Source organism: Mchenga conophoros, linkage group LG16 (assembly GCF_057382185.1).
Source record: "Mchenga conophoros isolate Kocher_MC1m ecotype Shallow Benthic linkage group LG16, M_conophoros_male_GT1.1, whole genome shotgun sequence".
Lineage (NCBI taxonomy): Eukaryota > Metazoa > Chordata > Actinopteri > Cichliformes > Cichlidae > Mchenga > Mchenga conophoros.
The window spans coordinates 19,916,572-20,202,756 of record NC_140541.1 but is presented as its reverse complement, the minus strand read 5'-3'; the positions used below and the strand labels follow the sequence as shown (position 1 = coordinate 20,202,756).

At 39.7% G+C, this 286,185-nt stretch overlaps 18 protein-coding genes across 30 annotated transcripts in view; 9 read left to right on the top strand and 9 right to left on the bottom strand.

The window, feature by feature from the left end:
- Positions 1-3,056, bottom strand: part of LOC146556656 (vascular cell adhesion protein 1-like) — a 5,830-nt gene extending 2,774 nt beyond the window's left edge. The window contains exons 1-5 of the mRNA XM_085250529.1: positions 3,053-3,056; positions 2,317-2,413; positions 1,907-2,052; positions 1,451-1,768; positions 1,278-1,368 (exon numbers count right to left, since the gene is read on the bottom strand). Coding sequence (XP_085106655.1) covers positions 1,278-1,368; positions 1,451-1,768; positions 1,907-2,052; positions 2,317-2,413; positions 3,053-3,056 — 656 coding nt within the window. The remainder of the gene's footprint in view (positions 1-1,277; positions 1,369-1,450; positions 1,769-1,906; positions 2,053-2,316; positions 2,414-3,052) is intronic.
- A 10,148-nt stretch (positions 3,057-13,204) lies between these two features.
- LOC146556655 (uncharacterized) lies at positions 13,205-17,326 on the bottom strand. The gene is made up of 5 exons (XM_085250528.1): positions 17,258-17,326; positions 16,841-17,158; positions 16,666-16,756; positions 13,450-13,534; positions 13,205-13,315 (listed from the first exon to the last, which is right to left on the bottom strand). Exons 1-5 carry the CDS (start codon positions 17,322-17,324, stop codon positions 13,205-13,207), a joined length of 672 nt encoding a protein of 223 aa, XP_085106654.1. The 5' UTR covers positions 17,325-17,326.
- A 1,940-nt stretch (positions 17,327-19,266) lies between these two features.
- Positions 19,267-32,108, bottom strand: LOC146556654 (uncharacterized). Of its 3 annotated transcripts, XM_085249896.1 has the most exons (7): positions 32,088-32,103; positions 31,924-31,998; positions 26,860-26,985; positions 26,450-26,767; positions 26,275-26,365; positions 21,309-21,378; positions 19,268-21,213 (listed from the first exon to the last, which is right to left on the bottom strand). In XM_085249896.1, the coding sequence occupies exons 3-7, from the start codon at positions 26,933-26,935 to the stop codon at positions 21,127-21,129; spliced, it is 642 nt and encodes a 213-aa protein (XP_085106022.1). In that variant the 5' UTR covers positions 26,936-26,985; positions 31,924-31,998; positions 32,088-32,103; the 3' UTR covers positions 19,268-21,126. The 3 variants fall into 3 exon arrangements, with proteins under 3 accessions (XP_085106020.1, XP_085106021.1, XP_085106022.1); XM_085249894.1 differs by having other exon boundaries at positions 19,267-21,378; positions 32,088-32,108; XM_085249895.1 differs by lacking the exons at positions 31,924-31,998; positions 32,088-32,103 and adding an exon at positions 30,343-30,352 and having other exon boundaries at positions 19,267-21,378.
- On the bottom strand, positions 30,372-37,657 carry LOC146556653 (uncharacterized). 4 transcript variants are annotated; one of them, XM_085249899.1, is made up of 8 exons: positions 37,551-37,651; positions 35,620-35,667; positions 33,939-34,061; positions 33,536-33,853; positions 33,360-33,450; positions 32,088-32,165; positions 31,924-31,998; positions 30,372-30,445 (listed from the first exon to the last, which is right to left on the bottom strand). In XM_085249899.1, exons 3-6 carry the CDS (start codon positions 34,009-34,011, stop codon positions 32,147-32,149), a joined length of 501 nt encoding a protein of 166 aa, XP_085106025.1. In that variant the 5' UTR covers positions 34,012-34,061; positions 35,620-35,667; positions 37,551-37,651; the 3' UTR covers positions 30,372-30,445; positions 31,924-31,998; positions 32,088-32,146. The 4 variants fall into 4 exon arrangements, with proteins under 4 accessions (XP_085106025.1, XP_085106023.1, XP_085106026.1 ...); XM_085249897.1 differs by having other exon boundaries at positions 30,372-31,998; XM_085249900.1 differs by having other exon boundaries at positions 30,372-31,998; positions 32,088-32,162.
- Positions 37,658-41,944: 4,287 nt separating this feature from the next.
- Positions 41,945-65,800, top strand: fstl1b (follistatin-like 1b). The gene is made up of 11 exons (XM_085249422.1): positions 41,945-42,098; positions 42,245-42,301; positions 57,646-57,747; positions 57,870-57,999; positions 60,837-60,869; positions 61,223-61,353; positions 61,902-62,020; positions 62,376-62,488; positions 63,117-63,227; positions 63,308-63,402; positions 64,384-65,800. The coding sequence occupies exons 1-11, from the start codon at positions 42,096-42,098 to the stop codon at positions 64,423-64,425; spliced, it is 936 nt and encodes a 311-aa protein (XP_085105548.1). The 5' UTR covers positions 41,945-42,095; the 3' UTR covers positions 64,426-65,800.
- A 13,045-nt stretch (positions 65,801-78,845) lies between these two features.
- On the top strand, positions 78,846-89,839 carry lrrc58b (leucine rich repeat containing 58b). Its single transcript, XM_085249561.1, has 4 exons — positions 78,846-79,550; positions 85,413-85,541; positions 85,741-86,018; positions 87,399-89,839. Exons 1-4 carry the CDS (start codon positions 79,093-79,095, stop codon positions 87,590-87,592), a joined length of 1,059 nt encoding a protein of 352 aa, XP_085105687.1. The 5' UTR covers positions 78,846-79,092; the 3' UTR covers positions 87,593-89,839.
- A 6,336-nt stretch (positions 89,840-96,175) lies between these two features.
- gpr156 (G protein-coupled receptor 156) lies at positions 96,176-113,634 on the top strand. Of its 2 annotated transcripts, XM_085249604.1 has the most exons (10): positions 96,176-96,398; positions 100,271-100,423; positions 104,304-104,431; positions 104,513-104,633; positions 104,716-104,826; positions 107,233-107,358; positions 107,617-107,712; positions 108,124-108,360; positions 109,060-109,218; positions 110,666-113,634. In XM_085249604.1, exons 2-10 carry the CDS (start codon positions 100,283-100,285, stop codon positions 111,989-111,991), a joined length of 2,445 nt encoding a protein of 814 aa, XP_085105730.1. In that variant the 5' UTR covers positions 96,176-96,398; positions 100,271-100,282; the 3' UTR covers positions 111,992-113,634. The 2 variants fall into 2 exon arrangements, with proteins under 2 accessions (XP_085105730.1, XP_085105731.1); XM_085249605.1 differs by lacking the exons at positions 96,176-96,398; positions 100,271-100,423 and adding an exon at positions 100,957-101,225.
- LOC146556650 (E3 ubiquitin-protein ligase TRIM21-like) lies at positions 101,750-104,256 on the top strand. The gene is made up of 2 exons (XM_085249606.1): positions 101,750-101,979; positions 102,402-104,256. Exon 2 carries the CDS (start codon positions 102,404-102,406, stop codon positions 104,081-104,083), a length of 1,680 nt encoding a protein of 559 aa, XP_085105732.1. The 5' UTR covers positions 101,750-101,979; positions 102,402-102,403; the 3' UTR covers positions 104,084-104,256.
- Positions 113,635-116,432: 2,798 nt separating the features above from the next.
- Positions 116,433-153,188, top strand: gsk3ba (glycogen synthase kinase 3 beta, genome duplicate a). Of its 3 annotated transcripts, none has more exons than XM_085248824.1 (11): positions 116,433-117,342; positions 124,355-124,548; positions 132,703-132,786; positions 141,352-141,462; positions 143,038-143,168; positions 144,582-144,688; positions 144,900-144,997; positions 145,102-145,209; positions 148,411-148,597; positions 149,004-149,102; positions 149,899-153,188. In XM_085248824.1, exons 1-11 carry the CDS (start codon positions 117,255-117,257, stop codon positions 149,967-149,969), a joined length of 1,278 nt encoding a protein of 425 aa, XP_085104950.1. In that variant the 5' UTR covers positions 116,433-117,254; the 3' UTR covers positions 149,970-153,188. The 3 variants fall into 3 exon arrangements, with proteins under 3 accessions (XP_085104950.1, XP_085104952.1, XP_085104951.1); XM_085248826.1 differs by having other exon boundaries at positions 149,864-153,188; XM_085248825.1 differs by having other exon boundaries at positions 116,434-117,342; positions 145,102-145,197.
- A 983-nt stretch (positions 153,189-154,171) lies between these two features.
- On the bottom strand, positions 154,172-166,193 carry nr1i2 (nuclear receptor subfamily 1, group I, member 2). The gene is made up of 9 exons (XM_085249938.1): positions 166,064-166,193; positions 165,006-165,235; positions 161,977-162,107; positions 161,563-161,732; positions 160,009-160,325; positions 159,786-159,931; positions 157,092-157,208; positions 156,791-156,896; positions 154,172-156,701 (listed from the first exon to the last, which is right to left on the bottom strand). Exons 2-9 carry the CDS (start codon positions 165,185-165,187, stop codon positions 156,545-156,547), a joined length of 1,326 nt encoding a protein of 441 aa, XP_085106064.1. The 5' UTR covers positions 165,188-165,235; positions 166,064-166,193; the 3' UTR covers positions 154,172-156,544.
- Positions 166,194-166,589: 396 nt separating this feature from the next.
- Positions 166,590-177,446, bottom strand: cfap91 (cilia and flagella associated protein 91). Its single transcript, XM_085249284.1, has 17 exons — positions 177,260-177,446; positions 177,074-177,150; positions 176,653-176,801; positions 176,404-176,484; positions 176,209-176,265; positions 175,952-176,121; positions 170,267-170,444; positions 169,894-170,051; positions 169,633-169,794; positions 169,386-169,519; positions 168,806-168,919; positions 168,653-168,724; positions 168,415-168,561; positions 168,111-168,332; positions 167,731-167,879; positions 167,556-167,647; positions 166,590-167,386 (listed from the first exon to the last, which is right to left on the bottom strand). Exons 1-17 carry the CDS (start codon positions 177,345-177,347, stop codon positions 167,181-167,183), a joined length of 2,256 nt encoding a protein of 751 aa, XP_085105410.1. The 5' UTR covers positions 177,348-177,446; the 3' UTR covers positions 166,590-167,180.
- A 45-nt stretch (positions 177,447-177,491) lies between these two features.
- Positions 177,492-186,302, top strand: LOC146556645 (cell surface glycoprotein CD200 receptor 1). Of its 3 annotated transcripts, XM_085249287.1 has the most exons (9): positions 177,492-177,544; positions 177,640-177,668; positions 179,832-179,885; positions 182,067-182,114; positions 182,674-182,982; positions 183,832-184,098; positions 184,185-184,272; positions 184,368-184,410; positions 184,533-186,302. In XM_085249287.1, the coding sequence occupies exons 5-9, from the start codon at positions 182,733-182,735 to the stop codon at positions 184,599-184,601; spliced, it is 717 nt and encodes a 238-aa protein (XP_085105413.1). In that variant the 5' UTR covers positions 177,492-177,544; positions 177,640-177,668; positions 179,832-179,885; positions 182,067-182,114; positions 182,674-182,732; the 3' UTR covers positions 184,602-186,302. The 3 variants fall into 3 exon arrangements, with proteins under 3 accessions (XP_085105413.1, XP_085105411.1, XP_085105412.1); XM_085249285.1 differs by lacking the exons at positions 177,492-177,544; positions 177,640-177,668; positions 179,832-179,885 and adding an exon at positions 180,652-181,035; XM_085249286.1 differs by lacking the exons at positions 177,492-177,544; positions 177,640-177,668; positions 179,832-179,885; positions 182,067-182,114 and adding an exon at positions 180,652-181,035.
- On the bottom strand, positions 186,199-189,338 carry LOC146556644 (uncharacterized). The gene is made up of 4 exons (XM_085249288.1): positions 189,003-189,338; positions 188,295-188,311; positions 188,126-188,163; positions 186,199-187,839 (listed from the first exon to the last, which is right to left on the bottom strand). Exons 1-4 carry the CDS (start codon positions 189,020-189,022, stop codon positions 187,636-187,638), a joined length of 279 nt encoding a protein of 92 aa, XP_085105414.1. The 5' UTR covers positions 189,023-189,338; the 3' UTR covers positions 186,199-187,635.
- Positions 189,339-195,654: 6,316 nt separating this feature from the next.
- LOC146556643 (uncharacterized) lies at positions 195,655-200,758 on the top strand. 2 transcript variants are annotated; one of them, XM_085249303.1, is made up of 6 exons: positions 195,655-195,751; positions 197,212-197,541; positions 197,640-197,687; positions 197,776-197,898; positions 197,993-198,024; positions 198,529-200,758. In XM_085249303.1, exons 1-6 carry the CDS (start codon positions 195,670-195,672, stop codon positions 199,003-199,005), a joined length of 1,092 nt encoding a protein of 363 aa, XP_085105429.1. In that variant the 5' UTR covers positions 195,655-195,669; the 3' UTR covers positions 199,006-200,758. The 2 variants fall into 2 exon arrangements, with proteins under 2 accessions (XP_085105429.1, XP_085105428.1); XM_085249302.1 differs by having other exon boundaries at positions 197,212-197,553.
- A 13,584-nt stretch (positions 200,759-214,342) lies between these two features.
- On the bottom strand, positions 214,343-227,083 carry LOC146556642 (OX-2 membrane glycoprotein). 2 transcript variants are annotated; one of them, XM_085250020.1, is made up of 8 exons: positions 227,031-227,083; positions 226,469-226,561; positions 225,837-225,908; positions 225,418-225,741; positions 223,909-224,238; positions 220,406-220,690; positions 218,456-218,557; positions 214,343-215,961 (listed from the first exon to the last, which is right to left on the bottom strand). In XM_085250020.1, the coding sequence occupies exons 3-8, from the start codon at positions 225,898-225,900 to the stop codon at positions 215,954-215,956; spliced, it is 1,113 nt and encodes a 370-aa protein (XP_085106146.1). In that variant the 5' UTR covers positions 225,901-225,908; positions 226,469-226,561; positions 227,031-227,083; the 3' UTR covers positions 214,343-215,953. The 2 variants fall into 2 exon arrangements, with proteins under 2 accessions (XP_085106146.1, XP_085106145.1); XM_085250019.1 differs by lacking the exon at positions 227,031-227,083 and having other exon boundaries at positions 226,469-226,655.
- A 482-nt stretch (positions 227,084-227,565) lies between these two features.
- On the top strand, positions 227,566-234,776 carry gphra (golgi pH regulator A). Its single transcript, XM_085248956.1, has 14 exons — positions 227,566-227,821; positions 229,111-229,170; positions 229,288-229,391; positions 229,475-229,581; positions 229,666-229,767; positions 229,965-230,085; positions 231,270-231,350; positions 231,444-231,553; positions 231,741-231,829; positions 232,857-232,949; positions 233,097-233,192; positions 233,634-233,723; positions 233,815-233,880; positions 234,274-234,776. The coding sequence occupies exons 1-14, from the start codon at positions 227,780-227,782 to the stop codon at positions 234,478-234,480; spliced, it is 1,368 nt and encodes a 455-aa protein (XP_085105082.1). The 5' UTR covers positions 227,566-227,779; the 3' UTR covers positions 234,481-234,776.
- A 1,496-nt stretch (positions 234,777-236,272) lies between these two features.
- On the bottom strand, positions 236,273-241,125 carry pdzk1 (PDZ domain containing 1). Its single transcript, XM_085248955.1, has 8 exons — positions 241,042-241,125; positions 239,939-240,148; positions 239,629-239,842; positions 238,524-238,856; positions 238,243-238,439; positions 237,938-238,162; positions 237,529-237,855; positions 236,273-236,821 (listed from the first exon to the last, which is right to left on the bottom strand). The coding sequence occupies exons 2-8, from the start codon at positions 240,143-240,145 to the stop codon at positions 236,768-236,770; spliced, it is 1,557 nt and encodes a 518-aa protein (XP_085105081.1). The 5' UTR covers positions 240,146-240,148; positions 241,042-241,125; the 3' UTR covers positions 236,273-236,767.
- A 7,881-nt stretch (positions 241,126-249,006) lies between these two features.
- On the top strand, positions 249,007-279,647 carry cckbrb (cholecystokinin B receptor b). Its single transcript, XM_085249296.1, has 5 exons — positions 249,007-249,531; positions 259,900-260,151; positions 263,662-263,923; positions 268,585-268,712; positions 271,881-279,647. The coding sequence occupies exons 1-5, from the start codon at positions 249,369-249,371 to the stop codon at positions 272,417-272,419; spliced, it is 1,344 nt and encodes a 447-aa protein (XP_085105422.1). The 5' UTR covers positions 249,007-249,368; the 3' UTR covers positions 272,420-279,647.
- Positions 279,648-286,185: the final 6,538 nt, after the last annotated feature.

The window sequence follows — 286,185 nt, the reverse complement described above, 5'->3', positions numbered from 1 at the left end:
ATATGTTTTTTTGTTTGTTTAGGGGCTTTTTTAGAGATTTGTTTTCTCATGTATTCAGCATTCCGGGTGTCTTTTTGAACTTTGAATTTCCTGTGTACCAAGCCTTGATTTACAGCTGTGAATATCATCAATTTGGGGAGTGCATCTCAGTAGTTTTGTATGTTCCAGTAAAATCTTTTCCCCAAACCGAGACACCATATAAGCTCTGGTACCAAGACTCAGTGCTTCTTCTGTGTTTTTAACCTTTCATGCATGAATTATGACAACCTCGAGGCATGAAAAAAAGAAAAAAAGTTCATTTTTTTCAACATGTCCTATTCAAAGAGTTTTTTACATGTCCACTTTGGTGGACAACATACATTTTGAGTTGTGAATTTGACAAATGAATAAATAATATACATAAAAATAAAAATATTTTAAAATACATTTTAAATATATTTTATAACAATATATATAAAAAATATAACCCTGCCACCCACTGGAAGAACTAAAGGTACTGTTCTAGTTTCAGAGTGGAAACATGAACGTTGAATGTGTACCACAAAGAAAATGTCCCCAGAGTCAGTGAATAACTCTGAGCACTTTAACCACTTTTACCACTTCTTCACGACTTTCATTTCCTTTTCTCTCTCTCAATGTATACAAAAAGGGCCAACAAAAAGCACAGAGGGTGATTCAAATCTTTAAATTTAGAAGTTTACAGTTCTTACAGAAATAAAAAAAAATGTAAACTTAAGTTCAGCTCAAACTTGATAATTCTGGTGTTCTTCAAGCCTTGAATAAATTTGAAGGAAAAAATAATAAAGTATCTCAATATGAAATGATAAGTTGGTGAGTAATAAAAGAAACTACATACATCCAGACACATTTATTCTGTGTTTTATTTTTTATTGAACACACTCGCTGTCGATGGATGCAGTTTTGGTATTTTGCTCCATCACAGTTTGCCATGTTTACTGGCAGAGCTGGAAGCGATGAGAGATTTTTCAGCTGCGTTCTTCTTCTGGTATGAACATCCAGCCTGTGGCTCCTAATATAGTGATATTATTATTTAGTCTTTTTCTTATTTGGTGCAGCCTCCAAACGTTTCAAAACCTGGTCATAAAAATAAACTAAACTGCATGGTCAATGTGATTTTTTTTTAAAAATTCGGGCAGACACAATAAAAAATGGTCTTTGAGCTTCATGGTTGAATCAGTCTTACAAATACTGACAACGATTCTACAGCCAAACAGAAAAGAGCTACGTTCATGCATTCATCATGAAGATTTTCTTACCTGCAGAGGAAGACAGCTAGTGTGATGCCACATAAAAATAATCCAACTGCCGGTGGGAGAATGTGTAGAAGATACTTTGATGAAGTGGATTCTGTATAAAACAAAAAAACCCAGCAGTGAATTCAATTAAATTGGTTATTGAAGTGATTGACAGAGTTTTTTGTCCTACCTACCTTTTAGGTTCTCAGACACAGTTAAGTTCCATGTAATGCTGTATATGCCACTTCTGTCTGTTATCTTACACGTATAAAGTCCTTCATCTTCAGGTTGAGCACTAAAAATAATGAGCTTTGTGGGGAACTCGTGATTTATTTTTTGTATGTGAAATGAGAAATTTGAATGTGTGCGATTCAGCACAATGGAATAGTGAAAAACAGATCTTTTGCTGGTCCAGGTGATTAGTGTTGCATTTTTCTCAGATATGTTGCAAGTCAGCATCACTGAGTCTCCTCTGAACGCCAGCAAAGCTCTGTGGTCATCTTTAAGAATCTCTAAAGTTAAAGGAAAATAATACATTTAAAATTATACTTGGATGAAGTGGAATCTGCATTAAATCAGAAGTTAATTAATTTAAATTTCTTGGTTGACCTTTACTAAAAGTGATTCATCTGCCTTTTTTTGCTACCTACCTTTGGGGTTCTCAGACACAGTTAAATTCCATGTAATGCTGTTTATGCCACGTCTGTCTGTTATGCTACATGTATAAATTCCTTCATCTTCAGGTTGAGCACTAAAGATAATTAGCTCTGTAGGGAACCCATGGTTTATTTTCAGTCTATAAAATGAGAAATTTGAAAAGTTGCGATTCAGCTCAATGGAATATTGAAAAACAGATCTTTTGCTGGTCCAGGTGATTAGTGTTGCATTTTTCTCAGATACGTTGCAAGTCAGCATCACTGAATCTCCTGTGGACACTAGCAAAGCTCTGTGGTCATCTTTAGCAATTTCTAAAGTTTAAAGGAGACAATCAGTCAATGTAAAATTATATCTGCATTTAATCTACTTAACAGAAAAAAACCCACACAAATGTGCTCTTTACCTGCAAAGACATGCCACATCACTAACAGCTGAATGAAGAGTAGTACCACTCGTTTTAGCTGGAATATCATGACTGCAAGACAGAGAGGGAAACAGACCTGAACTTTACTGTCAGCTTTATTTGTATCTGAGGAAGAGCTGTAAAAAAAAAAAGAGGAAGTGGTTTGTTGCAGTTGAAACTCAACACAAATGTATGTGAATGATGTTTTTTGAGAAAATATTTTGAAAGTAATATATACAATATTTCAGGTTCACAACAAATTGTCATTGTTCAAACATGGAAAGTGAAGTGGGAATATAATTATATGACAAATAACTGTCTCCTATACTTTAATCACTCATGTGACTCACTTGTGTAGAGAGGCAACTTTGAACTGCAACACTATATCACCACCTCTGAAAATGACACCTAAACACTGTGGTGTGCTTTATATTGTAAAGTTGGACTGATTGGTTCACTGCAGTAAAGACTGTGTACTTCACACAGTTGTGAAATTTCAGAAAGTTTGATTTTTGAAAGCAAAATGAAAGGACCCAAGGTTTCCCAAAGTTAGATATCATATCAATCACCTCTACCTTACTACAGACATTTCTTCTTTTCAGTGTCTTCTTTGGCTGATTCATTCTTTTAAAAATACAAATAGTTTGGGGTGCTCACTAAATTAATATATTTATTTTATAATTGGAGAATTTCTCGAGTTTGAATATTTTATAAATAAAACGAAAGTTCAATTTACCCATTTTATCTGCAGTTCATCATACATATTATTTATTAGTATTTTTTATTTTATTTTACTTGTATTTTTTAACACTGTACCTCAAACTCTTGTTAGTTTCTTATATTTACAAGCACCCCCAAAATTTGCAGACTTGCACAGAGATGGTAAAACTCTGATGACTGATAATGGAGACGAGGACAGGGAGGAACAGGGGTTTAAATGCACCAAGGAGACAGTCAGAGAGAATTCGGGACAACTGGAGACATTTAAGGATGCAGGGACTGACAGAGACAGGGAAGAAGTCTCATCGTGACGAGTAAAGTTTCTCTTGCCTGGCTGGGCAGTTCTCTGGGTGCTCAGCACCCTCAAAGCTCTGATCCTAGAATCGCCCCCGCCTGCCACGGGGTTATAGTGAGCTGCCTGGAAAGCCATTTCCCGGCGGCTTTGCAGCACCAACAACTGGGGTGTGTCTCCTCCATGCGAGTGTCAGGCAGGGGTGGATCTAGAAGGGTGGTGTTGTAACTTTATGCAGCGTTGTACCAACTGCTGGTTTAACGTGGGTTGCGGTCAAAGTCAACTTTAGATCAAGCACAGAGGACTGAGACGAGGCTATGGTGGAGGTCGGGTCTCTTTTACTCAGCTCGCTTTTCAATCACATACAATACCACAGTACCACCTACTGGTGGGAGGTAGTAATAGCTGCTGCTTATTACAATATACCACAGGTGGCATGTGGTGGCAAGTGCCACCCTAAAATGATCTCTTGCCAACCAAGTGCCACCCCAGTTTTGCATATGACAGTGTTGATTTTTAAAATAAAATAGCATGAACATTTTGAGCGTAGTTACAGTTAACAGTGTATAGAAATGCTAAAACTGAATTTATTGCATAGTGTTACCCCCCTCCACAATTAACAAATGGTTCAGCCCATAGCGACCAGCTCTTTTCTTGTTTTCAGTAGCAACCAATGCTTATGATTGTGCCAGAGCACATTTTGAACAACACCATGGGGATTTCAGATTTCACACAGGTGGTTGGTTGTTACACTCTGGAAATGGAATGAAGGTGAGTGTTATTAACCCTCTGGGGTCCACAGACACGCTGCACCTCCAAATCACTGATTTAAGCATCAAGGTGCAACAAGGTGCAGCCACGCTGAGTCTCTATTTCAACCCGTGTTGAAAATTCGGACTGTAAAGTATACACCGGTTTTTACAATTTAATTACACCACATTTACTCAGGGCCTTCTGAAGGCCCTGAGTAAATGTGGTTATCCCAGCTGGACTTTTGTCAAAGCTGGGAAGGCACCTAAAGAAAGCTCCAGCCGATCCAGGAGAGAAGGACAATCGCTGCCCAAGCGAAAACCTGTAGTGATCTCGTATGTGTCAGGAGTATTGGAGCAGTTGAGACACATTTTTTCTAAACACCGGGTCTCTGTGGCTTTTAAACCCCAAAACACGCTGCGCCAAAAATTGGTCCACCCCAAGGATCGGGTCCCCGACACAAACAGAGTAACATAGTGTAAGCTGTTAAGTGCCAGGAGGATTGCCAGGATTTATACATTGGGGAAACCAAACAACCTCTAGCGAAGTGGATGGCACAACACAGAAGAGCTACCTCATCAGGCCAGGACTCTGCAGTCTATTTACACCTACAGGCCAGTGAACACTATTTCAATGATGAGGATGTACACATCCTGGACAGGGAGGAACGCTGGTTTGAGCGCGGAGTCGAGGAGGCCATTTACGTGAAAAGGGAAAGACCATCTCTGAATCGAGGAGGGGGCCTAAGGGTACATCTTTCGCCATCTTACAATGCTGTGATTGCAGCCATTCCCCAACTCTCTGTGAATGGTACTCATGGCCATTGGTCAGTGGTCTTTGATCAGTGGGTTTTGGTCAGTGGTTGTTGATCAATGGTCATGAGAATTTGCATAATTAAGATTAAGGAACTGACCTCCCAGCCCATTGTTCCTTCAGTGGGCTGGTTTCAGTCATTATGCAGATGCACTGTTTACAAGATTGGGGAAACCTGCAGTTAGCTGAGACTGAAGAAGTCACTTGGATGAGTGACGAAACGTTTCTCCCACAAAACGCTACGACCAGATGAACAGAATTAATTTTTGGAGAATATAATATATCAGTCTTAGAAAGTCACTTTAAAATTGGGAGGTTGATTTAAGGTACAGTGTGTATCTGTAATCTCACCACTAGATGTCAGAAGATTGCAGATTGAAGTCAAATTAATTCTGTGTTCTTACTCCTCTCATTTCAAGTGCAACTGGAGGGGTAGTGTGAATGCTGTAGCACAAATACTCGACCACTGTTCATCTGCAGTGATTCTACCAGAAGGAAATAAAAAATCCAAATCCAAAAGATTATTGTTTTATCTTTTTTTTTATTGGATATGCTGCAAGTCAACATCATCAAGTGTCTTCTTGACAATGACACAAGTCTGTACTCGTCTATAAAAATATCTAAGATCTAAAGAAAAATAAATAAATATAAAAATCCAAAATGTCAAAAAAAAAAAAACTAAACTCCAAAAATGTACATTAACATAAAAAACTTTTGTTCATTTTCTATTTATTACTGAATATTTAAAGAAACCTTACTAAGCAAACATGTACTACATCCACATTAATGAACTATATAAAATACAAATAATTATACTCAAGATTATTACAAGTATATTAAAAAGCAAAAGTCTGCACTTTGCACTTTATTTTTTCTGCAGTGAAACTTCTTTAAAAATGCTTAAAAACAACAAAGCAAACAAAATAAATAAATAAAATTACAACAGTGTTGTACAACACTCAGAGAGTGACCTGCCTTGGTGGAGTTCTGAATTTCCTGAGGGCTTATTGTAGGAAAATGGTTTAGGGAGCTTGAAGTCCTGTATAAATAAATATACTTGACACCCTAAAGACATCCACTATGCCCATTCCCTGCTCACATTTTAATACTTAGACTACTGAAACCGGATTCACAGTTTCGAATACTCCTCATTTATCTGACACTGCGCTTTGGTGCAGACCTGCTGTTTATTTAGTTTAGTTCTCTTCATCTTCCTTTGATGCAAACTTTCTCCTAACTGGGTGCTCCTTGTGAACACGCAGATTGGATGGGAGTGGTTGGAACTGCTCTATTTGTGGCCAGAGATGTGTTTCTGAGTTGAAGAGGATATTGTAGCCCTGTTGTCCTCCTGCTTCCCTGAAAAACATCCAAGTCTTTGTGTAACTTGAAGGCTTTTCAGTTCAGAAGTGACCACAGATTAAATCCAGCCTCTCAATATACTGACTGCTCTGCTTGGTATTTTTACAGTGAGCACCGCTGCCTATGAAGACAAAAGGCTAAAAGAAAATTTAGTGCTGACTCTGAGATAGAAAATAAGGTAGAAACATTTGAGAGTATTAAAGATGATGACGATCTTCTGATCTCTTCTCTTGACTTAGGGAGAAACTGATCCTGATTCAGTGTCCTTATCATTATTTTTCTGCAGAGTAAAGCAATAATGACTCTGACACTCACTAGTCTCCTTCATTCTGCTTAGTGCACAATCCCAGGATATGGTGAAACCCTCCATGCATGGTATGGATGGACTTGTAACCAAGTCATTGTTTTGCAAGTCTCAAGTAAGTCTCAAGTCTTTATCCTCAAGTCTCAAGTCAAGTCTCAAGTAATGTCAGGCAAGTCAGAGTCGAGTCTCAAGTCACTGGTGTAAAAGTCCGAGTAAAGTCACAAGTCTGAAATTTTGAATTTCAAGTCTTTTTGAGTCTTTAAAAAAAAAAAAACGAAAAAAGCATGTTGCAGTTATGCTAAATGTAAATATTAGACCATGTAATTTTTAAATCTGTGTTTTTCTCAACACATGACAAAATAGTGAACTTAGAAAATATACACAAATTGTGAAATTGCACCTCTTTAAAATGCAGCTCAATTAAACTTAGCTCCAAGAATAGTTTTCACCGACAGTTCTGAGATAAGCTGCATGTTATTCTTGGATGCGGTTGTAGGACCGGCTTTAAAATCGCATGACAAAAATATCATACATATTAAAAAAAACTGCATCACCAACGTAGCCTGGACAATATTTGCTAGTTAGATGAAGTCAGCTATCTCATTGTAGCATATTTATATGCATATTTATAATCATACGGTTCTTGGAGTGAGTGCATACACTCGTGAAGTTTAGTAACTTCAGGTCACTGCAACAAGTCCAGGTACAGTTTACCGACGGATGGGTACAGGACCTTGAAATGCACCGTGTAGAACGAAAGACCATCGTACGTATCATAAGTTTACCAGTCTCACAAATTGTCGTCATAAATACACATTCGTTAACCGTTTATTAATAGGACCTTTGAGCTCAACGGTAATTAATTAGTAGTGGAAATAATTTCTGGTAGCATCACAGAAATGTAGCAGTGACAATAATACTGTATGCTGTAATCGTACTGGGCAATTAGTGATACAAAAAACCTGTTTTATCCTGTGAATAAAAGTATATGTTTTTGTCAATGTACCATAATAACAGAAGCGAAACGCAGTATTGTGTCAGGACAATTCACTATTTATGCACAATAAACACAATAAATAAAGGAGCATAGCGCGACAATTTCTGTTCAGCGCCAGACTTGCTTGTAACCTATATCACCAGTTATGTTATGAAAATGACGTATTAACTACTAAAAAACACTGACCTTCGTGTAAATGCTTGGAGCAGACTAACCTGTGAGCTGGAGGGTTCTGGGACGTTATATTTGGTCTTTGAATGGCTGCAATCCAGTCCATCCATCACCTCTTTGTTACTTCGGAAACATGGCTCGAACAATTTCTCTTCAACGACATAATCCGATAACAACCGATCTCTTTACCCGTCGGCTTCCCGTGGCTGTCATGCGACCGGCTATTGCAGTTAATAATACAACGGCTTCTTGCCATTTTTGTGTTTCTTTTTATCGCTGTGTGACTGATTTCAATTGAAAGCCTGCGTGCGCTAGTACCTCTTGCCACGAGTTCCCAGAATCCTTTGCGGTTTTACCCCTGAATGACGTCACATTTTCAATCTCTTATATTTGGGGTGAAATATCAAGTCTTTTCAAGTAAACCGGTTCAAGTCCAATTCAAGTCCCAGGTCATTGGTGTAAAAGTCCAAGTCAAGTCACAAGTCTTAGAACATTTTTTCAAGTCAAGTCTAAAGTCATAAAATTAATGACTCGAGTCTGACTCGAGTCCAAGTCATGTGACTCGAGTCCACACCTCTGCTTGTAACTGTCCTTGATGTCTACATTGTTGCCTTCTGCTAGTGCAGTTCGCTCAGTTCTGCTTTCCCTCTTCTTGTTACCATCTCACTACACTTCTCCAGTCAGTATGACATCACAGTGTCATTGCTGTATATCCTAGTGATATGGATCAGTGAGTCTATGTCTCGTTCACTCTTGGCATACAGTTTAATGTCATCCATGTAGGTGTGGTGGCTGATGATTGCTTGATTGTGTAGTTGATATCCCTAGCCAGTCTTGTTGATGATCTGGCTAAGGGGATTCAGACCTTCCACACTTGACCACGCACTTGGCTTCAAGTTGGCCTCTAGCATTGTTCACCACATCCCCATTGAATTCCCGATGAAGGATCTTAGGGTCCTGTTGGTCTTGTATAGTTCTAGACATTCCAGAATCCGTGTGAGTCATAGGCTTTCTTATAGTGAATCAATAGGTTGACAGTACATAGGTTCGTGAACCTGGTCTTATAGTCTTAGATAAAGCAAAAAACTTCTGTCAAACTAAGTGCTCTCAAAGTTGTTAAAGCAAAGATCATTGAGATATAAAAGCTCCCTGGATGGTGATGGATGGTTGGAACTGCTGCGCTCACAGGCAGAGTCATTTGTCTGAGCTGAAGAGGCTGTTGTAGCCCGGATGTCCTCCCTCTGATGGCGTTCCCTTTTAGTTTCTGCTCTGACACTGTTCATGTCTGTCAGTAACTGGAAGGTTTTTCAGTTCAGAAGTGATCATAGATTGAATTCAGTCTCTCCATATACTGACTCCTCTGCCTGTTGTTTTCACAATTAGTGCTGCCACCCTGTGGCTGAGGGAGAGATGTCTATAAAGACAAAGTAAAAATAAAAATCAGTGTAGACTGTACTAAGGCAGAGACATGTGACAGTGCTAAAGGTGGCAACAATCTTCTGACCTCTTCTCCTGACTGAGGAAGAATCTGATCCTGGACGGCATCCTGATTTAGTTTCATCACATTTTTTCTGCAAATTAAAAGAAGACTGATAATGAAATCTTAGTACTCGCCAGGTGATTCAGAAATAAGACAGGATAGTCTTGATGCATGCTCAATCATCCAGGTAAGTAAATCCCAAAAGTTGATTCTGCTCATCTGGATGTAGCATTTTCAGTGGGAGAAACATTTTTTCACTCATCCAAGTGACTTCTTCAGTCTTAGCTGACTGCAGGTTTTCCCAGCCTTATTAACAGTACATTTGTGCAGTTTATGGCATTCGTGCAGTTTATGGCATTCGGCATTTGTGCATTCTCAACATATTTTGAGAAAAAAATCTATTTATTTTCCTTCAGTTATGTGAGTGATACTTTTCGCTTTAAAAAAAAATCTATTTTCATATTTCATGAAATGAAAATGCACTATACTATTGTGTAAAGTGCTAATTAGAGTAGCACTAAATATCAAAGCTTAACACTTTAACACTAAACAAAATATATATTAGCACAGACGGGAAAGTAAATGTTGTTTTAGATTTTAAAGTACCTGAGGCTTTTTTCTGATTCAACTGAAAAATGTTTGTAACATTCAGTTTTCTGTTACAGTATTTAAATACTTTGCAGTATTTAAATACTGAAGTCTGATAGACATTACTTGGACACAACACTGAAACAGCCTGATCAGTAGTGTTCACCAAAACACCTGTGACCAGAGCACTTGAGCTTGTTCTGGCACCTCAGTCCTCGATCTGATAAAGATCTGGGCAATTTTGAAGCTAGATGAATATCTGAACATATTTTTTTGAGTTTTTTTCTTTAAATTGAGTTATTTGAAGATTTTCTTCAGAGCTACCGGTGACTTATTACCGAGTTTATTGTTTGACCTTTAGCTCCCTGAGTCCACATGTCAAATTGTCCTTGAGCAAAGGACTGAACCTAAATTGCCGTGTATGTATCGATCAGCAGTCAGTATATTACTGTAGATTTTCAATCATTGTTTTGCATTTTATTTTATTTTTTTCTGGTCCTCTTTTATTTTGTAGTCATCACTGGCTCTCAACTTTGATATTTCACTTCCTGTATTGCTGTGGTCCCGCCTATGTGATTTTCTACCACAATGCGCTTTATACCTGCCTCTGTCTCTCCCCTCCTCTGTATATAAAATACTATAGTATTATAGTTATCCTTGTCCTCTCTCAGATGGACTTTAGTGGTGAGTTGTGTACCAAACCTTGATTTAAAAAGAAAGATAAAGATTGCATTGTTGTCGCTATACATGGGTATTATACAGTGAAATCAGACCAGAGCTTACATTTCAGCAAACTAGCACACATAGATTAATTTGTGCTTTCACTCATCCATTAATTCTATAAAAATTCCAAATTCATCCATTCATTGTGAAGTTATGTGTAGCTTTTACTCACCTATAGAGGAAGACAGCTAGTGTGAGTCACAGTGACTCTTTAAATGCTATCAAACATAATAAAAAATGGTGTTTGAGATTTATGGACAAATCAGTCTTACAAGTGCTGACACCGATTCTACAGCCAAACAGAAAGAAGCAACATTCATGCATTCATCATGAAGATAAAAAGGTTTTACTCACCTATAGAGGAAGACAGCTAGTGTGATGCAACACAGAAGGAATCCAATTGCAGGTGGGAGTATGTATAGAAAATATTTTGATGCAATGGATTCTGTATCAAATCAGCAGTGAATTAATATAAATTGCTTGTTTGACCTTTACTAGAAGTGATTATTCCTGTTTGTTGTTCTACCTACCTTTGAGGTTCTCAGACACAGTTAAATTCCATGTAATGCTGTTTACGCCACTTCTGTCTGTTATCTTACACGTATAAAGTCCTTCATCTTCAGGCTGAGCACTAAAAATAATTAGCTTTGTAGGAAACTCATGGTTTATTTTCAGTCTATTAAAGTTTGAATGTGTGCGATTCAGCACAATGGAATAGTGAAAAACAGATCTTTTGTTAGTCCAGGTGATAAGTGTTGCATTTTTCTCAGATATGTTGCAAGTCAGTGTCACTGAGTCTCCTGTGGACGCCAACATAGGTCTGTGGTCGTCTTTAAGCAACATGTAAGATTGAAAGAAATAATAAATATATTTCAGTAGAAAATCTGGATAGTTCTGTGGTTTCCTCCAAAAATGTCTAAAGCTTAATGGAGATATTCATTCAATATAAAATTATATCTGCATTTAATCTAGAAAAAAAGGAATCTTAAACACAAATGTGCTCTTTACCTGCAAAGACATGCCACATCACTAACAGCTGAATGAAGAGCAGTGCTGCTTGGTTTAGCCTGATCATCATGATCAACAGAGAGAGGAAGAAACAGACCTGAACTTCACCGTCAGCTTTATGTGTATCTGAGGAGGAGCCACAAAAAGAAAGTGGTTAGCCGCTCTACTGCTGAGCTACGAAACTAATGTATGTAAATGTGTCACCATTTGTTCAAACAATAAGTTGGATGGATGTCATGAATGCAATGATTGAATTTAACTACAAATGTCGCAGTTCAAACACAGTTATTCAAGAAACTGAACACAATTATATTGCCAATAATTTCTTCTTGTAATTTAGTCACTCATTTCATAAATATAAGATGCACTGGAAGGAAGGAAAATTTATCAGCTGAATCTTTGCCCCCAAGAGTTAAAGTAGCTCTCTCAGAAAAGGGGCTCCAATCCTATTCTCAGCTCTTTGGGGAATTGAACTAAACTAGATGTAATAATGCCAGTATTACAGATAAAGAACCAACTGAGAACCAAGAACAAGACTAAATTCACTAAGTAGTACAAAACGTCTTGGTCAGTGAGCAGCTAACTGTTAAAATAGCAATTTGTATAAAATGTCTTCAGACTGGCCGTCGAATTTCACATTAAGCATCATGAACATGTTGGACACAACTTCCAGAATCATTTCACTTTTATTTTTGGCTAAATTCTCAGCAGCCACATTCAAAACAAAACTAGTTAAGTTCAAATGGAGGGTGTAAAAAGCATGACACATGTCTGGAGCCTGGAGACAAACTGATTGGCAATTTAGAATTACCAATTAACGTAACGCGACTAACAGCATGTCTTTGAACTGTGGGAGGAAGTCAGAGTACTGGGAGAGAACATGCAAACTCCACATAGAGAAGTCCCAGCCAGATGGTGGATTCAAACCCAGGACACAAATGTTAGTCCAAATCTGTTTGAAAATCACCAGCAAGTTACCTGGAGATATTTACACAACAGACATAATCTGAATGAGCTTAATTTTATGCTTGTTTTATGCTTATTAAAAAAATTACATATATCCAGTTTCAGCTTTATGAAAATAATCAGGTGCAAAAAGCCTAATTTAATACATTTATGACAAAACTAATATATCTGAAACAGAAGAAACAAGTCAAAGATAAAAAAAAAAAAAACAGTCAAAATTAAGATTGAAAATCAAATGTTTTTACACAAAATTTTACTCGTACAGATAGAAAATTAGGTCTACACTAATATAGTGATTTTGTTATTTAACAGAATTAAATTCAAGAGGTCCAGCTTGGTTTTATGAATCTATATGCATGCTATTTGTTAGCATTGTTGTGTACTTGGAATTTTCATTTTTTATAAAATGCTTTAAAACCATAATAGAAATGTGACAATTTTCATTTTTAAGTGTAATGTAAATAATGTAAATAAATTTACATTTCCTTTAGTTTTTTCTTAATTGGTACAACCTCCAGACGTTTCAAAACCTGGTAATAAAAATAAAACTAAACTGCATGGTCAACATAAAAGCAATCATTTGTTATTTTTGTAAATTGATTCTATAAATCCAGGCAGACGCAATGAAAAATGGTGTTTGAGCTTTGTGGTTGAATTATTCTTACAAGCACTGACAATGAATTAAACAGTCTATACTTTGTTTCCTTTTCATCTTCTTTATCTGGACTTTCTTCTTGTCAGCACACCATAAGTCACAGGTTGGACTGAGTCTCTCAAAGTGCTGCCTGTCCTGTACACTGCAAAACTTTGAGGTTGTGGAGGGACCACCTATGGATCGAAAGTGTAAATAAACTTAATTCTTACGAGAAAAACATTAAATAGCAAGCATGAGGGTAGGTAAGAGAAGATATGAGTTGAAACACTTTGTGTGGAAAAAAATAAATAAATAAAGTTCCTCTAACCTTTCCTTCCAGCTGAGCATGATACTCGACAAAACTCAAGGTCCTGATCTCATGCAAGCCATTTTTCAGGGTCCTGGTGCAGCATCTAATGAAAAATAACACAGAACGTTATTTTTGTTTCATTTTTATATATGGGTTTAGAAATGATTAAGAATTTGCTGATAGTAAAAATAATCATTATTTTTCAGTAGATATTTTGTTTTTTGACAAAGTAGAGGTAAAAATTTTGGTGAAATGAATGAAAACATATTTTGAGTTCATGAAAAATGAATGTAACATTCAGTTTTGTGTTATATTCTTTAAATAATTCAACTTATTTAACACAGTGAAATTCTGATAGATACTGCTCAGGCTCACCATTAAAACTACCTGCCCAATAGTGTTAAGCTCCTCCCCTTGTGTCACTAAAACATCTTTGACTGGAACAATTGAGTTTGTTCTGAAACCTCAGACTTCAGTCTGATGGAGATCTGGAGGATCTTGTGAGGTTTGCTACTACATTAATATCTTAGGTTCTTTCTTGTATTCTAAATATTTTCTTTATAGGTATCTGTGATATAGGGTTGGTGCTATTTAATCACAGGGTTGGTTATCTGAACCTCCAGTCCAGTCCAGTCCAATCCAATTTTATTTATAAAGCACTTTAAAATACCCAGCACAGGACCAAAGTGCTGTACAGAAAATATGTTAAAAACAATAGAATAACAGAAAACAGCAAAAATAAATCAACAAAAGACGTGATACAGGAAAAAAAACAGCCCTATATTAAAAACAAGATAAAACAGCATAGAATCAACTAAAAATAAAACCAACATCTCACACGGGGTCAAAGGAGAGGGGAAAGAGGTGGGTTTTTTGGAGTGATTTAAAAACATTTAGAGAAGAAGCCTGTCTAATCTCTAAATGCAGATCGTTCCACATTTCCACAGAGCTGCTACAGCAAAAGCTCGATCTCCTCTAAGTTTAGGCTGAGTCCTGGGTACCTTCAAGAGCAGCTGATCAGCTGACCTGAGAGAGCGGGTGGGTGTATAAGGCTGTAGCAGCTCAGACACATAAGATGGGGCTAGGCCATTGAGGGCTTTAAAAGCAAATAAAATAATTTAAAAATGAATCCCAAAAGAAATGGACAGCCAGTCAAGTGAAGCTAAAATATGGGTGCCAGTTAAAAGAGGAGCTGTGGCATTTTGCACCCTCTGTAGATGAGTAATGTATGATGCACTGATCCCTATATAAAGTGCATTACAGTAATCCAGCTGAGTGCAAACAAAAGTGTGGATAACTGTCTCAAAGTGTGCTGTGAAAGAATTGGCTTTATTTTAGCCAGCTGCCTGAGCTGAAAGAAGCTTGATTTTGCCTTAATCCGACTGTCAAGCTTCAGTTCAGTCCACTTTGACCCCCAGGTTTGTGACAGTTGGCTTAACATACTGGGCCAAGGTATCTAAATACACATTTGGGGTCTCAGTGGGGCTACCAAAAACCATCACCTCAGTCTTTCTGTCATTGAATTTTAAAAAGTTAAGAGACATCCAAGCCTTGATTTCATCAAGATACTGAAGTAATGGTGTGTGAAATATGTGCCTTTTTTCTTTAGAGGGACATAGATCTGACAGTCCTCAGCATAAAAGTGCAATGCAATGCCGTGTTTTCTCAGTATAGGACCAAGAGGGATCAGATATTAAAAAAAGAGGAGGGGGACCTAGAACTGAGCCCTGTGGGACACCACAAAAGAGAGGAGTGGAGGACGACACATGGTTACAGAGACTGACACTAAAAGTTCGCCCTGCCAAGAAAGAACTGAAACACTCCTAATGCCCACCCAGTGCTCCAAACGAGAGAGTAAAATGGCATGATCCACTATATCAAACACAGCTGTCAAATCTAAAAGCACAAGAACAACACAGTCCCCAGAGCCATGTCAAATCATCTTTGAGCAAAAAACTGAACCCCGAAATGCCCTGGATGCATCAATCAGCAGTGGTTTTAGTGTTATATGTTATAACTTTATGTAGTACTCATCATGAGTACTACATAAAGTTCAGATTTTTTTACCTCCTGTATTCTTATATGACCACACCATTTTAAGTTCCTGCTATATTCCACAATATACTTGCCTCTGTCTCCTCCTCTCTGCATGTGAGCTAAGTTCTTCTCGTCTTCTTTCAGATTATCTTTCTCAAGTATTCAGCATTCCAGCTTTCTTATCCCTCTTGTTGTCTGGCCCTGTTTTGTCTCCGAGTGTCTTGTTGAACTTATTTCCTGTGTACCAAACCTTAATTTACGGCAGGGAATATCATCTATTTGGGGAGTGCATCTCAGTTGTTTGTAGCAAAATCTACATGAAGCACGATGACCCTACGCACAGTGAACGCAGACTCTTTGAGAGTAACAAAGGTATTTTTCTAGTTGCAGAATGGAAACATGCACGCCGGAGGTTTACCACAAAAAAAGAAAAAAGAAAGAAAAAGTCCCCAGTATCAATGTTAGCTTTGACTCTGACCACCTTTAACTACTTCTTCACGACTCTTATTTCCTCTTTTCACTCTCGTCTGTATAGAAAAATAGGCCAACATAAAGAACAGAGGCTGATTTAAGCCTTTACAGATGTACTGAACAAAAAACTAAACTTGAAAAATAAAAACTATTTCAGCTCAAACTTGATAATTCTGGTGTTCTCCTACCTAAAACAATAAAGCATCTTCATATGAAATAAAAAGGTTGGGTTGAGTAATAAAAGAAACTACTGCCAGATACATTCATTCTGTGTTTTATTTTTTATTGAACACACTCGCTGGATGGATGCAGTTTCAGTATTTTGCTCCATCACAGTTTACCATGTTTACTGACAGAGCTGGATGCAATGAGAGATTTTTCAGCTGCATTCTTCGTCTGGTATTAACATTCACCCTGTGTCAGTGATTTTGTTATTTAACTGAACTGAACTCAAGAGGCCCAGGTTGGTTTTATGAATCGCAATGCATTTTATTTTTCGATTGTATTGTGTACTTGGAATTTTCATTTATCATAATTTGCTTTGAAACCATCATAGAAATATGACAATTTTAATTTTAAACAAATTACTATCCTATAATATTAGCCATATACATTTATTTCCATTTCACTTTGTCTTTTTCTTATTTGTTGCGGCCAAAGAAAGAAGAAGAACACGAAATAATCACATTCATACATTCATTATGAAGATAAAAAGGTTTTACTCACCTGTAGAGAAACACAGCTAGTGTGATGAAACACAGAAGGAATCCAATTGCAGGTGGGAGTATGTATAGAAAATACTTTGATGAAGTGGATTCTGTATCAAATCAGCAGTGAATTAATTTAAAATGCTTGGTTGACCTTTTCTAGAATTGACTGGATCTGCTTTTTGTCTACCTACCTTTGGGGTTCTCAGACACAGTTAAACTCCATGTAATGCTGTTTACGCCACTTCTATCTGTTATGCTACATGTGTAAAGTCCTTCATCTTCAGGTTGAGCACTAAAAATAATGAGCTTTGTAGGAAACTCGTGATTTATTTTCAGTCTATGAAATGAGAAATTTGAATAGGTGCGATTCAATGCAATGGAATATTGAAAAACAGATCTGTTGTTGGTCCAGGTGATCAGTGTTGCATTTGTCTTGGATATGTTGCAAGTCAGCGTCACAGAGTCTCCTTGGGACACCAGCACAGCTCTGTGGTCGTCTTTAGTGATGTCTATAGTTTAAAGGTACGGAGACAGTCATTCAATATAAAATTATATCTGCACTTCATCTGGAAAAACAAGTGAATCTCAAACACAAATGTGCTCTTTACCTGCAAAGACATCCCACATCACTAACAGCTGAACGAGGAGCAGTGCTGCTCGATTTATAGTGAACATCGTGATCATCAGACAGAGAGAGAAACAGACCTGAACTTCACCGTCAGCTTTATTTGTATATGAGGAGGAGCCGCAAAAAAAGAGGAAGTGGTTTGTTGCAGTTAAACTCAACACAAATATGTGATTCACCTTTTTTGAGAAAATACATGGAAAAATACATGTTACATGGGAGTAATTTATACAATATTTCAGGTTCACAACAAACTGTCACAGTTCAAACATGGAACGTGAAGTGGGAATATAATTATATGAAAAACAATTGTCTCCTATAATTTAGTCTCTCGTGTGACTCACTTGTGTAGAGAGGCAACTTTGAACTGCAACACTACATCACCACCTCGGAAAATGACACCCAAATACTGTGGTGTGCTTTTACATTGTAAAGTTGGACTGATTGGTTTAATGAAGTAAAAACTGTGTATTTAGGAAATGAATTTCAGAAAGTTGAAGATCTCAAAGCAAAATGAAAGGACCCAAGATTTCCCAAAGTTAGAAATCATATCAGTCACCTCTACCTTACTACTGACATTTCTTCTTTTCAGTGTCTTCCTTGGCTCATTCATTCATTTTAAAAATACAAATAGTTTGGGGTGCTCACTAAATTAATACATTTTATTTTCTAATTGAAGAATTTCTCAAGTTTGAATCTTTTATCAATAAAATGAAAGTTCATTTTACCCATTTTGTCTGCACTCAATCACACATTTTATTTATTAGAATTTTTATTTCATTGTACAGTTGGATTTCTTTTAAATCTTTCACAAAATATTAACTCAATATACTTCACATAAAATGCTTCTCAGATTGTTTAAACTGAGTCATCACATTTTTGTGATGTTAAAAACCACTAATAATAAACATCTCGTTCTGTAAATCCCAGGTATTCATCTTAGACACACAAAGGTTAAAGGCCACCTTTTAAATCACATTTATCCAGTTATCACTAACCAACTTGTCAACTTAATAATATAAATATAATCAACTGTCACAATCTGCTGGCTATTTAAAAACATTACATGTTCCACTTGTTACATATATTCATATATATTCTACATTTATGCATTCAAATGTCGTTCATAAGAAAGAATCTTACAGATCAAGTTTGAAAATATGCCAGTATGTATGTTAATATACTAATGTGTATGTTTATCAAACTTATTTTAAACTATGGATTGCTTTTCTTAAAAAGCACATTTTACCTGTAGCATAACTTAAGCAGTTAAGTGAGGATCAAGTTCAGTCATATTAATAAAATATAAAGTGCTCAGATTTAGAGAGATTTACTAAAAAAAAGAATAAAATTGGTACTCAGTGAGCAGAAATTTGATCAAATAAAAAGTTGAAAGGCTGGATTAGTATCTATTAAATGTCACAGTGATTAACAGTGTATCTCGGTTGGACACAATTTCAAGAATCATCCTTTTCAATAAGCAATCCAATTGTAGGTGGGAGTCTGTATAGAAAATACTTTGATGAAATGGTTTCTGTATAAAATTAGAAGCGATGAAGAACTGTAGGTCACTTGTAATGTCGCATGTATAAATGTTCATTCCATCCATCCATTCGCTTCTGCTTATCCAGCTGTCATAGGGCGAGAGGCGGGTTACACCCTGGACAGGTCGCCAGTCTGTCGCAGGGCCAACACACAGGGACAGGCAACCATTCGCACTCACATTCACACCTAGTAGTAATTTTGGATTATCCAATTAACCTATCCCCACAAGCTGCATGTCTTTGGACAGTGGGAGGAAGCCGGAGTACCCGGAGGGAACCCACGCAAACACGGGGAGAACATGCAAACTCCACACAGAAAGACCCCGGCCTCATGGTGGAGTTGAACTCAGGACCTTTTTGCTGTGCGGCAACAGTGCTAACAACCGTGCCACCGTGCTGCACCATGTATAAATGTCTTCAGTGAATAAAATAAATTTAAGGCTTCATGAAGTTTAATCACATAATATTTCAACATACAAATAATATAATATGCCAGTCTTAAACAGTCACTTAAAAACTGGGAGGTTGATTTAAGGTACAGTGTGTAGCTGTAATCTCACCACTAGATGTCAGTAGATACCAGATTGCAGTCAAATTAATTCTGTGTTTAATTCTCCTCTCATTTCAAGTACATTTAGGGGGGTAGTGTGAATGCTGCAGGCCAAACAACTATAACCGCTGTTTATGTGCAGTGATTCTAGCAGAAGGAAATATTGAAAATCCAAGAGATTATTGTTTTATCTTTTTTTTATTGGATATGCTGCAAGTCAACATCACCAAGTGTCTTGTTGACAACAACACAGCTCTGTACCACTCTCTGATGTAAAGACAAAATAAAAAAATCAATACAAAAATACAAAATGTAAAAACAGAATAGCTAAACTCCAAAAATGTTCATTAACATAGAAAACGTTTGTTCATTTGCTAATTATTACTAAATATTTAAGGACATTTTACTAAACAAACATCCGCTACATCCACATTAATGAACAATAAAAAATTATTATTATTATTATTATACTCAAAATTATGGCACACATATTAAAAAGTATTTCTGTGGGGCAAACAGCAAATGTCTGCACTTTACACTTAATTATTTCTGCAGTGAAACTTCTTTAAAATGCTTAAAAGCAACAAAGAAAACAAAATAATGAACACAAATTACAACACTATTCCCTAAAATCCTGCACAGAGAGTGACCTGCCTTGGTGGAGGTCTGAATTTCCTGAGTGTCTTTTGTTGGAAAATGGTTCAGAGAACTTCAAATCATGTATAAATAAATATACTTACCTATACAGACAAAAGGCTAAAATAAAATTTGGTAGACAAAATTTGAGAGTATTAAAGATGATGACGATCTTCTGATCTCTTCTCATGACTGAGGGAGAAACTGATCCTGATTCAGTGTCCTTATCATTATTTTTCTGCAAAGTAAAGCAATAATGACACTGACACTCACTAGTCTCCTTCATTCTGCTTAGTGCACAATCCCAGGATATGGTGAAACCCTCCATGCATGGTATGGATGGACTTGTAGCTGTCCTTGATGTCTGCATTGTTGCCTTCTGCCAGTGCAGTTCGCTCAGTTCTGCTTTCCCTCTCTTTGTTACCATCTCACTACACTTCTCCAGTCAGTATGACATCACAGTGTCATTGCTGTATATCCTAGTGGTATGGATCAGTGAGTCTATGTCTCGTTCACTCTTGGCATACAGCTTGATGTCATCCATATAGTTGTGGTGGCTAATGATTGCTTGATTGTGTAGTTGATATCCCTAGCCAGTCTTGTTGATGATCTGGCTAAGGGGGTTCAGGCCTATGCAGAACAGCAGTGGGGACAGTGCATCTCTCTGGTAAATCCCACACTTGACCACGCACTTGGCTTCAAGTTGGCCTCTAGCATTGTTCACCACATCCCCATTGAATTCCTGATGAAGGCTCTTAGGGTCCTGTTGTTCTTGTATTTCTAGGCATTCCAGGATCTGTGTGAGTCATAGGCTTTCTTATAGTCAGTCAATAGGTTGACAGTACATAGGTTCATGAACCTGGTCTTATACTCACAGATGAAGAAAAGCACTTCTGTCAAACTAAGTGCTCTCAAAGTTGTTACAGCAAAGATCCTTGAGATATAAAAGCTCCCTGGATGGTGATGGATGGTTGGAACTGCTGCGCTCACAGGCAGAGTCATTTGTCTGAGCTGAAGCTGAGGGTATTATAGCCCGGGTGTCCTGCCTCTGATCGCGTTCCCTTTTAGTTTCTGCTCTGACACTGTTCATGTCTGTCAGGAACTGGAAGGTTTTTCAGTTGATCATAGATTGAAGTGATCATAGATTGAATTCAGTCTCTCCATATACTGACTCCTCTGTCTGTTGTTTTTGCAATTAGTGCTGCCACCCTGTGGTTGAGGGAGAGATGTCTATGAAGACAAAGTACAGACTGTACAAAGGCAGAGGCATGTGACAGTGTTAAAGATGGCAACAATCTTCTGACCTCTTCTCCTGACTGAGGAGGAATCTGATCCTGGACAGCATCCTGATTTAGTTTCATCATCATGCTTTTTCTGCAAAAAAAGAAGTGACCAATAATAAAATCTTAGAACACCGCCCGGTGTTTCAGTAAGATAGGATGAGTAAACACTGCCTCATAATGACTAGAATAAACACAAAACATATTCTTTTTTTTTTTGTTTCCTTCCTTTGAAAATTTTCTGATAGTGGATTATTTATAGTGAAAATTATAAATATCTGTTGCTGCTTTTTGATATTTACCAAATTAGAGGTATGAATTATGGGTGATATGTATGACACACACTTTTAATCGCACAATACATAATCTGACAGTTCATAGCAAAGAAAAATGTGAAAATTGTCTTTGAAAGTGAATGTAAACAGTTGCGTATACAGTTATTGTGTTTTTCAGTCCCATTACTGACACATCCCAGTTCTTTAAGTATTGTTATTATTGTGGTTATTGCAATAATAGGGTTGAATTTTGGAACATCCTGTTATAACAGGATATAATATTCCCAATACAAATGAAAATAGCTAAAGTAATACCACCAGTTCATAAATTACAAGCCTGTTTCTCTACTTTCACAATTTTCAAAAATACTGGAAAAAGTTTTCATTAACAGACTTGACAAATTCATTGATAAACATCAAGTAATAATGGACAGTCAGTATGGTTTCAGACCAAACAGATCAACATCCACGGCATTAACTGAACTAATTGAAAATATCATTAATAATATAGTTCAAAGAAAATGCACAGTTGGAGTTTTTGTTGACCTAAAAAAAAAAAGCTTATTATTTGATAGACAAACAAACAATTTGTGAAGATTGGTGAATATCAATAAGAGTGCCTGGACAGTGTTTGTGGCGTTCCACAGGGGTCAGTATTGGGACCAAAACTGTTTATCCTGTACATCAATGTTATATGTAAAACATCTGATATATTACAGTTTGCTTTATTTGCAGATGATACAAATATTTTTTGTGCTGGAGAGAATTCACGGATTTTGGAAATTGTCACACAAGAAATAATTAAACTGAAAATGTGGTTTGATAGCAATAAGTTATTGCTAAACTTGAATAAAACTACATTTGTGTTATTTGGAAATTGTAAAAGAGATGCTGGAGCAAATTTTTGATAAATAATGTTGAAGTGGAGCAAGTTTCTCATACAAAATTTCTGGGTGTGATAATAGATAACAAATAGATAACATTATGTAAAACTCCGAAAAAAGCAATCGGGATGATTACTAAAGCAGGATTTAGAGACTACACTAACATTATGTTCTTAAAATTGAAAATCCTGAGGCTTATGGATCTTATAAAATAAAAAACAGCAGAGATTATGTACAAAGCCAGATATAATATGTTACCGGGAAATGTACAAAGGATGTTTTTTGACAGAGAAGAGGACTATGATTTGAGGGGAACATTTAATTTGAAGACTCTTAAAGCACAGACAAGAGTTAAAACCTTTTGTATTACCATTTGTGGAGTAAAACTGTGGAACAGTTTTCCTGTGGGTACAGCAATGTTCAAGCATTAGTCCGTTCATAAAGATGTTTTGAAACGTGCTTTTGGAAGAATATGAAACTGATAAAGCTGATGAAGATAGTATATATAACTATGCTAAATTGTATCTGAATTATATCTATCACTGTAGCTATGGTTATACATGTCCTTCAGCCTGTCTTTATTGTGTGGGGCTAGTGATGAGGGGAAGTTGGGGTAACATCGAATATGTTGATTCAATAGAGTGTTGAGCGTGGGGTAGGGATTAATAAGTAAGTACATACGTCTTCCTACTGCATTTTGGACTTACAGTGGTATGCAAAAGTTTGGGCACCCTTGATAATTTTCCTTCGTAAATCACTGGCTATTTGGATCAGCAATTTCATTTAAATATATCATGTAGCAGATGAACACAATGATATTTTATTGTCACTGTTACAAGAACAATGAAAGGCAGTTTGGCATCTCTCCATGTGTGTGAAGTACACAGTAGCTTAAGTATTAAGTAAGTAGATGTTCCTTTTACAGAAATAACAGCCTCTAAACACTTCCTATAGCTTCCAATGAGAGTCTGGATTCTGGTTGAATGGATTTTGGACCTTTCGTCTTTACGAAACATCTCCAGTTCACTCAGGTTTGATGGTTTCTGAGCATGGACAGCCCGCTTTAGGTCACACCATAGATTTTCAATAATATTCAGGTCTGGGGACTGAGATGGCCATTCCAGAATGTTGTACTTGATCCTCTGCCTGAACGTCTTAGTAGATTTTCAAGAACCTGCTGATACTGACTGGAATGCAACCCAACTTTAGCAAGATTCCCAGTACCTGCACTTCAGCCCCACAGCATGATGGAACCGCCACCACATTTTACTGTGGGTAGCAAGTGTTTCTCTAGGAATGCTGTGTTCTGTTTCCACCATGCATACCGCCTCTTGTTATGTCCAAATAACTCAATTTTAGTTTCATCAGTCCACAGCCCCTTATTCCAAAATGAAGCTGGCTTGTGTCACTGGCTTGCACAGTGACACCATCTGAAGCAAGATGATGTTGTAGGTCTTTGGAGTTGGTCTGTGGGTTGACTCTCACAATCCTTCGCCTCTACTTATCTAAGATTTTTCTTGACCTGTCACTTCCAGCCTTAACTAGAACTGTGCCTGTGGTCTTCCATTTCCTCAATATGTTCCTCATAGTGGAAACTGACAGCTGAAATCTCTGAGATAGCTTTTTGTATACTTCCCCTAAACCATGATGTTGAGCAGTCTCTGTTTTCAGGTCATTTGAGAGTTGTTTTAGGCTCCCATGTACCCACTCTTCAGAGAAGACGCAAAGAGGAGAAAAACTTGCAATTGGCCACCTTAAATACGCTTTCTCATGACTGGATTCACCTGTGTATGCAGGTCAAGGGCCAATGAGCTTACCAAACAAATTTTATGTTCCAATAATTAGTGCTAAATGTATTCAAATCAATAAAACATCAAGGGTGGCCAAATTTATGCACCAGACTAATTTAGTTTAAGTAACTGTTGCACACTTTCTATTTATATATATATATATATATATATATATATATATATATATATATATATATATGTGTGTGTGTGTGTGTGTGTGTGTGTGTGTGTGTGTGTGTTGCAGTATTTGAACGGTGTAATTTATTTAACACAATGAAAGTACGATAGACATTACTCACACACAATATTAAAACCACCTGCTCAGCATTGTTTCGATCCCGTTTGTCCACCAAAACATTCATAAAACAGAATAATTCAGCTTGTTCTGCTACCTCAGTCCTCAATCTGATACAGATCTGAGGAGGTTTTAAGGTTGAATATCTGAGGTTCTTGATTGAGTTCTCAAGATGTTCTTCAGAGCAGCCTGTGAATTAGGAGAGTGGGCAGTCTACTAATTCACAGGTTTATTGTTTGATCTAGAGTTCCCTCAGTCCACATGTGAAGTTGTCTTTGAGCAAAATACTGAACTCCAAATTACTGTGCATGCATCAATAATCACAAATTATATTAGATTTTTAAGCATAGTATACACGAGTGAATGCAGTTTGTTGTATAGGTATGCAGTAAAATTGAGGTCACTGCCACTGAAGTATGAAACCATTGTGCATTTTTAGTGTGTTTATTTTCTGTTCCTGTTTTATTTTGTACTCCTCATTGGCTCTCATTTTTGATCTTTCACTTCCTGTATTCCTGTATTACCCCACCCATGTGAAAATCTACATGAATGGAAGGACTCAAAGATTGTATTCTCCAAACAGAGACAACATACACATGAGATCCCATATAACCTCTGGGATCAAGACCTAACCCACTATGCAAAGTGATATTGGAGTCACGTTTTTCATATGTCATTTTTGGACGTCAAATTTTGATACACACTGAAGGGGTTGTTTTGTAATGTCTGATGTTGATGTCCGTAGGCCCGCCATGTACAGGCTATTTATAGTCCAAATGTGGTCGTTGTGGACAGATCTTATTTTTATACTGCTTCTGTAGTCCCATGTTTCCAGAGGGTGGAGGGCATGTTTCCTACAGGCTAGGAAGTTATTGGAAAATGATCTAGAAAAGTATAACACTTTCTGAAATGGGATTGATCATAACAGTTATGTATGAAGGAATGCAGAGCGATTAGCGGACATCTCCAAGATGACGCAAGCTCTTGAGCTAAAACAAAAGTGCACGTCTATAAAACATCCAGTGTTTAGTGGGACGACGTCTTCTTTGTTATTTTAATGGGTTTTTTTCCAAATGTATGATGAATCTGTACAGAATGAGTTCAGCTTGCATTTTTTTGTAGTTGTAGGATGTAAATGTACATGTTGGCGAAGGGTTGCCTCAGAGAAAAGTGAATGACAGCTTTGACTCTAACCACTTTTAGCCAGTTCTTTACTACTGTCATTGACACTTTTTGCCCTGTTGTATATAACAATAGCCCCCCTGCAAGAAAGCACAGCAGGCTGATTCACAACTTTAAATTCAGAGCAGGTTTGCGGTGCTTACAGAAGTAGTGAAAAAAAGTCTGAGCTCTTTCATCCTTGAAGTTTTCAAAGATAGATAATAATACATCATCTTATTAAATAAAAACTTGCATTTAGCAATGAAAAAGATCTGAGCTTTGTGCAATGAGACACTGAGCCTGTGATCACTAATGTAATGATTTGCTTTAAAAACATCATAGAAATATGACAATATTAATCATCACATCTATGAACGCAATGGTATAAGCCACAATATCACATTTCTATTTCCCTCTTTACTTATTTAAAACAAACTTTAAACACTTTCAATGTAGGAAATAGAAAATAGGAAAATAGTGCTTTATAATCCAATCAGTCATACATGTACTGAGAACACTTCTACAGACAAACAAAAAATTATCTCATTCATGCATTCATTATGAAGATAAAAAGGTTTTACTCACCTGTAGAGAAACACAGCCAGTGTGATGCAACACAGAAGGAATCCAATTGCAGGTGGGAGTATGTATAGAAAATACTTTGATGAAGTGGATTCTGTATCAAAACAGCAGTGAATTAATTTAAAATGCTTGGTTGACCTTTGCTAGAATTGACTGGATCTGCTTTTTGTCTACCTACCTTTGGGGTTCTCAGACACAGTCAAATTCCATGTAAAGCTGTGTAGGCCACGTTTGCCTATTATGTTACATGTATAAAGTCCTTCATCTTCAGGTTGAGCGCTAAAAATAATGAGCTTTGTAGGAAACTCGTGATTTATTTTCAGTCTATGCAATGAGAAATTTGAATAGGTGCGATTCAGCTCAATGGAATAATGAAAAACAGATCTTTTGTTAGTCCAGGTGATCAGTGTTGCATTTGTCTTGGATATGTTGCAAGTCAGCGTCACTGAGTCTCCTCGGGACACCAGCACAGCTCTGTGGTCGTCTTTAGCGATCTCTATAGTTTAAAGGAGACAATCATTCAATATAAAATTCTATCTGCACTTCATCTGTAAAAAAGTGAATCTCAAACACAAATGTGCTCTTTACCTGCAAAGACATCCCACATCACTAACAGCTGAACGAAGAGCAGTGCTGCTCGATTTATAGTGAACATCGTGATCATCAGACAGAGAGAGAAACAGACCTGAACTTCACCGTCAGCTGTATTGATATCTGAGGAGGAGCCGCAAAAAAAGGAAGTGGTTACTTGCTGTAGAGTTGAGCTCTGAACTAATGTATGTGAATGTATCACCATTTGTTGAAGCGATAATTTACATTTAAGTAATGTATGCAATGATTCAGAATTGTCACAACTGAAGTATATTTCTTCCAGAAACTTAACACAATTATATTGCAATTAATTTCCTCTTGTAATTTAGTCACTCATGTCATAAATGGAAAATATAAGCTGCACCTGAGTAAAGGAGCATTTTTCAACTGCTAAAACGGCATCTGCATTGTTAATCAGTCTTTACCCACCAGATAAAAACTGGACCTGCAATGATTTTCTTGCATTGCTCAGTTTGTGACACAACTGTGATTGTTCTGCTTTATGACTGTGAAGTAGAACAATTAACAACAGCAGGTCATTTTTATGGAAGACATTTAGATATGTCATAATCAATAGTTCACTGTTACGTGACTCAATAAAGAATTATTATTAACATTAATGTGTTTTCTATTAACAGTCATGTATAAATATTCATTAGCAGCTGACTGATGACATTTCATCTCAGGACTGTGTGATTTTGAACAAACTGTTCTTGTGTAGTGACTTCCTGACTTTCTGCTTTTGCTGTGTTGCACGTGTTCTGGTGAAAATGTGAATGTTTTGAGAGCTAAATAACTAAACGTTATCAGGACCTTTCAGGCTCTAACTGATAATGTCAGCGATAATGTCTAAAAGGATCTGCTTAAACATCATAGATTGAATTCAGCCTGCCACCTCACTGGTGTGTTTGTTATTTTTACAACAAGCAGTGCCACCCTGTGGTTGAGAGAGTTGCTGCCTATAACATGACAAACATCTTCTGTTCTCTTCTCCTGAGGGAAACTGATCCTGCTTCAGTGTCCTCATCATAATTCTTTCTGCAGAGTAAAAGTAGTGACCAATAATAATATCTTAGCACTTTCCAGGTGTTTCAGATACCTAAATATATGAGATAAGATTAGTAACACTGCCTTATAGTGATTAGTATAAACACAAGAGATTTTTTTTCTGTCCTTCACTGTGAGGATTTGATGATAACGATGATTTTTATGGTGCACGGGTTCTGGTGAGAATGTGAATGTTTTCAGAGCACAATAGCTAAACCTTAGCAACACCTTTCAGGTGTTAAATGTAGAGTGTAAAACCACAGTTGCAAGAGTCAAACACACCTCCTCTTGCTGTGTATAATGCTCCCCTTAAGCTTTGTTTGATAACTGAATTAAAAACTGTTTCATTAGAAACCCTGGTGATGTCAGTGACATAAGTCTCTTTACACAATCACACATATTGTCCCACTATTGACACTCTGGTTACCACCTCAAACTTTTTTGTTTTTATGGTTTTTGTATGTTGTTTGTTTGTTTTTTTTGGTAATGCATTTGAAAAACAAAAACAAATTTCATAAACTTAGTGTGTGAAATTAAGAAAGCTGTGTCCCACAGGTCTGAGGTGAATAGCCACATTGCTATAAGCTGATGGGGCGGAAACAGTAACTCAAATAACCGTTGATTACAGCTGAGTTATGCAGAAGAGCATCTCTGAGCACATGATATGTCAAACTTTGAAGTAGATGGGCTACAGATCACACCAGTTTTCACTCCTGTTAACTAAGAACAGGAAACTGAGGCAACAGTTAGTACTGGCTCACCACAGCTGGGCATCCAAAGATTGGTGAAATGTTTCCTGATGAGTCTCTATTGCTGTTATATCCAAATAATAATGGATACTTTATGGTGGTGGCTATAACATGGTGGATCCGTGCTGCCTTTATCAGCAGTTGGCTGAGGAAGGCTGCTGGTGTTGTAATGGTGGGAGGGTCTTTGTAAAAACTGAGCGAAATGTCCACAGCCAAGATGAGTATTTTTTGTCCACCCCTTTATGACCACAGAGTACCCAATTTCTGGTGCTGGCTTCCAGCAGGGTAACGCACCAAGTCCAAATCTTGTCAAACTTTTTTTTTAAACATGAAAATGTGTTCAAGGTACCAAATGCCCTCCACAGCTTCTTGTGGAGCTTCCTGTGAAGGGCATTTGAGACTTCCTGCCATTCAGGACATTTATCTTCAGCGATGCCTCCATAAAGCACACAGCATCATCAAGGACGACAGCCACCCAGCACATCAGCTCTTCTCCTTGTTACCATCTGGCAGACGTTACAGGAGCCTGTCGGCTCGGACTACAAGACTTAAAAACAGTTTCTACCATCAAGCCATACGACACCACAACACTTAAACACACACAACAACTCCACAGGACGCACTCAGAAGCTACCCTGCAGCTTCACAAGTACTCTGTTTAATCTGCACTGGTCACTCCACTTTATTGATATTTATATTTTTAAAAAAGTGCAATACTGTAACAACTGCCATAAAAAACAAAAACTTTTGTACTGTTTAGTTTGTACTGCTGCTTATTTCTGTGCAATATCCCATCTGCCCCCCCCCATTCCTATTTAAGATTTTCTTTAGTTAATCACTAGTGTGTACATATATTTATATATATATATACACACATATATATATATTTAGTCAGTTAACTGAAAATCCTTTTCCTTTACTACATTTTATTAATATTTTGCTCTTTACTATTTTTCTATTTATTTTTTATTAATTTATTTTATTTTTTTCTACTGTACCATTCTACTGAGTGACTGTCTTCTGCTCGTCAAATACATTTCATTGCGATGTTGACCCTGTGCTAACTTGCATATGACAAATAAAACTGAAACTGAAACTGAACTGAACAGTTAGCATGTCTGTTGACCAGAGCACTTTTAGGATGTGGTGGGATGGTAAAGTCACATCAAGGAGCTTACAAATCCGCACAAATATGCTATCATGTTCAACCAAAAGCCCATCACCCCTGTTGCCATGAAGAATTAGGTTAGCTCTGAAACAAAAATTACCATCTAATCTGATACTAACAAGGTGTACCTAATAAAGTGGCCAGCTAATAGTGGTCAGTTAAGTTGTATATTCGCAATAAAACTGAGGTTTTCTAGATTTTCAAAATAATGTTAAACATTGTATATGTGTTTGAATGCAAGTGTGCGTGTGTGCGTGCGTAACACTCTTCAACGTATGATTTCCATCTTTGTGGCCTTGCTGTGGAAAATGACACCTTATCGTGCATTCTGCTCTACTGCAGGTTTAAAGTGAGGAAAGAAAATGTTTTTAAAAACCTTATATGTTCAATGGAAATGGTGTTAGATAATGCAAAACCTAATAAATAACTGAACCCGTTTGAAAAGTCTAATCAGATCCCAAAATGACTCACTAATTAGGAAACTATGTGTTATGAGTAACAGCCTGCATGACATACAAAAATGACTTTTGTCTATCCACCACACATGCAGAACAAGGGTCTAGCAGTACAGAAGGTGCTTCTCGTTTCCTTTATTTCTGCCCACACACAGGGTCTCACACTGCAAAGAAAGAGTACAAACAGGAAATTCACACTTTTCAAAGGTGTTGGAGAAAAACACTATCAGTATATTTTAGTTATTATAGCCTCATCGTGAATCACAGGTATGCTAAATATAAACATGTCATTTTTCTTCTACTAGGTGTTGTAATCGATTCCAATTAATGTTCATTTTATCAATAGATCACAGTGTTTGTTATTATTCTCAGAAACAAGTCCACTACAGCATCAGGTACACTAAAGACAGAGGAAGTTCTTTAATCGTATTGTGTGGCTGCAGATCGAGCTCTAATCACCTTTCTCCTACCTCACAGGCAAAGCACAGTGTGCACCATGTGCTTTCAATGAAAACAAATTCTGTTACTAAACTCGGAAAATGTGCATCAAAAACTTGTGCTGTACCTGTGAGGACATGGCACACAGCTAAGCATGAATTAAAGAGAATGTCTGATTGATCTGGATCAAACATGATTACAGACAGACAAAGTGAAGCTTCACTTCTACGTGTGCTTTTCAAGGTGATGCCAAGAACAGGAAGTGGTTACTTGCAGGGGACAAAAAAGCAGTTCATTTAACGATGCATGAAGTTTAAGCACATGACAAATTAAATCATAATCAATATAATATTTAAACAATAATTCGATATAAACTAGTTATAAACAAAACATTATGTAATATATAACTATTACAACAAGTGTTCTGGGAGCACAAACCTCCACCAAGGGAGCAGTTTTTACATTTAAGGGGATAGTACTTTTATGAAAGTTTGACCCTATTTCACTCATATCCTTTATATGTTGTCAACACAACCAATGGTAGCAATAAACAAAGTTTTAAACAGCTCCGTATTACACTTGTAAGAATCATCATTAAGTTGACCTTGAAGGCCTCAGTGGACATAATCAAAATGTTAAAGGATCGTTAACATGACCCCACTCGTGAAGGTTTTATCAGAATTTCTTTCAAGTTATTTTGTTTACAGATGGAATAACACTCACACACACACACACACACACACACACACACACACACACACACACACACACGCACGCTATAAAAAAAAATATACACAATCACTCTGGAACAAGCTTATAATGAAGACCTAGATGGAAAAAACATTAACGAGCTTGAGCTGAGAATACATTATTGTCATAACGTGAAAACTTTAAGGAAAATTCTTGAACATTTAAGTTACACTTGGAGTCGACTTGTTCTGATTCACAGTTTCATGTCATCCCTATTTATTTGGTAGACCTGCAGTTCATCCTGTCTCTGAAACAACATGTTTAGTTCCCTTCTCGTGTTCTTTAATAAAAACCTTCTTCTAATTGGCTGCTTCGTGTAAGCAGAGGGATTTGTTCTATTGGCTATAGTAGCACCGTTGTCCTCCCTCTGATGGTGCCCCCTTAAAATCCCCTTCATTAAAACTTTTTGTGTGGATTGTTAATCTGCTTAGACATTATCATAGATTGTATTCACCCTCTCCATATAGTGATGCCTCTGCTTTTTATTTTCACAACAAACAGCGCCACCCTGTGGTTGAGGAAGAACTGCCTACAAAGACAAAAAGAGAAAAATAAAAATCAGTGCAGGTTCTAAGATAGAAAATAAAGGCAGAGACATGTGAGTGACCATCTTCTGACCTCTTCTCCTGACTGGGGAGGAAACTGATCCTGGACCAGATCCTGATTCAGTGTCTTCATCACAATTTGCACATCCTACTGTAAGAAACACAAAGCATGCAATAAACACAAAACATTTGCCAATGTGAGAAATTAAGTAATAATTTTTTAACATCATAAATCTGATAAATACTGTTCAATCACAACATTAAAACTATCTGCCCAGTATAGCTCACCCCTTGTGCCACCAAAATGTCTATAAGCAGGACAAATGCGCGTGCTCTAGCACCTCTGTTATGACAACAGATTAATGTCTTTGTGTTCTCAAGATTTTCTTTAGCTGTGGCTCAGGTAGGTGCAGGTAGGTCTATTAATTTCCATGTTATTTGTTTAGTCCCGAGTTCCCTGAATGTCCTCATCAGGTCATCATGCACAAAATACCAAAAGCTAAACGGGCCTACAAGCCTCCCTTGGATGGAGTATATCAGATTTTTAAAAAGCATAAATGTGTCTGAATGCAGTTTGTTGTATGGAAATGCTTTTCTCAGTAAAACTGAAGTCACTGCCACCAAAGAGTACTTGTGAGAACCCTGCAGAAACTTTAGGCTGCATGTTTTGTTCCGTTTTCTTGCATTATTTCTGTTCCTGTTTTATTTTGTACTCATCATTCTCTCTCATTTCTCATCTTTCACTTCCTGCATTCCCTACCTTTGTGGTTTCCTCTCATAATGTGTTCTGTACCTGCCTCTGTCTCCTGTGGACTTATAAACTGTGAGTTCTTGTCCTCGCTGATAATCCTTGCATGTATTCAGCATTCAACAGTGCAGTCTTTCCTGTTGCATGACTCATATTTTGTTGGATTAGTTACCAAACCTTGATTTACAACAATAGATATCAGATATTTGAATATTTGATTCTGAACCTATGGATTCTGAGCTCTTTCAGTCTCTGCTCCATAGAAAGATACATCATCAAAAGGCTCTGATGGCTGATTTAGTCAATGAACACCAAACTACACTCCAGTTCTGTCTTTTATCTAATACGGTGCAACCTTCAAATATATTTCAAAAGCTGAACATATAACTGAGACTAAACGGTCTGGTCAACATAAAAAAAAATGATCATTTCTAATTTGGTGTAAAGTGGGAAAAAAAGACAAAATGTTACAAAGCGTGTGAGATTATTGATCGAATCAGTCTAACCAGTCTTAAGCAGTACTGATTATTCAGAACTATCCTCGATTACATTCATGTATTCATTCTTACAATTAAGTAGTTAAAAGGTTTTACTCACCCACAGATAAAGACAGCTAGTGTGATGCCACATAGAAGGATTCCAATTGCAGATGGGAGTATGTATAGAAAATACTTCGATGAAGCGGAATCTGTATAAAATCAGCAGTAAATTAATTTCAAGTGCTTGTTTGACCTTTACTAGAAGTGATTAGCTCTGTGTTTTGTTCTACCTACCTTTGGGGTGCTCAGACACAGTTAAACTCCATGTAATGCTGTATATGCCACTTCTGTCTGTTATGCTACATGTATAAAGTCCTGGATCTTCAGGCTGAGCACTAAAAATAATTAGCTTTGTAGGAAACTCACGATTTATTTTCAGTCTATGAAAAGAGAAATTTGAATGGGTGCGATTCAGCACATTGGAATATTGAAAAACACATCTGCTGTTGGTCCAGGAGACTAGGGTCACATTATTATGTCTTATATTGCAAGTCAGCGTCACGGAGTCTCCTCTGGACACCAGCAAAGCTCTGCGGTCGTCTTTAGTGATTCCTATAGTTTAAAGGAGTTAATCAATTAATATAGTCATCGGTAATGACAAATTTCGATAACAGGATGAACATAATTATGTCTGTACCTGCAAAGACATGCCACATCACTAATAGCGGAATGAGAAGTGCTGCTTGGTTCAGTCTAAACATCATGACCATCAGACTGAGAGAGAAAGAGAACTGAACTTCACGATCAGCTATATTTGTATCTGAGAAAGAGCAGCAGGGGAAAAGGAAGCGGTTAGTTATTGTATTGCTAAGAACTGCCTGCGTACTTTTTTCACACGAGACGAGGTACGAGGAGGAACCCAGGACCCCTGCACCAACGTCAGGTCTTACAGTGGGTCCAAGGATTTCATCCTTCATACGTAATGGCAGTCAGGGTGTCACTGTCTAGCCTGTATAGGTCTGTGCTTCCCATCCATGGCCATGCCTCCCTAGACCATCACTGACCCACCACCAAACCGGTGATGCTCCACAGCTTCTCCAGACCCTTTCATGTCTGTAACATATCCTTGGGATCATACTGCTCTAATCTGTGGAAAGCACAGGGCACCACTGGTGGATCTGCCAACTCTGGTCTTCTATGGCAAATGTCAGTCAGGCTCCACAATACCAGGCAGTGAGCACAAGGCCCATTAGAGGATGCCAGCCCCTCAGGCCACACTCATGAAGCTTCTGATTGTTCAGCCAGAGACATTCACACCAATGGTCTGGAGGTCATTTTGTAGGGATCCTGCAGTGCTTGGTGCTCTTTATGTTTAGTTATGTTATTTTATTTTTTTGAGGAGTCTATATAATGATTCCCTTCAGCAACAAATTGTAACAACTAAATTGAGTATAATTATAATTAAGTGTTCTCACTTAGTTTTCCCTTCACTAAATAAATGTATCTGTGTTGAAGATGCTCCAAATGTTATATTATATAAACCTATCAAGCTAATGGAAGTTTAAACTAAGTACAAGTTTAATATTGGTCTTGAGGTTCTAAACGCACCCATCATGTGTGGCATAATTCTGATGGAAGAAATTATGACAACCGTGTCAAGCATGTGTAATTTCCTTCTTTGCGGCTTTGATGTGTGAAATGAGATATTATAGTAAACTTCGCTCTACTGCAGACTGAAAGTAAGCAAGGGGAAGTCCAGGGCAATCGGGTTTAGATAGATCACATACTGATCCATTGATTAATGATTAATTTTGAGTACTTTTAACTTTTCCATTCCAGCAAATGCAATGTAGATAAAGAGTTTAGCATCACTACCCAAGAAGCTTTTCAATTCCTTTATGTCTGCCCGGTCTTACAACCTTAACTACAAAGAAAGCACATGAACAGGACACAGTGTGTGTGTGTGTGTGTGTGTGTGTGTGTGTGTGTGTGTGTGTGTGTGTGTGTGTGTGTGTGTGTGTAATTAAAGAAGTATTATTGCTTTGTAGGCAGTACATGACTGATGACATACTCATTGTTTGGTTGCACGCATGCCCTCCAGTTTGTGTTATACTGCGCATGCGCGTTCTTCCCGCATTACTTTATTTGTGTACTTGCTGGGCCTGTTTCTCCAAAATGCTGTGTTAATGATTGCGGCCTATGGTTAACAGCTGTCAACCAGAGCACCCGGTCATATGTGCCAAAGTGAGAGCAGGTTCAGCTTAAAAACAGGAAAATATATATATGCAAATGATTTATTGTCATCTAATTTTGTCTCATTAGGTTAAGCAAACCATCCCCAAACTATTCATCACTGAACCATGATTAGTAGTGATTACCTGTTTTGCATTGTTTATCCCTCCCCCCTTTCTCTCTCGTATTTGCAACTGTGAAAAAAGAACAATATTGTGCATACTTCAGTGAAACACAAGTCCTTAAGAACAATTATCCATTTCTGTAGACCTCTAGCATGCAATCAATCAATCAATCAATCAATCAAGGCTTTATTCGCCACGTGCAGGTTGCCCTGCAGTGAAAATAGGACCCCCCCCCCGACACATAGATATCTACTACAGGAAGCCTTTAACCCTTAACCACATACTAAAACACACATATAAACATGCACATGCACCAAACACCTTTCTATCACTTCAGAGGACTTCAAAGTGAGGTACATTTATTTTCCGGAAGCATATTTAAATTTTTGTTCCCCACATGTTTCACACACACCCCTGCAAACATAAGAGCTGCCTATGACTCACGCTTACATTTGACTTATACAGGCCTCAGAGAAAGATGTGATAGAAAAACTGTGATTAAACAAAACTCCAGGAGCAAAAAAAAAAAAAAAAAAAAGGAAATAATTAAATGTGTGTATGTGTGTCTGCGAGTGTGTGATTCTCAATGACTGTGACTAGTTTCTGACCCTTTCAGGCATTGATGGATGATCGTGAATATTCGAGATGCCTCTTGGAAAGCCCCTGGCAGAAAACGGGGAGACATCAGAAGAGAAAATACCTCAGTTCTCTGTTCTGAGCGCAGCTTGATCCTCTCACATGTACGTGCACAGTGAATGAATTTAAATCTTCTATGAAGAAGACAGTTTTTATAATAATAGCTTGGAAAGAAAGAGCTGTTGTTGTTGGTTAGCTTCTCTCAGTTGCTTGCAGAACATGCCGTAAAAGTCTTTTGTTTTTCCCACCACACTTATCTGTTTTGGTGTAAATATGTACGTTTGTGCGTGTGTGTAGTACAACTGATAACACCTGTATCAGCTTTTGCAGAATTTATCAATCAAACACTTCTGGGAAACTATATTTTTGCATTTTTTCTACTGATAGCTTTTTATGTTGCCGTTTTCACAGTGTTGCCTTCTAGAAAGAGATTGTGAACCTCCAATGCGGTTAGCGCTCAGGTAGATTATGGTTTCAGGTAAATAACTGTACAAACTGCTGTTGCTGTTCAATACCAGAAAGCCATCTTTTGCTTTGTGTAATAGGCTTTGATAGCCTCAACACAAAAGTGCAGTTTCGCATGGAAAAATGTTCCCAGTGAGTGATCTATCTAGCATTGCACTTTTAGAACCTCATTTTATTTATGATGCACAGTTCAATAAGAGTTATGGGTTTTCTATTGTGCTTTGTTCTGTTTTGTCAAACCCATGAATGCTCATGCACTGAAGTAACCACAATGCATGATGACTGATAGCACTGCTGTAGCCACATAACGTCAGAGATGGTGTTCTCATTCCTTACTAACCTCACACACAAAGATTTTTATCTTCACATTTTCAAACTTGCCTTCAGTCCCATCTGACACTGACTCAGCTGATCACCTGAGGCCCTTTTTGTTATGTTCCCTCTTGCTTTCAGTGCTGGACAGCAAATTCTCTCTTTCCCTCCCTCTATCTGATTTTCTTTCATGCTTTTCTGTTTTCTTCTACCCAGTGTGCATTTTCTTGCAAGGGGATAAGTTCTGCCAGGATTGCCAGCTCTCTTAACAGGCATTCCCACTGGTTCTCCACCTGACATACCTGCTGTTGAGCATCTTGATCAACAGCAGGTGTTGATAATCTCCACTTACCTGAAATTTTTAAGGTCTGGTTTATTCACCCTCTGTTCACCAGATTGCTGCAGCAGTACATGCAGCATCACATTCAGGCACACACCTGTTTCTAGCTCTGTGTTTATCTGGGTATTTACCTTGGTTTTTCCTGTTCCCTAGGGCCCCCTGCTGTATCAGTAAAGTTTGGTTCTGGAAATAAACTTACCTGGAAACCATGCTCATTGTAGGAAAACAAAATGTCCTGCCTTGAAAAATCTATTCCGGGGTCTCCAACTCCAGGCCTCCTGCAGGTTTTACATGTGTCCTTGGTCCAACACAGCTGATTCAAATGGCTAAATGACCTCCTCAACATGTCCTGAAGTTCTCCAGAGGCCTGGTAACGAACCAATCATGTAACTCAGGCGTGTTGACTCACAGTTATATCTAAAATCTGCAGGACACCAGCCCTCGAGGCCAGGAGTTGGAGACCCCTGATCTATTCTTTAGAAATGTTAGCGAATAAACAAGGATATTTACCAACAAAATGGAAAAATGTGATGTCTGCATGTCATCTTTTCTCTGGTCTTTATCCAGCCAAATCTCCTCACCAAGAAAAGTGTTGTTTACAGCAAATTCTGACCCTAGTTACTGTTGCTGTCCTATTAGCTTGAAGCTATCCGTCCATTCTCCTCTAAACTTTGACCTCAATAAAGCATTTTGCCAAAAGAACTCACTGGATATTTTTCTCAGACCATTCTCTGTAAACCTTAGAAATGGCTATGTGGGGAAAATCCCAGTGACTCAGCAGTGTCTGAAATACTTAGCCCATCTGTCACCAACAGCCATGCCACAAGTTTCTTATCTTCTTGTTTTTAACATGTTTCCGTGACCAAATGCACTGTGCTTGTGTAGAACAGCTCCACCTAAAGAACAATCGCTGCATGTTATCCAGCTTGTGCTAAATGTTTTGACACAGTAAGCCTAATTACTCATCAAGTCTGTAATCACCCACACAATTTATTACTGCACATGATATGTGTATATGTTAAGTATATCAGTGTGTTGTTGGATGACAGAAAAACCTCTTCATGAGACAGTATGTGTGTGTCTTTTTGATCAACAAAGATTTTAGAACGAGGCAATTTTAACACATACTTGAGACAAAACAGTTTTGCAAAACAGTGCGGTTTGCCTTTCTGCTTTGTGTTTAGCATTTTGACAAAATGAGTCACAACTGGGCCCCTTTTGTTGTTGTTGTTTTTTCTAAACTCAACAACACACCACTTCATGGAAAAAAAAAATGGGGCAGCGTTTCTTGTTTTGGAATCGAAACAACAAAAGTCTGCGATGATGGCTTAAAGCCATTTCCTGTTTCACTCACTGGTGTCTCAGCAAGACTGTTGAGCCTAATTTGAAAAGATGTAAGAGGAGATTGAAATCACAAGGGAATGTTTTATCAAAGGACATTCAAAATGAAGACTTTATAAACTATGGACTGCTTTAAAATTCTTAGCACCGTGGAACCCGAGCAACAATATTTAATTGTTTATAAGCCTCTTAAAGATTATTTCCTCTTCAGCTCTGCATGGTCCCTTGAAAGGGCGTGTGCAGCTCTCAGTGTGCATGCAGAACTCTGCATAATGCAGCCCATCTCCTCAGTCCTAATTCAATCTAACATGCTTTCAGGGTTCAAATGGACATTTCAATGTCATTATATCTTAAAAGCATATCCAGAAATATATTATGTGAATGCCCCTTTGTTAAAATGTCCCCTTTATTCTCTCCTTTTTCCATGCTTTCAAACATAGTTTAAACTTCAGGCAAGGACACTGCTGACTACTAGCATAGGCAGAGGAAATGACATCAATCTGCCATGAGGAACTTCAGTTCCATCCATGTTAAATTTAAGTACAAATAGCTGCATTTTTCTGGAAAAGAAGAAAAAAAATATTGTGGGGTTTTTTTTTTTTTTGTTTGTTTGTTTGTTTTTCTGTCGTTGTGTTTTGAGCCTACTGTGGGCAAAGATTCAGGAAATCGGTGTATACAACTGTGCTAAACTGTATTGAGAATAAAATATTCTCTTAGTCTTTGATTCTCCTCTTTTAGCCTCTCACAGTTGGTAAAATCACCCACAGACACTGAGAGCTGCAGAGCTTTGATGCAGAAAATGAAGAAAATCTTATCTGCAAAGGGAATGTTGCTAGCCGTGTGCACACATACAGCAGGTCCTTTAACATCAGCTACACGAAACACTTCACAGCATGTTTTTAATTCACTTTTCTGCCCATGAAAAGGAGCTCGGTGCTCTGCATCTGCTCGGTGACACTTTAGCAGGTGAGTCTGGGGACTGACACACCAAATCTGCATTTAGTGGACGCCCCATTCTCCCACTTAATCCATAGCAGCACGTTTTTATTTCCTGAAGTGTGTTTTGTTGTTTTATGTTATGTTTTATTGCGCGTTGTGTTCTTTGGTTTTGTTGCTGTGGCTTTAGTTTCACATTGCACAGCCCATTCTCATTCCCACGTTTTGCATTGCAATATATTCAATGATGTGCTTTGCACTTCTCTCACTGAAAATGCCATATTAAATTTGTCTGTGCTGCATTGTTGCTTTGTTTAACACATTAAGTTTAGTTAGGCAGCTCCCAATGGGAAGCATGAAGAGAAAAAGTCTTTTTCCTCTTCTCTCACAGCGTCCTGCATGGCAACAAAACAGGGAGACAAACAAAGGTCAGTGTATAAGCGAGACAATATGGAAAAATACAGAATATCTCCCTACAGTGTTAGAAACAGGGTCAATTAGGGGCATGAAACTAACTTTGTAAACACAAGGAAAATATTTTTTCATGAATTTTAACACCAGTGCTAGCCCAAACACAAGGCCCAGTGCATGTGCACGCTTTCACACACAGTAATACAAAACGCCTCGGGGTGTCAAATAAACACAGAATCTGTTTAAGTAGACTCAAAGGAGATGAAGTTATATATAATTGATGGGTTGCAGTTGAAAAACATTCTTCATTCGCTTTTTTCTGTTCAAAATTCAGTGCGCCGCTGTGTTCAGAGCTCAGACTGTCCTTCTTAATCACTCTTTAATTACTCCTCAGTGGAGCGTGCACACCATTGATGGTTTGTAATCCTGAAATATTGAAATCTTGAAAGAAATAAGAACATTAATCTTTCAGTACGTGAGATACAACAAAGGTCTTTCTGCAGAGGACTTTTATGAACCTAAGCTCTGATCGAAGGACGCGATGCTTAATGATGTAAAAGCCTATTCAAAACTGAAAAATATATATATATATATTTTTTTTAATTAATAGCACAAAGTCTGATCTCCTTATGCACTTGTTTATACTATTAATATGTGCATAAATGAATAGGTTCTTATCAAATCAAATCTGAATTCTTTTAAAAGAAGGCCATCCTCTCATTAAAAATGACTACACGTTTCATTGTGTCAGCGCCCTCCAGTGACCATTTGAATGCATGTGGAAAACTGAGACTATTCAATCACAAACAGTATAAGGAGCTTGGAAAGAAAAGCGTCTGGACTTCTTTAAGTTTCCTTGAAGACGTTTCACCTCTCATCCGAGGAGCTTCTTCAGTTGGAGAAGTTCAGGTGGAGAGTCCCAGATTTTAAGCCCTATGGGAATGTCCCCATTGGGGATACAAACACTACTTAAGGAGGAGGCTGGAGGGGATGGATTGGGTGACAAAACATTGAACTTCAAAGCAGGAGACCTCAGTTGGCCCTATACTCATAACTGTAGAAACAAAGCACAGCTGCTTCTCTCATTTTTTTTCCTCCTAAGATCTTGTGTCCTCATTTGGGAACATAACATCTGATACTTCATTATGTTCACTAAGGACCTGTTGCATGCCTAAAAAGTGCTCAGTCTCAGCACATTAAAGTATTTTTAACATGTCAGAGTTTGAGGGGTTTTTTTTTTTTTTTTTTTTTGGCTCTGAGCGTTGCTGATGTTACAAACCATCAAGAAATAAATACAGAAGGTTCTGTTGAGTCACTTTTATTTAATAAACATTATTTACATAGACTCTACAATATAATGTATACAAACTGAAGGTGCAGATGTCCGCATATGCATTGTGCACCCATTCAGTGCAGTACACCTCCACATTTGATTGTCTTAGTCTGAAGAGAAACGAGGGAAGTAAATCATCAAAGTGAGACATCAAGAACCAGAAGCATCAAACAGATGGAGAGAGAGGTGAATAATCAAAATATAAGCTTAAAACGACACAAAGAAGCAGCTGTGTGTTTTAAGAGTTCTTCTGCCCCCTGGTGGCAGCAAAGAAAAGCAAGCGAAACCTTGTTAATAATACTGGATGATTTTATGGCTGTTCTTTGAGAGTTTGACTAAAATGGACTGAAACGGCCAAGAGAAATGTTTCCATAAGATCAGTAGGATACAAAAGATTTTATACGAACCGAACACAAAATATGACTGAGCCCCAAACACAGCCATCCACCTTTCTTGAGAGAAAGGCTGCATTTACCGTTTAATTTACACACAATAAATAGCCTACACACTTTCCATCGTTCCTCCCCCGCCTCCTCTTCTCCTCTCCAGACGTTTTCATTGGCCAGGGTGAGACGAGAGGAGGAGGAGAGACTGACGGACTGGCAGGAATTCCTCAGCGCTCCTCAAATTTCTTGAAATCTCGGCAATTCTGCTCGACTGCGTCCCGACAGATATCCGGACCAGCACCCCTTTTCCGAGCAGATTTCCCAAGCCGAATATAAAATGGTAATGTAGAGGACTAAAATTTGGCTTTTCCACAAGTTTGTCTTGACAATATGAATGGTATGAAAACGGATGGACACTGTCGCTGGCTCATTCTTTTCCCATAAAACCATACTTTCTCTCTCTTTTCCCCTCCTTTTTTTGTCCAGATGTTCCGAAGTGTGGCTGTGCTCCTTCTGCTCTCCGTAGCTTTGTACAACGCGGAGGTAAGTTTGCTCTTTTCTTTTTCTTTTCTTCAAACAGTTGTCTTTGCGAGGCTTCATATTGGAATCAGCCGTTTTACGCCTGTACTGAACACTTTATAACCACTAAAAAAAACAAAAAAAACAAGGCAGCCAAACAACAGCTTTGTTGAGCTTCAACACATCTGGAAAACGAGAAGAAGAAAAAAAGTATTTTATTGGAGAAAACTTGGTGCCGTGGTGAAAATGGGCCATTTATAGTTGGGTTTTCAAGGCTGTATTGTGTCTATGTGATGTAGGCTGGGTTGTTTATCTTCCTAAGCGGAACCACACAATTACGGCAATCATGAGCGTCATTACAGACACATTCTGACTAGTTTGCTTTCTTCCACTTGGGGTATTGTTGTTAATGAGGTTGCACCCATGAGGCACTGGAAAAGTGAGCGCACATATTTCTTAAACCTTCACATTTTCCATCTTGTTTGCTGACCGCACAAAGAGAAGTCCTTCACCTATTCTCTGTTTTTGTTTTGCTGAGTTGTGATTTTTGAAGGTAACATCGCAACAAAAGCTGACATGTGCCATGAGAGGACGAGAGGAGTGACAGACAGCTGTGAAGGAGAATGGGTTTAGCTTTCACAAATCTCTGGGGGGGATGACACTCTTCATCAATACTGGAGGGTGTTTTGGTGCCAACTGGCAGCTGCTCTAATGGCATAATGTTTGTTTTGGTGGTTGGTCGGGGAGCATGTGTGTTTGTCTGCAGGGCAGTGAGTGCCTCAAGAGCTGTGAGAATGCTCACCTCATGGGTATCACACTGCAGTGCTAAGTAGTCTCCTCTCTAGGTAAACACCAGGATGTGCTGTTAGTAGGTGGCCCGATTGCACACAAGAATGATTAACTGAAACAGCGTGCAATTATTAAAGTTTAAGCATCTCACAGGGGTGACAGATGGGCTCGTATATGTCAGTGGGTTTGAAGAATGAGTGAAGCTTACTGTCTGGGGTGGATGCTCAGTAAGCCTAAATATGATTAAAAGTAAACCTAGCAGTCAGTTAGCTGAGCTGAGCATGAAGACTGGCAAGTTTCCTGTTCTGAGATGTCTGTTGTGATTGTGCAAGAATAACAAATTTATAGTTATGGAAACAGCTATCAAGATATCCAAGAGTAAAAAAAAAGAAAAAAGAAAGCAAACTACAAGAATGTCTTTGTGATCCAGCACATGGTCTCTTGTAAAAATGATTCTTTTTCCTTTGTTTCTAGCTTTTGTGGCAATCTATGCCAACCAGCTGCTCATTGTACCTCCCTAATTATTATGCAGACCTGAAAGCAGGATGGATGTTCTCATATAACTTGGCAAAAAGTCATTTGTTCTATGTCCCAAATTATTCCTCGAAGAACGAGCAAGCACACACATGCCAGGTGGCACTTGATGATGGCCTGGACCCTCAGTGGACGCAGCTGTTGAACACCTGGCTTTGTGCTGACTCCTCTGTTGACAACAAAAACAGGAGGATGATATAAACACGGTAATAACTGTAGCCTAATTAGAGGGATTTTTCAGCAGGTTAGAGCAATGCCACATGTGAAAGATAAATCAATTATCTGTGGCCGAGCCTGTCTTTATGGCTTAATGCAGATGGCCATTAGTGTCGGAACTGCAACACTGCTCATAGACTGATGTGCCGGCTACCCCGGCTGACCTTCCCCTGCTCTTCCTATCTTTACCCGCTGGCTGTTAAATGTGGGATTGTGTGCCTCCTAATTGAATCTATGGCCGTGATCTGTGAGGTATGTCCTAGATGGGATAGAACAAACGGCAGTTGTTGTTGGGTGGACCCACAAAGTAATGGGCACCCATTAAAAAAAGAGGCATCTGTTCTCCAAAGGTAATTATCTTGATAATATATGGCCTGTTGACAGGCTGTGAGAAGGGCCTGAACTGGCATACCAGCGTGCTGTCTAACGAAGGTCAACAAGTTGCAGCAAAGAGGTGAATCTGAGCCTATAGGGTATCTATTTAGCTTGTGTATCAACGATGGGATGCATGTTAAATTGACTGTATACACATCACTAAAAAAGCTGGAAAGATCACTGAAAAGAGGATCGATTGTGTTTTTATTTGCTGGCACGAGTTTAGGCTATTAAAATGTGGAAACGAACTCCTGATCTATTAAGAAGTCGAATGCGTGTGTGCTTCTTGAGGTGAGAATTTGCTGCGTTTGAAGATAAGCTGCTCAGAAATGCAGTGTGACAGGGTGGCCGGGGTCGAGACTTAAAACTCTGTTTGTGTGTGTGCCCGCGGGCTGGAAAGCAGATATGCATCTTGGGAAAAAAAACCTTGATGTCTTACTCAAACACACCGGGAGCTTGATATGCAAACGAGGTCGGATGCAGGCATAGTGAAAGTCGTAAGACTTTGCGGCCTCGGGGGACATGTGTGCGCACAGCCGCATATAAACAGAGGGGGGAGAGTGTTTATATTTCCGCTGTTATGGCATGCAGTGTTATTGTGTTATTGTGCATCATCCACGGTGAATGACACATTGGTTAATTTAGTTTATGGCGCTCTGGCATCAACAGGCAGCCAGACTAGTTCGCCAGGACAACATTTCACGTAACAAAGAAAACATGAAAAAATGAAGGAGCTGGATCCCTTTTTCTTTCTGGCCCTGGATTTGTTGCACCCTGATTGAGCTAAATGCTCTCGGGCAACCCGCCATGTTGCCATGTTGATGCTTGTTCTTTCCCATACAAGGTGGGCTAAAAATATCTGCCCAGGTGGAGAGAACATAAGCATGAGGGGACGCCGTGTCCTCTGTCCGTATGAGCCTGCTCTAATTACTGTAGCTCGACATTCAGTCATGGATCCCGTGCAGAGATTGTTCAGGGCGGTGAGATAGTGATGTAAAACAGGAAGGAGATGTCATGCAATTACAGCAGGCAGACTGGGAGTGAGGTAAGACTTGGCTGTGTAGTGTAGGGGTAGAGAAAGAAGAGGTGTGTTACGTTTCACGTCCCTGCAGTGTGTTCTCCTCACTCTTGGCTTGGCTTGAAAGGAGTCCTCATTTAGCTTAGCAGCTGTACTGGTGTCTTATCATTACCGGTACTCTGCACTCACACATAAATTAACACAGGCACCCACGCAAATCACAAAGACTGGCACCAAAGGGTTCTCTGAGCATTTTGTAAAGAATGAGGTAATGCATCATTTTCAATCATAAAAATTAAAAAGCAAAAGTAGGTAATTTACTGATGACTGACTGTTTGCTGCTTTTCTGCCCACTTTAAGCTCTTGGAAAATGTAATGAACATCACTGTGAGCTTGACATCTTAAAAAACAAAACTTCTACAAATATTTACTTCCAGCAGAGATTATTCTGTGTCCAGTGACCCGTCAAAGACAGATCACGCCCTGTATATGCAATGCAGTTTTTTTTCTGTTGAACAGGCTTAACTGTAGGAGGAATGATCAACAGGCGAACACTGCTGTTTTCCAACACTGAGCAAAAAACATAGAGGCTAAAGTGGCTGTTTTGAGCTTTTGTAACTCTTCCATTTTCTTGTGATCTATGTGATAAGAGAGCACTCTATAATGTAGCATACCTCTCTTATCACATGCAGAAACCTTGCTCAAGGGCCTGCAAAGGGTGACTGTGCGCACAACCATGATTGATCCACATACAGCCTGTTTGCTACAGAAATCTGTCAATTTTCCTGTTATTCAGTATATTACACCCTAACATAAAAAAATGATGGTTAAAAATATATAGTTTTTTTTTTTCCTTTGGGGCAAAACAACTTTGATGGAGCTTGTTTTTCTCTGGTGGTGGTATTGTACCACCACCGGTGCTGAATAAAAGCATTTCATTGATTTGAGTCACTGTACTATGAGTGTGTTGGTGCTGTTTGCTACACCAGGGTGTGTTGCATGCTTTAGGACAGCGGTCCCCGACCTTTTTTGGACCAGTTTATGTCTGACAATATACTGGCCTTTAAGGTGTCGCGGATAAATACAACAAAATAAAACCAGTACCGCTACCATAAAAAGATGTATTCATAACACATGGGAAAAGACCCAGGGAAATCAAGTTAACAATAAAAACGCTTAAAAAAATAACAATAAAAACCCTGAAAACCATACATTTCATACCCGAGCCTCAACCCTCGGTACCAAACAACTCGGGGGTTGGGGACCACTGCTTTAGGACATAATAGTTTTCCCTTTACAACACATCCTACTTCTCTAAAGAGTCAGCTGAGAAAGTAATCTGCAGGATGAACAATTGTAATAAAATAAGTAGTTTAAGCTGGATTTGATGTAGCTCAGCAGAGGTCAAAAAACGTATCAACCGCAGCTCTTCAAGTGATCAAAAATGTGGTTAATATGTGTGGAAGGAAGCCACTTCTTCATAAAAAAATCCCTTTAATTAGCACCCTTTCAGTCTTCTTCAAGGCATGAACAGGTAGCAAGTGAAAGCTGAAGTACAAAAGGTTAAAAGAACATCGCATGATTAGCCTCACTGCAGTATACTGTGAAGCTCGCTAATTAAAAAGATTTTTGAATAGATTGGAGTGCGCAGATGACTGTTTCATTCAGTTTGATCATTTATAGCTCAAATACCTCAGCCGTGACTGATACATAGTGAGAGGCTCTTTTCTCCGTCTATTTTAGTACGAATGAGACACGATACAAAGCAGGGGGGATGACTTTGATTGTCAAACCCAAAGGAAAAGAAAAAGTACTAAAAATCTGTAATTTAAAATGTCATGAGGAATTTCAAGAACCATGAAAAAGTGTGACTTGCAAGTTCTTAGATTACAACAATGCTAAATTTCATTACTGTTTAATCTGCCAATTAAGTTCTCTGAGCCCAGGTGATTGCTTGGTCTATATAGCACATGATCCAAAATACAACGATGGTCTGCAGAAAAAAGATCTTGTGACTGTGGAGGCCATTAGAGAACAGTGATCTCATTGTTAAGTTCAGGAGATGTGTTTGAGATGATCTGAGGTTTGTGACATAGTGTGTTATCCTGCTGGACATTGTCAGCACCAGTACTCAGGTAGGCTGAAGCCAAGAAACTTTCCCCTCAACACCAGTGCACCACCACCACTAGCCTGAACCGGTATCAAGACATTTTTACCAAGAGAACTGCTGCTCATTGGAGATTTTCTGTTTTCAGACCATTCTCTCTAAACCCTAGAGATGGTTGTGCTGGAAAATCCCAGAAGTTTGGCAGTTTTTGAAATCCCGAGACCAGTCTGGGTCACTTAAATCACCGTTCTCCTCCATTCTAATAATTAGTTGTAGCTTCCGCAGCTTGTCTTGACCACGTCTACCTGCCTAAATATGTCAGTTTGCTTCCATATGATTGGCTGAATGAATATCTGTGCTAACAAGGAACACGTGAACACTAGGGGTGCACTAATATAGATACTCACATATCTATATTATTGCTAATATATATTGTAATATATCTATATCACTAAAGCACTTCTGGATGGATGCAAACTGCATTTCGTTGCCCTGTACCTGTGCATGTGCAATGACAATAAAGTTGAATTCTATTCTATTCTATTCTATATATTTTAACTCAAACGTACAGTTTTTAAATTTAATGTTGCTGAAACAACACAGGGATAAAATAATAATTCTATCTGATTGAGGAATCACTCATCTTTGGAAAAGAGAGTTTATTACAGAGAAATGGCTCTTTCCAAAATAAAAGCTATACTATACGCTTCTTCTGGGCTATATTCTCAGCAGCATATTGGTAAATGGCCTGCATTTGTATAGCGCTTTACTCAGTCCTTAAGGACCCCAAAGCGCTTCACACTACATTCAGTCATTCACCCATTCACACACACATTCACACACTGGTGATGGCAAGCTACATTGTAGGTACAGCTGCCCTGGGGCGCACTGACAGATATTAAACATATCAGGTCCCCATAAGGAGAATCATGTGCTAACGGCTGTCTAAATGACTCGGGTAAAGTTTGTAGCATGCGTGCTTGTTGTTTTTGTCTGCTTCCACTTGTCTTTGCACTAGGATGATGTCGGCGTAAATGTGCAGTCATATTCATTGTGTTCCCACTAGTGCTGTCAGTGTTAATCTGAAATGACGTTAACACCACAACACGGCAAATCTCCGTTAACGAGCTACCGCGGATCGCCCCGTGCGTGGGGCTGGACGACGTCAACACGTTAACGAGCTAACTGCGCTAATGCAGTAGTTCCCACCCACGTAATTGAGCATTGCGTGGCACATCCGACACACTGTCTTACTTTTGTCCATGATGCCCTTACCATCAGGGTCATACTTCACATGAAGATCAAAATAGTTCCAAAGGCCAGATCTGAATGAGGGTGGGGGAGGTTCAATTTGCCATGTTGCAAGGAGCTTAGCTTCTGTCTTGCTAGCTTGTGCTGCGCTCAGTGGATCTGCGCTCAACAGTGCAGCCTAGGCGGAGTAGTCGAACGCAGATCCACTGAGCTCTCAACACAGACAGCATCGTCAGAAGAAAAGTTGATAAAATAAATTACAAATTTTGTATTGTTCGATACATATGCTACCGAACCGAAAGCACTGTATTGAACGGTTCAATATCGATACGAGTATCGTTGCACCCCTAGTGAACACATGCGCCTGATACAGTGGCCACAGTGCCTTAATGAAACAGTTGACTTACTTTCTGTGAATCAGATAACATTTTGATTGTTTCTTCTCTCGCTGTATCCTGACATACTTTGAAAGGTTTTGATTAAAAGGAAGGCAAAATACAGTTGTTTAAATATAATGAAGGTCTGATCTCACAACAGGTTTGAAATGTCTACACACACTAAATACATCTTGCAGTCTCTAATTGGACTTTCCCTTGTACAAAAGCGTTCGACATTAGCCCCTACACTGGCCTCAAAGAGGGAGCAGAGAGGAGGGCAGGGAGTCTCCTCATTCCCCTAGACTGAGTGTGAGCCTGCATTGGCCCACCCTCCCCATCCCCCTCACTTGCCCTTCCTCGTGGTGGAAAAATGCAGAGAACAGAGGGGGGTGGGGGGTGGTTCAGAGGGGAAAGAAAGGTGACAAAGTGAGCAAAGAGAGAAAGTTTAAAAGGATAAGGGGAAATGAGCAAGATTATCTGTAAAGAGTCAAAGAAAGGGATTAAAAAATTAAAGGCAAAATAGATGAGAAATTATTGAAAATGATGATAAGAAAGAAAACTTGACTAGAGGTTAAGATGAAGCAGGTAGTGAGGACAGGGGACGTTTTTGTCCGAGCAGAGTGACAGCGGGGTGAACAGGGGAGGGCGGGCCTGGGGCGGTGCTGCGTTCACAGCATTTTGTGTTCTCTGGTGACGTTTTAACTGCTAGCAGATGTTGCTCTGCCCAGACGGTGACTTATTTCCTGCTTTTCTTTAGTCTTGTACTTCTTGCTTTCTCCATTTTCTCACTCTCTCTGTTTCTCTGCTACACTTATCTTACCGTGTATTTCTGTTATCTCCCTCTTCTATTTCTTCTTTTTTCCCCCATGTCTCTTTTCAGTTTAGTTGCTGCATTTCAGCTTTTGAACAATGAGGCTGCTGGGTGTAAAATAACAGGCTGCAGACTGGGGTGACATCATCCCATCCATTGGTGCATTCCTTTTACACTGAATAAGAAACAGGGACGAGAATAACAGGCAGAACTCTGTAAACTGGTCGTTACTCTGAGCCCTTTTGTTTCTGAAGATTTAATCTCGGACCTGGTCCCTCAGAGAACATTTGAGACCACCCCTAGTGCTCTTATAAACCGCTCAAATTAGTTCTTCTTTGGCCTCATTATTTCAAGGACACATACTGCTCTCAACTGCTGGCGATCACTTGTCATGTAATCCATGAAATACTAAGCAGATATTTGAGCCAAAAGGAAGCATGGCAGTCGATCGTGTCTTTTTGATGGGCTGACTGCCTGTTTCTGAGTGGAGGCTTTACTGTACATCTGATCTCACGAGGCTGTCAAGTACAGAAGAAATGAGACTGAAACTGATTTGATATAAATGAAGACACAGATTCACAGAGGGGGGGAAAGGCAACAGAGTCTGAGAATGGAGCAATGTGAATTATTGAAGGCAAAAGAGACAGCTTTCTGTAATGACTCAAAACCAAAAAAAAATAATATTTCTTCCCATCATCTCGTTAAAATTCCTTAAGGGAGTAAACTGGATCACAGTTAGCTTGCAGTGTATCGGGTAAGTGGTTTTCTTCTTTGGCTGCACTCCACTTCTCTTCTGATTAGAAGTTAAGGGGAAACAAGTTGCTCAATTTTGAGCCCTCCCTGTTCTGTCTGCTCCTGGCATGGACTCATGTCTGATGGAGCTGAAGAGTGTTAGACAATCTAACGCTGGAGGGACACCATGGGGAAAACGCTGGAGAGGGGAAGAGCAGGGCCACCTTTATGACCCAAATACTGAGGAGATTTTGGCTCAAGGCAAACTGGGTCGGGTTCCAGCTGAGGCACTACATGGCTCGGGAATGAACCCCTCTTACCTTCTCATTCTCCTGATTATGTCTCTTGTCTACATTTCCTGCCTTTCAGTCTTGTGTTTCTTTCATTTTTCACCTCATTGTTACATAGAATCTCTTGTAAAACACTCGGTTGCATTTAGAGGTAATGGGGGGGGGGGGGGGGGGGGGGGGGGGGCGTCCATGCATTTGTCTGTCCATCTGTCATGCTGACTGTCTCTATCTGTCACTGTTATTGCCTCGCTCAAAGTAAAATCACGCTTTAGTGCACATCTCCTCCACGTCAGCATTTGTTTAAATAGACTTATGCACCTCCTTGGAGGGAGTTATATGAAAGGAGAAACCACTGTCTCTGAAGCACTTCTGAAGCTGCAGTCAACAGCCTAGCTTTTTGTAGCTTAGGCCTCAGATTCTGACCCCCAGCAATCTCCAGTCACTAGGCAAGAATGTGCATTCCTGACTGTCGCTGGGTGAAATAGGTCACAAAGACGGTGCTGCATTAAAAAGATCCCTGTGATTGCTTTGGTCACTAGCAGATTACTTTGAAGGAAAGACAGCTGGAAACGGAGAATGTTCACCTTCAACATTCACACTGCAGCCAACACATTTCGAACAGCACAATTTTAACTTTGTGTACATTTTGGATTACACTTGTCATATTTTCACTCCTGCTCGGCAAGCAGTTGGTGAGTGCTGGCAGACAAGTGACTGTATTCCATGTAGACTAAGGGCGATTGCAATGTTTTGACTGCCAGAAACCTCCAGTTGGTCTGGGAATAGATATTATTATCTAGTGACCAGAGGACGCTAATTGTTCTGTAGGCCTGTGTGACTGGTACTAGCCTCGCTCTTCTCAGTTTCTCAAAAAAAAAAATCTACCTTTTCCTCTAAAGTGTAGAACTTTTCCTTCACTCCTATATTCAAATGTAAGACTTTTTATATAACCTTTCTCAACCAACTCTGTGCAAGGACGTGACATGTTTTTGAAAAAGCTAATTTTTTTAATCAAAAGAAAATAATTTACTTGTTATTTTTCTCATTTCAGTAGTCTTTCTTTTTTTTGCTTGTGATAGTTTTCATTTTTCTTCAAATTTGCCAGTTTGTTATGTAAATACGGGGAAATAGATGCTTTTTATAAGCAGTAAATTGAACAGACAACTGTGTGCATACTTAGATTAGATTTCAATATCACTGTAAATATTTCCTCTGCTTCCTCACAAACCGAAGCCTTATCAGTGTCTCAGCACGACAGCAGCATGTGTAACAGTGTGCTGTAGTTCCTTCATTGTTATTCAGCATTTCAATATTTCAAGTGGCCCAGCCTGCATCATTTACAGTGAGGTGTCTCTTACACCCGTGCATTAAATCCAAACTTCTTGAAAAGCCTTTTCGAGCCTTTCACATTCAGATATCGATGAAACTCTATGTGTCATACAGATGTTGAAGCAGCTCAAGCTGATCGACCCTGTACCTTTTTATAATGCAGCACGAATGAACAGCACCAGAAAGTACAGCCTACACAGTGAAAGTAGCGCTGAATCAACACCTCTCGAACACAGCAGACAGGCAAAATAAGCTCTATGTGAAAACAGTCGAACTGCAGGCTCGTTGTATTGGATTCTATTGAATTAGATTTATTGTGTCCAAAACTAATCCAATCAAACAGATGAAACTAATCTTTTAGTATTATTAGAAATGCCACACTCTGTATTTATTGCACTTACTGCTTTTTTGCAGTTGCTTCCATTATTCTCTTCACTGTTGTAGGCATATCTATGGCAGGGACTTCAGTGCAATCTCTAGGTTAATGTTTTCTATGCTAATAAGGGGCAGGGTGCAATATGGGAAAGTGCTCACGGTGGCTGTAAATGACATCAACAGTAGAGAGGCATTGATCGGCTTGTTCGATTAGTGGAACATCTCCAAGATATTTGAAGGTACACACACTAAGCATGCAAATACAGACAAATATGCTGCTGCTTGTACTGTTTTGAGTCTTTGAGGACACAGAGATAAGAAAGGCGTGCAAAGGCAGAGCAGATGTTCTGATGCTTTTTATGTGTTGTGCAAGGTGCCTTTAGGTGCCTTTAGTTAGTGTGCCTTTTCACTGTTGTCTTCATTGGATAAAAGATAAAAGGGCATTTTGTTCTCTAAAGCAAGGATGTGTTCCATTTTAATTCAAGTCCGCCTCATCAACGAGCCATATAACATGCTCGTATGCCCCCCTCCTCTTCTTCACTACCCACCTCTTTCTTAATATTCAGACTGTCCTCACAACTTTCTCCTTTTATTCAGACTCTTACTATTCTCTTATTTTCCTCCTCTGATTTCCATCTAGCTCTTCAAGGCTGGCCTTCGTTCACAGACACGTGTCTTGCATCTGTAAAAGGGCATGGTGCTAGAGATGAGATGACAAGAGAAAGAACTAAAGAATAGCAGAAATGAAAGCAAGACTTGAAATGAGAGTTGCCACGCTGATATAAAAAGATGGAAATGATGCAAAGAGTTTTTGGAGAAAAAAAAGTCTTTTAGAAACCTTTAAGTCGTTTCAGCCTCGTGACTAAAACACTGAAATAGAAAACATGTGAAACGCGGGGCAAGAGATTAGTGTCGTGAGCTGTGAAATGTGTCCGTATTGACTGTAATGAGCTTAGGGAAGCTCTTTGTATGAAGGACTCTGGTATGATTCACCAGTCTCTTATGAGAACACTGATTGGCTTTAAATGGGAAAGAAGGCAGTTGTTGTCAGTAAATTAAAAATAATAATTTATCTGGGACATGCATAATGGGTGTGTTTTTGTTTGTGCTGACTTTGTGTCATGTCTTATTTTATGTCTGCTCTGCTGGTGACTGTGTTAATGAGTGCCTTTTAGTTATGGTGAGGTTGATGCCAAGTCCCTACAATGTGTAAACAGAAAGTGATACCCACTTGAATAAAAACATTGATATCAATCTCAGCGTATGAACTTGGAACTACATAAAGATTCAAAGAGGGGAAACATGGGAAGCTCTTTACCAAATAAAGTAAAATAGTGATAACAACAATGATTAAAAAAAACTTCTCATATTTTCAGGCTACTAACACTCAAGTAAATAAATTAAGCTTTTATGTTGTAACAGCCTGAGATGGGCAGTAACGCGTTACTGTAATCCGATTACTTTTTTCAAGTAACGAGTAAAGTAAGGGATTACTATTGCAAAAACAGTAATTAGATTACCGTTACTTTCCCGTAGGAACGCTGCGTTACTGCGTTACTAAAGCCGTGATTTTTTTGCGAGAATGTCTCACGACAGTGACGTAAGCAAGTGCGACATTCATGACAACAGCTGTGTGCAGATCAACAATGGATCGACTGCGGGAGAGAGTATGAGCGTGCAGCGTTTAAAGCGTGGAAGTACTGACCTTACTTTGAGTTTGATTCCATAAAAAGTGACAAAAACATTAGCGTCCATCGTGCGTGGGAAGAAAACTTCTTTTTACAGCGAAAAAAACCCCTAAACTTCCAAGCAAGCACCGAGTGCGCAATGACGTAATGGGAAACTCACAGCGAAACTCGCGGATTCTTCCACTGACCGCTGCGGCACACCTGCACCAGGGTAAACCTCCGCCTACCGCAGTGCTGCTTTACAGGTGAAAATAGAGCAACAGGACCGCTGAGTCTTTGACTTTATTTATTTTCTGCTGTGTTTTACTTGCATCTATTTGAAAGAGTGAGTGTAAACACAAAAAAATATTTTATTTTATGTGCTGGAATGTGCAGAAAATAGGTTTAAATAGGTTTAAAAGAAATTTCTTCCAGTCAGAGAATGTTGCATATAATTAAATTTTTGCTTGATGCATAAAGTTAAAAGATTAAAACTAATAAAACAAGTTTTAAAAAGAGACTTTTCCATTTGATTACATTTTGTATGATGGATTATGCAGAAAAAGTAGAACTGGACTGAAAGATCTATCACTTTATCACCTACTCAGGTTGTAAATCGTGTTTTTAAAAAGTAACTAAGTAATTAATTACTTTTGAAAATAAGTAATCAGTAAAGTAACGGGATTACTTTTTTGGGGAAGTTGTCAGCTTTACTCCTACAGGAAGTTATTTGGAGTATTATTTGTGCATGCTATTCTATATGCTGTTACCAGTGTTGGTCAAGTTACTTGAAAAAAGTAATCAGTAACTAATTACTGATTACAATATTTGGGGATTTAAAAGTCTAATTTTTCTCCTCTTAGACGCATGAAATGTGACCATATGTCTCTGACATTTGCTATGTGTAGTTTTTATTTATCCCTCCGCATTGTCCATGCATGTTTTATGCACTGCGTTTGTGGCATCCCAAGAACACACGAAGAGACTATTTCATCTGTTATTTTCTTTTACAGTGCTGTATTTGCCCTGTTCATGATTTCTTATTTTATCGCATATTTGGCATACTTAAATGTTTCAGATAATCAAAGAGATTTTAATATTTGACAAAGATAACCTAAGAAGATACAAGATACCATTTTTAAATGATGATTTACTTTATTAAGGGGAGAAAAAAGGTTATCTGGCCCTGTGTGAAAGAAATGTAAATGCTCCATAAACCTAATAACTGGTTGTGCCACCGCTGGCAGCAAAAACTAGTGGCCTAGTCAGCGTTGGGACTGGAATTAGACTTGAATCAGTTTTCGAGCATGAATTATATGTTTAAAACAGATCTGCAAAGAAGAGTGGACCAAAGTTTTCCACAGTGATGTGAAAGACTCATTGCCAGTTATCACAAACACTTGATTGCAGTTTTTGCTGTGAAGGGTGGCACAACCTGTTATTAGGTTTAAGAGACTATTACTTTTTCACATAGGGTTAGGTAGGTTTGGTTTCCCTTCATAAATGAAATCATCATTTCAAAAACTGCACTTTGTACTGTATATTTGTACTTTGGTTATCTTTGTCTAATGAAAAAAATGGTGTGATGATCTGCAACATGTAAGAGTGACAAACATGAAAAAAGAACTCAGGAAGGGAGAAATACTTATTTCACAGCACTGTATGTCCAAAGAGCCCTGCTGAGATCTCATTTTGAGGCTTTCTTCCATCTGGCTTACTTGACTGACACTTCTGTAATCAAAAGAAGCCAGTATATGTTCTCACTATGGCAACAAAGCTCATGAATCAGCTGCAAAAAAAGGGACCTTCTACCTCTGTATTCATTAGCTAAATGTCAGATATTCTCAGCTGGTTCTGCTAGGAGGGACAGACAGAACTCCGTGTTTGTACCAGATTCATCTTAAGGAGCCCATCTATTATTCATGTTCTCAGAGGTTTCTGCAGGTTTCAACAGGCCTCTTGCCCATCTGTGTCTGAGAAACTGAATTGTCCAACATGTTCAAGGCCGGGGGGGTTGCTTTGAAGATTTTTCCATGACCTCATCTTAGGATAGGAAGTGTGTGTATGTATATGTCTCTGAAGCATGCATAGAACCGAATTCCTCTCACCAGTTTTGAGTCAAAATTGCTACACTGTGATGATTGCATGTGACTGCTCCCCCACTGTCATCCCTTTAGCTCTGAAATCCATCCTGTTACATTTTATCATGAGAGCTCAAGAAGGTTCAGTAACAACATCCCACCTTCATTTTGACCTACATACCAGACCTTGCAGTCATACACAGAGAGACAAAGTTGGAAGCCAGCTCACGTGCAGGCACACAAAGAAGGCCAACTTCTGTCTCGCTGTTACAGGAAACAGCAGCTTAGGGAGCAGGAGTGGAGTCGGGGGTGGGGGGGGGAGAAAAGATTTTGCACTGCATGGGAATGGGCCTAAAGGAAAACACAGCTCAGACTCCAGATGTGGAAACACCCTGTACACACACGAGTACGCACACAAACAAATGCAAGCACACACAATGGCACACATACAAAAACAAACAGATGGGGAAAGGAGGCGGTAATGATGGTCATAAACCAGCTCTTGGAGCTCCACTTGGCGTCTTCTGATTGGTTGCTAGAGCTCATTTCTTGAGTCTGCTGGCAGTCCCTAAAATGAGCAAACACAAGATGTCAAGACGAGCAAATGAGACGGTGTGTGTGTCCATGAGTGTCAACGAGAGCGAATGAGACACGCTAAATGTGAGAGAAAAGGCTGTTTAACTGAAACAGATTTGGTGGAGACATTTGGATGAAAGAAAAAGAGTATTTTCGAGGAGGCAGCATGGTCCAGCAGGAACTCATCCCACTTACATGTTTTCTGTATTCTGCCTTATTTCATGCCAACTTCTGGATCCAAGTCTAACTGTCACTGACAGGGCAACAATTCAGACAGCTCTGGAGACCTCATTAAAAGTGCAGATACTAACACACACATAAAAAAACAACAAAGATAAGCAATAAACCAGGACACATTTGTTTGAGCACGTAAATATTGCTTTTTTTGCTTATCCTGTTGATGAGAAAGGAACAAATAAAATTGAAATGCAGTCAGTTGTTTGAGGATTCCTCAGAGTCTCCAATGAAACATTATGAACCACTACGTGCACAAAGCAACTGAGCTTATTTACCAAAATGATTTAAGTAATTCTTGGTATCTTGCTAAAAAAGATAGGAAACAGATACAAAAATCATCACCTCCTAGACTGAGTGCAGTGCAAGATCGGTGAGCTTTCATCTCGGATGCCATCAGGGGACAGACTCTTGTCAGTTAATTGGGCGAAACGATCTCTTTATCTGTGACATGAGTTTGGTTCCACATGGCTTATTGTGAAAGTTAAATATTTGTGTTTTGGATCCCGTTTGCAGATTCCTGTTTGACTTGATTGGCTATTCTGTTTGAAAAGCACAACAGCGCCGCCCTGTGTTCAACCATCACAAACTTATTTTGCCTTACAGGAGGTGCAGACCAAGAGCAAAGTGTGTGCTAATGTGTTCTGCGGGGCCGGCAGGGAGTGCGCTGTCAATGAGAAGGGGGAGCCCAGCTGTCTGTGCATAGAGGTGAGTGTCGGGTCATTGCTTTTACGCAAGGAAGCAATATATGTCCAAATAATAGATTTGGATTACAAACTCCTTTTGGTTTCACTTCACATTCATTCCCTTTGCACTTTGTTTCTTTGCAGAGCTGTAAGCCCCACAAGAGGTCAGTATGTGGCAGCAATGGTAAGACCTACAGGAATCACTGTGAGCTCCACAGAGATGCTTGTCTGACTGGCCTGAAGATCCAAGTGGCACACGACGGACACTGCAAGGGTACGGATAACAAATGTTGATAAAACAGTTCAAACCGGCATAATTATCACACAATCGTCCTTGGAAATGGAAATGGAAGTTGCATAATTTTCATGTTAGACATTGAAAATGTATTTTTCAAAAATTGTTAAATGATTTTTTGCTAAAAAATGTTTTTTTTAACATCATCATCTTTCTTGCCTTGAACGGTTTTCAGGGTTTTTTCTTTCTTTTTTTTAATTTTTACAATTTAAAAAATGTACACACAGAAACAACATTTTGATAGGATAGGACATAGCAAATCAGGTTTCTCATTCAACTGACCTATCAAGCACTGATTGGTCCATCCATTGATTTTCTTGCACATATCTAATTCAGGGATGCTGGAGCATATCCCTACTGTAATATGGTGAAAGGTGGGGTACATCATGGACAGGCTGGCAGTCTATTGCAGCTAATTGATACTATTCAGCTCTGTTTTGTTCCAAAAACGAAATACTTGACTGTTTAGAGTGCAGTGGAAGCCAAGATAACACGAGAATGCTATAGAGATGAAAAGATGAAAACACAGTTTGGAACCTGTCATGACTGAATTACTAGAGAGGAATTTAACAACACTGACTAAAAATCTCGTGTTCATAACACCGAATGTCAGAGTCATAGGTTACTGTCAGGTCCTTCCTTCTTCCTTCTTGTCCTTTAGCGGGCGACCAGCGGCGGTGGTCGGCTGCGCAACCAGTGCGCTGCTGTAGGTGCCGCAGGTTCTCTTGCTTGACCAACGATTATCTTCCACGCTTTTCAATCTAAGGCGATGGTTCTTGCCTGCTCGAGGTCAAGTCAAAGGGCCTTCAAATCATCCTGGATTTGTTTCATCCATGTCTTTTTTGGTGCATTTTGATGCACCCTCCAATCGGTGGGGCGGGTCAACCAGAGTAGGCCATGGGGGTAGCGGCTCTGGTCCATTCGACAAATGTGGCCAAACCAACGGAGTCGGCGGCGCTGGATTAGGTCGCCGATCGTCGGTTGGCTGCCGCAGCTGGTGAGGATGGTGTCATTCGAATGAGGGTCGCGAAGGGAAACGCCGAGAATGCATCTAAGGCAACGCATTTGGAAAACTTTGAGCTTGCTCAGGTCGTGTTTGAGCATTGTCCACGTCTCCACGCCATAAAGTAGAATGGGCAGGATCAGGGTTCGGTAAAGGCGGATCTTTGTCAATGAGATGTTGTTCTTTTTCCAAACGCACCAGCGCAGGGAAGCGAACTCCGCCGCCTGCCCAATTCTGGAGCGTATCTCCACTGATGATGCCACTTTCTTCTCCTCGACGAGGGACCCCAGATATTTAAATTGTTGGACTTGTTTGATCTGCACACTGTCGAGGTGGACGATCGCTGGTGAGCCATCGGTGGTCAGGACTTTGGTCTTCTCGGCGTTAATCTTGAGGCCGTACGGTTTGGAGTAGAGGATGTGAGTCGCCTCGGTGTCGTCTTCGGCAAAAATGGCGCTATCGTCAGCGAACATTAGATCGGTGATAAATTGATCGGTCAAGGCTTGGACTCCGCGGCGGCCCTTGAATGTTTTGCGCATTATCGCATCGATGACGATGTTGAACAACAGCGGTGACACCACATCGCTCTGCCGGACTGTCAGGTACAGAGTAGAAGCTTAAGTATAAGTGAATCCCTGAGATCTAGTAGATGTGACAATGGGAGGCCTAAAAAGGCCAATTTGGCCCCTTTTCAGTAATGTCATTTAGCTCACCCGACTAATTGTGAAAGCGCTGATAGTAAGCAATTAAACTGATTAGTATGTGATCTCTGAACTAGCATACATTCACTGAACTGATAATGTGAGGTGACTGGGTTGACAGTCATACAATGTCCCCTTCCATGACACTGCACTATCATTTTTATCACACCTCTGCCCTGTAGCCACCTCTTCATATATCTCGTATTAGTATCTTATCTGATCTCGAGTGAACTTTCACTTCCCTGCTGGTCCCTGCTGACATGAAGTTGTTTAGTTAACTGGACCTTAATCTGTGATATATAATCTAAAATGCTTTGGTCAACATAAGTAATGCAAATAATACATATAAATAAATAAATAAATAAGCAAAACTAATTCTGAAACTAATTTCAGCTGAGGTTCAGTTCAGTTGAGGTTTATTTATATAGCCCCAAATCAAAAAAACAGCTTCCCCAAGGCACTTCATACTGTAAAGTAAAGAACCTACAATATTCTGGTGAGAGCCCAACAATAAGGAGATCCCTGAGGAAAAACTCCCTTTTAACAGGAAGAAACCTCCGCCAGAACCGAACTCAGAGAGGGGCAGCCATCTGCTGCAACCAGCTGGGGGATGAGGAGAAAGACAAAGACAAGAAAAGAAAAAGACAGCATAGGGAGGCAGAACAAAAACACAGATTAAAGCAGAGAGAAGACAAAAATTTAGTGGCATACTGCAGTGGTGTATAAACACGTGAGGAGAGAAAAGAAGTACGGGGAGAAGAAGTGCTCAGTGTGTGTCATGAAGTGCAGCAGCAGTCTGAAAAGAAAAGAAATTACATTGATTTTCAGAAAGAAAATCAAACATAAAAATGAAATCACAAAGGAATAACAAAAATGTACAACTAGAAAGAAAGATACAAGAAAGAAAACAAAATGCAGAACTTGAAGAAGGCTAGCCTGGACATTGATCGGTGACAGAAAGGTCAGCGAGGGAAAATCATTATGTCACAGCATGCTCTTTGCAGACCTTTGGCCAATTGTTCAGTGACAGACATGTTTATCTCCAATAATGTTCTCCAGGTTTTGTATCAAATGTTGTTTCTTTCTCTCTCTTTTTTTCAAATCACCTTTAGAAAAGAAAACAGAACAGGCCGCTGCCAGTCCAGGTAAGCTTATGTGTATGTGCGTGCATGCTCTTTTTGCTTATATAAACATCCATTCACCCATCCTTTTTCTTCCACTTATCCTTATCAAGTTTGCGTGTTATATAAACATATAAATTAATTTACAACTGAATGTATTTGTAATTTTTTCACTGGATTGTACTGGCATATTAAGGTCTAGTCCATGGTTACATGGATGGGTTACAGTTTACTAACACACGTGCTATACAGTAGCAGACATTTATGGTCTAACTGAAAGAACATATTGAGCCTGAATACACCGATGCACAGTATACCAGGTGTACTGGGTTATTTATTCATGCTGCTGACTTCTGGAAATATCCCCTCTCCTGCAGTGGTTTGCTATGCTGCTGACCGCAACGAGTTAAGATCTCGTGTGATCCAGTGGCTGCAAACTGAGATTATCCCAGATGGCTGGTTTGTCAAGGGTTCCAACTTCTCTGACATCCTGCTCAAATACTTCAAGGTAGGCAGAATTAACCCTTTTCTGTTTTTATGCTCACCACTGCTCCAAAACCAGTGTTTTCACAGAATACCCCAGTTTATTTGTCCACGCGGGCCTCTTTCAGTCCGCCTGCTTTTTAAAGCTGCTTGGGACTGTGTCTAATTATTCATGTGACAGACCTTTCAAGCGAGTCAGCTGGTGGTGATAATTCAGTTTAATGAGGAACTTTGTTCTGCAGAGGAGGGCCCCTTCCTCTCCATGGTTTGACATGAATGCCATTATAGCAAAAGATGGGGGGTTTTGTGTTGGACGATTTAAAACTTTACTTATGCCCAAGATTTTCTTATTTCATCATCATATATGAAGCCCATGTACAGTAGTCAAACAGTAGTCAGCTTGGATGCTAAATCAGTTTGAACAACAACTAGTCATTTTAAAAAAATGAATAAATGAATAAAAATGTTAATGTAGCGCTACAGCCTACCCAGCCTGTGGATCAGAACCCCAAATGACTTCTTACAGAGTTTTTTGTGTTCAATCCTCATGCACATGAGTCTGTGTGTTTGCAGTCATATGACAGTGGTGATTCTCAGCTGGACTCCTCAGAGCTGCTCAAATTCATCCAGCACAACGAGTCAGTTGTGGAGTTGCAGTCCTATGCAGACCAGGAGAGCAACAACCTGCTCCGGTTAGTGTGTCTGCAAGTTTGCATGTTTACGAAAAAGTGTGGAAGTGGAAGAGGTGAGAGAGCCTTCACATATTTATTTTTCCAATGGTACTGCTTGTGCGCAGAAAATCTTATCTTTGTGCTGCAGCACTATTTTAAGACAAGTCATTGAACCTGATCTTGGCCAGAGCAAACATTATTGCAGGCCTCTTGTGGGAAACCATATTGGTAAAAACACCTGCACTCTGTGTAGAAAAAAAGAAAAGCAGCTATCAAAATGATTTTTACAGCATTTGCATTGTTTCTGTAATGGTCCACTGTTACTGTATGTAACAGCTAATATTTATTCTGTGTTTGTGTGCTTCTCGTTCCCCAGGAGCCTGTGTGTTGATGCCCTCATTGAGCTCTCCGATGAGAATGCCGACTGGAAGCTGAGCTTTGATGAGTTTCTTAACTGCCTGAAGCCTGGCTTCAATCCACCAGAGAAGAGTGAGCTTGGAGTGATACTTTGACATAATGTAGCACACCATTAGATCTACTATATAAATTGACCGAAGCACAGAAAGCTCAGTAGTGCAGCTGCTGTTTTCTTAGGATTTTGAGACTCAGCCCTTCAATCTGTTCAGTTGACTGGTGCTGATATATCTGGGATAAAGTTCGCAGGAAGAGGGGGCATTTCTCCAGCAGCCAATCTCTGCGGTTGACTTAACTCTGGAGCTACACCAGATTCAAGGATGCACACGTTTATTTGGTGAACTAACTGTTAGCTGTGTAAACTCTGGGTTTAATCCACATGCAAAATTTCAAATGCAAATCAAGATTTTCATGCCTGGTTAAGGCATTTGATTTTTTTTCTCTTTTTACATAATAGTTTCTCCAGTTTACACACAAACGTTTTATGCTTGGCGTTGGCTGTTTTGCTGAGTGTTTGTGACTAAGCAAAAGTAACCAAAAGAATGTGACACTGTGGTTATGCTGGTGGATGAATGATGCAGCATTTTAAAATGCTGGCAACTCGTAAAAGTCATAAAATTGGTACCAATGTAAAACTTTTATTGTTCTACTAGAGTCTTATCTGTGGCCTTATCTAGGTAGCGTGTTCTTTATCTTTGTGCAGAATGTGCCTTGGAGGATGAAACATATGAGGATGGAGCAGAGACCCAGGTGGAGTGCAATCGCTGCGTTTGTGCATGCGGCAACTGGGTCTGCACCGCCATGACGTGCACTGGTAAAAAAAACCTGAAAATGGCATTTATCCTGTTTGTTTACACGCACACATTCCACTTAACCGTTGTGTAATCTGACCAGATAACCAGCCAGCTGTGGATGACTTAGCAGATGCTGGAGTGGAGATGACTGAGGAGGAGTGGAACCTCCGTGTGGCCGAGCTCAACAAGCACCAGGTGTGTATCTGTAAACTAAATCCCATCAAAAAAAGTACAGTATATCAGTCGAGTTAAAGACAAGATAAATCAAAAAATTATAAGTGTTTTCCCAACCTTAGAACCTAATATTTGATTTTCTCCCCACTTGGTTCTACTGCACTCCAAAGCTCATTCACTGTCCACTGCTTGTAGAATTGGTTATAAGGTCCACTAAATATAACCTTTATGAGCCAATAGCCTCGTGCCTGCTTTTATATTCCTTGATTACCTGTAGTTCCTTTCAAATCAAATTGCTCAATACAACCGACAGAGGAATAGGTCGCTGTAAATATTTGATGCGTTCCAACCTGGCAGAGCTCGGCGAGCCACAGTATCAGCAGCTTTATTGCTTCTGACAGAACAAGTGAAACAATAAATCCAAAGGAGAGCGATGTTTTCAAATTTAGAGCCATAAAATGATGTTGCTGATATGAAATGTAGGGCAGATGGCCTTAAAAAAAAAACCCATCAATGCTTGAGTTTCTTTTACCTTTAACAGATTTATGTGTTGACATCTTCCTTTAACGTTTCTTGCTTATTTTGATTCACAGGCAGTGCATTAGGTTTAGTAGGAGTTGACTAATTGGCACATGTATTTAGAACAATCTGCAAAAGTACAAAATCTTTTGCAGATTGCTGTTTTTGTAACTTGTGCGTCTGCTTGTGTGCGTGAATGTAACCGTGATGTCCGCAAGGTAGCTCTAGGAATCTGGCTTGAGGCCATGACTGAGTCAGCAAAGCCGTGTACTCTGCACCCCAGAAGAATACTTGGTAGTGCCACTGTAAACAAATGTGGTTCATCGTGTGTACAAGTTTCGATAGGTGTCACCAAATTCACCTTCAAACAAATGCAGTGCTAATATTAACGGGAAAGGCGTGCGATTTCCAGAAATACTGTTTCAGTCAGCATGTCAAATGAGACACTATAGCTCACGTTTCTTTTCCCTGTTTTAAACATAGGAGACAGTGGAGAAGATGAAGGCCAGCACAAAGGAGGCCTAAGTCGGGATGCAATGAAAGAAGAGGGTGCACGCCATCATCCTTCTTCCATACTTGATTTAACTCACTTTATTATGTTTCTCTGCTCTGTTAATTATTATCCTTTTTTTTTTTTTTTTTACATTTTTAAGTGTTTGTGTTGATGTTTGTTAGTTTCAATCAAAGCGTATCAGTGGATTCCCTTGTGTTGAGTACTGTCATGTTTGATTGTATTACTGCACCCCTACTCTAGCCTCGGGGTTGCTTTTTGTTTTATGTTTTTTTTACTACAATCCTTATATTTTTGCAGTTATTACGAAAAGAAAACTGTCAAGTTATCACTGTTTTGGAATATGGAAGTCACTGTTTGAAAAGGTAGTGAGGTTGAGGGTTGTTTAAATATAGGCGCTGAGTACACAGAAAACTGACTGCTTGGCGCCTCGTACAACCTCTTGTCAGAATGTTGCATAACAAGGTAGAGCTACTAGTGCTTTTCAAAATTTTGTTGCCTGTAGAACTGCCACAGTAGGCCACTACCTGACCATTGCACTTCTCTTTCATTTTCTTTAGCTTTCTTAGGCTTTAGTTCAACCACAACCATGAATTTATTTGTATCTTACGGCTAAAATAATAACATTGCTGCCAAAAAAAAGTTTGCTTCTTTATACATTATGTTATTGGCTTGAGTTGGAGTTCATCTTGTTCCCATGTTATACTTAGTAAAGTCTCTCTGGTGCTTTTTTTCCTTTTTGTGAGGGATTAAACATTTCCCTCTATGTGTGTCTTACTTTTCCGAGATGTAGTGGTCCAGCTTTCGTTGAGACCTGATCTGAATATAGCATGGTGAAACCTGAAACCAAAGTCTAGATGAAGTGTTTGAATGATGTACAAAATTATCCAGGTAAGCCATTACTCTGGACCCAGCAACAACACTATACCTGTGCTTTCAATATCACTCTTAACAGAAGGACTAGCCTCACTGTCAGTGGAAGTAGCTTAGGCGCGTCGATAACCTGGTGCATATGAAATGTGTGCGTGTGTGTCTGTGTGCGTGTGTGCGATTTTCAATTATGACGCTGAGAGTAGCTTGGTTTGTTTATTGTGTTCATTTGTTGAAATCCTGCATCTGAATTGGGATGTCTAAACACCAGAAATCAGTGCCTTAGACCTGCAAACTTTACAGGTCGCTACCATTACCTGCACATAGGATTTTTTTTTTTGCCATGTGGCGTTTCAAGAACAAGTGTGCTTTGATGAAGATGGCATCAAACTAGTGCTTTGTGACTCTATTTCCTATGTGTGTGAAATTTGCATTACTACGTTGAAGCTGAATCTTTATATTTCACTAAAAGTGCAGAGACTAAGGAATATGTATGCCAATAAAGCCCATTCACCACAACACAGCTTTGTCACTTTGTTTGTGTCTGTGTGCGCGTACGTTTTTGTGCTTTTATCTGCCAGATTTACTTATGAGATACTGTTAGTGGGGAAAAAGTTTAAATCATTGGCTATTAAGCTATTCCATTGTCTTCCAAAGTGCAGTGAGCCAGTAATCTCACCACTGGACTGGTTGCCAGTACAGATGGGAATCGCATTAAAAAATTGCACTTCCTACTTAAAAAGCACCAATCAGTGAGACCAATGAGCGTATTGCTGTGCCTATAGTTACATGAAGGTGCTCCTCTCAGCAAATCGGTGACTGCTGGTTGTTCTAGTCTTCCAGCTTGAAAGGGCAACTCATTTGTTGTCTTTACCTCTAAATGTTAACTGGAGTTTCTCTTGCCTAACGGGCTATTGTAATACATTATTTAAATGAAATAACATTTTCAAGTAAAACTTATCAAGGAACCATCCCATGCTTTATGTTCCATCCATTTACTTGGCTGATTATGTAATGTAGACTTTTGGGGGTTTGTTTTTTAAGGGTGTGTGTGTTTATTGGGCCTCAGCACCTCCCTCTGCAACTGGCTGCTGGATTTCCTCAGCCAGAGGCCTCAAGCGGTGCGTGTGGGCAACAAGGTCTCAAACAGCATCACCCTGAGCACGGGGGCTCCACAAGGCAGTGTGCTCAGTCCTCTGCTCTTCACCCTGTTGACACATGACTGCACACCAACCTACAGCTCCAACCACCTTGTGAAGTTTGCGGACGACACATCGCTGGTGGGGCTCATCATCAAGGGCGATGAGACCCACTACAGGAAAGAGGTTGAGCTCCTGACCACGTGGTGCAGAGACAACAACCTCCTGCTAAATGTCAGTAAGACCAAGGAGATTATTGTCAACTTCCAGAGAGGCCACACCTGTCACCCCCCATTGACCATCGACGGCGCTGCGGTGGAGAGGGTGAGCAGCACCAAGTTCCTGGGGGTGCACATCAGTGAGGACCTCTCTTGGACCACCAGCACAGCATCACTGGCCAAGAAAGCACAACAGCGCCTCTACTTCCTGCGCAAACTCAAGCGGGCAAGTGCTCCACCACCCATCCTGACTACATTCTACAGAGGCACTATTGAAAGTATCCTCTCCAGCTGCATCACTGTGTGGGGCGGTAGCTGCACTGACTATAACAGAAAAGCTCTACAACGCATTGTGAGAACAGCTGAGAGGATAGTTGGTGTACCACTCCCCTCCCTGCAAGACATTTACACCACTCGCCTCACCCGCAAAGCCATCACAATTGTCAACGATGCAACCCACCCCGCGCACTGTCTGTTCAGCCTCCTGCCCTCTGGAAAGAGATACAGAAGTCTCCACTCCCGCACTACCAGGCTCACCAACAGCTTCATCCACCAGGCTGTGAGACTGCTGAACTCTCTTCCCTCCTGACTCCCAGCCAGCAGAATCACCAGATTGGCAGAAGTATAGGAAGACAGATTGGACTCTACTCCCCCTCACCCACGCACACTCTCCAACAAAGAAACACTCTCTGAACCAAGAACTGAAAACATTCCTGACTTGCATTGCAATTTCACACACCTGCAACTATATATATATTTTTAGTATTTCTTTTAGCACTATTTATATTATTATATTACTATTTATTACTTTATTGTTAGGGCTGTTTTTGTTGTGCATCTGCACCTTATTGTTGTCAATGTCTACGCATGGGACAGTGTGAAACGTAATTTCAATTCCTTTGTATGGCAAGTACATTTGAAGAAATTGACAAATAAAAGTATTCTATTCTATTCTATTTATTCCTAACTAAATCTACAGCAAGTGACACTGCAGACATTGACCTACTCCCGAATCTACCTCTGAATAACAGACAAGCGCTTCTGACTTGGTACAGGGGTTGTCAGTGGAGCAAAATGCAAATAGTACAGCGGATGTTGCATAATTTGGACATGTGTGGACTATTTTCTGTGGCACAAAATTGAAGTCTACTAAAGAACATGAAAAATAGCTTTGGGAATTCTTTGGTTAAAATGGCGTCAATATGAATGCAGTTCCAACAGTGATGCAGAAGGTGAAAAGGTCAGAGAAATGCATGAGGCTATAGGAGAGAATAGTTGGCACCATGAATGTATGTGGGTATACCACAATGCTGTTTAACAAGAAGATAGCCAGCTGACCAAGGCTTGTCAGTAGAGGAATATCTCAAAGCAAAAGTAAAAACGGATTACTAAAGAAGAAAACAATCAGCATAACATGGTCAAGTATGTTGCTTGAAGTATGTTACAAGGAGAAGGGTAGAGCAATGCAGCTCTTCCATCAAAGAGTGACTAAAAAAAGATGCTCTTGGAGGAATGGCAGAACATCTATGCAGAAATTGAAAAATGGTATCTTTCATGCTGACAAAAACTGATTTAATAATCAGAAATAGATGTTTGTTTTAAAAAAAAAAAGAAGAAATAATGTGAAAATTCAACTTATTGTTCCAGTTAGGCAAAATGGATGTACAATACTGTGCAAAAGTTTTGTACCAGCCCTTATTCCTTTATATTTAGTTTATTAAAAAGGATATTAGAGGATTTATTTAAATATGGGCCAACGTAAATGGAAATTCAGTTTATTATGCAAAAACAGAGTTTGTACAATTATAACAAAATGGACACTTGGTATCATCACCTTTATGCTTCAACACAACCTGAACTCTTTCAGTAATGTTGAGGTCTGGGCTCTGGCCCATTGTGTTTTTCTATCCAGATATGCTTTAAGAATGGTTTGCACCTTAGGTAACGGAAACTCTAGGTCTTCTTGCCACAATTACTAAATCTTCTAGAAACCTTGGGGTGAGTTTTGACCCACATTTCCTTTTGGATGATCATGTTAAAGCTGTGGTTCACTATCACTTGTATCACTTAGGAAATCTTTCCAAGTTGAATTCCACTGTGCCATCCTCTGGCTTGCAAACTGTTATTAATGCCTTTATTTCATCATGTCTGGTTTATTGTAATTCATTGTTCGCTTGTCTTAACAAATCTTCCTTGGACCGTCTGCAGATTGTTCAGAACACTGCTCCAAGGCTTCTGACTAAGTCATGTTAGAACTCACATATCTTACAGTTATTAATTCAGTTGCACTGGCTCCCCATTAGTATCAGGATCCACTTTAAGATTCTGCTAATACTTTTAGAGCCCTGTATGGACAAGCACCAGCACAAACTCATACATCCCCTGCAGGTCCCTGAGGTCATGAAATCAGAGCCTGCTGAAAACTGCACGAGTTTTTGCCCCAGTTTCCCCAAGACTCTGGAATTCTCTCCCACTGAGCCTGAGATCTATGGACTCTTTTTACTTTGATGTTCTAGCTTTTTTCATAAAGCATTTATTTTTCTTGAAAGGTTCTCACTTAAATGGCTCACTGCACACCATGCTGAGATATGTCAGTAATCTTTGACAATTACTTATTTATTCACCTAAAGAAATGCAAACAACTTATGTGATTTGTGGCATGATGCTAGAAACAAAGTGCCTAAAGATACAATTTTAAACAGTTTCTTTGGAAAAATTAGGTGTTATGTCAGGACACAACACAGGTTCATCCTTTGAGTTAGGTGCCTTCTTAATCCTTAGCCCCCACTTTTTTCACACACTGGATTCATGATCAGTCAACAACCACCTCAGAAGAGGAAAACCTCCACTATGGTTTAAATACCCATATCTCTCCACTTTCTGTTTTTTGAGCTGCAGAAACCTCTTAGATGACAAAAATATCTTCACAAACTTAAAGAACTGCATTAACCTTTTAAGACTATGTTTGAATGATTCATAGTGTTAAGTGGTTCATCAAACACAAACATATTCCTCCAAAAATAGTCAAGTACAAGAATTGGACTGGCAATGAGTGAAAAAGCTGCCAGAACCTGGAGGACTATTGCTTGAGACCACCAAATGACGAAGGATGGCTCAAGACGTTTTACACAGGACTTTATTTACAGTGTTATTTTGAATTACTTAACTTTTTGATAAGATGACATAGATGCATTAGTTTCTGCTATACTGTGTGTACATGTTACATATCAGCAGTATTTCAACACCTCACAAATGTTACAGTGTTCGTTTAGGTGTTTTAATGACCATGAAAACATGTAACTACGTCTAACCTACACAATAACTCTTCCGAACCGCTTCCAGATAATTCTGCAGGAACAATACCCATGGCCAACTGCTGTGCTTCTCCCGAATAAAGACCGCGGTAAAGTGAGCCGTCATTTGTGAGCCGCGGTTAAGCCAGCCGCCTCCTATCCGCCGCATAAATTTCCTTGCGCTTTTACACCAGTCTTTACGGTAGCACCTACCCGCGCACACGTGCGCGCGCGCGAACAGGCACACGCGCGCACACAAATTACAATGGAACAGCCCAATACAGCCATCGTGACAGTCTGGTTGCATATTAAAAAATTCATTAAAAATCATTCTTAAAAGTTGATGCCAAGCTTTCAACACAATCCTCTTCTGGGACAGGTTTTACCCAGATTTACTGTAATATTACTCAGAAATCACAGTAAACTCATATTCAGTGCAATACAGTCAATACTCTACAATTATGTCTATTTCAAAAATTCATTAAAGATCATCCTGAATAGTTGAGGTCCAACTTTCAACCCATTCCTTCTCTGGGACACCTACTGTACCTGTGTGCCAAGTTTAATCCAGATTTACTGTAAAATTCCTCAGAAATTAAAGGAAACTTATATTCAGTGCAATACAGCCAATACAATAGAATTATGGGAATTTCAAAAATTCATTAAAAATCATCCTTACTAGTTGGGGTCTAACTTTCAACACATCCCTTCTCTGGGACACCTACTGTACCTGTGCGCCAGGTTTCATCCAGATTTACTGTAAAATTCCTCAAAAATTAAAGGAAACTTATATTCAATTCAATACAGTCAATAGAATTATGTCAAATTCAAAAATTCATTAAAAATCATCCTGAATAGTTGAGTTCCGGCTTTCAACACATTCCTTCTCTGGGACACCTACTGTGTGCCAAGTTTCATCTAGATCTACTGTAATATTACTCAGAAATTACAAGAAACTTATATTCAACGCAATACAGCCAATACAATAGAATTATGTCAATTTCAGAAATTCATTAAAAATCATCCTTAGTAGTTAAGGTTTCAACCCTTTTTCTAGTCAGTGGGTGTGTGGGCAGACAACTCTGGCTTGTCACCCAGTTAGATTTCCTGGTATTTGTAAGATGGCACTATCTACAAATCAGGACACATTAACTACACTCAACAAAAATATAAACGCAACACTTTTGTTTTTGCTCCCATTCCCCATGGGATGGACGTAGAGACCTAAAATTCATTCCAGATACACAATATAACCATCCCTCCCAAACAGTGGTCACAAATCAGTCCAAATGTGTGGTAGTGGGCACATCTGCTATATTGAGATAATCCATCCCACCTCACAGGTGTGCCACATCAGGATGCTGATCTGACATCATGAGTAGTGCACAGGTGTACCTCAGACTGCCCACAACAAAAGGCCACCCTGGAATGTGCAGTTTTTTTGCGCTATTGGGGGTCTGGGGACCCAGAACCGGTCAGTATCTGGTGTGACCACCATTTGCCTCGTGCAGTGCAACACATCGTCGCATGGAGTCTATCAGATTGTCAATTGTGGCCTGTGGAATGTTGGTCCACTCCACTTCAATGGCTGTGCGAGGTTGTTGGATATTCGTGGGAACTGGTACACGCTGTCGTATACACCGGTCAAGCACATCCCGAACATGCTCAATGGGTGACATGTCCGGTGAGTATGCCGGCCATGCAAGAACTGGGACATTCTCAGCTGCCATCTGCCCTGAACAATGTGAACCATGATTCATCCGTGAAGCGCACACCTCTCCAACGTGCCAGACGCCATCGAATGTGAGCATTTGCCCACACAAGTCTGTTACGGCGACGAGCTGGAGTCAGGTCAAGACCCCGATGAGGACGACGGGCATGCAGTTGAGCGTCCCTGAGATGGTTTCTGACAGTTTGTGCAGAAATTGTTTGGTTGTGCAAACCAATTGTTCCAGCAGCTGTCTGGGTGGCTGGTCTCAGACGATCTTCGAGGTGAACCTGCTGGATGTGGAGGTCCTGGGCTGGTGTGGTTACACGAGGTCTGCGGTTGTGAGGCCGGTTGGATGTGCTGCCATATTCTCTGAAACGCCTGTGGAGACGGCTTATGGTTGAGAAATGAACATTCAATGCACGGGCGACAGATCTGGTTGACATTCCTGCTGTCAGCATGCCAATTGCACGCTCCCTCATTGCTTGTGGCATCTGTGGCATTTTGCTGTGAGACAAAACTGCACATTCCAGGGTGGCCTTTTGTTGTGGGCAGTCTGAGGTACACCTGTGCACTACTCATGATGTCAGATCAGCATCCTGATGTGGCACACCTGTGAGGTGGGATGGATTATCTCAATATAGCAGATGTGCCCACTACCACACATTTGGACTGATTTGTGACCACTGTTTGGGAGGGATGGTTATATTGTGTATCTGGAATGAATTTTAGGTCTCTACGTCCATCCCATGGGGAATGGGAGCAGTAACAAAGGTGTTGCGTTTATATTTTTGTTGAGTGTATGATATTTAAAAATGACATGATGACATAGTCCTTGGTCAGTTTACCAAGCATTTCTCAGTTTTGTTCTTTATAGTTCTGTTCATCATATCATTGTTTGTGAGTCCTGGATTATTTGATTATATGTTTACATTATGTGTTCTTTTGTTTTCAGTTCCATATTGCTTTTAAGTGTAGTTCTTCTTCAGCGTTCCACAAGTGGATGGAAGACTTGTGAAAACACTCTAGTGTTAAAGCCAGTCTTGTCTTCATGTCTGTTTATGCTTTTGTCTGTGTCAAGCTTGTGTGTCTTAGTCTGTGTTTTAGTTTGGTGGCCTCTTGTCTCTTTCTTGTGTTGAGTCTTACTTCCACTGTCTTCTTATTCCCAATGTATCCCTGCTGTGTTACACAGCTGTCTCCAATTCCCCTAATCGCCATCCTATTTATACATTTTGCCAATCTCCCGGTCTGAAGTACATTATTCTATTCTATTCTATTCTATTCTATTCTATTCTATTCTATTTATACAGTGCCAAATCACAACAACAGTCACCTAAAGACACTTTATGTTGCTGGGTAAAAACGCAACAATAATACAAAGAAAACCCCAACAATTTAAGTACCCCATATGAGCTAACATTTAGTGTGAGTGGGAAGGAAAAACTCCATTTGAAGAGGTAGAAACATCTGGCAGGCTCAAGGAGAGACAGCCATAGGACAACATATACACTGTGCAAGAGATACATACTAACTAATGATTAAATGCAGAGAGGTGTATAAACACAGAACGAGCAAAGAAGGAAAGAATTCATACATGATGGGAAGCCAGCAAGAGCCTAGGCTTATTGCAGCACAAATAAGGGAAGATCCAGGGTCACCTGATCCACTATAACTGTATTATTTGTCAAAACTGAGGGTTTTAATGCTAATCTCAAAAGCAGAGACGGGTGTTTGTCTTCTGAATTAATTTAGAATAGAATAGAGTTCAACTTTATTGTCATTGCACATGTCACAGGTACAAGGCAAGAAAATGCAGTTTGCATCCATCCAGAAGTGCTTTAGCCATGATATAGATATATTAGAATATATATTAGCAATAATATAGGTATGTAAGTATATTACAGAAATGGGTCTATTATGGTATGTTACAATGCACACGGTATGAAGGTATGTTATGAATATGCTATAACTATAAGTATAGTTACAGGCTGTAGTGAGTACAAGCTATGTACAGGCTATGAACAGGATATAAATATGAAAAACTATACAGAATATGAAATTTAAAAAACTATACAGAATATGAGATATACAGCTATACAGAAATGTGAACTATGCAGGTTATAAACAGTTGTAGAATTAAAAATGATCGTATTGTACAGAATGATGTGAGCTGCATCCACAGAAGAGAGGTCTAAGAGATGAAGACTCTGATTACCGTTCAACCTTAAAATTCTATAGGAACCACACCTAATATTCCAAAATTAAAATCTGGATTTCAGAGCGAGTCAGTGAAGACAAGCAAATATGCTGTCTCTTTATAGTCCCTGTCATGACTCTCTCAGCAGCACTTTTGATCCATCAATATTAAACAATTATTGATGCAGCAGATTGAGATGAAACCTGGCCCAGAGGTACAGTAGGTGTCCCAGAGAAGGAATGTGTTGAAAGTTGGACCTCAACTATTCAGGATGATTTTTAATGAATTTATGAAATAGACAAATTTGTAGTGTATTGACTGTATTGAACTGAACACAAATTTACTGTGATTTCTGAAGGATATTACAGTAAATCTGGATGAAACTTGGCACACAGGTACAGTAGGTGTCCCAGAGGAGGGATGTGTTGAAAGTTGGACCTCAACTACTAAGGATGATTTTTAATGAATTTTTGAATTTTCCATAATTGTATTGACTCTATTGGGCTGTTCCATTGTAATTTGTGTGTGTGCGCGCGTGTGTGACTGTTCGCGCGCGCGCACGTGTGCACGGGTCTAGGCTTTCAATCAGCAGAGTGAAGCTGACCCCCCACCCACTTGAAACGTAAAGGCAAATAGGCGGAGCGGTTAGTGCTACGTTTGTGCAGATTTGTGCAGGTAAAATTAGCGTTTGTGCTGCTACAGTATCTGAGATATTAAAAGTTATATTTTTTGCTGATGACATCACCATCCCCCCAGACTGCTCCAAAACAAACCAAAATGGTCTGCTTTTTTAGTGCTACGTTTGTGCTGGTTTGTGCAGGTAAAATTAGCGTTTGTGCTGCTTCTGTTTTAAAGATATTAATGAAAATGTAAAGGTCAAAAGGTCAACCAGCCCCCCCACATTACCCAAATCCAACAAAAGTGGTATCAAACGTTTGTGCTACGTTTGTGCTGGTTTGTGCTGCAGAAATTTTTGTTTGTGCCGTTATTATTTTAAAGATATTAACAAAAATTTCTAGAGGTCAACCAGCCCCCCCCCCCCCATATTAATGGAATCAAACAAAATGGATGTCAAACGTTTGTGCTGGTTTGTGCTGCAAAAATGTTTGTTTGTGCTGCTAACATTTTAAAATGTTTAATAAAATAACGTCTTGATGCGTGCTTAATCATCCAGGTAAGTAAATCCCAAAAGGTTGATTCTGTTCATCTGGACATTTTCAGTTGGAGAAACGTTTCGTCACTCATCCAAGTGACTTCTTCAGTCTCAGCTGACTGCAGGTTTCCCCAACCTTATAAACACCCGTGAGTGAAGTTGCCCCCCCTACCTTCTTCAAATCGAACAAAATTGATGTCAAACATTTGTCCTGCAAATTATTTTGTTTGTGCAGGTTATGTTTCCCTAATTTTATAAACAGTACATGTACAGTGAGAGAGAGATGTTACATCTGTCTTCACTTGCATCCCAGTCATAGAAGCGTTGGAGGTCGTTCATAAGAGATTACAGGATCATCCCAACCTCAGCAACAGGACCACTCTCAGCACTGATCAGTTGTGTTTGCTTTTGGAACTGTCTTAATTCCACCTATTGTGCATAAGGGTCAGTACAGGCAGAAATCTAGGTGTGCCATGGGTTCCCACAGGCCCCTGGTCAAAGTCACCAAACCAGTTCGTAAGCAGGTACAGGTGTGGCCAGAAGGGTCCTCAGAGGCACTGCTTTTCCACCACAGGCCGCCACACACGACAACACCACAGACTTTCCGGAATATACAGAAACTGTCACTGCCTACATCCCAAAATGCATCGATGATGTCACAGAGACCAGGACTATCACTGTCTGGGCCAATCAGAAACCATGGCTCACAGGTCAGGTTTAAATGCTCCTAAAGTTGAAAAATGCAAGCCTTCAGAGCCGGGAATTAGGTGAGTCTAAGAACAGCAAGGGCAAACCTGTCACGTGGCATCAGCTACAGCAAAGCTTCAGCGACAGCAGAGATACTTGGAGGCAGTGGCAAGGAATACAAACCATCACAGACTACAAGCCCACTCTACAGACCGTGGTGACACAATCCCCAGACAGTGTGTGGAGATCCCTCCACCATCATTACTGAACCCAAGAAGTCATCTATCTCCTGCTTTAAGGACTACCGTCCTGTCAAACTCACCTCCATCATTATTAAGTTAAGTGCTTTGAACGGTTAGTCATGCATCAAATCAAATTATTGCTTTCCCCCAACCTGGATCCATTTCAGTTCGCATACCGGTCAAAACGCTCAACCGATGATGGAATTTCAACTGCCCCTCACTCAGCCCTCACACATCTGAACACTAGAGACTCATATGTCAGAGTGCTGTTCATAGACTTCAGTTCAGCATTCAACACCATCATTCCCCAGCAACTCATTCCCAAACTGGATCTGCTGGGGATCAGCACCTTGCTGTATAACGGGCTGCTAGATTTCTTGACAGGAAGACAGCAGACAGTACGGGTCAACAGCAACACCTCCAGCCCAAGAACACGGAATACGGGGGCTCCCCAAGGATGTGTGTTGAGCTCCCTTCTCTTCACTCTGCTGACCCACGACGAGATCTACTACAGGGGTGAAGTTAACCATCTGCCAGAGTGGTACAGCAACAACAACCTGTCCCTGAATGTGGAGAAGACCAACAGTGACTCTACTTCCTCTGCAAACTGAGAAGCACAAGAGATTCAACCCCCATTATGAGCACCTTTTACAGAGGCACAGTTGAGAGTATCCTCACCAGCTGCATCACTGTGTGGTATGACTCCTGCATTGGGTTCTGCAGGAAAAAATGACAACGGGTAGTGAGAGCAGCCGAGAGCATTGTGGGGACCTCTCTTGCCTCCCTCCCCAGGAGATCTACTGCACCTGCCTCATCTGGAAGGTCGTCTCCATTACAGGTGACTCCACTCATCCCTTCAACAGCGTCTTCAGTTTGCTGCCATCAGGAAGGATACTGAAGAGCCTCCGGGGCAGAACCAGCAGACTGAGAGACAGCTTCGTCCATCGGGCTGTCAGGATGCTGACCATCTCTGGATCGAGAAGGGGGGCCCAAGGGTACATCTTTCGCCATCCTACAATGCTGTGATTGTAGCCATTCCCCACTTTCTGTGAATGGTACTCATGGCCATTGATCAATAGGCTTTGATTAGTTGTCATTGATCAATGGTCATAAGAATTTGCATACTAACAATCATGGAATTAACCTCCCGGCACATTGTTCATTCAGTGGCGCTAGTTTCCTTCACTATGCAAATGTACTGTTTATATGGTTGGGGAAACCTACAGTCAGCTGAGACTGAAGAAGTCACTTGGATGAGTGACGAAACGTTTCTCCAACTGAAAATGTCCAGATGAACAGAATCAACCTTTTGGGATTTACTTACCTGGATGATTAAGCACGCATCAAGACATTATTTTATTAAACATTTTAAAATGTTAGCAGCACAAACAAACATTTTTGCAGCACAAACCAGCACAAACGTTTGACATCCATTTTGTTTGATTCCATTAATATGGGGGGGGGCTGGTTGACCTCTAGAAATTTTTGTTAATATCTTTAAAATAATAACGGCACAAACAAAAATTTCTGCAGCACAAACCAGCACAAACGTAGCACAAACGTTTGATACCACTTTTGTTGGATTTGGGTAATGTGGGGGGGCTGGTTGACCTTTTGACCTTTACATTTTCATTAATATCTTTAAAACAGAAGCAGCAGAAACGAAAATTTTAGCAGCACAAACCAGCACAAACGTAGCACAGTTGATTGACACCCATTTTGTTTGATTTAATTAATGTGGGGGGGCTGGTTGACCTCTGATGACCTCTAGAAATTGTTATTAATATCTTTAAAATGATAGCAGCACAAACGAAAATCTTTGCAGCACAAACCAGCACAAACGTAGCACAAACGTTTGATACCACTTTTGTTGGATTTGGGTAATGTGGGGGGGCTGGTTGACCTTTACATTTTCATTAATATCTTTAAAACAGAAGCAGCACAAACGCTAATTTTACCTGCACAAACCAGCACAAACGTAGCACTAAAAAAGTAGACCATTTTGGCCCGTTTTGGAGCAGTCTGGGGGGATGGTGACCTTTGAATGACCTATAAAATAAAGTTTAATATCTCGGAAACCGTAGCAGCACAAACGCTAATTTTACCTGCACAAATCTGCACAAACGTAGCACTAACCGCTCCGCCTATTTGCCTTTACGTTTCAAGTGGGTGGGGGGTCAGCTTCACTCTGCTCTTTTTTTTTTTTTTTTTTTTTTTCTTTATTAGTAATATAAACATACAAACAAAATGCACCATATATTACAGATTCAAAGAATAAACATTTCTTACATATTAGCAACTTTCATACATAGTGAAAATAAAATATAAAGATGGGGTCACATAAATTAACAGATTATTAACTCACTAAATACTTCACTCTGCTCTTTCAGCAAGGATATAAAGCGAAAAGGCGCTACCGTAAAGACTGGTGTAAAAGCGCAAGGAAATTTATGCGGCGAAGAAGAAGCAGCTGGCTTGACCGCGGCTCACAAATGACCGCTCACTTTACCGCGGTGAATAAGCTGTGACATTTTTATGCATAGACCTGAATTCAGTGGGAGGAACCCAATTATCCTGTACCTATTTCTCATTCCATGCACATCCAAGTCAGCATTGAACTGCATAACGTAACAGAGGACGCGTGTTGCATAAGGGCAGAGAAAATGGGTAGCTGATTTTATCGATCATCGCCCACCACTGTCCCGTTTTCGTAAGACTTAAAAAAAAACACAAAAACAAGAAAAAAAATGCAGTCAGAGGTTGTACATGGCAACTTGTGCCAGGAAACTGTTAATAAACTCCAAAAATCAGTTACAACTCCCTTAATCAATGCCATGTAATATGACAGATCGGGAGCGAACCCAATGGGCGCGTGGGTGGGCGGGATTTATATGGAGAATCAGCCAATCTGAACCAGGAAGCCACAGGCCATCCCAACAGCTGCGAGTAGAAGAGCCTCACAGCGTTCGGTGTAGCTATTGTGGCTTATTTCAGCCTGTTGTAAGCAATACATTAGTCATTTAGACGTGATTAGAAATGCTGTTAAATGTTACTGGTAGATGCTCGTGCTTTATGTTAAAAATAGGCAACTTGTGGAGCTAAGTCACGCGTTGACGTTCAACGTTCTCTGCGAAACTTTTGCAGAGTTGAAAAAAAGGAAACAAAATTGCCAAAATGGAGAGTCACGAACGGGCAGCGGCAGTGGGCGACGGCGTGCTCGACTTCTCACGCTTGGGTTTGAACACTCTGAGCGTTGACAGTATCACCGACAGGAGGAAAAGAGACACCAAACAACTCTACCTGAACTACAACCGACTAGGCTCGCTGCCGTCGTCGGTCACCCTGTTCTTCAACCTCGAGTTTCTGGACATTAGCAACAACGGACTTTCGTTCATCTGTGAGGACATTATGCGCCTGACCAAGCTGAAAACACTTATAGCCAAGAACAACCGCTTGGACGAGTTCTCGCTGCCCAAGGAGTTCGGCTCTCTGCAGCTGGAGGTGCTGAACTTTAGCGGGAACCGATTCGAGGAGATCCCGCTTCAGTGTACCAAACTGCTGCGCTTGCAGTCGCTTTCACTCGGAGGAAACAGATTGAAAAGTATACCTGCAGAGATAGAAAACTTAACCAGGTAAGGTAACAACACAAAACGGCCGAAAAGTCAATATATGAGTGACGTTTCAGTCCAGCGCTGAGGTAATGGATTACGTATAGTGTCCAATCTGCATATCTTTGCTTGAGGCAATCGACTATATTGCATACGATATAATCTGACCAACTGATAATTGAGGGGGTGGAGAGGAATCAATCTTTTATTTCTCTCCAGTAAAGCCCTCTGAATATTACCTGTATTGGTCACTACATAGGTTTTTTTACGACTTCCCTTTTGGTTAAATTTAACAATGTAATTAGCTATGGTCGTTGCTATGGTTATCTGCTGCAGAGACGGGCCAGCCTTTGGGCCCCTCGGCCCGAGCTAAACCCACCACCAACGACACACTTCAACGCTGCTAATACTAACTATATATTGTCCACGCTTCGTCTCGGCATAATACATCTGGCACAACTGTTATAATGGGTAACTATTGTGCTTGTAAAAAAATAAATAAATAAATAAAAGAAACCAGCAGACAATAAGTTTCTAAAACTAGTTAGCTGTTATTTAGGCATAGACTTATTTTTTTTTTTTTAAATTTATTTGCATAGCAATGCAATTGTTAAAACAGACAATATTAACTAACTTAAATAGAAACTTGCTAACTTAGTAGTTGGTTACCAGTGATAATGCCTATGGTTTTAATGCAAAGTCGCATCTAGTCAAGTCTAGGCTTTCATCTGTTTGAATCACTGTTAGTGAATCATAATGATAAATAACTAAGATAAAGGAAGCATACCATTATCTTGCTTTTTTTTTGTTTTTTGTTTGCTTGTTTTTTGTTTGTTTTTGTTTTTTCCTGTTTTGTTCATACATCCTTTTTTGTTTTTTGTTTTTTTTAAATCTCAGATATACTTATTGCAATCTGTTTGCAGTTACTTAGTGTGGATAAACACTGTCCTAACTCTGACAATGAAAATTATTATCCCAGTAGCATTAAGTTGTCAAACATTCACTTTCTCTTGTATGATTACACAATAAAAATATACATTCATCAACCTGTCTTATGTGACATTTTCAGGGCTTAGACTGTTTATGACTTGGCCTGGCTCTGCTCAGCCAGTCAGCAACAATATCTGAATATAGCCAACTAAATCTCACCTGTCAGGCGACTAAAATATTACTGCTAAGATCTGCAATTTGTTTCCTGATGTTTCTGAACTTATTGGACGCTAAACATGTTAAAATGCATAAATCCATAAGTTGGTGATTAATGAAATATCTTAGTAAAAATTACTTTTTCCTGCTGTTCTTTATGTTATGGAATTTCACATACATTTTAAAATTAAAATGTATGTGAAATTCCATATTAATTTCATATATCAATTGTTGAAAAAATATATCAGTTTTAATTTTTCTGCAAGTATTTTGAAATTATTATATATATATATATTTTTTTTTTTTTAAAGAAGAAAAGTAGATGCTGTTTCTGGGGAATATATTAGGATATGTGAGTATTGGGCCCAGCAGTACTCGCAGTACTCCTTGTGCCATATCGAATGGGAAATGTATTTCTCTACTGGTTGGTTGTGGTTGCTGGCTCTCGCTGGGTGAAATCCGATTGTAAGAAGGTTCTTCACTAGAAATATCCTACTAATTGCTTTGGTTGCTTGCATATTGCAACAGTTGCTTGTAGATTTTTCATGTTTGTCTGCAAACATTTGTTAATTACTAGCCGAGCAACGGAACAACTTGAAAAGGTATGACAAAAACTGGAAATGGAAGAGGTTTGTCTTTTACAGTAAAAGTTTTGCTCCAGCTGTGCAGCCAAAAATTTCAGAAAAAGTTTTTGGAGAAAAGTCTTTCACTTCCATTCAAACTGTGACTGCAGTAGCAACCAAAGAAACTATGAGGGTTTTGCCAACAGGGGGAATACACTTTTCCCAGTGACAGGTGATTGCACGGGGTCGCAGGCTTGCTTTCCTATTTTCACAGCAACTGCCATCAACCTCCTGCAACCACTTGAAGCTGCTGGTTGCCAAATGGTGTTTAGGGCTGTCTGACTGTGGCTGTATTCGATTGGAGTGTATGGGAAAATGTCCCTTAACCCTGACAAATTTGCTGGTGAATTTATTGACTCAGTCGCTCATTTTGGTTTCATGTTGAATAAGACACTAACTCTATTTTGTAAGTTTTGATTATTCAATTTCAGAAAGGAGGTTTGCGGCACTGTTGAAGACATTGTTGGCAGAAAATGCAGAAAGTGAGCAGTTGAATAAATTCACGAGCAAGAACGTGGTTTTATAACCAAGCTCAAAAGTTCACTGAGATCAGAGGAGCTCATTTCAAAATAAAAGCGAACAGCTCAAGTCTGTTCAAAACTTTTTCAGCCCTGTTTTCTGTTAAATGGGGCAAAGCAGGGTAAGGACTTCTTATCTTGAACTGCTGACAGGTACAAGTGTCACAGTGACCGAATGCTGGGCCAAAGATCAAACCTAATCGTTTTATCAACGCGTACAAAATACTGCAGCTCAGAGGCAACAGATTTAATTATTTAAATTTAATTATAAGACACATACTGGCAGGAAGTATTTAGACTTTTTTTTTTTTTTTTTTTACAGTAAGCCTTTTATATGTGGACAGTACAGTATTGTATTCACCATTTTTCCTTGAAAACTGCTCAACATTGAATTGCATTTTCCAAATTCAACTACACATTCTCACATGGATCGAAGTCTGGGCTCTGACTGTGGCTGTTCCTGGAGGTGCTTATTGAGCAGAATGGATATGGTGGGCTTAATTGTTAATATTCTTGCATACTCACTTAAAATAACTTAATGACACAATAAAAGAAACTCCACACTGCTAAGCTTCCCTCAGTTTGTTGCACGGCTGTCTTTCGAAACTCATTACTTCGATGATGTGGAAGTAGGATCGTTACAATGTTACAAAGCCCTTTTCAGGTGATGCCAGTTAAATGGAAAGTAGTAGATGTCTGAAGATGTGTTCAGACCAAATGAGAGTTCAAAATATTTCATCTTCAGATGACAACCAGAAATGGTGGACAAACATACTTAAACTGTTTCTGGGCAGCCTGAGACCTATGATTCAACTTCTCTTTTATGTAGAAAAAAAAAAAAGGGGGGGGGGGGGTCTTGGAGAATATTGAACAAATATAAGTGAATATTTGAGGACTTTGAAAAAACCCAAACAGTTGACTCTGTTTGCACAAAGGGGAAACTTGGCTTCACATTTGATGTGAACATATCATAAAAGGGATATTTTATAGACGAGCCACCTAATTGCTGCAAAAAGACAGTATATACTTTTTTTCTTTATTATCAGGACTAATAAAGTGTGTGTGTGTGTGTGTGTGGGTGGACATTTACGTTCTTGTCTCAGCTTTAATGCTGCATCAGCTGAAGCACCCTGGCAACAGTTGTGCACGCAAAGAGATTCCTTTTGGTTATGTGTCCTATAGCACCTGATAAGGGTTCATTAAGTCTCTTTGCAATGTAGGAAAGTTACTGTCCACTTGCTATCATAATCATTGATAAGCACACTTTGATTACACACTGGTGATCTTTGTTTCCAAAAAGCTCAGTGACTTGTTACAGCACAGGTTTAAAGGCCGTCTCCTGATCTAATTGATTACGTCATACAAACTCATCTGTGTTCACTATCACTGTATGTTAAGTTTTTCTTGTTCTTCAAAAATAATCCCTCATGCAGCAAAATGACTTGTAACTCTACACATTTTTCTGCCTGAGTAATTTTCAGTTTGTCCTTGTTGACCTAGTTGCCTGTAGTCCGTCCTCGCTGACCCTGTGAGTTTGTGAGCCTCATTCACACAGAGCTGGTTCGCACTGTGTTTTATTGAACATGAAAGGACAATCCAGTGCCCAGTATATGAACTCTGGATCACAGAGACAACACTGATTGGTCAGGGATGAGAAAGATGGAATGCATCTGAAAAAATCCTGAAGCACACTGGATGGTGCTTGTATGCGAAAACTGTCACTGCAGCCAAATCTGTTATCCTAATAAAGGTTTCAACTACATTAATATGTTTTTTTTTTATTTTAAATCTAAACTTATGCTGCATTTCTGTCTTTTAAAGTCAAAGCATCTACTGTGAATTAAGACTGTTTGATTGATCCTCTGGACATTGTTTTTGAATTGAAATGCAAGAAGTGACTTCCATTAAAATGTGTGTACAAGATTAGAGCCTGCCTGATATGGGATTTTTAAGGCAATACTAATGGTTAATATTGGCTAACCAATAAATCAGTCAGGCTTTATATAATATCTCTAATATATATTATAGACTATATAAAGGGGAAAAAAGTCAAGCTAGTATTCTTTGACTATATTTCCCAAAAATGGTTAATCTAAAGGGGGGGACTTGAGTCACTTTTCATTCCAAGCTCCTTAGATTACTGCGATGTGGATGACTGAGAACCTACAAAGACAATTGACCTGATACAACTCCATAAGATTTGTGACAAAATTTTGGGGGGGGGATTAATTGTAGAGTCTACAAAATAGACATTTAGTCATATTGCCAATAAACTAATACAAAAAAATAACTGGTGAATTATCTAGGCAAGCAGTGAATGAATGTGTCATGCTGTGGTGTTTCAGGGGTGCAAACAGAAGAAGAAGACAAAGTACATGTAACCACATGAACCAGCTTTATAACCTTTAAGGACGCGCTGAACTTGATTAGCTGATAAACCTTGCATATCAGCTAGATACCTGTAAGACGGAGAGAGGTGCTATACTAACAAGTTTCTTTAGGTTTATCCTTCCCATGACCCAAACATTAGTCTCAGCAAGCGATCTTGTAGGATGGCTGGTCATTGTGCAAGTTATCACTAACACTGCTGTGATCAAATGACAGTTTATAAAATACAGCAGCGGGCTATAACAAAACTATGCATGGATGATGATGTACCATGAGTCAGTTCATGATATGTCTTTGAAATTGTCAGTAGTTTTGTTTCACGGTGTTGGTGTGGGCAGTGAGCAGACCCTGAATGTCTCCGTTCTTTTCAAAGAGAGGCTCAGCCACCAAGGACAGGATAATGGCTTCATGTCTCGCAGTCGCTGTGTCATCAGTTCCTGCAGGCAGATGGCCTGACAGCTTACTTTCGCTGACCAGCCACCCATAGCTCTCTCATGTCTCTCTTTGATGCCATCCCCTCACCCCCACCCACTCGTGTTCTTGATACCTATAATAACTCAGCATGGTGGGGGTTTTTTTTGTTTGTTTTTTTTTTTGGGGGGGGGGTTATTTAATTTTTTTTGCCTAGCAACAAGCATGTATGTCTGTTTTCCTCAATGTAAATGTCATCATCATCATCTCAGAATTTATTTCATGTCCTTGTTTTGTTTTTTATTTAAATCAACATATTTTGTAAGCAAAGTTTCATATTTGGTGACAAACCTGAACTCTGACCATGAAAAGGTGAAGCTTCAGCGCCCCCTTGTGGCATACTTTAATGTAACACTTTATTTGTTTATTTAATGAGATGAAATCATCATTGGTGGCTAATACAGTGCTCTTTGTGGTATCTGTGGCCCTCAGCCATCAGCAGGGTTGACAGGAGTCTGAAGCTATGGCTATAAACTCCTATTGTCTATAGGAACAATAGACAATAGGAGTTTAATTGGGGGAAGAAAAAAAATACCTGCACAGCAGCAATTGTGATGGAAAGTGTAATTTTATTGCATTTAGACTTATTTATTTAAATTTGTCATGGTAAAAATCACAAAGGAGAGAAATGGATGCTCTACAACAGAGCACCATATGAAAGATGGTGCTCTGTGTGATGCACGGAGGAAAAAAATCTTGAGATTGCAAATCAATACCTGTTTTCTTTTGTCATCTGTCAGTTTGGAGATGTTGTACCTGGGCGGAAACCTTATTTCAGCCATTCCTCCTGAAGTAGCGAATCTGCCCTACCTCTCCTACTTGGTCCTGTGTGACAACCGCATCCAAAGTGTCCCACCGCAGCTCACCAGGTAATATCAGCACTCTCCAACTATCCTAGCAATCGCCACACACCAGTCTACCTACAGCTTGACTATATGGTCTCCTCAGAGATGCTGAGTTAGAACTGTAATTTATCCTGCATTGATCTGGTAGCTGAACTTTCAAGTAGTCATGATTTTTATCAAAGTGCAAACAAAACTGACAGAGTGCTTATGCATCCGATTCTAGGCTCCACTCTCTGCGATCTTTAAGCCTACACAACAACTTGCTCACTTACCTGCCGAGAGAGATCCTGAGCCTGGTGCACCTGCAGGAGCTCAGTCTTAGAGGCAACCCGCTGGTTGTGCGCTTTGTCAAGGAGATGACCTACGATCCACCCTCATTGCTAGAGCTGGCAGGGCGCACCGTTAAGAGTCGAAATCTTCTGTACTCCCCTTTTGACCTGCCTGCAAACCTGGTGCGTTATCTGGACTTGGCCAGCAAGTGTCCCAACCCCAAGTGTGCCGGTGAGTTGTGCCTAATGATTACATGCCATGTCACCAGTTTCAGTGAACAATAGGTGGGTGAGGCTGCTGTGCTCCAAGCCGGAGCTGTGTGCCTCAGATAATCAGATTGAGGATATCCTCTCTTTGATATACAGATTTAAATGTAGCAAAAGAAATCTCACATGGATTAATTGTACATATGGTGACCTCCTTATTTGAAACTTATTTTATGAGCATCTATCCATTGTATCAGTATATATGACAGGATAAGGATAAGCGTCATAGCTCCTTTAATTTTATCTTGTGACCTTCCTATGGAAATTCCATATCCCAGGTTGGGAACCACAGTTATGTCACCATGCTCACCACACTTGTGAGCTGCTCACTACAACTGTTGTTCCTCATATTGTATATTATCCATCCATTTTCTTCTGCTTATCTGGGGCTGGGTCACGGGGGCAGCAGCCCAGGCAGAGAAGCCCAGACCTCCCTCTCCCCAGCCACCACCTCCAGCTTATCCGGGGGAACACCAAGGCGTTCCCAGGCCAGCTGAGAGAGAGAATCTCTCCAGCGTGCCCTGGGTCTGCCCCGGGGCCTCCTCCCAGTGGGACATGCCCGTAAAACTGCGCCCAGGGGGCATCCTTGTCAGATGCCCGAACCACTTCAACTGGCTCCTTTCGATGTGGAGGAGCAGCGGCTCTACTCTGAGCCCTTTCCGAATGGCCGAACTTCTCACCCTATCTCTAAGGGAGAGGCCAGCCACCCTTCGGAGGAAACCCATTTCCGCCGCTTGTATTTGCGATCTCGTTCTTTTGGTCACTACCCACAGCTCGTGACCATAGGGTGAGGGTAGGGACGTAAATCGACCGGTAAATTGAGAGCTTCGCTTTTACACTCAGCTCTCTCTTCTCTCCGCATCACCAATCTGTCTGTCGATCTTTTGCTCCCTTCTCCCATCACTCGTGAACAAGATCCCGAGATGCTTAAACTCCTCCACTTGGGGCAGGAACTTGTCCCTGACCCGGAGTAGGCACTCCACCCTTTTCCGGCTGTGGACTATGGCCTCAGATTTGGAGGTGCTGATTCTCATTCCCACCGCTTCACACTCGGCTGCGAACCGTTCCAAGGCGAGCTGGAGGCCATCGCCTGATGAAGCCGACAGGACCACATCATCTGCAAAAAGCAGAGATGAGATCCTGAGACCACCGAAGTGAAAGCCTTCCACCACTTGGCTACGCCTAGAAATTCTGAACAGAACCTATGACAAAGGGCAGCCCTGGCGGAGCCCATCACCCACCAGAATATTTTGTGTGTGTGTGTGTGTGTGTGTGTGTGTGGAACAGCACAAGTTACTGTTACTTAAGCCTGACTGTGCATTTCCTGTCACTCTTCTTGTTCCAGGTGTGTACTTTGATTCGTGCGTGCGCCAGATCAAATTTGTAGACTTCTGTGGAAAGTACCGGCTACCCCTCATGCACTACCTGTGCTCCCCTGAGTGCACCTCTCCCTGTAGCTCCAACCCGCAGAGCGACGCAGAGTCTGAGGAAGAGAACAGTGTGCCTGCTGACCGCCTTCAGAGAGTGCTTCTGGGATAGTACGACCAAGAGGAACATCTGATCCTCTGTCCAGACAAATCCTTGACAGTTTGCCATTGTTTTTATAACACTAACAAGGACCCTGATTAAGACTTTATTGGACATATTAGTGCTCATACACATTTTTATTCCCCCCCCCCCCCCGTTTCAGCCACTGAAACGCACAAAAAAAGTGAGACAACTTACTAATGTGAAATCTATTCTATGAATGTTTTCGGTTGGTTTTCTTTCTTTTTTTAATCTTTTTTTTCTTTTGTTTCATGAAGCGTGTTGTCTCACCATACATCAGTCTATCTAGAGCACATGAAGGAAGGTCCTTCCACACCTGCTTGCCTCATGGTTGAGCACAGGAGGGCAGTAAAACTCTTGTTTGACTGAAGGAGTGAAAGGATTCTTTTTTGTTTTCAGGGCAACATGTTTAGTTGTAATTACAACATTTCATTCTGTGCAGATGCTACAGTGTATTAGTCTGCATTTTCACTTTGAGTATGAGCTCTTTGTCAGCCTTCATCTGACTTTATTTGACCATCAAGCCTGATGTGCCAACCAAGAAAAAGTCAGTGTTTTTTATAGTATGTGAGCAGGAACTTTGAACACTGTTTCAAACTGCGGTACTATAAATATTTTTTGTGGTTTGAGATGGGCTTATGCGCACTTTGCTGTGGCCAGTCCCCCAAAATACTAAAGGACCAGTATGTAGGATTTTGATGGGGAGGGTTCACTTTCAGTCATGTGATCAACCCTGGAGGACCAAAAGAAAATTAAACATTGCTGGCCAAAGCTAGATATGCCACATAACTGAGGAAAAGTGCACACCTGTCAATTTTCCAGCTATTTCAAACCACATGTTTAGATCACCCAAATATGAAAAGCAAAGATTTGTGAACCATAAGTTAGATATGTGGCTGTCTAGTCAGCATACTCAATGACAAGGGAGAACTAAACTGTGGTCAAGTTTAAACCATTGTGTGTCATTTCAAATAAATCATCACTGACAACCTGGGTATCTGTGAAGGAGATGACTGAGGACCGAGTCCTCACAGATGGAAAGGAACTGTTAACTATGCCAATAGAATATGTCTTTGCTTTTGAAAGACTGGGGTGTGTCATAGACAATGGTTCACATGGAGTCCTGCACTCTGCGCTTTGTTAGCAGTTGTGAAACAGTTGAGTGTCTGATTATGGGTTGTAATGGCTGTGCAGCATTTTGGCTAAACACAAACCAGATGAACAAAACCTGGTTTTGGCTTTCAACACAGGAGCGGGTCCTCATCCACCAAGCTCCAGTGTTTCTACTTTAGCCCAGAAGAGATGAGCCAAACATTGTCTCTACAGAGGACCTTTCATTAGCAGCCGCTCCAGGTTCCTCAGAGGTGTTGACTTGGTTGTCATGTTGCTAGATCCCACTTAATCCTGCATACTGCCTTCCGAATAGCAAGGTGGCGATCTTTTATCAGTGCTTTTGTCTCAACTGCATGCCACCTTTGGGGGGGGAAGGCTGCGATGGCTTAGTAGTTTTAAATTAACTCATAGTGGTTATGTGGAAGAATGCTTATCCAGGCTGACTCACAGGAAGTGGATGTGGGTTGGGCCAGGGAAAACCATTCACTGTGTTCGCACAAAAACAATAGCTATTGAGCGCAACCCAGTACCAGCCTTTGTGTTTATGTTCAGGGCTGTTAGTTTTCTGTGGGCATAAACATATGAAGATGTATCTGAATAAAACCCACAGTCAGTGATATATGTATGGTTACATATCTGCTGCAACTTTCTGCTTGTGTGGAAAGCTGGGTCATTTTATAATGTCCCAGACAGTTTGTGTCCATTAGTCAGGAGAAGAAATCCAATTTGGCTTCACATTAGACCTTAATGTTAAGAAAACAGAAGAACGTTCTTCTATGTTACAGAAGTTACAGTAGTTACAATTCCTAAGTGCCTTACTAATCAAGACTTCTAACAGCAAAGCAAGTATGAAGAAACTGATATATGCACCCTGAAATGTGAATAATTTAGCTTTATAAAAGTCACTTATCTGATTTCCATACTCATCTGTTTAACAGCAAATATACAAAATAGCCCTTTAAAACAAAATGGATTTATATAAATGTATAAATCCATTTTTAAAAAAATGTTAAAGTGCTACATTTGTAACAAGCTTTGGAATAGACAATGCTTTAACCTCAGATATTGTAAGTAGATGTACAGTAAATAATGACATTAATAAAGACTGATTGTTATATCTTTAAATTGTGTTTGTATTGTGATCTTTTCTGATTGAATTAAAGCAAATGGGAGCAACAACTTGGAATTCTTCAGTTGCATTTATGTTGTTATACGATTTGAATACAGAGGCTGCTTTTTAAATATCTGGTATCTGTAATATGCATGTGTGCAAATGATTCGCACAACTATTAGCTGAAACTATAACTAATGTCAATTTAAAAAGTTACATGTTCACCGTTTTAGTCCTGAAAAGGACTGAATTGCATTCCTTTTACATATATTTTTTTTGTATGTGTTGGTCTGAGCAGCAGAATCTCCTCAGATCCACACAGCCTGTGATTACAACTACATTGATTGCTGTTTAACCCTAATAGAATCAGAGTACTTTTTAATGCTGGTAAAAAATAAATAAATATACACACACACACACACACACACACACACACACACACACACACACACACACACACTCTTACTTTATTAGGTACACCTTATCAATATTGGATTACCTTTTGTTTTCAGAACTGCCTCATTCTTCGTGGCCTATTCTCAACAAGGCACTGGAAACTGTTTCTGCAGATTTATTGACTGAAATTTCCTCCAAAACCAATCTGATTTTAGCTTTGTGATATGGTGCTCTATCCTGCTGGGAGTGGCCATCAGAAGATAAGTACACTGCGGTCATAAAGAAATTAATTTGGGATGGATCAATGCCTTCATGTTATTTACACCAAGTTCTGAACAAGCATGAGAATATTGCAAACGAAATCAAGACTCATTAAATATAATATTTTTCTAATCTTGTATTGTCAAGTTTTAGTAAGCCTGTGCAAGTTGTAGCCTCTGTTTGCTGATCTTAGCCAACCTGTTGTGGTCTGCGGCCGTACTCCATCTGCTTTAATGTTTGATATTCAACCACTCATTGCATTAGTTGCAATAAGTCTGTTGCCTTCCAAAGAGCTTGAAGCAGTCGAGCTCTGTCATAAACAAGGTATTTTTCCCCAGAGAACTGCTGCTTACTGGGTATTTCTCTTTTTTTGGACCATTCTCTGTAGAGATGTCTGTGGAGGAAAATCCCAGGACACCAACAGTTTCTATGCAGTTTCTGGCACCAATAACCATGGCAAAGGCAAAGTCCCTTAAATCTCCTTTCTTCCCTCATGCTGAAGCTCAGTTTGACTGGTCATCTTGAATTGTCTACATGCCTACACTTGCAATGAGCATGTGTACTTATTAAAGTGATCACAGATGAAAAGTAACACTCAGTTCTTCTGATCAGTTACTTGCAGATATTTCCTAATACTGGCCACATGCCTAAATTAAATAAGAACAGGGTTGGATTGGCTTTTGTAGAATCACTGGTTGCTGCTATTATCTGACTAGTAGTAGTGAAACCAAGAAGCTGCATTGTTTTTTATGTTGCACCAAATGCTGTACAGGCACCTCACAGCACCTGTTCATGCTCATGCTGTTTTTTAGTTGCAAACTGAACTTGTTTGGGTCAGCGTTCACAGAAATACTCTTTTTAAAATGTATTCATGCGCAACACTGGCTCCTAAAGACTTTGTGTTTGTTGTTTGCACGAACCGTTCCATTTTGTAGCTTGAATATGTCCAGGTTTCATTTGCATATGAAGGTGAATTCATTCTTGCATTTGAATACCAAGAGCCCTTTTCTGATACAGCTAGTGAATTCCGCCTCTCACAATCTGCAAATCCTTTAACATCAGCAGCCAAAGGCAGCTAAACTACTAGTTTGTTTTCCTTTCTCTCGCCTCTTTTCACAGTTTCTGTTCTTACCTCGGCATCTAATTCCACTTCTTTTCACCTCACTGTTTCATTAAGCCTGGTTGGCAAAGAGGGTAGCACATATTTTGTTTATTTTCAATGGTCTTTGAGCAAGTCACAGCTGGGTTCCCCTGTTTTTGCAGCGTGTCTCTTGTTCCTCATTTCTGCTCTCAGCACTTGCACATGAACCCTTCTACCAACAGCAAACACCAAGGAAACACTCTGGCATCACTGTGCTGAGTTACATCTATGGTTTGCACGCACACAGTGGTATACCTTGTCTGTTAAATAAGGGGATGCTGTCAAATGCAACCTGAGACGCAAGCAGTGATGAAGCACAGTTAGCTGTGACTGGTAGCTGTCACCAAAACCAAAGAGTCAAATCAGTCCTGCAGAGTCACAGAAAGTAAAATACTGCTTGAACATAGACTTTGAAACCTCGGATCACTCCTGAAGCAGAATGGGCCTGCAGCAAGGAGGATGTTTTAGACTTCTCGAAAGGTAGCGTCTGTGTAGTCCTTGTCACATCTGAGGATTAATGCAAACATATATAATTTTTGTTTGTTTGCTGAATTCCATGCAGCACAGCTCTCTTTGGTGGTTACACTACAGCATTGCAGGTGATCCAAAAATCAAAGCACTTCTACGTGTTTTTTTTAAATATACTTTAATCCTCTTAATGCCCCACAGTCTGAGGCATACCAGCCCATATCAGCTCGTAGTAAAGCCAGTATGTTTTACACATGCGTGCCAGACCTCACACGATCGCTTTCAAATTTACACTTATTACTTATGACAGCCGCACACTGCAGACACCCTGTCAATAAGGAAGCCTTGTCTTCAAAGTCATACCGCTAATCCCGCCGACAGTGAAAATCAGGCTGGAGTTCGGAGAAGCAAGAAGGGCGTAAGAAGAAGTGGCAGGTAAATAACCATCCAGAGCTGAGCAACTGTGTTTTTGTTTTTTTGGTTTATAGCTTCTTCCCTTCCTTTGTTTTCCTTAAGCCATTCAGTCTTCTTTTATCACTTATCTCTTATTCATTCATCTCAGGCAAATGTTTGCAGCAGCCAACACTGTCACATAAATGCTCGGGAACTTTGAAAGAAACCATGTGCAGCAGCTAATCACACACAATAAGGAACATGTGACTGCAGCTTTTGGATATATTTGCCTTTCATTGATGATGTGTAGTAGAAAAGAATGGCTGCAAAAAAAGCATCACTTTTTCAGTCTTTCCAAAGCATTTAACAGCAGTCTGCTTCAGCATTTGCTAAAACTGTTGCATGTCTTTGCTTGAGTGTCAGAAGTGTATACGACAGATCAAATAGCTTAAGACTGTGACACGGCAAACTCCTTTTTTGGATCTACAGTTTCACAATGTTGACAAATTTTTACATCAATGTAAACAATGTAATCAATCACATTATATAATAGAAAGCAATAAATCCAATTAAATATAGCTAACGATGAAAATGAGAATGATTCGATTGAGACCATAAATGGAGCTAAAATGAGAATTTGATTAAATAACAGTTATTTGAGTAAACAAACTACGGAAGCGTAGAGCTGCCACCCAGGCAAAAGAAAAATACAAGTGTATCACGTTATAACGTGAAAGGTTTATTGTTCTAACAAGATACTTTTCCTGTTTGTACAATATACTATCATGTTTGTACAATATACTATCATGTTTGTACAATATACTATCATGTTTGTACAATATACTTTTCACGTTTGAACAACATAATATCACGTTATTACAATATACATAATTATCACGTTCGTATAATATAGGATCACGTTCGTACAATATAAATATTATATTGTACGAACGTGATAATTATGTATATTGTAATAACGTGATATTATGTTGTTCAAACGTGAAAAGTATATTGTACAAACATGATAGTATATTGTACAAACAGGAAAAGTATCTTGTTAGAACAATAAACCTTTCACGTTATAACGTGATACACTTGTATTTTTCTTTTGCCTGGGTGGCAGCTCTACGCTTCCGTAACAAACCCCTAATGCGTCAGGACTCTTTAAAACTGTTTAACTTTAGCTGTCAGTTATTGCATAATCACTTGTTACCTGTTTATTTTTTTTAACAAGTGTGTAGGCTGATGCTTTACAGCTACCACATTAATCATTATCATAATCCGCTGCTTTAGAAACACCATGATTGGAACCTGCTTGGGAGCTTTGATTCAAAGTTTCTAATCCAGGTCCATAGCAACACTGCAGGAGGATCTGCGGTGTTCCAGAGAGGGCTTTGTCTCCCGGTATGTCAGTGGGCAAACCTGGGCATGTCACGGAGGAGCGTCCGGGCTCAGGCAAGGACAGCTTGGAACTGGAAAAAAAAAAAAAAAGATTGTGACGCTTCAAACGTAGAACAATGTGCTTCCACCCACACAGTACACTGTTGGTGCTGCGGTCACATGTTGGACCACAAATGCAGATGCTTCCATGTCAGGAAACAGCGGTGCATTCAGGAGTGGTTCAACAGGAAATGGTGTGTCAGGAGCTTATAAGCTTTGCTTGTTTTTTGTTTGGTTTGGTGGACTTCCAGCTGCTCCATGTGCACAACACGGCAGAGAAAGATAGAGGCTCTCACTGATACCTTAATTTGGTAATTATAACATCTCAATGTTAAGCTCAGTGGAACAACATGTGTCCTGTTTCATCCAGTTCGCCTTCCCATTCAGCCTCGTCTGTTTGACTCCTGCTTTATGGGTGACAGCCCCCTCCCTGTCCTCACATCAATTATTCAAGCTCCTAGTAACCTGAGCATCATTGCAGTCCACCTGCTGCTGCAGTTATTTTGAACCTGATCTTGAAGGAAACCCGAGAGTGATCGACACACTTTGGGTGTAACTGAGCTGGTGACAGCATTTCAGCGGAGTACTGACATCATGTCATTTGAGCTTAGCTCACAAGAAAAATTATGAGCTTAAAAACACTCGTCCCATATTCCACTCCAGCTCTTTGTGCATTCTTTTAAAACTTTCTTACACTGATGAGTGATTAGTACTGTAGTCAGTGCATTTTTCATAAGGTCCTATTGCCAGCCTCCAATGAAGACCTAATTGTCCTTAATGAAATACATGATGTTGAATTACATATTTTAACATGCTTCATAATAATCTGTTCTCCCGGCACTTTATCATATTTAAAACCAACAGTTTGGCCACAGCCACTGACATGAAAACCATCTTCCAAATAATGCATATTGCAATGTAATATAGGTCCAAAAAAGACACAAATAAACAATGGGTCTTTTGCATTGACGCAGCTGGATGTCAAGTGCCTACATCGTGTTTTATGTCTTTTTACTCAACAAATTAGAGAATTTCTTGTATTTTTTAAGTGCAATTTTAAAAATAACAAATACAAACAACTACTATCTTTTTCTTCTTCTCGTGACTACAAGCCTGCACTGAATTTAATTCTGCTTTGAAATATTTACTTGTTGAAAGTAACAAACAATGCTGTTACTGAAGAATACACTCAATGTGCCGGAAGCTGTTTGGGCGTTCATTAACCACAACGCAGTCATTCCATCCTGTTTACGTAAATATGTTTGCGTCTGCGTTTCACCTGGTTCCCACCTGAGAAGTCTGAAAAATGAAACCCAACTTTTGGGATAACTGCTGCAGGGCCCCTGTTGTAAGCTTTCCGGTTTTGGAAAATCTGGTTTGTCATAGTTTCGATGCCAGAATAATTTATATGTTTAATTCCGGGGAAAGGCCACAGGAGCACAAAGCTTTTTCAAACATGAAACAATGGTGCACTGTAAACACGTACTGTGGCCTATTTGAAATAACAGGGAGCTATATGCGTCTGTTCAGAGTTTTAATATAGATTAAGTGACTTTAAAATTTAAAAGCAGTGAACCTATAGATTAATACAGCCATGGGAGAAAATTTTATATCGTGTGAATGGGACTAATGGGGGCAGATGGACGCACGAGTGGATATCCGCATATTCTTCTTTTCTGATAATCTGTGTTTGTCTCTGTTTCCCCACTTACAGCTCTCAGTGGTGGCACTCCCTTATCAGGAATGACCCGCCGTGTAGGCTCACACTGTAAGCCTACAGTGACGTCTTAATAACACCTTTATGTCTCATATAGCCGGCTGAATAAATGCTGACATACCTCTGCAGAGGCTCGCTGAGCAATCTGAGAAACTCAATCTGTCCTCATCAGGCTGCACGGCGACCTCATGTCCATCCGTCATAAACGTCTGCTTTGGAAGAAAAATAACGATAATATAAACAGTGATGATGTGTGTTTCTCTTTCCATTAAAACGAGCGCTGTTTTCACTCTATTTATTTGTACTGGTGATAGTTAGAGCGCCGCCCTGTCCCATCTGCCACACGCAGGTCCCCGAGGGGCCCCCTGTACCGTACTGGACCCACATTGTCACAATCGTGCACCGCATCACGCTTTGAATTCTCTTTTTTGGAGAGAGAAACAGAGAGAGAGAGAGAGAGAGAGAGAGACAGTATCTCCCACACACACTCGCTCACACTCGCGCCCTCCCCTTCCTCCGTGCGCAAAGGAGGACTCCAGAGTTCTGCTGAACTTCTCCAGAGTGACGGGCTCTTTCCGGAGTGACGGGCGGGAATCGTTCCAAGTGTGCGGCCGCGAAAGCCATGTAGCAATGTTAGATAAGGAACTATATTTTAATTTATTTTCAGTTTTTATTATCATAAGGTTTCTGAGTCTGGCGACATGGAGTCCGAGACGGGACGAAGCAATGGGATCCTGCGTGCGGTTTGAAGATCGAGGTTTGTTCTTTTGAAGTCATTATTTTCTTCTTCTTCTTCTTCTTCTTCTTCTTCTTCTCAGCGGGTTTAGCTGACAAATTGGCTGCTTTACTGTACAGCCTACTAATTACAGCCATGAGCGGTCGCCTCTTTTACCGGATAGGATCGCACTTCACAGCTGATTATGCTACCGAACCCGGAGGAAGGCTTATTTTCTTTAAGCGATCTCGTACAGGTGTTTTATCCATTATTCAAATTTTTATAGCTCATAAATCATTGCTTTCTTCTTCACTTTATTTTAATGTTATCTGTTTCTCTTTTTATTGGTGCTTCATTACAAAGCAGTGATGACACGCACGTTTCATTCAGTTTATGCTCTTTGCAAAGTCTGGACGGTATGGCTAAAATCAGATGAAATTTATCTGGACCCATACTAATGACATAATATTTTAATATGATGCTTGCATGGATCCACATGCAATCCTTGTATGTTATATCTACAGTATCTACTCTCATGATAATGATTAAATAATTAGGCTAATAACATAAGGTTTCTCTATAGTTTTTTCTTGGTAAACTTTAAACTGATACGCTGAGAACTCATCAGATTTTCTGCTTGTATAGTCAAATTGCTTCCGTTCTCAGAGAAAATATACATTTTGATGAACTGATGTCTCTATAAAATATATAATCCAGAACCTACAAAAAAAATGGATGATGTGCCCAGAAATGGCCTGAGGTGGGATTTTAGTGCCAGTAATTGCGTTCTAAATCAGCTTAGGGAATAAACTTATAAACGGATTACTGGCTATGAAGGAATGTTTCAATAATGGCCCCTGAACCAGGCTTTACATCTGATGGTTACAACACTCTAATCTTAAAAGATGAACAGAGTGATTGACAGAACAATGAATGGGCTTTACTCCAATTTTTAATAAGAATTAAGAATGTAAGAAAATGTGTCCCAAAGGGAGGCACAGTGGTACACCCCTGTTACCAACATTTAAAGACACTCACTTTATTTTATTTGTTTATTTATTTTAAGGCAGCGAAACTGCGATGATTCTTAAATTATTTAACCTACGGCTCAATAGTGTCATTTACAGATTAAGCTTACAAATTAAACATTCCCGAGTCGATCCAGGAAGGAGATATAAATCCCTTTGGGGTTGTATCAGGAAGGGAATCTGGTGTAAAAAGAAATCTGCCAAATTAAACATTTGGAACTACTGGCTGTGGTTTTCTATTTAGTTTAAAATGCAAGAAGAATAAATATAATTGTAATAAATATAATTTTCAAACTTGTTGCTTTTTTTAAATGGAGATGTCATAAAATACATTTAAAAAGGATTATCCTGTAACAACAAAAAACTTAGAAATAGTCCTCAACATAAAGTGAGGAATAATTTTTGAATTTCATTTTCTGTGGTGCATAAAACTATGAAAAAATTCAGAGAATAGAGAGAAATCTTTTCACATAAAGGAAAAAGCCAAAAGTGATGATTGGGCTTTTGGACATTTGCATTAAACAAGAAAACGAAATATGATGGAAATCACTTCACAGCTCAGAAACACTGCTAACAACCACTGAGAGTGAGCACAGTTTTTGCTGCATTCAGAAATACAAGTGAAAGTTTTATTATGCAAAGACAATACCATAAACACTATATGCCTCTCTGGGTCTGAGTCATCTAAAACAGGCAGGTGCAGAGACTATCATTGCACAGATACAAGCCACAGTCTGTGAAACTTGCCATGAAGGAACCATTAATACTAAACATACAGTTTTTAGGTTCTGAGCAATATTTTCCAGCTAAACCCTTTCAACCACAGACCCTGTAAGAATCTGGGTGCTGAACTGGCCTGCCTGGAGTCCAGTGCTGTCAATCTCTGAAAACATTTTTGTCATGAAATTGGCTCTGAAATTTCAATCTGCTGGCATATCAAGCACACCTGGGGGGGAAATGCCATTCACAAGAGCAATTTGTCTCTGTAGTTCCCAAAGGTGAGAATGTTATGAAAAGAAGAGCTGACACAACACAGTGGGAAACATATCCCTGTTCCAACGTCTTTGAAATGTGTTTTTGGCATCCGTTTCAAACTGTCACGTCCCAAAATGTGCTGTTATTTTCCACAAAGCAATGTTTCTCAATATCTGATACGTTGTCTATGAAGCGAGTCAAACGCAGGGTTCAAATGATTTGCATACAGTTTTTTATTTTATTTAATTTTTTTTAAGACAAACTTATAAGTACAAAAGTGAAAGCCCCGCTGCAGGCACATTAAGCCCATTAGGCCCATCCCATGTTTAAAGTAAGACAATCAAGGCTACAGGTAGCTCAGGTATTACTTGCGGTTTAGCCTTCAGGACTTCAAAAGACACTCCTCATGATTATTCTGAACTGTCAAAACATGTCCATAAAACCAAGCTCAGCTTGGAGTCTAGCACTGCTCTCCCTGCTTACACGGTGACCCCCTCACAGTTGGATGTTGACCTCTGCAGGGGGGTGGGTTTTGGCCTAAGCTGAAAGCTACAGAGGCAGGATTCTGAGAAAAAACTTGCGGAAATGCCTCTCTCTGACGGCTTTTCCTGCAGGAAGCAGAAGAACTGTGATCTAAACTTGGAAAGTGACAAAAGGATATGAACAGGAACTCCAGACATTTCCTAGATATATTGAAAAGATGGCTTCTTTGTTCTGAAAACAGCCTTAATATTTGGAAATGCCTTATACTTTACATTACTGTCAGCCCTGCTTAATCATTTTCACTCAGGAGCTTGCAAATGGGATGTTTTTATGCCACACTGCTACACTGCACTATTTCTGCACAATTCCCCCTTTCATTTTGATTGATCCCATAACTGAACAGCCCCAGAGCCTTTCAGGTTACCTTAGTCATTCTACAAAGGCGAGACGTGTGATGCCTAATAGCACTCTACTCACATAAACACCCACCGGTCTGCCAATTTGTATCGATACAAGTAGTCTTACATCGTCTTAGCAACATGTGGCTGAGTCACAGCAGCGATTACAACGATCAGACTCTCGTCTGTCCTAGTTACAGCTCACAGTATCATGTGAGACCATGCCGCATAATTAAACGTGCAACATGTCAGTGCAGCCCAGAGCAGCCTCATAAAAATTCCTGCGGCAAGAGTGACAAACTGTTGTTTGGCATTAAAGTTTACCTCTTCAGTTGCAGATGCTTTAAATTAAAGGTATAATTGTGGATTGTTTGGCTGTCGGGGAAATCTTAACCCTGAAATGTTAACTTTGATATGCTAAATTAGCTCTGCTGTTCCTTTTTCTTTTGCCTGGTCAATGTGAAAATGTGTGTTGTCACAGGCTGTGGTCCACTGTTTGCTAGTTTACCTCTGGGATCACAAGGTGATGGTAAAAATTGAGGATAAGCAGAAACAGAGTTCCTGTTGTACATGTTTATTGTTTTAAAGTTGGAAATACCACTAATGCCTAATAACTTCTCTTATTTATATTCTAGTAATTCTAATATTCTTGTCTGTTTAAAATGCCTGTTTCTGTTTGGGCTGCTATCTATGCAATGCACAATCACTGTCTCTGTCCCTGTCACTCCTCGTCTCAGAGGTTTCTGTCAGAGCACCACACTGTGGTGGCTTCAGGTCCTACAACTGTCAGGTGAATCATAAACCTGGAAACAGAAACAAAATGCCACTACATGTGTTTTCTTGGTCTCTAGTATCTTGTGGAATTTAGTACATTGGTCCATTAGTAAGATAAATAATTATACAGTAAAAATGTTATCGCAAAACAGGACTAAGTGATTTTAGTGTTTTCGTTGTTGTTTTTTTCACAAAGAGCAGTGTGTTTCTTCTGTCCATTTCATCACATCTGTGAAATCTATTGATTGCTTAACAGGATGTTTTTGTGATGGTGGACGGACTGGTGCCAATCATGGAGCCTGAGCTGAACTGCAGCTCCCAGTGTGAGTCCCCATTTTGCTTCATCCAATCTGGAGTCAGCAGGCAGGACAGCCTCGACGTTCTGCAGAGGCTATGCAGTCTCAGCACGGTAACCTCTCTCTGTCACTCTCTCATGTTAATATATATACTTATAATGAAAAATATAACAATGCCAAGCACATACTGTATACTCATGGGTGAGAAATTAAAGGAAAAGAAACTCAGAACCCTATACTTCCAAAAGATATCCCTTCATTCTTGGTTTTGATGATAGATGATTGAGTCTAAAATCTCCCATAGGTGTTCAGCTGGTTGAGAGCTCTTGACAGGAAGGCCATAGAATATGATTCATGTTGTTTTAATATACATGCAGCCACTCAGCAAACCCTCAATGTTTCACCAGAGTATAAAGGTGAGGGTGAACAACTTTGTCCAGATTTACAATTACTCTTACAATGCCAGTACATTTCTCTTACAGCATAATAAATCAACAGGATTTTTCTTATGGTCAGCTCAGCTGGCCAAGTTAGTTTTTCCTTTAATTTGTCACACATTTGTGTATCTAGACCAGGGGTGCTCAATACGTCGATCGCGATGGACCAGTCGATCGCAAAGGTAGTATTGGTAGATCGCATGGCATTAAAAAAATAGATGCCAGCCTATCATCCATCCCGTCACTTGATTGATACAGGGAAGCCAGTCAGATGACAGCAGATTTTTTCTGACGCTTAGGTCGCTGCGCATGCGCAAACAGCGGCGCGAAGTGTAGTAAAACTGACAAGCTAGTCAGCGAGTTAACTCCAATTTTTAGCTCTCGGTTTTTTCTCTTAAACCTGGCCGTCAGCAGCTACTGTCCGGACTATGCATCCCTGGCTGATTCAATTCAGTGCAAGTCATCAGAGTAAACTCAGGTAATGACAAAAAATTTACATAGTTAATTGTGTTGTGAAATATTGGATATTGCGGTTATGCATGTATATACATTGTAGATATAAAGAATCCTCAATATATTTATAAATAAGTATATGTTTTGGATTTTTGTAGTGGGTAGATCATTTTGACTTGGTCATTTTATAAGTAGCTCACATGCGGAAAAAGTGTGAGCACCCCTGATCTAGACTATCCAGATGTCACATGCACATGTTCCTGCATTTACACAGTAAACAGATTCTTTTTACATCACAAAGTGCTGGCACACTGGCGTGTCTTGTGCAGTTGACCTTGTAAAAGGGTGAAACTACTTCTGATTAATTCGATTAGCAAATTACTTTTAATCGAGAGACGTTCACTCAAAGCCTAAAAAAAACCCTGTTTTTTCAAATTACTTTTAAATGCAGATTTTAAATGTTGGTCGGTTGGTCAGTGGAACAAGTGAGCCGTGTAAATAAACACACCAAGCAAGCTAGGAGTGTGCTACTATCCTACTCGAGAAGCAATTTGAATGGTACATATCCCGAAAGGTAATAGGGGTGGACTACCGAAGCTATGTTTAGTATCGTCTCAGTCACTGGTGCCCTTAAGAGACGAGTCAGCGGAGATCAGCACCGTGAGGCAGGCAAAGAAAGTCTAATAAGACTTTCCAAATAGACGCTAAAGTAGCCGAGACGCTGTGTCAAAGGAACACAAACAAGCTTTTCTCTTCGTGCCGTGCCACAACGAGTTGAGGTGAGTTATCGCTTTGATTTCTTTCACTTTCTGATGTTAATTTATGCATGGGTGTGTCTCAGAGTGTATAGCATCCTCACCCAGGGGAGGGAAGAACAGCATACTGCGGTTTTCTTTGTTATGGTAATTTTTAACATGACAAAATAGTATTGAAACATATTTATCCTTTAGTTCAGTGTCTTTATGGGCTCTCTTTATTATTTTCTAATGACCTCAACTGACATAAAAACTGCTCAGCTAAAGTGAAATACTCTTTGATGAAATCTAACACCATGCATTTGTTGCTATTTGTGGATGTGGACAGCCCACCAGGCACCAAGTGTTCCTATCCCTAACGCTATAGTGGAAAGACAAAAATACAAGAAGCTGAGCCAACTTATTGCATAAAACACCACCTGTTTTCTCTCTCTCTGTGCTTCTAGATATGGCCACAGTTGGCAGTGTGCTGTCCAAGGAGCAGCTCCTTTGCCCCATTTGTCTGGATTTGTTCAACCAGCCAGTGTCCACTCCTTGTGGGCACAACTTCTGCAGGGAGTGTTTACAAAGATATTGGCAGACCTCTAACATGCCTCAGTGTCCCATGTGCAAGCACAAGCTGTACATGCGGCCTGACCTCAAAGTTAACACCTTCATATCGGAGGTGGCTTCTCATTTCAAGGAGTTGGTGGAAAAGAAAAATGAAAATGAGAGCAGTGCTATGGATCAGTCAGAGGGCCACAAAGGAGAGGTTTCATGTGATGTATGCATTGGAAAAACAGTCAAGGCTTTTAAATCCTGTCTGGACTGTTTGGCCTCATTTTGTGAGACTCATCTAGAGCCCCATCACGTTCTAGGCACCTTCAAGAAACACCGCTTGATTAAGCCCATGATAAACATGCAAGACAGGGTTTGTAAGCAGCACGAAAAGCTGCTCGACCTGTTCTGTAACACTGACCAGGTGTACGTGTGCCAGATCTGCATTACGAAAGACCACACGGCTCATCAGACTGTTCGTATAGAGGATGAGAGCCGGAACAGAAGGGCTCAGATCGGGAGCACAAAAAAAGAGGTGGGAGAAATGATCCATCGCCGACTGCAGAAAGTCTGTGATATCAATAAAATCATTCAAATCAGCAGGAGAAACACAGAAAGGGAGACTGAAGAGAGTCTGCGCGTCTTCAGCAAGCTGTTCCAGCTTGTCCAGAGAGGCCAGGCTGAAGTGGCCGAGGTGATTGGCGCAAAGCAGAAGCAAGTAGAAAGCATGGCCAGCAGGCTTATCTTGGAGCTGGAGCAGGAGATTGATCAGCTGAGCTGCAGGAGAGATGAACTGGAGCAGCTCTCGTTCACCGACGATGATCTCTATCTTCTCCAATACTTTCCAGCTTTTGCCACAGTGCCAGCCACCAAAGACTGGTCCGACACCTGCTTAGAGAGTACTGAATATGTGGGCATAGTGAGGAGAGCGGTGAGGAGAGTAATGTGTCAGCTGGAGGAGACGGTAAAAGCTGAGGTGAAGAGGCTCTGCGAATCCGAATTTCAGAAAGCTCAGCGATATGCTGTGGATGTGCATTTGGATCCTGATACCGCTCATCCCAAGCTGGTGCTGTCTGAAAACAAGAAGCAGGTCTATCACGGTGACGTATCCCTCGGCCTTCCTGACAACCCAGAGCGATTTTACCCTTGTGTGAGCGTTTTGGGAAAGGAGGGCTTCTCTGCTGGAAGGTTCTACTATGAAGTCGAGGTGAAAGAAAAGACAGAATGGGATATTGGAGTTGCGCTTGAAACGGTGACCAGAAAAGGAGGGAATGTGCTAAACCCCGACAGGGGCTACTGGTCGCTGGGGATGCGAAAGGATGAGAGCTACTGGGCTCTCAGCAACAGCCCTGTGTGTGTCCCGCTGATTGAGAAGCCCCAGAGAATTGGGGTGTATGTGGATATGGGCTGGGGACAGGTTTCATTTTACAACGTGGACTCTCATTCTCACATCTACTCCTTCACTGGGTGCACCTTCAGTGGCAGACTTCTCCCCTACTTTAACCCACGGAGGAATCACAGCGGGGTTAACTCAGCACCTCTCATCATCGTGCCTGTTAACGTGCGATCTCTACTTGAATGCTTCGTTTAGTTTTCAATTTAACGTTTCAACTGTGCCAAAAAAAGTTCCAAGTCTGTAGGGTAATTCTTGCTGTTTAATAAAATCGTGTTTGTCCAAATGAATTGTGTTTCTTTTTTTATTATTATTGTTTTGTGTCCGTGATTTCAAAAAATGAGAGTTTCAGATGCACAAGAGCAGCATCTGAAATAATTTGGATGCATGTTTGCATGTTGCATGTATGCGTTTGCAGATGGCAGCAGAGCTCCCGAGGCGCTCTCTCTCATCGGTGCTAATTGCTGTGGTGTGGACGCTCCTCTCCTGTGGAATCCTGTTGGCATTTTGCTTCCTCCTTTTCACCCTGCGCTTCAAAAACAACAGGTACAGTGAAACATACGCAGTATATAAACACAAAGAGAGGCTTACAGAAGTCATTTAACATAATGTGTGTCATGTCATTAGGATAGTAAAGATGTCCAGCCCCAACCTCAATGCCCTGACTCTCTGTGGAAGTGTCCTCACCTATAGCAGCGGTTTCCTGTTTGCCGTCGAGGAAAGTGGAGCATCTATAGCTGTTCTACAAGTGAGTCCAACTTCCCTTCACCGCTCTGTATTAGCGTTGACATTGTTAGATTGAAGTAATCATACCATGCTCTCTACCGTAGACTCGCATGTGGATGCTTTGTGTAGGCAGTACCCTGGTGTTTGGCCCAATTTTGGGGAAGACATGGAGACTGTACAGGGTGTTCACGCAGCGCGTGCCGGACAAGAGAGTGGTAGGCATGCTCTTCAGTTTTCCTGGTGGTTTCCTAGGAAACCTACATAGTCTACAGTCCATATATATATATATGTATATGTATATATATATATATATATATATATATATATATATATATATATATATATATATATATATATATATATATGTATATATATGTATATATATGTATATGTATATATATGTATATATATGTATATGTATATATATGTATATATATGTGTATGTATATATATGTGTATGTATATATATGTGTATGTATATATATGTGTATGTATATATATATATATATATATATATATGTGTGTATGTATATATATATATATATATATATATATATATATGTATATGTATATGTGTATGTATGTATATGTGTATGTATATATATGTGTATGTATATATATGTGTATGTATATATATGTATATATATATATATATATATATATATATATATATATATATATATATATATATATATATATATATGTATATATATTATTTATTTATTTATTTATTTTCTTTTGCCTGTAGGTTTGGTGATAAATTTGATCCTCCTGGACTTGGAGGAAGTGCTTTTCACAGATGATTCTTTTCAGAGCTGCTCCTTGCTGGAGGAATTTTGTTGCTTGACCTTCTACTTTAAAACACTCCAGATGTAGTCTCTTTGAATTAGGGGACATAGTTTTCACTCTTTCCTCCTGTGTCCACTTTGTTAAGACCTCAGGGCAACCTTCCTTCAGTTTCTGGGCACAAACTTGCTATCTCCCCAACATTGTTTGCACTCGTGTTTCACAGCCAGCACTGTTGACCTCCTCTTACTTGAAGTATTATTCTTGCTTTTATTTGGTTGTAACTCTAACTAAAAGTGCTTTCACTAATGGTCACAATGCTTCTTTTCATGATCTTTGGCGAATCGTGCAGCACTGTGCTGTTTTTAAGCTGCTGTTTCCTTCTTTTCTTTCTTTCTGCAGAGGCTTAATTCATTCAGGGTTTTTTTATTGATGCATTAGTTTCTGCTGATACTCTGTCCACCATCAAACACGCCATCTGCTTTTCAGTCAAATTATATGTAGCAAAAAATAGCAAATTGTGTATTTGTGCTGTATTTAAGGCCGTCCACTGTGCCTGTTTGTGTTAACATGGATCTTCATTTACCTTTTTTACTTTTTAATCACTCCTGGCTCTTTGTTTTAACTTATGCCAAGTAGCCTACTTACACTCTTGGACCCTCTTTATGACATCTCACAATCTGGTTTCTTACGTGCTGAGGCAATTGAGCCATGCCATATTAGACACAGCCAAGGCCAACATATAACAATATAACCACTGTAATATGTTGGTATAGTAGTTTATGTTCAGATAACAGTTTGATTCTGAGATAAGATACAAAATTTGGGGGCTGGTCTGGGATTTGGACTCAGGGCCTCTCATGTTATGGTCCCTAAACCCATGGCAGTTCAACAAATGTTTAATATTGCAAAAATAGTTCTTTTAAAAAATAAAACAAATAGATATAACAAGGAATAGGAGCCCAACCATAAACAAACAAGAGAGAAAGAACATGAACAACTACACAATGAGCAATCAGATTCCAGCTTAAGCTAATAGTCGTAAACTAAACTAATAAAACCAAGACTGAAAACATGATTGTCAATAACTCCCAACTCAACTATTGAATTGAATTGAACTAGGAATAAATTAAAAACAAACAAACAAACAAAAACAGCAAAAAAGAACAACTGAGCAATAATACTGGTGCTGGTGAGGAAGAGCAGAGAGAACATCTTTAATAGGTGTGCAGCACTAGGGATAAAGAATAGATCAAGAAAGGGGGGAACAGGTTAATAAAGGATGACAGAAAAAACAATAACGGCCTGGCACATGTGCTGGTGCACAGAGAAGCATGTAACACCCTCAGTGGTCTTTACCACCGATTTGTGGGATTATCGCCTTTCATCTTTAGTCGCCATGGCCACCTCTTGGCTTCATCTCACTTTCGAACCTTGTTGATAAAAATTTCTTTAATAAAAATTTCATGTCCAATTACATTTGTTGCAGAAAGCAACAATATAAGTGATTTTATTTTTGCGCTTTGCTGCTTTTTACATAGTCAGTATGTATTATGTATTTTTCTTTCTTCCTCCTCTATTTACCAGATTCATCAAGCATGTTCTGCCCCAGGTATTTATATTGCTTAGGAGATATTCAGAGATGTTTCTGAAGCAATAACTAGCAGGTTAGGTCATGGATAAGAGACAAAGCTTGTTTTGCTTAATATAAATTTCTTTACTGTGCATATCCAATCTGGTATCTGATAACTGTGCCACTTAATCAAGGTGTCGCTACATGAATGAAAATGCTCTACTGGTGAAATAATAACTGGGGACTATGCTCTATGTGTCAGATAATCAGGGACATCCAGTTGATGGGTATGGTGGCTCTGTTGATCCTGGTGGACATGCTGATTCTCACCGCTTGGAACCTCACCGACCCCATCAGGTGTTCACGATCTGTGGGAGCTGTTGTCAAGGTAGGATTATTGGTGATTTCCTGAAGCTGAGCAAAAAGTTGTAAAATGACTTGGTTTCATTAAGAATGATGAAAACCGAAATGCATGGGACTTAAATGTTCACCTGAATGCTTTTTGCTGTCAAATTATGGAAAGTGAAATTGAATGAGATTGCAGGAAAAATTGAATTTGTGACTGGAAAATCACAAACTCATACATAATGATGACAGCTAAATAAATCAACTCTCTGATGGTGTATTGTTTTCTTTGATGATGTAGGTGATGGAAAGAGATGTTTCCTACTCGTTGTCGCAGCTGGTTTCTTGTTCTTCTTTGTACTCAAATCTGTGGATCATTATTGTTGCTGTCCAAAAGGTAACTAGTCTCTATTCAAACTTTATTATACATTTGTATCAGTGTTTAAATGCACATTTTAAAGTTTTGCATTATTTTGATGGCATCATTTATCTTTCACGTGGTGTTTTCTGTGTATTCTGTATGCTGTACTGTTTTCTCCAGTTTGCCTTATGTAAACACACCATTGCAAGTGCTTTACTTAAGTGAATACATGTGAATAAAACTGCTGAATTTGAGAAATCAAATCAAAATGATAGTTTCAGACGTCAAGTATTAAATAACCTAACATCTGAAAGACTTTGGTCATTCATTTTTGTATAATATGAATAATTTTTAAACAATAATAATGGTTATTTATCCACCATGTTTCTTTTTTTTTCCTTTTTTTTTTCTTTTAATGCCCTTTGTCTTTACTTTGTTTCTCTTTAGGGTTGTCTTCTCCTCTATGGCACTTATCTAGCTGGACTGACAAGTAATGTCAGCCATCCCCCAGTCAACCAGTCTCCTACAATCATTACATGCGTCACTTTGGTCACCTGCTCCTCCGCCGTTGCCACCCCCGTGTCCATCTTCCTGCAGACTTGGCCCAACGTGGTCTACAGTACTGTGGCTGGAGCCATCTTCATCTGCACGCTGGCTACAAACTGCATGCTGTTTGTGCCTCAGGTCAGACACTGATGTCATTTTCCATTTTTTAGCATCTGCGTAACAGAAAACTACTTGGAAAATAAACTTTATCGTGTCTAGAAGTATTATGTTTACTGATTGTCCATTTCACTTTTGCGAACACAATGATGCTTCAGTGTACAGAGGGACTTTTTTTTTTCAAATATGGCAAACGTATTTACTTAAAGTGAAGGATAAACTGATTGTATAATAATAGAATACTATGTTTAGAAACCAGCAGTAAATAAACCGACTCAATCAGACAGACAGAAACTAAATACAGACAGATGACAAATAGACACGCGAATGGTAGCTTTGGTTATGACTTTTTCTTTTTCATTTGAATAAAGTAGTAAATCTGTGAGTGATTGCGGTGCTCACACATGCAGTTTTATGTGTGCCAGGTTTCCATGTCTGTCAGTGGAGGGTGACTCACACACAAGGTGTTTATGAGTCAAAACTACGTAGGCTGTCGCAAACAGGTTTATGACTCTCTAAGAGTCTAGCAGAGGACTTTTGTTATGGTAAAGGAATGCATCTCCTCTGGAACGGAAGGAAATAGCTGAACAGTGAGCAGTTTGTGCAAATACACCTGGTGAATATTCCAGATCAAATGACCCTGATAATATATCTTCTTTTTTTGTTAAAAAAAACTACATTTTTTTCATATCTCTAAAATATCTCACTTGCCCCATACAGCTGACCCAGTGGCGACAGTTTGAAGAAGATCAGAACAACCCGAGTCAGATGGCCAAGTATTTCAGCAGCCCCAGTAAGAGTCAGCCATCTGTGTACAGTCAGGATGAAATCTTCTACCTGCTGGGGGAAAACAGCTCAATGAAGAAACTCCTTAATGAGGTAACGTTACTGTTTTCTTCTCAGAATTAGCCACTCGGTAAGAAATCATCTTTGTTTCATGTTAGAATTTCATATAAAGCTGCAGTAGAACTTTTTCATTTAATTATAAGACACATAATCTTTATTTTTTTTGCAGATGATTTAAGTTTTCCACTCCTCTCCTGTAGACGAAATGTGCTTTCTTTATAAAGGCCAGTAGGGGGTGACTCCTCTGGTTGCAAGAATATGGAGAACTGACACCACTTCTCTTATTTATGATCTCAGTAGAAACTTCCTTGATTCGTTTATGGTAACAATCACTGTCTTTTTTTAAATAGAGCATAAGGTTTGTGTAGTAAAGAATTGTAACATTTAGAGTAAAATCAACACCAAAGTAGAGTACGCTTCGGGGCGTGGCTGCAAATATATCACGTCGCTAAACTCAATTAGGATTTTAAACAATTTGTCATTTTTTGAGTATTGTGGTAGCACATATTGCAATTTAGTGGCCTTTTTTAAAGCGTTGCAAACTGATGCAGACACTTTGCTGTACTCAAATTGTCCTCGACTATATGCTTCACATCTCTCTATATTGTGGGTATGGATGTGAAAAAACATGACATATCAGGGTTCCAGGCTGTTTAACACGTAACAAAAATTTCAATTTCGGCCAATTTTATTTATACAGCATCAATAGTCCACTCAGTGTGCTTTATACAGTAAGGTAAAGACTCGGGTATTAGAAAGAAACCCTAACAATCATATGATCCCCTATGAGCAAATGCAGGAGGACAGGGAAAAAGGCAAAGTGTGGGAGAGAGAGTCAGATTTTAATAAAGGCTCTTGTTATCTGAGACAAAGGTTTTTGTAAATAAAGTAGGTAATGGGTTGTGTTATTTCAAACTAAGTGTGTCTAGTCTTTTTTATTTTATTTTAGTTTCTATTTTATACCTAATAAACCTACATGGAAATGGAGCAGCAGAGCACAGTTCTGATAGCGTACAAGGCACTTATAATGTCCCACCAGCTTCTGTGTTGGACACATCTTTGTTCCTCATCTATAATAATGTGTGTGATGCACTGTCCAAGTACTGGTCTCTATATTAAACACAAAAACAAATTTCAAGAGTTTACATCCTGAAGCTGCAGGTAGTCCTCTTAACAGACTAGTTTACTGTCAAAATTAGGTGACAAACACATTCAGTACAACATATAAAACTGACACCTTCATATTACTTCATTAGTGGTGTAGATGAAACAGGGCTGAGTCAGTGCTGAATCAAAGTGGCACCAGCTGCTTAACCATATGTTTACGACTTTCTGTCACTGCTTGACTGTTCTGTTTATATTGATTCAAAAGGCAGGAAACTGATGCGTGCCAAGTTTTCATAGTGGCAGATTTTTCTAGCAACATTTTCTCAGTATGTGTCAAAATGTTTTCACTTCTCTGTATCACCACAATTTTCAGAAGAACGCCGTGATCGACAGTCTCCAGGAGCAGGTGAACAACGCCAAGGATAAACTCCTGAGACTCATGTCAGCGAGCCAGCACCCTGAGGACCAAGACATGGACTCCTCTGCCACTAACCTCAACTCGTCCTCCACTCAGACGACCGAGCTCCAGTCGGAAGGCCCCTCTACTTGTTCTCAATCTCAGAAAGACACTAAATCAACACTCTCGCCCTCTGCTCTCTCGCCTCACCTCACTGCTGCTCATGGTTCATTATCTGCTGTTACACCGTCCTCTGCTCCTTCCTCTATTTCAAACTACTCTGCTCCCATTTCTGTTTCCTCCCCTCTTCCCACCAAAATCCCTGCTTGTGAAACTCAAAACAATGCATCTGCTCTCAAACGGGACGCATCCCTCCCGTTTATGGGTTTACTCAGGACACCAGAGGAGACAGTTCAGTTTGTGACCTCTCTGCAGTACCGACGAGGGTTGAACCCCTCTATGGCTGAAACCTTTGGTAGTTATAGTGGCCTAAATCTTCAGGTGGGACCAAATACTAAACCAGCTGGTTTTGTTAGTAGCGAACAGTTGCAGGAGATCCTACAGGAACTCAGCGTGGATGCAATCACGGGAACCACGCTTCGATCTCCCGATCAGGCGCCCAGGATACCTTCTCAGCAAAAACTGACCAGAGACTCTACACTCTCCCCTCTCTCCCCACGGACACCCTGCTCCCTTCCCTCTCCTGCACTCTTTCGCTACCCTAGCATCTCGCCTTATACCATGAGAAAAAGGCGGCGGCCCTTTCACTCCTCCAGAGGAGGTTTAGCTCCTCCCTGCTTCTACACAGGCTCTGAGGTTCCTGGCTGTGCAAGAGCAAGAGACACATGTGCGCTCCCAAGTCCAGAAGATATTACTGTGGATGATAACTGTATCTCACATCACAACAGTGACCTTGAAGAGGGAAAGGAGGAAGACACGAAAGTGCGTGAAGTAGTGAGAACATGTCAGAGGTGTGTTTCAAGGCTCCCGAGATGTTCGGTCGTGCATTGTGAAGAACAAAACCGTAAAGCTCCAGAGGATGTGGGAGCAGGCGGTGATAACGAGCAGCACCGCAGACACATTCGAGACTCATGTGGGTACTCGGACTCAGACTCCAGCAGCTCAACCGATTACTGCTACTACCACCGTCCTTACTGTGACTCCTGCCTGCAGCGAGGCTCCCTCCTGTACTCAGACAGCTCCTCAGACTCCTCTGACAGCGAGTATGATGACTACTTGAGCCTCTACCGCTCACCACGCCCTGTGGTATTCAAAGAAGACCTCAAACCCACCTTCGTATGAACACGTTTACTGCACTTTACACATTTATCCAGTTCCAAAACTTGAATGAATATTCTCAGAAAGGTTGCTAAAACGGATGTACTTCTGTGATGGGGGACATTCGACAGTAGCTTACAGTATAGGAACTTTACATCCCAGAGACTGTTGTTTTTCTGTGTTGCACCATAGGTCACAGTGACTGATTTATGAGACTAAAACTTTTGTAGCTTAAAAACACATAATGCTGTTTACTTTTTATAGTTACTTGTGGCATTATTTGGATTATTTGGATTACTATTTCTACTGTCTGATGAAAACCTTTGACACTTACAGTACTGTGCAAAAGCCTTGAGTTACTCATTTATTTATATTTAGTTTCTTTTAATTCTTTGAGTGGTTCTGAAGGACATTTGTCTTTGGACATTGGCTGCTTTTTCTTTCTTTTTCACATGAGACGCATGTTTTTTTCTGTGTTTGTTTTTTGTTAATCTTTTTAACACTTACCTTTGAATAATTCAAACATAAAAAGTGTTTGATGACAATGATAACAGACAACTTATCAAAAAAATTTTTAAATTGTATGTTTAGGCACTTTGTTACTAGCAGCCGTTCCAAAATGCATAATTTGTTTCCATTTCTTTAATCCATAAAAATAAATGCCGAAGATAACACATTTTCACAGATATAAAACACAGTTTTTGCACCACGAATTGATTCTCAAGGTGCTATCAGCCCACGATATTTCTTATGAATTATAGTTTCAGTTTTCCTCAACATATATGTGGGAGACCAGGAGAGAGGTGCAACAATGAGTGCCTACAGCCATCTGTAAAACACCGCGGAGGCTCTGTCATGGTTTGGGATTTCCTTTCAAGTAGTGGTTTTGGAGATCTTGTCAAAATTGATGGAATTATAAATGCAGAGCCCCGGCTCGGACAGTCTTGGTTGTTGTGTCCTTGTTGTGTCCTTGGGCAAGACACTTCACCTACCGCCTACTGGTGATGGCCAGAGGGGCTGATGGCGCAATATGGCAGCCTCGCTTCTGTCAGTCTGTCCCAGGGCAGCTGTGGCTACAACTGTAGCTTGCCTCCACCAGTGTGTGAGAGTGAATGAATAGTGGAATTGTAAAGCGCTTTGAGGGCCCCAAAAAGCGCTATATAAATGCACTCTATTATTATTTTTAAAAAACATCCAAAGAAGAGTTTTTTTGTCCTTCAAGAAGCCCAAACTATTACTGAAGACTACTTAAAGAAATTACAAGAAAGCTTGCCTAAGAGAGTTCAGCATGTGTTAAAGAATAAAGGTGGTCATACTTGTGCAAACTCTGTTTCTTTCCTTATATACTGTATTTCTATTTCTATTTATGCATCTATTTCATATTTTCCTGGCAAAATATTGTGAACTGAGGAAATCAGGACTTTTGCACAGCACTGTAGACAGGTGCTTTGTTAGTTAACTCATGTAAGTTCTCAAAATATACTGACAGAAGAGACACAATAATGAAAAATGACATAAACAGATGCAACATAAAAGGTTTTCACAGAACAAATGTGCGCTCTATTATCAATTGTGCAATTCTGTATTTATTTCTGTATTTATTTGTTGATGTTTTGGTGCCCAGAATTACTTTATGTTTCTTTTATTATAAACATTCCTTAAAATGTTGTTATGTTCCTTTGCTGACTCTGAGTTTGAATTTACAATGTGCATTCTGTGAATGTGAGTGCTGACTTGATGTTAAATACTAAACCTCACCTTTATATGATTTCCATGTTAAATGCAACATTTTCCCTGAGTTAAAATATTTGCCAGGCTTCCCATCACTTAAATCTCCACCATGATTTCACCACATTTTCATGGGTTTTCCTGAAACACAGACAAAAGCCTTTTCTCCCTCGTATCTTTCATGTCTCTTTTATAGCTTGCCCTTCACTTCCACTCCCTTCTGCTATCTACTCTCTGTCTTTCTCGTATTTTATCCCTCCACTAATGGGAAAATGTATGTTTGCCGGGGGAGGTGTTGCTGTGAAGGCAAAACAGTGTCTTGCGTTACTTCTGCTCAGCTGCCTGCTTTTAAGATGCTGCTGCTCTCTGTTCAGCATATGAACCATTGAAGGCCAGCCTGGGAGAAACTCCCTTTGATACGGAGAATAAAACCCACACGCATACACACCTGCATAAAAGATACACTAGCAACTGTATCACTGTGAACAGGGAAAGACTTTCCTGCCCTTTCTGGATTCTGCATACGATAGACTTTATTGCCATTTCATGAAATGCAGCACACATATAATTAGAGTTCAGTACAGTTAGTGACACTCACATGCATTTGCAGAAAAGAACAAGATACACCTTCAGCGATTTTAGATCACCAGACAAACATAAACTGCACAAATTCCAACCTTTTTGGTGGTTTGTTAACAATAACTGCTTTATAGATCAGTAATAAATCACAGTTCTAGATTATTTAGAATATTTTTGACTCAGTGATACAACATTCAATTATTAACACCTCATTTAAAATTTATATTAATTTATATTAATGGTTAAAGGGGCGATCGTGGCTCAAGAGTTGGGAGTTCGCCTTGTAATCGGAAGGTTGCCGGTTCGAGCCCCGGCTTGGACAGTCTCGGTCGTTGTGTCCTTGGGCAAGACACTTCACCCGTTGCCTACTGGTGGTGGTCAGAGGGCCCGGTGGCGCCAGTGTCCGGCAGCCTCGCCTCTGTCAGTGCGCCCCAGGGTGGCTGTGGCTACATTGTAGCTTGCCATCACCAGTGTGTGAATGGGTGGATGACAGGTTGTGTAAAGCGCTTTGGGGTCCTTAGGGACTAGAAAAGCGCTATACAAATACAGGCCATTTACCATTTACCATTTCTTCTTCTTCTTTTGCATGCTCCCTTTAGGGGTCACCGCGATGGATCATCTGCCTCATTCTCACACTATCCCTAAATCCTCCTCTGTCACATCAGCCATCTGCATGTCCTCTGTCATCACAGCCTCTGTGATCTTCCTCTTTTTCCTCCAGCCTCGCAGCTCCATTTTTAAAATATATCTATTATCCCTCCTCTGCAAGTCCTCTCATCCTTGTCTCTCTGACTTTGTCTCCAAACCTACCATCAGCTATCATCTTGTAAACCTTCCCTTTCACTCATGCTGCTTTTGTCACAAATCACCCCTGACACTCGTCTCCACCCAGTCCACCCTGCCTGCACTCTCTTCTTCACTGTCCGTTGCTTTGGATTTTCGACTCAGTGTAGTTAAACTCATCCACCTTCATTACCTCTGCTCCTTGCAGCTTCACTATTATTAATTAAAATCGTTCATAAATATTATGTCAGTGGAAATCAACAGCCCTCTCAAGGGTAAGAGGAAAGAGAACAGACAAAGAAGATCATGGAGAGACAAGGACAAAACACAATGGCAGAGAGAAGAAAAAAGTTAATGCCATGCTGGAGTGGTATGTAAATGCAGCTGTAGCATAAAGCCATAAGAGGAGAAGAAATGCTCATTGCATCTTAGCAAGTCCCCCAGCAATATTGCATCATAATCAAGACATGGTTCGGGGTCACCTGATCTAGCCCTACCTATAAGCTTAAAAGAAAAAAGGAGAGTTTTAAGCCAAGAGTAAAGAGGGTATCTGTCTCCTCAAACTGGGAGCTGAGTCCACAGGGGAGATTGCTAGCTGAAGGTTTTGCCTGTTATTCTCCTTTTAGAAACTATATACATCAAAATATCACCAAAAATTAAGCGAAAAAAAAAAAACATCAGTCAAAGGAATCTTCAGAACCAACTCATCCATTAGGTACCTTTATTAAATAAATAATAGCAAAAGCTTTGTTTATCTTGCATCTTTAAAACACACAAAGAGACAGCAGTTTAAATGTGAAATCAGGACGTACGATGCTAAACATGTTAGATAAGGTTATAATAGAAGGGTGAGACGCGTGCACGCGCACATTATTACATTACTAAGCAGGATGACACTAATTAAAAGGATGTGCCCGAGGGCCGCGTGTGGTAAAAAGTGTTGGGGAGCGATAAAGGAGAGGCTTTTGTAACTAACATAGCAACAGTGCTGCATGACCACCGGTGCTCCGTGTCCGTGACAGCTGGGTCCATTGAACTGACAGCCCGGCTTCGGCTCTCCATTGGTGGAAGAAGTCATCCATCCCGGGAACGGGCCCGCCCCTTGTCCCCGACGCGGCACGTGAAAAAAGCCTTTGAAGTCGCGAGGGCGGTGCCGAGCAAATTATGCCATGTGGTGCTCGAGAGCGGGGTTTTCATTGGACGGCGGTGAAATGGTCGCCGCCCATTTTTGAAGGATACCCTCTCTGATTGGCTCAATCGGCCACCCCAGATTCGCCGTGCGCGCGTTCACAGTTTTCCTATTCTCCCTCGCGAGTTACGTCAGCAGCGTGAACGTCTTTCCGTGACGCCGGAGCAATCCCTCGAACAATTTGCGGAAACGGCGTACCTACCATGCGCAGCGACAAAGACTGCGAGCCTGAAACCTATGGGGAAGGAATAAAAAAAAGAAATTTCGTATCGTCGCACTCTGTGCTTAAAGACCAGTATTTTCTGAGGAGCTCGCCGGCCTGGGGTCTCGGTAAAGACACCGAAATTTAACCGAGGCAAGGCTGGATTTAGAGTCGGCGTACGGCTAGTGAATTCGCTGAAGAAGATTGTAGCAGCTGGCAGATTTTCCGTTGGACCGTCTGTAGGCTAGGGTAGCGAGGGAGCCGCCATGGCAGTCGGATCATTGAGCCTCCACATCGGGATATGAAGTGGAACTGCATGTGTCCCGAATCGTTAAGAAAACGCCGCATTTGTCACCGATCCGCACCGGATCAGCATCTGAACTAACCCTTCTTCATCTCCGTGAAATCGATTCCGCACCCCGAAAGAAATTACCGCTGGTTTTTAACCGTGGGGCCACAGGGAGAGGCCAGATTCATGACTATTTTAGTCGGATACGTGTCTTCAAAGGCCCGCTGAAAGAAATCCTGGAGCACAAGGAGGAAACGATGCTCTGATAGACCGTCGGTGGAAAAGAAAAGGGTCATTTAGTGGCGATACGAAGTAGTGTGAAGGATTCCTGGGATAAGGGGATCTCTTTCTGGCTGACCTCCCCGTGAATTACAGTGATATTAATTTACTGTCATCCCCCCCCTCCTTTTTGGATTTTTTTTATTATTTTTTATTTTTGATGAGAAGGTTCGGCGAATCGATCAGCTCCGCCGTTTAAGCAAGTCACAGTCGAGAGAATCAAGGGGATCGTCGGATCATGTCGGGTCGGCCCAGGACCACATCTTTCGCCGAGAGCTGCAAGCCAGTGCCGCAGCCTTCAGCTTTCGGCAGCATGAAAGTCAGCAGTAAGTACACCCGTGTAATTCTAGAGTGGCAGACTTTTCCTGCACGCACCAGGCCCACCGTGGGCTGCATATGCTCGCTTAAGTGTCCTCTCACTAACTAGACTGGAAATGTGTCAAGTTAGCATACGGTTAGCTCCGGGAAGCTTATCTCTGTCATATATGTGTGTCACAGAGCGAGACAGTGGATGGTGCTGAGCGGCACACACTGCTGCTCGCCCCGATGTTGGCACACAGCGTTACGCGCTCTGTCGCGCCGCCCCGGGGCCGGTCAGCCGGAGCGGGGTTAGCAGGCCGCGCCGGGAAGGGCCGGGCCATAGGAAGGTAGTGTTGGCACAGGCCCAGGTCAAAACCAAGCCTCCTTCTTCCACCGCAGATCCGGCCTGATTATTGTCCATTTGAATGTAGATTAGATCGCGTAGAGATATTGCCACACAGCACCAATCACATGCGTAATGGAGTTAAAGCGATAGGTCCGGTCTATTACGCAACTGTCAGAACGGAAGGTGCGCCCGTAGTTGAGTCGGGCAAAACTGACGCGATCCTACGGGGGGTGGTTTATTAGCCCTGTTTCCACTACTTCCACGGGCCGTGTCGCGACGACCGGAGGGAGTGTGACATCAAGTATCCTGTTCATGAAGCCACGGTGGCACGGTGCCGGAGACCGCTTATAGACTGGCTGCAGAGAGGAAGCCATGCGACTGACTAGGCCTGTCAGCTGAGCAAGTGGCGGGGTGGGGGGCTGGCAATGTGGGTGCTAGACGCCTCTCTTTCGTCTAGTCTATCCATCACCACGGCGATCTCAAGGCAAGGCGCACTCGCTCCCATGCTGAAGATACTACTGCTGTGTTGGTTATATTTAATGGCCCAGTTAGAGCTCAGTCAGTTTAAATAACATCAAATTGACACTTTACATATCTAAAAGTCTTTTCATTGAAATTAATTTATAAGTATAGCATCTTTATTATTAATGAGTATCGACTGTCATAGATGGACACTTGCACAGTTCCTAGTTACACCCCTGTCTTATCTGACACACAGATGGGTGGGGTGGAGTGGAGTGGGGTGTGAGGGCACGTACCTGTTAAGGAATGCTGATGGAGCCTTAAGGCTGTGATGTGAGCATGATGTATGTCAGGCGGGTGAGGCCTGAGCTCAGGCTCATGTCTGGGCCTTGGTGCTGGAAACCGATTAGTGCACTGTGACACACACACACACACACACACACACACACACACACACACACACACTCTCCAAACCCAAGCCTAATTCTTGTCTCGCCCCAGGTGCATGTATGGGTCAGGTCTGCTAAATGTGAGAATTAATTTTTTCAGACAAAAGTTTTGGAGACTCATCTGGTGACTCAGTACTTTTTTATCAACTAAAATAATAAGCTGAACCTCTAGTTGCTCAATTAAATAGGTGTTTGATAATCTGATGTCTAACAGCAGGTGGTGTTCATCTCCATGGAGGAAAGTAGAGTGGCTGATTGCTCAGATGTCCCCTGTTGTAAAATTTTTCAGTATTTTGTCTAGTGTCAGTTATATCGTTATCGCAAATTTTCAAATGTATGACGTGATAAATAGTTTTGGTCATATCGCCCTGCTCTAGTTCCCAATCTTTAACGATCAAGGATGACAGCAAATCTAAATCACTGAGTTTTATTTTTTCTTGTAACAAGCAGCTACATATAATTTAACTTTCTTTTTAGTTATAGTTTTAATCTAAGGTAGGCTCTGTCACACAGAGGTATGTGGTACGCAGTTTCAGTTGTATAAAAACTGTACTTTGGACTGTGTCACTTAGCTGGAATCTACCTAGACTTGTTTTTTCATCCGGTCCAGGATGTCATCCACTATTATCCTTTCCTCCACCATCCTATAACACACACACACACTTGGATAGATATATGCACTCAAATGTGTGTGTAATAACTTGGCTGATGGTCCTAAACAGCTGTAGCCACTGCGTATGATCCTGGAGAGAATGCTCTTACCCCTCCTACACAGGCAGACGGAAACACACATGCATATACATACATACAGTACATTCACACACCCACTCGAGCACCCTCAGGTTTTGTTTTTTGGGGGGTGAGGCAGCTGGCCAGGAACAATGAGCAGCTTGTTTAGCATCTCAAAGCAGCAGCTCTCTCTTCCTCTTTTCTCCTTTTTCCTGTCTGTCCCCCTCTCACGTTTTACAAGTGATGACGAGAACAAAATGAACTAATTATACTCTTTGATTCCAAACGAAACAGCAGGGCTTACAGACGAGACGAGGACCACCGGAATCGCTCAGGGTTTAGAAGAAAGATGAGATCTATTTTTTTTTTTTTTGTGAGTGAGAGAAAGAGAGAGCGAGAAAGCTAAATAAGATGAGTGTAGTAGTGCAGCAATGGCTCTGCAGGCTGCACGCTACCCTGACATCTACAATCCATGCACCAATATTATGTCTCCATCTCAGTGATTCTTGGCCAAGTTTGCTTTGCATTAGCTGTAACACTCGTTCCAGTAATGCAGTAAATTATCGTGTCAGCTTTACAACGGGGGGGATTCTGCAAAATTGTTTGTACCTGTGTCTGCATTACAGGAGCTGAGGACTGCGAAGCAGCAGATGCGCGTCTGTCATGAAAGACACGTGAATGCAGCATCAGTGGGGAAAAAAATAAAGAGAAATCTATTAATATTAATAAAAAAATGAAGCATAGCAAGGGAAAAATGACAGTGAAATATATACGGTATATACCGGAACTGAGCCAGAATGCCAAAATTTTGTATCTTAATTGCTTTCAACTTGCTTCTAGGCAGCCACTACACTTTAAAGCAATGTAGACTGAAAAAGAGGAGGCTGGAGAGGTGTAGAAGAAAATGCAAGAGCTGTCACTGCCACTTCCTGTTACCTGTGTGAATGCAAACAAAAAAGGTATTGAAAAGTAGTAGCGACTCCTTAGAACTGTTTGATCCAATGCGTGGATGCTTCTGCTTGCCAGGTTCAGGCATGACGAGGCCTAAATGTTCTCCTGACTCGGCAGCGTAAAATATGGCACACATATCTTGAGCTAGGTTTAAAATCTAAGCTTAGTGATAAGCCCGTCAGGTTTTAGTTACCCTAAAGGTTATAAAAATATCTCTGCGTGCACTCTTCAGGGCTTGCACCTATGTTTAGTTGGGTGTTGATGCTTGGACCTAAGGTTTCCCAGCAGAACACTGCCTTGTAACGAGTCGTCCACAAATCCCCTGTCAGTAGTTCCCTTGCGTAGCTGATTGGTGTGTGAGCAAGTTATTGTGTGCAATTCTTTGCCAAAATTCAGAAAGCGATGGGCACATGGGCTGTTTGGCAGGCTTTGCATTCTTTGACATTCACTTGTAGTGATGCAACATGAATGGTGTGAAAATTATTATTCGCACTGCAGTAAATACATGACTAATTTTATGACTGCAGCTTGATTACTGCTGCATATTTATACCCCTGTAGTACTTGGAAAGAGTGTGGCTGATCATGCTGTGGGAGTCGAGTGTAAAACTACAAAGAAAATTTCTTTGTTTAGACTTCCGTGTCAGACAAAATACTAATGCATTAACTTTAGAAGGGGTAAAACTGCTATTGCATTAATAAAAAGAAGCATCTTGTCCAGAACTTGGACCATGGAATAGTGAGCGTGGAGGATTTGTCTTTAGAATTATGCCATGTTATTCTGTTCATCATCAGTGCCAAGGCACTGCTGTATATTAATAGCTAATAACTTATTGAATTATCGTGTACATGCCACAATGTGAGTGTGGTCATTTTGTGGCTATTTTGTGGCTAATCTTCTGTTTTGAGGAGGGACTGACAGATAATTTCAGTGGCAATATAATCTTCTTTTTTAGGGGTAAAATTCTGTTGGGCTGTGATTAAAAGAGAGTTTAACGAAACAATAAAGATGTGATTAATATTTGCCAGCCACAGGAAGACTTGAGAGTCAGAACTCAAAGTTCCTTTACTGACTGTGACTGTGGGGAGACGTCCACACAGGGAGCAATTTGTTGTCACGAGGCGTTTAGAGGCCGTAGAAAGTCAGTGACACTCAACGTGACTACGGGCAAAAAAGATCCCACTGGTGACGCGTTGAAGCGACTGCCAGTGAGAGGACAGGATACAGGTGGTTGACATGACCTGGTGGGAAATGCCTTAAAGGGTAACCTCGGCAACTGGAACCTAGAATATCTTCTGTCGACCAACTGTCAGCATCAGACCAGTGATCGCTTCCCTGTGCGGATGCAACCTAACCTGAAAGGGACACGTCCTTCCCTCTCATTGGTAGCTGCTTCATTTTCTCATCTGGGGTTGATGAAAGTTTAACTCAGGATCCGCCCACCTTGCATTGCTAGCAGTTATTTTGCTCCACATCACCTGAAGTTGCTGAATATTGTTGACTATTTATGGTCTCTTGTTGCCAAGATGCTGCTGGTTGCTTCCTTTGTGGATGCCCCTTAAAAGTACTTCATTGCCCTCCACCAGAGAAAAATAAATGACAAAAAGACAGAATAAAAGTTTTGCTTTTAGGCAACACTTTACAAACTTAATCACGTTACTTATCCCATAATAAGCTTCAAATAACTGCAAGTCCTTATTTAATATTCATGTCAGGAAAATTAAGATGATCCACAAGTCTGTAAGTTAAAAAGTTGTTTTTTCCCCTTGACTTGATTTGATTTAGATGAACACAGATGAATTTATGACATTTGCTCAGGTAGTTTTTCAGCAGCTTTGATAGAAATACAGGGTTACACGTTTTTAACAGCAGCAGCCGCACACGTGTCCTGTGACTGCTCAGCAGCAGTGTTGTTGTGCGCACGCGTTAGCCATATTCAGCCGTGGCCTGAACTAGTCTGCTGACCTGAATCGAATATTGATGCCGCTGGTTAAACGTCGCATTGCAACAACCGTCTCTGCTCTGTCACTTTGTAGATATGTAATACAGCATACGTACATAGAGTGATGCACTGCGATTTATGTATTAACTAGTGTACTTGTCGCAGGCTGACTGATAAGTTAACAATTCCCGCGCATGCTTGAAGATGTTTGTTGTTGCACTGATTTCTCTGTTATTGGTGCAAAATTCATGTTTGGTTATATTTAAAGAACTCTTTACATGTAATAGAAGTTTTTACCAGATGCTTTTGTTTGTTGGGGATAGTTTATTATAGGGATGGACAGATTATTGGTTAAACCAATATTGGCCTTTTTTACTGTAGAAATATTGGTAGAAATGATTGTTTATCAATGCCTGGATCCATTTTTTTGTCTCCCCAATGTTTTTTAGTTTTCTAAAAGTTAAATGACAAAGTGATTAAGAACTAAACTGCAGTTAAAGCTTTTAGGATTTTTTTAAATTTATTGTAGTAAAGATTTGCTTGTTTTCCTGGTTTATTGTTTACTTATTAGAATAAATAGGTGCCATAGGAAGTTACATTTCTTCTCAGATGTGAACTGAAGGTAATTCCTAATTGTGTGCAATTGTAATCGTTTCTCTAGTCTGTGTGAAAAGTCCTGCTTCATGCGTGTCCAGTTAGTCACTCAAATGACATTTGATCGCTTGGTCATTCCTTCCTTACGGCAGTGTGGGTTCCCAGTATGTGTTTGTGAGCAGGCACAGACTTTTCTCACGGTTTGAGGAAGTGCAGAGGCGTCATAGAAATGGCCCTGTTGGAATATATGTAGGCAGAGTCATATTCCTCTCTCTGTCCACAGTCCTGGAAAGTCTATTTCTGTTGGTACAGAATCCATCTTTAGTTTCCCTTTCTAGACTTGGTCCTGGAGAGAGAAGCTGTCTCTTTTTCCTTTTTTTTGGTTTCTCAGACCCCTCCACTGTTTTCTCCCATTCCTTCCCTATTCTTTGATTGTAATTGCATCTTTGGTAATGGAGCCTCTCGCTGGCCACACAGCAGCAGAATAAGGCTTGCAAACGCACATTAATAATTTTATGTCTGGATTGAGCCCGTGTGTGCGCCGGCGTCCGTGGGGGGACTATTTGCATCGAAATCAATGGTGGTGTTGGAAAATAAAATCAGCAAACCAGTGAAAGTAAGAAATAGGACTGGTTAACCTCCACACCCTCGGTTATAGTTTGAGGTCAAATGTTGATTTGTGGATTAGCAGTGCGGGGTTAATCAGTCCGAGGAAATTGTTGATTCAAAACACACATGCAAACAACCCATGACCTGGTACTTTACTAGAAATCAGCATGACATGCACACCCACTCAATATGGGTGGACGCAGCGGCCTTCCAGAGTCCATCCAACCAGTTGTGTTTGCTGCCTACCGCTGTGAGAAATTCAAAGAAGAATGCATTTGATATTTTTGACTTGTTTAGGCTCCTCCTCTGAAGTCTGGGTTAAGTTCAGACCTGCCCAGTCATCCTTTTTACTGCCAGCTAATGTAGAGTTTCCTCAATTTTACAGCTCTTTCCACTTGTGCTTTTTTTTTTTGTCTGTCTGAGGCTAAAGCTGATAGGCATGACAGTAACACGGTTCAAATGTTCATCAGTAATACACGGTCCTTGCCTGCGTTGTATGACTTGTGAATCGAGGACCAATTTGACGCTTTGATGACCAAAGACAGCCTGCAGCAGAATTCAGAAACGATGTCAGAGAACGAGTTCTCACAGTGTGACCCACATTTAAAAGCCAGTCCATCACACATGAATCAATACACCAGTCAACTGTCGTTCTGAATAAAGTTCAGTTTGAAGATTTTTTTTTAAAAATTCTTTTATTTTTTAAATGCTTGGAAGCACTGCTGCAGTGGTCACACAGTGGTCTGGTTTTCTGTGAAATATCTTTGGATTTTCAGACAGGGAGCTCTGAGACTCACCTGAAACTCTCAGGATCATGAGCATTTTTACTCTTCTTTCATGTATTTCAGACAAAATGATTCGGAAAGAATATAATAAATGGGAAAATCAATGTTTTGATCTAATCTACACGGATCTGAACACTTGTGTGTTGCTTGTGTCTTTGTCTGTATCTGCAGGGGACAAAGATGGCAGCAAGGTAACGACAGTTGTGGCCACCCCAGGCCAAGGCCCCGACCGGCCACAGGAAGTCAGCTACACGGACACCAAGGTCATCGGCAATGGCTCTTTTGGCGTCGTCTACCAAGCTAAACTCTGCGACTCTGGAGAGCTGGTGGCCATCAAGAAGGTCCTCCAAGACAAGAGGTTTAAGGTAAAACTTGTTATGACTGAGCACAGCTGCAGGCGTAATTGACGAGTGTGCATATAAACACAAACTCAATGTTTACCCTCCAAATCACCCTTTTTTTTCTTTTCTTTCTTTTTTTTTTTTTAAAACAAAAAATCCATGCTATCAGAGTCGAGATGTGTGGCATTAATGAATGTTCCGGGGTAACCGTGAAAGAGACATGAATGGAGAGATCTTTCACACGAACGGGGAGATCAGAGAAGCTGTGAAACAAAAGAAAACAAAAGAAGAGCGGGAAAGTTTGTCATTCAACACATTCCTACTTTAAAGCGTGTCTTTTCTTCTTCTTGCAGAGAATGTGCGTGTTTGTGTAGTAGTGGAGCGGAGGTCTTTTCTCACACCGACAAACTCAAACACATAAATACTCCGTCATCCGTCAGCTTGCAAATGTCATGTTTCTTTCCAAGTAGAGCTCTGCTGGAAATCTCCTCCTGTGCTTTGAATAGATTTGGCTGATGGCTCGTTGTTCCTTCATTTGGGCAACATTGTCTTTGCTCCACTGGTTCATGGCCTCCGCTGAGTGTATATGGGTGGAAATAAGTGTCCCGAGGATCATGCGGATAGGATGTTTACATGAAACACACAAACTTGATAATAAGATGTATATAAGCAACATTAGCTGGGATTATTTTTGAGTGCTTAGGATAGCATATTTGGGTCTCTCTGACTGGTTAAGGGTTTGTCCTTGTTTCAGAAATCAGGATATGATGTTTATGTGGCAAAGACAAAATGGGATGCTTCAAAAACTCATGTTCATATAAACAAACTCATTGTCCCTGCCACTAGACCTCAGAAAGCAACGCTTGCAGAAGAGCTGTTTAGAGTTTCATCAAGTTTAAAGGCTTTAAAAAATGAGCTTCCACAGTATTTTAAGTGTGTGATCAGGCTGGGGGTAAACTGGGTAACAGCTCAAAGTGTTAATCTTGCAGTTGGTTATTTTATACATATGTATAATGTTTGTTAAATGGTTTAAATTCAAACCAGCGCTTCTTAACCTATTTCTGGGATGCTTCACTTAAAAAGCAGCCATAAACTCTAACACTGGGATCAAAGTTTTATTTATTAAAATACCAGGATACCATCAGTCAACTCGTGTTTGTTTCACTTTCACCAGAAAAATGATATCTGTTAACTTAGCTGGACTCCACATTTTTACCCAGGTCACCTACACTGGTTCTCTTCCTCACCGCTGAAGCCAGTGCAGTCTAATTAGGGATGTTATTGGATTTAGTGATACCAATACTATTATTGAGTCTGCTTAAAGGGCTTATTCTTTATTGATTCTCTTATTGATTGTTGATCAATTTTCTGAAAAATGGAGGCCCATTCTTGTTTTCAGCGGCCAGTATAGCAACAAAATATAAAAATAGCTTATGTTAGACTCAGGTACTCAACATGCTAAAGGAAGTTATTAAGCTTGCAGGTGTGTGATTATGGTGTACTGGACAGTTTAGTAGTGGTTCTTAACTGGAACTTGGTTCTTGAAATGTAAATCTATAGTAGTCATATGTTTCAGTTTCTTTAGGCTCCAGTCACACAGAATAGAAATCGGTCGGCAACCAAATGCAAACTTCAATTCAATTCCATTTTATTTATATCGTGCCAAATCACAACAACAGTGGCCTCAAGGCGCTTTATTTTGTAAGGTAGACCCTACAATAATACATACAGAGAAAAACGCAACAATTATATGACCCCCTATGAGCAAGCACTTTGACAGTGGCAGTGGGAAGGAAAAACTCTTTTAACAGGAAGAAACAGCCAGCAGAACCGGGCTCAGGGAGGGGCGGCCATCTACCGTGATCGGTTGGGGTAAGAGAAGGAAAACAGGATAAAAGACATACTGTGGAAGAAAGCCAGAGATTAATAACAAGTATGATTCAGTGCAGAGAGGTCTATTAACACATAGTGAGTGAGAAAGGTGACTGAAGAAGAACTACTCAATGCATCATGGGAATCCCCCAGCAGTCTACACCTATTGCAGCATAACTAAAGGAAGAATCAAGGTCACCTGGTCCAGCCCTAACTATATGCTTTAGCAAAAAGGAAAGTTTTAAGCCTAATCTTAAAAGTAGAGATAGTGTCTGTCTCCCGAATCCAAACTGCAAGCTGGTTCCACAGAAGAGGGGCCTGAAAACTGAAGGCTCTGCCTCCCATTCTACTTTTAAATACAGTGCGAGAGCAAAGTGCTCTAATAGGGTGATATGGTACTATAAGGTCATTAAAATAAGATGGGGCCTAATTATTTAAGACCTTGTATGTGAGGAGCATGGTTTTGAATTCAATTCTGGATTTAGCAGGGAGCCAGTGAATGGAAGCCAATATGGGAGAAATATGCTCTCTCTTTCTAGCCTTTTTTTGATTAACTGAAACCACTGTAAGCTACGGGAAATGCTGGTGAGTGGTTGCTACCTCCTTGGAATTGTCTTGGTTACAATAAGACAGCTTGTAGTTTGCAAGGGAGACGCAAACGTGTCCACAAACAGTGCCGCTGTGCACAGACTGGTGGTGAAACAGTGAAAAGTACAATACAAATGGAAACAAAGACGCTTAGCCTTGAAAGTAGAAGCTACACCTTTATGAAACATGTCAGCAGTAAAGCTTAATTTAGGCTTCTGCAGGAAATTTACGTCTTAACTTACATAGTAACTCCTTTTATCTCCACACTGCAACCTTTCACACCACTCGAGTGGTTGTGGTCGTCGACCCAACGTGTAGTTACGTTTCTCAGGAGGTGCCTGTCTGGCGTAGAGTTGAAATAGGATTCCGGTTATTGCGTACGTTACAATGTAGATCTGACGCAGGAGTATAATTTACATGTTAGGCTTAAACTTGAACTTTGTGTTTGTGTCAATGCAAACTAAGGGTGACCATGGCTGCCTGCTAGCCACGCAAGGAGGATTTTTTTTGTTTTGTTTTTTGGTGCAGCGCTGTCTTCGCAATCGACAACCCCTAGCGACAGCCAGCAACCTCCAACAACTTGTCAGCCAGGTAGGGAATACACATTTTTCCCGGCAACTGAAGGTTACCAGGGGCTCACCAGCCGACCTCTAGAGTTGCTGCCATTCCAACCACAACTGAAAGTCACACCTTAAAAAAAACGAGTGCACTATTGTCGTGTGAGACTATATATTTGTCATACACACAGACACTCAATACAGTAACAACTACCAGCTGAGTTGGGGTTGGTTTGACTGGGCTCTTCCAGCCTAAGCACAGCAATTACTTTGCAGCTCTGAATGGACTCACACTTAATTTCTAACCTCACAGGCAAAAATAAGAAGTTTTTGCAATGATTAAAGGAGATACATTTCAACTGTAAAATTACTGCAAAAAACAATTTATACCTTACATCTCTGACCTTGTGATGCTGTAAAGTTTGTGTACGTTCTACCCATAAGCTTTTATTTCACTGTGTGACAAGAGATGCTTTAATTGTAGACATTTGACTAGAGGAAAGGGGGGAAAAAAGCACAGACGTTACTAAAAATAGCAGGGGCTATGTCGTCAGACTATGGTTCCAGTAAACAATGGCTGCAAACCAGGAGAAGCAGTTCACATTTACATGCATTTAAAGTAAAACTGAAAATACAAAATGAAATCTGGCATGAAGAAAAGAGGAAAAAAACGAACTAAAACTGTATTGACAATGATAAATGGGTAGGTTATGTGTCATACTACATACATGCCCCTGTTATAAATAAATAAATGAGTAGTATGTCTAATGGGAATTAAGTCTGTTAATATTTGATTTAAGCTTGGAAGGCAGAGCTATTCCCTTCTCGCTCATCATTTTATGTCCGTTATTCCCAGGAGGAGAACGCTCACTGTTGTCTTGTAGACTCCCATCCCGCTGCTCTTTTTCTTTTTACCCATAACTGTGAGAACTGCTCACAAAGTTCAGTCAAATCTATTTGCCTGTAGCGTTTTCACCCAACTGGTTCAGCTAAATGCTTGAGCTACTCAAAACCCTGGGTTTAACCTGTTGGAGATTCAGCACAGTTTTTCTTTTCCTCAGGATGTGCTAGTCCTTTGCTCTGTGAAGCCAGACAAGATGAATGATGTCACTTAATGGTGTAGGGGGTCGGACATCTGCCACCAAATTCGCGGTGCTCGTTGCGGACGCTCACACTGTCTTTTTGTGGCTCTGCGTGCCGGCCCCGGTGAAGTCACATCCTGCTCTTCCTGTTAGCCTGTGGTTAGCATGACGTGCTAGCAGGCCGCCTCCTCTTTTAAACAGCTCAGTGAAGCTCACGCTGGTTTGATTGTTCAGTTTCCTCTTTAGAGAAGACCCTCTGCCTCAGCTGGCTGTCGCTCTTTCCGCCTCGTCTTTCTCGCTGCTTTATCTGCACGTCCTCCTCATGAACAGCTTGTTAGGAAAAATGAAGCAAATGAGGGCTAAGACTCTTCACATGACTGTCAAGCATGCAGCGCGCGCACACACACACACACACACACACACACACACACACACACAAACACCTGCGTTCTATTTTCTTCTCCCCCACTTCAAAAGCCTTTTGTCCACACTTCTGCTTTTTTCCTGTCTGATTTAGTGCTCATCTGTGAAGTGAGCGTGGGTTGAGTAAACCATGCCAGTCAACATGTGTGAATGTTTTATTTTCTCTCACTGGCGCGGCGCACACACACACACACACACACACACAACCAATTCAAGTCAAACAGGGTAATCATGTGAATAGGCTTCTGGTTTAACTGTGAGGCTGCTTTGGTGGGCTCACAGTGTTCTTGTTGTCCATTATGGGATGGGTCCTTCTCCCATCCCAACTGAGGGATCACATATCAGTCTATCGGAAAATGGATGCTCGCATTAGACCTCGCTGTCACACAGACCGAGAGCACGCCTGATGGCAGATACTTGTAAATATTATTAACGAATAAAGAAAAATAACAAATCCTGTAAATACTCTGTAGCTGAAACCTGATCAATTTAACCCCGTAGGTTTTTTTTAAATTCATAAGTGTGTGTTTGACAGTTTTGAGTAATGCACTTAGAGAAACCCCTTTGTTCTTTTATTTTGGATGATTTACAGTTTGAGTGGGCTTGAGAGGGACCGCAGGTCTATTTTAATTGCATTTAACTTATACATAAACAACATTTCTTCTCATTATTTATATTTAAACCACATCAGATTGATCATTTTTTCATTTGTTTGATTGTACAAGTGCATTACAGTATTTATAATCAACTTATGTTCTCCCACAATGACAGCTCCGTATAATTCCCAAACACAATCCAAAATCTACATTGGTGCTGTAGGAAGCCATTTAAAACGACAAAACCAAGGAACTGGTTGACTCATCTGGAAGTATGAGATGGGAATAACTATAGTAGGACAGGGCTCGTGTTTGCGAAGGTTGTATTGTTCTGTGGCTTTGGCGTTCTTAATCTTTTTGGGATGCGGTTTGGTTTTGGCAGCATCAGCTGCGCGAGGCTCTCAGGTGTAGTCCTTGCAGCCGCCGCAAATCAAGTCATTTTTCTCTTTCCTCTCGGTCTCTGCTGTCTGTGCCGCTCACACTCTGGGGGATGATAGGTCAGCAGGATGGACTGCAGTATAACTGGAGCTGGGTTGGGCTTTACTCGACAGCCTTCCCACTCCTCCTCCATATGCTACTGTCTCTCTCTCTGTCTCTCACACAGAGACACACCCTCGGACACTCCAGCACAAAAAAGACGAGGGCGTTGCCTGCGGCCGGTCTTTGACCCCGTGTGCAGTGATGTCACTCGGTGATGTGGGGGGTTGTGTGTGTGTGTGTGTGTGTGTGTGTGTGTGTTTGGTTGTCGTGGCTGCGTAAAGGGTAAAAAAGCAGGGGGAAGACTGTGGGGATGATTTGCATCAGCTTAAGTGAATTAGACTGGGGGGTTGTCTGCAGGAGGCTATTGAGCTACCAGATGCTCTGTTGTGCTGCTGTTGTTTAGGTGGAGAGGACCTAACCCTGCTAACATGGGTTTAAAGCCTTTTAAAGACAAGGACAGCTGCAAGCATCATCCCGACCCACGTAAGGGACTTTTCATGAGTCACAGCTTCAGACAGACAGTTCAAACCACGCAGTGTTTTGTCAACCACGTTTATCCATATTTCTTTTTACGAAAACCACTGATTTACAGGCAAAACTATGAGCTTAAAATCTTTTGGTTTGAGGAATTGGCATTTTTTTGTGTGTTGTTGCATATAATGAACAAACTTACCCATTCTGCTATCTTACACTGAGCTGCAAAACCAGTTGATGCCAGTCTGGAGGCTTTTAGAGGCTTTTGTAATGATCGTCTTGACTTGGACTTAAGAAGTTAAACAGTTATCAAAGCCACTGTTAAATAATACTATAAATTTTAGTTAATCATTAGATTAGTCAAAGAGGAAGATTAAATCTCTAGCTGCTGTGTTATATACTAAATAGTAGCACTTATGTTAAGCCTCTTTATTACAGAAGAGCAAAGAGAAGAACCTTCAATAAGTAGTTGTGTATTCCTACATAATGTGTTTTTACTCACAATGATACTAGACAATTTGTGGATGGATAAGTTGCTTAAAAGCACAACAGTCTCTTAACTTCGTAGTTTCAACTGATCACTCTCTGTTTAAAGTCCAAAGCTCACAAAGTAGTTTCTTTTGCCATCACATGTGCATCCAATTTAAACAACACAAAGATGATTTGCATGCGGTGCTTCTAAGCCAATCGTGAAACCTGTCTTTAGACAAGTTCAGACATGATGTTGAGTGGTTGACACTTGCTCTGGTAGCTTGTTAGTCAGCTGGACAGTCATGCAATTCTGTGCTTCCTTAATAACTTTGTCTGTGAATTAACTCTGTAACCAGTCTGGTTACAGGGGAATTAGACAGGAAGCTGCTGAGTTTCTTTGAGTGGAAATGTACATCTGATTTTTTTTTTCCATTAAAAGCATGCTGCATACTGATCATTGTGGCTATATTTGCCATCTTTATGTCACCAAAGTCACAGCGCTTGGTTTCTGAATGTAATCATATTTTTCCCAGAAGCTGCTAGCCTTCATCAAATACAAAAAGAAAGTAAATGTGGGCGGCAGTTCTTTTGTACATCTACAAGTGGACAGCTTCACTGAAAACCCACATCACAGCTATAGAATATGCTGCTCTAATACGTTTCTAATTGAAAATATTAAAATGTACTCATTCAAATTGCAGGACTTCTAACCAAAAGTCAGAATATTACGTAAGGAGTCCGCTTCACTGCTGCACACTGATGGTGCGTTTCTTTTCCACTTTGTCCCTGTACTGAGCTTTCTTCTCTGATCTCTGTGTTAGTTCTCCATATGCTTGTTACCCTCCATTTCTTTCTTGACACCGGGGCCACACAATGTTACACAAGCACTTTAGTCAACACTGAGCACTGTGGAAAAGAGGAGGAAGGAAAATGGAGAATGGGAGCAAATGTGGACTATAATGGAGCTGTTAAAGCTTTTTGTAATGCTTGAATTCCTGCCCAACCTTTGAGAAAATCCATACGCCCAACCTTTTTATGTATGGAAACACTGTATATGAATACAGATGGAGTGGTCTGACATTTTTTTTCTCGGCCTCTGGATTGTCTGACTACAGGGCCCAGAGCTTTACTCGAACCTTTCTGAACATCTTTTTTTTTTTTGGACAACTCTTTTTCTGGGGCCATTTTCTGTAGGTGCTGGTGCTTTAAATGGGAATCGATGGCATGCAACCTTTTTTTTGTTTGCTCTCTTCCCCTCCCTGTGGAAGTGTTTGTCTTGGTAACACACTGACCTGCCACAGTGATGCTATTGTGAAACCAGTTGACTAACGGAATGCGTTTTCTGTCATAAGACAGTCATAAGCAATATAAGGTTGATGGTTTATGTTAAACGTTTGGCTTGTCCAAACTGCACTCGTTGCTGTTGAACCCACTGAGGCTGACACGTAACGCTTCTGACATCTAGTTGTTTAAAAAAAGCTCAAAAGGAACTCTCCACAGTGTGCTAAAGGTTCAGTGGAAAGCTTTCATGATCTCCTGACCCTCTTTAGACCAACTGTGTTATGAAAGCTGTCTGAAGCATAAACATGAAGTATCTCTCACGCTTTTTCTGTTTTGTTTTCTTCTTTTGTTCAGAATCGTGAGCTGCAGATCATGAGGAAACTGGACCACTGCAACATAGTCCGCCTGCGCTACTTCTTCTATTCCAGTGGAGACAAGGTGAGTCGGCTCGGTGTGCTTCTTCTAATTCTTCATCTGACCGTGGGAGGATGCATATTTAATTCTGCACAAATATACAGGAAAAAATATTAACAGCCATCTGTTTAAATTGACTGTTCAGCATAATCTATTTTTTCCATCCTTGGAAAAGTATCGCACCTTGTGGCTGAGGAAGCGTATTCAAGGACGAGCCTTGCTTAGATTCCTCTTTTATGGGCCTTTTTAAGGTATCTTGGGGTCTTCTAAACAAAATAAAAGAAGATCTAAAATTCAATTTATTGACTCTGATTGCAGTAGCATAACACCAGCCTCTTCTACAGAGTATACACTAAATGTGCTCTGTGGACGCTGTACTTTCAGAAGCAGTTGAGCATTTTCTAGCTCAATCAACTTGTTCTGTGTTTAAAGGGACTGGACTCATAGCTTATTTCACTGAGTCCCATTCACAGGTCATTTTGTTGTATTTTGGAATCTGTTGTTTTCCTGTTTTTTTTATTTTTATTTTTTAATGTTTTCTCCTGGCCAGCTTAGCTGTAATAAATACAATAGTACATATCTTGCCTGGAAAGTCCCTCTCTGTGCCCTGCTGTCGGTCTTCGCCGAACATCAGAGGTCCCCTGGAGACTACACGGCTGTGCTATGTCATTCAGCTAGCTTACAACGGGCAAAGGTCTGTGTGTCAAATATAGAACCACGTGGACTTGGCTCACATGCTGTCGGGACTATACCCATGACACGGCAGTTAGGAATGCTTTCCTGTTGCTCACCTAGCGACACCAAGGAAAGCTGTTAAGGTTTGAAGGGAGGGGAGTGGACGTAGAGCTGGGCGATATGAGATTTTTTCATATCACGATATGTTTTTTTCATTTCAGGCGATAACGATATCTATCACGATATAAGCCAAATAACTATATTTGTAAGATTTAAATGTGCCGTTGCTCACAAGTAAAATGTGAAATAATCAGCAGCTTGTTTTTAAATATTTATTTCCCATAATAAGTTCAACAGGGTAGATGTACTTAAGGAACATGAGACTTTTTCAGATAAATAAAGGCAAATATTGCAAACTACACAAAAGGCAGCCGCTAAAGCGTTTAAGTTTCAAAATAGGACAAACGAAACAGACTAAATTGTCAATTCCACTTAGAAACAAAATATTAATTCTAAAAATAAATCTTAGTTTGTTTTACAGAAGAACAGACAAAACTGACTAACTTTTGTCAATATCAAGTAAACTGAGAACTAAAAGGAAATTCTCAATCTCTCCTTGTTGTATAGCTGAGCTTTTCAAACAGTTTTAACAGTTACTTTAGTCTGACAAAAGCCGAATGATGAATTAGCGCTTCCAGTCAGAGACTGAGGCTACGTCCACACGTACATGGGTATTTTTGAAAACGGAGATTTTCCGTTTTCGTTTTAAAAAATAATCCCGTCCACACATAAAGGGAGAAATGAAAGAAAACGCTGCTATGAACATGCCAAAGCAGCAGGTGGCGCTAGATTCCTAACCGTGCAGAAATGTTGGCCAATCAGAAGTCTAGAAGCCTCGGTGGGAAAAAGTAAACAAAGCTGGGGCATAGAAGCAGAACCGAGTCGTATGTGTGGAGGGACAGTAACTGTGTGTATATGTAAGCATTTAAACACTGCAGAGAGTAGAATTAACAGTATTGTAGAAATTCATTTCACCGAAACAATAACGTGGCGCACAGTGTGACGCATGCTCCAGTTTATTGTATTTCCAGACTTGCTTTCGGCACAATTTACAGTGCACGCTACTCTGTTTTTTGTCAGACTTGAAATAGCCGAAATACCTTCACACTACGGAACTTCTATGGCTCTTCCGTTCGACAATCTCTCTGGCATTGGAACCATCATCTGTTTTCTCTTCGGTCACGCTCATTTCCTCCATTATGCGCTGGCTCCATTACCCGCTGGCTGCTTCCCAAACAAACACACGTGCGGCTTGGCACTTGTGCTGTACGTAACAAGTCACGCGACGTGACGCTGCGGCTGTGATTGGTTCGGCTCTGCTCTACTGAATTTGGATCGGCTGACCTTTTTTTTTTTAATTTTTTTTTTTTTTAAGAGGACAAGAGTGGCGAGGTCTATCGCGATAGCTTAATTTCTCTATCGAGTAAAAGTTATATCGCGATACATATCGTTATCGTTCTATCGCCCAGCTCTAAGTGGACGGTGAGATGGTCAGAGGGCATCGGCTAATTATAGATCCACTCGAGCTCTCCCTTCCGCGCCGTGCAAGCTCCAAGCCTGTCCCAGGCTCTCGTCACACACCCACTGAATTCTTGGTATACTGACACAACGCCCGAGGCGACATGTTACACAAATCACCTAACACGCTGCCAACTTTTTTTTATATTGCACAAGTTTCATGTGACTGTACCATTGCATCCACCTTTACATCACTTTCTTGTATAAGTCCCCCCCACCACCCCTTCTCTTCGCCCTCTCCTCACCATGTCTAATTATGGAGACCGGCACCATGTTTTTGGTATGGGATTTTACCACCCATAGAGCTGCTGAGAGGTAGTGAAGTAGCCAAAAGGCAATGTGAAAGGGATGGAGAGTTTCAGGCATGTTGATGGATTGATGGCAGATGGGTTTAAAATAAGTACGGGAAGAAAAAAGACATAGACAAAGAGATGACATGAGAAGAGGTCAGGTGTGTAGGTGCCACTGGTGTCCTGAAATGAGGGTTCATGTTGGGTGCAGCTGTGAGACAGGCAGGGACTGTTGCTACAGTAGCTGTCAGTGTGTGCACAGGTAGTCTTATATAAGTGCTGGCATGTGGCGTGCCTGATGCACACAGTGTGCTTTTGCTTTTACCCTTTAACCACTTGTATAATGCTGTGTTTAAACAGAAGGCCACCGGTCCAAACAGCGTAGGCAGGGAAGCATAGTCGCTTGACTTTTAACTATGAAATCGCTCAGAGGGTGCTTGGAACGTACTCTGCTGACATGTAGCTGCCCTGTGCTGCATTTCTTCTTAAAATCACATATATTTACACACTGATTGCTTTCAGTAACATGAAAAAAATTAAGATAACATTCTTGGCAGCAGATTGACACTACAGTTTTTTTTTTTCTGTTGTAACAGACTTGAAGACAAAGTTCAGTTCATTTTCAGGTTACTGACTGAACGGTGATTAGAAATATGAGAGGCAGAGTTCAAAAACCAGCTAATTAATTGTTCATAGGTGACGAATCTGCATTAAAATTAACTTGCACTCTCACTTGCAACTTCCACTGGCACATCTAGCACTAGGACCACCTTTGGTCTTCAGAACTACCCTAATTCTCTGTGTCTTAGAATAAATAAGCCACTTGAAACATTCCTCATTGACTTTGGTCCATGTTGACATGCTGTGGTGTTTTAACAATGCTCAGCTGGTACTAAGGGACCCAAAGTGTGCCAAGAAAACACCCCCCTCATCTTTACACCATCATCAAGCCAAAACCACTGATAGCAAGCAGGATGGATCCACAGAAGAATCCACTGAGACCTCTCAACAGAAAGTGAGGAATCTTAGACCATCCGGTATTTTTCCCCCCCAATCTTCTGTTGTCCAGTTTTGTTGAGCCTTTGTCAGCTGTAGCTTTAGTTTTCTGTTCTCAGCTGACACGAGCAGCTCCCAGCGTGCTCTTTTGCTGCTGTAGCCCATTTCCTTCCAGATTTAATGTGTTGTGCATTCAGAGATGCTCTTCTGCTTTTGTTATTTGAGTTACTGTTGCCTTCCTATGAACTCGAAGAAATCTGGCCATTCTCCTCTGGCGAGGATCAGGATATTTTCGCCCAGAGAACTGCCGCTCACAGAATATTCTCTTTTTTTTTTTTTTTTTCTTCAGACCATTTTCTATAAACCCTAGAGATGGCTGTGCGGGAATATCCCAGGAGATCAGCAGTTTCTGAAAAACTCAGCCTGTCTGGCACCAACAACAACGCCACATTGAAAGACACTTTAATCAGTGTTCTCCCCATTCTGATACTCAGTTTAAGTTGGTGCCATATCATTGACTGATTAGATATTTGCATTAATAAGCAGTTGAAAAGGTGTAACTCTAAAAAGTGTAGGAGTTTATTGAGGACTATGAAATGCATACAATTTGGTCTGGGCGTATGATTCTCGCTTGGGGTGCGAGAGGTCCTGGGTTCAAATCCCGGACGAGCCCCCAATTACGCCCCCAATTAAACATAAGAATAGACTTGTACATTACAATGGTGTAAAGAAATGGTAACTTAATGATAGAGCTGTGACTTTGGTTAATGTCATACATTAGTGTTGGAAATCACTTTGATCATGTCCAGTTAATTTAACGATGTGCAACAGATGCACTTTTCTAACGTGGGCATTGTAACTTTCCTGACTTCAACAGTGTCTTAAAACTGACATCATTATGTGATTCAGACAGGATTCAGGAGGGATGTGTAACGATGATGAGTTTTGTTAACATGGAACTCTCTTTAGACTTTAGTTAATACATCTTTTTTTATACTGCAGCTTACAAAGTGAGCAAATCAAAGTACGCTGTGTCACATCCTATTAGATTTTGATTCCTGTCGGAAAAACGTTTCCATGTTGGGGAAAATATATTGTACGTAATTAATAAAGCTATTGTTGTGCCACGTGCATAAGTGACGCTGATGGATGAATCCTGCTGCTCTGTGATGTTGCAGATATATAATAAACTCAGAGGAACGACTCCAGCACACACAAAGCTTAAAACTAAATTTCACCCCCTGTTATTGTTTTGTCAAAAACCCAAATCATATTTATTGCTCCCACTGAGTTTTGTTAATCTGTTATACTGAATGATACTGAATTGGAGGCCCTAATCTTTGGTGTCCACTATTTCTTCTCCACATTTATAATCAGTCTGGGTGATTAAGAATGTAACCCTGACTAGTTGTTGGAGGCATACATTCTTCTTCTTCTTCTTGTTATTGTGATTCTTGTTGAGGGCATTCCTCACATCAGTCTTTCCTTTTTCTTTTTTTTTGTGGGCTCAGAAACTGGCGACAAGAGAAACCACAGTCTAGTGCGTGCCTCTCCATTAATACTGCAACGAGTTACTTCAGATATGAAGCAGACGCTTTCAGATGCTGTCTGATAAGCAGAAAGACGTGCACGTCACAAACAGATTTAAGTGACGTGAATGACTCAACAACCTTGCGTGCTTGGTGAATTAGCTGGAAAGGAAAAGGGAACTGCTCTGGTTTTTTGTGGTATTTGTTGCTGGTGCCTTTAAAGGACTTTTAACAACTGATTTTTAAAAGACAAAATAAAAAAATGTGTATTTTCTGTATGAGAAATAAATCTACATCAAGTTTTCAGTTATTTATTATGTTAGATTATGTTGCACTTGGATGGTGCATATTTTTAAATGAAGTGCAGTGAACTTATGAACTGATGGGTTGACAATGAGCCTGTGTGGCTATTTATGAGTTCAGCTGAAGGATGGTTGTGTAAACATACAAAACGAATAGGCCCAGGGGCACCTCTTCTGCCTCCGGTCCTCCTGACTGGTTGATCCGGCTGTGGATAACATACCAGTGTAGCTTTCTGTTTCTTTCTGGCTTTTTTTTGAGCTATTAAATCAGTGATTCCAGATTTTAATAGAGACACTGTGGTTGAATAGCCTTGCATCTAGATAATGAATCTGGTAGAGCTGCCACTGGATTTCCCAGGAGCCAGTGAGAGACAGGTGAGAGTTTATGGCTGTGGCTGACATATCTGGCATTGCTCCTGCACATATTAAAGACTTATTCTTAGATTCGTAGTGCCATGTTGCAGCCTTCATTAGCGTGGGCCAAAATAAGGACTCAGTTAACGTCCCTCACATCTTGCTCGAGCTCCGTCTGTGCCGCTGTCTGCCTTCCTTGATTTCACAGACTCATTTGCGCTCACAGTTGTGTAATTTCCTCCCATAATATGCATTTAAATATGCTTCATAATGTCAACACAGAAGCGCAAACACACATGCTAATAAAAGCTTTGCTTGTGAAGACTGACATGCAAACTGTGCGTTACATACTGAAGACTGCTAAGCTTACTGACAGATAGCGTAGCCAGGTTTTCTCACCAAATTAGAGGCTGGGTTGCTTAGCTGGGAGTGAACAAGGAGCCAATCGGATCCTGCCTGGCTAACCTCCGGGAACAAGCCAAGGAAGTGGCTTTGTAGTGAGGCAGGAAGTGAGTCATCGCTGTTGCTAGGCTAAATATAGCTTTAGTGGCACCAGAAGGAGGTGTAATGGGCTCTCCAGACGTCACAATTCTTATCAATGGGAGTTTTGCTGGTGAACGAGGGATGGCTGTGTGCTATGATTGGTAGAAGAGAAAGGCACGCAGAGATCGCGTGCTAAGGAGTGAGCGCGATGCCAGTGATGGATCAGTTTGTAAATGAAGCTATACTCACCAGTATCGGAAACCCTGTGCGTGCCTGTCCATCTGTCTTCCAGGAGTCAAGGCCCTGTACTTCGCTCGCTGTCTGTGTATGTGTCCAGTCATCTGAGTGTGAACAGGAGAGAGCTGTCAGGACAAAGCAGGACACTGAGCTGACAGAAGTGTACCGCACAGTCTGTCTGGAGGCTCTTCACAGGCCCAGCTCACTCATTTTGCTTTGCAGACCTGCAGGGAGCCAGCGCCTAAGCTGCATGTTGGGCAGCGTTGCTAACAGATGGGGAAAAGGAATCCAGACACTCAGTCCCAGACTAGATAGGAGGGAGAGAAGAAAGCAAGGAATAATTTAATTAAAGTGCAATTTAAAAGCTCAGATTTATTTATTTTTTTTACTCAAAGAGGGATGTCTCATGGGTGTCTGTGCAGATACTGTTCAATACCAGTCAGTGCTACATGATTACATGTAGCAGTATGCGCTCACCGCCCACTGATCCTCTCAAAGATGTCATGATGAGGGAACACATGAGGTATATAGCTTTGCAGATGCAGTTACAGTGTGGGCGATGGGCCGCTGTTATCAAAAATGCAGTTTATCACAGTATTACATGTGCCTACACAGAAGACACACCCATGTGAAGTCCATTTACACTTTATCTTACATTTATGTTTGAAACGAGTGAAGGAGCCTTCTGCCAGTGATAAACGGTGAACGCACACAACTTATATTTTGAAGGCGAGTCAGTTGTGTTGCAAAGATTAAATACTGCATCAGCAAATCCCTTGAAAGAAAAGCAACACCATCAATAAAGCGATGGCCAGGTTTAGCTTCTCGCTCTCCTTCATATACCTCAGCTGTATTTAAAACACATCAGTGGCCCGCAGTGTTGCATGGCTGCCATGTTTCTTCACTACAACATGGCCTGTGTAGTTTATTTTGGGTTAGTCCCGCCTCACCATTTTGGTGCTATGAATACTTACTAGAGCATCAAATGTGTACCAATACCCTGGTGAGAAAAGTCCCCTCCACTAAAGCTCAGCTTGCTCTAGTTTGAGCAATATTAGATCAAATTTGCTCTGTCCAGTGGTTTGGGCATTTTTCATAAGACCACAATTTGTGATTAAGTGGCTGTTGAATGATTTATGCAGATGGGAGGGAAGTCAAAGTATTAAGAGAGACAGCAGGACTGTGGTTGTGCTAATATTTTGTAGAGAATGCATGAAAAATATATAAATTCCAGGTTTGTCTTCTAGAAAAGTGCTCAGTTTGTTACATTGTTACTACTACTGGTATTCTGTTACTGGTTTTATTGTTAGCATTAAATGCTTAGAAGAAGACACTTCTTCTGATGATGGACATTTTCCAAAAAACACCACTGATCACTCAGTGCTGATTTATTCACATCACCCTCAACATGGGCATAGTGTTTTATGCAGAGGCCTCTGCTGTTCCTCCTAGCATGCAATCAGAGCCTGAGCAGGCTAGTTGTCAATGCGTCACGTATGCGTTTGTGAGTAACCTTCCTCCTGAATTTTTAAAGTATTTCTTAACTCTTGCATTTTAGCCTTATACGATTTACAGCCTCCCAAGCTTGAGTTCCTCAAGACACTCTAATGGCTTACTTTGGGCTCATTCTGGCCATATTTAAAGGAAATGGGAAGTCTAAGAATAATTGGGTGGAGAACCCCCCAGATACAGCATCCTTTCATGGTCAGTGCGCTCCAGAGTTCAATGTACACAACCCCGCCCTCCAGCACTGGTCTCATCCAACCAGGAAACAAGGAAATGATATCACTGTCTGCGGCCACTGTCGGGGCAACGGCCGTTATGACGCACGGTTGTGTGCTTCCTGCCCACAGGGAGAGATACAATGGATTCCCAGTTAGGCTGCAAGAAAGCATCAATTACATCAGCATGAATACGGCTTCTTTCTTAGGAAAAGATGCATCACAGCTAAGAGGAGAGAGACAGGGTAATAGGATGGGGATACATATTTAGATCACAAGTTTTGAGTTAAATTCATGCATTTTCCAAGATTGTGTTGTTTTTCTTAACATGTTTAGATTACAAGTGTCTTTTCTATACAGTTTACATGATTTCTGTCAGTGTAACCATGTTTTTTTCTTTTCTATTGTTGCTTCTCACCGACAGAAAGATGAAGTGTATCTGAATTTGGTTCTGGATTACGTGCCTGAGACCGTCTACAGAGTGGCCAGACACTACAGCCGAGCCAAACAGACTCTGCCTATGGTTTATGTGAAGGTAAAAGCTCTGTCTGTTTAACAAGGCTGAAAAACACAGTTTAAAGTGAACTTGACGGACATGTTTCCAATCTCATATTTTTTATTCTTGGAGTCTACTATAGTAACTTTCAAAACAATCCTCATTGGTGGAGCTCCTTGGTTTATCCACTGACTGAAACAGTTCGCTTTAGCAAGCCTTCCTTTAATCCTGCTTACTTCTGATTGGTATCTCTTTGTAAACAGAAGGTTAAAACGGAGCATGGGCGGATGTACTATGAGATGACCATGTAACAATTCTGAAATACATAATAGTTAATCGAATATCTCTGGTAATTCTTACCGGTAGTTACAGCAACTTAGTTAAATCTGAGTTAGTCTGGTGAAAGCTGCAAGTATAAAGACTGTAGATATATCAGTAAAATGGGGTGTGGGCTTTTTGTGTGTGAATCAGTCGTGATAAATTTGGGCTTGGAGAATTGTTATACTTTTAATATGAGACAAGCTGCTTGTAGGTCCACTTTAACCACACTACCCCACTATGTGTCCTTTATCTTCACATTTCTTAAAGTACGTATTTTTCTTTTTTCTACAGAAAGAATATTATCAAATCAAAACATTTTTTTATTAAACAGCTGTGTTGGTATAAAATGTGGCTTAACTCTTCTAGTTGATTATGGGGCTCAGTTTTCATCCAGCATCATAAGATCCAGATTTCACTGAGCTGTGTTATCAGCTTGTTTTTGATAAAAGCTAATTTATCATATTTTGAGAGCTTCACTGCTAAACACTAAATATAAACAGCTCAACAAATGAAAATTTTTGTCCTTGCATATCCCATCTATTTTTGCCCGTAGACGACTTTTACTAACTTTTTAACGTTGTGTTTTGTACAGATCTTAGATTTAGCTAAAAATCATAAAAAATCTCAGAAACAATCTCTGTCTTCAGATTTCTTTTACACAATGTGAAACTTTACTGCTTTGTTGGTTTGCATCGTGTGTGCACACATGAGATGCTACTTTTTAGGACTTAGATGACAGATGTGCGAAACAAATTGGGAATAATTAGCAGAGGCACAAAAAAACCTCCATCTGAAGGACTTTTCTGTATCAATGAAGCAATTAAAAATAAAGCACACCTACTGTTTACTACACCTGCTGTTCCACTGAGCAAATTCTCTGCTCAGTTCTCTTTGAAAGTAAATCCACCATTGTAATATTAATTAGGATTAAACAACTAGTTCACTGTGTTAACAAGTAAAACATTTTTTGATCTTATTTGTAAGAATAGATTGACCTGAGGCGGCAAATTTGAAACAAGAAATGAGTTTGGATTTAAAAATTTGCTTTCATTTTAAAACGTGTGTGTCTATAAAAACACTTCATATACTTAATTTTATCTCTACAAAAGCTGAGTGACAATGTTTAGGAGTTAAAAGAAACAGTGTGTGAAACTGGAGTCTAAACATTTGCTGTAAAACTCATTCTCTGGAGCTGAAATACAGCCCAGAGTTTCTATATTTTAGTGCTGTAATGGAAGTTTGCTGTTTCTCTAACCTCTGTGTGTGTATTTGTGTGTGTGTTTTCCTGTGTAGTTGTATATGTACCAGCTCTTCAGGAGCCTGGCCTACATTCACTCGTTTGGTATCTGCCATCGGGACATCAAACCCCAGAATCTGCTGCTGGATCCAGAGACGGCTGTTCTCAAGCTCTGTGACTTTGGCAGGTGAGGGACAGTCATGTTTTACACTGATCTGAGTTTTTTCTTTTCTTGGCATTTACAAAAGATGTTCACATTGGTACCGCTGTGATGTCCGATAACATAAAAAGTGAGCGCCAGCAACCAGTTAGCTTGGCTTAGCATGGACAGTGGAAATAAAGGAATGGGTCTTCTGGATCTGTGTGAAGGTTTCAGAAGGCTTCTAAGTAACATTGCTGCTCATCCTCAGTATTTAGCAGTGTCCTGAAGACAGCAAATCACACACTGTAACTATGCACAACCAAGAAAAAGGCCCTGTAACACTGCTGTACATCATTCTTACACCAGATCATGTTGGAATTAAGCAAACGAGACTGACCCCTGTTTACATCTCTTCTCATATGACTTTATATTTATGAGCATGAGAATGAAATCAGTCTCCAGCTCTAAACATACCTAGTCAGTCTGTTTCCCCAAATGTTACTCTCTTCCTTTTGAAGAGTTTCACCCTTAAGCTGATGCACACTGTGTGGCTGCCTGGTTGAACTGAGAAAATAGGTGAGGCCATAGTTAAAGTCATGTGGTGCCATGAGTCTAGGTTTACTCTGTTCCTGGGAGATGAGCACACTGTACCCTGAAGAGAGGTAGATAAAAGTGTGATGCAGCCACCATCATTGTCATCATACCTGTACCTGCCCTACAAGCCTGTGGAAGCAGTGTTATGATCTGGGGTTGCTTCAGTGTCTCAGGTCTAGGTTCAGCAACATTATCTGCCCAAACATGAGGACAGCGGCTACCTGAACGTGCCGAATAATCAGGTTTTTTCCTTGTTCAATGGAACGGGCACATTCCAAGATGACAATGTCAGGATTCACTGGGTTTAAATTGTGAAAAGAGTAGTTGAGAGAGCACGAGACATCATTTTCACACAGAGTCCAGACTGTATCTCCACTGAGAAGCTTTGGGATGTGCTGTAGAAGACTTTCAACCAACTGTCCAATTTGTTCAGTTTGTTAGTGGAAAAACGTGAACCACCTCTGGAGTGAAAATGTCGTAATAAATGTTGCTTAAACGTATCAAAACAATGCCATGGAGAATGCAACGCCTAAATCCAGCAACATAATAATGTGGGAGCTGTTTTCAGGCGCATTATACAGGCTCTAGAAAGTGTGCAAAAGTCAAACTGAGATCAGCGTGCGTTGTCGAAAACAGATGATTTATTTACTTTTCATTCGTTAGCATAAATGCTGATTATATTTGTAGCAGAAATGTAGAAATCTTCCTTTTAGCTGTGTGTTTGATTGGATATGAAGTCCACTGAGGTTTTATCACACGTGTAAATCCTCAGTACTGGGTGTTTCTTCAGGTTCATTTTTTCCCTTTTTTTTGAAGTATGCAGATGGTGGTGATGATGATTATTTGCTATGATTTTGTGTGCAGCGCTAAGCAGCTGGTCCGTGGAGAGCCTAACGTGTCCTACATCTGCTCTCGCTACTATCGAGCCCCTGAGCTGATCTTTGGTGCCACTGACTACACTTCCAGCATAGGTAGGCTAACTCGAGCAACAACTCTCGCTGCCTGACACATGCACATTCATCAGGAAATTATGAGATCGTGTGTTACTTATGATAAATGGACTGGTTCTTATATAGTGCTTTTCTACTCTGGTTCAGCACTCAAAGGAGTTTATAAGCTTTACAGCAAGTCGTCATTGCTCCTCTTCTGCTTTTACAATCGGACTCCTGCCTTGTCCTTTAGATGTGTGGTCAGCCGGCTGTGTACTGGCAGAGCTGCTCCTGGGACAGCCGATCTTCCCTGGTGACAGCGGAGTGGACCAGTTGGTGGAAATCATCAAGGTAATGACCGTACTAACCGAGAGTATTCCAATATTCCCAAACAAATACAGCTTCAAGTTGGATGTAATATTACTCGGGCTAATGGTTCCACCCGTGTGTTTCAGGTTCTCGGCACCCCGACCCGAGAGCAGATCCGTGAGATGAACCCCAACTACACTGAATTCAAATTCCCCCAGATCAAGGCACATCCATGGACTAAGGTGAGTCAACAGGTACAGGAGCCCTTTTACTTCTTTAAGATCCACCGCAAAAGCATTCTGCCATTCCTGTTTTGCCTGCATGCTTCGCAACCATCCAACATCATCATCTTCATCTAACAGACCTGCATGTGAAATAGTTAATGCCATAAATGCACAGAGTTCTAAAAAATAAAAGATGCAAAGAATTTGCATTTACTGAAAATTTACTGAACTCAGCTCACACTTATCTCCCTCAGATCGAGATTATGGAATCAGCAGCACTCGTGCTCAGAGCAGATGTGCTGACTGGTAGCTAGCAGCAATGTGCGGATGTGCAAATCAAATATTGAGCACCAGGCAACGAATCTGAGGCGCCGTGTACTTTTTTGCATCAACTGTTTCAAACTCGGGGGGGGGGGCGATGGATGAAGGCCTTGAAATCCTTCTCAGTGTTCCCGAACGTGCCATGCAGTTGTGTGATTTCTTGGTGTTGATGCTGCCAAAGATGCTTTTGTTTAAATGTTTAGTGAGAGTCTTGACCAAATCACATCAGCCAGACAACTGGCATCCTTAACTGAGAGTAAGGGTTTTTTTATTTCTCCAATTTTGAATAAGTCAGTCCTGAATTTTATATTAAATTTATACAGTGGGGCAAAAAAGTATTTAGTCAGCCACCGATTGTGCAAGTTCCCCCACCTAAAATGATGACAGAGGTCAGTAATTTGCACCAGAGGTACACTTCAACTGTGAGAGACAGAATGTGAAAAAAAAAAATCCATGAATCCACATGGTAGGATTTGTAAAGAATTTATTCGTAAATCAGGGTGGAAAATAAGTATTTGGTCAATAACAAAAATACAACTCAATACTTTGTAACATAACCTTTGTTGGCAATAACACAGGTCAAACGTTTACTATAGGTCTTTACCAGGTTTGCACACACAGTAGCTGGTATTTTGGCCCATTCCTCCATGCAGATCTTCTCGAGAGCAGTGATGTTTTGGGGCTGTCGCCGAGCAACACGGACTTTCAACTCCCGCCACAGATTTTCTATGGGGTTGAGGTCTGGAGACTGGCTAGGCCACTCCAGGACTTTCAAATGCTTCTTACGGAGCCACTCCTTTGTTGCCCGGGCGGTGTGTTTTGGATCATTGTCATGTTGGAAGACCCAGCCTCGTTTCATCTTCAAAGTTCTCACTGATGGAAGGAGGTTTTGGCTCAAAATCTCACGATACATGGCCCCATTCATTCTGTCCTTAACACGGATCAGTCGTCCTGTCCCCTTGGCAGAAAAACAGCTCCATAGCATGATGTTTCCACCCCCATGCTTCACAGTAGGTATGGTGTTCTTGGGATGCAACTCGGTATTCTTCTTCCTCCAAACACGATGAGTTGAGTTTATACCAAAAAGTTCTACTTTGGTTTCATCTGACCACATGACATTCTCCCAATCCTCTGCTGTATCATCCATGTGCTCTCTGGCAAACTTCAGACGGGCCTGGACATGCACTGGCTTCAGCAGCGGAAGACGTCTGGCACTGCGGGATTTGATTCCCTGCCGTTGTAGTGTGTTACTGATGGTGACCTTTGTTACTTTGGTCCCAGCTCTCTGCAGGTCATTCACCAGGTCCCCCCGTGTGGTTCTGGGATCTTTGCTCACCGTTCTCATGATCATTTTGACCCCACGGGATGAGATCTTGCGTGGAGCCCCAGATCGAGGGAGATTATCAGTGGTCTTGTATGTCTTCCATTTTCTGATGATTGCTCCCACAGTTGATTTTTTCACACCAAGCTGCTTGCCTATTGTAGATTCACTCTTCCCAGTCTGGTGCAGGTCTACAATACTTTTCCTGGTGTCCTTCGAAAGCTCTTTGGTCTTGGCCATGGCGGAGTTTGGAGTCTGACTGTTTGAGGCTGTGGACAGGTGTCTTTTATACAGATGATGAGTTCAAACAGGTGCCATTCATACAGGTAACGAGTGGGGGACAGAAAAGCTTCTTACAGAAGATGTTACAGGTCTGTGAGAGCCAGAGATTTTCCTTGTTTGAGGTGACTAAATACTTATTTTCCACCCTGATTTACGAATAAATTCTTTACAAATCCTAACATGTGGATTCATGGATTTTTTTTTCACATTCTTTCTCTCACAGTTGAAGTGTACCTCTGGTGCAAATTACTGACCTCTGTCATCATTTTAGGTGGGGGAACTTGCACAATCGGTGGCTGACTAAATACTTTTTTGCCCCACTGTAAGTCACTGTAGGTGCACCCATCAGTTTCTATATTTTATTGGTTTTTAAGTTTTTTCAGTCCCAAAAATTATTTGAACAAAGAAAAAAATATCAGACTTTATAAGAGCAAGAAGGGAGAAGGATGCAACACCATCGCTGGTAGAACTCTACATTTTAAACACTTGTTACCGGATCTGACTGGTGATTCAGAACATGCCGTTTTAAAGTAGCAGTTAACCCTGAAATGAAAGTTGACTTACCCGATGCTTCAAAACAACTGAAGCATTTAACCACGACTTCCGAGTTGCAAGACTTGCTTCAGGGAGGAGTTTGATAATGACGCACTGGTTCATCGAGCTGAAAACAACCACTTTCTTTGTTCTTGACCACCTGTAGCACAATGTCTGGGCCTATTATCAGCAGCATCAGAGCTTTGGCACAGGCTCAAAGCAAATATAAGATCTGCCTGATGTTTTAGAGTGGACTGATGTTAAACCTGTGCTATCCTGCTTCAGTCAGTTACTTCATCAACTGCCACCCTACCTCCCAACATCACGATGTTGCCTCGTTGCTTGTTTTAACTCATCTTGAGAACTAAACAGGTTTTAAAATCTAAAGGACAGTCTCTCTTTCTTAGCTAAGCACAGCTCTTCTATTTGAAAAAGCAATTAGCCAATCAGGAGGGAGCAGGGCTATCAGGCCCTCCTGTTCACCTCCGACGTGCCTCGCTGTGGTCGCTCTCTGCAGCTGCATTTCATTTGCTACTCACTGCTACAGCAGTCATATGCTTCCACTGATTCATTCATAGCACGCCATAAAAAATGCATTGGTCAAAGTGCATTAGCTTTCATAGGATATTAGTAAAGATTCATTTTTCATCCAGTCATATGCTCTGTGTGTGTGTGTGTGTGTGTTGTATATGCGTTTGTGCTAAAAATACTGAAATGTCTCTTTTCTTTGGAAACTCGTGATGTTCTCATTGTTGATTCGAATTGACGTTCAGGTGTTCCGACCACGTACGCCTCCGGAGGCCATCGCCTTGTGCTCCCGCCTGCTGGAGTACACGCCCACGGCCCGCCTAACACCCCTAGAGGCATGCGCACACTCATTCTTTGACGAGCTGCGCGACCCCAGCATCAAACTGCCCAACGGGCGAGAGAAGCCCTCGCTCTTCAACTTCACTACCCAGGGTAGGCGCACTCACAAAGCATTCCTCGGAAGAGAAACCATTCATCTAAAAAAATAACACCTCTCCCAAAGTCCCATTTGCATTGTAAATACGGTTTAAACACGAATATTAAAATAACAAATTCAGGGGGATCCAAAGCCCTGAGGGTTTAAAGTTTTTCTGTTTTGAATAATTCACTTTACTTTATTTAGATACTCCAATCTAACAGATTTTTTAGAAGAATATAAAGTACATTTAAATATTTTTTTTTTTTCTGGGACATATCGGTTATCTCGTATTCACAGTAGCATTTATCCGTAAGGAAATCTAAGCACATCTTAAAACGCCACTTTTATGTTATCGCTGGTCTGCAGGTAACTTTGTAACAGCATAATGTGGTAATGCATTGTGTGTTCTTCTTCTTTTAGAACTATCTAGTAATCCTTCTTTGGCCTCCATACTCATCCCTGCCCACGCCCGCAGCCAGGCTGCCGCCTCTACCCCAACCAATGCATCTGCCACCACAGGTTAGAGCCACGCTACCGCCGTCAGACCCTTGTTTTATGTGGTTAGCTGCTCTATATTTATTACTTTGAAGTACTGGTTGTGGCTTTGTTTTTCAAATTAGCAGTAAGCAATTTCATCCCCTAAAGGTCAGCCTCTTTAGTTCAATTTAAGTTCAATTTAACTTAAGCCAGAAGTTGTTTTGCACTCATGTCTCCGAGCACTAAACGCTGCAAACAACAACACATGCTGTTTTCGTCGAAGGGTTGACTTTACTTAACATGCCACCTCAGTTTGGCAGTATCTTAGGTGTTTTCAGCTGTGAGTTTGGCTTTTAATTATTAATAAAACAAGATAATTGAGTTTTTGTTTTTTTAAAATTGTGACACCCTTGCTTTGTTTTTTGCTATAAATTCTTCGCACTGTGCTCTATTACAGCAGCGGCTTTTGCCCGACACCATAGGCCCAAACTCACTCCCAGTCATGTGACATGCTTAGCTTACTTCACATTCATTAATTATTGCGTTTCCACTTCAAAGAACTGCTAAAAAAAGTTTAGTGTTTTTTCCCATCAATCCATGGGGTTTCTAATTGTTTTTAAATTGTGTGTTTTTCCAGAATTTAAAATTCCTTTCTTCTCATGTATGCTTATGTTTAACCTGCGTAGCATTATCGATTCACATTTGCTGCTTATATTGTTCAGTGTGGTTTGTATACACAGATTTGTATCCTTCGCTCTCATTGTGTCTCTGTAACTCTTTTTCTACCTTTATCTCTAAACCAGCTGTTCAACTGAGCACTTCCTCTTCCTGTTCATAGATGGCAGCAGCACAGAGCGAGGTCCCACCACCACCACCGCCTCTGCCTCAGCTTCCAACTCCACCTCCTGAGCCCACAGAGCACCTGCCCCGCCCCGGTCTCAGCCCCAGCCCTCAGCCTCTCCATTGCCCTGGCCAGGGGGTGAGCTCTGCTCAGCTCAGCTCTGCCCTGCTCCTCTTCCCCGGCAGCAGCGGAGCGATGCTGAAGCAGGCCGGGTTCGACAGCTAACTGACCACAAACCTAGCATCCCCAGTCTGCCTCTCTTATCCCCAAACCCGGCCTCAACATAAAGCTGTTTGAACTCTTCTCCATCCTCCGTCAAAGATGCCTCTCCGTGCCCTCTCGACAGGGAAGTGAAGCGCAGGGCCGAAGATGTTATCGACTGTACTGTTGATTTAAAAAGTACACTGTACACGTATACACAATGCTAGCCTGCTAAGAGGACAATCTGTAGAAAAGTCCTGAGCTCTCCCCCTTTTTTGCCCTTTCTCTATCTGGCCTCCCTCTCCATTGTTCCATTTTTCTGCATCCTTTGACCTCTGACCCCTCCGTCCCCTGGCCAACCCCTCCTCCTCGAAAAAAACAAAAACGAGCCCCGCCCCCCTTTTGGTTCTTTCTGTAGTGCATGGCCTGAGTATGGTAGGATCACCTGGGGGCCACCAAGCCCTCTCACATCCACTTCCGCAGACAAGGCATGAGGCTCACGCACGCGTATACACACACACAGACACACACCTACACCCTCAAACACACACATCCTCACACACATGGATGCATGATGATCCTGGTGTATGTGGGAAGAAACAGTCCTCTTTGGGAGGACATGTTTGGACAGTGTTGTTTTTTTGTTTTTTTTCTTTGCCCGGGGTTATTTTTAAAAATGGTTGGCGATCTGTTTTATTCAACTTTGTTTTTAATTATTTTCTTTTTTGTTGTTTTTTTTTTGTACTCCTGGGCAGACGTCTTTTGGATTGCCACGTGTGATGGATGTGACATGTATCTGGTCCTGTGTGCTTGTATAATATATACATACAATACAAAACAGACATGCATACACACACAGTTTATATATTACTTTTCCTTATGTATAAAAAGTATATATAGATATATGTATATTAACTACAATGGTTCAGAAATCATTTATGGTGAGCTCATATCTGGCAGAGCAGTGGCAATATTTGCCGCTGCCTAAAGACAATAGATTTAGATAAGGTGGTGTTTTGTTATTATTTTATTTCTGTTTTTGTTGTTGTTCTCTTCTTTGCTGGAGTGTGGTTAGATTCCAGCAGCCACTTCCCTGTGTCGTCTGTATTAAGGCTGTAGATGGATTTAGGGCATCGCTCTATTCCCCGTCTTTGTACTGGCTCTGTCTGTAACAGTGTTTCTGTGACAGTGCAGCGTCTAGACAAACGTGTCCCCCACCCTTTTCCCTCTCTCCCTCTCTCTTTCTCTCGCCGTTTCTGTGAAGAATTCGAGGTTGGTTTTCACGCTCGACTCTCGGCCCACGGTCTTCGGCGCACCACCGGCTGCCTCGTGCGCTGCGACCACCGACCGGAGCGCCCCTTTCTTTTTGTCCCCCTCCACCCCCGCAGCACATAGAGCCACTCGGTACAGTCTGACGAATCGTCTTATTTACGGAGAATACTCACTACATTTAAACAAAAAAATTAAAAAGATAAAACCAACAAAAAAAAAAATTCAGAAAACAAAAAAAAATCACACACACACAAGAAAGAAAAACTGAATTTGTACATACAGTATAAATGCTCCTCACCAAAATTCTGACTTGTATGACTTGTATGTTGTTTTTTTTTTATGTTGTTATGTTGATTTTTTTTTTCTTCCATGTTGTGTTCAAGGTATGTATATATGCAGACCCATGTACTGTTTATGAGCAAAAACAAAGATGACAAAGGGTGAGGGAACGGATGAAAAAGATTCAAAAACAAACAAAAAAATGAAACAAAAAACAAAAAAAAACAGAATCAGGGCAAAACTGATGTTGTGTATGGATATTGTAGATGACGACGACGATGATCAGCTTTATCCAGCCATATGTTCAATCTTACCTGTACAGTACAGTAGATTACAGCTGTATTATTGTAACAAGAACTAGTCATGTATAGTGTAACTATAGTTTGGAGTGCCTTTGCTTTCATACACCTTCGCCTTGTTTCCACCCTCACCCAGCCCACGCCATCAACCCCCCCACCCCCACTGTCACCGCCCCCCTCTGATATTGTGACTCTCCCTTTTGGTGCTGTTGAATGTCCTGCTGTCCGCGTGCTCACTCACGCGCCCCCTCTTCCACCCGATGCACATCCTCTCCCTCCTGCTCTTTTCATTGCACACTAAATGTAATATACAGACATTGTTAATTGTAAGGATATTTTTTTCTTTAACTGAAGATATAGTAGACAGGTGTTTATTTTAATAGATGTTTTATCTTGGGGGGCACACACACACACACACACACGCATACATACACGTGTACTGCAGTCCTGGCACAGATTTGGGGTATGAAGTGGGTGGGTGGTGTGCTGTGGACGGCAGCAGGGTTTTAAACAAAAAAAAAAATCAAACAAAAAAAAAAGGCCTCATATATTATATTCGATACAGTGCAGTTTCTGTATTACTCGCAGTGTTGGTTCTGTTACCAAAGCCAAACCATCATGTTGTGATGAGCCATCCTCAGAGGCAATAACTCTTCTTCTTCTCTTCTCTTTGGATGTTTCGTTGTTTCTCCTCCTGCTCTTGAGTATTCAGGGGGGTGAAATTCAGTAGCACCTAAGGGGTCAAGTCATGTAGCCTTTCTCCTGTCTCTCCCGCTTGCTGTAATTTTGCATTCATGAACGTGTTGCTACCCTCCACCAGAAGGTTGGACCACTTCACCCCTGCCCTCTTACTCCAGTTCAATTAAAGCACCACAATGGCTACCAAAAAAAGAATAAAAGTGTATAAGCTAGTATAATATCTTATACTGACATATACACTAGTGTCATGCTGACTGGGTTAAACTGGGGTAATAGAAAAGAATCTTAAGAAAATACTACAAAAACATCCTGTATAACAGTACTACTACTTGAATGCCTCTGTTTGTGACTGAAATTTCGATTTCTTTTTTTGTTTGTTTGTTTGTTTTTGTTTGTTTGTTTTTTCCTTTTGTTCTGTGAAGGTATGCTAAATGTGCGCCTCTGTAAATATTCCCTCTGCGTGCTCCGAGGAATAGTTCCCTGGTACTGTAATTTGCATTAAATAAAGAGTAGGATAGCCTGGAAATGATCATGAAATTTGTCTGTTTGAGATTCTTTTACTGTGTTTGTTCCCGTCACTTTGTAGACATCGGATCGATTTTGTTAAAGAAAATTCAAACCAAAGTAGTACTAATCATTAATGCAAATATGTATTCGGCTGATCACATGGCTCTAGCTCAGTGCATTTAGGTGTGTAGACATGGTCGAGAGACCTGATGAACTTCAAACAGAGCATCAGAATGGGGCAAAATGGGGACTCTGAATGTGGTGTGGTTGTTGGTGCCAGACTGGATTATCTGACTATTACAGAAACTGATTTCTACCACCCAACCATCTCTAGAGTTCACAGAGATTTATCTTAGAATTATTAAGAGAGAGAGAAAACATCCAGTGGATATAACCAGGATACATAAGACCATCTCTGAATGCACGCGCATCGAACCTTGCAACAGAAGACCACACTGGATGTCACTCCTTTTAGCTAAGAACAGAAAACTGAGGCTACAGTTTACACAGGCTTATCAAAAATGGACTGGAAAAACACATCTGCCCTGACGTCTCAAGTTCTGCTGCTGTGTTCGGACTGTAGGGTTAAAAAGTTTGTGAACAACTTAAAAGCGTGGATCCCTCCTGCGTTGTATCAACAGTTCAGGTTGTTGGTGGTGTAAAGTTTTCAGGGATATTTTCTTTGCGAACTGGTTTTTTGAACATGACAATGAAGTCACTGTAGCTAATTGGCCTCCGCAGTCACCAGATGTGTAATGCTGTCATGTCAATCAAGTCTCCAGCACTTCAGCCTGTGCCACAAAGAATTAGGTCAACTCTGAAGAACAAACCATGACCAGCCTGATACTTTCACAACATATCTGTTAAAGTGTTTAGTGAGTGTCTTTTTGTGTATATTACAAAACCAGCATGGCAAAACTCATATGATCATATAGATTCACACAGATTTATGTTTACATATTAAGAGTCTGAAACCTTGCTAATGGTTCAATGATGCACTGGCTTAAAATAAATGTGTTTGAAAAAAGAATATCTTTATTACAACATGATGCACAGAGATAACAGAAGCATCAACAGTGAATCACAAAGTCTATAGTAAATAAAAGTAAACAAATGTGGAGGTATTCTGTGCCAGGTAAATCCAAGGATTTCAGTTAGAGTGCCAGTTTCAAGTTCAACCCAAATCCATTAAAAGTTGCCCTTTAATGATGATCTGAAGGCAATAGCTGAAAATCGCTTTGGATGTTCTTAGTTCTTGAAAGAAAAATAGTAAAAAACTGTGTCCTTTTGCTTAATCTGAATCAAATGGAACAACTGCCGGGTACTGTACACAGAAATCTTGAAGAACAAAACTCTCAACTCTCAAAGTCACATAATGAAAAAAGTTCTCCTTAGTGCAAAGAGAAGACTCGAGTCTGCCATCACAAATTAAGGTGGACAAAGAACTGACAAAATAAAAAGTTCCTCCCTTGGGGCGTGTTTATTTAATCCATTAGATCAAAAGTGATCAACAAAACTTCAGGACAGTCCAGATGTTTGCAGTGCAGATCAGCCTCACAGAGAATCTGTTTTTCTGTGTGTGGCCAGAGGGGGGCAGTGTTTGTCTTTATATGCCATCAGAAACGCTCATGTCAAGCATTTTTCATTCATCACGGTTTACAATAAATGAACATTAAGGCACCAAAAGCACAAAACTAGACCAACAACAAAATTCTACATTTAAAAAGCAGCTTTTTCGGAGTCACAACACTGACAACACTCGTTCACTCCCTCTCACCTATATATTTTTGTCCTGTCAATATTTAAGACAATTCAATTCCATTCAATTTTATTTATATAATCACAACAAAAATCGCCTCGAGGCACTTTATATTGTACAGTAGATCGCACAATAATAGATACGGAGAAAAACCCAACAATCATATGACCCCCTATGAGCAAGCACTTTGGCGACAGTGGGAAGGAAAAACTCCCTTTTAACAGGAAGAAACCTCCGGCAGAACCAGGCTCAGGGAGGGGCGGCCATCTGCTGCGACCGGTTGGGGTGAGACAGGAAGACAGGATAAAATATGATTCGATGCAGAGAGGTCTGTTAACCAGAGATGGGCAGTTACTATAATCTGATTACTTTTTTCAAGTAATGAGTAAAGTAAGGGATTACTATTGCAAAATCGGTAATTAGATTACCGTTACTTTCCCGTAGGAACGCTGCGTTACTGCGTTACTAAAACCGTGATTTTTTGCGAGAATGTCTCACGACAGTGACGTAAGCGAGTGCGCCGTTAGTGACAACAGCTGTGTGCAGATCAACAATGGATCACATATCGATTGCGGGAGAGAGTATGAGCGTGCAGCGTTTAAAGCGTGGAAGTACTGACCTTACTTTGAGTTTGATTCCATAAAAAGTGACAAAAATATTAGCGTCCATCGTGCGTGGGAAGAAAACTTTTTACAGCGAAAAAAACCCCCTAAACTTCCAAGCAAGCACCGAGTGCGCTATGACGTAATGGGAAACTCACAGAGAAACTCGCGGATTCTTCAACTGACCGCGGCACACCTGCACCAGGGTAAACCTCCGCCTACCTCCAGTCCTGCTTTACAGGTGAAAATAGAGCAACAGGACCGCTGAGTCTTTGACTTTATTTATTTTCTGCTGTGTTTTACTTGCATCTATTTGAAAGAGTGAGTGTAAACACAAAAAATATTTTATTTTATGTGCTGGAATGTGCAGATAATAGGTTTAAATGTTAAACTAATTTATTCAAGTCAGAGAATGTTGCATATAATTAAATCTTTGCTTGATGCATAAAGTTAAAAGATTAAAACTAATAAAACAAGTTAAAAAAAAGAGACTTTTCCATTTGATTACATTTTGTATGATGGATTATGTAGAAAAAGTAGAATTGGGCTGAAAGATCTATCACTTTATCACCTACTCAGGTTGTAAATCGTGTTTTTAAAAAGTAACTAAGTAATTAATTACTTTTGAAAATAAGTAATCAGTAAAGTAACGGGATTACTTTTTTGGGGAAGTAATCAGTAATTAGTTACTGATTACTTTTTTCAAGTAACTTGACCAACACTGCTGTTAACACATAGTGAGTGAGAAAGGTGACTGGAAAGGAAAAACTCAATGCATCATGGGAATCCCCGGCAGCCTATGTCTATTGCAGCATAATTAAGGGAGGATTCAGGGTCACCTGGTCCAGCCCTAACTATATGCTTTAGCAAAAAGGAAAGTTTTAAGCCTAATCTTAAAAGTAGAGATAGTGTCTGTCTCCCGAGTCCAGTCTTCACTCTTTCGACACATGTAAAATAACAATAGGATACTTTCATTTAAGCGTCCCCATTAACAGTGCTTGTGCTGCTCATGTACAGCACACTCTTCATAAGTCATTACAGGAGCCTTTACTGACCATCTCCATTATGAGAGGACTGATGGTGTCAGGCTGGATGTCCTGGATCTGTAGAATCTGTTTGCTGTATTCCTCAGTCATTGTTCTCATCTCTGTAAAGCAGGCTATCACTTTGGGATACAGCAGGCTGAAATACAATAGAAAAGTCAATAACTGCAGTATGTAAAAACATTTCACACTGACTGGAAAGGGGCGAGAATTTGACATTTCACTCACTGTTTCTCTGGACCTGTTCTCCTGCAGTCAATCCAGGTTTTTAGCGTCAGCGCCAAGTTTTCATGAACTTTGTCAATCAAGCTGTGCTGCTGCACGCCTGGACGGTCTGGCAAATCAAGTAAAAAACAAATTTCTTTTAATTTGAAGCCACTTCGCCCTGAGGAAAATCTGAGAATGCATTTTTATTTTGGGCTGGGTACAAATGCACACTGTTTGTAGGGTTTAAATATTTACAGGGTTGGTTAATTATTGATTTGGTCCTAGCAAGGACTGGGATGAACTGCTGAAGAACGACCATCACCTGGAGAAAACAGAGACATGGCTTGCATGAGAACGTATTCTTCCTCCTGTAGGCCCAGTGTGCGCAGGGTGTGGTGAAATCTGAACAGAGGCTCCAGCAGACATGGCTGAAATCCCGCTGGAAAACACAGGAAAACGGGTCAGGAGCAGGACAGATACGGAAGGACAGTCTGAGGGCCACTGAGGTCTGATCTGTTCCCACTTTTCTCCACACTCCAAGAAACGGATTCAAATGGATATGTTTAGTTCCCACTTTCGAGTGAGCTACCATCAAGGTGATTCTGGCAGGGATTTATGTGTGAAAATGTGCAACACATGTACAGGCAAACCACAATCTAAAAGCTCATTCATGCAGAATTATCCACAATTAGGAAGGAAAAAAAAATCAGGGAGAACGATGAGCTCAAAACTACCAGCTACACAGTAAATATTCACCAAATACACAAAACACGTATGCCAGTCAGATATGCGCTCCAAGAACATGCTGCAGGATTTTCCAGACATTCTTGCAAAACTATTTTTGCACAAGTTCTAAAAAAACCAGGGGTGGTGATTTGCCACAACTTCCCTACAGTTTTTCCAACACACAAGGCTTATAAATGTAACTGACATGCTGTTAGCCTAGGAGCACTGAAACGGTGAAAGGAATTTGCACCAATAAAGACAACTAAAAGCCAGCGGAATAGTCGGGATATCCTTGGTGTGTTGACTGGAATCAGTCAGACATCATTTTATACTGATTTCTGTTGTTGTGGATGAAATAAAGGTACAGTTATTCCACTTGGCTTTGCCAGACAGATTGCACCAGTCCCAAAAAAATAATATCTAACAGATTATAAACAAAATACAAAGTATTTATAAAAGCATTTATACCAAAGACCCCTGTAGTTCAAATGTCATTTATGGTTTATGTGTATTTTCATTCCTTTAAAAAAAACAAAACAAGGAAGTGCTATTTTTAGTGTTTGTTCTCTGTGTGACCTACTTATAGGTCAGTCTGAGCAGTTAACTCGCAAGTAAAGTAGCATGAAGAGCAAACACCTTTGTGATGGATATTTGTAGCTGCACACCATATCCAGTGTGAAAACTGCAGGTCAGCACCTTGAAAATTAAACAGAGCTATATTCCCTGTAATCTCAACTTTCACCTAGTGCTCAGTGTGAATTCCTTATTCCTAAGAGCTGTTTGTCTAATAGTAAAAGGAAACCTTCAGACAGCGCGTTTGTGAAGCACTTTGGATCGAAAGAAGTAAAAACCAGTTTGACAGCATTGCAGTGAGTGTTTCTTAAGGAGTCATATTACACCACCGTGTGAGAACATGTGACAAGAGTGATAACAGACTGGACATGTTACTGACTGACTGTTGTCTGACTGCTTCAAAAATAAAAGTGCAACATGTGCATGCATGTTAGGAGCGTCAAATTTCTCTTTGTTCATTTTACTCCTGTTTAATAACAGTTTGCAACGTTACATATAGTTTAAAAGCAAAAAACTAGCGAGATCAGAGAATAACGACTCAACGTGTTCATCAAGTGAAAAAACATTTTGCGGGGGCAAAGGTCATTCAGTACACGTTACATGTTATTTAATCAGGTGTACAGAATTTGTGATCAGGGACGTTACTTTGAGTCCTCAGACAACACACACCTCAGAGTTACTCCAATTCAATCAACAACAGACCATAATTGTCTCCATTACTGAATGCATTTTGTATTTTTGTATATTGACTTGGTTATAAGCACTAAGTCCATCTTTATGAACAGTGAAACACAGTGAAACACCTACATTTGCAGTTTCTCACACTCTTTGGAGTACGTCAGCATTTTAAACTGCACAGCCACTCATTGTCACACTTTTTTCAGCAAAAGCTTTCATACACCGCTGCAGCCTATTCCAGGTGCCAATGAAATAGTGGACGGTTACACCAAACATCGCAAGGCTAACAGACAGAGAGCAACAACCATTCACACCTATTTAGATTCAGCAATAAGCCTAACATTGGATTTTCCTGAGTGTGTAGAGTCAGTTGCTCATTTTAGGCCATATTGTATAAAACATGAAGTTCAACTTTTCTAATTTACATGTCAGAAAGGAGGATTATCCAGGACATGCTCTTCTCTTCTGGGATGGTTTGAAACACACAGCAAGCCATAATAATTGTCAGATAAACTATTAAAAATGCTCCAGATGATACAACATCACAATTAGCTACTGCAAGTAGTATCAAGCCTACCAGACACCTATCACTGCCAGGACAGGTATCAATCAACTCAACAAACTCAACTATTAAGGTGAGTGAGTGGTTAAAACCTCTCACCTCAGAACACATGAAGCAGGAAACTATCCACAGAAGCCAAAACTTTTTTTTTGTACCAGGTTGTAAACTTGCTAAACTGGTTGGCAGTTTTAACGTGGGAGTCTGGGAACTGACTTGCTTTTTGAGCCAGCCTCAAGTGGCACCTAGAGGAACTGCAGTTTTTGCCACTTGTGCATAGGTCTCATTTTTCAGGTCTGGAGGTCAAGTCCCACTGACTGACTTTGTTCAGAATTTTTTTTTAAATCTCTCTTTAAATGATGCTTTGTCACAAGTGTTCAGGAAAGTGGCCACTCTAAGTGACAGTCTGACTTCACCTAATCTAATCTAATCTAATCTAATCTAATCTAATCTAATCCATCCAACTGTAAGAAGTCTTACCTCGTACAGCGTCATCTATGCAGTATGTAATATGGCCACATTCCCATGTGCTCGTTTTTGAGTTGAACACCATGTTGAAGCGGATCTGCATTATTTCAAACGTGGCTCCCTTCAGCAGAGATATTTGGTCTCCCATGGTAAGAGACCTGTAAGACACCAGTTTGACATCAAGTGTCGAAAACGTGCCGACTGAATATAAATATCCGTTGATGTACACATTTACCGGAAGTCTTGGAGACTTTTGGAAAAGCTAATGACGTTCTGGATCATGTAAGTCGTGAGGTCGGCCACATGCGGAAGAGCAGTGAAAACACATCTGTTTTCGACGTCATTCCGTATGTGGTGTTCTTGTTTTTTAATGGAACTGTGGAAACAGGAGGAGGATGAAGAGCATGAGGTGGCAGATGGCGATGATGTGGGCTCGGTGGTAGATTTACTCGCAGTGCTGCAGCCGTTTCTAGGGCACTCGGTCAGAGGGTTAAAGAGCTTGCTTGCCGTCTGCTTGTGCGTATTCACAGGAAGGATGTTTCGGTCCATAGGCTGAAAAAAATCAAAGATCAATTACACAAGTTAAAACAAAGATGATGATTGGGCGTACCCCCACCCATCTTGGGTGGGGGTACGCTTCAGAGTTTGGTAGGAGACTATATCTCTGGTCTGCTGCCTGCTCTCGAGTTCGCGTTTAAAGTTGCCTCGAGCCTGGTACACCACTGAAGACTAGGGTAGGAAAAGTAAGGGTTTTGTTGTTTTTAGTGTTTTAGGCTGGGAGTTGCACATAGTAAATCAGTGGCACCAAACTTGGTAGGAGGTTTGAGACCATTCATGATTATGGTCTGTAGCTGAGGCAGGTAGGCTGTTTTTAAGTTGGCATTGTGTGCACACCCTGTGTGTGCATATGTCAGTGTGGATGGATGCTAATGAGATCCTTGTGAGGTGAGTGTTTTGTGCTGTGACTTTTAGTGTTGTGGGGAATATGGCTATTTTGTTGGATCACTTGTGAGTGTTGTTGGCCAGGTGATGGCAATAACACTGTGGGGTGCTGAGCCACCCTTGATGTGATCATTGTGTGGCCATAGCTCTCCAGTTTGTGGTTGGTCACTAGTACGCTTGATTTACTGAACTTTTTGGATTAAAGTAACTTGTTGTGGTATAGGGCCACTTGTATGTGACTGTTTGTGTGGTGGAGACAACAGATCACTTAGTTGTGATTATTTGTTGCTACTTTTGGTTTTGTGTTGTAGCAGATCAGGTAATCATTTTGGGTTTGTGACTGTTGTGCTCCTTTGTGTTGGTCACATGTTACTTTTTGTCTGTTCAGTGTGGCAACTTCAAATCCTCATGCCCATCCATGCTTAGAGATGCCAACTATAACGTGAACACTGTGCTTCTGTTAGCTTTAACTTTTATTTATTTAATTATAAGGAACTGAAGGCTTCAGAGGGGCTTTTAATAAATTTAAGGGTCCTAGAGGAACCCTTTTAAGGGAGGAGGTGTTACGTCCCTCTGCAGCTTCTAATCGTCTCAGTGTTTTCAGCTGGTGCTAATTGGCCACACCTAGTCAGGTGTGGATAAAAGCATACCTGAGGCAAGCTTTCCGGCAGTGCACTAGTCTTTGCCTTGGTGGCACCAGCCATTTTAGCCAACCTGGTTTTCCATTTTAGGATGAAACCTCTTCTCACCCACACTCTGTTATTCGTCTCCTTTTTTTATGTTGCGGCTTTTGAGCCGGGTCGTAACAATGATGAAGAGCTGAAACTGCATGCATTCACTCACACACCCTGAAGCTGCTGAAGCGGGAAAATGCTGAGTCGAATGTGCTGCGGTGACCAAAGAGCAGTTCCTGAATACGTTTTTCTTGTTGGAATGAAAGCTCCACTGGGGAGTTAAGCATCTTATTCTTCTTGATTTGGACCCTCCTCTCCTGCACCTTTTCATCAGACATGACCACTGAACAAGCACAAAAATACAAGCATTTACTATGTCAAGCATGTCAGCATAAAACAACCTGATCTGATTCATAATTTCTTCTCAAGGCATGAAAATTATGTGTATCAATTTATTGTATGACATGATGTAAACATGCAAAATGATAACAAGCATTCTAGAAACTGATGGGTGCACCTTTTATAATACCACACACTTCCTACAGTGACTTAAACATTAAGTATAAAAGCCTTTAGATGTTACTTACTGTCTTTGCACATGCCAATGGCCTGACATTTGCGCATGCGGCAGGCTTGACAAGACCGGCGGCTGTTTTTCGTTATAACACATTTATTCAGGAATGGACAACGGAGCTGGTTTGACCTCTTTATGTTACGTCTGAAATGAAAAACATCCACTCACAAAATAACAGCTTCATGCCTTAGGTTTAACTGCTTGTTAATGCAAATATCTAATGAGTCACAATTTGCACAAGTTTACTGAAATTGCACAACAAATGTGCAGTCTCAAGTTCTGCCGCAACATTTGTTTGATAGGGTCAGAATTTGGTGTAAACAACATGAATGCATGGATCTCCACTCCATTTAGGCTGGTAGTGGTGGTGTAATGGGGTGGAAGATATATTCTTGGCACACTTTGGGGCCCTTAGTACCAACTGAGCATCATTTAAACATGACAGCCTACCTGAGTAATGTGCCTGACCATGTCCACAGTGCACCCATCTTCTGATGGCTGCTTCCAACAGGACAATGCACCATATCATAAAACTCAAATCATCTCAACCTGGTTTCCTAAACATGACAACAAGTTCCCTGTAATCAAATGCCCTCAATAAAAAGCTCTCAGTAAAATAGAGCACCTTTGGGATGAGGTGGTCTGGGAGATCATGGATGTGCAGTAACTGTGTGATGCTATCATGTCAAAATTGACCAAAATCTCTGGGGAATGTTTCCGGCACCTTGTTAAATCTATACCACCAAGAAATAAATCAGTTCTGAAGGCAAAAGGAGACCACCCTGGTACTAGCAACCTGTACCTAATGAACTGTCTGTACTGTGTGCACTGTGTGGATTTAATTTGTGAAGGTGTTGAAATTAGAGAAGGTCAAATTAAGAACCAAAGTAGATGAGAATATCACACTGACACCACCTTTTATGCCAGAAATTGAATGTTATCTGACCACTCAGCTCACCGACAGCAGCCCATCTGAATAACAGGGACAGAGAGAGCTTTGGTGGCAGCAAAGTGAGGTTTATATAAAGAATACTTTGGCCTAAAGAAGTCAAATAATAAACAAAACTGAGCACACTTCTAAATGAGACAGTTCAGAGAGCATATATGGTGAACAGTATAATAATGTTCAATTAAAAATCAAAATAAAAGCCATTAAAATAAATGGTTAACTTCAATACTACAAAACTCTAGTATTTGGGCTCCCAGTGATTGATGATGATGATAACACATTGATGACACACAGCTTCCTATCTGACAGACATCTTGAGCTTCTCGTTGTATAAACTCTTTAAACAAAAGGTCAGATAATTTTAAACGTTTTACAGCTGAATGTGAGGAAAACTGAAAATGTGATTAGTGTTAAAGTTAATATATCTGTTACGTAGTTACAACACATTTCAAACATAACAAGCTTCTGACTCAGAGTAAATCATGTTTTCATTTATCACGAGCAGACTAGACCACTGTCATTTCCTGTTTGTGAGCCGTCCTAGTAAAAGAGTTCAACTTATTCAGAACACAACTACACCAGTCCTAACTAGGTCAACAAGTCACAATCTAGTCTTCTGAAACCTGCATGTGCCACAGAAAGAATACAATTCAACATCCTACAACCTCCTACAACTTCATGGTTACTCAGGTCACAGTGAACTGAGGTGGCCTTCAGATTGCAGAGCAGACGGTGTCGAGCTTATTTCACATTTTGAGCCTATGAAAGCAAGATAGTCACTGTATCTATGTATATATCTATGTATATAGATACTATGCAAGATGCAAGTATATGTATAAATGTAGTATAGAGAATGTGCTTGTGTGTATGTGTGTATATCCGGTCCTCACGATCGCGTGTCTGTTTATTTGGTTGACAGGGTGCTAAAAGTACAGAGGTGCTGAATTCAGGTGAACTGAATTCAAATTAACTTATAAATACTACTTAAAAAGTACTTTTTGGGCATGAAAAAAAAAGATCCGAAATGTGGTTTCACTTTATATGATATTAAAAATTTACAATATAAGCAGCCAATTAAATGCCATGAACATCCCCCACACCACCAAAAAAAAAAAAGTATTAATGACTGCCTGTACTCTTTATTACATTACAGTGTGTTTGGCATCACTGTGTTGAAAAATGAAGCGGATGCCAATCAGATGCTTTCCAGATGGTAAAAGCAATCTGATGGTATTTTTCTGTGTTCATAATTATATTAATTTTGACAAGATTCCCAACACCACTGGATGTTTTACTAATGACTGTGGTATGAAGCTAAATATGTTGCACTTGCTGTGTACCTCTCTCCTGACCTATTAACAGAGATTTGAGCCACAAATTTCAAGACCAGTTGCCACTGATGTTTAGTCCAGTTCTTGTGTAATTTGGAATACCTCCACCTTTTCTGCATGTTTTCTTCCCTTAAGAGCAGATGGATGAACTGAAGGGCCAGATGCATCTCTCTGTGTCTCTCTGTGTCAGGTCTTTGCTGGATTTTTTCCTCTTTCTCAAGGACATGACTTTTAGAAACTGTTCATCTGCTGGAGATGATGGAGTTTTTCTAACCCTGCCACTTCTTCTTTTGTCTTCTACTTCTACTGAAAATTCTTAAGGACACACTGCTGAGATATGCCAAATTTTCATCTAATATTTCTTATTAGATGAACTAAGTTATTAGTTATGTATGGACAAAACACTGGTTTGAGTTCAACCAGGAGCCTTTTATGCTCATCAGGTACAAAAACTGAGTGAGTGAAAATGACTGAGAAAGCAGCAAATGTCAAAAGAAAATTTTTGGAAGACCTTCTGGAAGACTGGAGAACTATTGCTCAAGACCACTTTAAAAGATTACAAGAAAGTCTGGCTCCTCGGAAGGAAGATCACTAATTTGTCATTTCACATTCACAAGGGATTCTTTTCATGACAAAAATTTTTCTAAATATAATTAAAAACATGAGAGAAACTCTAGAAGCTGGACTATTTGTTTTCTAAAAGCCCTTAAACAGCCATTTATTGCTTGATTCATGATGTTATTAAATGTTGAAGAGCTTTACCTGAAGAAGCCCTTGCAGCCTTCACAGGTCAAGGCATTGAAGTGGTAACCATTAGCCAGATCTCCACAGACACCACACACTCTGGACTCCTCATCATCTGTCAGCTTCTCCTCCTCATCCTCTTTATTCAGCCTTGCGAGCACTTCACTGATGATCTGCACTCCAGCGGCCTTCTCGCTCATTCTCACCCGAGAGATAATCAGATTAGTCTGGCGTCACTGCCTTCACATCTGTTCTGGGCAAGATTGATTCAGTAAGAAATGGAAAGGTTCCCTGTGAGATCAGGCTTAGGTTTAACTACTATCAGCACTACTACGTCACAGTTAATGTACAGGATACACACTGTATATCCTACGTTATTGTGCTATGATACTCTTAAATGAAAGGATATGACCATAATACTGTGGCTGAACCATTTGCTTCCAGCAGTGACGCATACCTGGATATGACTAAAGGCTCCTTGTGGAGTCATTTACGTCTATTACAACCCCCTATTCATTGTGGCTAAATGGTCACAGTAGGAGAGCACCTTGATTTTCATCAAAGAGCAAGAGCAATTTTCTGAAGTGCACAGAACAGCTCACAATGTTCAAGTGCAAAGAACAATGTGGACTCTTCAATTTTTTATTTTTTTTTAATACTTTCCAGTGGAAAAACGGTAAGTTGCACAAAAAACAAGCACAGGCTACTGTTGATTAATGATTTAGCAACATACATTTCAGGTATTTTCTGCCAGTAAACAATGCTTAATGCAACCTTTTTAATTTTAACACTCAAATCCCTCCGAATTACTGACACACTGAAATCACAACTTTAACGTAAGTCGTTGTGTTTCTTTAAAGCATACACAACTCCACACACTCCACTGAAGCAGCGTGTAAAACATGCTTGTTTGGGAGTGCTCCTACTTTACTCCCACCCTGCAGGCAGGCAGGTTTGTAACTGAAGCCTGACCTGTCTAACAGGTGTGCACAGGTCCACACAGGTTGTCATAAAGTAAACTCTTTTCCTTCCTTTACCTGGTTAAATGTCTGGCTTAGGTCATTCAAATCACTCACCTGATGATTCCAGATGTCAAAACAGCTGTACGTGGTCCACAGGTGCCCGCCTCACTTCGCTTAATCAGGGGGAATTTTGAGCATGACCAACAGGGGAGAGAATCGTTAACAGGTCGTCGTGCAAGCTTTCGACCAGCTTAATGTTTAATACTGGCAGTTTGCCACAACTACAACCGGCTGCAGCCGAAGAAACTGTGCAAAATCCAGCACCGCCTACTGATGTCGTACTTCGTAGACGCGGATCACGGACGCAGGGGCGTTTCCAGGATGGAGCGACACAGGACGAATCCAAATATTTAATCGGAAATGGAATCAGCACAGAAAAAAAGGACACGATTTTCTTGCAAAAGTGATGAAACATAATTTTTCGTTGAATAATTGTGGAAACGTGAAAAAAAAAAGAACTTTTAATGTAAGTTATAATCCTGTTTAAGAGTCTTCATGCTGCACGTTGTAAAATCAAAATATATAATAAGTACCAAAAGTCATTATGGAAAATGGCACCATTTAATGTTGAGCTGCGATTATTTTAATTGCTTGTGTGTTGCTGGGTATCTGTAATAATCCAATCAATCAAAAACAAACAAAAAACAAACACTGGATTATCACGTTTGAATTAGTTTTTGAGGCTTCATCATCATCAGAGTGATTTTCCCCTCAAAAACTGAAATAAATTGCACAATGCATTTTAAAGAAATACATAGCTAAATATAAATAAATTAAAAAAACAGATGTAGCAAATATGACATAAATTAAAACACCTACAATAATAAAGATTTTTTCTAAATTCACCACAAGGTTCAATAATCCCCTTTTTCAAAATAAATAAATAAAATATATAATTTCTGGCAATTAATTCATGCCTATGCTTCAAAGGGTTCAAATACATCATCTACCGCATAAAACACAACATTTGTTCCCAAAACGTGGTGGAGTAAAAGCAGAAAGACTTCTTCAAACATTTCATGTCAAATTAAATTAAATTAATTACTGCTTAGAGTAAAAAAAAAACAACAACCCAGAATGATTATTAAACCATCACTTTAATAATATCACAACAACTTTTAGACATTATAGATTGCAATGCAGAACACTTTTAATATTCTAGTCCTCTCTTTTACTCAGTTTGAGCATCGTGCTGCTCTGCTTCCTTCCCCTGCAGCGGCTGGCTCATTATCTCTTCCAGGACTTGACAGGACGCTTTTATACCAGGACAGGTAAATTTTGACGCTTCCAGAGTACTGTTCAGGAGCTCAGGAGCATTTGAAGTCCCTTGAATGATGTTCCGAGCTGCCTGTAAGTGTCTATGCTGCTTCTGGTGCACTGAAAATGCAAGGTCAGAAAAAATTAGGAAAGGATTTACCTTTAACTTAATCACTCCATCAACACTCCAATAAGTCATTTTAATTTCTATTTTAAAAACAAGGGCATTTATCTTTTACTAGTAAGTCATTTAATGCATTTTCGTGTGTTTCTAATTCTTGCTACAAACCTCTTTCCCTGACACCGATCTTCTTTACCTCCGGGATAAGGAAGCTGTACACCAGCTCAGACACAATCTCCTCCGACTGAAGATTATCCCGGCTACTCGCACACAAAAGTGATGTTTGTTAGTGTTACAATTCCTTAACACCAAGCAGCGACAGATATTCGAAGGTGCTTGTTACCTTTCCTCAATGGCATATGCGATGTCGTTGACCTCCTTTGCTCTCTTGTGGATCTCCTCCCGCGCCTGCTGGTCGGCTATGTGCTCAATGGTCCCCAAGATGATGTCTTCTAAATACATGTCCACAGTCTCCTGATGTACCTGTACCACCTGTGACAAGAAGTGAAGGGAACCCACAAACTCACACACCTTAAAATGGTAATAATAAGTACAATAATTGACAAAAAAAATAGAAAAATAAGTACGTTTTAATAAGCGATTTAGAGCTCAGTGACTCAGCTTGTTCCAAAGAGTTGGTGCTCTGACTGCAAATGCTTTGTTACCTCATTGTTACTGATCTCTGTTACCCTTTTACAACAGAACAATGACATGTGCACATACTTCTCTGAAGATCTCGTCTTCCTCTTTGCGTCTTCGCTCCTCTACCTGCCTCCTTCCGCTCTCCTCGGCCTCTTGCATCCGACGGTCTCTCTCAGCCAGCAGTGTAAAGGCGTGGATCCTTCGCTCATCCTGGAGACGAATCAGCTCCTTGGACAATGTGTCAAACACTTGTTCTAGTTCCGCTCCTACTACTCCGGCTTGATGCGCTTCCTGTTGAAAAATCTGAAAAGATGGAGAGAACGGGTATAAAGGTTGTTTGGATTTAGTACATTTTTGTCCACGTGGTCAGGTCCGTGTGTTTCACCTCAAGTCTGCGTTTGTCTCTTTGTTTATTCAGCATCATGACGTGCTCTTTGTCTGCCTTCTGTAGCTCCTGCTCTTCCCTCTTCAGGGCATGGACAGTCCTCAGTTCCTGGATGAGATCCTGATGTTTCTCCTTGCCCTTAAACATCTTTAGAACAGCAGAGATAAAAGTAAAAAGATAAGTGCTCAAAAACTGAGCAAGACTGAAACATTTATGTAGGAATGAAACACAGGTGGACCTCATACTGGATCCTTCGTCCTCGCAATAGTTTCTGCAAGAAGATTACAGCAAGTTCTTTCTCTTCTTCCCCCTAAAAAATAGAGAAATATTAATACAATAAATGTAATATTTACAAAGGAAGTCTCAGTAACAGTCAGAATAATTAACTGACCTCAGGTGGTGTTTCCACTGTGGGAGTGACAGGATGAGGAACAGGCGTCTCCTTTCTGAGAAGAAAACGTAAAGTCCTCAAAGATGCGTGGTCATCCTGCTTCTGCTTCAGATTCTGTGGAGCCAGAAGTGCCAGTATGTATGTATCTAAAACTTCAAAGATATACTTCAAGTGGATCTTGCATCAAACAAAATGGCTAAAATGTCAAATAATGACGTTGCTGTATATACATGAGCCAAAAGCTCAGGCTTCAGATTCCTGCCTGGTCTCTCACAATTTCTTCTGCTCTTGGCTCTGCCTGATGTTAATGAGAGCAGAGATCTTTACTGTGGTCATAACAGGTGCACAGAAGTACCATTGACCTGCAGTTCAAACCTTGTGTCTCCATGAGATAGCCAATCAGAAGTGTTGACTTCAGCTTGTTTCAGTGGGTGAATCGCCAGAGCCCAGCTTATGATAAGTAAGAGTTATTTTAAACTGTCAATTATTCAAAACTACTCCAGTAGTAATAAATATTGCATTGGACCTGAGCAACGTAGATCCACTTTAATGAACATCTATATTTTCTGTTCTGCCTTACCTTGTATTTCTTCAGCAACTGCACAGCTCTGCTCTCAGGAGGCTTCATCACATCCTCGGAGACTTTGGGTTTTGTTCTTTCTCTCTTTGACTTCAGTACTGAAGCACTGAGTTGCGCCTCTAGTTCTTCTAAACCTAACAAAGAATTAAAAATGATCTTAACAATGAATTTATGAAATTATCTGTGTGTGTTATACTGGAAATTACATACAAAATTTTTACTTCTGCAACAGCATTCAGATTCAAACCTTCATATGTGTCTAAGTAGCGTCTTGTTGACAGCATGCTGTTGATGTTCCTGTTGGGAAAAATGCCAATGCGGATCCTGGGGACATACGTCTGAGAGGCTATGACGCACCGTTCTAGCTTCCCCTCCACATTTTTACTCTTAGCTTCTAATTTTCTCAGTGCTGCAGACAAAAATAAGAAAAGAAAAACAGAGGCAGTTGCCAAGGAGTGAGACTAGATATTAAATAATATACTTAACATTAGAGGGCTGGACGTCTTACACCTGTTGTAGTCAGCGTGTATTTTGTTTAGCTTGGTCTCCCTGTCTTCCTGGTGCTTAGAATATATCTGGTTCAGTCTGTCATTTGTGACATCTTTCTGAGCCTCATCTCTCTGCCTCAGAAGGTCCTTTAGCACCTCTAAACGAGCCTCTTGCAACCTAGCAGAGAAAATGTACGATAAAAACACAAAACACAACTGCTCCTTATCAGAGTGACAGGAGTGAACTGAAACAATGAAGGTGTGAAGCAATCAATACATGATGAAGTTTAAATCTGTGCCAAACAGTGCATCACCATCACTTTAAGCAGTAGGTTGCATCCCTATTAGTGTGTTTTCCAGTTAGATTAGCATTTCAGGTGCACTATCACTCACTTCTCGATTTCGCCTTCTCTGAAAGCCCACTCTTTGGCCTCCATCTCTTCCATTAAACGCCTCCTCTTGTCGAGCTGGCTCAGGTCACTCAGTGGAGGAAGACTGGCCTCCCAAGCTCGCTTGGCACGGGCACGCTGTATCATTTCCACTTCTGCAAGGCCTGCAGGCAGACCGTGACCTGAGGAATTTTCATTCAGAAAAAAAACTAATTACCGTATGCAACCCTGTCACAAAAAAGCAACACAGCTTAAAATGTAAATATATACAGATTGCAATCATAGCCCATATTTGCCTAAAAATAAACTTGACGCAAAAGTAAGGAAAATTTGCATTTTTTGTAACAAAGAAGAATCTTCTCCAAGCATGACATCCCAGTGAACTGCAAACCCAGACACACCCTCAGACAAAAACTGGTTCATCCCAAGGACAAAACTCGTAAACACAAGCTAAGCAATAAAGTGTATGCTGTGCAATGCAGTGAGGAACAGGTGGACCTCTAGTCTCCTGAGACCCACCCTATTCATTTATGTTCTCTGTCACGACATTTGTTTGTGGTCTGTGTCTTTTGACTAATATGGGGCGATCGTGGCTCAAGAGTTGGGAGTTCGCCTTGTAATCGGAAGGTTGCCGGTTCGAGCCCCAGCTTGGACAGCCTCGGTCGTTGTGTCCTTGGGCAAGACACTTCACCCGTTGCCTACTGGTGGTGGTCAGAGGGCCTGGTGGCGCCAGTGTCCGGCAGCCTCGCCTCTGTCAGTGCGCCCCAGGGTGGCTGTGGCTACAATGTAGCTTACCATCACCAGTGTGTGAATGTGTGCGTGAATGGGTGGATGACTGGATATGTAAAGCGCTTTGGGGTCCTTAGGGACTAGAAAAGCGCTATATAAATACAGGCCATTTACCATTTACCATTTAATTTGAGCTACCCTACGAAGTCCTCATGTGCTCAGTAGAGGACATCCTGGTCTTTCCAATGATATCTCATGATATCTCATGTGTTTGGGCGGCTTCTTCTAGTGCCAAAGATGCAGGAAATGACAAAAAAAAGTTAAAGCTGTTCTTAGGAAGCTACTCAATAAATAAAAGCAAGAAACAACATAGAAGAGCCACCTCGAAAGGACAACACTGGGCTGTACATCTGCACCTAAAAGGTAAAGGTCACTCTTTCAAGGATACCAATATTCACATTTTGGACTGAGAACATAGATTGTTTGAAAGAGGAGTAAAAGAGGCCATCTACTGTGAACAACCATCATTGAACAGAGGGAGTGGCTTCCCAGACGCCTCAACCCCCACTCATAGGTCACATGATAGGGTGAGACAAGTTCTTACGGTGTTTTCATCAGAAACCTCTGGGGGTAACATCACATGCCTTTTATCACACCTCGGGCTCATGTGATGACACACATTATGCTCTTAAGGGACAATCCCCACTAGGCTTTCAGTACCTGTGACCAGGGGCACCTCAAGAATTTTTTCATAAGGGTGGCCATACGGGGGCCATTAAAAACAGAACAGTGCAGGGGTGCAGCGAAGGGGAGGGGGTAATGATGGGAAATTGTGAGGAACGTACAAAGTGACACAATACGAAACCTTTTAGTTTTAGAACTGAAGAAGCCTCTTGGATGAGAGGTGAAACGTCTTCATGAAAGATGTCTAGTCGCTTTCCTTTCAAGCTCCTTGGAGTACCATGACCTGAGAGCCCACACAGACACATTTTCTCATGTGCTACTGAGTCAGTAGCAGAATAAGCTGCTCGCCATAGGCAGAGTCAATTTGGAAAGTTTTTCAAGCGAGCAACCCACATAGTCAAATCTGCTACTTAACCTAGAAATCCATTTTCCTTACAAACGTGGCAACATTTAAGGGAAATAAACAGGCTTTAACTGTGTAAGAGGTATTGCCATGAAGCACTGCCACAACTAAGAAATAATCAACCAAACTACTTGTACTATTTGTGCTAAGTGTAGTAAAAGATAAAATATCAAGCATTGACACTGAGACACTTCATACTTAAAAAAGTATCTTACTTTATAACTTGATACTAGAAAAACATTTTAAAATAGCTGGGACAACTAACACACTTAAAAAAGATTTAAATTATTTAAAAAATCCCTTTAGTACCATCACACAACTGAGCTAATCAGTAACGTGACAGGTTATATAAACAGTCCGAGCAACAATTTAAGAATAAGAGGAGTCAGAGAGTGCAACGTCCCCAACATGGCAAGGGCTATACCAGGGGTCAGCAACCTTTTACACCCAAAGACCCACTTGGACCCGGTTTCCACGCAAAAGAAAACACTGGGAGCCGCAAATACTTTTTGAAATCTAAAATGAAGATAACACTGTATATATTGCTCCCTCTTCACCGTCGTGGTGAAGAGGGAGCTGAGTGTAAAAGCGAAGCTCTCAATTTACCGGTCGATCTACGTCCCTACCCTCACCTATGGCCACGAGCTGTGGGTAGTGACCGAAAGAACGAGATCGCGGATACAAGCGGCAGAAATGAGCTTCCTCCGAAGGGTGGCTGGCCTCTCCCTTAGAGATAGGGTGAGAAGTTCGGCCATCCGGGAGGGGCTCAGAGTAGAGCAGCTGCTGCTCCACATCGAAAGGAGCCAGCTGAGGTGGTTCGGGCATCTGACAAGGATGCCCCCTGGGCGCCTCCTGGGTGAGGTGTTCCAGGCATGTCCCACCGGGAGGAGGCCCCGGGGCAGACCCAGGACACGCTGGAGAGATTATATCTCTCGGCCGGCCTGGGAACGCCTTGGTATTCCCCCCGATAAGCTGGAGGAGGTGGCTGGGGAGAGGGAGGTCTGGGCCTCTTTGCTTAGGCTGCTGCCCCCGCGACCCGGCCTCGGATAAAGCGGATGAAGATGGATGGATGGATGGATGGATGGATGGATATTGTTTTTTTTACCTTTATGCTTTGTGTGAACAACTAAAGTAAGTAAGTAAAGTTTATTTATTAAGCGCTTTTCACAGACAGGCAGTCACAAAGTGCTGTACACAAATATTAAAATAAACAATACAATCAATAGACATTATACACAATGTAAAAGATCAAATGTAAAGAATGTAAAGAATATAAAATACGTAGATCAACAAAAGGCTTGTTTGAACAGAAAAGTTTTTAACTGCTTTTTAAAAGAATCCACAGAGCAACTAAGGTGTGTTGCTTATGAAATCCATGAAGTGCTACAGAGAAAATTACATTTTATTTATGTAATTAACACATTTTGAACTCTTAAAGAAATATAACAAAAGGAAAAACACCCAACTGAACTAAAATGATCCATGTAGCAAACAAAAACTGTTGTGATCCGCCACCCTTATATCACCTTTGGGCTTTTGAAGCCTTGGCCTGACTTTTAAAAAGTAATTGGAAAAAAAGCACTATGCTGCTAAAAAAAAAAAAAAAAAGATATTTGCAAAATTCTGCCTAAATATGTATTTTACCAGGTTAATGTGTGTGGCGGGGCGTGGTCTGCAGCGCCGCTGCAGGGGAGTCGGACACACCTGAGCGGCACCCGCAATCACGCCTCGCCGCCTTAAAGTCTGTGCTCTCTCTGCTGTTGTGTTGTCGGGCTGTGAGCTGAAAAGCTACAGCCGGCTGTATGCGTACAGCAACCGTGTGTGAAAAGTGGTCAATAAAGAGATGCTGAAAAGCGTGTTCATGGAAACATCGTCGGGTCTGCCGTGATATGTTTACAATAAGACTTATGGTCCCGAACCTCTGCGCACAGCGTCTGCAAATCGGGGCTTTCATCTTTACGCAGGACTGTAAGCTTTCATCTGTGAGGCGTGAGCGGTGTTTGTTTTTAACATAGTTCACGGTGGAGAACAGCTGCCGACATAATGTGGATCCGAAGATCCATAATTGGCCTACCTGGGTTTGAAAGTCTCGATAAATGCACGGCGTTTCGGCGGGTATACCGGCTTCCGCGAGTGTGACGCTTATTTTGAGCGATGAAAAAATAATAAGATATAATTTTATTTTCATATTTCAAAATCACAATAATCTTCCAATTTAGAACTACAAGTTAAAAAAAGAACTAAACACAAATAAAATGCACTTCAGCTAAATACTTCTAATTTATTTTCCCAAACCACCCGGAGCCGCAGTATAAGGACAAAAGAGCCGCATGCGGCTCCGGAGCCACAGGTTGCCGACCCCTGGGCTATACTAACACTGATACTTTATGCTGATGTCAATATTGTTAATATGGAAATCTAGTGTAGGACGTTCATCTTTTTGTGACATTGGGAAGTCATATAATGTAATGAAAAAATAATGTTTTAAAGAGCATGTTTATGACCCAATTTATGTGACCCTGACCTTTGACCTTGAAGCATTATATGCAAAACTTGTGTATTTTATTATCTTTACCCATATGATTGTAGCAGAAATGTCTTAAGATTTAAGATATATTCATGCAGTGTGAGATCTTGTGAAACTAGTTGTGATGTCGTAGGCCATCGTATTGAAAAATGAAGAAGTGCATTGTACAGTTCTCTCCAAACCCTTTTACATGATATATTACTAGATACGGCTTCTTTAATTTTTTTCCAAGCTCAGCTTTGACCTTGGGCACTAGCAGTGATGAACTGTGGATGCTTGATAACAAACATTTACAGCAGACAGACAAACAAACTGCACCAATTACATTTGTCGGGGGAATTTGTGGGGATAAGGCACTCTGGACCCAAGGCACAAACTTGAGAACTGAGACAATAAAAATTTCTCAGTTTAAAAATATGATATAGTCACTTATAGGCATATTGATCAATTGTGCAGTGACAAATGTTAGCAGTGTTATGGTAAAGCAGACAGACTGCAAAAGGTTCCACGAATATGTTTAAGGCATGGTTCTATCTTGTGAAGCAAAGCTCAACTTTATTTATGCATTTGCCTTATGATAGGGGTGTCAAATATAAGGCCCGGGGGCCGATATTGGCCTGGCAAAGATCCAATCCAGCCCGCTTTGGAAAATATGAAGGAGTGCATCAATTTTGGGACTTTTAAGGGTATTTTCATTCATGTACACCTAAGTAATCAAGTAACCAAGTAATCTATCAAATTAACAATTAAATGACAGAAATGTTTCTTTTTTTACTGTCCACTATATAAATTTTAGTTTAAAAATAGATTTTAATCAATGAACAAAATCTTTATCTTGTTTTATAAATACAGGGCAGTGTGGGAAGTGAGCTTCCAGAATTTTTCTTTCTGTAATTTCCACATTTATCATTTAGAAAAACTGAGACATGCTGTTGAAATTGAACTTCTTCATCTTATATTAAGATATTTCAGTGATCTAATGTGCAGTTAAACGTCTTTACGCTAATAGAAAGTGGAGTTTCAGTTATCCCTCCCACTCAAGATCAGTGTGGGTTGTATGTATTTTACTTGTACTTTCTTCCTGTACTAACTGTGACTTGTGGATGATGAACCTGTTGATGTTAACTATTTGTTTTTGCAACAATTTGTTTCTCAGTGAGTTTCTTATGCACAGGTTAGCCAGCACAGATGCATTATAAATTATGTTTAGTAAGTAAAAAAAAAAAAAAAATAGGATGGAGAGAAGAGAGCAAGATAATTATACTGCCAAGATCTAATAAAGTTGCTTATGAGTGTACCATCACGGTTCATATAACAGATAAAGAACACAATAAACATGCCTATACCCCAAGTCAAAGCTGCCATCTGCAGGAGCTCTGAGGGATTAGTCCCGGGCTGAATCACATACTCGGGGCTGTATGGGTCTGTCTGTGTTTCACTTTCCCTGTAGTCTGTCTGGACCCCAACAGTGAAGTGGGTGGGTTTTTGCTCAGCATCAGACGTTATAAAGTCTTCTCTAAGGTGACACAAAAAACAGACATACTTCCAGAAAAAATAGCACAGTAGAAACAGCTGCACAACAAAGTAATGCAAAGAAGCTCACCTCGGCAAAGCATAAATCACACTAGGAGGTATCTGCTGCCCAAAGGGAATGAGAGGGCTAAAGGGAACAAAGTGAAATACTATGTCATAGACTATATTGACATCTACATAAGTGGGGCAGTATGGCAGTTATCTTTAGTTTGTTGTGTTAGGAAAAACAGAACAAACAATCAGATTCTCAACTGGCTAGTCAAACCGTTTAAAGTATTTGCAGAAATCTGCTCCGGTTACACGGCACTCCTTGGTTTTCAGCCATGTTTGAGTGTTTGGAGAAATCCTGTCAAGAAGATAATCAAGATGTAATATATACATATTTTATCATTTATAATATATAATAGAGACATTAAAAAATTACTTTATTTTATTTATTTTGTCTGTAATGAGAGAAAGACTACATCTTAAAATGAAGCAACTTAGTATGTGCTTCATGTGCATGTTGTGTTACCCAGCCAGCTGCTGCAGGGCCTCTTTGCGCTGTTCTGTGTGGCCTCGCCACTGAAGATCAGTAAAGGCCGGCTGCGGGACTGCAGGGTCTACTTTAACAGTATAGCGTGGGTTGTCACTAAACATGGATGCAAACTCTGGTATTCTCCTCTGAGCGAAGAAGACGGAAACAATGTTAAAGAGTGCATTTCACATTTAATTTTTAGTTAAACAAAAGAGACAAAAAAAGCCCCTCTATATTATATTCAAAAGGTGGAAGAAAATATACATTATTACAATACAAGATAAATGCTCTGTATACTACAGGTTTAAATAAAAATAAAAATAAACTATAATATAATATAATAATGACAGCATTTTAAATCAACTTATCTTTTATTTAAAATGTAATAAATTTGAAATAAAGTATAGATACGACTTACTATTCGAGACCTGGACGCAAAGGCCTTGAAACTGGCCTTGGTGTGGTCTGCCTCCGATGACACTGTGTGAACCGGATCTGTGGAGGAACAGTTCAGGTGATGGCAACCGAAGCAGCTAAGTTCAGCTATTAGCCGTGCTCATTGGTGTGTTCGTTAGCTGTGCTAGTTAGTTCAAAGCTTACTCACCGTACAAGTAGTCATAAGCCCGTTCATGCAAAACAGCTGTACCAGCATCATTCTGCTTGGTAAACGTGTTAGTCACAGATGCGCACATTTTCTGTATTTAGTCAAACAATTGAGTATTTTTACAGCTAATTTTACATGCGGACGGCCCCTTCAACGACGTCGTTTTGACACTGTAGTCATGGAGACAATAAACTGACCGTCCGGAAGTGGGAGGATTAATCTCGAGCTTTCTGTTTACTCTCACCGGGTGAAAGTTGGAAGTAATTCTTGGACAGCATACTTTGGGTTTTTATCAAAATTTGTTAGTGTAATATTAATTTAACTCCACATGTCATCATTTAAGATTTAAAGGACGTTTCTTCCTTCGTGATTTCATCTAGGAGAGGATTCAGGGTCTACTTTTCCACCGGTGATCGTTTTTTTATGTCTCTTCTTTTTCATCCCTAGTAATAATAAATAATGAAGGGTTATATTATTAATTTTAATTAGCAGGATAGTTGAATAACTTTCAAAATTGCTACAATGAATTTTTGTACTTTTTACCAGCCTACAGTACCACAAACGTCACAACCTACATATAAACTACCTACATACAAAATCTGCTGTATCTGCTAAAATGATTATGCCTTAGGCAGTGGGCACATCACAGAAGTTAAACTCCTTAAGTAGGTCAGGATTTTTTTTCCTAGTATCAGTTCATATAAGACAGCAAAGACTTTAAGACTTTAAGAATCAACTTTATCAACAAATTCAAGTAAGTGTGCACATTAATAATTGTATTTTATTTTTTTAAAAAGAAAGAAACAAAGTAAAAAAAATGCTACAAAATGCAGTAATATAATCAAAATATACAATAAAGCAAAAATACATATACACAAACAGTACATCAATATACAAACAATGCAGGATATAAAAGGTTACGAATTTGACCTCTTTTTATTAAAAAAAAAAAAAAACCTAAGTAAGACAGCAACAACTGTAAAATTTAGGACAGCAGTCTTTAAGAATTAGTAGAAGGAAGGAGTGAAAACGTAGTTCCTAAAAATGTAACTACCACAAAAGCCTAGTAATCTAATCAAAATATATCTACGATATAGAGAAAAATATATATGTATGGCGCCAGAGTTACATCAATGTGAAAGGAATATAGAATATAACTGGTCATGAAATGTAACTGGTTTTATTCCATAACGGCAAAAATGCAAGAATTCAAAAGTAACGTGTCAGCTTGTTACTTAGGACATTTTAACATCTACATGCACAAACGACCTCACGTATGAGTCAGAGATGATAAAAGTTTCCATTTAGACTAGGGTGGAGTTGTCTGACAGTGTGAAGACTGAAAAAGGTGACCCTACAAGAAGTGGAAATAATATAGCTAAAATAAACCCAAAGAAAAACACCCTCTATGTTCTGTCAGATAAACAACATAGTTAATACTTAGCTGATTTAATAGCTGTGTTTCAGAAGTAGTAGCACACAAGAAAATGAAAAACAAGAGTGATCTGATCCCCATCTACATATACCGGATGACCAGAAAATTATTTCCATGCTGATGAAAATTCTCTGTATGACTACACAGTCACAGCAAATCGAAAAAGCTCTATGATACCACATGTATTGTATCAGCGATCAAGAGGATTCACTTCATGTAAAAAGAAGAAAAAAACAATTAAAAAATGCTGGAATTTGAAGCATGTTGCCTTTCTTTTTAAATATGAACGAGGCACTGGCACACTGACCTTCACCCAGGATTTTACTGGACCATTCAGTGAACACAGAGGTATCAGCAGCATGCCGTACTCTTCTATTAAATTTAATGTTTCAAATCTCTTTACTTTGTGTCATACTGAACTGAAAAATGTAATAAAAGCAACCAGCAGCTTTTCAGCTGACCAAACTAAAGGCAGGGGGACTTCACAACAAGCAAGTGGCACATGTTACTGCACTAAGGTTTCGTTATTAGGGTAGATACAAGGCTTCAGGCTCTCAGGGATGACACAGCATGGCATTGTATATAAAATTATTTTTTTCTGAACCCCTAAACTTTCCAGGCAATTTTGCTAATACTGACGTAAACTTCTTAAACTGAAAACTCAGAAAAATAACTGAAGAAGAAGAAAAAAACAAAACAAAAAGAATTACGTGGAGCAGACCAAAATTGTCTGACAACTTCTGTTTTTTTTCTTACCCTCCGAGTTATATTTTTGGGTAGCCAAAAAGCATGATTTTGACATCAACAGGAAGTCACTTATCAAAGGGAAGCAGTGTATGCACGCATGCATAGACACATGCACAGTCTGTGCTTCTTATCGTTAAAGCCCAAAACATAAGCTCTTGTTGTTTTTTTCGCTCCTTTTTTGGGATATGTGTGCAATACTGCTGACTGAAGCAACAATAGTTCACAGATGAAGAAATTGCTATTTTTTGGAAGAACTAGTTCCTTGTCCCATGTGTGCCAACTCATAGTCAGCTGAATTTCTGTCTATACATGAAATAAACATGGTCTAATATTAGATCCAAGAAAAAGGAGAACGGCAGTTATTCATTTAAATACCCCTCTTTTTTCAAGGTCCCAGCCCAAGACGAAATTAGGAAAGGATGAATCAAACTCTGGCTGGTTAAGGTATGTGATGTATGAGTTTATACTAGGACATTTTTTTCACCGTTTTTGTTTCAGCTTTCACAGTTGGTCACACTTAGAATACCCACAAGAGAAGGATAAGCCGAGCTATCGTTGCTCATCTGCGCTATCTGAACTTATATGGGACAGCTAATATCAAGATTTCTCATTGCAAGATGTATTTGTGAACCACAAACTCTGCATGCGGCTTGGAGACCTTAACCGAATACAAGCAGAATGATTGCACCATTTGTTTTCAGTTAATGTGTGCAATGTGCAAACTGGAGATGGAGTCAGTAATAACACCTGCACCCACATTAATGCTGCATGTAGGCAAGCATGCATAGCACGAGTCTTATACAGCAAAATGTTCTTACACCAGCAAATATGAGACCACAGCAAGACTAACATTTGTCCTACTCAGCAGAAATCATTTCTCTCATCAAATCTTTCGAAATACTGATTAAACTAAGCTGAACTAAGCAGAAATACATAGAATGCTTCATTTATGTCACAAGAAAGGATAAATGTGAGTGTACCATACAAAGTACCAGTAAGCTCGTGATGAATCATCACCTGTGATTACGAACGTGGAGACGAACGTTGAAAGAACTTCATAACGTTGCTCTATTTTTTATGTGTGTGTTCACGCACACTGCTTTACTACATACTACTTTAGAGAGCACAGCTATGTGTCTGGCAAGAGAGGAAATGGGTGTCTTGACTTATCAAACGTCATCCTGTGTGGGAGAAAAAGGCAAGATGTCTCAGTGGAAAGCGGTTTGGAGAGAGGGGATGAGAAAGAAGAAGGGAGGGATTTGTTAGTCACACGATGTATATATTACTGTGTCACAAAAGACTTCAGGTTTGTCTGAAGTCTTTGTTGGAGGACATGCTTCACTTAAATCCAGAGCTTGTTGGGAATAGTAAGGAAATGAAATGGCAAGATAACGGAGGAGAAAGAAAATGCATCTTGGTTTGATGTTACTTTAGAGAGTCTAGCACTGACGGTTTATGTCAGGCCATAATTGAGGTTTTACGGTGTGAGCAGCAAGTTTACAGAGGAGCACTCGAAGACACGCAACGATGAGAGAGACTATGTGGATTTATGTCGTGATCCTGTTCTTGTCTGAAACACAGAGCGTGGAATCAGGTTTGACATGTTAACTCATTTTTCTTGCATTTGTTTTTCAGCTTTCACTACTTACATTTTCTTAAGAGTGAGCAACCTTCACAAATGTAATACATAATGACAAACTCCATGCGGATTCATGTGGTTTACGACACAAGTGAGACATTTTTAAACCTTGAAAATGTTTTTTTTTTTTTTACCTTTTTTGTGTCATTATACTCTGCGAATGTATTTTAGTGTCAAATATGTGTAGCATGCATAATAACAGAGGTAATTAGTGTTAGATTTGTGGCTCATTTCTATGAAGTGGGTGAGTTGTAAACTGTAAGTGGTTGTGGGCCTCCTGAGATTTCAGTGAAACGGTTGTATTCTGATTCACAGCGTAGACAGTGTGTGGAAAGACTATGCATGACAGTGGGCCAGAGCAGAAACTGGCAGGGGGAAAAGGTGTTCCATAACAGAAGTCAGCCCCGTCTTTTCTGAATGATCAAACTGCCTGGTACTACACTGGAAATCTTGATTTCACATCTGGGTAAAACTATGATGCAGCTCTTTCTGCATTGTAAGGGGGTCTCTGTTTTAGAGTTGTGGTTTTGTTCACTCACTTTCTGCGTGGTCTTGGTTTTACACCTGTCAGATGTAAACAACTCACTGAACACATCCACCTTGAATTTTCCGTTTCACTTATATGAAATACCGACTGTGTCTCTGGCTTCTGGGTAACGTGGAAGATTGTGATTAACCTTTGTCGGCTTTATAAGGAGCTGAACTTTAACTGTGACATTTTATCGCCCCACATTCGGTGACTGTCATGTTTGTTTGTTTTTTTCAAAAGCTTAAAAAAGTGCAGTTTGTCTCACAGCTCTTTGTTGTTTAACTCTCCTGCATGGCCATTCAATTCATGTTACATCTTAACCGATTAAACTTCAACTAACAGACGACCATCGCTGCTGCTCTGCTGACTGAGCACTTCAAAATGAATATTTTGTTGCTACTTTAATTACTGAAACATTCTACTAACTTTTTCCTTAATTCACCTTCGTCTCTCTCAGGAACTACTGAAAGGGCCCCTGTGAACACCACTTTTCCTCCTATCACTGGTAACAGTCTTTCCCCGTGTTTCTATACTGCTACTGTTCACTATGAGTAAAATATGAAGTGAGAAAGTGTGACTAGCAAAATGTGAAAATGTCAGTACATTATGTTTAATTCCTTTTCTACTGCTTATTGTGTTTCAACCATTGCACAACCTTCTTTACTTAAAATGTATTAAAGCGAAAGAAAAAGTGCTTTAAAGCACTTCAATACTTGTTGAATAAGAAAGGTGCTATTTATTAGTCTTTGTCTGATTCATTACCGCTTTTCGTTCTTTTTCCCCTCTTCCTTTTTTATTTTTCTTTTTTTTTTAAATTTTTTTTTTGTAATATATAAAACATTTTTTTGTAGTGCTAATTAGACAAATCTTAAAAATTATTACAAAAAAATAAACAATGTTATGATTTATTTTCTATCTGTGTTTGATGCTGCAGCTTTATTCTTTAAGTAAATATATTTAACATATGCATAACATAAACAAATACTTTCTATTTTTTCTTTGCTTGTCTGCCTTTTTTGTATATACTAGCAAATCTATTATTCACACTTCCTTTTTTTTTCCAGAACGCAGAAATGAACTTTTCAGTAATGGGAGTGATGCTAATCTGACATGCACCGATAAGATGTGGAATGAGACATTTTATGTTATCTGGAAAATTAAATTGATTAACAAAACCCGTTGTGAGATCAACTTTGACAGTCATGGTCGAAACTCAGACACCTGCAATGATGGAAAGTCACTCCGAAACACATCCAATTCTCAGCCATATCTACACATCCCAAAGTTCTCAGAAGATGATGTGGGAATCTACACGTGTGAGTTTGCTTACAGAGGAGGAGCTACCAATTGTGAAATCCACGTGAATATCACAGGTAGGACTTCTGTTATAACATTAGTCACACACCTTGGTACCTCTATTGATATATAAGAATACAGATAGTTGAAATATCAGCCTTCTACCATTCAGCTTATACCTCATAAAGGAGTAAAATGGATATGCATTTATGTTGCTCTGCAAAGTCTTTTCGGTGGCACATTTTTAAAAAGTGATCTTCAGTTTGCCTTTTTTGGACACAAACACATTGTCCTCTAGAGCTGGGATGTGGAACTCATTTAACATCGCGGGCCACATGCAGCACTTTGATCTGAAGTCCTCTGAATCAGGAAAATGCCTCTCTCTGTGAGCGTAAAGAATTTTAACTGCACATTTAATCTAAGAAACAGAAGTGCGGTTTCAGCAGCATGTCATGAAACATTCAAATGCTGCTGCAGCAGATAAAAGACATCTGAAATTTATATAATAGATCGTGAAAAACAGGCTTTTCCTCCAATTTAATTGTTATTGTTTACCTGTTACTTAATTATGTTGGTGTAGTATGAAATACAATAGGGGAGGTCCCTTATCACTTGGAAAAAATCTAAACCTTGAATGAATATACACTTATTTTCATTCAATTATCCAATGGGAGCGATTGGCCAATTCTGGCTCCCGGGCCTCATTTTTGACAACTCTGCTCTCAATGGATCACTGACTTCATTGTTAACATTCTTCATTTAGCACATTTAGATATTTGATCTGAAAATGAAAAACAAAGAAAAATGAAAATAGAGCACACCATGCCATGCAAATCCTATTTTGTGGTGTGGTTAAACTTCTAATATAGCAAGCTTAAATGATTTGTTTTTGTCGTTGTTTCTTTTTTTTGTCTGTTTTGATTTAGTGACTCCTGAAATAAAAGCCTGGATAGAGTACAAAAACAACACAATGGTAGCAGTATGTAGAGCTGAAAATGGAAATCCTGCAGCCAACATCAGCTGGAATCATGCACGAAATTCTTCTGTGCAACAACTGCCTGGGATAAATGGACTTTTTACAGTAGAAAGTCGTTTGGAGCTTCCTGAAGGCATAGATCCAGAAAACCTGAGCTGCACCATCAGTCACCAGAACCTGAACAAGATTGTATTTTTGGAATATCAAAAAGTTAAAGGTCAGGCTTCTACAAACGGAGGCACAAAAGTTACACAACCATGTGCATTTAAGGTATTAACAAACATTTCATTTGTCTCCCTACAGTTTATTCTCTCTGGCTGTATGCACTCATAGCTGGGATAATAATTGCATTTTTAGCGGGACTCTTATTTTTTTTGGTCATGAAGCTGAGGTAACAGGTTTAATTTAACAGAAATTGAATCAAAATAATAACTTGTGTTCTGAGAGTGTCCAGGTTACTGAACATGTTTGTGTAACTTTTGCCAGGCAACACCAACAGTCAGATACCTCCTCCTCCAAATCCCCACCGGTAGGTAAAACTGCCTGTATTTTATAGTTCTGGTTGTTGACTGCACTTTGTCATGTTTTGTTAAAGACACCTCCCTCTGTTCTATCTCTTTTGTCTTCTCTTTTTTTTTCTTTTTTTTGTAGATAGAGGATGTGGAGGAAGTGGAGCCCTATGCTAGCTATGTTCAACGTGTGAACTCTATCTATAACTGATCTGCAGATATGTTCACAATGACAAAAGAAAAAGAAAAAAGAGCGTGCACATGCATCACAGCCTAAATGCAACAAGTCTTTGTGAGAAACTGAGGGCTGTGAAACTGAGAAAGGGTGAAATAGTAAAGAGAGGGAAGGATCAAAGATTTTCTCTGAAAGAGGAAAGTTTCTCGCTTTAAATGTATCCTAATAAACACTTAACTAATGGAACGGGGGATGTACCTGATGTCTGCCCACCACTTTGTGTGGGTCTCAAGGAGAACATTAACTAAAAAATGCACTGAACTGCTGAAATGAGGAGGCTCTTGAGCCACATGCAGCATGTAAGACTACAGAACTACAGACTTTTGATAATGCTGATGAAATATATTAGCTACAATTATGTACAAATACACTTATTTAAACATTAACAGTTAAATAGATGATCATTTCTTACATAGAATCATGCTGGAGTGGCTACAGTAAAAGCACCAAGCAACGAAAACATGCATTTTAATCACATAGCTGTCTCAAGGTAATGTGGACAATGCCATGTGAAGTATTTATGTTATGTATGAATGTGAGATGATATGATTCTTTGTATTAAAGTGCATGTATAAATGCTGACTTCATTTTAGCTACATTCTTCAGACTTAGGAACAACATTAGTAACGCTGCATCAGAGCAACTCAGCAAGATACACCAAAAAGAGTCAAAACAGTTGTTCTCAACATTTTAACAGTGATATCTGCCAAGGTGACTTTTTCATTGTTTGAGGGCATGCACTAAAAATACAATCAATACTAATTGTCACTTTTTTCATAGTGAATGTGTAAAGACTCACCTCAGTACAGTAACAGTGACTAATGCAGTTCCGAGAAAAGAAACTAGAAAAAGGAACTATTCTGCCCTCTACTGGTGAATAATAGAATTTATGTTGCTACAGGATTAAATGATGCAAGGCGTCTGAATAATTTCACTGATAGAAGTCAATCTATTCCTCCGAGTTTGAAAGCCATTATTTGGTCTTTGGGAATAGTTCTCCGGACTTCTTGAAGGACATTGAAGGCCCTTATTTGGATGTTGGCTGCCTGTTCTCTTTCAAGATGATCCCACACTGTATCAATATTGTTGAGGTCCAGGCTCTGGCGAGGCCAAGCCACGACTGTTTTCCATTGGCAGTGTGTTTGGGATCATTGTCATTCTGAAAAATGAAGCTGTTCCAGCTTCAGCTTCATTCCAAATGCTTTTGCATGGCGGTTGAAAAGCTGATGGCACATTTCTGCATTCATTCATCAATTCTGACATGATCACCAACACTATACTCATTAACAATGATCTAAACCAAAAGTCAAAGTCTCTCTCTCTCCATATACATAAATATATATATACACACATGTATGTCAGTGGCTTCACACTTGTTCTTTTCAGTAGCTTTAGTAAGTGATAGAGGGTAGATCAGAGGCAAGAGCTGCAGTGACTATAATTGTATTTCCATTATAATGAGAGAACTAAAAATTTGCCTCACAAATATATCCCTATTTTCACAGCCTGACTATTTGAACTCTTACAGTGACTTAGCACATTAACATGATTTCCTCTTAAAAGCAGAAGCAAATAGCAAAACTGGTTTTCATTTTAAATTGAAAAGATTTTTTTCTTCTTCTTTCAGTTTTTCAGACATGCAGTTTATTCATACAGCAGAATAAGAACAGATGGGGTAAATAACAGTACTCTGCCATGAAGTTAAATGTATAAATAATTCTGTTGATTAGACAGATTCAAACTAAAAGGCACAAAAAACCATCTCTCAAAGAAAAAACAAACAAACAACTTCTCAACCTTTCAGTGTGTTTGTAGTATATTGGGGCCTGTGGAGTGCTTCTTACATGCTGTGAAATGCTTCTGACTATGTGTGGTCTGGACTATCGTTTTATAATGTGGCAATAGATCAAATTACACAAACTGTTTTCGTATTTGGTTGCACATTTGGATTGCATTTTAGGTTTGGGCAGTATTAAGTTTGAAAACGCTTTCTGAGGGAACTCAGTATGGGGCGTTGTGAAACTGATTAATGGTGGAGCAAAGAGTTGGCATTGTTTCAGCACCAACCACCAGCAACAGACTCTAGATAATGATCAAACCTTCCTGAGCAGCACCTTACAGCAGATGCATTCATATCAACAAATTTGTCTCTCAAAAACCCCCAAACAGTTCTGCCATTATTGTTGCACATGCACGCTATGAAACCACAAAATACCAGTTCTAGACTTTCCTATGCAAACAAAATGTTAGGTATGTCTGAGAATGTGGTGGACATTCTCAGACTTTCAGTTGTGGTGTGGCAACAGTCTCAAAAAGGTCAAACAGGTCAAAAAGTCTGAGTTTCTTCAGGGAAACTTCTCTTTAAAGAGGAGCAAGTTTTGAATTTGTGCTGTGATGTTTTAGGAACTTGGGGCCAAAACATAAATCACATAACCTAACCTAAAGCTAAAGAAACACAACAAAATATAACTTCTATTTCGAACATTTTCAAATTCACATTAAAATGTCACACATGGTGGCTTTAAGACTTCATCGATTCACTTGTAAGTAGTAATTGCATGCCACAAACTTCTGTATTTCCTGATTTGGATGCATTGCCCTTCTCAGAGAGGTCCAGAATTGATGAAAGCTTGTTGGCTTTCTTCTGATTTTTCAAATCTTTTAGTAAAGTCCCGATGTCTCGAGAATCGTGTCATCTCTCGCAGGTTCGTCTGCAATGCGAGTTAGTCTTCTTGAGGAAGGAACACCACCACCATGTTCTGGTTAAAACGTTTCTTCAATTGTGGAGAGAAACTTCTTTCTGGTTACTGTACATACTTCCGCAATCAGCTGCTGTTGGCTGTTAATCTTCTCATTTTGGCAGTTTCTTTGATAATCAAGATCTGCTAAGCTAAGAATATAAAAAATAAAGTGACAATTCAAGTGCAAACAAGTTCTTGCATGCCTTTACCTGGCATCAGATATTTTCTGCAACTCACTTGACCGAACAAATGCTTCCACTTCCGTTTGTTTACCCCATAAGTACATAATCATCTGGACATTCGTCTTTAGATGAGCACTCAGATTCAGACTGAGGCTGAAGTGCTGCAGGAATATTAACTGTAGCATAGTCGCAGTCGTCGTCGGTGATCTGGTTTGTCGGTGGTCTGTTATGTCTTGCTCCTTTGGCTTTGTCGTGGTTAATAGAAGCATACGTTACATCTTCGTTGGGTTGCTGGAAGAGAGAGAGTGAGATGGGTGATCATCTACCCGTATTGTGCCCATCAAATAATTTATTCTACTTTTTACACTGTGTTTCTGCAGCTGGCATATTTTGAAATGTGTCTACATGCCGCGGGTTCCTGTGTAGTTTGTTTTACGGCAGAAGCCTCATGTTAATCTTCTCCAAGTATGTAAATCCAAAGTGGAACACACCCATGTCTTATGAAAATCATGAGCTGATAACGGTGAAGATTTATGGTCAACAGAAATAGAACCAAAATTAATGCGGGGATGTCTACCTTGTCATTCGCGGTCTTATCATCTGGTTCAGAATCCCCTGAAAGAGGAAATATGGAAAAATCATAAAATTATAATAGTTTTTTCTTTTGTTTATGATATTTATCACATTTATACTGGGGAAAGTAACACAAAAGCAATAAGAAATTAGTAATACAAAATAGCTTTTACCTTTCTCTTTCTTCTTTCTGAAAATAAAGCAAATTGAAACGATAAGCTACCAAGGACCACAATGTTAGCACACACAGAAGAATAACGCCTTTGGATAATACTGCTTATTGAGTCATATGTCTTTCACCTCAATAAATCATATAAAATATTATCTGTGGCAGCAGGTGTGGGCTTTAGCCAACAGCAGTGTTTCCTTGACAGCTTTAACAATTAAGCGCTTGTGCTGCAACAGGAAACACTTTACATAGACCTACAATCAACACCTGTTTATAACCAACTGAATATGGCAGTGAATAACCAACGAGGGCATCACGCTTTGCATATTTCTAGACTTGCCATTTTAGACAGTAATATATTGAATATGTAACGCAACAGCAAAATATGTTCTTTGTATTTGACTTAGTTCTTGTAAGAAGACAACCAGAACCCAGGGCTATTTTTATCTCGTAACCACGGTTTCCTTGCTAGAGGAAATGTAGAAACTTCTTGTAAAAAACTGCACAATCATTTCATTTAAACTTTTTTTTTTTTTTATAAATATTTTTGCTGTAGTTAATTCACAAATACCTTAAATATATTTTCTGCATTTACAGCAGTTAAAGGAGTGTTTTAGAATACATCACATTCTGATGAATAACTTTGTAATATATGAAAGTCCCCACTTATAGGAATGTGTGAATGAATGTATGAGCGTGTATGATGACTTACCCTGAAGCACAGTTTCCCATGACGATCCCACAGAGTGCCCGGTTGCTGGAGAAGGGCCCCTCGGCCTGACGCTGTAGTAGATATGAGCTGATCGCTTCCTTGCATCAAACTGCATATAGGCCACAGTAGTGCGGAAGTGGTAGAAAAGAGAGGCAGAGTGAGAATGAGGGAGAGAGAGAGAGAGAGAGAGAGCAAGTGAGAGAGAGAGAAGCAAATGTGCTATCACACCAATAGGAAAATAACAGTACTGATGTAGAGGAAAACGGTCAGTACTAACAAACAGCATACAAAATATAATGTGACACATTGATATTAATACGGAAATGCTGTAACACTTTGCTGACACAAAATACTAAATTTTTTGAGCGCTCTATTCATATAAAATTGTGTATATCTATATGGATGTACTTGTATGTATGTGGATATATTGGTTTGTTGGGGGTTTTTTTTATGTCAGAAATAAAAGGTCATCATCATCGTCACCTACTGTATTTGCTGTAGTTTAAAATATTTGCCATTGAGCAAACATGAAATATCTGCATCGTGAGATAACACAGAAGTGAGTAGTTACTGTAATGTATTTTGTTGTCAGTGTATGGTGTCATTTGCATGTCTGTGTAAATATTTTTTGATGTGCAACAACAGGAAGTCAGTGATCTTTGCTACATGGAAAGTCCAGGTTTGGTTCACAAACTATTTATTGTCAGCAGGAAAAAGAACCACACCTTCATATTCATTCAGAGAAATGTCTGGATATGCACCACCTAGTAACACTCTGTACAGGAAAGGCTCAAAGAATGAGCTCAGAGTGGACAAACTGAAGACTTATCACATCATTTTCTTTTCTCTAATGATGAAATAAATGATCAGATAATCACACCAGATAATCATCTTTACTGATATGTTTTCAAATATAATAAAAACATTGCAAATTTTGTGTTTGATTGACTTTACTTTTGCTCGAAATATATTTAGTGACAGTACGATAGTTAGAACTGTTGTTATACACTGAAAAGATCCTGGGTTTGAATCCAGTCTGGATGATGTTTGCATGTTCTGTCTGTGCCTGCATGGATCCACTGCTTCAGCTTTTTCCCACAGTTCAAATATATTTATGGGTTTATCAGGGGTGTCAAACTCAAATACACAGTGGGCCAAAATTCAAAATGGAACAAAGTCGCAGGCTAACATTAATATTTATTGAAAAAAAAAATCTTCCTCCAGATATAAGAATGAATCTTTTCTTATGGACTCAAACAAGTTTAGCTAAAAAACTGAATATGGAACAACAAAGCTTAATACTAAACAATATATATATTAGCTGTATAATACCAGTAGGCCAGCTCTAATAGTAATTTGGTATGGCTTCGCGGGCCAAATGTAACTAGGCTGCGGGCCAAATCTGGCCCGCGGGCCAGAGTTTGACACCTATGGTTTAGATTAATTGATTATTCTAAACTGACTTTAACTGTGAATCTGAGTGTGAATGCTCTATGTGTCAGCCTTATAATACACTGGCAACCAGTCCAGGCTGTACCCTTTTGCCCTGTGACAGCTGGAACAGGCTCTAGCCCCCCTCCGTAGATTGTAAACAAGGATAAGAAATCCTTCTTCGTGGCTCAAGAGTTGGGAGTTCACCTTATAATCCGAAGGTTTCTGGTTCGAGTCCTGGCTTGGACAGTCTTGGTTGTTGTGTCCTTGAGCAAGACCCAGTTACCTACTGGTGGTGGCCAGAGGGCCTGGTGGTGCCAGTGTCCGGCAGCCAGTGTCAGTGCGCCCCAGGGTGGCTGTGGCTACAATTTAGCTTGCCATCACCAGTGTGTGAATGGGTGGATGACTGGATGTGTAAAGCGCTTTGGGGTCCTTAGGGACTAGTAAAGCGCTGTACAAATACAGGCCATTTACCATGCTTATATTAAGAAAATCTCTGGTATACTGACGCATCAATATGTTCTTTTTAGGAACAAATCCTATAGTGAGTATTCTTTATCTTTTATGGTATGATAATGTATTCAGAATTATTATTGAATTACACAATACTGTTTGCTTAAAAGGGGTCATATACCTTATCCATGGGTCGCACTGAACACTAGTTTCCATCAGGTGTGAGGTGGTTTCTCCCTGAACAGACACAGAGAGAGACAGACAACCATTCACATCCACACCTAAAACCAATTTAGCAGAAACAGTGAACCTAACATGTCGTTGGGATGAAGCAGGAGTAGCCGGACAGAATCCATACTGATGGGTTTGAACATTAACTTCTTAGTTTGCAACAACGGTACACTTCACAATGCCAGCCTTATGAACGTTTGTGTATTTAACAAAATACAAGCTAGCTAGCTATTGTTAGCGAGATAGCTAGCTTGATAGTAGCCAACTACATAGATAGGCAAGGTCAAGACACCCTGTTGAATTTCAAACTAACATCAGACTGAGGAAGATGGTGATTTAAACAACTTTGAACGTGGCCTGAGCATTTTAAAAACTGTCTGCCTCCCCCATATTCATCTCCAGGGTTTGCTGAGAATGAACCGAAAAAGGGAAAACAGCCAGTGAGCAGCAGTTCTCTGGTTGAAAATGTCTTGCTAATTCCAGAAGTCAGAAGAGAATGTTCAGTCTTCTTATGATAATAGTAAAAAAACAAATAGTTCAAAAAACCAATTGTTTGCACCAGTGTATGCTGAAGAGCATCTCTGAATGCACAACACATTGAACCTTGAAGCAGATGGGCTACAGCAACAGAAGAGCACACTGGGTGCCACTCCTGTCATCTCGGAACAAAAAACAGAATCTACAGTTCACATTAGGACACTGGAAAATGTTTCCCGGTCTCAACTTCTGCTGCAAGATTCAAATGGCAAATTCAGAATACAGTGTAAACAAAATAAAAGCAAGGCTCCATCCTACTTTGTATCAGTGATTCACACTACTTCTGTCCGTTGAATGGTGTAGGATATATTTTCATGGCACACTTTGGGTCCTTTAGTAGCATATTTTAAATATCACAGCCTACCTGAATTATGTTGCTGACCATGTCCATCCTATTATGATGACATTTTGAAGGCCATTTTGAACACGATAAGAAAATGTTACAAATCTAAAAAGGATCTGCAGCCAGTTTTTGACCATGACAGTGAGTTTGCTGTACTCAAATGGCCTCCACAGCAGATCTCAACCCAGTAGAGGAGCTTTAGGATGTGGTGGAACATGAGATTTGTATCATGGGTAGTGATGGGCAGATGAAGCTTCAAGAAGCACTGAAGCTTTTCATCCAATTGGTTCACCCCAGTGCAAAGCATCTTGAAGCTTCATTTGCTCTAGTAGGACATCTACTGGACGTAAAAATATTAGTTGGCATGAATTTGAAGAATGTGGCCTTTTGCACACAGCCTGTAAATGTCAACAACAAAAGGAGTGTGTAAAACATGTATATTGTAGTGATGGCAGTATACTGTGTATATTTATACTGGCAGTATGGAAAATGATTATTTGGAAATGCTTAAAATGGAAATGATCATTTACTGTGAGGTGAGGTGTGGTTGGGGTATGGACAGTGGTTGTGCTTTTTTAACGTTGAGGTATGGACAGCTACAGACTGAGGCCTCAGTCCTGCCTGTTCACATTTTATTCAGTAAAAACTAAATTTTCACTGCTTTTATGGCCTTTTTAGTGGGGAGAACATAGCTAGGATTTAATGATTTAACAAATCTTTTAAATCCTTTATCCTCCACAATGCTAAATGGCTGGGAGTCCTCAATCACTATGCTAACCAGGTCTTCATCTATTTGAGATTGTTCTCCTGAGGAAAGACAATAAAGACAAAGCACAAATATAAATATCACACACGTAACTTATTGCAGTTGTATAATATTGTTATATCATTTAGTAACATTACAGCAGTGCCTAGATGAGGTGTTGTTGTTATATCCCAGCTCCCTGGCACATAGCAAACACTTCACCTTGTACAAAAGTAAAGACAGCTTAACATAAATTGTATTGCACCATCAGTATTATGAAAATACATCTTCTGTAGAAATTAACATACCTTGTTGGGAGGAATAAGATCAAATTATTTTTTTTTTTTAGTTTATAATAGGGTTTATTCGCTCGGTCAGCAGGTGGCGGTATCCTCGTACACTGGGGAGTACACTGCCATTAAACGAACAGAAGAAGAAGAAAACATCTGCACATGCGGGTAGACCCGGCTGCAGCTTTTTTTAAAAATTTTTATTATTAACAATTGAAACAATACAGTCACAAACAACATAACACATTCATTACACATTATAGTGCAAATGAACTGGAATAAGATCAAAATGTTCCCACACAGGGGAGGACATCCTCCTCTTCTTAGCTGGCTCCATTCTCTCCTGACTTTCTCTCCTCACTCTCATAAACCTCCAAACGGTCTCCAAACTCTCACTAACCGCAACTCTCCATCAAACACCCACATTTTGAATAAAGTCTGAGGGGTTTATATCGCTGTCATAGCTCGCGGCGAAGTTCAAACCACTTCCTGAACCAGTCACGTGGTACAGCCGGTCAGCGAGGCTTCGGACGTCATCATTTTCAGCTCCTCCCATAAATGAAGCACGCCTCGTTACGCGCATCGCGGAAACGCCCCCTCCATTACTCGAAGCCTCGATACAGAACGTCACATCACTAATCATGGGTGTGCAACTGACATATCTGGAAGCTGTGTGATACTCTCATGTCACTGTGGTCCAAAATGTTTATCTATAGATAACTACCAAAAGCTAAAAGAGAAATAAATGATTATATTAATTTTGTACAGAGACACACATAATGGCATATCCACATGAAGTAACACACAATTTTCCACCAGATGATGCTGTTGGAAAAGTATGCTCTGATTCACATGACCCTGAAAAGCATTGTCTACAAACTACATAGAAAGGTGAATGTGAACTTACACCACCTGCTGGCTGCACAGACAGAGCAAAAAAGAGTAAAAACAAAAGTCATTCTTGCTGTATACTTCAGATTTCTAACGCACATGTATGTACACAGGTTGCAGCATAATGAAGGCTGAAGCATGATCGGTATTATAAGTTGTTCATATAAGTATACTGGTAACCCGAGTGTGAAGAAAAGATTATTTTTTTGTGTAATAATTGATCCAATTTTCCTGTTTAAGTCTGAAGAAAACTATCAGAAATTCCTCATTTTCTGGGGCAAAGCTAAAGTGTTCTTTTTTAGATAGTGAATTTGTGCATGTTAACACTTTGACCCTCAGTTAATAAAACAAAATAAAACAAAATAACAGCATGTTTAAGTTTTGCTTAAAAAAACCCTGCTGCATCTTCATTTAAAAAAAAAATGCAATGCTCTAGGACTGTATTGTGGAATGTTCTTACAAATTTAATACTACTTTTTAGATCTTTTGGTTTGTTTTTACATACCCATAAAGGAAAACAAATTTTAACATAACTTATTTTCCAAACTGACAAATGACAAAACTACCAAACAAGAAATTAATTAGCAAACAAAAAAAGAATTACACAGAAGTGCTGCTTGCCACGAGGCGTAACAGGCCGCAGGCAAGTGGAGTGCCCTGTGGGCTGAAAAACGTTGAAACTCTTAATCAATGCTTAAAGCTTACCATAATAGTAGAAGACACCTGACCTCCCTAAGGGGGCCCAGCCTTCCTCCTCTAACTCCTGTTTAAACAAAGCTATGGACAACAATGAAAGCTACTTCATGAATATAAAAAGGAGCTATTCTCACATTAAATATAATTCACAGTTAATATAATCTTAACTGTGGAGGAGAGACGCCTAATACAAGTATACCAGTCAGACAAGCAGTTGTTTGACTGGTTCCAGATTAATTATGAGATAATGGTGAAGAACGCTGGTTAGAGGGGCCCCGTTGAATTTCTGCACAGGGCCCTAACAGTCTCTACTCTGCACTGGAAAGCTAGCTTTAGTTAAGTGTACAATTTCAAGCAGGTCCAATAGCCACCTTTAGAAACTCAGGGTCCATATAAAGGTGAATGAAACAACTTCTGTAAAATAACTAAACAACTGTGGATAATGCTTCCAGCACTAAGGATCACGATGGGGGTTTTAAAAATAGGGGTTTAATTATAGTTGAGAAGCAATGACAAAACATTTCCTAGTCCCCTAAAGCCCCACTGATAAATCTCCAGTCATAAACCAAACAAATTCAAATTCAAATTCAAATTCAAATTCAAATTTTATTTGTCACACACACACAACCATACACAGTATGACATGGGGGTGAAATGCTTGTAGCTGTACAATGCCCGACCATTAAATGACAGAAGAAAAGTTTTACAATATTTACAATTTACTACAAAAATTTTACAAATTTAGGAACTTAGGAGAGCATCCAGCACGGCAGCCGACCTCACCAAGCCAAAAAGTTAATGGAACTACTTGAGTCGAAGTACCGAACTACCAGCGAGATACTGGAAAAGTACTTCTTTGATTACATAAAGTCCACTCCTCCTTAACATTGCTGGAAACTTTGTTAAGTAACAGCATACTGAATTACACAAAATGTGCCGAATGGTCGTGGCATGCGTGTGGGATGTCAGGAAGTGGTGAGCCTGTCACATGTGAAAAAAAGCCCCTGACGTACCTACAGTCAACTATTTGAAAACTTTCAGGCTGTGAGCATGTTGAGCCTAAAGGATAAACTGAATTATCTGATAATATTTTGCTGCTGTGTGTTTGTCTCTGTCCATGGAAGCGGCAAAGGTAAACATAGATATTATTTTATTGATGGACTAGCTGTTATAGATGTGCCATGGTTGTTTGAGGGTAGGAACACTTTAGAGCACACTGCTAGAACATAGACTAGAGAGATATAGAGTAATCATTACTGAGGAACAAAGATAGAAGTTTAAAACTATTTATTTAATATTTAACATAATGAGTGTGAAAAAAACACGACAGAGATTAAAATGCTTAATTCAACTTTCTTTAAAGTTGTACCAAAAACAAACAATGTAGCACACTTTATTGTTATTGTTGTATACATGGCGTTGTTGCTGGACTAAATAAAAAGAGTATGTACAGCCATTTAACAATACATACATTTTATAATAGTGACGTACTTCTGGGGCACGCTATGGAGTTTAAAAAAAATAGAGAGATGATATTTTATGTAACGTCAAATCATAAAGGCACACCTAATTAACCAAATAATCAGATGTTGTTCTTGGAAAAATGTGCTGATATGAATTATTTGAACATGGCATGACAAATTTGGGCATATTTATGTGTTACAGCCACTATGATGGAAATTACATGTCAATATTATAGATGATGAGGGAAAATCGTAGAAAATATGTGAATATTTTTATTACCTTTTATTACCAGGGCATATGGGCACTACCTCGAAGTATTATTGGCTTCTTGTCTATCTGTAGATTTGTTACACCTCTCATCATTAATATTAGGTTTCTGAGGTGTCTATTATTTGACTGAGCACTGAATTATGTGTGAGTAAGACTAAAGGGCTTTTGCTTCAGATCAGGAGGTGCATTCTCTCAGTGTAAACCAGAGTAAAGGTAAAATCTGCAACTACATTTCCCTCTGTGGCATGCAGCCTCACGGCACTAAATCTCAACCATGCCACACAAAAGCCACACAATACAATACAGTTCCTTTATACAATGCATATTATCATAAAGTTTATTGTAAAAACATTAATTAAACATTAATTAAATCATGTAAACATTACATCTGTAGCAGATAAGATAAAACTTAAAACAAATCTTTACAAACATGAATCTTAATCTTATCTTGCGCAAGTAAATGGCCAGTAAGTCCTCCAGTTACTGAGGAAACAATACTGATAGAATGAAATACAAACTGTATAAAATAAATTGTCTTATGTATAAATATACATGTGAATATGAAACATGTTGTTTTTAAATACACAGCATCTAATTACCATTATGTCTATATTATCTCTGTCTTTGAAATGTTAGCACTCCAGAGAGCTCTGGGACATAATTAGACTAATAAAATGACAGATAGATAAATAATTAAGATGGACGACATGTGTGGGATGGGACAATTTATATAGTATTAAGATAAAAAATGTATTTCATTGTTGTGATCACAAAAGAAGAAAATATGCTTTACGTAAACAGGCGTTAATTCTTTTCTGGTAAGAATTACGCATTAATTAAAAAAAAAAAATATTGCAGGTCTACATGCTTCGTGTGATGTTGCGATTATGGTCCGAAGAAACAGCACTTGGAAGACTCCTCCACGACAAAGTCTGACAGTCAGCTGTCCGGTTATACACTGTGGAGAAACGCTGCAGGTCACCTGGTGTAAACTCTTTGACTCAGTCAACTGTGAACGGATTCATGAAACAAAAAATGTGAAGATAACACAGAATCCTGATAAGGATAAGCTGATCTCATATTTAAATTTCAAGGAGATTTCCATTCATGACGATGGCATGTACAGATGTGGTTTACTAGGATATAATGTCAGCGTAATCAGCCATTCCATCATCATCTCAGTATCAGGTATGCTTTCAGGTATATTTTATTCTTCTTCGGCATTAAAATATAAAATAATAAAATATGAAGTGTTAATTCTGTCTACTATGTATCATTCCCTGAAGACATGTACCAGGGAGTTGAAACCCCCAATAATAATGGTAAAAATGCAGGTGAGAAGCTTTATTTGTCAGAAAATCACTGCCAACATTTTCGTGGATGCAGTTTAGCACGACTGATCTGGTGATTCTGCTTTTGTAGGAACAACACTGAGCCCTGATCACAATGAAAACTGGAGACCATACTTCTACATTTGTTTTGGCATAGTGCTTCTTATTCTCATACTGACTGCCCTCATCTTCTTGAGTTCTTGTGACTGGAAACGTAAGAGCACTAATTTTTATTTTGGATGGTTGAAACTGATTTCATTGAATTTACCATCTAAAAATGGGTAATTTATTTATTGGCTTTTCTACAGGAGTGCTGACCTTAAACTACGTAAAGGGAGAGGTAATGTTGGTCATATCAAAATATATTTTTGGGATATTTGGGGGGACAAAAAGTATTATTTATGCACTGTTATTTTGTTGTGAAGCACTTTGTTATCCTTGTCTTGAAAGGTGCTATATAAGTAAAATTTTACTTACTCACTTTTGGAGCCAGCGTCTAATGGCACCTTGAAGTAGTATAATTTTTGACTTTTTTTTCAGGGTACTTTTGGTCTAACAACAGGCTTGAAAATAGGAGAACCCGTAGTTTCACTCACTGATGAACAATTTCTTTCTTTTTGTTTCAGTTTGAATGTTTTTATAGGCCATAAAATAAACAAGTAATACAGTATATAACATTTTGTGAGCCTCTGACAACCTGGCAGGCTGATTTTACTTGTTTTCTAAGCTAATTATCTTCCACCTTGCTTAAGATTTATTGTCATGGGAGTGTCGAGAATTTTTTTTTACTAATATATTCTAATATATGTTTAATATATTCTCATTTTGGTGTTTTGTGCCATAGGAAATGCCGACTCTTATGATACCAGACCTCCCTAAATGGAGCCCTCCTTCCACTCCTGTCCCACTGACCAACTTGTCTGTTTTAAATGACATCTATTCATCATACACTCCAGAAAGATCAGTATCACCAGCTTCCCAGCCCGGTTCGAACCAGATTTCAGCTTCAAATCCAGCACTTAAATATCAAGACTGTGAAGTATATGGTATCATCAAACATAGACACGCTACCAAACAGGGTGGAAAATATCACACCATGACTAACCAAGTTAAAAACCCAGAGTCTTCTTTCACTGCTGAAAGACCAGGATCACCAGCTCACGAGCCGCATGAGTACCAGATTTCAGCTTCAAATCCAGCAGTCAGAAATGAAGACTATGCAACGTATGCTGTCATCAACCACGGCAAACCTGCTGGAAAACGGCACACCGAGACTAACCAAGTTAAAAACCCAGAGTATGCTGTCATCAAATTTTCCTGAGTGTTGTTGATTTTAAATGGACACTTGCAGATGAAAAAACTGAAAAATGTTTTGCAAAATGTGGTGGAGTCATGTGATGAAACGTACAGCTGTACAGCCATACTGCAGAACAGATGAATGGAGGAAGCTTGTGGTTCTCTAAGTGAACTGCATGTCTTCTAGAGTTATCGTGACTAAACCGGAAGCAGCAGTGACTTCATTCTCTAGCCCTCAGGTTTGTTCCCAGCAGCAGCACTTCTTTTTCAACTAATAATTTATTGTACTTTGTATTGTGCTTCTGATGTCATCTGATTCCAGTCCTTGTATTGACTGCAGTAACTGTCGTACTTTCATAAAAAGGTCATAAACAGATTTCTTCTTGACAGACAAATAACACTTAAATGCAGTTTTCTGACTGATTTGTTATAGAAAGATGGCAGTCATTAAAAAAAGACATGTTAATCAGCACTAGAGAGATTTAAGAGATATGAACAGTTTCTCATACCTGTGCCTCATACAGCGCTTGTTGTTTTTGTCACCACTACTGTCAGAGACAACACCTTGCCTATTGACCACAGAAGTGTGGTTTAGCTCAAATGTGCAGGAAGTTAAAGATGGAAACATTTCTGACAATGACATTTTGTGAACAGGGGACGCTCAGCTTCAACCACATGTACGCATTGTTAATATTGCACTTTGGGCAATGGCCTTATTATTGGTCCTGTTTTTCCACATATTCTATACTTAAACTAAAAGAAAAACAAGAAAGAGTAGTATTGGTTAGCTTTTAAAAGGTACCAGAAACTACAAGCAACAGAGAATGGGGGGATTAGAGGAAATATTAAATAAAGACAACACAGTAGTTGTCATAGTAGACTCTATGTTTGTTAACCATTTGAGGTTGGAAACCTTAAAGAAATCTCCCCTTGTAAAATGTTATGGCCTTTTTGTGGACATACACTGTGTGCAATTCTGTTTAAGGGGGATTTTCACCCTTAAAATTTCTCGGAATCATTTTATAAGTGAGTCTGAAGTTAGAGCATTTTCCTGGAAAAAAGAGGCGTTTATCAAAAATATTAAAACAATTATGGTAAAGCTGCAATTTAACTGTTTAGTATAATTTAAAATGTCAGTATAAATGGGTATTTAATCCTGGCTCTCTAATACTTACACTCAGTTTATCTACATTAGTATATATGTATTTGTATATATACATGTTTGATTTTTTGTTTTGTTTTTTAAAATAAAAACATAGACAATAGACTACAGACTCTATAGGTATGATTTTTTTTTAATGTTGCATTCAGTATAAGTTCAAACCATTGATTCTGCCCATATGTTTTTACTGAGGCATATATGGTGGGGGGACCAGGGAAAGTTTTTTCATATCTATACGACCAAACATTTTTTCTTTTTGAAATCACAGAAGTTGCCCCTCGTTCTTAGAAAGAATTCAGATTTAAGGTACTTGTGAACTGCCTTCGCTTTTAATAATTTCGAGCTGTGGCCATCTTTTACTGTATGTGCAGTGTGTGATATCAGCTAACAGGTCAATAAAGCAGTAATGCATGATCATAATTTTCTTGTCAAGTCTCAAAAACAGAAATTGACAGAAAATAACACTCATTTACTACATTATGCTTGTGGAAAGGTTTGCTGTGATTTATAAGCTGGTGAGCAGTGTGCCCAGGCTCATACCATGGAATAATGAGTGCTTTTAATATGTTTATTATTTAATATTTCAAGTTTTTTTTTAACCTTCATTACTTCTGAAATACAATAGCCACATGAAATCTTAAACACAGAAAAACACATTTAAGCTCTTATAAAAACGGCCAATCAAATCTAATTTTCACCTACTCCAGCCAAGATTCTTTCTTTATTTACAATATGCTTTTTTCCCATAACTTTGAGCATCAATATAATGGGATATACATGTCTTTTAGATAGCTATATGCTGCCTATCTGTGTCTGTTACGACTGTGATCGTAATCATGTGTGAATTTGAGTGTCCAGGTGCTCCTCCGGGATTGGTGGATGGCTCACACCAGTTGGCTGAGGACTGCGAGACAGCGGATAAGAAGAGACCGCCTGGGACTGCCAATTCATTCATCCTCGGCCCAACCCAACCGGCAGACCGTTCACTGTGTCACTATATTATGTTAATGTAAGAGCATGTAGGGGTGGACCGCCTTTTTGTTTGATCAGTTTTCTCCTGTTTTTGTTAGGCAGGGAGGAAAGTGATTGCCGTTTGGTTTAGTTCTTTTGAGTAGGTAAGTTGTGTTTATTCCTGAGATAGGTTACTTTTTGTTTGTTGTTTTGGCCTTGGGTTCACCCTGAAGTTATGATATGCTCCCTTCCTTCGTTTAACTGTACTTATTGTAAATAAATCACTGTCACAAAATATTAAGTGACGTGCTGCTTGGGGTTGGACGGGGATGGATCACCCTTTATGTTGTGGTCTGGCAGCGCCTAGACGGGCCATAACAGTGTCTATGGAGGTTTTCAGAGGTAAGAAGAAGTGTATTATGTCTGTTTCTTGGGCCTCTTGAATAGACCTGAAACAACCTGGTGCTAGGGTCCCTGGGTCGTTGACCCAGTGTTTTGTGTTTTTGGTTCTTTGATTTTGTTATTTCATTATATTCTAGCTTTGCTTTATGGGTTTTAGGATCATTCTTAGTTTAGGTTCTCTGGGTGGGGTTTGGTTAAAGTTTTAGTGTTCTGGTTTTCTGTCTGTGTTCCATGTTGCTGTCTCCCCTGTCTGCTGTATCCCTCACATCCAGTCAGTGTCTGTGTCTGCCCTGGTCCCACGTCTCTGTTCCCTTTGTTATAGTGCCTGCCTGTGAGTCTGTGTAACGTTTCATGTTTTACTTTGAAAGTCCATGTCTGATGTTAATGTGTCTGGTTTTGCTTCCCCTTGTCTCGTTAGGCCTGATTTGCCCCAGCTGTGTTTCCCTCCTGTTACCCATTCCCTGATTGCTCCCTCTGTGTATTTAAGCCCTGTGTTTCTTTGTGTCTGTGTTCTGATCTACTCTCATTTAGGCTGTGTGTTCTGTCTGCCTGGTCATGTAAGTTTATTTGGATTTTTGTTACGTTTTGCCATCCAGCAATAAAAGCTGAGTTTTGAGTTATTTTCCACCTCTGAGTGTCTGCACTTTGGGTCCTTCTACTTCCACTTCTGCCTGCACACAGCCTTAACCTGACACTTGGCTCCTTTCAGTTTGAAAGAGTGACTCTGCTGTGAGCCCATTTCATGTTCCTCACCATATCTCTAAGGGAGAAATCAGACAACCTTTGGATCAAGCACATTTCCAACACCCGCTTGTCTAATTTCAGTCTTTCAGACATTCTCTGCAGATGCTGCACAGCTCCATGTGTCAGTTTCTTGCTTAGTATGTCCCTCAAGCATGAGCAAAGGGCAGCAGCTCATCCCCAACCTGAAATGGGTACTTTTAACTTTTGCGACTGAGAATCATGGTCATAGACTTGGTGCTAATTGTTGTCCACAGTTGTTTCACACTTGGCCAGTACAACCTGGAGATTATCACTCTGATCACCTTAAACTTACACTACATTATGTAAAAAAAATCAGAAATGAGATGGTAAGGCCCACAAATCAACTGATTTTGACCTTACACCACCCACCCATCCATAAAAGTTCTGAACAGAAGCTCAGTACTGGTGGAGTCCAGTCCACTTACAATGTGAACCAATCTCTTTCTATAGTTTTACTGGGACTAAATGGCCTGTAACCTTTGGCCTAATACACCATATTCCTGAGGCAAACCTCCAAAGGACACATCAAGGAAAGCAATGAATGACTCCTTTGTGACTACAGAACATGCTGATTTGTAGGACAGGACAAAAACTATATCTGGGACAAAGCTTCCCAGAGAGTCCCCTTTTCAAAAACTTACTGAGGACTTTCACCCCAGTTTGCCAATTCAAAATTACTGTTCACTTCCACATGATATTGCAGGTCAACCAAGAAAACCCAGAAGTATCCAGACTTGGAGCAATTCCCATGCCCAAGTGGCCTGGCCATTGGAGAGCATAATTTAAGCTGTTCTAAAAGAGAAGGTTGTGTGAGATTGGACAAAAACTCACACAATCTTTATTATTCTTGAGGCAATAAAGAGTTGATCCACCTGAACCACAACTAGAATGAAAGCTACACTGTTCCTCTTCAATCTGAGGTTTGACTAAAGGGTGGACTGATGACACTAACCTTCCCAGAGAGCTCCCTTGTTAAAGAGGGAAAACACTATCCCAGTTTAATGAAGACAGCCCTACAACAATAAAGACATGGGGAATTTTCATCCACCTCCCAAGGGTGGAACTTTTTTAACCCTGTGACCTTAGCTACAGTAGTGGATGAATTGTCCTACTTCTTCCCTGATGCTGCTCTTTTATTTATTTGTTTTTAAAGACAGATTTATGGCATTTTACCTTTATTAGATAGTGGAGCAGTAAAGACAGACAGGAAAGTGGAATATGCTCCACGTGGACTCAGTGTCCACAGTGAAGATATCCCAGACAGGGCCCTCCACCAGACATTCCAGCCCAACCTCACTACATGTGGTGATCTATTAACGGTTCAACATCTCTGTTCACCCGAGTGTCCAAGACATAGAGCCATAGGTCTGATGGCCTTATTAGAAAATCAATCCTAGACTTGGCACTTAAGGAGTCCTGGCGCCTAGTGCGCTCATGAACACCCCTATATTTGAACTAGGTGTCCGTTACATAAGCCTTTCAGAGTTCACTGTCATTGTTCACATGTTGCCCAGCAGGAAGAATGGAGTCTCTGAATAGGGCACTATCTAGCATCCCAGCATGGACTCCACGAAGGACAGGGACTCTCACTCTGGAGCAAGTCTACTGGTTCATTCATGGTTTAAAGGTAAATTTTCCAATACCTTATTAATAATGTTAAGTTGTCTTTACTAATGTGTAAAGTGAAAACCGAAAGGAAAATAAACCCAGCTGAACAAAATGAAGATGAAGACAGACAGGAAATAAAAGCAGAGGCATGACACAAGAGAGACATGACAGTAAAACAAAGTAAAACAAGAAATCACAAAAACAGAGATAAGACCCTAACACTATATAACCTAACACAGAGGCACACAGGTAAAGGCTAAGGAAAATAACACAAGGAACTAAACTCTTTAAACCCTAACCAGACTGCTAATGGAAATAAAAAGGACGTGGAACTAGCTGCAAAAGGCCCTTGATGCTAAGAAGGAATATAAAAATCAAATATAAACAACAAACAAACCGAGGAGGAAATGGAGTAACTTCATTCTTCCTTAATACTGAAACTAAAAAACATGTAACAACATGAAATGCACATGTGTGTGCAGCACACATGCAGGGAGTAAGGAAGTGGTGAGTTTTTCACAAGTACAAGAAGCCTCTGCAGTACCTTCAACAGATGATTTGAAAATTTAAGGTCGTGAGTATGATGAGCCTGATGGACAGATTTAACTCTCTGATGATTTTTTGCTGCTTTGTGTTTGTCTCTGTAGATGGACACGGTAAAGGTAAACCTTTATTAATGCTTTTTCTGAAAGCTCTTCTATTAATGATAAGTTATTTAATATAAACTAATTGTAAAAATGGAAGGATGGATGGAAGAACAACTTAAACAAATGAGATATTTGTTTGCTGAGACTGAAAAGTAAAGACTGAGAGCACAAGACTGGAATGTAGAACATAAGAGACATAGATATAATAATTGGGTACACTGAAACATGACACCGTGTCATGATAGTAAAAGTATTGCAATATATTTTAAAAAGCGAAAGCTCTTAAGTAATTTGATTCTTAAGTTTAATCTTTGTATTCCTTCCAAGGAGTGCACAAAATGAGCACTGCCATAGAATGAGTGCTTTCCCATTCCATTTTGGTTCCTATCTTGTTTTGATCTTTATTTTTTCTTTTATTCTATTGTTTTTTCATGTGTGTTGCTGAATCCTGAACTTAAACATAGCATGTAGAATTGATACAAATTTGATGTGTGATACTGATATTAAATCACAAAATGATATTTTAACCACATAAATTAAGATTTAATCTTCAACATACAAAAGTTGACAATTTTAGTATGAAAATGACAATTTGTGTAATTCCAAAAAAGTTGGGATGCTTAGTAAAATGTAAATGAAAACACAATGCAAGAAATCTGCATATATTATAAAATCATATTTTATTCGCAGTAGAACAAAGAAAACATGTAAAATGCTTGAAATTAATAATATAATTTATAAATGGTATTAGCTTATTTTCAATTTGATGCCCATAATATATGTTTTGCTATTAGTAGTTACAACAGTAGTGTAAGACAGGAATAACACTTTGATGCTTAAGCTTGTAAAACAAGCACCATAGTCAAGCTAAGAACTATGAGTAATGTCAAAAAATGCAATAGTTCCTACATACAGTGACTGTTTTAATCAACTCAATAATTTAATTATACAACAATCAGATATAAATAAGATAATGTTCAAAACAATTTAAAAAACAAAGAAAAACAGTTTTAAACTATTATCACCTCTAAATCTCTCTTCTTTACTTATTTTTAGGTTTACATGCATCGTGTGATGTTGCGATTATGGTCCGAAGAAACAGCACTTGGAAGACTCCTCCACGACAAAGTCTGACAGTCAGCTGTCCGGTTATACACTGTGGAGAAACGCTGGAGGTCACCTGGTGTAAACGCTTTGACTCAGTCAACTGTGAACGGATTCATGAAACAAAAAATGTGAAGATAACACAGAATCCTGATAAGGATAAGCTGATCTCATATTTAAATTTCAAGGAGATTTCCATTCATGACGATGGCATGTACAGATGTGGTTTACTAGGATATAATGGCAGCGTAATCAGCCATTCCATCATCATCTCAGTATCAGGTATGCTTTCAGGTATATTTTATTCTTCATCAGCATTAAAATATAAAATAATAAAATATGAAGTGTTAATTCTGTCTACTATGTATCATTCCCTGAAGACATGTACCAGGGGATTGAAACCCCCGATAATAATGATAAAAATGCAGGTGAGAAGCTTTATTTGTCAGAAAATCACTGCCAACATTTTCGTGGATGCAGTTTAGCACGACTGATCTGGTGATTCTGCTTTTGTAGGAACAACACCGAGCCCTGATCACAATGAGGATAAGAACTGGAGGCCATACTTCTACATTTATTTTGGCATAGTGCTTCTGATTCTCATACTGACTGCCCTCATCTTCCAGAGTTTTTATGACTGGAAACGTAAGAGCATTATTTATTTTTGGGGGGATAGTTGAAACTAAATTTATTGAATTTACCATCTAAAAATGGGTAATTTAATTATTGACTTTTTCTACAGGAGCACTGACCTCCCCAGCAGCCCAGCCCTGTTCAAACCAGATTTCAGCTTCAAATCCAGCACTTAAATATCAACAATGTGCACTATATGTTATCATCAAACATAGACACGCTACCAAACAGGGTGGAAAATATCACAACATGAGTAACCAAGTTAAAAACCCAGAGTCTTCTTTCACTGCTGAAAGACCAGAATCACCAACTTGTCAGCCCCATGAGCATCAGATTTCAGCTTCAAATCCAGCACTTAAATATCAACAATGTGCAGTATATGGTATCATCAACCACAGACATACTACTAAACAAGGTTTAGTAGAACAGCACACCATGGCACAATCAAGTTAAAAATCCAGAATATGCTGTCATCAGCATTCCCTCACTTTTTTTCATTTGAAATGGCTACTTGTGGATGAAATTGTGTAAAAGTGTAAATCAGTACAGTCATGTAAAGAAAAAAGTTTGACTATATAATTCTGTGAAAAACTAAGTAAATCTAAGTAGATCTTCACCAAGTTGGCTGATCTAAGATAAGATAACCTTTATTAGTCCCACGCGTGGGAAATTTGTTTTGTTACAGCAGTGGACAGTGCAAAGTTGCATAGAAAAATTAAAGAAAAACACTGGAATAAGATAACAATAAGATACAGTACACAATAGAATAGAATAAAATAAAATACTATATACAATTGAATAAAATAGAATAAAATAGAGTACAAATGCATACAATATGAGTATAATACAATGATGCCAGAGAGAGTATTGCACTTAGTGTTATTGCAATTTCAATCTAGAGCAACAATCTAGAGCAACAAAACACCATATATTCACTCCAAGGTCTGACAGTGCAATGCTCAGAGGCTAGATTAGGTTATATAGGCCTGTTAAAGTTTGTGACAGAACAATTAAAAAAACATTAGACATTATGGCTTGTTTGGAAGAGTTACCAGGACAAAGACTCCAGGAGAAAAAAACCAACAAACAAAGTGTTCTACCATAGTTTAGGTTTGCAAAGTTGCATCTGAAAAAAAACAACAACAAAACTTCTGCAATAATATATTTTAGACAGATGAGATCAAAGTTGAAATGTTCGCAAAAACCAAACAAAGTGTATCAGCACAAACAGCTCAAACCAACTTTCAGTCAAGGTGGTGGAAGGGGGATGCTTTTTGGTTTGTGATGCAGCTGGGGACCTTACAATCATTGAGTCGACCACAAATTCCTCAGTATACCAAAGTATTCTCGAGGTAAAATGTGAGGCCATCTGTCCAATAGCTAAAACTTGGCCAAAACTGGGGCATGCAACACTACAATGATCCCAAGCACAGGTACAATAGCAAATGTATGACAGAATGGCTGAAAGAGAAAAGAATCAGGGTGTTTCCACAACCTAGTCGAAGTACAGACTTCAACCCAGATTTGATAAATGCTGAATCTCAAGACAGCTGTGCAAAAACAAAAGCTTCAAAACTCAAAGGACTGAAAAATTATTGCTACTAGATATGATTCCACAGTCTGATGAATTGATGGGTGTGTGTGAAAACTTTATCTTTCACATGACTGTATGAAGTGGCATAATGTGATGAGAAAGACTGCAAACGAGGTGAATGGAGGAAGCTTGTGGTTGTGTAGATGCACTGTGTGTCCTATTAAGCTATCATGAACAGACCAAAAGCAGCAGCAACTTTATTCTCTCATGCTCAGGTTTAATCCAGACAATGCTTTTATTTTATTTTGAATTTCTTTTTATTTTCTGATATGACTTTGTTCCCCCATTCAAATCCATGTAATTGAGTTGGAATTTAAAAAAAAAAAAAAAACATATTCAACTCTGATGGCCAAAACTTTGACAATGCCATAAAATTCATTAATGGAATAGATTTGTTCTGTACAGACTTACTGATATTTCTAATGCAGTCTTCTGATTTGTTACAGGATGCCAAACGTGACAGATTTTTATTTTTCTCTTAAATGAGCTCGTTATTGTTCCTATATTAAGGAGATTAAACAGATAAAAAATGATCATGTCCACTCATGGCATGTTGCAAAATACAGTAACAACACCAGAGATGCTTGAAGATATGAACAAATATTTGTAAAAGCCCATGATTTCATCTCATACCTTTTTCTGTCCTACAAACAGGCCTCTGTTTTTTTGTCACCACTAGTGTCAGAAATACAACGCCTTGTCTGTTGACCACAGCAGTGGGGTTTAACTTAAATGTGCAGGAAATTAAAGATGGACAGATTTAAGGTTTCAATGAGATCATGTGGCAAGTGGTGCTCCACCTCAACCACATGTTTATATACTTAGTGTTGCAGTTTGGGTGATGACCTTACTGTTGGTGCCACTTTTCAAGTAAGGGTAGCAATGATTAGCTATTTAAAGGTACCAGAAACTACAAGCAAATGAGAATGGAAGAATTAGAGAACGCCAGCTTATGATACAAACAAATACCATTATTTGCCAGCGTAAACTCCATGTTTTATAACTGCTGGAGGTTGAAGTCCTTAACATCATGGACTTCTTTCCCTTGCATCTCAGATTTCTCTGAGTCATTGTATGTGTGGGTCTGAAATTGGAGGCATTCACAAACAAGCAAACAAAGCAAAACAAAGACATTATTTAACCCAATTTTCAGAACAGATACAAGTTTAATTTTTTTAATGGTGCCACATGAAACTTTAAGCAGTGAAAAACACATTTAAGTTCTGTAAACAATTGCAAACAATTGTGTGAAAATGTCACCCACAGATTAGCCATAATTCAGAGTAGGAACACAGACTGACCAATATCCACCTGCTCTACCAAACAGATGCAGATGCCGCCACTAATCCATCAGCCGCTCTCCTGCTCCACCTTCCCTCACCTTTGAAGAAGAGTTTGAGATAGACAAAAGTATTGGGCCACACCTTTTAATTTTTGAATTCAGGTGTTTTTAGTTCCATTATAGGTCTACAAAATCAAGTACCAACAATGTAGCCTTTAAATAAACATTTATGAAAGAATGGGGCGCTCTAAAGAGCTCACTATAAGCGAAGTCTGTGAAATTTCTTCCCTCCTATTCTCCACAATCAGATATTCCACAGTATTAATGCAAAGTGAAAATGCTTAGAAGCCCCAGCAGTTCAGTCATGAAGTGATAGACCTACCTTTCTATACAGGCAGGAAGTCTGCCTGCATAGAAAGGCAGACAGGAAGTCTGCCTGTCTATACCCTCACTTGAAGTCAGCAGTGCCCCATCCCCAACATATATATTGTGGGCAGGGAAATGCTATCCTCGACTGAGTTTCATGAAAGCTGAACAGAATCCCCTTGAAGCTTCAGCCACAGCCAAAACTGCAATCTGTTTGGCCTGTTGGCCAGTGGTATATCACAAAAACATGATTAATTCCCTTTTCTAAAATACAGGGTGGGCCATTTATATGGATACACTGTAATAAAATGGGAATGGTTGGTGATATTAAAGTCCTGTTTGTGGCACATTAGTATATGCGAGGGGGCAAACTCCTCAAGATGGGTGGTGACCATGGTGGCCATTTAGAAGTCATCTTGGATACAACTTTTGTTTTTTCAATAGGAAGAGGGCCATGTGACACATCAAACTTATTGATAACTCCCAACTCTTGAGCCACGATCGCCCCAATGAAAACAATACGTTTAAAAATGGCATTTTTCTCAGTATTATACATGTTGTTGTACCTGGAAAACTTACAATGAGATGTAAAGGCTACTAAAAAACCGTACATCTGTTATGAAAGATTGTAAAATATCAGGGCACAGCACATAGTAAAGGAATCTACTGTTAGAAAATGCCTAATGTGAGGATGTGATTATGGTCTGGAGAGGCAAGTCATTGAAAACCACCCAGGCACTATTGAGAATCACTAGATGCCATCTGGTCTAAAATCTTCGACTCAAACAACTGTGAACAGATTAGTAAAACAGAAAATGTGGGTGTGCATTGTGGGTTATTTCAGGCACAAAACAAGGATTCTTAAATATCAAAGAACTCCAAAGCAAAAATTGCCTCTATTGTCACCTGATGCAACCATATTTGGAGGAGAGAGCTCTCAGCCAACATTGGCACTGGATACCAGCTTGGCAATGGCAATCTGTAATTCACTCTGATCATAAATGAGTTGCCAAGTTTTACTAGCAAAAACAAAGAGTATCTTCCCAAGATCACAAAGACACACACAAAAAATTAAATTAAATATTTTAAAATAATTAAGTGGAAAAGAAAAACCCCGGAACGTGCTTTTGTCTCAGAGGTAGAAGAAGCCAGAGAACAAAATCCCATTTGTTGTGTCTGGTTGTATTTATGCTGTAAATCTGGGTATTTTAACACAGGAGCCTGTAGCAGCCATTAAAGAAAGGGAAGCATTTTGCACTTCCATACTGGCTTTATTTTTAGTTGGGTAACAAATATCGTTTAGTATAGAAAAAAGAATTGGAAGGAACTGCATAATCACCAAAGCCACAAGCTTTCCTGCCCTGTGGTAACCAGCCTTCTGCTCCAAACTGAAAAAGAAAGAAACAAACAAAAAAAAAAAATCAAGACTGCTGTGAATGACTTCATCAACCATCAAGACTGCAGTAAACCTCCTGGAAAACAGCAGGTTCATTAACCAAGTTAAAAACCCAGCATATGCTGTCAAAATAACATTTCCTAAATGTTTTTAATTTAAAACGCACAAGTTAAATGAAAAAAAGTGCACTGGCGTGTGGCTGTGTTGTGCTGTTGAGCAGATGATAAGCGATCAACCATGCTGCAGAAGAGGTGAACAGAGGAAGCTTGTGGTTGTGTAGGTGTGCTTTCGGACATCTGAAGTTATTCTGAGTAGACCAGAAGCAGCAACTCTCACGCTCAGATTCGTTCCAATGTTGCTTTTTATTATGTTTTAATATTACTTTCTTTATATTCTTCATTTGCAGTGAGCAATACGGAAAACAAACTAAAAACAATGATTTCGCAGAAAATCCAGTGCGTAAATAGATTTGTTCTGCACAGACTCAGTGAAAATGTGTTGTTCAGTCATTGGGTTGATTTGTCAAGGCTAGCAATCATGTGAAAAAGAGAAATCAGCTTTTCACTGTAATCACTGGCTCATCTGTGACTTTGGAACCATTATGTTGTTTGCAACATTAATCAATGCAGTGATTTTATTGCACGTTTTTGCATTCCTCTTACTTGAGCTTATCATTTGACTTACTTACCTGTCCATTCATTACTTGTTGTGAAACAGAACTACCAGACAGACATGGTGTGAGTGTGAAGAGAGATATGAGCAAGCACCTTTACCAGGTCATCTCACATCTGTCCCACACACAGGGCTCATTCTTTTTGTCACTGCCACCGTCAGAAACGGGGCACTTTGTCTGCCAACCGCATCAGTGCGGTTTAGTTTAAGTGTGCAGGAAGTCAAAGATAGAAAGATTTCTGACAATGACACCTCGTGGTAAGAGTTGCTCCACCTCAATATTACATTGTTTACGTAATACAGCAGTTTGGGCATTTGCCTTATAAATTGTGAAATAAAAGTTAGCTATTTAGAGCCTCAAAGAGTTCAAAAATTAGAGGAAACCAACTTAAGATTTAAAGAATGTCAATTATATGTAATAGTAGACTCATCTATTGTGACTCATCTCCTCTTGTCACAGGTTTGGCTTTTCTTAAGACATTAACCGGGAGTAATTCCACATAAGAGGGGTTTTGCCACTTGGGATCATTTTATGAGGGTGTGTGAGGTTGAAGCATTTTACTAAAAAAGGAAAATTCTTAAATAAACCCAAAAAACTATATATCAATTTTTACAGAAATATTTAAAAAAAAAAAAGCCTGCAATAAAATAGTTTCTTTTTTTCTTTCACAGAGGCCTTGCCTTCATATTTTTATTTTCTTAAGCCTGGTTAGAAGTGTGATATATGAAGCTGTTTTCTTCTATAATTAAAACTTAGGCTATTAACGTGCTAATAAACAAGTCTGCTAAAATTGGTGACATGTGCAGAGACTTCTTCAAAACAAAAACCTACATTTTGGAACACTAATCAAAGTGTGTAACGACACTGTCATTGCTGTCACATTTTACATGGAAAAACAGGTTCTGACCAACAAATCAAGAAGAAAATCCCAATTTGTAGAGCAAGTTTCTCTAAGGTCACCACTTTTCAGTTGAAGGACTGGAAACAGGAAACTGCTTCCCCACCCTTTAAAGCGAATTCACTGCTGTTGCAAAGTGATAACTGTGAAACCTTAAATTACTGATCACTCATGATCTTGCTCAACACACACACATGTCACACGAGAAAAACTCCCAAATTTATGGATTATTATGTTCCTTCTGTTGTAAATCCTGATGCTCTAATCCACCGTTCACTAAAAAATCTCTATTGAAAAATGTGCCCCATTTTTCTTCCATTATTCTCAGTGGAATAACTTGGGGGAGGACCCAGAGAAGTTGAAATATAGCCTACATGTTCTATGCGACTCTTAATCAATATGTGAGATGAGTCAGGAAACTACTTTCTGTCTGTGAATGGAATTTTTCTCTTCTCACCATCGGTGTCTGGCTGTCACAGCCCACACAGGCGCTCTGTGCATGCTCTTTCTCTCTCTCCGTGTATCTCTCTCTCTCTCACACACACACACACATTGGTAATTGTATTTTCCCTCGGTTAGACAAAGCCCTGATTCACGAAGCCCCTGCAAAATGACAGCCCACACGGAGGCAGTGCGAAGGCAGCGCTTGCAACAGGCCAGATTAGAAGGTGCCTCTGAGGTCACAAAGCGAGTTTGTGGACGCTTCTGCATCAAGGCAGCTTTTAAAAAAAACCTCCCACAATGTGTGCAGAAACGCAGAGTGTGTGTCATCTTCCTCCAAAGTGATGATTGAGAGTAACATCTGTGACGTCCGAGCATAACATTTTCTAATACATAATGAATATTAGTGAAGTGAAGAAACACAAGAAGCTTTTACATTATGTTTAAACTTGGAAACTGATCTGGAAAAATGACAAGTGAGACGGGGATTTTCAATTTAAAAAAAAAAAAAAAGTATTCTTGAGAGGAATATCACGGCCTTCCCGAGAGGGGGGAGGATACAATAAGTATTTGTTTAATTTTTTTTCAGCAGTATGTGCAGATTTATAATCCTAAACCACTCCATCACCCCACTGTACCACTTCACTACAGCACAACGCGCGTATCACATACTTTACACATACAAACATGCACCTAGACTGCTTAGATTTCACATAAACGAATGACCTGAGAAACACCTTATAAACATTCACATGCAGATTCAAAAACATTCTCTCCCACCAAATGCAAATAGACAACTACAGGTTTAGAAACTGTGCGATTTTAATCATTGTCTGGCAGAAGTCTGCAGCTGTGCAACAAACCTTTTGACAGGGTAAAAAAAATGCTAAGAATTGCTAAAGCATGTGGTTTTGCTAAAAATACAGATGTCTCCAAGGGGATTATACGGGAGCAGGGATCAATTAGGAGTGCAAAACTATTACATTTGAATGATTTCACTCTGGTGTTAAGCATTTTTATTCATTATAGCAAAAGAAATAACATAATCTTTTAGCTTGGTTCTATTTTGATATCTGCTTAATTAAAGCACTGTTTTAGTTACACTTCTCACATAAATCCAGATGCAGTCGGATCTGAATTTATGCTGTCTTTATACAGGTGCTGGGTTAAATACACAAACGTATATCTAATAGAAAGCATAAATAGTAAATGTTATCTTTCAGTTGACATGGCTAGCAGACTCCCTGAGTAAAAGTGTGCACAATATGTGTGTGATTATTTGCTTGGCAATGTCCACCACAACTTGGCTTGGGATTAAAAAAAAAAGCATCTGGCCACCAGGTTTGGCACAGCTGAAAGGAATGTGATGCTTTTCTAAAAATAGTCGGAAATGCACAAAGTTGAGATAAAAGGCTGAAAGGATGACAGTGAGAGTCTGAATGCATTTTTAAACACTTTTATTATTCTGTTTGTTGCATTTATTACATTAACTTTACATATGTAAATAGTCATTCGTGCATCCTTTGATTTTTTTTTCCTGTTGGACGCTACCTTGCGTTCCTATTAAAAAAATCTGAACCCACTTTCAGAATTATGATGTGTTTCTGATCACTGTGTATGCTCAAACTCCACATACAGGTAAGTACTACTTAAATGCTTTTGTAGCTTTTGAATGAAGTGCTGATCTTAAACTCTAATAACTTTCATGCTGCTCGTCTGTTTACAAAGAAAATAACTGAGAGATGCAAGTCATATGCTTTGAAATGAAATATTATTTCAACAGAGAAATAACATTTTAAAAGCACCGCTTTGCACATACAAACACAGTAATACCCAGAAGCGCCATTGTAATTCATTGCTGATCATATAAGCACGCAGGTACCACTTTGATCCAGAGCAAAAATATTTAGAGGAGTGGAGTCTCTCTTTGGGTGTTTAACGTGAAGTTCTCAAGCAATTTTTCAAACCACTAACCATGACTGTAGGATGGAGGCATCGAACAAGACACACATTCCTTTCTGGGGCACCAAAAAAGGTTTTACTGTTGCTCCCTCAGGCAATTGATTCAAGCCATCTGACCGTGGAATTCAACCTCTAACGAACACACATGGACACACACACACATGCACACACACATCAAACACAAACAGACTTTGAAACGTGTAGAAAAGTTTGTAATAGATATTACATAAACAAGGAATCAGTATGCAGCCCTTTTAGTTCATCTAATACTACCGATGGCCCCACCCAACTATCACAATACACTGAAGCGACAGGGTCTTCAGCTGAGGTACCAGAGGAAGAATAAGTATCAGCTCATAGTGACAGTTAGCTGGTTATTTAAAAGATAGGGATGGCATTTTCTTTCCTACTGTCCAAAAATCACCCAAAATGTTAGTACATCTCTGCAGTGCAGGCGTGGCTGAGCAGCGAAATCTTGGAATATTTAATATAATTTCACTGTTTTAAAATAAAATTATATATATACGTTTTTCAAAACATAAAGCGTTTACTGCCTTTAATTTCAGCATGGATACATACAAATACACATTTGGTTTCTGCTAATGCTGAATATGAAAAATATAAAATAGCAGTGCACTCTTTCTTTAAAGACCAGGTAAAAGACTCAGAGTCTAAAAGAGGAAAGTGTTTTGAGGACAGGCGATGTGCTATCAAACAAGTACTTTAATTTGCCGCACAGAGACGCTGCTGTTGGTTCAGGAATGCATGGGCATCGATTCATTCAATTACAGAGTCACACAGAGAACGACAGCGAGATCTGCTTAAGAGTTTCTCACTGACACCATGTGAGGACAGTCTGGCAGATTATATCAGAAGCAGCAGAGCAGAGTTAAGTGTTGTCCATTTGGTGCTCATAAATAGGATTGTACTGAACATCCTACAGAGGTGTGTCAGAATATCTTCCCTTTGTACCGAGATGATGATGATGATGATGATGATGATGAAGACGAAGATAATGCAGGGAAATAATTCTGCAAGGCTGGCTCCCAGCATATCTTCTTGTCAGCCTCTGGTCTCATTTGTTTACGATCAATCAGCTGAAAACAAAAGTACAAGGAGAGAGTAAAGAATATCTAAAAATGCATTATAAAGTATAAAAATAAAGGTTTTTCTAATATTTAACATTTACATTTCAGAAAAAAGTCTGAAACAGTTTAACTGTGGAAAGGTACTACATGCTAAAAAACACAGAGGCACAAAGTCAAAAGACAAAACGTGATTGATCATGCAGGTTTTAAAAAACATAAAATGACTATCACACTGATTTTTTACAGTATATGTAATAATATCTGGATTACAAATTATTAAATTAAATAATATAGTTTTATTGCAATCAGAGTTTTTAAAATCAAGTTCCAGGAAAATTCGTTACCATAAATCATTCCTGTCATAATAAGATGAGGTAAGTGGGAAAACTGCAGAACCTAGTCTCTGTCCAACTCTTCACTTTGTTCAGTGTATGAACTGGTTCCATCAGATCTTTCTTTGTAAAAGTCTTGTCTGTAAAGTTTTCTTTGACTTCTTTGGCTTTGGCTGATTTCCTTATTCAGTCAGAACTGCTATACTCGGACTTCCTTCTTGCACAGACGGAAAACAGCTCTTAAATTTGTCAGTAAAGTGCAGATGGAGTGCAGATACAGGACAATGAAGCAGGAATATCATACCATCGATGTTCAGTCCTAACTGTAAATATTAACTAAACTTGGAGGATGTTATGAAACCCATTTCCAGATGGAATCAATATAGAAACTTATAAAAAGTGAAATAATACAAAAAACTGAGAGAACCAGAGACTTTTAGAAGTTTCTAGTCTTGAAATTAAAAAAGTCTTTCACTCTCAGTCTTTATAGTGCATGTCATTCATTTTTGTCTACACTCTCATACTCTTTTGTTGGTTTTGTGCTTTGTGCTGCTCCTTTCACTCTTTTTGCCTCTCCACTGATCGACTGAGGCAGATACCTTCTTCTCTCTGAGCCTGGTCCTGCCAGAAGGCACTTCCAGCTACAGGGGAGTTTTTCCTCTCCACCATCACAAAGTGAATCTGCAGTTACCCCTAGGCCATGCGGTTAATGATAATATTAAATACAACTGGAATCTCAAATACTGAGTGCAGCAGCTTCAGCACCCATTTTCCCATTCATATATTCAATATTGTAAATGTAGCATTTATGTCACAAGTTGACTAAAGACAAGTGAGATACTGTTTAGAAGCAAAAGCTAGTTTCAGAGTTTACAGATTAAAAACTAACTGACAAGACAGATCAGGTAATTTTATAGATATGAATAAAACCAGTTTACAACAACATATAATATAAATTCCTGCTCCTCCAGGCTTCTAAATATTAATGTAAGTTGGTGATAACTGAGAGCCTATCGATGGGGATGTTATTATAATTAAAATGCACATGTTTACAACGCATTACAACCTATGGGTGCATAATAAGATTTGCAAAATGTGCAAGAGAATATCGTAAAAAGTCACTTTGACTTGTGAATGTGTGCAGTAATGTGGAGCTGTGTGCGTAGTAATTTTGCAAATGTGTACACATATCTCCAAATCTGTATTCAGACTGAAAGAGATGATTTTTTTTTATTTTCAAAACATTTACTAATATAATTATACACACAGAAACTCAATACATATTTGCAGATTATAACACACTGACAAATCTTATTGGAATCTCACAATTAAGGTAATTACACAACTCTGGGCACAAATTTGGAACTAAATCAGTAAATATACTTGACAGTGTATGCCACAATATGGACGTGAGTGGATACTGGGAGTCATTTCACAATATCTGACCTGTGGGAAATGACTTTCTGACCATTATTTCAATATTATAACACTATTGTTGAAGAACACCACACCTGGCAACTGCTTCTTCATTGTTTTTGAAGCACCCAGGCAGTTTGCCTAAACCCACAATAAGAGAAGGAGCCCCAAATATTAGATTTCCTTGACCTTCAAATGATCTCTTGGCTTTAAGAGAATTACGATGGAGTGAGTGGAGAAAGTGTAATAACTTTAAAACAATTCAAGCCAAGAGACTGTCAGTATCAAGAGCACAGTATATTAGTGCACAAGCAGTTCTTTAACGTTGAAATAAAAAATACTGTTTTACTTCCAATATTAATTTAGTTTGTTCACTGTTTGAGTCACATGTTTACAAAGGGCGGGAACCATGTGTAGCTCTGCATGTTTGATTTGGCAGACACGGAGCCCAGTTCTGACAAAGGCATTTGTGTCTCCTCCCAGAATCAGAAATCAGGGCAAATGTTTTGACAAAAAGTATTTTGAAGCTTTCATTTCTTAATGATACTGCATGTTTTGTAGCATTTATGAACATAAAGCAATCTAGTTAACTTGAGGTGACCAGCTCACACCACTAGTTACATAAAACCTGTGGACAGGTGGCTAAAGCGACAGGAGTGTGGACATCAACACAAGATTTTTCATATGTATTCCTGATACAACCCTCAAATAATGACAGTGAGACATTTTTGGAGTTATACAGTGGGCATACTCACCTTCTTTACGCAAAAAACACTTCCAAAGGCAGAAGCAGAGAGACAGAACTAACAGAGCTGCTACTGTAGTGACTGAGATCAGGATGGTGAGCGCCGTCCCGACTGGAAGGGAAAAATACAGAAATCTGATCAGCTGTTTTAATATCTCTATAAATAGATAAACATATAATTCTTCAATTTAATTTTGCTGTTAGTATTTCTGTGACTGTTTGTACCGAAGGGCTGTGCTAAACTGAAAAGTGCCTCTCTGCAGCTATAGACCTGCCCTGATTAAATCTCAGATTTAATTTAGTTACTGTCTGATTCCACTCTTGACCCATTAAACCAAGATAAACCACAGGTCATCAGAAAATGAAATACCTGACAATAGCACACAGTTTACATATGCCAAAGCTTCCAGACCATTAAAAAACACAACAGAGATTTTTTAACCATACTGGTGAAGAATGGGAAAACACTAATTCACTCAGCAACTTTGCTGATTCACTTAAACTGGTGATCACTCCCACTCTCATCCTTATCAGTTAACATGAGGTGCTGAGTAAACTAAGAGGCTCCCTTGACAGCCTGATAGCTTAGCATAAACACTTGAATAAGGGAGAGTTGCATTGCTGGCATCAACAAATCATCTATGAGCATCTGTAACTTTCTATTTAAGATGCTCTGTCTTCAGTCTGCATGAAAACAGACATGTAGGTAGAGCAAATTATCATTTTATAGGTTGCTTGTGCAATATTGTCTTTAAAAAAAGGCAAAAATCATACCTTAATCCAGCACTTGAAACAGATGGCATGCATTGTGGAGTTTTTGGGGGGTTTGGGGGCTTACACAGCCATTGTTCTACAGTACCCCTGCTCATCATATCTGAGCTTTCACTTCCAAATTTCTTCCTTTGATTGAGACTTTTAAATAGAGAGACAGTAAGGCCATTATGATAATTCTGAACATTTAGTGAATCCTAGATAGGAAGTAAGTTACTGTTTAATGTTATGTATATTTAAATATTTATAGTATCATAATTCAGGCTTTTCTGGAGAAAAATCTATCTCATACTTTACCTCCTTATTTTATGCTTTTCCCTAAATTTAAACCCCCCAACACAGCAGAAGAGATTCAGTAGTCACTGCAAATTTGCACATGGTCAGAACAGGGTGAACAATCCAACCACAGTCCTGGAGGGCTAACAGCACTCCACAATGAGCTATATTTGAATGCATTTTTAATTTTTATGGGCACCTCATATTCATGGCTCTGCTTTAATGAGTTGCAAGGCATCGTGCAGAGACTCCTGTGGTTACTGGAAGCCATGAGAAGGAGACGGTGCTGGCGAGTGGATCAGGAAGCAGGCCAGCTGTGTTATCAATCGTGGTCAAGCGAGAAAGGGCAGTGGTCTGTATGACTATCTACTAACAAGTTCCACCGCATCAGCCAAGGACACTGCCTCTGTGCTCAGCAGAGCATAATATTAATGCACAGGGTCCATGGGTTGAAAATTGAAACACTGCTCAGAAGATCCATGAGGAAGCTTAAAAAAACAATTTTGATTTGACCCTTGAGGTTTCATCTTTTAATGCAGTATCGAATTCTTGGATTTTGTGCTAAAGTATGGTATCCAGCTGACTGTAGTTTCATTTTCATGAAGGTAAGAGTGGTATTGAAATGTTCATTTCACCATGTTATGAAGTGAAGATTGCCTTTATGCAAAAAATTGAAAAGGCTAACAGACCTACATAAGATGAGGATGGGTCTGCAAGTATGGGAACTAGTGCAATGCAGTTTATGGGTGTCTTTTAGAGAACATTTAAAAACTATTTCTACTATCTTTTTCATTCTGGGTTGTAGTATTGCCTGCAGAAAGACATTTTAAGTTTGTAACATAACGTAGCTCAGGGCAAAAAAAGCTCAGCCGCTGAGATCTTCAAAGAAGAAGGATTAGTAACACTAACTTACTCTTAGTGTTCATTGATACAGCAATTGGTGACTCAAGCCCTTTGTGGTGCACCAAGCATTTGACCGACACGTCTTTAAGCAACCCAGACTGGACAGTCAGCGTACTGATCACTAGAGTGGTCCCATCATCTTGCGGTAGCTGCTTTGTCACAGGTGGGTGCATGGTGCGGTTGTCTCTCTCCACATTCCACACAATCTCTGCCGGCGGCCTTGAAACAGAGGTGCAGTTTGCCTCGATCACCCCTGGAGAAGTGGTTTTGTAGCTCACCTGAGGTTTTGGCAGCACTGCGAATAATAAATTTACACAAATCCAAGTTTATTGCAATAAACCTTTCTGTTGCTTCAATAAAAATAAAAGCAGTCAGTGAAATATGAAAAGCATGCTGTGGTAAATCAATCATGTGTCAGATTACTTTAATCTATAAATTGGTCCATTGTTTTAGTTTCCATCATCTAAGTGTGCTAATTTAAATTTCTAAAATCATATCTAATAAAACCCTTAAAGCCTTTCGGTTCGTTCAGCTAAGATATGCGAATTCCTGCACTCCTTAGATCCATAAGTAAATATCTGGCTGTTTTCAATTCTCTGTTCTCTGGGCTGAGAAAGGAATGTGATACACTGGAACTCAGAACATTTCTGTTGGCAAGAAAACATTTAGCCACAGATATCTGGCATTCAGAGTTTCAGCAATTTCTGCAAATTCTACGTGATAAACTTCACCCATCAACAGCCTTAGAGGGTGGTTCAAATCTGAGATCAATCTGACAACAATCCAAACCATAATAATGCCTTCGTGTTGCATAGCTTGGAATGACTGTGGCTTTTATTTAAAATGTAATGCTCGTGTGTCCTAAACAGCAAATGTATTACGAGGAAGTACATTTTTGTCCCCGTTCATTACTATGTAGTTACCTATTACAATGGCACAAATATATACATAAAAACAATCAAAGTATTGTAATTGCTTTTTCCCTCATGGTGGCGATTACTTTTGAGGTTTGTAGTAAGTTAAGACATTTATATATTACCTAATGTATACTGTGCCAAGCCTGGTGTTACAACTTAAATAAACCACAAACTGTGACATATAAAAGCTGAAAATGTATAATTTCATGCAGAAATTTAATGCAGCCGTGAAGATGTGAACTCAGTGACCGCTTCACTTGTAGTATGAAAAATCTTCTTTAGAGCTTTTAAATCACGTTACACATTTCTCCATTCCATGTTTTTCACACTCTAGTTTAACTAACCCTGCTGGTCTGCTTTCAGGAGGATAACGCACAAAGATTAAATCATTTTTTTAACATGGCAGTGAGTTCACTGTACTAAAAAGGCCTCCACAGTCACCAGATTTCAATCCAAAAAAGCAGCACTGAGATTTGGTGGAACAGGAGATTCACATCATGGATGTTCAAATGACGAATCTGCAGCAACTGTGTGATACCGCCATGTCAATATGGACCTTAATCTTAGAGAAATGATTACAGCACCTTGTTAAATATATACCAGGAAGAATTACCATGAAGTCAGATCTAAAGGCAAAGGGAGTCTGGCCTAGTACCATGTTTTTTATTAATGTAATTAAGAATACTTGTAATAGCAAAGATAATGTAAATGTGTCTGCATGGGCTATAATTGCTGTTGAACAGTATTTCTGAAAGTGGGAGAAAAGAAGGGCGCATTATGTCACACCCAAAGTGGAATGAAGTTAGAAGCCTGTTGGCAACAATAAGCATTAAGAATAAAACATTAATGCTAATCATGCTTCAGCACCCAGAACGCCTACTGTCCTGTACAGTTCAGTTTCAGACAAAAGCACGTGTGTTTCTTGAGATAATTGTGAGAGCAAGGGAATGGGAGAAAAGTGGAAAAGCAAATGAGCATAAAGAGAGAGAGAGAAACAAAGCACAGAGGGAATCACTGTCTGCCGCAAACACTGACAGAGTCATGCATCAGGACCTCGTTCCCTGCCTCCATCGTTCTTCCGAATGGTCCATTCTTTGCACGGACACACTCCTGTTCTGTTCTGAGTTTGTGTGTTAACAACAGTCTACTCTTGTGATATCATAAAATTGTGCATAGGGCAAAATCTGGGAGAAAAGATGCACATTCCTATCTGAATCCCAGGGGGTACCTGTCTATCCTGCCAAAAATGTCCAAGTTAAATCGTCTCCTAGTTGCACTAAAGCCTGCCTGCTTTATTTTTCTCTCGGCTTTTAGCTCCAACTATTTTCTTCGTTCCATGCGAAAGTGACACTATTTTACAAAAACACAGCCTCAAAAAACTGAAGACTTTTGAAGTATCAGCCGCACTAACAACAAATAAAATCATAGCTCTGTGGGAGGTAGGGAACCTTGATTAGGTCCGCTGGCCCAGAGCAAACTATGTCAATTTGATGTACTGCTTTGGAAATTTGGCGTGAAATTCTGGGCGTAATTTGGTTCAGCGTGCCTCGATTAAGACTCCTAATGACTTTATTGGTCGCCTGACATTTCAACTAGTGCCACCAACAAGCCAAATCTTCCACTTGTCCAGGGCTTAATTTAATCTCAGAACAGCTCAATCACTTCCAGTTAAATTCTAGGGCCAAAGGGTAGGTTTAAGCATTTTACAAAGCAAATATGAGACTGTAATAGTCTGAATTAACTAAATCAAGTGAGTATCTTACCAATCACAGTTAAATGATACTTTAGCGGAGCTGTGATGTACAGTGCCGTGCCTGGAGAGAACCAAACACAGCAAAACAGCACAGACGCCTAATGTAACTGCAGAGCACGGTGGTGCAGGGGTGATGATTTGGGCTGAGCACCTTGTAGTCATTAAGTTGACCACAAACTACTCTGTATGCCAAAGTAATCTTCAATCAAATGTGAGACCATCTGTCTAAAAACTAACGCTTGGTAAGGCTGGACAATGATGTGAGAATCTGATAAATTCATATTATTGCTCGTAAAGATGGCGCTACGAGTTCTTATCAATTAGTTTTGCACAGAATCATGTGAAAATTTTCTTTTTTGCATGACAAAACAATAATGCAAATTCACCAGCAGTGTTTATTACCTTTGTGCAGAAACAGGCTAGATGTTTCTGTTTACATTTTATCTGGTGAGCTAGCTACAAAATTAGCATTTAACTAATTTTGTAAGATAACTTTGCAAATATTACACAGACTTGCTTATTTTTTGCATATTGTTAAAAAATTATGTTTTCAACAGTACAGAGACTGTTCTTTTACTCCCTCTGATTTGTGCTAACTAGGCACTTGGTGTGAGCAGATTACACAATTAATGACTATAGCAATTAGCAATTTTATTTTATTTTCAAAACTTTATTTTAAGAAACTTTTAAACTGTGCTTCATTTCTGATTTATGGTAAGTTTATTGTACATAAGATGTCTCAGGGTTTGTACAAATACTGAGTTCTTGTGTGGATTATCCTTTTACAATACTGAACCACAACAGCATCACCAGTAATAGCCCACTGTGAAAACAGGTGTTTACCGTAGGTGGAGAGACAAACTGTGGAGGTCTTCGGCCCATCAGAATGTGTTTCATAGATGCAAGTGTAACAGCCTTCGTCCTGGATGGCAACAGGCTGGATGGTAAGCTGACTGTCAGACAGGGAGGAAGTGAGCCAGACTCTCCCCTGGTAGGGTGGCTCGATCATGGGGTCGCTCCGTTTTGCAAAGGAGGCTACATCCGTGGATTCTCCTTGAGCAGAAATGTGCCTCCACATTATCTGTTGAACTTTTTCTGGCAAACCATAGGAGCATAAAAGGGAAACCTTTTTGCCGCTAACTGCTGTTTTGTTACCATCAACGGTGACTTGAGCTGGAGATTTAAAAAGAGAAAAAAACACTAGTCAGTGAAATAATGATGGATGAGAAGATAAGATAAAGAAAAGAAAAAGGCAGATAAAGGGTGCAAACAGGACAATGTTAATATTCAGAAATATGAGACGCCCAAACAGAAACCAGTCACTGGAATCCACACCAGCTGTTTTTGGTTAGAGCCCTCCTCCCACTGCTCCACGGCTCTTTATTAACATGACTGGCTGAGTTTCAACATACTCATCAACTCTTGTTCAGAGGTGAGCAGTGGTTAGGGACATCAGTATTCACATATTTTCAGTGTTAACGGTCGGGTGCAAAGGGCAGGCATCCAAAATCAGTTAAGAAATGGTGCACCACTGAGGACAGAAATGATGGAAACTCCATTCAGCTGACTGGCTTTTATGATTCTCGTGTGGCGTCTCAATTTCAATCTTTGTTATTTCTCAAATATACCAGCAGCTATTGTAGCACATCTCACATTTTCTCATTCAAAAACAGACGACACTGATGATACTAATGGTGTATCAACCAGTTGACAGGCCATTTTACTTCCGCTTCAGAACAATTGAGCTCTTCAGTTTGACCCTGTGAATGACATCTGCCTCCTTCCTTGTGTCAAGGGGATCATTACTCAAACTGGCTTCCAGAGCAGGTCTTCCCAACTAGTTCGCAGTCATTCTTACTATGCCATAGAAGATTTTCACTGTGGTTTAAATACAAGAGACCTGCATGTTTAGTGTGCTTTTGTTTGAAAAAAAAAAAGACATTTTGAACTTTCACCCATGCAAAGCCTGTAGGTCAGCTTGCATTACAATTCATTCATTTTTCGTTCAGTTATGGCTGTGCAGACTGATACTCACTTTACATTCAGTGCAATAACAGCATCATATAAACTTTTATTTTTAGCCATTTTATGGAGCAGAAGACATTACGTTGATTACAGGAATCTGAGAAGAATGCACTGAAGTCCACCAGAGGTCTCTGAACTGAGCCAGAAACACTGCTGTAAAGGATCAGTACCTTAATCCATACAGGCAAGCTACTCATTCTGTCCTGTAACAGATTGGTACAGCTTCAGAAATGTGTACAAGCACACAGGATTTACCTAAACTATAACATACTGCTGTTGCACCAAGATCATTAATGTTAATCTGTTATCATTAATGGGCTTACTCACAAGTCACTGTGAGACACGTCGATCCCTGCTTTGAACCAGTAGGGTGCAGGTCAAATATGCAAGTGTAGCAGCCTTCATCACGGAAGCCCACCCTGCGAATGATGATAGACGAGGTGTCCTTCGCAGACGACGGGGCGAGTTCCACATGCTGCTGTCCGCTCACACTCTCCCTGTTGCCAGGCTGGTAGGTCAGCAGGGTCTTGTTCTGGACATCTAGCCAACGCACCTGTCTCAGGGATTCACCTCGCTCCTTTGAAAGACTGCAGGTCAGAGTGAAAGGCTTCTCCACCGGTGCTTCCAGATGCTGGGTTGCTGTTACTCTAGCTGGAACAACCACCAGAGAAAATCATAAGCTGATGTACAGAACATCCTCACTTTAGCTTTTTCCTTATGCTATAAGCGTGGTTTGGCACACTCACCTTGTAGGCGTCCTGCCATAAGCAAGAGTGAACACAGCTGCAGACAGGAGGCCTGGATCATCATCTTCTTCACTGCTCATTCAACAGAGAGAAAACGAGAGTTACTGAGATTTAACAAATGATTATAGTCTGCTCCTGTGTGAATATACCCTCTCTTATAATTAAAAAAAAAAGAAGATGATCCAGTGATGCAGAATGAAGGCTGAAAAGGCAAACTCACTTTATCTTACTCAGAAAGCCAGTTAAACTGCTGTATTCAACAATGTACATTTTTTTACAGAGATTTTACTCCATAAAGCATTTAGTGCAGTTCAAAATATTTCTATACATCTATAAATTAAGTGCGCAAAGACTTTCAGATGATACCCTGAGTAAGTCGCAAAGTTATCACAGTAGAGATGATTAAACCGATTCAGGGTTGGATTTAAGCCTAACGGCTCAAACTCCAAATTAAATACAACTGTAGATAATTGCACGTCAAAGAAATTAGTGATTATAAGTGTTGTACTACTTTGCTGAAATCAGATCACCTGTTGTTAACCAAGTGAATGAAACAAAATTCCTTTAAAAGATTAATAAATCAAAAGCCCTATCATATACAAATTATAGACCCATGAGACTAAATCACTCACCTTTGTATGCCAAAAAGCCAAGCAGTTTAAAATCTTCTACCTCTGCAACATCTCGCTCATCCTTATGATTTGTCAGTCTCGGGAAACTTCACTCTAGAAAAGGATAGAGACCGTTTTTACTCATCCAACTCTTTTCCACTGTGCGCACATCAAACTCCGCCGTGAACACCAGCCGGCCAACAACGGACTGCGGTGAGGCGCCCACAACAGGCTGAACCACATAGCTCATGTTTTGCGCTCACAACGCCCTCTGGAGGGACTTTGTGTGCATTTCTGGTTTCACAAAGCCTGCAATCAACCATGGACTGCAGGACGCAGCTGACAAGTGTTTCATTTTGATGTCAAGTACACATTATAATAAATTAGAAGTTTGAGTAAAACATATTAATTTAAGGCTTTCATTGGAACTTTGGGTAAAACCTCATAGGATGACATCAGAAAACATAACAATTTTTCAAACTACTCCAAGGCTGAGACGAGTGAATGTAATACAAATACTAAATACATAAATCTTATTCATTAAACTGCTTCCTTTAGGGGCCTCCAGTGTCCTCCATCTCACCCTATCCCGAAGATCCTCCTGTGTCGCATCCCTCTGCATGTCCTCCTTCAAAACTTCTATTGACTTCGCTGAGATCTTCTTCTTCGTCTCCTGCCTGTCAACTCCATCTACAGTTAGCATACTTTTCCCAGTATTTCCACTATCCCTCCACTGCACACGTCCAACCCAAAACCATCCCAGTCTTGCCTCTCTAAATTTGTCCCCAGGTATTAAAAAGTGAATGAATGATTAAATAAATGATATTTATAAATAATTCGCAATTTATTTAAAAACAATGAAAACAATTTAACGCTATGGTTGAATACATTTTTTATTAACTTTATTGAAGTAAAGAAAAGTAAGAAGTGCGTTTTTGTTGCGCTTATTTTTTTACGTCTACGTTTTTACATATGGAAAAAACAACAATTGTAAAATAAATTACATTTCTGATAAATGTAAATAATATAGCCACGTTCACGGTTTGCTACAAAATGAAAACCATACTTTCTGGCGAAATTTATTTTTTGTTTTTGACGTCATAACTGTGAGACGGAAGTGTATTTGCAGGAGTCATCTCGGTGACGTCCCTTCGCGGGCAGTTGCTTTAAGATAACAGTTTAATAACAGTTGCTCCAAATATGCGCTTCTTAACGACATAACGAATAATTTGCATTCAGATCGGAGAGTTTCTATCATGTCAGCGTGAACGGAAGCTGTGCTCGACCCAGTTACACATGCTCAGTTAGTTTTCGACGCACTAAACTGTCATCATGTCGTTTCTAGTGGACTCAGTCATTATGTTCACCTCACAGGTAATGCTGAGCTGGAAGAGTCGACTGGTAGTAACTCGTGTTTAACTTCGTACACCCGGACATGCAGTGACAGGTCTAAGCTTTGACTCTCAAGTGTATCCTCCCAATATCACACCGAAAACGCATTTTGAAGACTGTTAGCTTGGTGCTAGTTTACAGATGTTACAGACCTTGCTAAATATCGAGTTGTGGTTGTAAATAACTTCATTTAACAGAAGAATAACAACAACTTACAAGTTGTTGTCTTACCTAAGCAAAAGCGCCTTTACTAAAATGTAAGCTTTGAGAGTACAATTTGAGAGAATGTTTACATCCCTTGAGTACTTTAATGTGTACTTTAATACATGGTGATTTTAACAAAAGAACATTCAGGCTGTTTCCTAGTGAATTGCGAGGATAGAAATACAGTAGGTTTGCTGTGCAGGAGAACTTGTGGATTATGTAGTTTCACACTCTACAAGTAGGTTTAGCTGAGTTTCGTCAGCTTCACACTTGTGAATGTTGGATTTGCTTGTTGCAGAATGAATGCTTGTTTTGTAAGGTGGGTGGAAATCCATGACCGATGTTGTGCCAAAAACTGATTTCCAATGTTTCCATGTGTTTTTTAAGTGTAATGTCTTTACTTATATTTGTAAATTGACTTTAGTGAACAGGATTTGTAAAGGGTTTATATAGAAACTTTAAAAATTACCAGTTTTTCAAGTATCTTCATAACTCTGTGTTATTGTACCTACATTATAACCAAGCCAGTCCCTTTTGGACACTTGAAATATGTTTCCTGAACTATTGTTATATATGTTGTAATTTCTGCTGTCCTCTTGGTCAGATTACTCTTTTTTTTAAGTGTTTTTTTTTCTTACTTGATAAATAAAGGATTTATAAAAGTCACTGCCAAAACCTGATTTTGGCTTGTGACAGGAATGTTGAGGCTCAGGATGACTTGGCATATAAAAACAGTTTTTGGCAGACGATCACTTTTTGGCACAACACCTGATTGCAAATAGGTGATAAGCATTTTTGGTGTAGGGCTGCAAATTGGGAAAGAGAACTTGAACTGCCATTGATCCCAGTGATCCTACAGCTTACTGGACATTTTCATAGCCAGTAAGCTGTGATAATGTGAGAATTAGCTAGTGAACGGGCACCTATACCAGAAACCTGAAGCTGAAGACATGCTTTCGTATTTAACTTAAGCACATATTTATTCGAACAAATCCATCAAACTATCTCTAGCTCTGATAAGCTGAAATTTGATGGTATGCACATACCTCCCACTTTATTCCACACAGGTTCTGTTCTTTGGTTTCGGCTGGTTGTTCTTTATGCGGCAGCTGTTCAAAGACTATGAGGTACAGTGTCTTTACTTACAAATTATCACCAGGATGGATAATAATAAATCTAATAAGAAAAATGTAAGCGTTTAGGTTGCGTTGTAATTAATTAAATGTGTTTTTGTTTGTGTGCAGGTGCGGCACTATGTTGTCCAGGTGGTTTTCTCTGTCACCTTTGCTTTTTCATGCACGATGTTTGAGCTCATTATCTTTGAGATTCTGGGTGCCTTAAGCAGCAGGTTGGTGTATTTTCTGTGAGATTTTAGTGTGTTTTGTTGCTTACAGTCAATGAAAGACGTGAGCCTTTATGTGTTTGCAACAGTTCCAGGTATTTCCACTGGAAGCTGAATCTCTACGTGATTCTGCTGGTTCTAATCTTTGTGGTGCCTTTCTACATTGGTTATTTTGTTGTCAGCAACATCCGCCTATGTAAGTTCGCCACTTTTGCCCACTAAAAAAAATCAGATTTTATCACTTAAAGTTTTTTAAACTGTTTGACATCTCTCGGAGCAGTGCAGAGACAGCGGCTTCTTTTTGCCTGTATGGTGTGGTTTACCTTCATGTATTTCTTCTGGAAGTTGGGAGATCCATTCCCCATCTTGAGCCCGAAACATGGTGAGTGCACATAGCTCACTTTATTAACCACCAGTCACTTTTATGTTCTCACACTGCATAGAGTATTTCAAACATTATAATTTTTTTTTAAAATACAGAGGTCCCATCTCTAATATTGTACTTTGGAAAGAGTGTTGAAGGGCAAGCGAAGAGTTGTGATGCTTCAGTCTGATGCTTTGTGGGGGGGGTTGTGTTAGGGATTTTATCCATTGAGCAGCTAATCAGTCGTGTTGGTGTGATCGGAGTCACTCTCATGGCTCTGCTGTCTGGGTTTGGTGCCGTCAACTGTCCCTACACCTACATGTCCTACTTCCTCAGGTAAGCTCCAATGTGAGTGTATTCGGACAACACTTTCAGCTATGCTATGTGAAACAGAAAGTATATTTTTAGCAGGGCTTAAAATGAGGTAAATACAACTTCTGTTAAACAACAGCATATGATGCATTACACAGTGTCATGATTTATTTAACAAAGATGGATGAATCCAGAAGCAGCGTTTGAAAAACTAAGCCCACCCTTACTTCTTCCATAGGAATTAAGAGGGAAAGTAACAGCCAGGTGCTGATAATCAAATGCATTTGATTAAGCGATCATTAGCAGATCAGTTTGCCGGTCTGGAGCATTCGGGTGTGTATTAAAACAGTGCCAAGGAGGAAAGATATCTGCAGTGATCTTACAGTAACAATGGTCACTGCCTGTCAATCTGGGAAGGCTTATATAGCTGTCATTTACAGCAAGAAACATTACTCATAAACGGAAGACATTTAAGACAGCTGCCAATCGTTCCAGAAGTAAACATCCCAACAAAGTCACCTCAAGGTCAGACTGTGCGACGCTCAGAGAAACTAAAAACACCAAGAGCTATATCTCAGATTCTACTGAAGAATTGTGGTTGGTTTGGAGGGTTTTCAGAAAGCCACTTTGCTCTAAAAGGAACGTGGCAGCATGAGTTTGGTTTGTATGTGAAGAAACCACAAGACATCTTTGGAGTGGAGATGTTTGGTCATATTGAACAGTGTCATGTGTAGCAGAAACTAAACAGAGCATATTAGCACAAACGCCTCATACTCATACTCAGCATAGGAGACCCACTCCCCGTCTATCAGTCTCACAAACGTGTGGGATTGATAAACTGGGAAACGGTTAACTGAGGTTATTGCTGTTAAAATGGTTTCACAAGCTGTTGCATCATGGTGTATACTTAGTTTTTCACACTGCTTCTATGTTTTTGTCTTAGTTTTGTGAAATAGTGACACAGTGTAACATGTCACATCATGGTTTGTTCTTAAATAATTTTAGAGCCTGCTAGCCAGACGGCTTTATTATTATAATATCCTGATAATTGAAATAGGCTGTACATTCTTTTTACCATGACTGTAATCATGCATTATATTAATCTGAGTCTCACTGATTATCATACTGACTTTTATCTTTTTTTCATGGCAGAACTCAAACAAAGGATGACACTGCCTTTATGCTTTGTGCTTTTGTTGCGTTCATAGAAATGTAACAGACAGTGACATCCTTGCTCTGGAGAGACGGCTGCTTCAGACTATGGACATGATTGTCAGCAAAAAGAAACGGTAAGAAAAGACTTTTTGTTTTTTCTTAAACTACAAAAACATATTTGTGTCGCATTTCATAGATTTTTTTTTTTTTTTAAACTATTTTTAAAGAATTGCTATGACCCGGAGGCAGATGTACCAGCGTGGGGAAGACCAGAACAAACAGACAGGATTCTGGGGCATGATCAAGAGTGTCACCTCGACACAAACGGGCAGTGAAAGTATCCTTTATGCCTATAATGAATAAAACTTGACACACGGGGTTGCCACAGCAGTTTTACGTGGTGCAACATGACGGGATTTGTAACTTATTTGAAGCCTAATTTCTGTGATTTTTCAGCTGTTACTGAATATCTCCATTTTAAGTGGGCTTAAATATTTGTAGTCATCCTTGACTTCTTTCTCCAGACCTCTCTCTGGTCCAGCAGGAGGTTGACGCTCTTGAGGAGTTGAGTCGGCAGCTTTTTCTTGAGACCGTAGACCTCCAAGCCACTAAGGTAACAAGTGTGCATGTGTGATCACACGCACACTTTGCTGTGGACTTTGGAGACCTTCTCTAATTTATTTTATATATTTTTAAAATTCCTCATCTATAACAAGTTGAACATCCCATCTCAGTTGTGAGTTCTGTTCTTTTGATTAGAACCCAACCGATTTATCAGTGGGCCACTAGTATGATCTGATACTAGCTATTTGCTGGTGTATCTGTATTGGCACTTGCAACAGCTGATTGACTGACTATACAAGAGAGGAGAAACACCCTTCAATCTTGCTACAACTGTTGATGCTGCATAGTTTGCCCACCAGAGGGCACTCTCCAACCACTCTGGTGGGAGCATGCATATTGGGAACTGATCTGGGCAGAGTTGGGCAAAACTTGAGCAAGTAAATTAATAACTACCCATAACAAATGGAGTCAGTGAGTCTGCCAATGTATTGGAATATCTTATTTTTTACATCAGCAAATATCTGTCTGAAATATTAGCTGGACTCTTGCTGAAACCAGGTCCAGTATTCAGGTCCCTTTTCACTCTTGCTTATTCTTCAGTAAGTATCAAGTAAAGAATTCAGGTCATGTTATGACTTAATAGCTGTTCAGCTTTCATCATCATTACTCTGTTAAGCTTAGTTATTGATCTGTAACATATCAGGGTCATATGCACTAGCATGAGTCCCTAGCATGATGTGAACCATTTACATTGCCTGTCCACCATATAGAGGATTACACCACTACTCCTTGTAAAATGCTGATTCTAAAATGTTAATAACGTGGCAAGTGTGGTTGTTATTTTTGTGATTTAAGCAGGTAAGGTTTAGTCTGAAGCACAAAGCGACATGCATGCCTGTGTTTTCCATAGAAACCATTGTTTAATTGAATGTTTTGATTAAATCCAAGAGGACTCTGACACCATAACAGCACATCCTGCCTTTATAGACACATTTATTTATACACACTACGCCCTTTTCTTGTATGTAGGGTAAATGATTTGCAAATTTTTTAACACCACCTTTCTTTATCTGCAGGAGCGAATTGAGTACTCAAAGACATTCCAGGGAAAATACTTTAACTTCCTTGGCTACTTCTTTTCCATCTACTGTGTGTGGAAAATCTTCATGGTGAGAATATTCACATAATGTACTCTGGCTTTGTTTTTGTTTTTTTCCATTCATAATGACATACATAGTTTTGGTTACATAGTAAGTGTCACTGTGTATCTTTATTGCACTAGATGTAATAAAATGTTATTCTTCTTGTAATCATAGGCCACTATAAACATAGTGTTTGATAGAGTGGGAAAGACGGATCCAGTGACGAGGGGCATTGAAATTACGGTGAACTACCTGGGCATTCAGTTTGATGTGAGACACACACCCATGCACTCACAAACACAAAGCTGTGTTTCGATTAGTTCATAAGACTCGACCCAAACATAAACAATACTTGTCTTACCTTAATGTTTAAAAATGAATTTTTTTTACTGAAATTTCATGTTATGGGGCCTTTTTTTGTTCTCCAGACACGTCTCCATAATTTAGCTGTGTAAATATGTCCCCATAACATGAGTAATACACAAGACCTGCAGCAATGTCATATGTCATGTAGACTTGTTTTCTGCAAGAACTCTGATCATGCTCATTATTTTTTTGAGTTCTCACAGTTCACAATTAAAGATCCTTGGAGTCACTTTTGAATTTAAATGAATAAATGGCTACAAAATAAAATCTTTTATTGGTTTTTGCCTGCACTATTTCTCGCGCCACTGTTTTTCTTATTGATTTTTTGTCTTTCTCACTTTTCAGGTCAAGTTTTGGTCCCAACACATTTCTTTCATCTTGGTGGGAATAATCATCGTCACGTCGATACGTGGCTTACTCATCACCCTCACCAAGGTAAAGCTGTCACTTCATAAGGTCTTTTTAGGCAGTTCATCTTGATCCTCATGATCAGTTTAATGAAACATTTTCTGCTGCTTATTTTTAGTTTTTCTACGCAATATCAAGCAGCAAGTCTTCCAATGTCATTGTGCTTGTCCTCGCTCAGATCATGGTGAGTGTGTCTGCCTTACGCCTATGTTTTTAAGAAAACCTGCAGCCTACAAATGACCGTGAATCTGAATCTTTGTTGTCATCGTAGCAATGAAACTGAGGCGCAATTCTCTCTGTGCAAAAAAGAAAAAAATCCACACAGTTCCTCAATAAAATGTAAAAATTAAATTAAAAATATATAGAAAAATATGTCTATAAACATCAAACACAATTGTTTCCATGTTGCACTAGCCTCCACTTGCCGGTGTTGATTTAAATACCAGCAATAACCTGTGGTTGTAAACATGAGACTGAGTTGTAAGATTGTAAACATTGCATAACAAGTTATACTGAATCAAATTGTCTGTAACTGTAATTTGGCAATCAGACGTTTCTGTGCATCTCAATCCAATAGGGGATGTATTTCGTGTCATCTGTGCTGCTGATGCGTATGAGCATGCCATTGGAGTATCGCTCCATTGTGACAGAGGTTCTGGGAGAGCTGCAGTTCAACTTCTATCACCGCTGGTTTGATGTCATCTTCCTGGTCAGCGCTTTGTCCAGCATCCTCTTCCTTTATCTGGCCCACAAGCAGGCACCAGAAAAACACATGGCACTCTGATCTCCTGAAGTACATCACCTCTCTTTGGACTCGTGATGCATGGGCTAACTTTTAAATTTGGAATTTAGAGATATCCAAAATTACATTATTTTATATGTATATGTTGGACATATTTACCTGGACTGCCTTTTCCTGAATCAGGAATGGTGGATTTTGAGGAATAAGTTTTGGGGACCTTTTGGGGCTAAGAGAACAACTTTGAACTTGGACCCTCTTGAAATTAAAGTATTTACAGAACATTATTATTAGGTTTTTTTGATTTTCTATTTGAAAATACAAACACTGTTTCATTTGTTTACTACATTCTTTTCTTTCTTCATTGTCATGATTGGAGCTGACCTGGGGCCTGTTCACCATATTATTTGCCACAGCAGCATACTAAGACCACACCTACTCCTTTTACTTTATTGTAAATTACCATCCATCGATTATGCATATACCATATTCAGGGTCGCTGCAGGCTATGCCAGCTGTCTTAGGTGAGAGGCAGAGTACATGCTGGACAGGCGGCCAGTCTATCACAGGGCTAACGCATAGTGGCAAACAGCCATTTAGAACTATCAGTTAGCTGTCAGTACCTGGAGAAACCCACGCAACCAGGGAAATCATGCACACTCCACTCAGAAAGGCCTCGGCGACCTGGTGGATTTGACCTCGCTGTAAGGGAAAAGTGCTTACCGTTGCACCACCATGCTTTCTGTTAATTATAAATGACATAAAGATTAAATTTCAAACTGCAGATCACTGCACAACCCTGGCTGCATGGTACACTGATGATACCAGGAGCATTTAAAGTGGGGAGAATGATGCGTGATTGTCACGATCCTCGAGTGTACTGTGAGTCGTTGCTGTTAGGGAGATACCACTTTAGTTGGGAGGGAATAATAAATATAATGTATTACTACCACATATTTGCAAACCAAGGTGTGATTTCTTCTCCTTGCTTTTAAATAATTATGAAGAAAATATTTTTGAATATGCAATAACAAGAATATCCAGTGAGTTAACTTTACCTTTTAAAAATAAAAAACACTGATAGAACGTGCCAGTTTTTCAAAGAAGGAGAAGGCCACCTGCTATACTCTTGAAAATCAGCTGATAAATATTTTGGTGGACAGGCTGACTTTTCCAGCTGGGTTCAAGTCAGACCCAGCTGATCTTCTCTCGGTTGAATATATATATTTTATTAATTTCCCCCTTTTCACATTTGCTTTGAAAGTAGGTTAGCATTTACCCATTTGAATTTATTGTATTTTCCTTTTTTTGTTTCAGCTCCTTGGTGTGCAGCTTGCTTGATCAGAATATTTGAAAAGCTCATTAATCGGACAATGGACACATATATATTTGACATTTAAATATCTTTACCTTTTGGGTTTCTTTTTTCCTCATGTTTTAGTATGAAAGCATATTTGAAGGATTTTTTCATGACATATAATTTTAGATCCCTCACTTGTTTTTGCTGCTTTTATGCTCATCTACCAGAACCTCTTGCTCCACTGGGGTCAGACTTTGTGGTCTCTCACTCCTCTAAACAGAGTGTGCACAAATCATTTTCTTTTATCGGTATACATCCACATTTAATAATCATGCGAGGCCAAAAGCTTCTCGGATGACACAAGCAGCCTCCGTCCTTGGATCTTTCTTTTTTTCTTCCAATGAAAAGATCAAAATGCCGCTTGTGATCCACATCCTGAAGTGGCTGTAAGTTTTGACAAATATGCTGTTTTTAGCTGCCAACAAAAAGATATTCATGAAGTTGATCTTTTTTCAGATCACACCTTTGTTTATTCGTGTTTCAAAAACTTTTCATTTATTTATAAATCAGACAGCAAATTAAATTTTAAATATTTCGAACATTTATTAAAAGCAGGAGAAAAAAAGAATACATTAAAGGTCGCAGTGTTTACTGGCAGTATTAATATTGTGTTCATTCTCGGTGCTGTGCTAGTCATAGTAGGAAGGATATTACTCATCTCCGCAAACACACTCATCAAAAGGCAGTTCAAAGGATCGTTGGGCAAACGTTCCTGAAATTTCTCGATATTCACAAAGATGTTTTTCTCAGCCATGTCATACAGTTGAAGCAGCTACTCTGCGATGATTCAGATTTTGACAGTAAGTTTGAAGTCTTCACTTCATGTCCTATTGTTTCTGTCAACTTAAAAAAATCTTTTGATATTAAGTCTTTGTGAGAAGCCAAGCTGACTGGTTAAAATAAACAGAAGAAAAAGAAACAGATCAACATCAAATTAGGCCAAATCAGGAGAGGGGTCCTTCAGGTCGCTCCTCACAATCTCTCATCAATGCTTTCTGTAGACGAAGATGATGACACGGATGAGTTCTAAATAAGAGAAAACACAGACGTTATTAAGGACAATGAGCTTTTTTCCTGTATGTTTTTAGTTCAGAGATGATTGAGAAAAGGTGATGAGAGGTATTTTATCAAGCAAATGAAAATACTATAACCAAGGCCAAAATTCTGCGGTTATAGTACAAGCAGATTTAATGTTTACTATGCTCCTGATCCTAGTTTGGTGTGTTAGCATGCAAACAGCAGCCACAGAGTACAGCTGACGATGATGGGAATGACGTTTTTTAAAGGCATTTGGTCATCATCAGTGTCAGATAAATGTTACAGTTCATTCTTTGTCTTGTCTTCCTTACAGCAGATGGCTGCCATTCTCCAAGCCTGGTTCTGCTAGATGTTTCTTCCTGTTAAAAGGAAGTTCTTTTTTCTTCACATCTTTGCCAAATGCTTGCTCATAGGGGTTTGTTTGATTGTTGGGCTTTTCTCTGCATTGTAGAGTCTTTACCTTACAGTGCCTCGAGGCAACTGTTGTTTAGTGCTATATAAATAAAACTGAATTGAATTCTGAGGAAAAGATGGATGTCTGAACAAGTTTCCTCTCATCCAGTCATCGAATTGTTTACACCAAACCTTGTAAACCTCGCCGTGGCACTAAAAGGAAACCCAGGGGCTACTCAGAGCCAGTATTTATTCTCTGGGGACTATGAATGTTTTCGAAACAATTAGAAACTACTTCTCACCCTCTGTCTTTCTGGTTCAGTCGGGGTTGTAGGTCTTGCTTCCTCTTCCTCCAGTCTCTCCTTCCTGCTGGCTTCTGGAGTTTTTGCACTGTGGACTTGAGCGTAAGATGTTTCCCCGAGGAGCTGGCGTGTGATAGGCACTCCTTGAGCTTTGAGCTTTTCATAGACGCTCTTTTTAGCCACCAACATTTCCAGATAATTCCCACTGCCTTGGATAATCTTCACCACGTCATCATGATGGCTCTGCTCTACATTCACCCCGTTCACCTCAACCACAATGTCATCATCCTCCATGCCTACCTTGTCAGCTACTCCACCCTTCACCACCTGGAACACAGTGTGTCTTATCACTTATCAGTTGTGCTTAAAGTGTCAATGGTCAAATTGTGGACATTATTTTAAGCCTTACATTTTGAAGGTAATGGCCGCACACTCCCTGGATGCTATTTAGATGAAAGCCAAAGCCATCTGAGGTCTTCTCCAGTTTACACAGTTTAGGCCTGAGTTCCTCTTTCCTCTCTGCAGCAGGCGTGCTTGATCTTGTAGGAATGGGTAAGTTAACAGCTTCTTTGTAACTGGGTGGTGAGTTGGAATCATTCATCTCCTCCAAGAAAAGCAGAGGAGGAACTTTCCCCTGTGAATGATACAACATGATATAATTTAGACCACCTACAGGGATTACTTAACAGACAAGATGTTGGCGCCCTGGCTCACCAGCTTATACACTTGGTCTGTGTCTTTGTCCACTACTAGGAGGCAACATTTGTTGCCACTCTGCTTGATCCTGTCTACCACCTCCTCATGGCGGCAGCTCTCCACATCTCTGCCATCCACAGCCACCAGCCTGTCCATTTCCTTCAGGCGCGCTTTTTCTGCTGAACTGCCTCTCTCTATGTCCCTGATGAAGTGTCCTGCATGGAGTCATGGAGCACATTATTAAAATGCAGCCTTCTTTGGACAGTATAATCTACAAAACATAGTCATTATAATCATGCCTGCTTGATTGGGCTCCTCTCTAAGGGTGAAGCCGTATCCATCAGATCCTTTGGTTATGTTGATGATGCGTGGTTCTTGAGGGAGGTACTTTGTTGTGGCTAACCACGAGCCAATCTTTGCATGAGTCTTCTGATAGAACTTGTCTGTTTCCTCGTCGACCAGTAGGAACATGATATGGCTGCCTGCCCGTTTAATTTTGTCCACTGCTCCTTCGTGTGTGATGTTTTCTACGTTTTCCCCGTTGATCTCCACCAGACGGTCACTGAGTTTGACCCCTGCCCTTTCAGCTGTGCCTCCTGGGGTCACTTCTGTCATGAAAAGTCCACGCTCACCTGGACATGATGATAAAAAAAGGAATTTTTTTAAACATAATTGAACAGTTTTCTTGATAGCTCTCTACAGACTAAAAAGAAAAAAGTCATCCCTTTTGAAGTTTAACCAAAATCCTAATTTTAATTTGTGATAGTATTTTTTTTGTATCTATTACTACTGAAATACCTTTCAAAGATAAGTGCACAGAAAACACTGCAACAAGTTAGATATAAAGTCCAGGTCTGAAAAGTGAAATCGTTGCAAAGGTCTTTAAATCTTCATGTGGAAGGTGACTCCCAAAGAAAATCACATAAAAGTCTATAATGAATGAGCATGGTTGTCTAACTATTTCTGTGACTGGACTATAACAGACTGTTGTCCGTACCAGGGTGAATCCTCTTGCCTGAGGACAGCAAGGATAGGGTCATGCACAGCCTGAACTGGATAAGTGGAATAAAATAGATAGCTGGACAGAAGTCTGTAATGATACTTAAGCTCCCTTCAACACTATCATGATTAGTTCTGGTTTTAGCCACTGTTTTCAAGCCTTATTGACTACTATACATATGAGGCATTAGGAAATGCTCTATTAGCAAATAAATACGCTTTTAGATGGAACCACTGTAAGTGTCATATAAATGGGTACTTCCAAAGTTAAGTCATTTGAGTTTAGCAAATCTAAACTTCCACTGTCCAGCGTCAAATGGCTTTTATTACTATAAATTGTCCTCCTATGGCCTTTTTTATTCTAACACTTACTCAGAATTGGGAGTCCCTGCATCCTCTCCTTACCTTCAACTGAGCGAATAGAAAACCCAAAGCTTGAGCTGGACTTAACCAAGTAGCAGAGTTTGGGTTTTAGACGATGTTTTTCCACTCCATTGGCAACTGGCTTGCTTCCAGGGTTAGAAAGGTTTACTCCCTGGGCTTTTGCTTGCTTGTAGGAGGATTCATCGAGAATGTGAAATGTGACAGATGTTCCACTGTTTTTCACCAGGTCCACCACCTGTCCAGGAAAAAAAGATGCTTGTCACAGCAGAACTGGTCTAAGAGTTGTTATTGATTTGATTAATGCACTGCAGTATTTCTGCATCCTGCTCACTTCAGAATGCGAACATTCATCGACAAATGTTCCATTGACCCGGAGGATGCGGTCTCCGTCTTTGATGCCAGCCAGCTCAGCTGGACCTCCCATTTCCAAGCAGCGGATCAGGTGACCCTCCTCGCCATTTTCCACCCTCAGATAGAAGCCAAATGTCTGTTTTGGTTTCTTGGATAGGGTAAACACCCGTGGCTTGTACCCAGCCATGTCCTAACAAAAAAGGTGAAAAGCACACACATGACAATCACAGTGGTAAAGTCATGACATTAAATACACCTGTCACTACTAATGCTTGACTTACAGGCATATCTTCTTTTTTTAACACCTCCCGCCACCCTTTGTATTGTTACTGCCTCTGGTCTTTTAAATATATAAGTAGAGTAGAAACTATTACTGGACCTTAAGGACCAGTAGGAGGGTTGCTTCAGATCAATAATCTTACAGTTAACCTTTCATGCTGGGTTTGCAACAGAAGTTAATGGTTAATAGCAAACATAGCTGACAGTGGTGATGACTCTCTATAAAAAAGCAGCTTGGACTTTGAATGAACAATAAGAACTTCTGCTGCAATTCTTGCTGGATTGTTATTCCCATACAGGAAGGTCTGTGTGTGCACATGTACTGGCTTATTTATTCAGCCAATAATGTAGCTTAATAAACAAATAATGGCAAAAAAAAACAACGACTTTATTTAAGCAGGCAGGTTAAAATAATTTTTTTGTTTGTATTCCTTATACCTTTACATTTAGTTTTTACCTGTTCTAGATTTAAGTGTGTAGAATTTATGTTTGCACTGAATGCAATCTTAAAGTGTCATCTTAAAGATCACATTGTTTATAGATCCGGTATCTAATTAATAAGAGCCCTGAGATTACAAATTTATGTCTATAATCTCAGTAATATCTTGTGTCAGTTTACTATAACACAAGCAACACAGCTCACCCTCAAGAAACACTCATCAGACAACATTTTCCATTATTCTTAAAATGAATTTATAAGATAGCATAGATCTAGTTTTGAATGTGACATTGAAAAATTTTAACTAACTACACGATCTCTGAAAAATTACATACAGCGTAGTTGAGTGTTTATAATATACTCACCAGCCTGTCTCTCCTGGCGTCTGAATCTCAAAGGAGAGCTCACCTGTTACTGTTTAGCTGTTATCTATGTATCTTTAACCTGTCTACCTCCTCCTTCCTGCCCCTTTTCCTTCCCCCTTCAGGGACTTTGACAGGCCAAAGGTTAGCCTAAAGGCTGAGTTATTTAACAGTTTCTAGGCTCACAAATATCTGCAGATGCGTTACAAGGTGGGCAGTCAGCTGTTTAGTGGTCAAAGGTACAAAATGCAGGTGGCAAAAAAACAATGTACAATCATTGCAGCACACACAGTTATTACAGCATTGTGAAATTTTAGTTATAATCACTAACACAGTATTGTGAAATGACTACAAAAATGCATAATTTAATTTTTACTTGAAAGAAAAAAAAGGATGGGTTCTTATTAAAACTTGACAAAGAATTACCTAAATTGTGTTATAGCAAAAAGGTCAATAAATTTGCATGAAATAGTACTTAAAAAGCCATTTCATGTAATGTAAATATAATCACTAGAGATGAGGATCAAGAGCTGGTTCTTTTGGAGAACCTGTTCCCAGTTGTTCAGTTACTTTGAGTTTTGAGTTCGCCTGCCTATCGAGCCCACTTATCTGTTTCATTTGCACTTGTGCTAATAAGCTAATTTCAGTTTGTGTCCTGGAGGAGGAAATTTATTTTTACAGTTTCTACAATGTGGATATTAACATTTTGCTTATAGTTTGGACAAAAGGAGGAGAGCCCAGTGTTTAAGTGCAAACTGCATCCAGGACAGAACACAACTTCTGCTCTTTACAAGCACCTGCACAAACAGTATGCTAATGCTAAGTTAGCCAAGAATCCAGAGTGATGTTAAAGCTGAGTTGAGTAAATACCAGCCCCATTGCAGCAGCTTGACCTTGAAGTTCAACAGGTAACAAAGCCAGTGATGAGCAATCAGGCTGCAGCTTCCCTTGCTGTTCATGTTTCTAACATAGAATCACTATGATGATCGCTTTAAAGTCTTTTTGTTCTGATTTTGATCTTTGCTTTATGCTGTCAGCATTGTGTTCATACCTAAATAAAAGAGAAAGAGAAAGATCACACGTGTGTCCTCATTAGGATAGGTTAGTGTGTGGAAATGCAGCCTACAGGATTATTTTGTTAAATAGTATTTATGAAACAAGGAGTTTCAGGTCATTTTAATGAGTAACATGAAAGTTACTTAATAGTGTAACAAATTACTTTCCCCTGTGAGTAATTAAGTAGCGCACTGCATTACTTTTAATTATTGTGTTCTGTGTAATTTGTGCAATACATTACTTTTTATGAGTAATGCTCCCAGAACTGATCACAACAAATAGGGGAAATGCCTACAACAGGCACAAACACTTGTATGCAATTAATTTGCATAAATGTAATGTCTTTGATATGGTGCTTAGGGATGGCAGTGACTCTCAAAGTGGAGCCAATAAGAAGCCAATGAGAATCAATAAAAGACCTGATAAGGAACCGAATCTATAAATATGGACAATGAAATCGGAATCGCTAAGTTCTTATCAATACACGTCCCTGATAATTACCCATGTGGGTGTTTCTCTTACATTTACACAACTCAAAGCTGCAATGTTTGCATTATGGCACATTCAATCCAGTCTCATTCAACAAATGTGTCATAAACTCCACCCTCAAGGTCATAATGTTCAAATCTAATTCTAATGGTTTTATTGTGATGATATGGTGTCTCTTGAGACGTGCAGTACTACACAAATGTCTTGAGCAACACTTCCTTTTTTCTAGGAAAATGTAGACTATATCTAGTAATTTAATGAAATAAAAAAGAAAATGCAGTATATAATGCTAAACAGACAGGGTTTTTCTATCTAGGTATGCTTATACTGCAATGTTAGTGTGTTTGGGGTCATTGTCATACTGAAAAATGTGGCTTTTGTTATGCAAATGGTATTGCATGGTGAATCAAAATCTGAGCGTATTTTTCTGTGTTTGTAATTCCATCAATTTTGACAACATCCCCAACACTATGGGCCTCCAATATGTTTTACAGATGCTGCAGTCACTCGCCTTTGTTCCTTTCTCCTGACCTCTTCTGTAAATACTGATGGTGATTGAAAAATCAAGAATTTAAAATTTGGAGTCATCACTCCATTAAACCTTATTCCACCTGTTTTTAGTTCATTTCCTATGTAATTTGGCGTACCTGAGCTTTTTCCTCAATAATTCCTTCTTGACAGCCACTGAGATAATTTATGGTGAAGCTTCACTGAACAGTATGTGGATCAACTGAAGGTCCAGAGTCATGTCTCAAGTCCTTTGTTAGGTCTTTGCTTTGATGGTTTTCTGTTTCATAGCCACATGACTTTCAAATATTGTTATCTGCTGCAGATAGTTTTTTAGCCCAGTGTCCAGTTTCCTCAATTTTTTTAAGGACACACTGCACACCATGCTGAAATATACCAAGTTTTTAGGTAATAGCTCTATGGAAATTACCTTGTTGGTGCAAAAATAGTATTTTATGCCTATCAAACAGCTTTCTTTTTCATAGATTCAACGAAAGAAATGGAAAGCAGCCTTCGTCCAAAGAAAAACTTGGACAACTGTTGATCAAGACACTTTAAAATCTTTTTAATACATCCGGCTCACTGGAAGCAAAATATTAAGAAATTGTGGGCCAAGACTGTTGCACAGTACCATAATGAAGAGACAGACCAACACCGGACTAGCTATCCATTCTGTCAACGGTACAGTTGGTCTAACTTAGATACTTGTATAAAGAAATGTGTCCAGGAAGTTTGCTCCCACTGGCATTCATTGGTTACTTAAAAGTCTAAGACCCAGAGGTTAATTGGTCTTGTTTTCCAAGAAACAGCTTCACAAATTCCACCTTAGTGTCACCACTGGTTAAGAATTCCCCTCTATACCGCTTTCCCACGTCAATACTTAAAATGGTAAGGATAAAATGTTGACTTGGCTAGTCTTCTAACAGGTGGATTAAAGGGGGTCATTTATTTTTTTTAGTAAAGATCTTTGTGGTGTAAAAAAATTCAAGATAGGGTTGGTCGCAGTTAAGTTTTAATGTTTGTTGTTAACCTGGTCGTAACTCTGGATGTAAAAAGCAGTTATACGATGGCACAAAGGTGACAACCAAGGCAAAATCTGCAAAAGAAAAGTTTTATTCATTACCGAACTGGTGTTGTTGTCAATATCTTTTTAAATGTTTTATTGTATGCTACTCAGAATTTGGTTCTGGTAGTGTCCTCTCTTTCTCAAGGCCTCTGGGGAGGCCACAAAGTAGATTTGAATTCCTCTCTGTGCCTTTGAACAGAAATTATTTCAGCACTGAGTAGACGGTCAAAATAAATATGAGTGCTGTGGACTGCCAATGATGAGCCTGCGTAATATAACAAAGGAACTTTTATAGCTGCGCTTTATGCAAATGATGTCCTGACATGTTCAGATTTTAAGTTATACTTAACAATATATTTATTTTATTTGACTTATTAACTATGTATAATTTTGTTTCTATTTTATTACTATGTGCATACACACAGAGTTACCTTGTGTATGTCATGCTGAAAGGAAATAATTACTTTAGAATCCCAAAATTACATTAATTTGTATGCACAGAACCAAACTGCCTCTGGCAAGTTCATCTTCTAAAAAAACCTCTAGATATATTTATTTAATTTGCATAAATGCAGAAAGAAATCCTGAGTCACACTTGGATGGTGATATTAAAACTTCCACGCATGTATAAGATCCAAATATCTCGCCAGGTAATATCCATAAAGGTGTGTATCCCTTAAAAAAAGAAAATACAAGGTCTCATTTCCAGCTTACATCTTTACTTTAACATAACCTATGTATCCGACATCTAACAAGCACATCTGGTCGAAAACCCTTTTCGGCAATGCTTTGTACTGGCATCAGTCTCCCTCCCCCCAATATAATTTTCCTCCTTTTTTTGGCACACTGCTACCTGTAATAGCGCATTACCACCAACAACAGTAATGTATATTGACTGATGTGCAGACCTGCTGGTGGAAAGATGTATGGATATCCATTACCATCCTTCACAGTCCACAGAAATGTGAATCACATCACTCCACGCTTTTACTGTATGGATATAATTGTTGGTGCAATGCTAGAGCACTTACCTTTAACAATAAACTGAATTATGTGTATTCAATACCTTCCACCTCTTGTACAGTAAACGGTAACAAAGTAGACACTGCTGCTGTTTTGTTTTCATCTATTGTTGAAAGCTCATTTTACTGGGAATAAACTATTCCAAAGATTCCCCTCATGGCACTAACATTGTTTTAGCTGGTTTGGTCCTAACATCACTCGGGATCAATGTCTCACTGCACCCGTGAGAAGCAAATGAAGGATCATATTAGTGTCATATTAGTGAGGTTTGCATTACTGATCTAATGCTTCTCGTTTGTATGTCTACAATATTTGTGATTTAAGCAAGTTATTTTGAAGAAGCCTCGGTTACACGAGGTCATTGTCCCTGGGGGTTCCTGGAACCAATTTTGAGAGCCAGCACTTTAGTAAATACTATACTGATGTAAAAAGTATGACGAGGTCTGTTTGTGACAACCTGGTGCGACCGACAACAGGAAATGGCAGAATTTGTGCTGGAGACTTCAATCTTTCTGCCTGTGCACCTGAACACTCAGATACCCAGTAGGGGTGTACGTACCTCCTGACCAGGCACTTATTACTGCTGATGGGTTGGCACCGATTATAACTCTCTCTCTCTCTCTCTCTCTCTCTCTCTCTCTCTCTCTCTCTCTCTCTCTCTCTCACACACACACACACGCACACACACACGCACACACACTACCAGTTTGGAGTCATATTTGAACAATCGATCTCAAGGGTTTAGGAGCCACAACCTGGGGGGAGATGAGTGGAAAGAGACTGAAATCCATTTCAGCTTGGCTTAGTGCTGATGCGTTCATAATCCATTAGCTCTTGTCATCACCTTGAATTTGCCAGAAAAAAAAAAACAAAAAACACACAAACTTTGTCTTTTTGTGATGATTGGATTTTCCAAAGAAGCTGTTATTATTGAATATGGAACATAATGGCATTTAAAATATAGCTATACAAGAATATACAAAATATGCATTTATTATTTAAACAAAAGTCATAGATATCAGCCTCAAAGTGCCACCCAAGAAGTGGTTGTCTCCAACCTGTCCTAATCAGCAGGGACGCGTCGGTAATCAACATGTCATGCGATTACGATGCCCAACGGGGAGCACTATTCTCTGTCTTCATTCTGATTGGCATCCTCACATGGCTTGTTTATCTGGGCTAAGTGGCTGTGCACATGACCTGCCCGAGCCAGCTAATTAGACCAGAAGAAAGATTGGAAATGAGCTGCTTGTAATAATATCCCCCTCCATTTTTTCTGGAAATCATTTGAGTGTTCAGGGCGCAAACAGTGGCTTCCCAGTAATAACACCCTTCAGAGAACAGTGACATTTTAACTTAACAAATGTGCAAGTGGCACTGAAGACACAGTGTCTGTTACCTTTTAGGGAAAAAAGTAGACATGTAATGTGTCCAGATTCAAGGCAGATACTACTGTATATCCATATTTCATCCTTAGTTCAGGAAAATATAATGATGAAAGCGAAGAACTTGACTTAAAAATAGCATCTATGATGTATGAGACCCCAATAAAATGACAAGAAAGAGTTCCCTTAATCAGAGCTTTAATGCAGACTATAAAGGATTTGCTAGCACCAAAAACATTCTGTCATTTAACAATATTGTTATTTAAAGACACATGCGCTTTAGATTTTTTTTTTAAGCAAAGGTATGAATCTGCATACAAAAGAATAAAAGAAGAGAGCCAAAAAGAGACCAAAGTAGAATCAAAAGATGGTAAAAATAAGAATGAAAACCACGCACTCTCCCACTCTCCAGTTTGTTCTTTTCAGAAATGATGAAGAGCACTCGATACACGATGTTACTGCAGAAGTACAGCTAGGTATACAGTAGTAATGGGCACAAGCATTTTCAAGCCACGGGAGCTACAAGTACCTCATCAAAAAAAAAAAAAAAAAGAGGGCAAGACCGCCATGTGACAGTGAATTCATGAGCCCAAAGTTCAGTTTTAGGTGTGACATTAGGTCGGTCTGCCAAAACCATTCTCCTGAAGCGTTAGGCAGCTTCCAGTGTGGGTAGGATGAGTGTACAGGCAATAAAAGAGGTAAAGGCCAAGACATTTAAGGCATTTAGTTTTTCCAGAATCCTCTAACGGCGGCAGAGTGTTATGGCGGTCAGCACTGTTGCCTCACAGCAAGAAGATTGTGGGTTCCGGGCCAATGCCTTTCTGTGTGGAGACTGTATGTTCTTCCTGTGTCTGCATGAGTTCTCCCCAGGTAATCTAGTTTCCTCCCACATGTTCATTCTTTCATAAAAGTGGTTATTTGTTACATAACATCTCAACACATGGAAAAATAACCACTCACAGGTGCCATTCAGTTTTACTTTCAGAGGATTAAACTCAGCCAGAGAAAGAATCTAAGTGATGGCGATTCTTGGTGGCAAAAAACTTCCAAAAGAAATGCACATTCATAACAAAAAGGAGTTCTTAAGAGAACACAGGAAGCATCAACAGACAATGAAACAAATATGGGTGGAATAACACAAGCAGGAACCAGAACACGATCACCCAATACTGAAACAAGAAACCGACAGTGACAGAGATGGTGGGGAAAATGGTTAAAAAAAATAATGGCACAGCAAATTCAACAGAATAACCAGGATCAGGACCAAACAAAAGCCTTTGCTGAGATTTCAACTGTACTATCAGTTCTGCCAGAATAACCAGTGTGGGTGTTTTGTCACTTCTTTCCACAGATGACTGTTAACAGAATAGATCTCGAGTGTTTCTCAAATGTTCAAGTCAGACGAATAAAACTGCTTCTGCTGGGGGAAGGCTTGAAGCTGAAATGGTTAAAAGAAACTGCTGGTAGCAAATAAATCAAGTCACACACAGAGAGCGTTCTACATCAACCATAAATGCTGATGAGGAGCAATTAAGTGAGTAATCAAATGAGTGCAGATGAAAATATTACAACACACACAGCCAGAGGGCAGGCGGCATGGCAAAAAGTGCAAAATAAGTATGCAGAAAACCTATTAAGCATTTCTTAATAACGTAAGATTAGTCAGTTCAAGTGAAGAGGTTAAAGATGTAATGATGAGGATTTTGATAATCATGCACCAGATATTATACGGAGGAAGTCTATCACACAAGCGTTTAGAAACTGCACTGATATATTCTGCAGCTCAAACCTTTGTTAGTCAAGAGAGATTTGCAACAAGATGACCGAAAATCCGCTCAGACCTGCCACATGGGGGCGGTGGCGTGCATGTAAAAACCACAAAACCGCCTACAGTCCGTCAACACTTAAATAAGGTGAAAACGTCCTCGCTCTTAATTGAATTACCAGCAAGCACCTTCACACTATGGAACAAATAGCCAAATATAAGTGGAAGTGACGGCAGTAAAGTAATAATAATCAAAAACCTGAACACAATGTGTTTCTTTCTTCTCTTCTCTGTAATCACCAAGGTCTCATTCATTTGAATCTCCCCTGCTGCTTCCATATTAAATCCTTGACTATTTTGCAAAGTTCAAGAGGTCTTAAGCGTTTTAGGACTGTCACTATTTAGATATTGAAAGAGAACTGAGTGCTTTTCCCCAACACAATGTTTCAGTACTCATTGCTTCAGGCTCGTGGTGCTGCAAAAAATGATGAATGGTTTTCATTTTATGGCTCACCCCGACTTTTTTTTTTCTTTTAATCGAGACAAACAATGCTGCCTCTTGAGAAGCTGTGAAGCTATTATAAATATGTTCGTGTATGAGTTACACACGTAAAAAACGAACCAGGCGTTTCTTATTCCCACTGCTCACACACAGACGCACACAAACCACACGCCCTTTATGACAGCAGTCCGCGACTCTGGCAGTTCATTTGGCAAAAGCGCAGGAGCGCACCGCGCTCACCTCTCCTGGTGCGCACCAGCCCTCGATTAACGCGCGACGCTCACTGAGACACATCTACAGTAACCGAGAAGGAGTAAAAAATAAATAAAAGAAAGGACATTAATCTAGTTTTTTTGTTTTTACGTTTTTATTTTCTTTTGCAAATTGGGAAAAAGACAACTTATACCTCATTCAGTCAGTGTGATGGACAGTGGATGCAGAGTAGTGTTATCTGACACTTTAAAGGTTCGAATTCCTTTGAATTTTTTCCTAATATTATACGGCATCAACTTACGCTGCGAAAATTAAATCAGAATCATGGCTGACTACGTGAGAAATGAGACATCCATCAACCCAGAGTGCGTTTTAGCGCAGGTCGACGCGCTGAAGAACGGAGCGGGTAACGGGAGCTTGGAGGCAACAAACATCGCCTGCGGCAACGCGTCCACACTCCTCATACCTCAGCGTGCGAGGCAGAGAGGTGAGCGCGCACACACATAGCTCATCTTTTAATGAAATGTGCCACCATAATGTCTCTTTATTTAATTTTAACGCGCTATTATCTGCACTGAAGCATTGCATACGTACGCAGACTTTATGCAATGTCCAACTTAAGTTTAATTTGTAGTATTGACTTCATTGGGATGTGATGGGACTGATGAGCTCTGATTTCAGAGAAACTAAAACGGATTGTTTTTGTTTTTCAAGTCCTTAAAACTACAACAGATACAATCTGTGCTTTTAACAACTTAAGGTAAAAGCATTCTGTGCTTAACATTTTACCTGGAGGTGACAAACTTTCTGTCTGATACCATTTCAGTCTTTAGGACTTAGCAGTTTATTGGAAGTATATGGAGGTGCGTTAATGCTCTTTTTTTTACAGTAAGGCTGGTTTTTTAGGTTCTATTTATTTTAAGCAAAAAAGTGTACAGAGCAGCAGTGAATTACAGATCAAAGAGGATGCACACAGACAGAGAGGCACATCTAACCCTGGCCACACAGGGGATTTATTCATAAAAAAAAAAGTCACATCAGGGCTGTTCCTCACGGTCATCCCAGTCCTAAAGCATTTTAATGCACTTTATCCAAATTGTGATGAGAACAGAGCACCTGTTATGCATAGACTTCCCCCACCCCCCATGTAAATCTATAAATTTTGGAGGGAAAAAAAGGACATTTGAGTGCATCATCACTGTACACTTGCAATTTCCTGTGTCCTGTTTCCAGCTGCTACATTACATTGTGGGGTCTTCGTAGGTATTGTTGTCACTGAGGAGAGTAGTGATCTTTGTGTGGTAATCCGTTGTGTTTAGGACAGTGCACCTTCCCTTATCAGCTGGTAATATAGTGATGTTGTGGTCTTTGCTCAGGGAAGCGACGGCCTTCTTTTCTTGTAATGTGAGATTAGATGGAGGGACTTTGGAACTGGAGAGGGTGGCTGACACTTTCATCCTGATTTGCTCTGCTTCTGTCTGTGATAATTTGTTAATCACTCACATCCTGGGCCATTTGACCTCAGGAAATCACATGATAGGGTGGAGTCAGGTTTCACAATGAGCTCACCCAAAACTCTGGCTGATTGGGACCCACACCCGCTTTCACACTTTGGCTCATGTGATTAGGTAGAGGATCATCCTTTGTCCCTCTTTGGGGGGAAACTCCCACTTGGTTTAAATCTGGGACTCTCCGCCATTTGACCTTAGAACTGAAGAAGCTTCTCGGATGAGAGGTGAAATGTCTTCAAGCAACTCAAAGAAGTCCAGACGCTTTTCTTTCCAAGCTCCTTAGACTACGATGACCTGGATGACTGAGAACCTTCACAGACATTATCAATCTTCACTCCTCAGAATTTGTCAGTGTTTCTGTGTTTGGATGAGGTGGTTTTGCCACATGTGCCTACGCTTGTGTGTGTGTGTGTTTGTGTGTGTGTTTGTGAGCAGCATAGTGTCAGTATACTTTTATATAAATGACAGATACCTGTACCCCTTTTATAAGACTTAAAACTGTAGTGCATTGTAGGCGATGATGATTGATTTGCCTCTCCCTCAATCATTCCCATAATTACACACGATCTTTTACACCTCCCAGTGGTAAGTAATTTCAAACTGAGGCTGAATTAGAACACTTCAAATTACAAGCCCACTGAGGGCACATCTAACAAGTACAGATCAATGTAAGGTGGCTTGTGTCTCCCGAGCCTGGCAGCAGATGTGTTTCATATATTATATGCAGCAAACTAAGATATTTTCTTTCCCCCACAACATGTCAATCACTCCTTCAAATCAGGCCGTTCTTTCTCTCTGGTTAATATTCTCACTGTATCTCATAACTGCACTTCATACTGATCTCAGATGATCATATAAATAGATCAAATTAAAGTGTCGGACCCAGTGCAGCTGCTGTCACCGTCATTTCTCACTCCATCACTCCCAAATTGATTGCTTCTCCACCTCTGTCAATCATTCTTCTCATCTCCTCTTTCTGCCCTTCTGTGTTTATCAGGCAGATTGAGTTGCATCACTGTCAGACTTTGAAAGAGTTACGTATGTTTTATGCAGATTGGTGACCTCAAGGAGCGTGCCGTGGACCACATGTAGTCTGCAGGGATTTAGTAAATTTATCCTTCCTCAATGGATGACATTTATTTTGATCAGTGAGATATCTCCAGTCCAGGCTCCGCCTGTTTGCCAAAGAGTGTTTTTTTGTATAAATCATTTGATATGTGTATAAGAGGAGAGGGTACACTAAAAGCCAAGCTATGATACTGCATGATTTACAGTAAGTTGTGAATGAAAGTTGCCATAAAAATGGAAAACACAAAGGGAAAGTGCTGTAAGTATTAAATTTGAGAATTTAATGCACATTTTCTGAAGACAGAAATATGACACAAAATTGTTGGAATAACCTGGTAACAAAAAAAGGGTTGCTCTGCAAAATGTCTATGTACATCCGCTGCTTTGTGAGCATTTCACCATGGATACTGGCATTCACCCCTGAGCGAGGCACAAAGTGGGAGCGAGTGCATGTCAAAGTAAGGCCAAACCTCTGCAAGCTCCAGGTGGAAACATGTTGCTCGACTGCAGACACCTTTCAAAATGGTTTCACACTCAACACAGTGCAGGTGTTGTTTCAGGTTTGAAAAAGAAAAAGAACAAAACAAAAAGCGAGAAAAAAAAGGTAAAAAAAAAAAAAAAGACACCTACGTATTCTCTAAGGGCTTCAAGGCACATGGATTTACATCATCGCTGTAGACTTCAGTTACTGTGGCTTCACAGGAAGCTTGTCACACGTTGCTTGGTTTTCATTAATAGAATCAATAAAAATCCTTATACTTTATCTAGGATACTGGAAATCTGGCGCATAATTTGTCACTCGAGCAGCAGGAGGCAATTTCTGGAGGGGATGATGAAAAATAATGAAAGAGGGGTCTGTTGTCAGTGCCAGGAGCAAACCACCATTTCAAATCTGTTTTCAGAAAGCAGTTTATGCAAAACAAAAGGTGTCTAGTAAACAAAAAAACCCCAAAGTAAAATGTACAAAAATGTAACCATTTTCCCTTTCATTTCTTCTTTTTCTCCCACCACTTCTCTCAGCGCTCCATCTACTGTCGCTCACACCCTCGCTTCTCACTCTGCCTGTGAGAGCTGAGGTGTTTAATACATGCCTGCGCTGTGCGACAAGCAGCAAACCTAATGTTCTGCATGCTGACCGCTGTGATGGGAGACTCTGTGGATTGCATGCTGTAGTCTGTCAGTCAGCAGTAAATGGGTTTGCTCGTTGCCGCGATCAACTGTTCGGTTGGGGGGTGGGGGTGGGTTGGGGGGGTGTTGACTTAGTGACAAGACTTAGGTGGCATTTACCCTGCTGGATTAGCCACTAGCTGTGACATTTACCAATACCTAGGTCTAACAGGAGACGAGCCAGCTTTCCTCTCACAGGCGCAGCGACACGAGGGTATACTGGGATTTAAAACGATGGGTGTTGCATATGTTTAAGAGACTGGTGAAATGCAGGGTTAGTAAATTATCTATAATATCCTGTGTAGCTACTGGTTGCAAGAAACATACGAAACCTTTAATATTCATTAATGAAATACAAACTCTTATACTTTTGTTCATAATTGAACATATTAAATAACAGGCTTACTTTACTTGTCAGTTGAATTGTTACAGATGATTTGTTAGCATCTGCTCTGCAGTGTTTAAACAGCACTTTAATGGCTGGTAAGTTGTTATTAATGACATGTTAGATATGCTGTCGCACATTATTTGCAAATTTGTTCTGCATGAAAAAAAAGCGTAACAATCAATGGTGTCCAATACGACCCACATCTTGCATCTCTGTGTGATCTGCCCAAATTCAGAGACGTATCTCTCTATTACATAGTGAAACAACATGTGCTGGCAATGGAGCCGAACAAGAAATAAATGACACATGATCTAAAGCAGCATATCTGGCCTCTTTCGGATAATTGCAAGTAGAAAACCCCCAGCAATTAAAACAAAGTGATTTTTCCTGCAGTCTGTAAACAGAGAGCAGACTGTGTGTCAGCGTCAGTGGCCAGACGTGGATGTGCTACAGGCTTCCCTTCTGTCATTTGGCTCTTTAAACTGAAAAGACTTTTGGTTTAGCTGGGTACAAACAAAGCCTTGCCAAATGGTCAGTGTTGGTTTCAGTAATAACGTCCTATCTATAGAGTAATTTCCTGCAACATTAACCATTACATGATATTTCTCTGCCTCACTGGCAGCTCTGGCCTCTGTGTTATGTTTGTGTCTGTCCGTATGTGTCTGATTTGATTTTTTTGTCCCCTATCTGGCCCATTCTGCTGTATAACAAGAAAACCAGACGCAAATTTTCAGGCCAGATTTTCAGGCCAGAATTCAAATATGCTGATAATTACAAACATTCAGACTAATATGTAACTTCCTGAGGTCTAAGTTGTCATTTCTCATTTTATAAAATTGTTTTCTCAAATCTCCCAAGGGAAAAAAGAAAACAATCATTCTAAGAAAAAAAAATTCCACCCCCAATCACCCTATATTTTGCCTTTCTCTACAATATAGCGTAATGGCATGGTAATGTTAGCTTGGCTCAAAGCTCAGTATACAGTGGTGAAGTGATGACATTTTATAGTGTGAAGAAGTATTTGCCCCTTCCTGATTTCTTTCTCTTTTTTGTTTGCATATTTTTCACACTTAGATTTAGATGGTCAAACAAATGCAGTTTTTAATGCATGAATTCATGTATTACGGGAAAAAGCTGTTCATACTTACCTGGCGGGTATGAAGTAAACTAGAAATTCCTGCCTTATTTTTAAGGGTATAGCAGATGTCTTGGTCATGATTGCTAACTTAATGTTATGGAGCAGCTAGTGTATCTAAACTAAAAAAAAAAAAGCGACCAATAAAAAGCAGCATATTATTCCATGATCACGAGAAACTCAAGAACAGCTAAGAAAAAAAACTGTTGACATCTATCTGTGTGGAAAGGATTACAGGGCCATTTCTAAGGCTTTGAAACTCCAGTCAAACACAGTGAGAGACATTGTCCACAAATGGAGAAAACATGGAACAGTAGTGAACCTTCCCAGGAGTTTTCTAACAAACTACTCCAAAACTATATTGATGACTCATCCAGGAGATCACAAAAGAACCCAGAACAACAGGAAAGCTTGCCATGATTGATGTAACCAGGGGTTACCCTGCTCCCTCTCAACTACAATACAGTAGGTTAAAAAATTGTTTTTCAAAAGTCTGTGCAAAAACAGTTTCACCTTATCTTATCAACTACTATTTTGTTTCTTACCCTTATTTAAGATATTTTACCAACATCAATAACCCTATAGAGTAGATGTGTTAAATCAAGATGTGGGCCCATTTTCACAAGCGAAGATTTCACTGTATGAAAAATGCACAGACCGTACAGCCTGTTGTTGAAGTAAGCACTAGTCATCAAATTCTGAATCATCGTTCCCCCCCCCCCCCCCTTTTTTTTTTATTACAGTCATAAATCACATCTGGCCAAGTATAATATACCTATAGCACCTCTACAGGGAAGGTTTACTGACTTGAGGAGTTCATTATGTGATTTTTCTTTTGTTTTACAAAAGCTCAACAATGCTTATATTTTTTTGTCATTTACTTTCCCTTACATAGTAATCATTGCCAAATAAATAAATGGCAAATAAGTAGCTTTGGTTCAGCATAACATAGCACCACTGAAGGAACGATGGGCTGGGAGGTCAGTTCCCTGATCATTAATGATGATGGTCACAGAATTGATCATCATCAGTTGATGTGAGATCAGGAACTGACCTCCCAGCCCATCGTTCCTTCAGTGGTGCTAGTTTCAGTCATTGTGCAAATGCACTGTTTATAAAATTGAGGAAACCTGCAGTCAGCTGAGACTGAAGAAGTCACTTGGATGAGTGACGAAACGTTTCTCCCACTGAAAACGCTACGACCAGATGAACAGAGTCAACCCTTTGGGCTATATATGAGTCTGTTTTGCAATATGTTCACAACCTTAAAAATAAGTTATTATCAGAAGTTCAAGTAACAATAATATTAATTTTAGCATTTAAACAGACTCATTGAGTACCGCATTTTCATTTTGCGGCACTAATCAGCCCAGCGACGCTGTGAAACAGAAGACTGCAGTATTAGGGTGCTCCCTTTGCAGACATGTTTTGGCCCGTGTGAGAGAAAGGTAAAATATTAAGAATGCCTCCATTCTACACTGATGAGCCAAGTAGCAGCTATTGCGAAGACTGTCCTGAAGGAACTGGTAAATGTGCTCAGGGAGTTATCAGCGAGCACACAGGAAAGCTAATTGGCTTTGATTAGGCAGAAGCCAGTGTAACATATTTCATTAAGCAAGAGAGGGTGAAAGAGAGATAGACAGTAATGAAGAAGAGTGTTGCTTCCTCTTTCTTGCCAATCATGCGTCTCCGTATTTCCATTCTGCTTTTGCGCCCTCAATGCAAATGTAACAATTTCAGTGGCTGCAGTTTGCATGTCTGTTATTAGCACACCAACCATATTAGAGCTTAATGCTTTTTATTTGCATAGGAGGAGTTTGTGAGACAGATGGTGGAGGCACATGTCATTAGATGTGTGTGTGCGTGCGTGCGTGCGTGCGTGCATGTGTGTGTGTGTGTGTGTGTGTGTGTGTGTGTGTGTGTGTGTGTGTGTGTGAAAGGGAGAGACAGAGAGAGAGAGACCATATGACTCACTGGCATACTGTCTTTTTGCTGACCAAGCTAAGTGATACAAGAACATTTGAGTGAATGGGTGGTTTCAAGAGCACCAAATCAATTTGGTAAAACATGATTCTATTTTTATCCATGAACTATAAATATGCTCATATGCATTAGGAGCACCGAAGCAATTCCAATAATGTACCTCTTTAACTTCATGTCCGCTCTTGGGTATCCATGTTCAGATTTTGCAGCACAACCTGAACATTACGTCGCCTTCTGTTAAGCAGGCAGATAAGTGGAGCTCGGATTATCCCAGCCAGCTGTGCACAATACACATGTTTACATCCCAGGTGGATTACTAAAAGTCAATAAGAGTTAGGTTTGGGATTACTTCAAATAAATGTGGTTCTGGGTGTTTTTTTTATGTTGTGTTGTTAATCCTACTTTTTATATTGGAAGTCACTGATGTGATCCTTAAGGAATGTCCTTAAAGCAACGGAAATGTTAATCGATGCTGGCATTAGCTCCTGATTCTTAAATAAAACACTCAGTGCTCAAAACACAAGCACTAGGCTACCTTTTTTTTCTCATGCACTTTGGCAAATTAGGTGGGAGCCACATTGTCGTGTGTCTGGATGCTGATTTTTTAATTTTTTACATTTTTTTAAACAGTAAAAGCTTTCTACTTTAACTGAGAGCAGAGGGGGAAAGAATCAATGGAGTATTAAAGCAGCAAAAGACTTCTGAAACTGAAACATTTAAAAGTCAAGTAGATTTAAATTAAAAACACAATGACCATAGCCTCACTAAAAAAGGGCACTGCAATGAGTGAAAAAAAGAATAATTAAAAACAAATTAAAACACAAAAAAAGAAGAAGACAGAAAGGGATATCAATAAATTTGGTGATTTCAAGGACACAGACACTCTTGATATATATTTGCAGACTTTAGTTAATCTAATTTACCGGTGCCTTTGAGGAACTGCGGTGGTATATTTTCAGGGGATTAAAGGCTTGAGTGTGTTTGACTGCACATGCCTCCACAACTGTGTCAGTGAAGTCCGGGCTTATGTGTGCGATGTGATTTGTGTCCTCAAGATTCAGCACACATGGGTACCTCCAATCCCCAGGATACAGACACAGTAGCTAACCTGTTTAAAAGAGTGTTGTGTCTAAGAAGGGAGGCGAGGTGAAGATAAGAGAGAATGCCGTTAACATGGACTTTACAGGATATGATCCAGTGAAGCTGCCAATGGCTGAGGGCACAGAGAGGCTTTAGGTAATCTTTTACATTTAACAGTATTTTTATGCAAGATTGAGACTGTAACTTTAGGATAGGAAAATAAAAAAACCTTCTAAATTTGTTAGAGGAACTTGGTTGAAATGGCACTGAAGGAATGAAAAGCAAATGATATTAACTGTTTCACACATAAATTGAATATTTTTCAGAGGTTGTTGCTGAGCTCCTGCAGCCTGGAGACTGCTATTCAATTTACAAAAATCATTTGAAAGGATGCGCTCGATAGTTTTAGTGTCGTTGTAATCCTGTAAGTATTATTTCATACTGACTTTTACCTGCTAACTTGAAAAAAAAATGTAACTATCTGCCTGTCAGGGTTTATCATTTAAAAGGATGACATCATTTTAAGGTGTATGAACTTGCCTCGTATCATGGGTTTTATAACATGGGTTTTAGTGCTATCCAGATGTTCTCCAGATAAAGAGGGGAAGAGATTTGTTGGCTATTTGGGATGCAGCTGTTACAGGAAGTAATGAATCAGTGAACGTATTTTAAAAATCCACTTTGGGAATGTTTAAACCTGCCTATAGTAGGTGAGAGACCTGGAAAAACCTAGCGTGTGTTATCTGTTATGACTCTTTGTAGTTTTTTGTATTTGCATTATTTATTTTGTAGGGACCTGTCATTTCGTGGGATCTAAATCCCTCTTTTGGGAATACAAATCAAGTCCCATTCAAATAAACACAATCGAGATTTAAAACATGGTTTAAGTTCCTTGTTAGGATTCCAGCCTCCCCTACCACCACGCCTTGAACCCACTGCGCCACTCCTCTTCTGCAGTGGCACCGCTAACCACACCCCGCCACAATATCATCATCAAAATCGTGGATTAAAAAAAAAGAGGTTCCAATATAAAAGTTGTGTTACACCTCTGACTCCACAGATATTTGCCCCATACAGCCGTCAGGACAACCGGCAGCTGTAATCAAATTACAATAGCATCTTCAGAGCTTATGATTTCACTTTCTCTTTTCTAAGCTCTTCCCTTTTTCTCTGTCTCTCTAAAAGCCAAGGTTAACACAGTCAGCTCCTCTCGACTTAAAAAGGGTCATTTATCTTGCCAGTGGTATCAGGAGAGAGTCCACTACCTTATGGGAGGATCCAGCTCACAGGATTTTTCATGAGGCAGCATGAAGTGAATTTTTACAGCAAAGTTTAAATATTTAAACTAATAAGAAGGTGCATCCAACTCTAGTCCTTTTTCCTAGCATAACTTTCTATAATTTTTATGCAGTTGCACCATTCTGACTTTTTCTCAGAATTCAGAAAAAGAAAAAAAAAAAGACGTACCCACTTTTTTTTCCCCCAGTGGCCCTAATCCTCTTCTGTATTATCATCACCATCACTCTGTAGATACACAATTGTCTTCTATTGATTAAAACTTAAGGTTAAATCCATGTAACTTTTTGTTTCATTGCAATAATTTTTACGGTTATGCCAAAAGTGGGCCAAAAGAAACTAGGGAAGACAAGCTAAACAAAACCTAACCTTTGATTAGGTCAGAGTCCACAGTCCACAAAACAAAATGAGCAAAATTCACAAACTCTAGGAACAACAGGAAGCACACAAATGAGGCCAATCAGGCACACTGACAAAGGTAGAACAGGAGCTATACGCTGAGGGCAAATTGGGAAAATGTGAACAAGAGGGGAACAGAAAACAGAAGAACATAACCAAGGCAATAAACAGACACAAAGTAAATCTCAAAACAAAATACAAGAGATGCTGACGAATAGTGTCTCTTATATTTTGTGATCAATGATATGATCAATATTTTACGATTTTTAAGAGACCACTACTGGATGTAAAAACAAGGTCCCCTCTGTTGTTGCTGATGCTCTTGGACCACAACAATTTTTGGCCAACACAGTGTTTATAGACAGGAAACAGAGCAGTGCCACTCTGCAAATTTTCAGCTGGGGATAAATTGAACTGTCAGGACACTTTTCACACCATAACAGTTTGGACACAGTCACCGACACTGTAATGTCCTTCATTGTGGCCATGGCATATTGTCACTTAATAGCATCTAACATTTTACAAACAAACCAGCGCAGTTTAAAGGTAATAAAAACTGTGCAAAGCATTACAATATAATAATAATATTTTAACAGTAACAACTCCCAATTGTACTGCTGTTGGCTGCACAATCAGACGTTCCACCTTTAAGAGACAAATCCTAGCAGATAAGACCCTGCTCACTCATTGACTTTTACAACTTAATAAACACAGCGAGAATTAGACAGCTTTATGAAGCTAAAAAGTGAAGAGTACACCACTGAATGAAAACAGACTAACACTTTAGCACGCTAATATTCCCTGTGTTCTTCTTCTTTTTGTTACCAGATGAAGACCACACACTTCGGATCCTGCTCTATTCGCTGATCTTCTTCCTGAGTGTATTCGGAAACCTGCTGATCATTGTTGTTCTAACGGTCAACAAGCGCATGCGCACCGTGACCAACACCTTCTTGCTGTCTCTTGCCGTCAGTGACCTGATGATGGCCATCTTCTGCATGCCCTTCAACCTCATCCCCAGCATCCTTAAGGACTTTATCTTTGGAGCTGCCATGTGCAAGATAGTCACCTACCTCATGGGTGAGAGAAAGGGGGTGTAGTGATTTCAGATATTTGGAAGCTACCTTTTTACATTTTAGGAACATTTTAGTTTCTTAAATTTTCTTAGCTAAGCTTATTGGAGAGATACAATTTATTTCATTTTAATCTATCTGTACCATAAATTTTAGGTTTCCCTATGGTAAAGACATATATAGACATACATTGTAAATATAGCTGTGTTTTACAGAACGATAATGTACGTACAAATGTCCTTGGTACAATGTTGGTGATAATCTTTTTAGCTGATACAGAAGAACTGCTATGAAGTGCTGTATAAATCTGATTCAGTTGAATTTTAAGCAGCACAGTCGCACATCGGTGGTTTGCAATAAGATGAGAGGTCAGACACCTTCTGATGGAGGTTAAAAGTATCTCTACCAATGGGAATTTCTTCAGGGCGCCTGTATGGGCTTTTCTGTGAACAGTGTTAAAGTTCAAGCTTGTGGTGAGGATAGCAAATCATCAAAAGCCATTTTAATGCCATGAAACTAAAGAATGTGAAGCAACTTTCAGTAACTTTGCTCCAAATTTCTGCAAATATCTGCAAATTTAGAGTTCACTCCAGACTAATGGGAGTCACTTTCCATCTCATATTTACAAGAACAACATTTAAAATCAGTATTAATGATATATGAATTATATAAATGAATACACAATATATATATTAATAATGTATGAAATCTAAATCAGCGACAGTAGGTTACAGATAATTACAAAGCTAAAGATGCTGTCATTTGTTAGCAAGCAGTGTGTAAATATTACATTTTAGTTCAATTCAAATCTATGTTTATGGCACCAAATCACAATACAGTCACCTCAAGGCATTTAATAATGTAAGGTAAAGACCTTATAATAATGAAAAATGAAAAGGAAAACCCCCAAGAATGATGACAGTGGGAAGGAAAAACTCCCTTTTAACAGGAAGAATACTGGAGCAGAACCAGGCTCAAGGAGGGGCGGCTAAAGGATGAGGATGAATAAAAGAACATCATTTTCTCCAATTATGGCATTTACTATAGGCAACATTCATGCTTGCCTGGACACTTTTCTTAATTCTTTCCTCATCAGACATTTGTCTGCAGATTATAAAGAGATACATTTTTCAGTTCACTACGGAATTACTTTTCTGGCTTTTGGTAAATTAGTTGGGCTCTGAGGGGAGTTGTTAATGGTGATCGAGTTATCTGTAAAGGATATTGGGTCAGTCATCATTTACAGTTAAGGGCCCACAGATTTGGAATACTTTGCAACCAGAAATAGAAAAAACAAAAACAAACAAATTAACTGTATTTAAAAAGTTTAACGCAAAGGCAAAAATAATGGCTTAAACAAAAGAAAATCTATAATCATGTATCATGTAATCATTGATTATGTATCATTTTTCAAAAGCAAAAATCTTTTTGTCTGATGCAAGCTGATTTGGCATCATTTGCTATTTTAAATCTAAGCAATTACATTTCGAGTTTGACTGCAAAGCTAAGTCAATTTTACCTGGAAAACAATTAACTTGGATTATTAGAAAATGGTGGCACGGTGGTTAGCACTGTTGCCGCACAGCAAGAAGGTCCCGAGTTCAATTCCAACATCAGGCCGGGGTCTTTCTGTGTGGAGTTTGCATGTTCTCCCCGTGTTTGCATGGGTTCCCTCCGGGTACTCCGGCTTCCTCCCACCGTCCAAAGACATGCAGCTTGAGGGGATAGGTTAATTGGAAAATCCAAATTGCCATTGTGTGAATGGTGTGAATGTGAGTGCGAATGGTTGTCTGTCCCTGTGTGTTGGCCCTGCGACAGACTGGCGACCTGTCCAGGGTGTACCCCGCCTCTCGCCCTATGACAGCTGGGATAGGCTCCAGCGCCCCCCGCGACCCTGAAAAGGATAAGCGGAAGCGAATGGATGGATGGATATTAGAAAATGAAACAATCATCAGTGGCAGCTGGTGGTTTCATACTAAATGAAGACACCATTCAGATGCACTGACTATAGTGTTCCTGTTGCTTTCTAATCCTGTACTTCACTTAACCTTAATAAAATCTGTGAAGACAATGGGGAGCAATAGCAGACAGAGGGTTAGGATCTCTCACCTTTTGACCTTCAGCTTATACAAGTGGCACGTATTCTCACTTGTTTGTAACAAGGATGACGTGCCCCTAACCCGCTCAGTCTGAAGCCTTTTTTTGACATTCCCACCTATGCACCATCCCTCACTTCATAAACAGCTCAACAGCTGTGAGGCTAGAGCTTTCTACAGACAAGAGACACTTGAGAGCTTCTTTAAAAATTCAAAAAACAAGTCTTCATAAACCCAGACTGAAAAAAAAGAAAAAACCTGGAGCACAAACGCGCAATTTTACATCTTTAAAGATAAAATGTGATGATGAAATATCAAGATTAGACTGGGGCTACTGACCCTGAATTCTCAACTGTGTCTCCACCAAATTGGTTGCTACATAGAGTAAATGAAGCACAATTTAATGAGTGAATGTGCCGCCCTTGGCAACCATTGAAAAATTGCGTTTGCACAAATAGCAGAAACATATTTGTCCACGGAGTGGAAAGAGTTAAGCATAATGTTTAAGTATATATTTTCTACAGAATGGCCTCTTAAAATAATTTGAAGGGGGAATGAGATGGAGGTAAGCTTTAGTCTTTAATTCAGTGTGTAATATGGTTGCTTATTTCATTTAAGTAGTTAATTAATGTACTGTAACGCAGATACCTGGAAAAGGAGAGGACATAACATTTTTATGTTAACAACATAAGAAATTCCAATGCAATTATTGATATTCAAATATGTCAAAAAAAATAAAGCAAACAAGAACAGGAGGGCTTTTGTGCCCAGAATTATTTGAGAACTGAAGAGAAAAGAAGGCTCATGTAAAGCTTATGAAGGCAGCCATCATTAAGGTGCACTGAAGAAAAGGACCCTACGGGGAGACTATTGGTGGATTGTCTCCTGCTTCCTTGGGGGATGCTCTAAAGCTTCCTTCGTATATAACCATAGTGCACCTAAGGGTCTCTTGCTCCCTCTCTCTGACACACACACACACACACACACACACACACACACACACACACACACACACACACACACACACACACACACACACTCAGTCTGTATTGTGTATTCTTGCTGAAGACCTGGATAAGAGAGGTGAAGAGTAATTTCCCGTCTTGCCCTGTCACTACAGGGATGGCAGATCAAATCTGTGGCTCAGGCCAGCATGATTTCCTCCACCACATGATTCAGATAACTGTCTCCACCTCACACTATATTCATTTGCAAACACGTCTCCACCGACTGCAGCTTTTTGTTATGATTGCAGATAATAGCCTACTTGCTTTGTGTTATTTTTTTATTATGGGTCCAAACTCTTTTTTGGCACTGAGCAGTAATAAAGGTTTATACAGTACAATAAAAGATGTCATTAGATACAAGATAGCAAGAACACAGTATTTTACCTGCTTACTTTTTTGTTTGTTTTCCAACAGGCATATCCGTGAGCATCTCCACTTTTAGCCTGGTTGCCATAGCAATTGAGCGCTATAGCGCCATCTGTAACCCCCTGAAGTCACGGGTATGGCAGACCCGTTCGCACGCCTATCGGGTGATTGCTGCCACATGGGTGCTGGCCTTGATCATTATGATCCCCTATCCGATCATCAGTCACCTGGAGTCGTTTCCGCGCCGTGACAACACTACAGCACACCGGTGTCGCCACAAGTGGCCTGTCGCAACTGCGGAGCAGACCTGGTGCGTGTCTTGGTTCACTTTGGTAACATAAATCATGAGTGCTATGTTCAAAATAATACTCTTCACCCATCACCAGGGTCAAGGGTGTAATTTCCAGGGGCATTAGGGGCTTATGACCCCCCCCCCCCCCCCCCCCCCCCCCCCCAATAGTCAGACCCAACCAATATAACCCCCTCAATAAAATTATGAATAATCTTGCATAAATAGGCTGTTGATTTTCTTTACTCGTTTCAGGTATCACCAGCAAAATAGTTGCATGTTTACTCATCTGGGAATTTACCCAGATTTATTTATTTATTTAGACAGAGATCATGACCCCCCCCCCCCCCCCAATGTTCAGCACAAAGTTACGCCGATGACCAGGGTTATTATAGTTTGCGTTGCAACTTGCCTGGTTAGGCATTGATTGATGTGTTACAACACTGTGAGTCTGTATTTATTAAAATACCTGTACTAATTTTTGCAAATCTTAACACAGAGGCATGTACACTATGCAATACAAAATAGCTAAAATATAATTAAAAAGACTAAAACTAGCACTGGCACTATTAAAAACTAAGCTACAACTAAACATTTTCAAACTAAATGAAGTTACAATGAATTAAAAATAGATTATTAGATACATTACACAAAATAAACAGTTCTCGGAATAATTTGTTTTCTTATTCTAAAATTATGAGAAAAAAAATTGGCAGAAATTTCCTTTAATGGCCCGTAATCTGTAACATGCAATGCCAGTGCAAAGTGAATGAGATCTGAGATAAAGTGCTCTGAACTTCCAGGTAAGCAAATGAGAGAATAAGATCTGATTGACATATGACCTGATCGTAAATACATTAGAGGGGTTACCTAGGCAACAGGAACCTGGAAGCAACCACCTTTAAGCTTCAAAGTGAAACATGACGAATGAATCGCTTCCACTGTGGATGCAGCTTACCCCTTACCCTCAACCCTTATCAACTTGGTAAACTCAGTAAAGAAAGTTTTTCACACAAATCTTCAGTTCTATGAAAAACTTAGCACACACCTTGAAAAACGAGTTTTAATATCAAAAACTTCGTTTCTGCACTTATATTACTTTCGGATAACTCTGTAATGTGACGTAAAAAGCTTCTCTCCCCCCCAGACAGGCTGTTATAGATTTGCTGGTGAGCTTGGGATCACGGTCATGTTGCATGACCCAATTTCAACCAAGCTTTAGCTGTCAGACAGATGGCCTCACATTTGATTCTAGAATACTTTAGTATACAGAGCAGTTCATGGTCAATTCAATGACCGCAAGATACCCAGTTCCCGTGGCTGTGCAGCATGACACTGAGATGTTTGTGCTGATATGTTGCGTTTGGTTTTTGCCAAATGTAGCAAAAATCTTCACGTTAGTCTTGTCTGTGCAAAGGGCATTGCTCCGGAAGTCCATGCCACAATATTCTTGATTGTTCTACAGCACAGGTCCCCAACTCCAGGCCTCGAGGGCCGGTGTCCTGCAGTATTTAGATGTGTCCTTGATCCAACACAGCTCATTCAAATGGCTAAATTACCTCCTCAACATGTCTTGCAGTTCTCCAGAGGTCTGGTAATGAATTAATCATTTGATTCAGGTGTATAGACCCAGGGTGAGATCCAAAACCTGCAGGACACCGGCCCTCGAGGCCTGGAGTTGGGGCCCCTGTTCTACAGTCTAACCTTAGGGGTGGTGGTTTGCTGGGAAGTCCATTGTGGCATTGTGTTAGCACACGTCTGAATGCTCCAGAACAGCAAACTGGCAAATGTTCTGTTTTGTCAGTTTGCAACATTTTTTTTCTGCTGGCGACTTATTTATTTTTCCTCATAACAATAAAGCCTTTGTATCCATGTGTATATATGTGTGTATATGAGCTATGTATCAAGTGCCCATAGTATCCACACATTCTCTTGCCAAGTTTGATTCCAGCTGGAGATACAAATCCCCTTTGGGATTGTGACAGGAGGGACATAAAACTCTGCCAAATCAATTATGTGAAGCAACACCTTGTAATAAGTGAATTACATACCACACCAAGTACACCTGCAGCACCAAGACCCATCATTGCAGTGTTTTATGAAAAGTTCTGATTTACTGATTAATACAAGATTTTATTTGCTATGGCTAGGGTAATTGTAGAAGTTGATGTCTTCTTTTACTACTGTGACATTTGTTTTAAGTTGTATTTATAACAAATTCTAATTCTTACCTAATGAGCTAGTGCGGGAGAAAAATAAGAAGAGACTACAAAGAGATCAAAATCAGTGTCTCTTATGTAGACCATTTTATTTGTTATACTTTTCATTTCTTTAACATTATGGTGAGGTAATATATTTATTGTATGCATATTTGATAAAAAATATAAGAAAAACAACAACAAAACATATCTGAAAAGTCATTAATGCTCTGAAATTTAGAGAAGGATGTCTCCTGGATTAACGAACATAGACACCATGAGTGGATATGGTACGCAGTCACACAGTGGAAGTTGTTTTAACTCAGGATGGTCTAATATACCATGAAATTTCAGTCATGCTACATAGCCTTAATTTAGTCAGGCATTAAATTAACTCCATGCAACAATATTTTTGGCAACTATAAGACTGAAGATTAAAAGTTCCTATTTCTTCATAGGAAATATGTTTGAACATTTTACTCGTATTATAAACACACATTTCCAGCTATATTTTTACTTCATCATCAAGCCCGCTGTCGGACCATCCTTCCTTCTTTACTTTCACAACACTTGCAATCACAAAGTGATTTTTAATGTAATAAACTTTAGATGAACTGTGTGTGTTTATGAGTGGTGTGTGTGTCTCTGTGTCCTTTCAGTAAGCCACTCTGTGTTGAAATATCTCATTCACTTCCATGTTTGGACCTGGAGCCTGTTTTAACTATGTCTGTTCAATGTTTATGTGGAACCATTAGGACAGGTGAAGACAACAGAGCGTGCTTCAGTGTGTTTTTGTTATGAATTATGATAAAACAGGCTTTGGATGTAATTTCAGGCGACCATGTGATTATCTTTGTGTGCTCATTATTTTTGTTTTTGTATTTGTGTCTGATTTGTCACGTTTGTATTTCATTTTCTCTTCTGGGTATAAATTCTGCTCCCACTGTCTCTGATGTATTATCATAACATTTGACCCACAGAGCGAAGCAGCTGCAGCAGCAGAGCTGGTATTGTTTTCACCTTGTGAATCTTTCACTGAGCGCTAGATCCCATTTCATTTGATTTTCAATTTATGTAGCAAATGGCCTCAAAACATCCAGTCCACATAAAAAGATTATACATTTTAAAGCGTATCTATGTCTTTTCTGTGTGTCTCAATGAAAACTATAATCCTGTCTCACTGTGTGTGTCTACAATGGTGAACGTATTTGTATAAACCTCTGGAATATTAATGTGCAGTCGTCCCTCGGTGGTATGTGTTTCTTCATGAAATGGCTGATTAGATGAGTACCTTGGGAATTGTTAAAAATGGAAAGGTCATTGGTCTAATCTCCACTTGAGACATTATCTCATCAGTCTCCCTGCAAGACTTTTATTATTATTATTATTATTTTATTTAGACACACAATACTGTGTGTCTCAAGCCTGATTTCTTTATATTTTGCTGGGGAAATGAGAAATAGCTGCAGTGATTGATTGAAACATGACCAAACATACATGGGAATACAGCACATAAGGAAAAAACAGAGTTTGCACAATTCTAATGAGCTTAGAAACAAACATTTTACTTTCTTTTCATTTCTATAAGTAGTCTTCAGTCTCCAGGCTTTGTGAGGGACATTCCAAAACTGCACAAGTTTTCAACTAATATCTTTGGCAATCACCTTGTTGGTGCCAAACTTCTAATTTATGCCTGTCAAACTGTGCTAACGTTGGCATTTTTCATACATTCAACCAAATAAATGGGAACAAATTATATGCTTTTGCAACACGGCTGCTTGTAACAAAGGCCTAAAGATATAATTTAAAATGGGGTTTTTTTTGCTCATGGTCTGTTATGTGTAGCCACAACATTCGTTCATTCTTTGAGTTACATTCCTTTTCATAGGTAGGTATTTGCTGGCTTAACAAAAAGAAAGAACAGAAGAAAGAAAGAGATTCATTAAGTACCAAAGACAAACTCTGAAAGACCTTCAGAAAGCCTGGAGAACTAATCCTCAAGAGACCACTTAAAAAAATCCTTGGAAAGAAGGATTTTTTTCCATCAGTGTTCAGATTTTGCCAACAGGAAAACATCCCTGTTTTGTTAAATTCACTCACTGTAACATTTGCAGGTGTGTAATTGAGAGCCGCCTTCAACCTGAGTGTGGCGCGACCCATTAGCAGACACCGCTCATGTAATAATGCTGTATATGTACAACTGCTATGAATTTTGTTCCAGAACTACTGTCTTTACTTGTTTCCATTTTTATCCAAGTTGTGTTTTTATTTCTGGTCCAGGCAACAAGCTTGTTGGATGTTAAAATGCTCAAATGCAATGCTTTGCTGTGACCCAACAAACCAACAGGCAAACATACAAAGCACGTGATGAATGCGTTACTCATAAGATATATACAGACTGCAACTCAGTACACGGAGTTCACGTGTTATTGTTTTTTTTTGTCCACTGTGGTTGGATTTTTAAACTTCTCGTCTCTCTTTTAGGTACATTCTGCTGTTGCTTGTACTGTTCGCCATTCCAGGCGTGATGATGATCGTGGCCTACGGTTTGATCTCGAGAGAACTTTATCGAGGCATCCAGTTTGAAATGGGCCATAAAAAAGATTCTTCAGGTGAGGCCATTTACACTACAGTACTTATAGAAAACATAAAAGAAAACATAAAGAAAATAGTAAGTTTGAATTAATGTTCCAGAAAGCCATGTGGTTCCAAGAAAACAACAATAAAAAACAGAGAAAACTACAACATTTAAATCGGAATCAGAAACAGAGAAGGTTTATTAATCTCAGTTGTCATAACAGCATGCACACGACATACGGCATAGCTATCATATAAAATGAGGCAAATGTGTATAAATGTAAATACATAAATATAAAAAGGACACGCATATTAACACTTATGTTTTGGAGAAAAAGAGCAGTAATTCAATACATGGACAGGTGAATCAATGTGCCATAACAATAATTTTACTTGTATTCATACTTTTTACACTTTTAAACTGAATCGCAAAAATATTCATCGAAATGATTTGTTAAAGGAAGTAAAAAACGTCTTCATATTAAATGTTTATATAGAACTTTTGTTGGTCCTGTATTTCAGTTCATCTGTGTGTGTAGCTCCAGTATACAGAGAGTATACTTAGTATTTTCACTAAACAGTTAAAAGCACAAAATAGTCGAATAGACGATGGACTCCGAAAACAAACACAAAGTAGATGTTTTTTTTAGTACATTGACATTTTATGAGTAATTCAATTGAGTTTTTTATATGATATAAATTCAATTCAATTCAATTTTATTTATATAGCGCCAAATCACAACAAAAGTCGCCTCAAGGCGCTTCATAGATACAGAGAAAAACCCAACAATCATATGACCCCCTATGAGCAAGCACTTTGGCGACAGTGGGAAGGAAAAACTCCCTTTTAACAGGAAGAAATCTCCGGCAGAACCAGGCTCAGGGAGGGGCGGCCATCTGCTGCGACCGGTTGGGGTGAGAGAAGGAAGACAGGATAAAAGACATGCTGTGGAAGAGAGACAGAGGTTAATAACAGATATGATTCAGTGCAGAGAGGTCTATTAATACATAGTGAGTGAGAAAGGTGACTGGAAAGGAAAAACTCAATGCATCATGGGAATCCCCCGGCAGCCTAAGTCTATTGCAGCATAACTAAGGGAGGATTCAGGATCACCTGGTCCAGCCCTAACTATATGCTTTAGCAAAAAGGAAAGTTTTAAGCCTAATCTTGAAAGTAGAGATAGTGTCTGTCTCCCGAATCCAAACTGGAAGCTGGTTCCACAGAAGAGGGGCCTGAAAACTGAAGGCTCTGCCTCCCATTCTACTTTTAAATACTCTAGGAACAACAAGTAGGCCTGCAGAGCGAGAGCGAAGTGCTCTAATAGGGTGATATGGTACTACAAGGTCATTAAGATAAGATGGGGCCTGATTATTTAAGACCTTGTATGTGAGGAGCAGGATTTTGAATTCAATTCTGGATTTAACAGGAAGCCAATGAAGGGAAGCCAAAACAGGAGAAATATGCTCTCTCTTTCTAGTCCCTGTCAGGACTCTTGCTGCAGCATTTTGGATTAGTTGAAGGCTTGATGAGTCAGATCAGTCAGTGCTCTCTAATTGACTTTACTCTTGTTTTGATTTCACTGTTGAATGAAACTCTCTGTTACTGAATGCCACAATTCTTATCAGCTCATACCAAACAAGTTCGAACCTTACATTTTTTTTCTACAGGGTTTGTGTGAATTATGAGGATTTTTACAAGAATTTCATTAGTGCTACAATTGATATAGTGTGCGCAGGCTAAGTGAAACATAACCTTTTATCGGAATACAAACTCGTGTCTGGGGTGATAGCAGCACCGACTGTCCTTGCTGATGCTCCATTAGAGGATGGATTGGCTGGCAGCTGCAGGCATGGACATTACCATCTGTTTGCTCTCAGAGAGAAAGAGATTGTACAAATATAAAAAGAGTTTTTGGAGGAAAACAATATGGATTAAAAACAAACAGGGGAGGAGAAGAGATTGAAAAATTGCATCTTACCTCACAGACTGCAAAACTGCCTCTATGAAATGTGTTTAATAATCCAGCAGGTGCTTTACAATACCAGATCTTGTTTGTATGTGGTACCTTGAGGCTTTTAATTCTGAATCCTCTTTTATTATTTCTTTATAGAGGAAAAGCAAGGTTTTCAAATTGCTTTATTGAATTGTAATACCCACATAGGCTAGTAAGAATTACTTGCTAATATTCCATCTATGAAGGCAAGAAGTTGCTCTTTAAATGACTCCAAAATAACCTTACACAGGAGTCAGTCAGCTGGCTGCAGGATAAAAGATGATTTCCCAGAATAAACTATTCTTAATGCGATGGCAGAATCACTCTGATATCAAGACCCTTTATGTTTAACAACGCTGACTTGTAGAAAATGTATTCCTTCACAATTAAATTGATTTTCAAATTTTAGTTTTAATGCAGTCGGTGATTGGAATCATTTGGACACACAAAGCCATGGGTTTGTATTCAGAAAAAAACTGTTTGGTTGAGGTTATTAAATGATTTTAAAAAAAATGTAAACAAGCACTTTTTATTTCAGGTATTTGCAAACTCGTTCTTCTCTAAATGGAAACAACATTTTTCCCTAACATTAATCAAGTGCTGTAAATGTCTGAAAGTTTAATAATGCCGAAGGCATCACAAGTGGATACAGCACTCCATTATAGGATGTTTGTGACTTTATTGCTTTTTTCATTATGTTGATGTAATTTCCTTCCAACGACGTGGCAATTTAGTTTCATAGGATAAAACATTATAAGGTGCAGAGGTGTCGTTAAATGATTTAAAGCATGCCAGAAGAAGGCCCCGACATGAAGTACAGACAGATGGATTCTTAAAGTAATACACAGTTTTATGTCTATATTTTCATTGCTACTGAGTGTGCAATCATTTGGAATAATACCTATATCCAGTATTTTTATTGTTTTAATTATGTTCTGTATTTTTGTTTTGTTCCAGTGGTTTGGCATCAGTTCACTTAAACCTTCAAGTAGTGTCTGTCCTTTATGTCTTTGTGTTTTGAATTTTAATTTGCCTCTGATATAATCCAGACCCATCCCCAAAGGGCACAAAAGGCATAAAGTATCACAAAGCAGGAGCACCGCTCAAACATTAGAGGATGAGGTTTTAAAGAACTTGGCTGAGAATTTGTTTTTATTGCATTTAATTAACACCAAAATACTCTCTCTTTCACCCTGTTTGTCATTTCAGACGTAAATGGCCTGACCTCTACTGTGTCTGCTGGCAGCGATGATGGAGACGGTTGCTATGTGACTGCAGTCCAGCGGCCGCACACGATGGAGATGTCTGCAATGGCTGCATCAGGCAGGGCGATCAAGGCAGAGAGGCCACGCAGCAACACATCAGAAGCCAAGCTAGAGGCCAAAAAACGAGTCATTCGCATGTTGGTGGTGATTGTTGTCCTGTTCTTTGTCTGTTGGATGCCACTGTACTGTGTCAACACCTGGCGGGCTTTTGATGAAAGCTCTGCCACACAGACGCTCTCAGGGGCCCCCATCGCTTTTATCCATTTGTTGTGCTACACCTCCGCCTGCGTCAACCCGATTATTTACTGCTTCATGAACACACGCTTCCGCAAAGCTCTGCTCGCCACGTTCTCATGTTGCATCGCGCCTTGCCATCGGCGTCGTCATCGTGGGCTTCGGGACAATGAGGAGGACGCTATGGCAACAGGTGCGTCCATGTCCAAGTTTAGTTACACTACTGTCAGCACTATGGGAACCTGTTGAGGGAAATGGATTCACAACAATTCAAAAAAGACAGCTACAGAGGCAACACGAGACCCAACATCCCCCCAGCTTTTTGTTTTTAACACGTGCTCATAGGGACATTCATGTGAAGTGAAAAAATATGCCATGTGATGTAGCAGCATAGAAGCTTCATTTATGACTGTGAATAAAATTATATATCGATTATCTTAAGAAACCCAGTCTTAAGTGTGAATACCTCCATGGTTGGCTACATGATATGTGAGACAGTCTTTATAACTAAATAGTAATTATGTAGCTATAACAACAAACCCATGATTTGCTATGTAACTTTAAAACTGTGTTTGATGTTTTGCAGTCAGTTGCTGGTTGTCTGTGTTAATGCTGATAATACATTTGCCTTGTGGACAAAGTGCCTGCTTCTAAACTGAATGGCCTTCATTGTCATTGTAAATATATACAAGGAAACTGAGATGTTACTCTGTGGTGCAACGTAAAAAAAACCCCTAAAATACAGGATTATAACTAAGACGTACAATAAAATCTAGGATAAATAAAGGTCTAAAAACCTGTATAAAATATACAAATCTGTATGTACATTAATAAATGAAGTGCGGGTGCAGAGGAGCCAGATGGGTGGCACACTTTTATTATTTTTTCTCATTTGATTTTTATTGCATGAGAGAAGAAACTGAGCTAAAAGCCTGCGTGAGTGAAGTCCTTGATGATGTTGGCAACTCTGCTCAGGTAGCATGAATGGGCAATGTCCTCCAGACGGGAGAGGGGGCACCCAGTGATTTTCTCTGGAGTACTTTCATATCTGCAGCCTGCATACCACGCCGACATGCAGTATGTTACCAGCCTCTCATTTGTTGCCCAGTAGGCCACCATCAGCATCCTGTCCTTACATTTTACGGTCCTCAGATATGAAGACCTCCAGAAACTTGAATGTTTGTGCCCTTTCCACATGAAGAGAGTTTTATAGTTTGCTGACTAAAATGTCTCTAATTATGATATCAAATGCAGAGCTATAGTCACATAGCTCCCTCGGTGTTCTGGGTGGTTTATTGCTGTGTGGATTGCTATGGCAATTGCCTCTTCTGAGGATCTCTTAGCTTTGTAAGCATGTGGATCAGGTGTGGGAGAGGGGCGGCTTTTAATGTGATGCTTGGCAAGCTTCTTGAAGCATTTCATAATCACAGCCATACAGTAAGTGCAATGGATCTATAATCATTCAAGTCCACAGAGACTGGCTTTTTGGGAAAAGGAATTATAGTGCCTGACTTGACTTTTTCTAATACCCCAGTGAGCTGGTTAGCACATGCTTGGAGTACTCTCCTTAGCACATGTCTGACCTTAGCAAATATCCCACATCCTGTTCCTGCAGTGAGTCTGTTGTGGCCTCAAACTGGATGAAGAAACCATTTAGCTCCTCCACAGTGATTCACATTGATTCACATTCACGGTGATTTTATGCTGTAACCCTTGCCAAACCCTCCAGGAGCCGTTATGTATCAGGTGGTCCTCAGTCCTGCTCTTGAAGGCGCTTTTCATCATCTTTATTCCACTCTTTTAGATTGGCTCTTGCTCTGCTGTAACAGGCTTTGTCACATGTTCTGAAGAAAGTGTTGTGGTTTTTGAAGAGTGTTTGGACATTGCTTGTCATCCACAGTTTGTGATATAAAAAAGCATTCCTCCAGCTTGGTTGAATAAATCCCAGGTTGTGTGATCAAAGCAGTCCTGTAGCTGTGATTGAGCCTCTTCGGGCTGTGATCGTCTTCATTCCTGACTTTGACTACTTCTAGCAGCAAATGTTGCAAATGTCACATGCTGATAGAAGTTGGGGAGTACTGTTTTAAGACACCAGTGGTTAAAGTTGCCCACATGCGGGTGACTGAATGGATGCGCTGCTGTTTGATAATGATGGCATTAGCACCAGGTGGGATGAAGACAACAAAGACTATCACCACTGAAAACTAAATATTATATTTACCAAATATTATTTTTCCTCTGACTATTGAAGTTAGAAGTGTAGTTTAAAAGTTCTGGAATGCTCTTAAGCTGCAAATATTCACCAGATGTTATAAATTGCTACATGGCAGCTGATAAATGTGTGGGTTGTTATGTGATATTCATGTCATGACTATCTATCTATCTATCTATCTATCTATCTATCTATCTATCTATCTATCTATCTATCTATCTATCTATCTATCTATCTATCTATCTATCTATCTATCTATCTATCTATCTATCTATCTATCTATCTATCTATCTATCTATCTATCGAGAGATACAGGGAGAGCGAGAGAGAGAGCAACAGCACACTTCCTTTTATGTATGTCCTACAGTGGGAGAGCTACTTTAGGGCACATAATTTTATCAGCTGAAATCTCAGCATGTATAATGGAAAATATAGCAAATGACAATATTGTTGACACACCCAGACTAGCCTAGTAAATCTTACTGAGACAACTCTGATCTCACATGGACAAACTGACAAACAGAACATTACAGAGATCCTCCATGTGTCACTGTGCACGCTCAGGCCCCATCATCATTGAAATTCAAGAGGCAGACATTCATCTACCCCTCTGACAGTGTTTGAGCTTTACTGATTTCCACAGGGACATTTAGCTTTTGTATGTATATCTCTGATCTAAAGTATGCACATGAAAGTGATGTCACGGAAAAAGGAATTATGTTTTTCAGTCTGATCTGACAAACTCATTGTTAAATCTTTGTAAAGCAGACATTCCTCCCTTGTGAACACAGATCTGCCGCTGCACTGAGCAGCAGACGGGAGATATTTATGCATCTGCTGGTGGTGTTTCCCACATTAGAGGAGCACTTTTGTTCTGGAGAATTATAACAGACTTATTTCCCTGCAGTGTCAAAGAGGTTGTTATGCCTCACTCCCCAGCCCACTGCATCTCATCCATCAGCTACAAACACACACTCCAGCTCAATTATGAATTTGCTCGCAACCAATTACGGACAGATGCCAATAAATACTGCTTTCTCCCTTCACAGCAATTAAAACTGGCCATGAAAATGAATCTCATTCTAAAAATAACTGTGATAACGAATAGTTTGTGCTTGGACCGCTCATTAGTAAATTTCACTTACACACAGTCTAAATGTCAGTGTGAAGAAGAGTAAGTGTGAACAATGTGTTTTTTATGGCCTGTTCATCCAGCCTCAGCACTGTTCATACAGTAGAAATGTTGTTCTTGTTTTATGCACTACCACAGACTTGTATTAGATTGAGTAATCAATCATGTTCAGTCAATGGGTTGGCCTTTATAATGTGACACATTCTTTAATTATCATGCCAGCTACACATCCCCCTCTTCTCCATAAAGGCTATACAAACCTGTAAGTGGTTGCATTGATTGACTTCTCTACCATCCTCGCCTCCTCTTGCTTCAGCTTCTTATTAACATGGATGATGATGGCACATACCCTGCTCCATGCATGACAATAGCTTTTTCTTCAGCCTTACTCACTACATGTCTCTGCAATACATGACATTGGGTAATTCTCCAATGAACTCTAGCTGCTACTTGCATTTTAGAGTGGTTCCCTTATATAAAGGTGTAGCCATTTGTTACAATAAATGTTGGGGTATTGACACTAGTGTAGCTGACGCATGGTGCAGTTGTGCTCAGGGGAAATGCTGCTGAAGAATGATAAGAATACTGTCCACAGGTGTTGCACAGGGACTCTCTGGTGCACGTGGTTGACAGTTTGAACAGTGCTGTAATTGTTTAGTGCAAGCAAAGCTGCCTGAGAAGTAAATTTGCCTGAGTGGGCAGCGGAGGCAGGGGCATTCATGGAAAATCTGCTCTCCAGCCGTAAAATGCTGATAAGAAAATAAATGTCAAAATTCAATCTCGGTTATCTGAATGTTAAATAAACGTCTGTCCAGATTCCCAACTGATATGTAAATCTTGGCTTTCCTATGATTAATATCACATTCAGCATTAAGATAACTAATTATTTTAAAAAAAATAATAATAATGACACAATAAGGCATTTTAACATAGTTTTTGTTTCTATTTTAAATAGCTCAATACATATAAATGACCAGCAGCAGCAGCCATAGTCAGTGATAAATGAATATTTGGATGAATTGAAAATTGGAATTATTGAAATACAAAGTTTCAGTTATAAATTATTTGGCAATTAGACTCAGGTGAAGTTACATAGCAAAGCTGCGTCTGATGATGGATGATGGGAGGAGGTAGAACTCCTTCAGTCTTGGCGCTGGTGGTGGTAGCAAAGATGAAGCAGGTGGGGACTTGGACAAGAAACTCTATCTTGGCAGGATGAGGTGTAGAATGACAGCAGAGCTGTGAGATTTAAGGATAGCGAAATACTGATATTTTGCATACATGTATCTAAGCATGTTTTGTCTGAAGTAACTATAAATGAACTATATTTTCATCATGAAACCAGACAAGCATCTGTCCCCTAACCCTTTCTTAAGTGTCTTGTGCATTGTCTTTACAAAGTTTAGCAAGGTTAAAGTCATTGTGAGGAAATAGAGGTACAATTGAACTACTAGTGTTAAATGAGATTTTAATCATTCATTCAAATAAATGTTTTAACAACAAGCCAGAGAAAATCATTCTTCAAAGGATTTCTTTGAAATTATAATGAGGGTTTGAAATTTACTTCATTTGTGTGTTTGTGTGTAAAGATTATTTATACATTCAATTTTGCCCGAGAAAAATAAGAAATAAAAACAGCAAACTAATGTTGTCGCCCTAATCATGAAGGACATTCCCTGACTAGTTATATTTGATTGTAAATCATAATCAGTTGAATTGCAGAATTTATACTGTAAATTTGGGGCCGTTTGGTGCCTCAGAAGGTCTGGAGCGCCAGGAAACATTATCATCTTTGCCAGACTGCAAAACCAGATTTGCCATTTTAATTGCATTATCTTATAAAGCAAGGAGCTCATTTATGACATAACAAACAGTTTAAGATCTTTAAAGGAAAAAAGGAAAAAAGTTGAAACAAAAATCACCACAGAAAAACACACTGCTGCCCTTTTTAAAGCTGTCACAAGCATCTTTGTTGTGGAAAACATCAACATGAACAGACAGTCATCACGTGCACAGCAAGCTGCAAAATGAGTTATGTTTTAATATAGTCTTCACTGTTACAGTGTATTAAATATGTATTAGTGATTTTTGCTATCAGTATGATTTATGTGGAGCACAGAAATCTAGCTGTACAATATGATTAAAGGTTGTGCTGTCTGAAAGTTAAGTATTCTGGGAATAGTTTCATTAGTGTTGATGTTTACTGTCTTGGGGGCAGATTTTGAATTAGTGCAGCTATTTTGACGTGAATGTCAGCGGCAACATGTGAAGGCATAAAAAAAACCCTTTTAGCGTCACGCAAATACAAGCGCAATTAGCAGAGTTAGCTTGTACACTATTCTATGTTGTCAAGTGTTTACATATAACAATGAACTGTTCTTTGTTTTGTGATGTTTTTGTAAGGGAAACTGCTGACCGTGTCTCTTGGTGATAAATAGTCGTGTCCCATGCTTCTCAGCAACTCGTTCAGGCTGTAGGCGTCTATGGGGTGAACAGAGATGAAGGGTTAGAGATGCATACGAAGATGCATTTAGATTTACTTGAATAGTCACAGTTGCCAGGCCACCATTGCCTTAAGAGCATTTGGAGAATACAGTAGCTGTGTGTGTGCGCGCGTGCGTGCGTGTGTGTGTATGCGAATGAGTAATTCATACATTTGCTGTGTGTACATGTGAGTCACTATTGTTTGAGGCAAGATGAGAGCTGAAGATGAAAGCATTTGGCAGTGTTGGAAAATAATATGGATAATGGTGAATGTTGTTTATACGGAGAAATGTAGGTGTTGGCTAGAAATCCTTTTCTGTTTGTGGTAAATGGTGATGAAAGATAACTTTTTGTGACTCTTTGTTGCATCAGTGACAACTTTGTGGAAACAGTTATGACGAATATTTAATTTGGGTTTCTTGGCTACTGTTTGTGATGCTGTCTTAACAAATATGTGCTGCTGTGACACTGCAGTTTGCAAATGCGTAATTTTTTCGTTCGTGCTTTTGCTCTAGATGGAGGAGGTTCCCTTGGTACCTCCCTTATGACAGTGCAGAGTCTCTGATTGTCATTGCAGCTGCGGTTCATTGTTTTTGACTTGTCAGACACAACAGATGTTCTCTCTCGGCATGAGGATCATCTGATCGGCATTAGTATATTTTAAATATGTTGAATATGTTTTCAGGCTGCTGCAGCGGCTCAGTAAACTTGTGATCCTCATGTCTGGCAGATCCAAAATACAGCCCTTTTCAGACATGTAATATTACTGCCTTCATTAATCTGCTAAGGTGAGGGCATGCCATCATTCCTCCAATTCAAACATAACATATGACAGCTGGGATAGGCTCCAGCGTCCCCCGCAACCCTGAAAAGGATAAGCGGAAGCGAATGGATGGATGTATTGTACTTTGCTCTGTCCCTAGCTCTGATATTGTTGCCCTAACTTAATGGAAAAAGTAGTTGGGATTCTCATTCACACTTAGATCCTGGCAGGTAAAAAGGAGTGCATGTTTGAAAGGGGTTTTATCTCTCCTGGTTTGTCTCTACAGGGAGTGCAGAATTATTAGGCATTTTTGAGGAATAATTTTATTATTGAACAACAACCATGTTCTCAATGAACCCAAAAAACTCATTAATATCAAAGCTGAATGTTTTTGGAAGTAGTTTTTAGTTTGTTTTTAGTTTTAGCTATTTTAGGGGGATATCTGTGTGTGCAGGTGACTATTACGGTGCATAATTATTAGGCAACTTAACAAAAAACAAATATATACCCATTTCAATTATTGATTTTTACCAGTGACACCAATATAACATCTCCACATTCACAAATATACATTTCTGACATTCAAAACAAAACAAAAACAAATCAGCGACCAATATAGCCACCTTTCTTTGCAAGGACACTCAAAAGCCTGCCATCCATGGATTCTGTCAGTGTTTTGATCTGTTCACCATCAACATTGCGTGCAGCAGCAACCACAGCCTCCCAGACACTGTTCAGAGAGGTGTACTGTTTTCCCTCCTTGTAAATCTAACATTTGATGATGGACCACAGGTTCTCAATGGGGTTCAGATCAGGTGAACAAGGAGGCCATGTCATTAGTTTTTCTTCTTTTATACCCTTTCTTGCCAGCCATGCTGTGGAGTACTTGGACGCGTGTGATGGAGCATTGTCCTGCATGAAAATCATGTTTTTCTTGAAGGATGCAGACTTCTTCCTGTACCACTGCTTGAAGAAGGTGTCTTCCAGAAACTGGCAGTAGGACTGGGAGTTGAGCTTGACTCCATCCTCAACCCGAAAAGGCCCCACAAGCTCATCTTTGATGATACCAGCCCAAACCAGTACTCCACCTCCACCTTGCTGGCGTCTGAGTCGGACTGGAGCTCTCTGCCCTTTACCAATCCAGCCACGGGCCCATCCATCTGGCCCATCAAGACTCACTCTCATTTCATCAGTCCATAAAACCTTAGAAAAACCAGTCTTGAGATATTTCTTGGCCCAGTCTTGACATTTCAGCTTGTGTGTCTTGTTCAGTGGTGGTCGTCTTTCAGCCTTTCTTACCTTGGCCATGTCTCTGAGTATTGCACACCTTGTGCTTTTGGGCACTCCAGTGATGTTGCAGCTCTGAAATATGGCCAAACTGGTGGCAAGTGGCATCTTGGCAGCTGCACGCTTGACTTTTCTCAGTTCATGGGCAGTTATTTTGTGCCTTGGTTTTTCCACACGCTTCTTGCGACCCTGTTGACTATTTTGAATGAAACGCTTGATTGTTCGATGATCACGCTTCAGAAGCTTTGCAATTTTGAGACTGCTGCATCCCTCTGCAAGATATCTCACTATTTTTGACTTTTCTGAGCCTGTCAAGTCCTTCTTTTGACCCATTTTGCCAAAGGAAAGGACGTTGCCTAATAATTATGCACACCTGATATAGGGTGTTGATGTCATTAGACCACACCCCTTCTCATTACAGAGATGCACATCACCTAATATGCTTCATTGGTAGTAGGCTTTCGAGCCTATACAGCTTGGAGTAAGACAACATGCATGAAGAGGATGATGTGGACAAAATACTCATTTGCCTAATAATTCTGCACTCCCTGTATTTCTAATGTACACACAGTGTTAAATATGCATGTACAATTTCGTCATGTTAATGGTTGTAAATTGCTTTAGATTTTTATGTGCAATGTCTACTAATCCAAATAAAGGTTATATGTCAAATAATATCGTCTTGTTCATTCTTGAATGAATTTGGTGTTATATGACAATTGCAAGTGATAGTTTATACACATTAGCAGACATTTTAAAGGAGCATAAGAGGAAGGCTTCATCTGAGTCATTCTAGGCCTCACTGTGCAGGTTTGGTTGGTTTTAACTTTTAGGTCTGAAGTCGCACTGAAATTTGAGAAGGTAAAGTGCACAGACGTTTGCCCACCTCAATTATTTGCCTCCTTGGTAGTTCTGATCAGAGTGGTCTTAATGGAAAGCTTAATGGTGGCTCTTTTACCTACCTGTATAGCCTCTCTCACAACACAGCCAGCACATGGGATATAAATAAATCTTCATGCACTAAAAAACAGTGGTTCCCAAATGGTGTGGTGAGGCCAACGGGTGAGGCACACTGGTGTGGCTGGGTATTTGATGTCAACCATACATTATTACTGCAACTGCATTCAAGAATGACATTTAAACGTACTCATCTGATTAAGAGAAAATGATAATAAAGGTTGTTTTCTTATGTGTCATTAGTGCTTCATCCAGATGCTGCCTTTCTGTGACAATATACGGTTGAAAAGAACAACTGATGATGTGTCAGATGGCATGGAGGTATGCCTTAAAATTGTTGCATGACTTTTGGAGGTGCCTTGGGTACAGAATGGTTGAAATCCACTCCTATTTAAAAAAAAATGGTGTTACAAAAACCTTCTATCACATCTGTATAAAAATAGACTCTGTACATGAAAGCCAAGCAGAGACGTCCTCATTTAGCACCTTTAATAGACAGCACTCTCAGTGATGATCTGCAGCCTCTTGACAGCATTTTAAATAACTGAGTACATGAAGAGGTACTCACTCCAAAATAGTGTCATCCTAAAGTTTAGTGCCCTGGATGCCTATTTATTAAGCAAGTGCTTGTTAGGGATATTGGTGCCCTGACAAGAATAAGCACCTCTGGCTAATTTAGAAATGAATAAGCATTTAGGCCACAAATCATTTGGAGAGATTTCAGCCATCCAGTGTTTTCTCATGTGCTGCAGACTGTGTGAGAGTTTTTGTACAAATATTATTCTAGTGGGATAAGAAAAAGACACAAAAACTGAAAGACATGTCTTTTTTTTAATTGGGATTTAAGGGTTCCTGAGCAGTAGTTGGCTTATTTATGTAAAAGACAAATAAATACACAAATGTGTCCTTGGATAATGAACTAATCCTATTTTCAAAATGATGGAAGATCATTTAGTGGCTTTAAGCAACTACATTACAGGGACATGGTTTCAACAACAGACAGCCTTCTTCTTCCTCCAGTCATCACCTTAATGCAGTTCAGGTATAAAAGGTCGCATTTGTCACAGACTGCCTGACTCCCCCAAGGTGGCTTGCATGAATAACTAACTAAATAAAATGTAAAGACTCCATCTAAACGAGCATGGGCTTGTCCATAGGGAGTCATCAGATGCTTACTCTAAAAGGTCAGCCTCATCCCTTAGGGCAGCTTTAAAGCTGAAACAACACCTCCCAATTTAACCACAAGTAGTGTGACTACTGGGCCTGTATATGTCTTGAGTACTTGGAGCCATGAGACTGGCATAATCCCATGTGTTCGGGCACATTTGTACATTTGGGTGATGTTTTGTCTTTATTCACTTTTTTTCTTACTTTTTTATTCCTCTACAATATTAGATTATCTTGTTGTCCCTTGTGATATAATGTGCCTATGGTATACATATACAGTCAGGTGCTTTTAGATACAAACATATATGTGCACACATACACAACAACATATTGAAGAAAAACCTTTTTTCTACATCTGTATAACACTGGTTTAGCTCAGTTCTACCCATCAATATCTCACAATATTACCAAAAAATCATATCAAAAATATCACTCTAAGCTCATTGTGCCTGCAGACTGCTTGAGAATGAGGACATTTATCAGTATTGAATTGTTTCATCACAGCATCACATATTGTATAAATTATGTCTGACCTGTTGTAACACAACACAGTGCCAAAATAAGACGTCAAAACAAAGCGATAACACAGCTTTGTGTTTCATGCATAAATGATCTCCCAGTAGTGCCGTCTGTTACTACTGTAAGTAAAACACGGACAGATCCATAATGCGGACGCTGTGTTTAGCGGCTTTCTGTGTAGTTGAGAACTGAATTCAAAGACGTGCAGCCAAATAAGGTATGATCAAATGGATACGGTTTTTAATGCTTTGGACACAGAATAATCTAATCATGCAAACAACTGGACTGCCTGTTTGTTCTCTCCACACTGGTCCAAATGTCATAATGATACATTAGTGCTTATTTGCTCAAATCAAAAATTCTAATCAACTATATAGAAACTCCCTCCCTCTTCCCAGAGGACTCATAATGCTACAGGATGATGTTTAGAGTGTTTCGTAGTGCTACAGAACATTGCTTCGTTTGATTTAAGTCCAGATTACATGATATTTAAAAAAAGATTTTAAGAAGTGAGAGTGTAAAGACTCAAAATATGCATTAGGTACTACAAATGATATTTTCTTTTAATATTGGTGATTTCAGTGGATAAAACCTTGCAATGTTTCAACAAAAACACTTGCATGCACAGCTCCATGTGAAGAAAATCACCAAAATGTGGTTAAAGACCTCCACTGACCACCAATGACATCATTAGGTGACTTTATGCTTACATAATCATAGACAGACAGACGAGAAAATACAGTCTTCCCCATTCATTTAAATACCACTCATGTAGCACAGTAATGGTTCTGGCTAACAAGCTGGAAAAGCTTTTAATTTTATTTATTTATTTATTCATCCACACCAGAGTGGAGCTTCTGTCATTCCCACTTGTACCTTCAGGTCTATCACTTCTGAGTACGTATAAATATTAGTCTTGAGCAATTGGGGGGGGGGGGGGGGGGGTGAAGAAAAAAAGACAGAGGACTGATGAAGAGAACCAGGTATTTGATTCCTATTGGGGTTGTCCCTTTGAAGAGATCAAACTGAAGAAACCTCTTGGATGAAAGGTGGAATGTCTTCACGAACCAAAAAGAAGACTGACCGACTGCACCTACCCATCTGCTCAAATACTAGATGAATTTCAACTAAACTGTGTACAGATACTCGTGTTTTACAATTACAATGAATCCTAATGATTTGGGCATTTTCATTAGCGGTCATGTAAGTGCAGAACAAAACTGCCCGCTGAACCAATTCAGAAAGTTATAAAACATGATCTTTCAAAAAGGAAATACATTTATAAGCAGAGGATGAAAATGTGGCAGGTTTGCTTATCTTGCTGTGATGTGACATTTTAGCAGAAAAAATCAGTTGGGATCCTTTGAAAAGTGTTTTGACCACTTGTTGGGACTAACTGTTCTGGGCAGAGTATTTGCTTTGTTGGCTGACAGTACAAAAATCCATTTCGGGCCACTCATTAGTTATTAAGTCTACTACCAGACTTACTTTTCAAACAGTTAATCATCAAATTTATTTTGCAAATAATAAGAAGAAATAAAAATAATAATAAGACTTTATCTACAAATTTTGCATGTCTCAGTTTGTTAACCACTCAAAAACTAGATTTGTATCTATGAAAAAATACAACAAAAGCTTCTTATGAAGGAGCAGATGAAGTAATGTTTCTCACACACTGCTCATGCTGACCCCATTGAATGTGTTTTTGTCTATCCAAATTGAAAAGGTTAGTGTATACACTGCAGTTTATATGTTGTTACTGTTTGAGGTACAAACAGAAAAACTACCATGTGGTTTGACAAACTGACAGAAATCTAAAAATCATAGACTGATGGATACAGGCAGGCAATAAATATATAGAAATGTGACTTGCATCACTTGCAGTGCAGCCTGCAGTTTACAGATGTACAACCCCCCCACCAAAAAAAACACAAAAACAAGACCCTGACACCTCACCCCAGAGAAAAACATAAAAGAAAGAGAAACACATAGCATTTGCGGGAGTCTTTCTTTCAGTAGACTTTCTTTCAATGTAACATTTCATTAGTTTATTTCAGGAACATAGCAACAAACTCTGTGATAAAAAGTGGAAATGACATCCTTTGTTTATGTCACTGTGGTGGGATGCAAGCATCCTGCCAGACATGGAAAATGATTTGGCAGCTTGGACAAATAATAGCGAATGTGTATTATGTCTGCCAGTCATATCAAAGGGATTGTACACTGCACAATATTACTTTTTAACCAACCAATAACCCTAACCAACAATTGCACACACACTATGCTTTAGACAGACAGACAGACAGACAGACAGACAGACAGACAGACAGACAGACAGATAGATAGATAGATAGATAGATAGATAGATAGATAGATAGATAGATAGATAGATAGATAGATAGATAGATAGATAGATAGAATAACAATAAAATAATCTATATTAATATAAAAATTTTTTGAAGTTCGTTTGTTTTGTTTATATCTATATTGTTTTGGCTATCCTCCACAGACATGCAATGACACCATGATTCTATCTGTTCTCGCACACTTGGATTCCACTTGATGATCAGCTGTAATAGATTGTGTCTAGAAAGAGAAGTTTTGCTTTGATCCTTATATTTATTGAAAGGCAAATGGTAGATGCAGGTAGAAAAGGACTCCTTCACACAGGATCTCTCTAAATGTTTTTCAGGATATTTTTTGGAGATGAGATGACTAGCATCATATGAAGCCAACAGAAACATGGACAACTGAACAGACCTCTACTTAGACCCTAGTGTGCTTATGGATGTGGAAATTACATCCATAATTTTAGGCAAAAAAAGTGTTTTTGAGACTTTTATCTGACCACTTTGAGTGCATTAAGATTAGATGACCCTACTGAACAGACAGTATAAACAGAAAGACTGTTGTGCAGTGTTTCTGTGGATGTTTTACTGAAAATTGTCTACAATCTTCGTTGCCTTAGTTCTAGCAGGTTTGTTTCTCCATATTATCTCCATCTGATTTACTTGATATGCTGCTGGTGAATTAAAGAAAACTCAGTTGTCCCTTAAAAAAATAAGGAAAAAAAAAATGTAATGGATATTACAATCTTAAAATTGCATGTAAATTACATCACTGTCTCTGGAATCTTCAGGATTTAAGAGAGAGGACCCCTGTTAGAAGGAAGAAAGATTCATGCTGTTGGCTAGGGACTCCCATCTCTGCAACATTAAAGGGAGGATGGAAAAATTGACAGAGCACTGAGAGCCACGGAGATAGAGACAAGAGTGAGGTTTAATGTAGAGTACAGCAATTCCATCGACATGATGGAACTCAGTGTAGATAGTATTACCACATAGCTAAAAGCGAGCCGCAGGAGAGAAGGGGCTTATTTTCCTAACCTCTACTTTAAAATCCATTAAGGAGCCTTTGCATGTTGCATCTAGACTATAGATGTGTTCCAGCTACTTTAATTTGTGAAATGAAAGAATTTGACAACTTCTTTTCCA

Bases quoted from the DNA above. Each gene is read 5' to 3' on its own strand.
- nr1i2 (XM_085249938.1), bottom strand. From the start codon at position 165,187: ATGAGCGAGAAGGCCGCTGGAGTGCAGATCATCAGTGAAGTGCTCGCA. The intron at 159,932-160,008 runs GTAAATGTGTAC...GGTGTCTTACAG, and splicing joins AAAAGTCTCCAAGACTTCCG to GTCTCTTACCATGGGAGACC. The intron at 156,897-157,091 runs GTGATGGTCGTT...TTGATTTGCCAG, and splicing joins CATGTCTCTGTTTTCTCCAG to ACCGTCCAGGCGTGCAGCAG.
- gsk3ba (XM_085248824.1), top strand. From the start codon at position 117,255: ATGTCGGGTCGGCCCAGGACCACATCTTTCGCCGAGAGCTGCAAGCCA. The intron at 124,549-132,702 runs GTAAAACTTGTT...TCTTTTGTTCAG, and splicing joins TCCAAGACAAGAGGTTTAAG to AATCGTGAGCTGCAGATCAT. The intron at 141,463-143,037 runs GTAAAAGCTCTG...TTTCCTGTGTAG, and splicing joins TGCCTATGGTTTATGTGAAG to TTGTATATGTACCAGCTCTT.
- fstl1b (XM_085249422.1), top strand. The intron at 60,870-61,222 runs GTAAGCTTATGT...CCTCTCCTGCAG, and splicing joins ACAGGCCGCTGCCAGTCCAG to TGGTTTGCTATGCTGCTGAC. The intron at 63,403-64,383 runs GTGTGTATCTGT...TTTTAAACATAG, and splicing joins CCGAGCTCAACAAGCACCAG to GAGACAGTGGAGAAGATGAA.
- cfap91 (XM_085249284.1), bottom strand. From the start codon at position 177,347: ATGTGCGCATCTGTGACTAACACGTTTACCAAGCAGAATGATGCTGGT. The intron at 177,151-177,259 runs GTGAGTAAGCTT...GTTCCTCCACAG, and splicing joins GGCTTATGACTACTTGTACG to ATCCGGTTCACACAGTGTCA. The intron at 169,520-169,632 runs GTTTGAATCTGA...ATTCTTTGTTAG, and splicing joins CTACTTAGACACATATGAAG to GTTTAGAAGAACTAGAGGCG.
- gpr156 (XM_085249604.1), top strand. From the start codon at position 100,283: ATGGTGGACGGACTGGTGCCAATCATGGAGCCTGAGCTGAACTGCAGC. The intron at 100,424-104,303 runs GTAACCTCTCTC...ATGCGTTTGCAG, and splicing joins GGCTATGCAGTCTCAGCACG to ATGGCAGCAGAGCTCCCGAG. The intron at 109,219-110,665 runs GTAACGTTACTG...CACAATTTTCAG, and splicing joins TGAAGAAACTCCTTAATGAG to AAGAACGCCGTGATCGACAG.
- LOC146556643 (XM_085249302.1), top strand. From the start codon at position 195,670: ATGTTGAGCCTAAAGGATAAACTGAATTATCTGATAATATTTTGCTGC. The intron at 197,554-197,639 runs GTATATTTTATT...CATTCCCTGAAG, and splicing joins AGTATCAGGTATGCTTTCAG to ACATGTACCAGGGAGTTGAA. The intron at 198,025-198,528 runs GTAATGTTGGTC...TTTGTGCCATAG, and splicing joins TAAACTACGTAAAGGGAGAG to GAAATGCCGACTCTTATGAT.
- LOC146556655 (XM_085250528.1), bottom strand. From the start codon at position 17,324: ATGTTCACTATAAATCGAGCAGCACTGCTCCTCGTTCAGCTGTTAGTG. The intron at 13,535-16,665 runs GTGAGTAAAACC...ATTTTTCATTAG, and splicing joins CTAGCTGTGTTTCTCTACAG to ATGCTGCACCAGGACCCTGA. The intron at 13,316-13,449 runs GTTAGAGGAACT...TTCGATCCATAG, and splicing joins ATGCTCAGCTGGAAGGAAAG to GTGGTCCCTCCACAACCTCA.
- pdzk1 (XM_085248955.1), bottom strand. From the start codon at position 240,145: ATGGCTGGGTACAAGCCACGGGTGTTTACCCTATCCAAGAAACCAAAA. The intron at 238,440-238,523 runs GCATGATTATAA...GACTCCATGCAG, and splicing joins AGAGGAGCCCAATCAAGCAG to GACACTTCATCAGGGACATA. The intron at 238,163-238,242 runs GTGAGCCAGGGC...TATCATTCACAG, and splicing joins CAGACCAAGTGTATAAGCTG to GGGAAAGTTCCTCCTCTGCT.
- LOC146556642 (XM_085250020.1), bottom strand. From the start codon at position 225,900: ATGATGATCCAGGCCTCCTGTCTGCAGCTGTGTTCACTCTTGCTTATG. The intron at 224,239-225,417 runs GTGAGTAAGCCC...TTAAATCTCCAG, and splicing joins GACGTGTCTCACAGTGACTT to CTCAAGTCACCGTTGATGGT. The intron at 218,558-220,405 runs GTAAGTTAGTGT...TTTCCCTTCCAG, and splicing joins TGTATCAATGAACACTAAGA to TCGGGACGGCGCTCACCATC.
- cckbrb (XM_085249296.1), top strand. From the start codon at position 249,369: ATGGCTGACTACGTGAGAAATGAGACATCCATCAACCCAGAGTGCGTT. The intron at 263,924-268,584 runs GTGCGTGTCTTG...TCTCTCTTTTAG, and splicing joins GCAACTGCGGAGCAGACCTG to GTACATTCTGCTGTTGCTTG. The intron at 268,713-271,880 runs GTGAGGCCATTT...TTGTCATTTCAG, and splicing joins CCATAAAAAAGATTCTTCAG to ACGTAAATGGCCTGACCTCT.
- LOC146556654 (XM_085249894.1), bottom strand. From the start codon at position 26,935: ATGATCACGATGTTCACTATAAATCGAGCAGCACTGCTCTTCGTTCAG. The intron at 26,768-26,859 runs GTAAAGAGCACA...TTTAAACTATAG, and splicing joins GATGTGGGATGTCTTTGCAG to AGATCGCTAAAGACGACCAC. The intron at 21,379-26,274 runs GTGAGTAAAACC...CTTTTTTTGCAG, and splicing joins CTGGCTGTGTTTCTCTACAG to AAAAAGCATGATGATGAAAC.
- lrrc58b (XM_085249561.1), top strand. From the start codon at position 79,093: ATGGAGAGTCACGAACGGGCAGCGGCAGTGGGCGACGGCGTGCTCGAC. The intron at 79,551-85,412 runs GTAAGGTAACAA...GTCATCTGTCAG, and splicing joins GAGATAGAAAACTTAACCAG to TTTGGAGATGTTGTACCTGG. The intron at 86,019-87,398 runs GTGAGTTGTGCC...TTCTTGTTCCAG, and splicing joins TCCCAACCCCAAGTGTGCCG to GTGTGTACTTTGATTCGTGC.
- gphra (XM_085248956.1), top strand. From the start codon at position 227,780: ATGTCGTTTCTAGTGGACTCAGTCATTATGTTCACCTCACAG. The intron at 229,768-229,964 runs GTGAGTGCACAT...GGGTTGTGTTAG, and splicing joins CATCTTGAGCCCGAAACATG to GGATTTTATCCATTGAGCAG. The intron at 233,724-233,814 runs GTAAAGCTGTCA...GCTTATTTTTAG, and splicing joins TACTCATCACCCTCACCAAG to TTTTTCTACGCAATATCAAG.
- LOC146556650 (XM_085249606.1), top strand. From the start codon at position 102,404: ATGGCCACAGTTGGCAGTGTGCTGTCCAAGGAGCAGCTCCTTTGCCCC.
- LOC146556644 (XM_085249288.1), bottom strand. From the start codon at position 189,022: ATGGGAAACTGTGCTTCAGG. The intron at 187,840-188,125 runs GTAGACATCCCC...TCTCTCTTCCAG, and splicing joins ATAAGACCGCGAATGACAAG to CAACCCAACGAAGATGTAAC.
- LOC146556653 (XM_085249898.1), bottom strand. From the start codon at position 34,011: ATGGTCATGATGTTTAGACTGAACCAAGCAGCACTTCTCATTCCGCTA. The intron at 33,854-33,938 runs GTACAGACATAA...TTTAAACTATAG, and splicing joins GATGTGGCATGTCTTTGCAG to GAATCACTAAAGACGACCGC. The intron at 33,451-33,535 runs GTAGGTAGAACA...GATTTTATACAG, and splicing joins TGTGTCTGAGCACCCCAAAG to ATTCCGCTTCATCGAAGTAT.
- LOC146556645 (XM_085249285.1), top strand. From the start codon at position 180,969: ATGAGAGAGACTATGTGGATTTATGTCGTGATCCTGTTCTTGTCTGAA. The intron at 184,273-184,367 runs GTAACAGGTTTA...AACTTTTGCCAG, and splicing joins TTTTTGGTCATGAAGCTGAG to GCAACACCAACAGTCAGATA. The intron at 184,411-184,532 runs GTAGGTAAAACT...TTTTTTTTGTAG, and splicing joins CCTCCTCCAAATCCCCACCG to ATAGAGGATGTGGAGGAAGT.